Source organism: Lonchura striata, chromosome 1 (genome assembly GCF_046129695.1).
Source record: "Lonchura striata isolate bLonStr1 chromosome 1, bLonStr1.mat, whole genome shotgun sequence".
Taxonomy (NCBI): domain Eukaryota; kingdom Metazoa; phylum Chordata; class Aves; order Passeriformes; family Estrildidae; genus Lonchura; species Lonchura striata.
The window spans coordinates 89,252,535-89,496,327 of NC_134603.1; the positions used below are offsets into that span (position 1 = coordinate 89,252,535).

Consider the following 243,793-nt stretch of genomic DNA (forward strand, 5'->3'; position numbering starts at 1 on the left):
TGTATAAAACAGGGACCAGGCTTCTCCAATTCACTGAGAACTGGTAGTCAATAATATTTGCTTATCACCTTGAAAGAGTCAGGTGCCATGCAAATGCATATGGGATGCTAACAACACACCTACAGCAATTCCTGGGTACCAAAAAGAGCATATCCCTTTGTCCAGGGGTGCAGCACCAGAATAATCAGGCTTCTGATGAATTATAAATTTTTAGGAAATACTTTTTTCCTTTGCTTTACCTTCAATTTCTCAAAATCAAACCGGTACTGATAAACTTGATTAGGAGTACATTTGGGAAATGTTTTGATTGCCATTTGTTGAAATTTCCTATGCATTAAAATGCTAAAGAGTTAAAAAAAATCAGCAAGACAAGCTGCCTGAGGAAGTATGCTAAGTAATGCAGAGCAGTAGTAACAGCGATGAGCAACTTCACCCACTTGTATGCTGGAATCACCAGATGGCACTGTAACAACACATAGTTTTCCAAATTCTTTCTCTAAGTGGGCAAGAACTGCTGGGTTAATGAAGAAACAATACCTTCTTGTTGTCATTGTGAATAAGTCATTTGGGGTAGTGGGGAGAGGGGAAGGTATGAGACATAGTTGCTGCTTCACCTAAAAATTCATGTTGCTCCATGAATTGTAACTCCATACTGCCTGTATGTTACCTGAACATCTCTGGCTTATGAATACAGTTAAATAAAGAAGGTATGCTAACAAGTAAAGTCTCTAGGTCATCCCCATTTTGTCTTTTACAGCATTTTGAAATGTTCTTTTAGCAAGAAATTATTACATATTTATATAGTTTTGTGTTTATGTACAGCCATATACATATACATAATTTGAATTAATCAAAACACAGAAACTTCCCTAAGGTTATGAAGCAAGGCAGTGGCAGAGCAAGAAATGGAAGCCAAGAAAACTCTAATAAACAGCTGTAACAGAAGTACCTTATTCATGTGTGAGTCACTAACACATAATTACTCTGATAACAAATAACACATTCTTGGAGAGTCTCAGTTTTGATTTATGCCACAGTTTTAATAAATATAGAGGAACTGCCAAATCTGCCTATATAAATTCCAGTGATCTCATTTATTTTAATCAGAAGTTTTGGAAAAATTAGACAAAAGGAGCTTCCCCCCTTCCCCCCTTTTTTTTTATTTTACCTTACTAATGTGGTGGTCTGGCATGAGGCTCTGTTTTGAACTCAGCTGAAGGAGCAAGCATTTCCAAGGCCTGTTTATGACAAGATATAATTAATACTAGGGAGGGATTAAAGGAGATTTAGACAAAAAATACTGTACACATTTGGAGTTAAATAACAATTTGGCCTCATTAAAACAGGTTTCCACTTGCGACTAATTTTATTCCTGGTTACAAAGGCCATCGTTTGTCTGAGCAAAGATGAAAAAGTAGCTGTTAACATAGTGCAAATGAGAGTGAAATTGGAAGGGACATGTATGTTAATGAACATCCAAGTGCTCTACAGTGCGCAAAAGCGAGCAGGAAAAAAAACTAAAACAAAACAACAGATTCCCCTTATATTGTTGAAAAGATAATGATTATTTGACATGGCAAGGAATGCCCTGAGTCTGCAACCTGCTTTACATGAAAATACAGCTGTTTGCAGGATCAGGTGCTACCTCAAAACACTTTGAGGAAAATATTAATTTCTTGACAGGATATTAATTATTAATTTGCAGTTTTGGAAATAATTTCATTTCCTTGCAAGAGAAGATTTGGCAAGAAGTGGCATAAACTGTGCGCTTAGAATTTGCCCTGAGTATGTGAGTTCTGGTGTCTGTATGTGGTGATGCACTCAGCTAAATCCCTGGATGTATATGCAAGTTGTTGATTCTCTCCCTCAGTGCAAAATGTATCACTGGACTTGTGAATAAGCAGAGTGAGCCACGTTTCATGCAGATTTATGCAGTATGCACACTCATCAAAGCCAGAATGGCCACATTTTTCTAGACCCTGAACAGAATTTGGCCTATCATACTTGTATTAAAAGTGTATGGAATGTTTTTGTGTATGGGATTCCAAAAATCAGTATTGAAACTTCTTCTTAGTTAAAGAAAACTAATTGAAAGTAGAGACACTTGAGTACTCTCCCATTAACAGCCCAAGCACTTGGACATTGAAGAGAAGAGAAGATTGGCCCCCTCACAGTGATTTAAACAATAATAGATCTGTCTCTTTTGAATAGAAACCACATAAGCAGGAGGGCACTTTGAGGACAAAATATGTGCCTGAGAGACACTGTGCTGGTCACAGCAACAAATTCCCTCTGTTCTGTGAGTACCCAGAACACTGCTATGTACCCCTGAGTGCTGCCCATGGGCACCTCAGCTATTTTGTGTGCAGCCTTGTGGGTGCTTTGTACATGTCCACAAACAGGCTGAGCATTTTTGACACCTCTCTGCCCATAGTAAAAACCACACCATCTCCATGGACTTGGAAAATATGACGGAAAATTTGTCTGGAATTGCTGGACAAATGTGTTTGCAACAGCTTGTATTTGCAATAGATCTCTTGTATGGGCTACCTTCTGTCTGCTGCAAGAGCAAGAGAAGTGACACTCTGAGCTAAAAAAAAAAACCCAAACTTGGGCAGGATTTCAGCCAGCAAAGGCATTTCTATTTCCTCCCAAGTGGTGCTGCAAGCAGAGAAAGAGCTCTTGGACACATATCCAATGTAAAAAAAAGTACTATTATCTCTAAAGCAACCGTTTTGCCTTGTTGCTAAAAATCTAAATGGGGGTCAGTAATGTCTCAATATAAAACATTCTATTGTTTCAAATATTGCTGTGTTTATTTCACCCTTTCCCAATCATTATGCAAAGAAACATTGTGAGATAAACAAGAAGCATGAATAGTTGCATGTAGTCTGCCAGCATTCCCAAATATTTCATATTTTGGCCCCCAGGATGATTTCAGTCTCCAGACCACCTAACTAGAGAACGAGCTAGATGTTGTAAATGTGTTTGGCCAAGATTACAAAAACTTCTGAGTTAAATCATTTTGCACTGCTCTGCTAACAAAATTTCCTCAGTATCCTCCTATTTTTTTAGATCACACCTTGCCAGGGTGGTCTTGTGCTTGCACACCAGCTATCAGCCCATGGAAATACTGATTCAGTGATGATGTTTGCAGTGTTTTCCAGACGTGGAGCCTTCAGAAACCCCTCTGGGTACCCCCTGAACTCTTTTACAACTTCAGAAATAGTTTGGAGATAGAGAGCCAGAGTCAAAAGGGGTTTAACCAACACTGCTCACAAACATTTGTGCAGTGAAATGGCCTTTCTTTGAGCTTCATAATCTGTAACATGCAATTATTGAATACCTGAGTGTAGCACAAACACAAGATCCAAGCAACAGAATCCAGGCAAGTCAGCCATTTACTGGAACATGTAATTTAGACATGTAAGTATGGGATATTTTTCTGGAGGATCATATCCACAAGACATCAGTCTTACAGTGTGGCTTTAGAAGTATTGACCTGCTGAGACAAATGTGGGGTTTTTCCTTTTCCTTTTTTACATCCCTTTCTCCTCTACTTTTATCATCACTGCCTCCTCTGTGCAGGTGTAGTTTGCCAGGCTGCTTCATCCCTTCCCTTGTTTGAAATTAATTCTTGCCTTCAGCATAGTCCACAGACCTGATCTTCCTTCCTATAGCCACTCTATAACAGACTTATTTTAGATGTTCATTCTCTTTTGTGCTCATTGGATTTTTTGCACCAGCAAGGAAGAAATACCCCACATATTCTGATTCATAGTGTTGTCTTACATTCTCTCCAGATTACATATTTTTGTATGCCAAAGCAATAGACCATTAAGCTGCTGTACCTGAAAATACGGGCTCTTCTTTCATTCAATTGTCTGCCTGGACATACAGTTCCATAACTCTGCTAAAGGATTCAAAATTATGATTTCAATCAAATGTGAATGGCACATCTTCATGGCAATTGTTTTACTGTGATCAAAACTGTTGTACATAGTGCCCATGTTCCAGGCAACATTCACAAAATACTCTGTTTCTATGATGTGTGTTTGCTCATCCTTCCTGGCTGAAAAGTGAGAGGAAAAACTCTGGTTGTGTTCCCATGCTAAGTTGCATAAACACAGTTGTTCCAGTGAACTGAGAAGGAGTTTGTGGCTTCATCCTGGAGAAAGTGAAGATACATCCCTCTCTCACACTCACTGCTCTCAGTTCTGATTTTCCAGCAGCTGGTAAAGCGAGGTAAGTTATAGTGGAAAAGCTCAGGAGAGAAATGAACTGTTTTAAGATACACTTTTTTCACTGTGAAAATACTGATAGTCACTGATAACTACTCCTGCAGCAGACAGCACCCTCTCATAGGTTGCAGCAACACAGCATCACACTAGTAGATCTACAAAGGACTTGAAGGGATCTGGCATAGTGAGATTACAGCCTAAACACCAAACAAAGAACCAAACAAAAAAGCAAAACAAAGCCTTGAGGGAAAGAGACGGTGTGGTCATGGGCCACCCTTTCTCCCATTCCATCTCTCTGAGAAACCAAAGCTGTCTTCACCTGCTTCTCAGCTAAGATATCAAAAATCACATTAGGCATTCCCCTAAATATTAATTGTTGCCTTTCACCTTAGTTTTTACAGCTGAACAAGAAAAGATACAAGACAAGTATTTACATCTTTACCATCACCACATACACTAGAACTGGAGCGCCCAGGAGGCTTTCCCAGGGAAACAGTTTCCACAGGTCTGCATCAAATACTTCTGTGTTAAACCCACCTCTCCACCTCATGTCTCACTCCCCTCCTGTAGTCATATGGCAATGCTTGTGCACAGCTGAAGGTCCTACTCTGATGAGGAAAAAAACCCAAACCAGTTTTCACTTCAACTTGCAACTTGTCTTTCAATTGTTAGACAGCAAAACATTGCTCTGATTCAGCAGAAGCTCTTTGCAGCCAGAGCATGAAGCCCTTGCTTGAGCCTCAGAGAGAAGGAGGGGTTTCAGCTGTGTTGTTTTATGATAGGACAAGTTTCTCTCCTTTCAAACTTTATAGGAAGTTGCCAGGAGAGTATGAAAAAGAAAAGAGAATCATCAATAACACATTCTCTCTCAAAGCTTCTTTCTCAGCATGTTCTTGTCCTGGATGCCCATTTATTTATTTATCTGACTTTAAAAAATAATACATTTTCTTAAGCAATTTAGCAGCAGGCAAGAACACTGCTTAGCATTTGCAGAAGTCAGACAGATTTACCTTTATTTCCAGATGACAGGACCAGTCTGGCCAGGGGCCCATGCAAAAGTAATCCAATGTTGTTATTGTTACTAAGTTGTCCTAAAGAAAGTTGGAGGTGGTTTATCTTTTACAGCACTCTTTTCTAATGAATTGGCAGCACATCTGACTTGGGTCCTTGCATAGGGCCTCCCCTGAGCCCTCTCACCCCTACTTGTTACTGGCTTCCTGCTGATTTACAACAAAACTTTGACATTTGGTCTGCTCCTTAATAAGGGCCTGTGACATTGCCCAGGTATGGAAAAGGAGAATAAAATTATGTGGGTTAAAAATGATATAGCTCTTTGAAGGTGGAGACAGCAGAACAGGGCTTCAAAGTCCAGAGAGAAAAACGATACCCACAGAAGGCTCTTTGTTCGGATGGCTCGGCTGGCATAAATCTCCCAGCTGTGGTCTTTTATACCACCTCTAATTATTTGAAACTCATTTATCATTTGAGTGTAAAATAATTAGAACTGGTGTAGAGAAACAGAGAGGAAGAAGAAGGCAGGCAGGCAGGAAAAAAGGGAACAGAAGGAACAGATACCGTAGGCCATTCAACTGGGCGATTTTGAACAGGAAGAGCTTATTGAATTATCTTGATAAGGAGACTTGAATAATTCCTGAATTTCAGGCAAAAGCAAACCAGGCTCCTTGATTGTTTGTGTTAGAGAAGTATCAGAAATCCTTTGACTGCAAAGGAGAATACGAAACTAGAAAAGAAGGTTCAAATTAAACATCAGAGCAGTGTTAACTCCCTGAAATGCCCAATCTAAAAAGCAGCACTGTTTAAGAGTGCTGCCTACAATTCAATACAGTGTTACAGCTGTCCAGTGTCAGAGGCCTAAAAAGGAGCGTAGGTGTTCCTGCGCACAGTAAATGCCAACTTAATTGAGTTCCTGCTCTGCAGCATGAGCAATGCAATGATCAAGCAATTGGTTCAAAATTTCCTGAAGGGCTCAAATCCTGCCCTGACTTACCTTTTTTTGTGCAAACCCACCAATTCCAAAAGGATTGCATGGGTTAGCAGCAAAAACAGAGTATTTCTTGCTGGGTGGGACTTTATTGGTCTGGCCAGGAGCCAGTACAAAAGTAACCTGGTGTCATTCTTGCTATTCAAATGTTCTGAAGTTCTCATAAAGCAATATTCACTTCCCTTACACTTTACTTGTTTTATTATTTCTCTGCCTTCTGCAAAAGTTTAATACAAAGTAAATTTAAGCAAGGTAGGGGAAAGACAGCTCAACTTTGCTAGATAAAATCTATGCCTCTTTAAACTGTGACCTCTAACCTCTTTAATCTATAACCTTTGTATCTAGATAAGTGATAAAAAACAATGAATAAAGGCAATGGTATGTCTCTGTTTTCATTTATGAAACTTCCCTTACAAACAAAGAATAGGATGAGAGGGAAAACAGATTAAGGTGAAGGAGAAAAAAAACTCAACATAAAGCTGGCTGAGAAGCAGAAAACACACCAATGAATTTTCAGTTACGCAATAGGATCTGTGTTATCAGGTAGAGGGGTCAACAGGCTGTACCAACAGGTGTCAAAGATATCACGCAAAGATTTCCAATGGCCCCCAGGAGGACGGGGAAGGAGGAGCAGACGTGCATCTGTGAGAGGCAGCTGTTCCCTGCTCCCACCAAGCTGAGTCCTGAGGGGAGCTGGGAGCTGAGTGTGCATCTCTCCTGGCCCTATGGGTAGCATTTTCCCTTGTTGAGCAGCACTGCTCACAGGGCTCCTGCTGCTGCTTTTAAACTGTAATTTGGGAAAGCTAGTGCCTGGAATGCCACCACAATCCCACTGTGCTGGTGACTAGCCTAGAACAGTGAGTGAGAGAAAAGGCTTCAGGGCTGCCTATGAGAAACTGGAGAGAGAATCAGGACAGGAAGAAAGCCAACAGAGGAACACAGGCATTTTGGAAGGACACCTGCTGGGCCACAGGCAGAAGCCCAGGCCAGTGAAGAGATGCCCAGGTACTCAAGACAGCAAGGCGCAGAGTAGATACTCTGCAGCAGAGATCTGGGCTCAGCATCCTTTCCAGTGCTGGTCTGGGACCCCGAGTCCCACAGAGGAACAGCAGCAGTGCTGGAATCAGGGGCCAGTCCCTGCTGATCCTGCTGTGCCTCCAGTTTGCCTTGCAACCACTCCTCCTTACCCTCTTCCTCCATGCAACGACCCCCTGTCCTAAAAATACCCCCCTGCAGCACTTGGTACAATAGATAAGCCTGGCAAAGCTCTTGTGGGAGACGCCGTGGCTTCACATCTGCTTGTTAAAAATATCACATATTATTAAAAAAAAAAAAAAAAAAAAAGTTTCTTGTGACTAATTTCAACAGTAAACCATATGGTCTTTTTACTTCTCCTGCACTCATAATAATTAAATGGCTAATTTCCCCTCTTAAACTACCTTCGGCCCACAGAAAGAAACAAAGGAAATCACAGCTATTCAGCTACAAAACATCTTGTTAAAGCACAGCAAAGAGTTATGCAATTAACCCCACAAAAGCCGGAATTTCACAGTTATATCTAACACTCCGCGTTAACGAGAACAGGCTTTAAATTGAGCTTTTTTGTTGTTGTTGTTGCTGTTTGCTGGCACAGCAGTCACAGTTAAGGTCAGGTGTCAGACCAGATTTAAACCATAAATGTCTGCTTCCTTGGGTTTTGTTGGGTGGGTTTTTTTTGTTTTTTTTTTTTTTTTTTTTTTTTTTTTTTTTTTTTTTTGTTTTTTTTTTGTTTTTTTTTTTTTTTGTGAGCCGGAGTCAGCGCCTTATTGTGATTTAAATCAGCCGCTGGTGCTGTGGAGGAGGCTTCCATGAAGCCGGCGAACAAAGAATAGGATCGCTTCCGCGGCGCGGCCGCCTGCGCACCTCCCGCTGCATCGTGCGGGGCCCTCCGCGCTCTCCGTGCGGCCCCTGTGCTCCTCAGCTTCATCCTGGGGCTGTTCCGGGACTGTTCCGGGCAGCTCCGGCCATCCCTGCCCGCCGGGGCCGGCCCAGCTCCCCAGCGCCCAGCCGAGCTCTCTGCCGGCAGCACACCTCGCCGCTTCTCCCAGTCCTGCTCGGGGCCCGGCGGGCCGTGGGATGCTAGCGGTGGGATGCTAGCGGTGGGATGCTAGCGGTGGGATGCTAGGGGCTCTCAGATTTTATTCGCAAAGCAGCTGAGGCGGTGCTGGAGAGGTCATTGCATTGGCTGGGAAGGTGCTAGAGGCACAGAAGCATTCCTACAGGCTACAGACCCCAGCTCCAGGTGCTGATTGCCGCTCCTGGGGGATGCTGTGAGCACCATCTCCCACGGGCTGTGGGGCTCAGCGGCTGCCCCCAAAGCTGGCAACTTTGCCGCAAAGCCAGAAGCACTCGTGGTGTCCTTCAGTCACCTTCCAGTTTGGGCTGTTCCTGTCAAACAATCCCAAGGTCTGTGGTGTGGTACATGCCAGTGGAGCCTGTCCCTTTGAGGGACAGTGGGATGCTGCACAGGGACACATCTCCAGCAGCCAGCCAAGCCATGGGCTCTGCTGGAGGAGCAGCAGCTTCACGGAGGAGGTGCTGGTGGCACAGGACGATGAACAGCACCACAGGTGCATTCAGTGAGACACAGCAACGCTGCTGAAATTGCAGGTTAGGTGAGGGTGCCCATTCACCTTCTCTATTGGAGTGCTCGGATCGGCACTTAGGGGAATAAAATGGGTATTTGGGTGTCTAAATGCCTGCCGGAAAATTAGAACTTAGAAGTGGGTGCCTTCATTTGGACAATCAGGTTTCAAAATTAGAGTGAGAGATTGCATGCCTGAGTATAATTTAGAAAGCAGACTCATTATGGATTGTTTTATTGTTTAAGAAAATCCTTCCTGACTGAAAATGAGGCAATGACCAGACTGTAAAGACTGAAGAAAACTCTTATGATGCTGGGCAATTTTCTTGATAAGATGAGCCACTAGATGACACTTTGCATAGTAACATGATGGACTGAATATTTCCATGATACATTTTAATTTTCTATCTTGGTAAAGCCTATTATGGGCTGGTGCCAGGCAGCCCACAGACCATAAAGCTAACTAGGGCCTTACTAAAATACCTGCCTTGCTGATAAGGCAGGTGGTCTCTTGCTACATCTCATGCATGAAAGCAGAAGAAAGGAAACTTATGAGAAGAAAGAAGAAATAAGCAGAGCAAGGAGGACCACAAAGCAACAGAGAGAGAGGGAGGGAGCTGGAAATGGCCCAGGGCAAGATGTGGTGAAGAGGAGGCATCACGCATGGAGGAAGGGCTGTAAGGTGGAATGCTAAGAAATCAGGAAGGGTGAGCAAAGTAGCAGCGGGACCTGAAGAGATAAAAACTGGTGAAAAAATAAGAGTGCAAGCTGGGCAGAAAAGTATATTGAAGCTCAGGAAGATGGAGCACAGCAGAAGAGAAAAGAACAGGAGAGGGCCACTTGGGAGGAATTAGAACATAATTATCCACTCATAAATTCATACAATATAAAATAGCAGTATTTCATTCAGGAGGAATGTTCCATGTGTTTTCCCAAGCAGCAGCCTTCAAAGCCAAGAGAGAAGAAAGAACAGGGGAGAGCAAACAGCTCAACTGTATATTTCAAGTTGGCTTCTTATATTTCAAAGATTTAATGTATCTGGCATTAAATATAAAAACATTGAATAACATATTTCGTTTGTGCTATGAGGTACAGTTCCCACTGATTAAAGAATTGAATTTAGAAGGAGATATAGCTCTCTGTCTAAACAGAAAATAGCGGATATTGATTTCTTACATTACACTACTTCTCTATCTCCTCTTAAGAAAACAAATACACACATCTACTGGAATTTTCTTGACCATTTATCAGCATTTCTCCCTGTGATGTGGATCTAAATGCTGCATTTTTCCTGTGCTTTCGTCGTTTATGCTCCAGCTGCAGAATGACCAAGAATGTAAGATTTATCATGAACTACTGCAAAGTGCTAATCATTTGCACCAGCATATTTTGGTTTGGATTAGGTTTTTGGAGATTTGGGGTTTTTGGTGTTTTGTAGTTTGTTGGGATTGGTTTTGTTTTAATTAATTTGTTGAAGGACTTGTTAGTTTTTAGTGAAAGCAACTAATTCCAGTTAAGTTGAATGTTTTGCATGAAAGTGCAAAACAGCCATGCCCAGTGGAACTGTGTCAAGGGGAAGCTTCAATTTATCCTGCCAGCCAGCAGCCTGTCTGCAACTGCTGGTGTTTAGCCAGTGCTGACTGGTGGGTGTTACATCTCCACTGCAGCATCCACGCAGCTCAAGTAACTAAAATACCTATATTTGGCAGATCTTTGATGATTTCACTCCCAGTCTGCATAAACAGTCCTGAGTGTAACCTCAAAAAATGCATGTTGGCATAGATGGTATTTGCCTCTTTTGTAAAGGCAGATAAATAGGGGAGAGATACACTGGGGCAAAAAAAAAAAAAAAAAAAAAAGAAAAGAAAAACAGCATGTTCCCCTGCCCTGGTCTTCAACCCCTTCAGACTCAGGAATTGCTAAGCCTTAGGAAGAGAGTCCAACAGATTTTCAGGAGCAGGTGTACATAAGGAAATACAAAATAAGCAGATCAAGTACTGGGGAACCTTTTTCTTTCTTTGCTTTCTACCTTTTATTGCTGCCTTTGCCTAATGTTAGCAAAGCCTGGTTTAATATTCCAACACAAGTCAGCGGTCATAGAGGTGCTGTGTAGGCAATGCTTACTGGTGACTTCTGGCTGGCAAAGCCAGCTAGTCTGAGCACAAATATAATTTTTAGCCTTTTTCTACTCCTGAGGTGTCCTATGTTTCTGCTGGGGTCGTGGGAATATTCTGCTTAGAAATCAGTCAAGTAATGATGCCAGAAAAAATTGACTTGAGGAGTGTGAAGACTCATAGAATTAGTGAATGTGTAAATCCACAGGACGGTGGAAATGCAGCACACTTTACCATCACTTACAAATGATAATAGAAAATCACTGTGTGCAAGTGGGTCTCTAATTATAGCCAACTCCCTCACAGCTAGCATATTGTCAGCATCATCTTCACAAAACATTTACACTTTCCCTTAGGGATACCTACTTCTGTTTCAGAAAAAGCAGTTATTTGGAATCTAGAGCACAGCAAAGTCATAAAAACAGAACAAATTAATCAATTTTTAAAATAAGACTGGTTGTTTTTTAAAGGTGAAAATCAGTTTACAATTTCCATCTGCTCCCATGGAATTCAAAATATATTTTGACTTTCATATCTGGGTCTGACAATCACAATCCATAATACAAACAGTAATTAAATTTCCTACAACAAAAAGCTACCTCGAAATGCAAGCAAGCATTTATCAGTTCCCTCTCTCACCTCACCAAATGTGGATGCCTAAAGTGAGACATTTCTGCCCCAACCTGCCATAGATGAGCCCTGCAGCACTGAAATGGATTTCTTCTTTAGATTGTGATTTTAAGTTCCCAGTTGCAGGTTCCTGACTTGGAAAACTAGGAACATTTCACTGTCATAACAAGTAGCATATTCAGCTTCTTCTCCAGGGTTGGTGTCTGATTTCCATTCATAAAGTGAGGCAAGCAGCTTCACAGCCTTTCCCTGCAGCCATTCCCAGGAAATGGTGGGGGAAAAGAGCCCTACTTTGCTGCAAAAACAGGTACAGAGATTTATCCTAGCAAGTTCTACTAATCCTTTGCTTCTATCAGCACTTAGATTTGCACACAAACCACAAGACCAAGTGGCGAGGTGAAAGACATAACTCAGGCATCTCCTACTCAGCTACGGCCACAGAAAGTGTCAGTAGAAAAATCTTGGAATTCCTAAGTTTAATTTTTCTTACCAAATCAAGCTTAACAATTTTATTGTTATATTGATTGCCTCTTGCATTCTGAGGCCCTTGAATGAAGGGCATTTTATAAATGTAAATTTGATGGACTGATACATGTATATTCATGAGAATGTAGCTGGAACTGAGTAGGTTAGTGTTAGTTTATACTCCGATTTTGTCAGTAAGAATCAGGAAAAGGAGGGATTAATGGCTCATTCTTATAATCTAATCATATCAATGCCATCCACTAACCTGGACAATGCAAGAACACATCTGTTATGTCAGCCCTGAATTAACAATGATTTTCCAAATCTGCAGTTAACATTTTGAACTTGTTGCCTGGGTTCTGGCGCTCATTTCTACTATTTTCTGCAGAACTGTTTATGTATATGAACATGCAAATAATTCAGTATTCATATCACAGAGTGAAGAAACTACATACATGAAGAAAAGATGGATAAATTACGCAACTGAGCTGTGGGTGCACAGCAGGTATTCATGGCTGTAAAGAAATATAAAATGAGAAACAAAACTGTAATTCAGCAGTGTTCAAGCATGTTTGCTGAGACAAGGTTCACAGAAAAATGCATTTATGCCTCTTGCTAAGCACTATGGTAAGCATGGTAGCACCTCCAGCAGCAAAATGCATGCTGAGGGCCTTCCACATGCACAGCTACTCCTGTGGTCCACCATCAGCACTCACCGTAGGAGCACGTACCATACCTTGATGTCTTATCACACAGGCTGTCTGCCCTTATCTGGAGCAGAGGCACAGTGATAACATAAATGGCTGCTGGTGCCCCGACAGTGTTACTGCCCAGTGCTTGTGTGGTGGCCCTTCCTCTGATTGCCCCTCTGACTGCTGCTATCACTGCAGTAGGCAAAGCAGGAGGTGCCTCAAGCAATATTATCCTACTGCTCAACCCTCAGATGTCTGTTTTCCTCAGTGCAAGTCTGTTTTTCGTTTGGTTGGTTGTTTTTTTTTTTTTTAATTGAACTAGCATTTAACCCAACTTCCCTTGATGTTCTTGGGTGGGAGAGAGGTCTTTTGGCTCCAGCCAGAGATAATGCTTTGACCACTGTGGAGAGGAAGCGTACATTGAGCCTGACATCTGTCAGAGCCTGTAGCCCTCCACTTGTCTCTGCCAGGAAATGCAGTCCAATTTCTGTGCTCCTGTGGTCTAACTGACAAGCTGATTTCTCAAGCTCCTTCATAATGCTTGTTGCTAACATCCTTCTTTCTCAGGGACGTTTCTTACGAATCAAAGTGATATTGCAACTCCCAGAGCTGGTGTTGTAAATGTGCCAGTGGTTCTTATCCTGATGTTTTTGGTCCCAGTTTTCACAAAGGCATCAGGGACATGAGTCACAGCAGGTGCCGCTGCTACTACTGTCACCAGCACATAGACCAGAAAATGGCTGGAGTTAGATGACACCACAGCCTCAGGCCTCTGAGAGCCACTGCCAACTGCACAGCTAGTTGAGAATTAATGGAATAGTGGGAAATGAACGTCCATGTGACTCTAGAATTGTATTATATTACATTAGTGTAAAAATGGCCTGAGTGACCTCATGGAGCACTTGTATGATGAGAACACCCTTGTGAGGCTACAGCTGTTTCAAACTATTAAACGTTCATAAGCCAGACATCATGTTCCTTGCAGTGCTTCTGCTAAATGAGTGGCTACGTATTGCATTAGCATTCCCAGATGCCCTCCTTGGCTCAAGCAGCCTCGGGGTAAAAAGGCAGGAAGGCTCTGGGATGCACTTCTGCGCCTGAGAACTGCAGCGCAAATCACCCTAATTGTTTGTTAGATTAACAATGATCACTAATTAACATTGTTAAAATGTCATCAATGATCACTAATTAACATTGTTAAAAAATTGTTAACAAAGGAAATTTAACAATATCTTAATTAGGAAGGATCTCTAATTTGTGATATAGAGCATGTTAGACAAACAAGGCACAACTCTCCCTTTGTTTTTCAACTCTGCAGCAGGCGAGATTACATGATATGACACAACACACTCTGCGCTTGCCGTTTATCATTCTGCATCCTCGGCACAATTCTGCTATATAATTACAGCCGGGGCTAATTTTACCTGTGTTATTGTTTGCCCTGTAATTTAGAGAGAATGGGCCGTGTTGATGCTATGTGATTTACTCTGGGGCAGTCAATTGGCTTTTTGCCACAGGACTACTGCTCACATGTTACTGCAATGAAGTACATGCATTGCGAAATGAAAAGAACCATTTCAGTGTTTTAATTTATTTAATAATACAGTGCAAGTGTAGCAGCTTTCTTCAGGTTTTCGTTTTTGAAATGTAATTTATCCACAGCCACTAATCTTTCAGTGCTGTATTCTACTTCAAAGCCACTGTACATTGTTGGAAAAAGTCCCCTCCTATTATCTATTACTTAATTATTAAAAAGCATCTACTCTGTTTTCATAAATTATCTATGTATCTGGGATGTTGGCTTATGAGGAGGAAAGACACACACACACACACACACACACACACACACACACAAACACACATGCATGGGGAGGTTATGAAGTTAATTATCCCTGATGGAAAATCAGTAATGAAAAAAATCCTCCTGAATTTATTTCATACAGTCCTGGAGTCAGAGAGTGAAAAGGTTTTGGGAACTTCCAGAGCAAATTATCTTTTAAAGTAGCAGAGATAAATTGGCAAGCTCATCTCAGTTATGCTCTGCCTGGCAGAATATTCCAAATATCTGACACCGTTCGTGAAGGGAGTGTCTTTACTGCATAATGCCAGAAGCTGTCTCTATTGGACTCCTGTTACTGGAGCAGGGGAAATTTTTGCCTACTTGTGCCCATTTTCCTTATATCTGACCTAAACTTCCCCTGACTCAGCTTCATGCTGTTTCCTCCAGTCCTGTCACTGGTCACCAGAGAGAAGAGATTGGCACCTGCCCCTCTGCTTCCCCTCATGAGGAAGTTGCAGAGTGCAATGAGCTCTCCCCTCAGTCTCCTCCAGGCTGAACAGACCAAGTGCCCTCAGCTGCTCCTCACACAGCTTCCCCTCAAGGGCCTTCACCATCCTCATGGCTCTCCTTTGGACACTCTCTATCAGTTTAATTTCTTTCTTACATTGTGGCACTCAAAACTGCCCCCAGCACTTGAGGTGAGGCTGCCCCAGCCCAGAGCAGAGCAGGACAATCCCCTCCCTTGCCCAGCTGGTCGTGCTGTGCCTGATGTCCCCAGGACACAGCCCTGGCCCTCCTGGCTGCCTAGTCTGACAGCTGGAACACCTTTCTGAAGAATGACAAACTTGGTTTCAAACTTTCCACAGGTGCAAGAGAAGTCAAAGTTCTGACATTCCCTTTTGTTTTCCTTACAAGTGCTGCGTCTGGGGTTTCACCAAAGGTTTCTTGTCCCATGATTTGTTTTCAGAATTTGGTTTAGCAAGTAGAGAGAGAAAAAAAAAAAGTTAAAATTCTGTTCAATGTTATTTTTTGTGTTTTAATTCTTTGCTTCCTTGGGGAATACAACTATCAAAAGTAATTATTCTCAAGGCCTTGTCTTACTTTCCTAAAGTGCTGTTGAAAGTTCAATAACACTTGTTTTAGGAGTGGCATTGTTTGGCTCCAGTTACATAGGGACACTTACTTTGTCCCTTCTCTCCATGCTTATCTCTCCCTCATGAAACACCTTGCCTTAATGTATAAAGCCATTCTGATATTTGTTCTCAGTTAGTTTGCTTTCTAAAAAAGAGCCTGCCTTTTTTAGACCATTGTTAAAGTGACAGTCTGATGTGCTTCTTCCAGAAGGTTCAATTTTTCAAGCTTAGTTGGCCACGTAAGTACTAAAACCAATATATATAGTTGCTTTAATTTGGCCTCTGAAAATTGTTTCAATTTTTTTAATGTAAAAATTATATAATTTACAACTCTGATTTTGACTTATCTTATTTGCCAGCTGTTGATTTTCTTATTCAGGTGCTACAATTATATTCTGAGATTCTTCTGAAAGCATATTCCAAAATTTTAATTTTACTGTAACTACCAAAAGGGTCCTTCACACACAAGACCACACACTCACATTCATCTTTATTCCCATCAGGTTCACTGCCCCCTTTATACATCTCAAAATGCTCTACCTGGCTTCCAAAGCTCTCCTGACTCCGTGTGTTTTTCACATGACCCACATTGGGTTCTGCAGCTGGGACTGTCACTGCTTTGGCCATATGCATGATGAAGACAGCCAACTTTACAGCTAGATGAAACAGCACCTCAGATCCTCCTTTTTATATATTTATGTTTTTAATTTTTATTTCTCATTAAATACTCACATTTTTGCCAAGCAGTAGGTGTGTTGGGTCCTAAGCATTCAGGAGAATGCCCTTCCTTATCCTCCTGCCATAACCTAATTTTACTGGCTTGTTTGTATCTATCCTACCCTGGCTACAGATGGCAAAGCCAGCAGCAAAAAGCAGTTTTGAGAAAATATTCACACTTCTTTTCATCTCTATACCTATGCCTTGGGCATAATACAGAAATAAAGGGAAATTTAGGAAAAAAATTTAAAAATTACCGTGTGAAAGACACTATCACAGTATAGTCACTGAAGAGATATTTAGAATATGGTTTGAAATTAGACATTCCTGCTGCATGTTCAGTTATTATTTTTTATGGTTACCGCATCAAAATGAGTTACTTTTTTTTCAAAATCCTGTTATATTATCATTCCAATTCCTGTATGACACAGATGAAATTTAATGATGATTCTTAATATGATGCTACACTAACTGCAATATTAACAACACACAAAAGTGCACAGAGACACCTGTGAACATCATCCTGATTTTCCAATACTTTTCTGTAGAAAACTGAGGGTTTACAGTGGCTATATTATTAGCTTTCTATAAAGTATCCTTACTTTTTTTTTTTTTTAATAGATATGACCCCTGTTATGCTTTTCAATTTTAGGATTTTACTTGCCCTTCCCGTATCTCAGTGACTAAAAATACCCCTGAACTACATTACTGTGCTATTTTATAGAGCACTACTAAGTCTACAGAATACACTGTTCAGGAAATAAATAAAAGATTTTTTTTTTAAAACAAGTAACTGCTGTAGCTCTCTGTTTTCTCCCCTCACATCCAAATAGGGATGGAGATGGGCAAATCATATTAGATCTTTCTTTCTCTCACAGCATCAGCATTTCCAGAAATTGAAAATAATTATAGTTTACCAGGAAGAGGTGAGTGAGAGTGCTGGGTGAGGGTGGGTTGTTCTGGGATTGGGCTAGAACACTCTCCCCCACCCCCCGTGCTGATACACATACCTGTGGATGTGGATGTGTGTTTCCTAAGGGAAATCCATAATATCAAAACCACCATTTGCAAACTGTTATTTCCACAGGAAGTAAGGGAAATATATTTCAACTCCTTTCACTAATGCGTCCCATGCACATTTATCACCATAGAAATATATGGAAATAAAAGATAGTATGAACACAATGGTTAATTATAAGCTGATGAAATTACACAAGAATAAATATAGTGTAGTAATAATGTACCTGAAAGAAATGTAATGTACACACATATTGCAGACAGATGGGAAAGAAAGCATTAAACCTACTGGGTGCTGATATAGGATGGCAGTAAAGGTTCATGTGGGTCATTGTCAGACACTGATGGTGTAGGAACGGGAAAGCAAAAGAACTTCAGGTTGAATTTAACTTAAAACAGGAAAGACAACTCCAATGGCTTTGTGTGTTCCTAAAAAAAACCCCATGAAGTTAATTACTTTGTTTGTTTTTTGTATTTCTTGACGAACTGCAATAACATTGGTAATCTTTATATTCAAGTTTCAGTTTATGTTCAGATCTATTTCTAAAGAGAATTAGCTATAGGTCTTCTATAACAATTTAGAAAGATTTTTAGCTTTTCACTGTCATTCCATATTTGTAATGCCTTTCTCTTGCCTTCTGTTCTTCTTCAGTGGGTTCAGCCTCAGGTAATTCTCTTAAACGGATATCTCTTTTCTTTCATCAAATGCAGTTCTCATCCAAGACTTACTCTTTGAGCTGCACCATCATCTTCTCCCTCAGATCCTCCAGATCTGTGAGTGTGGTCCTTCTGTGTGACTTTCCAAACACCATTAATTGTCCTGCTGGTTATCCAGTCCCATGCAGCAAGAATGTTTTCCAAGACACATCACATGTTGAAACTCTTCCAAAAACTTGCTTGACTGGTGTCCTGTTTGCCTTGCCCATCATACCACATAATTGCATTATTGTTTGTCATAAATAAAACATTTTAGAATTAGTAGTCATTCCTCAGGCTGGTGCTTGCACAACTGGGGTGGTGGCAAAAACACAGCTTGAGCGTGTGGATGCAAATCACCTGGGTGAGATAAATGGATAAGTGTGTTCCCAAGCATCACCAAGGCTTGTAACACTGAAAATGCTGGAAACCACCCTTGCCCTTTTATTTGAGAGCTAGTGAACATGTGGCCCACGTAGGTCACGTAGGCCTGTAATATCCTCAGGTTTTGTGGGTGGGAGCCAGCAGCATCACCCTAGAATACATAAACTGGGCTGCACTTTGCACCCTTTAGTCCTGGCACTCCTCCCCCGAAGGGATAGGAGTTCTTTGTGGTGTGTGTTTCCAAAAGTGCTCCTTCAGCTCTACTGACTACCCACTGTTGTTTGTAGCAATGCCATGTAAATGTCAAATTGTCTCTGCCAAATACCACCATAGTATAGGAGGAGAGAGCTCTGATTTTCACCCTCCATATGCACCTAGCATATTCTTTTAATCATTGTCTTCCATCAGTTATCTTCCTGGATAAACCACTTGAATCTTATGCTGGGTTTTAATGAGTCAGTATTTCAGTTTATTGATCTATGTTAGACTCATCCTCTGCTACACACAACCAAGAGCTGATGCAGGTTCACCATTTGTCTGCATTCTTTGTATCTCTCCCTTTGTTTCTGGGGATAATAGCTTTTCTGGAATTTTTATTTATACATTTCCTCTGGGTTTAAACATACTTTCTCAATGCCCCTGGGCTTTTGGAGATCATGGAAATGTAGAATGGTTTGGGTTGGAAGGGATCTTAAAGTTCATCTTGTTCCAACCCCCATGCCATGAGCAGGAACACCACTGACCTTGAGCACTTCTAGAAATGGGGCATCAACAACCTGTCTGGGCAGCCTGTGCCAGTCTCTCACCACTCTCACACTGAAGAATTTCTTCTTGATAGCTAATATAAACCCACCTTCTTTCAGTTTGAAGCCATTATCCCTTGTCCTGTCACTATATTCCCTTGTAAAAAGACCACCTTAATGTAATGGGAAGCTGCTCTAAAGTCTCCCTGGAGCCTTTTCTTCTCCAGGCTGAACAACCTCAGCTGTCTCAGCCTGTCTTCACAGAAGGGGTGTTCTGGCCCTCTGATCACTCTTGTGGCTCTCCTTTGGAGACACACCAGCAGGGCAGTGTCCTTCCTGTGCTGGGGACCCCAGAGATGGATGCAGCACTGCAGGTGGGGTCCCATGAGAGCAGAGAGGGAGAGAATCACCTCCCTCACCCTGCTGGCCACACATCTTTTGATGCAGCACCAGCTGTGTGGTAGAAGACTATAAAGTAGAGTGAATATTCCAGATTGCATGAACACATGACTTGACCTCCTGCAGCTCTGTCAAATTCACAGGTAGCCCACCATCCATCTTACACTGCAGCTGAAGTACGTTGTACACTGCCATGCTATTGGAGTTATTTGCAATATCTATCTTTTTCATTGTTAGGTGTTTTTCCCCCCTAAACCATTCCTAAGTCCTACCCAATGTTTCTGAGTTTGATATTAGGGAAGGGAGGGAAAAGAGCTTAAAAAATAAATTGTGCAGGTACGAAATTAGCAATGATGAGATTGTTTTTTGTTTGGGTGTCTGTGAGAGCTGTTCAGACAGGAGTGAGGTGCTGGGTTTGCTGAGCACAGAGTTCCTGCATGCCCTTCAGGTGGGTTGCCAAATGTGCAGGATGATTCAATGAACAAAGAGCAGAGAGTGCTAGAGGGAGAGATATGCCTCATTTCCTAGGACCTCTGGAAAAAGTCAGATTGAGAGCTGGTAGCAAACTGTCCAGTGGTGCTTCCAGAACAACATTGTTGAGCCAGTGCTGTGTGGCAGAATGTCTTCTCCTAAAAACAAGAAACAAACCTAAAGGCAAGCCTGTGTGATGGTGTCACCTTCCATATTTAATTTACATCCCTTTAAATCAAATAAAACTTGATTTCCAACTGAAAGACCGAAGTAGAGCTTGGAGGAGTGTTGCTACTACTGGAAGAGATACCTGAACTTTTAGAAACTTCCCCACATGCTTCCAAAACAAACATTTTCTGATTATGCAGCAACCTGTTCACTGGGGCTAATTTATAGGTGTTTGTCAGGAAAAAAATACCCAACTAATGTAGCAGCAGAGAAGTATTACTCACAAAAATAATATATGTCTTCTGCATTTTACATGTTGAAAAGGTAAATTCCACTTCTGACATTCATCCCAGAGCCACTTTAAAGGCAACCCACAGACTGAACAGGGAGAGAGCAAACACTAAATCATAATTACCTCATAAAAGGGGAGTCTGTTTCTCTGAATGCCTGAGAGCTGGTTTTGCTTCACAAAAATATCATAAATCTATTGTGTACTACTCACATTTATTTAAGGCCAATTAGTGCTTGTATTAAAAAGAATAAGAAAGAAAAACAGAAACAACACCTTCCAAACTTTGCTGTCATCTGTCTAGATGTGAAATCCTGATTCTCTGCTCTCATTAAGGAGCTTTTCATTAGAGGACAGCATGTTCCACTAGAGCTGAGGTCTTACATTAACAGTGAACTATGAAAAATCTTTCCCATTTGGCAGCCCACATTAACATTTCTTCTGCAAAGGGATTTCTTTTAATGCAATCTAGAGCTGTATGTGTTACTGTACAGAAGGAAAAAAAAATATTTTTCAGCACAATCTTGACTTGGCTTTAATATCCCACAGGGTGACATCTGACACTGTACTGAGAGGATAACACCTCTCTGGGTAATCTTTCCAACAGAGCCCGAAAATGAACAGTCTGTGCCATTAATATGGCAAATGTAATTAGTAGAGCAGTATGACTGATCTTTTTTTCTTTTTTTTTTTAATCAACATTTCCTAAAGCTATTTCTCCAACCACTGACTCTAGTCAGTGGTGCCAGAGAAAGTTAAACTTGAGTGCACCCAAATAGGCTATTGTTTTGAAGCACAGGCAAGGAGATCAAAGATAATGTAGCTGCCTGTTTTGTACCTGATTTCTTAATAAAGTTAATCATCCAGTTAGTTACCAAGAATTTAAAAAAAATCTAGGTGAAATTAGTCATGCCACAATAATGCTTTAAGGCAAACAGACTGTTTTTTATAAGAAATAAAATTAAAGGAGTTTGTGTTGCGCTTTTTTGACAGTAGAGAGTCAAAACTCCAGGGGAAGAGTGCCCATTTATGTTCAGATATGCTGGGACTCTGTTTTTGACTATTTTGGATGTAATCACAGAATTATCACCTCTGTTTATTCTGATCTTGTCAGAAGGGCCCTTCTCTTTGCAGGTGAGCCTGAAGTCAGAGAGACAAGTGGCACAGGCATATCCCATCACATTGTTAGAAGTCACCAGAGATGCCTTCAGGAAGAACTAGGACCTGCCACTGGCATTTACCTGAACATTGCTGGTCTTCCTAGGCAGGGCCACGATGGAAAAGGGAATTGATGAAGATGGTGATTGCTGTTAAGACATGAAAGACTGGATGTGGCCAGTCACAGAATCACAGAATCATTAAGATTGGAAAAGACCACCAAGATCATGGAGTCCAACCTTTCACTGAACACCACCATGCCAGCTTAACCATAACAGTAAGTTCCATGTCCAGTCATTTCTTGGACACTTCCAGGGATGGTGACTCCACCACCTCCCTGGGCAGGCCATGCCAACGCTTAACTGCCCTTCTGGGAGGATAAAGGATTGGCAGCAGTACATCCTGGTATGTTGAAACCACACTGGTTCTGTGCTAATGAGACAGTCCTGTTTCCTCACGAAACACAAGTGCTGGTGGGCATGTGAGATGTCCTCCCTTTAAAAAATACCTGAGACCCTGGGGATTGCACTAGCAGATATTCCACAAGCAGAGTAGTTGATTTACGACTCAGACATTTAGAAGTAAAAGGGCATGCATTTAATGTTGAAATATAACTATTGAAAGATACTGTCCTCACCTGGATTAATGCAAAAGCCTTGGCTGAGGAGTAGATTATCACAATGAAAAGAAAACCTTGTAAATAGTCCATACATTACTAATATATGCTTGCACCTGAGCATTGTTCTGCAGGAGCATTAATTCAAGACATCTACATTGAGTAACCTTTTTAAAAAGCTGCAAAAAAGAAAACAACAGTTGAAAATATTGGCATACAAGATGTATTTTAAAATGTAGGATGGATTTGGACATAATAATAAGGAAGGTTCAGTGTGCCACTGAGATTGAACAGATAGCAGTGAGCAAAGCCCTTGGCCCATTGGAGTCAAGGGCTGCAGCTTCCTTAGTAGAGTTGCAGAAAAATCTGGTGAGTCCAGGGTGGGATCAGCAGGAGTAAGATCTGGGAGTCTGATGGACTATCCCCAGATGCGGAGGCAAGGGGAGTGTTTTCACTGAAGTCCCACAGGTGGGTGGATTTGGGTCTAATCTTCCTTATACTTTTGATTTGGTAGGAAAATCTGTTTAACCACTCTGCCTATAAAATGAATGTATTTCCTGTCACATACAACTTTTAGACAAGCTTTGATGGACTTCCTCATATGTGAGCAAATTTTTAGTCTCATGAAGACAGACAGCATAGCCTTTAGTCTCTGATCTTTTGTTATGCAAGCTGTGGTGTCTGCTGATTTCCAGATGAAGGAAAACTGTCTGTCTGCTTTGATCCTTGATTATGGGAATTCTAGGTTCCAAAAATAAAGTCTAACAATTATGCTGAAATTAACTTCTGTCTCTTTCAAAAATAATTTTTAAAAGTTTGTGTAAAGTTTAATTACCTCAATTCAGCAACAACAGAATAAAGCAAGTTATATTTAAACTGCACTAAATGCCATATTCTTATTTTTCTTCCTTTATGGCTTCTTAAAAGGGTGCAGCAGAGAGGAAAACCTCTTATATTTTTTCTCAGGAACAATATAAATCTTTATCTGTTAATGTTTTAATGTTTATCAGTTAATTATAGATCTTTATCCACATAATCTTTATCAATTAAGCATTCCAAATGCAAAATGTATTAGTACATATTCAAATTACCACATATTAATATGTATACCCCCTAAAAAAGATAAATTTTTAACATTTTCATTTAAAAAAAAAATAGCAAACACCATCAATATCATATTTGCTCACATGATGGCATCATGCTGTGATTAAAGCCCTTGATTTGCAACAGCCAAGGGACTACCAGCAGTCTGAGAGCTGCCATCATGGTACTGAAAGCATGGGGGTATAGAGAGGGTGAGGAGAAGGAATTATCCATTTGTGAGGAAAAAAATAGCATCATCAGATAAAACAAAAAAGGCTGTGCAAATACATACTTAGCATGAGAGGAAAGAAAAAGAATGCTTTGCTGTACTCAGCCTCTATCAGAGGAATGACAGAACAGTGAGTAATTACTTAATGAGCTTAAGGAAGACATATGAAGCAGCTAACAAATAATACTTAAAAGAAATATTCCAAATTAATGTTGAACTGCCCCGATCATTAAGATGCAGGTAAGAAGAAACTAAGACTCCCTATATCCATATGCATAATACTTCCTTCAGAAGGCCCTGCATGGGACAAAATGCCACTGAGTTAGTTTGTAGGCAGGTACTTGTCTGCAGATAGGGCACAGTGCGCTCTACAAAAACACAAACAACCCCAGATAAAGATCACAGGATCATAATTCAGGGTGAAGGAATCTATGAGGCCCCTGGTCTAACCACTTGCTCAGTCATGGCCATCAGTGGGATCAGATTCGTTTGCCCAGAGCTTTGTCCAGTCTGGCCCTGAGAAACTCCAAAGACAGAGACTGCATAGACTCTGTGAGCAAACTGTTCCACTGCTTGGCTGTCCTTGGGGAAAAGGATGCTCCATTAGGATTCCAGATCTTCAGGCTACTAGTGGTTTTAAAGTGCCTGGCATAACAATGTCCTTGCGTACACGCAGTATCCACCACATCCACAGTAAACCAAGGCCAAATGCCAGTCATGATGGCAGAAATGTCCGCAGATAACATTATTCTGCTGTGGAGCTGAGCCCTCATCTTCCTTGCAGGGGCAGGAAAAAGCAACTGAGAGTTGTTTTCCTGGAAGTTTTGAGTATAAGAACAAAGCCTTGGAGTCCCCAGCACAGCTCCAGCACGTTTCCTGCTGTTTGTCTTTTGACACACTCATCACACGCACTGTGCACACCGTCTCCTTGCTCACTCTCTCCTCCAGCCATGGCATCACGCTGCATCCACATCCCTCACACTGAACCTGCTTTTGGAGGACAATCCAGAGGGAAATATGCTTCTGCCATGCCATGTTGTGGCAAAATAATGTGTAATGATTAACAACTAATTATTTCACTGCTGATCACAGCATAAGCCTTTTGAAAGCCTTTTCCATTGAAACTGAGTTTCTTAAGAACTAGAGGATGATGCTACCCCCACTCGTATACGGTTGTTATCTCTGATAGATTTTCCAGAATTGTGCTTACCTCAAATTATTTTGAGCAATTAAGTTCCACAAATTGTCTTTTAATGGTAAGTTCTTCCAGAAATAAATTGATTTTTCTATCACATCAGTCCCTATGGGTCATAATCAAGAGAGATATCTGTTCCCCTAGGCATCACACAACTTCCAAGAGTAATCCTCTCTGGAGAGCTGTGTGATCTGCATCTTTGTGTATTTTAAGTAACGTAAGTAGCCATGCTGGAGACCATGAAAGAAGGGCCAGGTACTGAGCAAGTTTATCCAGTTCAGTTGCAAACTCAGTACCTTTCCTTGATCCAGCAGTGTGACTAACACATCGAGTGTCTTCATTTACCGAGGGAGAACCCATCTGTACTAACACAGGGCAAAAGAATTACAAGCACAATGCACCTATGTCATTAGTTCACTTGTGGCTGGCCCCTTTTGATTTAACTAATTGCTCTCCGTTGTACCCACTGGCCCCAAGCAGTTGCCTCAGAAGGGAGCAGCCACTGGGGCAGATCCTGACCTGCTGTGTGCATCCCAGGCGAGGGGCAGCACCATGCCCTCCCACTCCTCTGTAGGGCTGTGGGAGCAAGTGTCCCAGCCTCTAGCCCCCACGTTGCCTCCCAGCTGAGCTGATCCAGCAGGCATCCTTCCTCATTCCCATGTGAGGCTGACAGATCGGGCACTCTGCCAACATCTAAGACACAATTACGGTCACACATGCTGGAAGTTGGGAGAAAATGTGTAGGATTTATTTTTGAGGAGGAAGAGAAGCAGGAGAGGGACTGGAAGGCTTTTAAGCCAAGGGCTCTGACAAAACAGGATTGAAAGCTATGCACCAAATTTCATATAATTCAAGGCTGGACTGCATGCATGTGTTATTAGTTCTCAAAACCACTGTGTATGGCTAATTCTCAATCCTCAGCAAGCTTTTCTGGCTGGGAGGCCAAAGGAATAGTTGGTACTGAGCCAAAGCAGTTTAGGAATTTTTCCTGAAGGAGGGAGGAAGAAACGTGAAGCAGAAAGCAAGAGCTCTTTAAGGGCAAAACAACCTCTGCTAATATTTTCTAAACTTTCCAGTATCTTCCCCTCAAAACTCTCTTTTCATAACGAAACTTCCCCTTCCCCTCCCTCGATTCAGGGACGAATAACATTGTGACAAAGTGGTCTGTGTCCCAGCGGTGCCTGACTCTCACCTTCTGGGGCAGGCATCACCCAGTGACAGGACTGCAGCAGCCAGGGATGCTATGACAGATTCCTGGGGTCCTCACGGAGCAGCAGAAATACGCTACCACAGCTTTGACAGATGTCTTACACTCATCTCTTCAGCTTAGGAGGGAGGTAAGGGAGGAGGAAAAACAAGGAGGAGGAGAGCTTGAAGCTTTACAAAGACTATTCAAACAGGGGCTGCTTTTTTTTTTAACAAGACAAGAAATTAAGTGGGGCAAATACTTTACATCAAAACGTTTATAAAGGTATAGCTTCACTTTAACCACCACTTTATTTCTCTGTCTGTCTCACACCATGTTTCCATTATTGTCAGGAGAATGAACCGCATGCATGCCAAATCAGGTCATTCACAAATATAGAACGAACGTCTGTCATTACAGATTTACCACTCCAACAATGGCATATCCCTTCTGCCTATAAAAATTCTGATCCATTAGCAGAGCAAGCTCTCTGCCTGTCAGCCCTTTAACACTCCGAGCACCTCGACAAACTGGACGTACAGCATTCCTTCAGCATCCAGACAAGGCACTTGCTCCAAAACTATGACAGGACACGTGGGTTATGTCCATCAACTTGGCAACAAAGCCAAATTTATTCATGCAAAAATTCACACCATGCTGAATTCTGAGTGAGCTCTGCACAGATTCAGGGTAAGACCCAAACCCACAGTGACCATCACCCTCTCACCTTCTTTGGCAATGATGTAAAGTTGCTGATGCACAGAGAGAACCACGTTTCCAAATTTGACATCTACATATCTTTTAAATCCCTCCAGGGATGGTGACTCAACCACTTCCCTGGACAGCCTGTTTCAATGTTTGACAACCCTTTCAGTGAAGAAATTTTTCCTAATATCCAATTCAAACTTCCCATGGTGTAACCTGGGGCCATTGTCACCTCAGTTCTACTGCAGAGTGAAGGAGAGCCCAGGTCTCCAGACTGCCAGGTCTCTGCTTTAGCTTTGGCTGCCTTGCATGGTGCGAGTCAGCCTAATGAGGAGGTGCTTTCTCATACCTATTCAGATTCAAGACAAACCTGTCTAAATATTCTCTCACAAGCTGCTTTGCCATCATGGGAAATTTCAAAATTACCCTAAACCAACAACATCTGGGAATTATTTAAAATAAAGCATTGCCTCAGTGCAAAACCTGATTTTCCACTGTGGAACCCTATCCATTTTATGCTAGGAAAAAGGAACTGCTCATATGGAGAACTTAGACAAGTAGAGATTAGGCTGATTTCCAGACTTCTCAGGAACTAATCCTAAATCTTGCGGAAATGCCCAAAGACCTGTTCATATTCCAATATCAAGATTAATGCCCAAATGAATAAACTGGCCTCACCCCTCTGGTCACACCAGCTTCTCACAGGGATGGCCCAACTAATTTCTTACAGTGTAGAGTATCTGATTTCCATTTTCCACCAACAAATGTTCTTCTGACAAGTACCTCAATTAGATAAAACAAATAAATAAATACTAACAAAAAGAGAAAAAGCATGGCTTTTCCAGGAAATTTGTAGTGCATTTGAATCTGTGATGTGGAGATAGTGCTGTGCATCGTACAATGCAGCTAGTCTGAAATCCAAATTTGAACTTGAAAATCTCCACAGATTTATTTGCCATCATGGGGAGCAATTAGGCTTTCTCTAGTGGACAAAGCATCGCTGTTAGATTGTCACAAAAGGTAGAATCCATATTTCAAAGAGAACAGTGGATAAAGAACCTGTTTAAGGCACTGCAGTTAAACCTTTGTGGATTTGTAGTTTTATTTTAGAACTTCAAGGGATTTTTCATTTTTAAAAGGAAAAGAAGAAAGCAAGAAGCCCAAGTAAAGTATGCATTTACTGACAACAATGAAGTTGACCATGTACAATGCTCCAGCTAAAACTAAGCCTCTCTACAAATCATTTATAATCTAACAGGCAGATGTGCAGAATACAGAAGGGGAAGGGGGTGGGCAGAGGACTCAAGAACTTACTCAAGTTTGTTCCATTTCCTGAGGAAATCATAGGAGAATGTGTCTCTTTAGTGAGGATTAAAAGGGAACGAACAGTAGCATGGCAACTAAGGAGGGAGGCAAATATTGCGCATGGAGACAGCATCACAGAAAAGGCAAGAGGAAGCCAAATAGCCATGGTGTTGTCTGGGTAGCAATTCCATGTATGGCCATGAGTGACAGAGCCCTAAGAAAGCCTTTGGGTTTCTTCCACGCCTTTCCTTCTTGTGTGCCAGGAATTAATAATGCGGTTGCTCTCATGGCTGTCCAGCAGTTCCGCAAGCTTTCCCAACAGCTGATTCATACTGAGAGACAGGTTTCAGGACAAGATTGGATTTGGTAGGTCCCACTCACAGACACAGTAACCTCCATGAACACAGACCACAAAGCAAGATTGGCTCTAGGTTCAATCTCAGTACTGGAGAGGGCAGAAAAGCTGTAGGAATGGGCCCCAGCAGGATTCACTGGTTTAAACATCCTGATGCTTGCCAGGGGAGAAGAGAACCTGATATATTAGTTTTATGTAGAAATTACATGAGCAAGCCTCCTTAGATACAAAAAAGGTCATATAATAAACCCACCACAGCTGAAGAACTCAAAGGAGAAAATTCTGAGGAGAAAATTTTCCCACATTCCTGAGGGGTAAAATACAAAACTAAGGGGAGGAGCCAAGGACAGACTTGAGCTGCATCTTCACAAGACTTGATTTTGTGCTTTCATGCCAATGCCACTCTTATATGAAAGCCTTTGAAAAGCCACTAGTTTTTAGACTGTTTATCAGTATTTCTGATTAAACAACAAAATACAGTAAACAATAAGCTGTTTAAGCCAGCTGCAGCACTTATGAATATATAGGCTTATGAATATAAACAGACAGACCACTAAACCAGCCAGAGGAGATCTTCCACCAGGACAAATGGGCGCTGCCTGGAGCTGATGACAGATGGTTTTAGAGCAGGTCAGGCATGTGGTATCTATGTAGCATCTTGTATCATATGGAAAGCAAATTTTCTTTCACGCGGTTTACTCCAGATGAAGGAAAAAAATTCTTTTTGATTTTATCGCCACACCATCTTCTGATCCCCAAAGGTGACAACGAATTAGCATAAATTCTTTCTGATTCACTGTGATAACCTTCCACAGAAACACAGGAATGGGCGGTGAAAGTCTGAAGTCTTTATTGAGAGCAGACATTTTAGTTTACTTGCAAGTGGTTCTGCTTATGAACAACACTCTCAGCCTAGCACAGACTCGTGCTCTTCACCACGTCCGTTGTAGCCCAAGGCTGTGCAAGTTAACTTTGATAGTGGTGACAGATAGACAGGGGCAACAGTGGAGCACACATCTGCATATTATGCATATTATGCTCACACCACCTGGCCACTCTGCCCTGACACCATCACTGAAAGGATACTTCCTAGCTGTGGGTGTCTTTGCAGCACACTGAGAGAGTGTTCAGTAAATCAAAATTCAGTGTTGGGGAGCCATGAGATATCTGGTAGGAACAGGAAAGGAGATCCCTAACTCATTTCAGATGCTAATGAAGTTCAGCGAGTAATAGCTCAGGTCAGTGATGAACTCCTGACCTGGAGGGGAAAGACTCTGCTGCTGGTTTGCAATCCCTCAGAGCTGCTCAATCCCATGATAATGTCATTTCTGAAACAGCGCCAATGGAGCATAAAAGCAGCAGGCAGGACAGAAGGCATCAAATGCTAATAGCCACTCCTTAACAGAAGAAAGAGTCTAATCCCTGGCTTTGAAAAGCACTCAGCCCCCACATGCTAAAAAAAGGCATGTGGGAGAGCTCTACCCCGAGTGTGGCAGAGGACGTGGGACAGCAGATGCACATGTACCTGCGAATATACTTTTTCTGAATGCATGAGGAAACCTTATGTTCCCAGGCTTCCCAAGGCACAATTAAACCAGACCTTTATTTCAAGGGCACTGCCAAATAAGTTGCTTCTTTGAACTTGACTCAATAAGGAATTGAAAACACGGAAAAGAAAATAGAAGCAAGCAACCGGATGAGGCACTGCAAGAGAATTGAAGTCTGACAGATTTATGGAAACCTTGTTTCCATATGGATCAGTACTGCTGCCTCCAGAGCTCCAGTGGCCGCAATCAATGAAAACAATGCTAGCTCTGGCGGATGTCTGCATGGTGAAAAAAACCCCTCATATATATGTCTTCACATAGAAGCTAAGAAAATAGAAGTGCAGAGCTCTGGTGGCTTCCTTGTTCGTTTGCCACAGCTGGCAAACCACGCAGGGGGACTCAGGGGTCTGCTCTGATGTACAGCTGCACTGGTGGGAGGAATCAAAAGAGTGAGCTGATTTACCAAGTTATGAAACAGTAACACACTCTGCATGGAAATGAAAGGAAATACATCCGTGCAGGCAGTGAGAACAAGGCTATGGGGGTCTGGTAGGAAAGCCAGCGCCATTAGATGTATGGTCATACAAAGTCAAAAGGATTTGCATGGAGGGTGAGAACTCATGTCCTGCTGTTGTATAAATATCAAGCTGTCTGTAACCCTATTACACTTAAACACCTGGTAGTCATTGCAGTAATGAAACACACTACTGTCTCCATAAATCCTCTCTGTGAGTGTACGCATGCACATAACTACCTCTGCTAATTATAGATCTGCAGCAAATAACGGTGATGAGGCTAAAGTTGAGTGTGGAATAAATTCTGATGATGTCAGTGGTCTAATACTGAGAATAAAGCTGGAAAGGACCATGGTGTTCCCCTCCATCATCCACGCCTTGGGGGAATAAATTGCAGCCAAAAATGGGCATGGCCTGTGCTCTTCCTCCATTTGCCCTTTCCTGAATTGAGCATCTGCAAGCTTCAAAGAGGAAGGAAATTTTGTTTCTACTGGTTGGTCTGCTGAGTTAGAGGGAAAATTTGCAACTGAAGCAGAAGATAAAGCAAAAAAAAAAGGGTGGAACAACTTGATTTCCAAGCAATGCAAGAAATCAAATTTTAGGAAAATGCATCATCTTTGCAAGGAAAAACACTTCCTTCTTTATCTAGATTTTTAATCATATCCCTATTCCCCACCCTTAGCATCTGGCTGTGTCTTATCCTGCATGAAAGGAAGTTCTGCTTCTTCCAAGAAAACTTCCTCATCCTGATTAATTCAACAGTGCATCCACAACTTTCCCTGGAGTTTTTCCACAGGAAAACTAGGCTCAGAGATAATTAGTGCATCTCTGGCTCTATATAAATTGGAAGCTGGACATCTACAGCTGACTTAGAAAAGCAGGCAAATCCAACAGTAAACAAAGCACGAGGAATGATGCACATAACTCTAAACAGGCATTAAGAAGGCACCCAAGCATGCACTAGTTTTGCATGTTTTCAATCTGTTACAAAATGCAAACCAAACCAAACCAAATGGAGTAGAAGAATTTATATCCATATATATCCACTATCTACTCTGTCTAGTGATGGAAATGTCAAAACCCGTGACCCATCCCTCCCCTACAGAGTACTGGCAAAAGCTGAGTGGAACATACAGAACACAGCATCTTCCACTAAGAAAAGAGCTGGTGTCTAATGACAAGGTTGATGCCTAGAGATAGGGTTGCGGCAGCCAAGTTGGGATCTGCCAATTTCTGCTGCTTAAGTGTTTGACAGGAAATTTCACACACCCTGGCAGAGAGGGTAACAGAGGTCCAACAGACAACAGAGTTAGTTTGGGTTTTCAGAGAGCCAGGATGAACTTCTTGAGATGTGGTGTAACCAGCTCAAGTCCCCCAGGGCCCTTTTGACCTTGAGAAAACTGGGAACAGTTGCAATTCTCTTCCTCAAAAGCATGTTGCAATGATGACAGTATAAATTGGGATATGATTATGGTTATGAGGGCCATCAGATAGGCAGGCATAAGAGATAGTCAGGCACCCAATACATCTCTCTAGCTTATATAAATGGATCCCTAAGGGCACGGGGCATGAATAACTTATGAACTGCCAATGCATCTGCTCCATAAAGAGAGAATACTATGAGTTTGCCTCACTGTAACCTCCAGAGTCAATATTCATGCACACACCACTGGTCCACTTAGTAATGGGGAAAATAGCTTGTAGGTGCACATATGACAGTGGAAAAACTTGAATAAAGGGGATAAGAAAATAGGAATCCCCACCTGTATTTCAAATGTGAGAAGAGTCTTATATTCCCTGTTTTGAATTGCTTTAAATAATGCTGCAAGATGCAGCTCCAGGACTGTTTGTCCTGAAAGTAAATCCAGGTAAACCTGGATATGTGACAGCAACATATGCATATAATTGCAGATGCAGGCCTAGAATTGACAGGCAAGGAGGAAAATCATCCACATTTCTGATTTGTCCCCCTTCCTCTTCTCCACAATTATACTTTTGTATGGTGGTTTTGCATCCATCTAATTCAAACATGTGCAAATAGGGTAGGCCCTAAGGCTCTAAGATAACCCAAGTAGAACAAAAACATATGAATACACATGCAAATGGTATGGTAAGTAGTGTATGTTTTAGATACTGCTGAGATCATATGTTGATATGAAGTAATAGAAACCTCTGCTTTTCATTGCAGGCTGTGCTCACTGCTCATAGGTAACCTATATAAAAATACGGCATGGTTTAGAGCCATATGAAACGCATGTGATTTGCACGTGGCAAATATTCAGAGAGGGGAAAGGTTAAAGACAGAACATACGTGGAATCACAGAGACAAAATGGTTTTCCCTTTGCAGCAGCCTCACTTGCTTTTCCCCTGTGTGGTGGAGCACTCCGTGTGTAAGGTTACAGTTGCTTTTTTAAAATGTGCATTCATTTATTAATGACTGGTTACACTCCCTGAAGTCTGAGAATAGAAAAGTTAGGGCAAGTCACAAAGCAGGGAGTTGTAACCCAGTGCCATCTAAGGGAGGGAGAAAATACAGATTTCAGGGAAGCAGCATCACTTCCACACAGAAGGCTGAATGCTGCTTGTGTGCATGTAGTTCAGTAGAGTCACTGGAACTTGCTTGAGCCTAGCAAGGATGGCTCGATTGCTAAACTTCAACTGAAAGAGGTTTTTTTTTTCCTTCCCTGGGTGCTAGAAAATATCAGAAGACTAATCTGAGTTTGATCACAAACAGAATTTAGATTTCAGATCCAAACAGCTGAAGCCTTTGTTAGGTATCTGGCTCTAGCTCCAAATCTCTCCCAGCAGTCTGTGCTACAGTCATAGTGCTATGATGAAATAGAATTGTTCAAAGAAGTTTGTATGGAGCCCTATTCCACTGAAATTTGCAGATCTGTAAAATTAAAATACTTTACAGAATGAAGTAATATTTTAAAATTACAGTTAAGAAGAAACACAAGAAGATTTGTGACAGTGTCCAAGGAAGCTGCTTAGACATCTTGAAGGAAACTGTTGCCTTCAGAAACCCTGAATTTTCCTTCTGAATATTTTCTTGCGCTGCAGGACAACACTAAGTCTCAAAATCCTTTGTAAAACAGCATATGTATCTTCTATCCAGTTCTAAGAGAAGAATAAATAAAATATTGCAAAGAACATATTTGTGCCTGCTTATATAATATACAAAACTCTTGGAACTCAGGAAAAGAAAAATTATTGTGACACTATTGGAAAAGAATGAAAGATCTTTCACTGCTTTGAAGTTATTAAGAGGCTATATGTATATTTTTTTCTAGCTGAGGTTATGTTACATAAAAGTATATTAAAACATTACATCAAATGGTCATTTTTTAATTTAGGAGAGATGGGTGTAGGCCTTTTGAAGGAACATTTGGAACAACAGTTTTCCCAAATATCATACTCCAACAATTGCAGTAGCATTTTGTAATCTTCTGCTATTCAACCAGGCCAGCTTACAAAGAGATACAAGGTATATTGGCAGTATTTGAGTCTGCTTTGAAAAACCACATAGAACTATGAGCATAAACTGTAGTGTTTGCTTACTCTACCTTGATCACCTCCTCAAAACTAATTTTTTACTCAATGAACACTCAGAAACAGACCCTTAGCTAGTGCCAAACAGTACTCTTTTCATGATCTTCAGTAATTTTCATTTTTTGGCACCCCAAAATAGCCTACTGGAGGAAGTCCATGTATTGGCAATTCAAAGCCTATTGACATTAGGGTTTGCTTTTCTTAAGTTACCTTTTGCAGATTTTTTCAGAGCAGTTCACAGAGACCTCGGGATTGACAGACCACAGGCTGAAAACCACATTTCAGTAGAGCTGCACCAATTTACAGCATCTTAAAACCCTAGGTTTTAAAGCTGGCCAATGGCAATCAAATTAAATAGCTGAACAGGAAGCACTGCAGGAGGATTGCACAGCCGGTGCACAGTGGGCTTTGCCCAGCACACGTTTATGTTGGAAGGGTGGAATGCTGTTCCATCCCTCTTCTTGCCTGCAGCAATAAAAAAGTTCCTGCAAAACCAGAAGCTCTAATTTAAAATAAATTTGAGGTATAGTCACTTCTGGCCCAGACTCATGCCTATGAGCTCCAACAGAACTGGAATGAGTGGCCCACTACAAGTAATTGTCTTTAAGTTTATTGCCCTTTGTTCTATGAAGACCCCCTTTGAAGACATCAGCCAAGCATGCCATGGTGCTGAGGCTGCATGAAAGCAATTAAAAAGACATTGATGTCCAGCAGCTGCAGAAAAAGCAGCTACTGCAGTGTTTAGTGATGAGTTAATGGTCAGGACCATAGGTATGAGATCCACACTTTTTTCTCCCCTCTATTTTTCCATGCTCAGCCCTCACTGGCTGAGGTCTAGTGTACCACATCACTCTCAGCTTTTTATTATAACCAGTTTCAGTGGTTCTCCTCAGGTCCTGCATAAATCTCATGGCCAGGTCTAGTTCCACAGCATCAGTCTCTGTTTCCAGCCTGCTTTTTGTGGCGGCAGTGGGGACAATGAGGCTGATGGTGGGACTGGCTTCCTAACTCTTTGTTCTAGCCCTCATTCTTCCTTCCTTTTGCCTGGCTCTGGCTGCAGCCTGGCATTTGGCCTGTCCTGGTTTGTGGCAGGAAAACTCACCTATGCTCACACTCACCTGCTCTCACAGAATACATGACCACTCTTCAAGGAGGACTCAAATTGTCTGAGGGGAATCATGACTCAGGAAGAAGCTAGAGTAGAAAACAATGAACAAAGCAATGTAAATGGGAAAGGTGAAGCATCTTTCACAGAAGGAGACTTGACTTCCAGAAAGATATGGGAAAAGCCACTGCTAAAGGGAACAGAGCAGTAGCTGCCTTAGGAGCGCTGATGATCTCCCTTATCAAGAGGTGAGAGATTTGATGTGATGGAAAAAGACACCCAGCTAAGGAGGAAGCAGACAGGCAGGAGGGGTGACCTGACAAGGGAGAGAGGGATCTGTGCATGGGAAACAGAAGTACTAATTAATGGGGAATGATGGCTAGGGAGGAATGGCACAGTGTTTGTGCCAGAGCAAATGGTACATGGGTGGCGGGGGAAAGCAGGAGGCAGCATTGCTGAAGTGATGGAGGCCAAGCCACCCTGACTCAACCATGCTTGTGGGCGAGATCTGCCCCAAGAGGCTCCCAAAAAAGCACCTGTACTTTCTTTTCCAGAGCTGTGCAGCATGGAAGGATTTCCTAGTAATAGCACAAATTCAGGAGACAAATACCCCACCATTCTTCTAGCCTTTTTCACACCCAAGAGGATCTTTAGCTGTGGACCAGCAGTGGTACAGACTTTCACTTCTTGATTAATCTTTCATACCATCTGCTCTCCCTCCACCTATCCATCATCTTGCTGCCTGACTGATGATTACTTCAGAGTGCAAATCACCTAACATCATTCTGGCTGATAAATTATATATGAAGGACAGGGCATGGTGAGTAAGACCAAACCCTGTGACATCAGTTTATGTCTGGGGATAAGCATGGGTGTTCAGCTACCCTAATGTCCAGCACACTTGAAAACAGGCAGATTAGATTAGATTAGATTAGATTAGATTAGATTAGATTAGATTAGATTAGATTAGATTAGATTAGATTAAACAGGCTCCAGTGAAGTGAGTCCTGGTTTACACAGGTGTGAGTGAGATCAGAATTGGCCTTCATTCTGTGGAAAAATATCACCTGTTTATGAAAGGAAATTTCATGCACATGGAAAAGACCCTATCCTTAATTAATCACATGGAAAAATACTAAATATACGGACTAATCAGCAACAACAGCAGCTTCTCTTTACACTACTATCATCTTTGATGTATACACCTGCTTGGCAACTACTGGTGCTGGTTAATCACCTTTCAATCTGGGGAAAACAAGTCTACTTAATTTGTTTTGCTTTTTTCCAGCGACTGCATAAATGAAAACAACATGTGAAAGAACAGCTTGAACTGAATTGGAGGCCAGGTGAAGGGAATTGCTGACAAGCTCTGAAGACAGGCCCCTTGTGTTGAATGCCACTCCTTCCCAGGTGTTTCCAGAGAGAGCTCAGTGAACCCGTGGGCATCAGGCACTGGCTGGAGGTGAGTACCCACAGCACAGACTCTGTGGGTATTTTGGGCTTTCCTCTGCAAGACAGAGGTGCTCATAGAAAATATTCTGCTGTGGATTTATCTGCTTGCTATCACCCAAATGCACTGGTAAAGGATGGAGCTGGAGAAAAGAAGGAGTTATTGTAAGGGGAATAAGAAACAAGGACTGAAATGATTCTTACCGCTTCTAATGCCTCTGGTTCTGCACCAAGCCACAAGCAACCTTGACAAAGCCTCCCAGGATGTTTATCTCCTTGCTTTGTGACTTCTCCACATTTCAAGGCTAGCCTTTCTCTTCTTTCAAATACTTTCCAACATTATTTTCTCCTTCAGAAGTAATGTATAGGGTGTAAAATAAATTGCAGAGGCTGAAAATGAACATTATAACATCCCCCAGAAACATGAAGTAAAGCATGCTCCCCATTGCTGCCACCTGCAGCTCACCCCTTGGGTAGGTGGAAGGCTCACAAAGGTCAGACAACACACCATAGGGAACAGCCACAGCATCTTTGCCAACAGTGCAAGGCCCCAGCAAGCTTCCACCCCACTGGGTGCACGTGGCTGGGCTGGTTCCTCCACCACTATCGGTGCATGGCTGGCTGAGCCACTTGGTAATCTGGGAGGTTTTCTGAGTCTGTGGCGACTTCATTGTCTTCAGGCAGCCTCTAACAGTGAATAACACACCATTGCTGCCTAACCCACAGACTACATCCATGCTGCTGATCAAGGACTTCCTGACCCACCTGAAAACACATTTTGTTCACCATGTTACGGCATATTTTATTGCCAATGTTGGCTAGGGCAGCAACCAAACCTGCTTGGCTGGTCTGTAAGATCACATGCCATAACATTTCTAATAAAATCTGTCATCCCTTTCAGGGCACTGTCCCAGTGTGAGAGTCTGACTTGCCTGAAGCAGATGCAAGGGAACTGCACCTCTGTAATGTTGCCCTGTCTACCTGATGGGGGAAGTTGCAGACTGTTAAAGCAACAGACATTTAGGAGAGGCCATCTAACACTGGGAAAATAAACTTCAGCAGGGACTAAGGACCAGCATCAGATCTATCCCTTGCCTTCTCAAAAATGACTCATTACAAATTCGTATTAACTAAAGGAAACAAAAGACATAGAGATAAAACTTTCCTAATCCCGCTTTCCTTTCTATCCCGAGAACAAAACCCACCTCCATGCACTCAGGTCTCCCACTGGGCAAAGGATGAAAGGAAGAGCAAGTCTTGGATGTGGCCACAATATTTAATTCATCAGTGGAAGATACTTAGATGAACCATAGCTCTGAGAAATACCAAGAAATTCATTCTGGAATAAAGCAATATTCACACAATCTCTGTGCTAAGTACAAGCTACTTTTGTGGGGGAGTGGTGGGAAAGGAAGCTTGAAATTAGGAAAATTATTCCAAATACTATATCCTTCAGAACTCAAGGGAGATACAGAACGACGGGAAGAAAGACCCACTGGGGCAATAGGGCTTATTTCTGCTTCTCCTGAAAACAAAGAAACATCCCTGGATGCCTGCACTCTGGCTTTACACTTTCCTGAGAAGGAAAAGTGTGCGTTCAGAGATGCTCTGACAGCAGTGGGAGTCCATTTTACACTACTCTGAGAGAACAAGGAAGGCTTTCTCTGTCTAATCACACGGGAGGGATCTGTTCCTACATCCTGAAATGCTTCAAATAGTAGTTGTTTCTAATGGTATATACACTGGGTACAATTAATGTCTCTTATTGCAACACTTCCGTGAATCCCACCTCAGAGCTCAACGTGTTTAATTTACAAGAGAATTGTGAATAAGAAATAAAAAGAAGTAGATGTTTTCTTCCAATTCTCTTCCCCTACCATAAGTAAAATTGTGAAACTAAAAATAGGTGAAAAATCTTGCTATCTGAACATCAGTCTCAAATTTTCCTGGATAATTGAAACCAGCATATCTGAAAAATATTCAAAGTAAGTGAAACACATTTCAAATTTTGCAGTAGATGAAATTCTCAATCTATATTTGTTTTAAATACCATTCAGATGGTTTTATTTTTCCTACTGAAGAAAAAAATACAGACTTCATTATTTAAGCTTCTGGTATCCAAAACTACCATAAAGAGTCATCTGCTTAGGACTTGCATTGCCAGTGGTTTGGGACCTTAGCCAAAATCACAGATTACCAAAACAAATCTAGCCCTGCATGGGACAAAATGGAATGGTTCACTTTGAGAAAACATGTTGGTCTCTCATTGCAGTAAATGCTAAAAAAACCATCCTTGATTCACAAACACTCCCCAATTACAGAGTGTCCCAAACAGACCTTTGGTTTGGTTTCAGAAACTTCAAGGCAGGGTGCCTGGACATTCTGCTTGGAGGCAGGGGGTGTTAGCAGTTATTGTCACATCAAATATTTGCATCAGACATGGATTGCTAGCCCCATTAGCCTCAGCATTCTTTCCTCTACTTTTTTGTAGCTATGCATAGGGTAGAGTTTCTCAAAGCCTACGGTTTAATAGGAAAAAGGCCCGTATCGTATCAAGTTATGGGGCCACCAGAAAGAGAGAATAACTATGGATTTTTCAGCTTGCTCTTATTTACTGAAAATAACCCATGGCATCCTAGCTTATTCCTCAAGAAATGAATGTAAAGACATCCATCTTTTTCCAAACCTCTGAAAGCACAAATCTTGCCTGTGGAACACTTTCTTTTTGAGAATAGTGCTGCTGTTAGGGTGACTGCTGAAGAAGTGAGTTGGAGATGTGTTTTACATTAAGCACTTAATCTAGCATGAGTAGACATTGTTTTATTGTGCCTGACTTTGCAAATTGTGACCATGGCCTGGCTCATGTAGATACCGGTCTTCTCCTACTTTCTACACCTTTATTCTTCCAGCAAAGTGAAGCTGTCACAGGGGGCCATCACTAGGGAAGGAGCAGGAACTCTCAGGTGGTTGGGGTCGGGCAGAAACAAGACAGACAAGTGCTGTCTGCATTCCCTTCACATGGGAGCCTGTCCCAGGAGTACCAGGCACTGAATTAGCAGAGACCTCATCTTTCAGTTCATGTTGTCTAATGCAAGACCAGTGGGGCATAAAGTTTCTATTATCTATGCTTTAATAATGGATGAACCTCCCCTCCTCCTGCTCCAAAAAGCCCTATGTATAGCCCCACACTAGGCAGATGACACAGCTGGTCCTTTGTCTGCTCCAGCTGGATATCCAGTGCCACCTGAGATGGGGGGCTCGGGGCACATTTTGTTACTTGCACTTGATTTCAGACACTGAAGGCTTCCCATTCTGAGTGCAGTTTATTTAAGGGTGCTCATTTTGCATTTGTGTTAGCCCTGAGAATTACCGGGGGATAGAAAGTGTGCCACGAAAGCTCTGCATTTTCAACTTCAGTACCTAAAATATCACATACCTGATGACCAACTATTAGGGATGCCAAGGAATATTATTATTCTGACATGAACAAAAGTGCATTCAGACAAGAGGTATCAGGTTTGAGCCTCCAAATATGGCCTCAATTCTAATGACTTCCAAGTTGCATAAGGATAAACATTGAAGCAACTATTTTAAGGGGCTGGTCACTTTCTGGATTTTCTGACTTTTTTTTTCAGGACCAGGACACTCTCCCCTATGATACAGTTAATTTGGAGGTCCAGGTTATTAGCACAGTGTTAAGAAAAGGCTTGAAATAGTTGAGCATCATTATTTCATAAAAGTGTTGCAGTACCAAAGAAAATTATGTGTAAATTTTTAACTGAACAAATGCAAAACAGGCATAGAGGCATAGAGAATTGGAAAAGAAGGGTTAAGGTTGGCCTGTGGAGAATGAGGGGGAGTGGTGAGGTGGGAAAGCACCAGAAGGAGTGACAGAAGGTTTTCCTGGTACCCAGCTCTGCAGGTCATCAAAATCACAGCACAGCCATGTGCAACTTCTGAAGAGATTCAGGTAGACAAAACAATGGAATGGTGAAAAAGAGGGACAGCAGCTAAGAGATTGTGATGAAGAAGATGAAGAACAAGGCTGAAGCTCTAAGCACCCAGACACAGAGATGAAAAATTATGAGAAAACCATAATGACTCACAGAAGTAGGAAAAGATACAGAGTAAAAAGTTCCTTTTCACTGTAAGCTCCTAAAGGGTTCAAAAGGCTTGTAAATACGCAAGTAGGGGAGTATGAGCAAGTAAAATCTGCTTATTTTATAATAAAATCACCTTTCTCTTTTGTAAAATTTAACTTGGAGCTTTGCTACAATTGTAACTGCTTGCTACAGAAAAACAGCTAATACACTCCCTGCTAAGGCAAAACTCAAGTTAATGTGGTGAATTGGGGACATTTATAAAATTATTTCTGAATATTTAGAACTTGTTCAAGTACCTGTGCAATAAAACTCTAACCTCTATCACCTAAAATCTCTAGGAAAATACCCCACCGTATATGAATAAGGCAATTCTCAAATGACAAAGAAACACAACAGGACTTCATTTGTTCTTGATTATACTTGATGAAACTGAGTCATAAACTTCACTTTGAGTCTCCAAATTCACTTCTTTATCTTGGGCCATGCATCACTTAAACAAAAACATTTTCACTGCTGCCCTAACAGCTGTGGATTTCTAGTCCTGGGGAAAACATCAGAACATTTTCTACTTAACAGTTCATCCAAAAACACAAATAAAACTAATTTATTTAGTTCAGAAATGTCAATCAAGAAAAGAATTATAGACCTGTCTTGTTTTCAAATACAATCTGTATGACAGAGGAATAATCAATAGCCTACCATTCCCAAAGCACAATGCTGAAATCATGTCCAATTTTCTGACTCTCAGAGAAAAAATTGTACACAGTCAATTTTAATAGTGAAATGACTATACTTATCTCTTCCAAACAAGATTATATTATCAGAGGAATATAGAGAAAGCAGAAATTGAACTCCTCTCAAAAAAAGCAGGACAGAAGGGAAATGGCACATGGACAGCAGGAGATGTTACAACCTTAGTCCATCTGCACTCAACAAAGTCACCTCCTTCCCTAGGACGTTGGATGTGTTCCACAGAGAATGTCAACAATAAGGTCTAGACAGAAATCCTCCCTCTTTAATTCCCAGAGCTTCAATTTGCAATGAAGCAAATGTGACAACCATTGGAGAAATGGTAAGATGGCTCTAGTACTAAGTACAAGCTCAGGTTGCTTCCCCCCACCTTCAGCTGGAAAACCCCACACATCTGTTCAGAGGGAACTAAAAACTTCAGCTGTCTGTTACAGCTGAAGGCACAGCACCCTGTGCTCCTGGCACAGGCTGATACCTACAATCCATCAAAGAAGTCAGACACAGTGTGCATCTCTAGCAGCAGCGCTACCACAGAAACAGGGGAAGTACAGAACCTTTTTTAATGGAACATAAGAACCAGAAACATGCAAAGAGTGTTGCACTTTACTCAAAAGAGAACCTATGGTGCATCAGTAAAGAAATGACCATGCTAGTTCTCATGGCATATCAACAGCAAATGCATTTAGAGAAAGTAAAAACATTAAGTGTATTATATTCTCTCATTTAGTAGTGCAATTTGCAGTGAATTGTACACACATTTCAACTGGCTTTCGTTTTTGTGTTTTCATGAGATGGTTCTGTGCTCTACAGCTATATATCAGTGGCTGGACAAGCTCTTCACCCATTTCTCCAGCCACCCACGCTGAACATCTGAATAGGTTCAGATTTCACTTTGACCAGTTAAATGCAGATAGCTGAAAATTTTAACCATTACAAACAGGAGCAGGGTCCCTTCTTGGTTTTATTAACTATTTTTCTTTCAGTAGAAAATACAGGCTTATCTTGTATTTTGTTGATTTTACATAAGTTCAAGGGGAAGATGCAGTTGTTATTTAAGAGGCTTTATAAGGAAAGTATTTAGAGGTTGTCTCCCTGTGAAGAGGTGCCACATTAGAAATTTAATGGAGACATTTTCACAAGAGAGACAAAAGTTAGTGGTACAGTCAATCACAAACTCAAATTTACCTATTGTCCTCTAAAGAATGAACAGGTAGGTTTGATCATCTTTTATTTACCTCTACATGATCAAATTAGTTGAATTTGTCTGTGTCTCACAGTAGAAACATCTTGCTCTAATGTTGCAGAACTACGTACTTACAAACACAACTTAGAAAAATCAGATGCTTGGAATACGTAAATTCTGAGCATTTATACAAGTTGGTAAGTGCCAAAGCCAAATTACTATCTTACATCTGCTGTAGGCTTGTATTTTTAGTCCTGGTATCCTTATATTCCAAAGCTGTGGGACAACTACCTAGAATTTTTAAGACATGCTTGCCTTTTCAGTTAATGAAAATGCTGTTAAGCAGGAAATGTAGTCGGTTCTTTCTCTCCTTAGCAGTCCAGGAAAATGAGGACAACTTCTTGATGTTCAGAGCCTCGCTCAATACCATATAACTCTCTAGAAAGTCTGTAGGAGTTATGAATGTGCAATAATTACATGGCTGGAACTTTATGAAGAGAGCAGTAACATTAGTAAAACAGCAAGGCTAATTTGCTATTCAGGTTTTTTTTTTTTCCTAAGTCATATTTAATTACTGTCCTTGTTTCCTTGCCCACCACTCTTTCCCCTCTCTCTTCCTGTCTGAAGAGCTGTGGAATTTGAACGCTAAAGGAGAAGCTGATTATGCTGCATGCTGGCACCGAGCTGTCCAGGCTATACACAAAAGATCATGAATAGGCAGGCGTGTACTTGCTCTAAATATAGTTCAGACGCTACTTAGGCATTTAGAATCAAAGATCTGCTACTAGCAACAAGTCCTCCAGAAGCGTGCGATTTGGCATGCCTGGAGCTGTTAAGTGGATGCAGGCAAAAAACTGCTGAAGTTATGGGGAAAGAATATGAAGGGTGCTAATTGCCATCTGCCAATGCCTCAGAAAAAAGGCTTTGCGATAGACTTTCAGCATGGGAAAATGTAATAGCAGCAACAAAGTGTTTACAGGAGAATACATCTAACAAAGCAGGAAGTCCTCAGACTTAAGAGACACCTGGCAGCAGAGGAAAATGCTTCTCTGCTATAAATCAAACATTAATGCCTCTGCTCCAGTGTGCATCTGTTACTTTTTATTCTTGAGGCCCCATAGTTATATGGTCCCCTCTCCAAAATAACAATTGGTGAAATAACAACAAGAGGGTTGTTTTCTATATCTTGTGCCAGCATTTCTTCCAGCAATTGCATTTTTAGTGGATGGTTGGATCTGAACAGTGACAAACAGCAAGATGCTCTATGCCCATCTTAGACCTCAGCTCTGACAGCTTTGCCATGAACTGGGTAGCCTGTACACAAATCACTGCTTTTTCTCAGTGAAATATTTTAAGCTGCTGAAGTATACTCCTGATTGTAGTGATTGGCCTTTAAACTAACTAGTAGGGATATTACCCTTTCCATGCAGGAACTGCTGGGTGCCTCAGTTTCCCAGTCACATATGCACACTGCAGGGTGTAGGAAAGGAAAGAGGAGATCACCTGGGGACATTTGCCAAACATTCTCGTTAAAAGACTAAAGAGTGTTTTGGCTTTATTACATGACAAAATTACCTCAGAAATACAAGACTGTCATTTTAACTTTTGCCCTTGACTCACAGAAATGTTTGTGTAGCTTTTTAATTTATTAAAGGTCCACAAATAATGTGGACCTTTAGCCTCAAAAGTACAAGGTATTTCCCGGGTGGAAACATGCTCAAGCTGTAAGTAGCAGACACACAACATTCACAAAATTTTCAGACTGTCAGATTGACATGTTCATTGAGCGTGCTCCTTTTTTTGACTGACATGTTCAGTAGGTGTTTTTCAGAACAGCCAATTGACAGATGGACCCCTTCTACTCAGGTGTCACTTCCAGGAAGAAATTCAGAGAACATTAATATTTCTGGGACTGGTCATTTGAGAAATCATATTTTCATTGCATTAAAGCATTGCATTATCATAGCTACATGCACTCAGGCAACTAAGATCCTCATGACCTCCAGTGCTATCCACCAATAAAGCCAGCTCTTCACATCCCAGATCCAGCTGAAGCCTTGGAGCAGCCCTCACCCCCTGGCACAAGAGAAAAGACCCAAGACTAAGCCAGGATCTGGCACACCACAAGAGGGAAACACAAACACATGCGTGGCTCACACTAGCAGTTGCTGCTGGGGTGCGAAGTTTCAGGAGATCCAGCTGTGAGTTTAGCTAATGACAAATTTGTGACAGGGTGGAGAAGAGTGTGCCATGGCAGCAGTTCTCACAGCCTGCTTGCTGCCTCCATCTCCAGAGGTAGCCAAGTCCTCTGAGAATTTGCCCAAAGGAGATGGAGGACACAAAGACCTGTCCATTTTTCCTGGACACAGCTTGGAAGGTTTTTTCCTCTAAAAAAAAAAAATAAAAAAAAGCTGAATGATGGGCTGATTATGTATAGATTATCAGGCAAAGACAAATTTGTTGGTTTTATCTGATAGCTGTGACAGGTTTTTCTTGACTGAAGGAGTGGGACTCATGAGGCAAGAAAGGCAACAAAGTCAAGCTGTTGGGACATTCAAGTACCATGGAAAAGTGTGGCATAGAGGCCAAAATGGATCAGATTAGGTAAAACAGGCTGGATCACAGACCCTTGGAGAAAATTGAGGATCTGAGGCAAGTCTGGGAAAACACTCTAGAAAAAAAACAACTTTTGGTATAGCTGTACTCTATCTGAACAGAAACTATTTCACAGAAGAGGAAATTGCCTAGCAATTGTCTTGAATGCATAAAGAATGGGCAGATCACAGCTGAGCCTTTATAAAATGCTTTAGACATTTTCTGAGCTGAAGACAGACAAATGTAGACAAACCTGAAGTCTGACACCCAAATACTTCTCCCTTTCTCATCAGCAAGCCTTTAATGATGCAAATGGAATGGATGCAAACACTATGACTTCTATATGAAACTCATATTTAAAATACTTTAAATTCCAGTTTCCCTAGGAGGATTTAACCAACTCCCACTATTTAGCTCTCAGATCCTGAATTTGGGAAATATTTTAGGCAGGTTCAAATTTTGTAATTTAAGACCGTATCTTACTATAATGAAAATTCTTTTTTCAAATGTTTCCACCACTGGAAGATAGAAAGGTCCAACAATTGAATCAACATGAAAAAAAATTTATTCTTCCGTAACAGCATAAGCCAATTGAATCAACCATTCTACTTTTGTCGTTAAGTTAAGAAAATTAAGTTTATTTTAGGTCAAGAGGGAAACAAAGACGCTAATATTTCAGTGAGGTATAGCTGGCATTTTATTTGACTTTACAGTTGCTTTTCTCTTGTCTTTTTGAGAGGCATAGGAGATTTAGGGATGAAGAAAATCAAGCCTTACTTCCTTGTAACAGAAGTGCCATAGAGTACCATCCAGTATCTTCTTAAGGAGCAAAATAACCACTATCTGGCTACAGCATATCTCCCATGAAGATATACAGACCTGAAGATGAACATGAAGAGGGTGCAAAGCAGCTCCTGCCTACTCCATCATTTTGAGGAATTCATGGTCTTGACATCCCTCCAGCTCAGTGAGGCTGTCAGGAAAGACTGGTGGGAGGACAGGAACAGCTGCATCTTTCATATGAAAATAGAGCCTGCAGTTGAAGAAAGCAGCTTCTAGGAGATGCTGCAGCAGTCCTGTATGTCCTCAAGTGAAGATCTTACATCATTTTTTGAGATTCTCACACTGGAGTTTTCCTAAAGCTGATTCAAACACTGAAGCCTCAGCTTTGGGTATGGTTGCATTTTTACACATGGATTCACAAACAGGTGTGATCTTTTATTTATTGGTCTCAGGGCACTTCATCAATGCCTTTATCACCTGCAGATTAAGCTAATGCATTGTAAAAGGCTGTTAAATTCAGTCATCCTTCAGAAACATCTTGTAGCACCTGATACTGACATCAGGCCTTGTTTCACACAAAGCGTGTATTGTATAGTCGTGATCTAGAGCCAAGTTTCTGATGATTCCTAGGGTAAAACAACATCCAGTACATTGGCATATAAGCTCTTAAATCATTTGGGATGTGGCTGCCAAAGAACTTGCCTTCTCTAAACTTCATTTGCTGCTATAGCAGCTGTCAACTCTGCCGGTGTATATAAAGGACCAGGGACCTGTGTGATGTGAACTGGCCCCATGGGGCTTCTAGACACTTGGTGGAAGCCCTCCAACACTGTACCCTGTTGTGTGTGTGAGTAGTGGGGTTACTTTAAAAAAGTTGGTAGTGCTGGGAGTGTTATTGCCTCCCAGAGCAGTATTTTCACATCATGGGTGTGTGTTGCATACACAGAAGAGTGGCATCAAAGCTTCTCAGAACAAAGTTTTAAGATGCAAGGTCCCTCAGGACAGCACTGAAGGATACATGGGGCAGAAGGAGCCAACCCTGCATAGCCTGACCCATAGAACCTCTACATATATTGGGAATAGTCCCAGAGCCCTGAACTACATCTGGGCAGTAGAGGGTTACACCATATGAGCTTGGTCACCACTTGTTTCAGTGATGTGGGTTCTGGGGATGTTTACATTTGCAGACACCTTTGTTCAAGGTGGCTTAATCTCATGACTTTTTTTTAAAGATGCTTGCAAGTCTAGAGCAAAGCAGAATCCTTGATCCATCACAGAATGCTCACTTTTACAGGTGGTCAGGATCTGAGATGACACCTCACCCATGCCAAGTAGAGGGGGATGACCACTGCCCTGGTCCTGCTGGCCACACTATTGCTGATACAGGTCAGGATGCCATTGGCCTTTTGGCCCTCTGGGCATATGCTGGATCATGTTCAGCTGCTGTCAGCCAGCATCCCCAAATATTTTTCTTCTGGGAAAACAAAGGTTTGCTTCCACTGAAACCCACCTGGATTCCTTTATTTTTATTTGGCTTTGCCAGACAGGCAAGACAGCAAAAGACGACAACAAATCTTATGTGAAAAGCATGCAAGATAAGAGAAAGATTTAGGGAAAGTGGTGCACAAATGAAGATGATGAGTTACACAGTAACCCCTGCAAAACAGCATTTAAATATGAGAAAAATGCAGTCACATATACTCTAAGCATACAAAATAAAGGCTACATCCCATTTGAATGCTCATATATGGGTAACTTTGCTGGTAAATCAAGATAGGTCCACAGTAAAGCATTGGAAAATAAATCTACTTGAAAGATATATGTGCCTCGATCAATTCTTAGAGTAGGTGGAGGGGATGAGAACAGTCAATATTCAAAGAAAAATTTAGCGAGAGGGGCCACAGGCCAGAACAAAGCCTTAACGTTTTGGCTAGACACAGCAGCACTAAAACTAAGATTCAAGATTCAGAAACAAAGTATTATATCAATGTATAAATATACCTTACACACAGGATGGACCATTTTGCAAGTTAAAAGAACTAATCAAGGCAAGGCTTATGTTCATCTTAGATTATCACACAAACTCTCATCTAGCTTTACAACCTGGGAATAGCAACAGTGGGCAATTGTTGAAGAGCGAATCAGCTGTAGCTGGTTGTGTTATTTTACTGCAGGCAGTCTGAGTCACACTTCTGACCATATCCATGTCTAGAGTGCCAGTTACAGCTTTGAAGAGATGCAAAGGAGTGTTGATCCATACTGAGAAGGTGTTAGGGGGAAAATAGCATCTTCTGTTGCTGTGGTGTGACAAAGTGCCACACGAGGCATTGGCCCTGAGTCAGGTATTGTTTATGTGTTCTGCAAGAGCTGAGCTTAGCTGAAAACTTAAAAAATATGAGTGGGTTCAGAACAGGAGGACAGATGGACACCCTCTCATTGCAGATGGAAAAATGAACTGCAGGGCAAGGCCACAGTCAAAGTATGTGATGGATGGAGTACACCAGCACAGATTTCTCTCCCTCATGCTTCCACTCATCACCTAATGCAGGTGGATGGACAACCTGCTCTCATGCCTAGCAAGCAAAGGCCTCCCATGGGCAGAGGTTTTCTCTCCCTCCTCTCTGTAATACTTCCTCACAACATCCCTGGGACAAAATCACTGCCCTCATACAGGAGACTGCAAAGCACAGATGGGCTCCGCTCCGCCACTGCACCTCAGTGCTCTAAGAACACTTTTCACTGTGCTCTGGAGGCTGATCTTATTTATTCTGCCTGATTTTGAATCACACAAACACACTTGATCTCCTCCCTCCCACAGTGCATGCTTCATTCAAACTCCTTAAAGACGTTGTTAACGCAAGTGGCATTTTTAGAACTGCGCTGTATGGGTGGTGTGCGCTCCTCCAGCACGAGCTGCTTATCAGTCACTTAATTGGGATGTCTTGGTCTTCACCCAGATGGTCCCTTTCAGCAGATAGCATTGTGTTTTAAAACTTCAGATAATTATAGCCCTGTAAATGGAGAGTGCAAGATTTGTTGGCTGCAGCCAGCTCATCTTTCTTCTGTAACAGCCTCATTGTCTAGTCATTGCCATATTCACAATGGGATGAGATCCTTGCAAATGGAGACACCCATTTAAAGACTCCTCAGCTGGGTAAACAGTAGCAGGAGCCTAGCTGATAGTAACTCCAGGAAGGATTAAAATCTATTAGTAAGTTTGGCTCTGCTGTTTTCTTTCCCTCCTTCCCTGGGCACACAAAGTAGAAGGGATGAATCCAGCATCTATGTTGCTCTGTTAGCTGATTTAAAACATATTTAAAACCCGATTACGCCGGCCAACAATACCCTGTCAGCACTTTGCTTTTTATTCTTTTTAAACAAAACCAATTAAGAAGGGTCCTGAGGGAAACGGGCCCATCATTTCTCTGGTGAAAATGCAGCTTCAAGCAGGACTCGGGCATTTTTGCCAGCATGCTGCCTTCTCCCCTCCGCTCAGCCTCCGGGCTGGCTCCCTCCTGGCTCCCCTCGTTCAGGGGGGCTGCGGCAGCTCTGCTGTGCTTGGGCAGTGCCACTTCCCTCCCCTGTCCCCTGGGCACCAGCAGCGACTTCATGGAGCCGCTGCTGCTTGGCGTCAGCTCACGTCCTCTGCATCGCTCCGCAGCACAGGGGGGCTGCCTGCCTCTGAAGCTTAAAAATTACCTTTGTCAAAGGGGAAGATTAATCTCTAAACAAATGGATGGGAGGCAACAGTAGAGTGCTGACATGGCGTATGTCTTTCAAAGACAGAGTTAATTCGCACAAGTGAAAACAACTGCTATTCAGCTTCTGCGGAGAACCCCAGCGAGGGAGGTCTGGCGCCCTGGGCTGCCCTGGACACAGGGTGCCTTTGTTTAGAGACACCCCAGTTAAAGGAAAAACTCAAGTAAAACCTATGAGTCTAGAAAATAAAACGTCTTGCTCATTTCATTAAAAAAAAAAAAAAAATTGAATTCTTACTTCTTATAGAGGTTTGATAGGGCAGGAAAGAAATTAATGTGCTGCTTTTTTACTGCTTTGCAAGCCAGATTTTCTGATTCCCTGTAGGACTCCATGGATGGCTGGAGAACAGGCTGTACCACAGGAGTCAGAGGGAAACTAATTTTTCATCAGCCTCCATCTTTTTTTACAGCTTATTTTTTTTAGGTAAACACCTGAAAACATCCATACAACAGAATCACCACTTCATTTGTTTATGAGACAAGAAACCCCAAAGCTCACTTCTTAAACCTTAATGCAAAACCACAGGACATGAGAATCAACACGTATATTTTTAAAGTTTAAATAAAAAAAACTGTTGTTTTGTTTTGGAGCATATGCAAAATTACAGGCCCTGCTTGCCACCTAGGCAGAAGGTTTAAAAAGTACATTTTTCCCCTCCATTCAAGACACTGCTAGAAAAGATTACTTAATTTAGGCATTGACTTTTTCAAAAACATGTAGATAAAGCTATGAGTTAACCACAGTGTTTAAGTGGCAATGAAGTATACTCAGAAATTATGTATTAGGGCTGGGCATGGGAATATTAACAGCACTTTCCATTCAAATTTCTTTCAGCAAAACCTTCTCAGTAAAGCTGCATGCACAAATTAACAATAGGTGGCTTTTGAGGCAACAGTTTGGAAGGTCACCAGAAAGGTACTGACTTCACAAAGACTCAAGTATATGAGTAACTCCTCTGAGTCAGTGTCTTGTCACAAAATGCACCATGCTAAATTTGGCCAGGAACTGGGTTACAGGCTTCAGATTTTAAAAGAGCTTCAGCATGATCCATCTCTATTCCCGCTGTCACAAGTGACCACATTGACTACACCTTCTTGGCAGGTTCATGTGAATCACTGAGAGCAAAACTTGGGGGATTGCTCAGATCCATGGGCTCCTACATGGCAGCATCTTGGTGCCTCCCACCAGTGTATTAAGCAACATGACTAACACCAGTCACATATCTACTCCCATCATCTTTTCCCTGAGGTAGAAGTGCTCACAGGAGACTTTTTCATTTTGGACTCTGTGTGCACGTGCATGCACTTGCACTTGTGCCTGGACATGACTAACCAATGCTGCTTGTGCGAGACTGAAATCCAAAAAGTGGGGAGCAGACTGGAACATCAGTTGTGATTTCTCAGCTATAGCAAGGGCTCAGCTGGAGTTTTAGCATGGAGGAAAACTGGGGGACACTTTATTACTGTTCTGACTTCAGTGGGGCTGGTTACCACACTCAAGTCTTTGTGAAATTGCAACCTTGCTTCTGAACTTCATGGCTCATACCACATTTCTGACACTGAAAATAATCACTGTGTTATTCTTTGCATAGTACTGATTCATAATTACGGTATCTTTACTACATATGTTATTTATTTTCAGCAGTAAAGGAAAAAGGAAAGTTAAGGTTTCTCCCCACTATTGTTCTTGATTAAACTATTTGTTTACATAACATTGGAAAATTGTAACAACATCAACTAAGAAAAACAAGCTGCTCCAAATGAAAATACAGCTTTTTCCTTAATCTCAGGATTACATTTAATTTAATTGATTTAAACAGACATGCTTTACTAGGAGCAACACAGTGAAATTTGTTCATAGCGCATGCTAAACAAAACAAGCTCCCTGTAGGATAAAGAAAAAATGTTTATCTAAAAACAAAGGGGTTTTTATTATTGCTCAGTCAGTTCAAACAGCAATAAGTTTAAACAAACGTAGCAATGACATTGCTTGTTACTCATAAAATGTTGATGTTTGCCCTGATAGCCAATTAATAGAATAAAATCCCTGTGTTTGCTTGATCACTCAGTGCACTATCAAACACCTTTTTTTCTCAGTTATGAGGTTGCTCCCAAACTAATGGAGTTATTTTATTACATTTTGAATACAATAATGTTAGACTTATAATGTCAGTAATTGAGAGCGGCAGCTGAGAATATTGGATAGTTGCATGCTATTAAGTAACTTTTTAATATATCATAATTTTATCAACAGTAATATATATTTCCTTTAATCCTATCCTGATTGGTTTGTTATGCAAAACAAGCTTTTGGTTACTATTGTTTTAAAGTACTTCTGCAGACTGCAAATTCGTGACCGTTCACTAAAACACACAGCTCATTTCTCACCCATATTATGGCTTGGATTTGATTACTTCTAAACTGATACAGTTCTCTTACACCATATCTGTAAGCAAACAGAAAAAATCCCAAGATACCATCACAGGAAACAATGTGGAATAAAAAGAAAACCAGGATAATTTAGCAAACTGTTGCTATTCTCCAGCACTAATGAGGCAGCATCTCCTCCAAATTAATAAGAGTTGACTGTCTGGAAAAGAAGAGGGAAGAGAAAGGTGAGGGCAGCAGCTGCTCTTCTTAAGCAGGCTGAGACCACTATTTTGCAGAAGTGTGCCAGAACTGATAGCCTTCACCTTGATACCTTTGCATTTGCAGGAGGGTCATAAACTCCAGCTCTGATCATCCCCTGCTCTCTCAATCAGGCACATACCCCTCGCCATCATTTTGACTTTCAGTTTTATGAATTAAAAATGCTTCAGGGACTTAAGGGCTTTTCAAAACCTTATGCAATGATGAGACCTGTTAGATACAGTCAGGCTGACCACTGACTCGGGCAGATCAGAACTGGGCATTCAGACTGCACAGGGCTACTGCTCTCACGTGCAATACATGCAAAGCTCACCAGAGCTTCCCTGCTCTGTTCCCCCCTCACACCCCTGACCTCGGCTGCCCTTCCCTGACTCACCCTCACAGGAGTCCCTTGTAAACAGAGATAAGCAAACTTCAAAAAGTCCAGATTCTGTTTGGGTAAGTGCCTGAAAGTTCAGAAACTGGCCTGGAAACACAGTGAGAATTGGCTGTCTTGGGAGGCAGCCAAACATTCTCCAGTGAGGCTGGGCTATAAACACTTCAAGAATAGCCTCTCTCATCATATTTTGGTGGTATTTGTTTCTCATCCTGTCTGGCTGGGAAAGTAAAGTATCACAAAAACAAAAGGGCTCAGGAATAAATCTACAGGCCTGCTACTCTCTGGTCTTGTGCCCGAGACCTGGGCAATGAGGGAGCAGCACTTTCTGCCAGCTTTGCCCACATTGCACATGCCATGCGAGGGCAGGCAGCAGTGACGTGGTGGGGGTCTCTGTTTCGGAACTGTGAGTACATGTTTTGGCTAGGCCAACCAAAGGATGTCTGCCACCCATGATAGGCCTCATTCTCCTTTACCTCATGCCTGATGCAGAAGCTAAGCCAACAAAAAACTGAAATAGTGGAAAATAAAGAGGAAGGCGACTAATTTTGCCAGGTCAAATTTCCTGTCAGCTCACTGTGGTGGTGAGACATGTGTCGGGGCAGGGGCAGGACTTCGTGAGACTGGGGAGAGGAGAAGGAATTGCACCTATCCTGCTCAGCAGCAGCAGTGATATATGTGAAACCACAGCCAGAGACCTTGAACGTTGAGTTAAAGCATCTTCACATTGTATGGAAACAAACACTTCTCTGCTTTTAGGAACTGAGATGAGTCACCGTATTCATTCAGCCTACAGTCAAAACGAGCTCTCCTCTCTGAAGTTCACTCCCAGCTCAATCTAGGGCATCATCAGCTCAGAGCATTTATTCTGGCGTGGGCAATGATGTGAACGAGCGTAACCTCATCCCTCCACCTTGGGGCAAGTCACACCACATCCCCTGCCCACGGCACACATTTACCATGAGTGGCAGCACACCAGGGAGGATGCAGCTGTCACCAAGGCAGGACAACAGAGTGAACAGAGCAGATAAAACAACAGCCCTGGACAACAAAGAAAGCTTGCAGGAAGAGGGGAGTGTATGCAACCTGTCTGGTGTGTCTCATGCTTGGTTGGCACCAAAGGTTGAGCAAGATGCCTGCGAAGTTCACGCCTGCGATTGGTCTGTGGTTTCTCAGCAGTCTGGTGGCTCTGCAACCACCTAGAGCGGTGCAAGCGTGTGTGGGGAGGATGTTACTCTTGCACTGTTTCACCCCAAAATGGGCCCTGCCCTCCCTTTCTCTCCTTGCTCCAGACTAAGTCTCATTTGACCCTCGCATCTGAGCCAGTCTGACTTGGAAACCTGGAAATAAAAAACAAGTCAAAAAAAGCCCCTGAAACAAGGAGTTTTCTGACAGCTTGAAGCTTTCACTCTCTTCCTGCAGTTAGGGCACACATATGTGCTCTGACAGTACCTCTGAATGGTCCTCTGTCCCATCTGGAGTGGAGAGGGCCATGTCACCTACTCCAGGGCAGCCAGGTCCCAGAGACTGTGAGAGTGTGGCCTTCCTGGTTTGTTTTTCCCAAGCTGTGTGCAAGATGGTGACAGGAATATGAGGGCCATGGACAGCAGTGCTGCCCTCATTCCATCAGTGAGATGTGGAAGTGAAGCATTGCTGCTGACAGTTCTCATCCTCTGCTCTTGACATGAGCATCATCTCCTGAGTGACAAGCAAGGTGGTTTTGGGTTTCTGGACCCTGCACTCTCTGCCAGGAAGCCTACTGGAGGGTCAGATATGTGGGGTGCCAGCACTCCAGTGATGGCACCCACTCATCACCTCTACTGGGACACCTGACCCTTCAAAACAAGATCCTAATCTCGTCTGCCTCTTCTGAAATGAGTGCTTGAGCGTACGGATGAGAGGAGCTTGTGGTGAGGTTATTTATAGCTGCAGCAGCTTCTGCGACAGCAAATAGTAACAGTGCAACACGAAACCCAGCCAAGCAAAAGTATTTTTCATTGAAAAATAGATGACAGCTTGTTTATACCATCGTAGGGGAAAAGATTATGAAAATGAGCAGTGGTGGCAGCAGGTTTTGAAAGAACAATGTCTTGACTTGGGTTGTTGGCCCTCATTTGGGGTGTCTGCCAGTACTCCACGGCAGCAGAAGTCCAAACTTTTGTCACTGCTGAACAGTGAGCCCCATAGTACATGTGGTATGGAGAGTGGGATTTCTTAGTGCGGCTGTGCCACCCCAAGGAGCATTTTCGGGAGGTTGTGGTGCACACAGAGGGTCTCAGCCTTGTCTCTGACCCAAGACAGGCATGTCAGCCTCATAAAGGCTTTCAGGCAGCCCATAAGGCTCTATGCACAAAGGAACATCCCTGTTTCAGGACAATGTTCCTCAGCTGCATTTGCAGGCAGAAGGCTGCTGATCTTGGCCAGCCACCTCTCCGCCTCCAGGTAAACTCTACAGAGATGGCAGAAACACATCTGCCCCTGACTTTATCAGCTCCTCTCTTAAACAAGGTTATTTACTCTCTCCTGCCTCTGCGGCATTGAGATGTTTCAAGATCTGTGGTTATCAACACTGCACAGAGAAGCGGCAAGGTTTATCTCATTACTTTTTCATTCCTTGATTTAGCAACCTTCCCTTGATTTGAATTCATAGCCCTGGAAGCTGGCTTACCAGGCCATCTGATGAGGGACACAACAGTAAGCTATTGCCATCCCGGCACTGCTCCCCCTTCCCTCCCTCCCGCAGCGAGCCCATGTGAGAGGAAGGGGGCTGCTCGCACTCCTCCAGCTGAGTCAGCCTTGGGCTGCCCCCATGCCTGCGCCCACCCGGCATCACTCACCCACCTGGCACCACCCCATGGAGGTGAGCGGCTTCTGCACCTACAGAAAGTGATGCTGAGCACTTCTCCATAAGAGGAAAAATCTACGCACAGATTTAAATCCCCTGTGATATTCAACTGATGCCAATGGAGGGATCTATTTTCTGTTGCCTCACAGGCTTCTGTGCTCAGCACACTGCTGTCAGAGCCCTCCCCAGAGCAGCAAAATGACCTCGCCAGCTTCATGCAATGTGAGAGGCCAACTAAGAGATTACTTATTTAACCTGTGCTCCCATCCAAAAGGAATGTAGAGTTGGGGCTGACCCCCTCCCAAACCTTGCAGGGGAAGATCCCACTGAATCACTGCTGGCCCCAGGGAGAGGCAAGGCTGAGGCCAAGGTCAGGTTGCAGAGGGGAAATATACCTGAATCCATAGAAAGGAGGGGGTTCCTCTTATTTGGTAGCCTGTGTGTGAAGTGATGGCATTTTTCCAGCAGTTATTAAGGGAATTTACAGAAGAGATACAAACTGATGAGGAAGCCTTTTTTTTTTCTTCTCACTGTGGCAGTCATCCTTGTTCCATGAGACACCTTTGAAAATATATTTAGTGTCATACTGCTCTATAAAGTGAGAAAGCATTTATCATCTTCACTTTGCAGTCAGGAGTTGGCAGAAGCAAAAGATCAGGTTGTGCTTAAATATATATGTATTTTTTAACTGACTGTATTTTGGACATCTCCATTTATGAGAGTTAGGCTTTAGCCAGCTGTCCTGTTATAGTTCTTTCCAAAAGGAAAAGGGGAAGGGGAAGGGGAAAAGGGAAAAGGGAAGGGGAAAGGGAAAGGGAAAGGGAAAGGGAAAGGGAAAGGGAAAGGGAAAGGGAAAGGGAAAGGGAAAGGGAAAGGGAAAGGGAAAGGGAAAGGGAAAGGATTGCACCCGAGGCAGACAGGAGTACTGACACATTTTCCTGTGCTCCCTCATGGTCACTTGCCATTTGCTTCATGAGGATGCTGGACATGGCTAAAAACTCTCCATCATCCCCTAGTCCCTAGGAGCTCTTATGAGGCTGAGATGTGTGTAAGGATTGACCCAGGAGGATTTCATTTCAGCTGGTGTAAGGGAAGGTCATTATGGCTGTGGATCTCACCAGGCACCGCAGCAGATGCTGAGGTCAGTGGGGAAGATATGACAGTGTGTTGATGTGGTGGGACAGGCATTCCCAAACTGCAGCTTACAGTCTGACAGAGGTCTCCATCAGGGATCCTGCTGGACCCTGTAGAGGGCCTGAAAGATTGCACAGGGATCCCTCCTTGCTCCCACATCCAAATTCTCATGAGAGTGGCTGGAACACTGTTCTCCAAATGCCTCCTTGTATTGTTACAGCAAGTAACATCTGTGAAAGTCAGAGGGGAGCTGTGTGTTAAAGATTAAGGGTTCTCCTAAGCCAGTGAGCCTCTCAGACCAGCAGGATTTATGGCATGTTCAGTCACATCCCTGCCAGGCCTTTTGACTCCTGGTTCAAATAACCAGACCCCTACAAACAGCCAGATCATCTCCCGATTTTAATCTCAAATCCAAGGTAAGACTTGAACCTCCAGTTTAGACCCCCTGGGTCTTGCTTTGAATGTTCTGCCACTGCATTACATTTACAAGAGAGGTAGGAAGGTGATGCATGCTCCCTGGAACAAAAAGGGTACAGGACTGTGAGTCATTTGAAGCCAGTGCAGTGCACAATATAAAAGAAGCTTGAAAACCTCCTGACCCCCAGAATTTATTGTCCATTAGAGTTTCTCATTCACTCCCATTGGGAAAAGCTCCTCTGACATAAAACACTCCTATATTTTGAGTAGACACAAATAAAACAACAGTTTACCCTGGTCTGAAATTGCTCTTTTTTCCCCCTGCAATCTCATAAGCCTTTATTTCTGAAGACATATTTGCCCTCAAAGAAATTGTACTTTGTGTTTTCCCTAAAGTAGGTTTCTTTCACACAGTATGATAAAGTTCCTAATGCACATGTGCTAATCTTGATCCAGTTCATTATATTATCATTTACATAGACAAATTTCCATGGAAGTGCCTTTTTTAGTGTTACACTCATCTAAGGTAACTCTAGGCTATATTTTCATTCAATCAGCTGTCACCAAGTTATCACTTAACCTTATACACTCTAACAAATTCTTCCTGAATCTATTTGAACAATTTGTTGTCTATTAAAAAAGGATTTATATTATTCTGTTCATGGAAACTCTTCTCCATTCCTCTGGCACACTCTTGTCCTGGTATCAAGACCAACTCTTAGATGCAGTGAACTTTTTTCGTGAGTTTTAACTTCATGTGACAACAAGACCAAGTGAGATGTTGGTTTGAATTATCACCTCACACCTTTATGAAGCTCACAGGATCAGGAAATTATGTAAACTGAGTTCTGTTTGCAGCTCTGCCAGAAAAAATGCAGCTCAAGTTTTGTTATGTCTTCACAGCCAGATAAGTCATGATGGGCCAGGGATAATATAAAATAAAACCACAAAGTGATAAACAGTGGAGTAATATAAGTAACTCTCACACAGAAGAAATACAATATATCAAGAGTAAGACCATCTGAACGAAAGATCCCAAATAATGGAAATGACCTGTTAGCTGGCCTATGAGCTCCACACATCTGTGCTCTCCTGAAGTGCAGGAGGGCCCTAGGATCAGCTCCAGTTTCTTGACTCCTAGGTTAACCCACATCATCTGCACAGACAAACCACAGAGGGAAATGAGCCAGGCAACTCTGCAGTGATCCTTCTGGCTGATATATGAGCTGGAGGAGTAGCCACTGAGCAGAGCTGAGTGACAATATTTTTGTTGGTCCCATTGGAATTGCTGTCATATTTAATATTTATCTCACCTCATAAAGGAATGGAAAAAAATCAAATCAACAAGCGAAAATTTGAGGACAGGAAAAAGGGAAAGAGATAAGTCAGATCTGCTGAATCAAAATGCTTGGGAGATTTCCAAGTGTTTCCCCTAAAGTATTACAAATTTGTTTTACTGTAAATTAATTTGGAATGTGAAATGGGAAGGCATTTCCAAATTGGAGAAGTAATGTTCAACTTAGCCTTTAAATGAGGCATGTGGTGGTTAAAAAAAAATTTACAACTTTTTCTTTATCGTCTGTTTTCCCTACGATTAGGAGAATTCAGTCCTTGGGATAAAGGGGAATTCAGCTGTGTATTTGGGATAGACTTGGTCTTTTCCTGTATCCAGACAAATTTCCAAAGAATTTCCAACGCTAAACACCTTTCAAGAGGTCTTGAAGCCACTGCAGTCTGCTGTCCCTTCACTTGCAGCATCCTGCCCTTTCCTCTCTGGCAACATGGGCCAGATGGGAACTTTCCATGGGCCATCTACAGCACTCTAAAGATGAGCCTTTGTGGCAGGCACTGCAGGATGCTGTCAAACCCATGGAGACTGACAGCTGCCTCTCCAACCTGAGAAGTGGCTGTGTTTGCAAAGATTGCTTCAGGGAACAGCTACTGTCCACAGAGAAGGGAAGAGAAATGCTTGAAAGAGGATGGACTGTCCTGGGCCCAGGGTAGGTCTTGGTGCCTGCAGATGACTGATAAAATATTTCACACGGTTTGGAAATGGAGAAACAAGACAACCAGATGTGAAAAATACCCAACCATTTGCATGTGTGTAGGAGACAAGAAAAGCTGTGGAATCCCTTATTCCTAACAAAAGATTGCATTATTCCTGTGGTGAGAGCATAGAGAGACCCAGTCCTGTGGGAGACACTGACTGTGAAAGTAACCTGAAAAGCAACACCAGTGGCCCTTCTGCCCTGGACCCTTCACTGGATGTGCCACAGTTGCCCTTGCAGTGGACCATGGGGCTGCACTGCAGCGAGCGCCCTGCATGGCTGGCCATTTCCATCCCATAGCACTTCCCCAAGCATGCAACCAGATGCAACAGCAACATGCCCTCCCACAACCTGGCATGTGTCACAAGATGTTGAGAAGCCTTTGTGCAGCCCCGGTCTGTCTTCATCTGTTAAAATCCAGAGCAAAATGTGCACAACAGCATTAACATCAAGTTAAAATAAATCAAAATCGGCATCATTTTCATCCTGCCTGGCTCATGTAGCAGCAACAAACTAACAAGTACGAACCCCAGAGCTGTGAACATTTTGTTGTTAGAACCACTGGTGATTTATAAAGAAACAAGAAAGACGTTGCTTGTGCTGGGAAGACTCAATGCAAAAACAGGAGATAAAACACATCAGTGTTATCCAGTACCACAGGAAGGGGTTGAGGGGGAAAGAAGATATTTTTGCATTGTGGTCATGCGAAAGGCAAATTTCACATGGATTTTCAGGCAGACTCATAAATCAATCCATGTTCCCTCTAAAGTTCATGGTCTTTCACAAACCTCCCAGTGAACCAGGGCTAAGCTTGGAGACTGTAAAGAAACCTGAAGCCAAGCAAGTTTCAACTAAATTTAAATTTTGCTCTGAATATTTTCTCAAGTCTAACTAGTTTGTTTAGGAGTTTAGGCAAGTACAACTGTGTCTTTCAGGAGTAAATAAAAGAAATAAAATAGAGATATCAACTACACCACACAAAAAATAAGTACAAAAAAATCTTTACAAAAATCTAAATTGTTCTCTGATTTGTGTTCACTGTATTATTTGCAAAGGTTTCAGTTAAGGTATGGATTCAGCTTTCGTTTTTATTTGTTCATGATTTTTCCACCTCAGGAAACTCAGTGCACTGGTCTTAGTTGTAGCATGGCCTGCTTGCTTTAGTTCAGGAAGGTATAATGGTTTCAGACCTATGTTAATAAAGCAGTCAGAGGAAAATCTTCTCTGCCTTAGCTGCAAAATAAAAATAAAATTATAAACTCACCTCGAGAGAACAATTTAAATACATCAGATCTTGCAAAAGTAGTCCTATGCTTTCTATGTTTGCCAGTGCTCACCTCATCCTTCTAGTCTTATAGTTACAGTGGGAGTGCTTTGAAGTAGGAGCTGATTTAAGGGTTTGACTCCATGGTGCTTAAAACACAAAAACACAGTCTGTACCCACATCTGAACTTCCAAGGCGGATTGCCATTAGGCTGAAGTTCCAGCAGCATTTAACTGGGCAGGTCTGTAAGGCCAGCACAGATGTCCCCAGGTGCAGCCCCGCTGCACTGCTGGCCCCGCTGCACAGGGGCAGGCTGCCACCTGCCTCCCTGCTGCAGCTGCAGTGCCTTTGGGGGGTTTGGGGTAAGCCTCAAGGCCAGGAGTTAATGAAGGGCAGGGAGCCAGTGTGTTTGCAGCTCTGGCATGCCCAGTGCTGTGGGCAGTGCAGTGGGATCACAGGTCCAGCTGCCTGCCTCATCACTGGCCTCCTTGCAGCCCCAGCGCTCAGGAAGTTTGTAGATGAAATATTGAAAGCAGTATCATAATGATAAAAGATTTTCCTCCTTTAGCAAGGAGGAAAAGCACTGACCTCACCACTAACACCCCAAACACACAGCCCTGGTCCCTGCACCTGCTGCCGAGGTGCGCACCAGGTTCCAGCTCTGCGGGATGCTGAGTGGGGCATATTGGGACAGGGAGACAAGGGAAATGGGTGATGCACAGCCTGTGCTCCTTCACCAGCTCCGACTCACAGCCCAGGCTTTCCTCCCACCCATCCTCGCAGCACCACATCCCTTTGGGCACCAGATGAGGATGGGGAGGGAGGTGGCCCTTGGCCCTGCTCTCCGGGCTCTGCTGAGATGGTGCTTTTGCCTGCTGAGTGCGATGATGAGTGGGTTTCCCCACACCTCCCGCAAAAGTTGTTTTTGCAAAGGCTGCTTTTATTAGCCCAGCCTTTAAAAGCAGAAGTTATCAGGGCATAAATCATCCTGTGACTTGTCGAGAAGGCTGCGAGAGGAGATAAAGGCAAGACAGTTTGACAAACCGTTGGGAGAGGGAGGAGGAGGAGGGGGCCAGGAGGGAAGGGGGAGGTGAAGGAGGGAGCCAGGCTGCCCCGACCGATTATGTCATAGGTCAGCCAAAAGGATGCAAAAAAGATCGAGGAGCTGTTTCCAAACTTTCTGAGCCTGGCTCTGACTGCACGTACCCACTACAGAGCTGGGTGTAAGAAATACCGCTCTCACAGAGAGGATTACATCACGTACAGGGAAAAGCCAGCAGATGAACTCACACCATAAACCCTTGACTTGGGACCTAGCCAAGCTCAAGCAGACAACCCCGTTATTACGGAGCTGACAGAGCTCTGCATGTTGCTGTGGCCTCACCCTTCCACTTCCTGCCACCTCCTCCAGCACAGCCAACACTTCCTCAGTCCCCTCTGTGCTGCTGCAGTCCATCCTGGGCACCCATAGCCAGCCATGCAGTGCAAAAGAGCAACAGCAAACCAAACATTTGGCAGATTTTAAAAACACTATCCTCTATTTCCAGCACAATTTCCTCACAGTCGCTCCAGTTTGTTTTTCTAGTTTTCCTAGTGAATTTGTCAACCAATAATGGCTCTAAAAGACAGAGTAAAATTTATAGGCAGAGATGGTCTGATTCTCTTTTAAATTAAAGCTCTCATATCTGTTGTGTAGCACTGACGTTTGTAAAGAGGGGCTAAATCTCACTTAGCAAACAAAATCCCTTTTACAGCAAAAGGAGGGTTGAGAGTTAAGTCCATATCTGATGCTTCTCCATGGAATTTCCCAATACCTTACAGGGGCAATGCTGTGAAATACTGTAACAGGGAAAAGTGGAGTGAGAGTCAGATCCCAGCACACCCAGTCCCTCTTTTCAGAGGCCTTGGTGAAGAGGAGAGGGACAGGAGCCCTTCCCACTACCTAGCCCACCAGCCCAGGAAGGTTGCTGCCAGCAAGCCTCAGCCCCATCACAGGGCTGCAGGCACTGCAGCTCTCATTCTAGTTCAGCCTCAACATCTTATGGTGCTGTGACATGGCCTTCTTTAGGGGTCTTCTGAAAAAAAGTGAAATATTGGGCTCTGGATGAGCCAAACTCGCCTGCTGGGGCCCTTTTTGTCTAATGTCTTCATTCTGTCAAAATTATACTTGATCAGGTTTCATTATTGTTGTTTTTAACTTTCACCTCTGCCTCAGCAATTCCATCTGGTAGGTCATATTCCTCTCTCTGATTGCTTTTTGGATAAAAACATGCTCACTGGGGCCTGCTTGGAATTAGTTTTTATTTCCACTAGCTGCTCAGCTCAACCCTATAGTTTTCCTGACTAAACACAGACAGGGTCAACCCACCTTTGCCTTCTTGGCACATGCATTTAAGTACTGATTCCCATGTGTTACAACAACCCCATTCCATTTCTAACAATCTCCAAGGGGGAGTCATTTACAGGGACTTGAACTGAAAAGCACAAGTTTCATATCATCTTCTTGCGTGTGCACTAGTGCAGATACTAAATCAGCTGTGATAAGAGGAAAAAAAATACTGTCTTGGCTATGTCCCCAGGACATTCTCAGAAGACTGATGATGTACATCTGCCTAAATGGTCTGGGTTTGAAATAATTAAAGACCACTATTCTTTCCCTCCCATTAATTTCACTGAGTATCTGGAAACACTTTTTTTAAAGTTTGAATTTTATGCCTGCTTTGTAAGAACACCATCCCCAATAACCTCACTAAGGTATAACAAGAGGCTGAAACGCTACTGGCCACTGCACCGCTGCTATTTACGCTCACTGGCACTTTATGTTAGGCCAGGGCGGAACAAAAGATTTCCCACCTTGACTGAAAGAAAGGCTTCTCTTTAAGGTTACATAACTGGCTTTCTCTTCATGTGGTTGCAACATTCAAAGGTCTGGAGCCTTTCCAGAAGGTGTACAGGCAGGGCAGCACTGCAAATTCTCCTCCAGTCATAAAGATGATAAACTGGCTTGAAGAAAGCAGGTCTTGGGCAACAAACCAGTTAAACAACCAGTCAACCAGTGGATGGGTTAACTACAGATGATAGACCTAGTAGCTTCTTAGAGCTTATAAGAAGGTAGAGGAAAACAAAACAAAGCAGGTGTTTTAAAGATGTTTTCAGCTACTTAGGTGATGTGTGACAACCAGGTGTCACAGTGGCAGACCCCAGGGAGACAAAACTCTCGCCTGTATGAGAGAGGGAACAACAGCTAGTGGGACCTGTGCAGCTCTGCATCTCCCTGAGTGATCTGGGGCCAAGCAATGCACTGGCAAAGTTACTGGGAAATAGGCCTGGACTCCAGCTGAGGTTAAAAGGTATTCTTGTGGAGATCTTAAAAAGATCCTTTTTCTGGTGGGAAACCAGAGAAAAGTGCAGTTTCCCTCTGATCTCTTCTGATTTTCACCTTGCATTCACTTCCTCTTTCCTCAGTCTTCTCTGTAATGGGTATTCCTATACCCATGATATAGGAAGAGATAACACAGAGATGAAGGACTAATGCTCACTGTGGTCCCAAAGACTGGAAAGGAAGACTGACCCTCAAATATAGATGCTGTCTTGGAGAAACAGCAACACGCCCCTTCCAACACCTAAAGCCTTCTGATTGAAAAACATTAACTCTTCTAGACAGGATGCTAGGTAAAAGTAGATTTTTTTCCAAGCAATAACCTGAAAAATAGCGATTCCCAGCCCATTTTTTATTTTGCCTAAGTTTTCTTTCCTTGCTTGTACATGTCAATATTTACAAGCTCTACCACTTCTTGGATTATTTATTTTCCCTGGTCTATTTCACTGAGTGAAAAATCTCTCCAGCTCAGGACTTGACAGTTTGTTGCTGATATCCATCTTTATTAACTTCACTGCTGCAAAAACCCAACAACAACCATATATAGTCATAAAAACCCCCCACCTCACCCAGGATAATGCTTAAGTAGGGGGGGGGGGGGTGGTGGGGGGGGGGGGCGGGATGGAGAAGGCAGAGCAGAATTCTCCAAAAATAGCCAGTGGTTTTCACACATTCATTTTTGTATGGATATCACTGAAAGTCACTTCTCCCTCCACTTCATTAGCAGTCAGTAAACTCACTGATAATCAGCAAGAGAGCTGCTGTCACCACACCTGGGGGGATGGCAGGAAAGGTGGCTTTTCTCACCTCCCTGCATCCCACCTTTTTCTGCTGAGGGGCAGATCTGAGAAAGCTCAGAGCTACCAAGCTCCTCATCAACCCCAGTGAGCTCTGAAACGCCAGAGCTGGGCAGACAGTAACTATCTTTCCAGATGGCTTTTAAATTTGGCCTTTGAATGACAATGAACTTCCCACTTTTAAAATATTCCCTGTAATTTAGGATGATGGAAAAGGGTTTTCCCTGTATATTAAATTGCCTGCAGCTCAGGCCCACCTCCATTTCACAGCTCGCCCCCAACAAAGGGCACTTCAGGATGATCTGGACTTCCAACAAGGTGTTTTCAGCATTTTCCAGCTGGCAATTGTTGCTCTCTAAGAGGACCTATTGGAACAACAGGCTGTGCTGGTGGGTCTATCCTCTTCAGCTCAACATCCACCATTTTGGCTTAAGCAGAGGATTTGGCAGAGCCTTGCTGCCTTTGCACCAAAATGAATCAGAGCCCACCCCCGTACTACATCTGCCACTCAAAACGTGGGCAGAGCCATCTTTAATCGATCTGGCTAGATCAAGCTCATCCTTTCACATTTTCCCTGTATTTTCAGAGCCAGAGCACAGGCAAGACAGTCTGGCATGCACAGACCTCTTTACACTGATTCTTTTCATCTCTCTGTCCAGACTTTACAGAGTAATCTAAAAAAAAAAACAAAGCCTCTTGCCCTGATAGTGGCAAAGATAACCTCCCTGCCCTGAGCCACCCCCCAGCCCACAGGGGTGGGTGCAGCTGGGCAGCAGAGAGGTTAGGGGAGGTAGAGGTGAGCTGGTTGCTGGGTGCAGACACCCCTCACAGTCTCCTCAAGACCCAGTGGGTCACAGGGCAGGGACCTGCCAAGCCCCTAATGTCACCAAGCATTGCATGCCATGAAAGAGTGGCATCAAACCATTCAGCTGCCTTGATATGAACAGGACTCAAAGACCTGTCTAATCCCAACAGGAGAGACCACCAGATGGTCAGCAAGCTGGGAGGCTGTAACACGCTCACAGAAACAGCATGATGGTTTGCTAGCACAGGTCAGCCTTAGCCTTGTGAAAGCAAGCACTCATTTCTCAGTGTGGGCACACTTGAGAGAGGGTTTGATTAAACCAGCTGGCATCCCATTAAGTCTTACCTTGCCGCTGTGTATTTTCTCTCTTGCCCACTTTTACTTAAGCTTTTTTGAAAGCAGAGACATGCCTGGATATTCAAAACTTTTCTGTGAGTTCCTGTACTATCCCTCCTTTGCAGCACTGTCTGCACTGTGAAGGACAAAAAGCCAAAGGGTCTGGCTTGCACCCCAGCAGCATGGCTCATGCAGACTGACAAGTCATAGCACAGTGTGTTTCCAAGTTTGGCAGACATTCACTCCAAAGGGGTTTCCAAATTTCCTCTCTAGCCTCCTGTGACAGCCTTGGATTAATTTTGTCTGGAACAAAAGATTTATTGCCTTTGAGTCATTGTGGTTCACTTATCTGCTCTACATCTTCAACCCAAAGTTCAGGTGGCATTTATCTATCACCCTTCTTATCTATTCGCTGTGGGAATACCCTTGTGAGACCCTCCTTCTTTCCACTCACTGCTCATTGCTTCTTGCCTGACTTTCAGCTGCAGCAATCCTACCGGGGAGCCCTTTCAATAGAACGACTGAGGCTATGTTGGCTGTAGGAGTTTAACAGTATGGGTGGTGAGATTCACAGCATCCCCAGTGCTTCCTCTGAGCATTTCACACATGCTAAGGCCAAACTATCAGAAAAAAACTCCAAGCTTTCAAATAAAATCAGCTTGATACCCAAGGGCCTGACTGCCCCAATGGCTTTAGCTCTGGTTTACAGCCAAAGTTTAGAAAAATCTGTTTTCCACTTCCCATTCAGATGCAGCTGAAATCCCACTAGCACGGTCCATCCTGGGAGCAGGCTGCGTCTCCACGCCCTGGGACCTGGCACCAGCCCAGATGGCAGGAGTGCTGTGAGAGAGGTTGTTCTTGTGCAATTCTCATCACTTTGGGCAGAGGTTAGTTCGTGGGATTTGGCATCTTCAGATCCAAGTCCAGGCAATTCAATTCAGACTTAAATATGTTGCCTAAACCCAGTTTGGATCTAATTGTAAATGTCTCTGGACAGCCCTGGAGAGCGTGGGAGATTTTATCCTTTCTCCCTGAGTACAGCTACTGCGAACATTGTGTTGTCAGGTAGCCCATACGTTTGTTTATTTGCCTGCTCACTTCTTCAGACCTGTTGTGATTAATTTCTCGATGGGTAGTTACGCCTGGCTTCTGACAGATCCTTCCCACCAGCAGCACTGTCTGGGGACACCCATAAGCTGCTCAGTGGGATGCGTGACTGCAGGAGGGGGAGGAAGGCAGCGACCTACAGCTCATCCTCCTTCGAGGCTGTCGAAGGCAGTGCGGGGCTGCGGAGGATTTTTCCGGTGAGCTGGGAAGTGTCCTCACGCTGCGGCACGGAGTCATCCCGGCAGCGCGCAGGGGAGGACCGCTGTGAGCCAGCGCTGCGCGGCGCGGAGCGGACCCGCGGGACCCTGCCTGGGCACAGCCTCGCTTGCAGCCGCGACACTCGCAATGGCAGGGCACTCGCAGGGGCTGAGGATGCGGCGGGTTGTGGTAACTTGTTATTTTAAATGGAGGGGTTATTTTGGGAGCTCAGTGTTTAATTTCCCATCCTTTATGACTCGTTAAGTCAGGTGAGCCACCTCTATTATTTACTTATACCTTTATATTTCAAGGGCAGGTCCTAAATTGATATTTGTATCAGTTGAGCACCTTCTGAGACCAAGCTCTCTCATTTATCTCTCTGCTTAGCTAGGGATTTATCTTGTGTTTATATGCATGCCTCCTCCTAAACAGCAGGTTTCTGGGAATTTGCTTCACAGCCAACATCTAGCTCCTGTGTTCTGTGCTTGCCTGTAACTATATAGAAAAGAAAACTTCCACATCTTGGTTAGCATCTTTGTTTAAAAAAACACAATTAGAAAAGGAAAAAATAATAGTAAAAAAAAATGTGAATCTTGGGGAGTGGAAATGTTGCCATGTGGCAGAAAAAGAGACATTGCTCATGCACTGAACAGCTGAGAACAGAGAAAACTACTGGACAAATATTTTTTTAAATCATAAGATCATGACAAAATGACGGCTAAATAAGACCAGCTAACCCCCACTTCAGTTTACACATTTCCTTCTCACAAAATCATTTGAGAGGAAAGAGGGGGTCTTCAGAGATTATATCCTCTCCCCTTCCCCTCCCCCAAGCATTTAATCAGAGATTTACAAACCAGTAAATCAAAAGGGACTGTGAAATTCCAGCCAGAGAAACGAACAGCAAGATTAAGTGGATTAGTCTACTGTACAAGAATCCAAGGAATGCAGCCCGCATGTGCTTTTGTTGTGGATTACTCAGCAGCAACATTATGGTTTTACATCTCCCAGAAACATATGGGCATGTGCACTTGTGCAAACCAACAAGAAATAGCAGTCCCCAACATGCTGCTTTGCTGTACCAGCTGTGCTGATTTCAGCAGATACGGCATTTTCCAGGGAAAGGAGGAGAGTGTTCAAACACTTTTTTGTTGTATTGGTTGAAAATTAAACAGCAAACAACCTACTTCCACCAGAAACAGGCAGATACATCCACTTACTTCACTGGCAAAGAATAGACATCTCCCTCTAACTATTGGCCATCTACCTGTTAATTGTCCAGTGAAATCTTGCAATTTAGATACTGCAAAACTTTCAGGAAAGTTGGGTCCTGATCAAAACCCAGCATCTCAGACTGATAATAGTTTCGATGTTGTTTTAATTTGGTCCAAAACCATACATGCATTCATAGGCTGAGCAGACTGCTGAAAGGGGGTAGGCAGAAACACAGGGAAGAAGCAGTAAGTGATGGATAAATGAACAAACTATTACTAGACAGAGTTAACAGTTTGTGTTAGCAGTCAGTAATAAATAATTAATATGGCCCTAGGAGATATAAAGCCATGGTATCTTGTGCTTGGCTCTAAATGGAACTCAAGATAACTTACTTTGAACAGTAATGTGTTCACAGTATGTGGGAATTAACTGCTCAATGTAATAAGTATTATTGAATTTCCCATCTCTGTACAGATAAAGGGCAACTGCCACCAAAAAACACAGTAATAACAGTAACCAAATGATAAAAAAAGCAAACAAACCTGCTTTTCATTACATCCTTAAAATGTTATAGGTTGAAATAATCTTAAAAGGGCTTAAAAAACAGCAATTAGATATTTCCATTTCTTGTTTTCCAAGACTGAAGCTGAGAAAACGAAAGAGGCCTAAGTGCCATACTGTGCTAGCCTTGCTAATAACTCTCTGTGAAAAATCTCATTAATTCAGTCTGGCTCTTCAGATCAGCCGCTAAGACCTTGTATTGTCAGTCATCCTCTGGCCTTTTCAGGATTTCCACAGCCTAACTAGCAGAGTCTCCATGGAAACCATGCAGTCATGCTTTGCACATCCCCAGAACTTTTTGTTCCTGACAAAGCTTGAAAAATCACATGCAGCATGGAGAGTTTAACACAGTGAACTAAACCCTGACCCACACTTATAAATGATAAACCCCAGCATACTAGCTTTATTATAAATGATTTCTTTACAAGATACTTAGCCAAGCTGGCAAAATGCTAAACCAGACGACATAGGAGGAACGCAGCTCCAGAAGAGAGGAAACAAACAAACCAAAGCAAAACACAGAGTTTGGGGCTAGTTCTTTCTCCTTTGAAAGTGCTGGAAGCACACAGGTGTGGAAACAAGCAGAGAGCAGGAGTGGGACTTTGAAGTTGCCTTTCCTCAAACCCAGCATCCCTGTAGCCCTCCTAGGAGGAGTCAGCTCTCTCATGACTGTGCATCACAGTGGTGCTGATTCACTTCTCTGGTTGTGCATCCCAGCTGGCAGAGGCAGCAGGATCTGGGTCTCAGCCCTGTGGCTGCCTGGTGCCCCTGACACCCTGCATGCACCTGGGATAGCCCAGGCACTGCTCACACCTCCAGCCCTGGAGCAAGTATTTGGATTGACACAGCAAAATTGATACCAAAAGCAGTACTGGCATTGTTCTCAAAATTGGAGTCTCTGGCTTGCAAGTGGGAACCAGCAGGTTTAGAGTGCATGAACATGTGTGAGGGAAGGCATAAAGTTGGCAACCCATTCAACCCATCCCTACCTGTCTTCCCCCCAAGCCTTGGTGCTTCTCACTGGGCTCTGCCAGGATGATCAGGCACAGTGGTCACTGGTTGCACTGACCCTACTCATCTCCACTGATGCATGGGAGAAGAACTCACACCAACAACATCAGTGCCCAATATAAAGTATTGATTAGAGCCAGCAGGGCAGGGGCAAACTGCCAGGCATTGTCTCCAGAAATGAATTCATGGAAAGCCCCACTGCATGGTCAGCATGTGGCTGTCACTTTTTCCTTGGCACTGCAAGAGCCCCACAGGATTTTCCTTCTCTCCTCTCAAGCATGGACTGTTGCTGGTCCATGCTTGGGGAAGCAGTTGCACAAAGATGCTCTACATAGGAGGACTAGCAAAAGTCAGGAAGGTCACATACAGAGAAGGAATCACGGCAGGCCAAACTCACTTTGCTGCAGTAAATTCTCAGCACTGGCGCAGATGAGCAACTGCCTGCTCTGTGCAGCGTCTGGGCTTGTGAGAAAAGAGGTGACTCATAGCTGAGGGTCATGCTGTAATCTGGGAGGACTGCCAGGGGAGGGAGAGACACACTCAGCCTCCATGGTGAGCTCACTCCTTTTGTGGGGCAGAAGACGCAATCCACCTCAAGAGGATCAGAGAGTCCTGAGTGGGCTGAATCAGTCATTTGGGAGCTGGCAGCCACATGCTTCCACCCCTGAGTTGCAAATAATGAGTTTAGGATTAGGAAGTCAGCCTCACATGGGATGGCTCAGGAGGCGTTTGGCACATGCAGTCCTTCCCCAGTGGGATTCAAGAGTTCAGAGAAGTCTTTGTTTCCATGAGGTTCCCCTGGCGTGTCACCACAATGGATGGAAAACATTTCCTCACCTTCTCCTCCCCCAGCAAGGAGTGGTACACAATCAACAGGAAGCCTTGGATCTCTGGGGCCTTTCAGAGGATAACCACAGGCATCAGAGCCAGCGTGGTGTGGGGCATGAAGGCCTGATGGATGTTGGCTGAGGTGGCCAGGGCCTCCTGGAGCTACAAGATAGCAGAACGACCGTGCCACTGCTGTTCTTGCACTTGCTGATGCTCTCTCTCACAGCCATTCACCACAAATGCCAGCCATCTGTGTCACTCACCACCCAAGCAGCTGCTGCTTTGCCACAGAACATATGAGCATCTTGGGTACCTGAACAGTGGATACAACAAGTCCTCATCCTCAGGTGAACATCCAGCCCACCCTTCCTGGTGAAGACCTTGCTGTGTCCTGCAGGCTGTTTGCAAGGCCAGAGGAAGCAGATGGTATTGGGCTGGAGCAGGCTGAGCTTGGAACAAATCAAGTCAAATTACAGCCATCATTTGTGACAGCTTCAGTTTATTTGTTTGACCATAAGAACTGAGAAGATCAGAGATTAGGAGACATCCTTGGATGATGATTTTATGCAAAAGCCTTGATTCCTCCTTGTCATGCTGTGAAATTGTACATGAGCTCACTTAAAAGCAATAAAGCATCTTGTTTGATTCTCTTGCTTTGATCTCTTATTTTCTTTGGCTTTGTCGGTCTTCTGGTCAGAGACCTTCTGGCAGCCCAGTAGCCATGGTAGCTTGAAGCACTGCCTTGAAGGCCTTAGGAATTATCATGTCTGTTTATCTGCTGAACACAGTGTAAAACACAGTTGTGACTTAAAGGGCCATATTATTAAAATACAACAAGGCAACCACATGTGTCCCTTCAAAACTCTGGAAGGTGTGGAGATGTGTAGAGAACAGGATTTGTTGCCATAATTGCTGAGGTGAAGCAGGTCCCAGTGAAGAAGTAAGACTGGTTCTTACCAGTCTCACTTGGCTCCAGTCCCTCTTCCTGCTCTGAGTATTGCCGAGTGAAGGAAGATGACACCTGAGCTCAGTAAATACTTCCTAGTCTCATTCTGTGGTGGCTGCAGATGATTCCCAACCCTGGATGGAGCAAGCTCACATAGCCACCTTCTTTCTGCTGTAGTCCACCTCGAAATGTGCAGTTCTCTTTCAACAAGAATACTCAAAATGTGTTATCATTTTCCCTTTCAGTCTGATAAATATCTTCTCTTTGCCATGTCAGTGGCCCTTCTCCCCTTGTGCAGTACAGAACAGTGATGGTTTGACATACTGGGAGAGGGTGTTCCCCAGAGGATTAGCTTTTTGTTTGCCATTAGTTCAAGGTAAAGTGGAGAAAAGTTGGTTACGGGCAATGCCAACCTGTCCTGGCATAGTCCCCAAAGACACAACAGGAGGTGGATCAGCCAATCCTGCTGCCTGCTGCTCTGGCTTTTCCATGTGACACCTGTGGCACACCAGGTCTACAAAAGCACCTTCAAATGCAAATTAGGGCATTCAAACCCATATGCCCTGGTCCCACTACTGCACAGTGTGTTTGGACAAACTGAGGTCCTGAACAAGAGCAACAAACTATGGCAGGCCAGCAGAGATCCCCACCATTCTTTTCAATATCTGGGAATGACAATTCATCATACTCAGCTGTAGCCCACTAATTAAGGGCTAATCAAGGTTCAACTGATGAGTGCTAAAAGGACAAGGGAAAGTCTGGAAGCTTGAAGTTACTGCATTAAAATTAGAATAAGCAACAACTGCTCTTTTGCTTTGCTACTGCAACTGCATTTACTTTCCTGAAACTGCATCCTGAGCCTGAAATGGGTACACCACCTGGGACAGGGCTGTAAAGCAGGAGTCCTTTGCCTTGGTCAGAGCTAACAACACTGAGCACTGCAAGGAGATTTCAGTCCCCAAGAAGGGCTAGCGTGGGGTGCTTCCTAGTCAGTGGTGGTTTTTGAGGAAGTTACTGGATCTTGCCAGCATACCACAGAAAGGATAAAAACTCCAGAGAGGAGACAGAGAAAACATTTGCTCTATCCAGGAGCTTGTTGCTCACCTAGTTTTAGCTTGTCCTTGCCCACCACTTTCAGCTTTTCAGGGGACACCTGTAGGAAAAAGCCCTTGCTTGTCAATCTCAGACCACTCCTCTGTGCTGGAAGTGGCAAAACATGTTCACGCAAAGGGGATATTTGCCTCTGGATCATCTTTCAGAAAGTACCTGCTTGCTATCCTGGTGTAGAGGGAAGCTTGTGGCAGAGAGGAGCAGTCCCAGAGTCATCCCCACTGCTCTCTACTTCCTTCTGCATTCAGCCCATGAACAGCCACAAACCTCACTGGTCTCTGCAGAAAAATAATGTGGCCAATCACATTACTTCAGGCACTAACAAGTCAAACTTTCTACATAAAACCCTTTTTCTATGAGGTCTTTTATTTTCACACAGGCCCAGTATGGATTGTGATAGACCAGGCAAAGGGACATCAGTCAGTTCTCAGAAGTTTTCTGACTTGGAGCTTCTAACTCTGTAATAACACCTGCTAAAACTCCTAAATATAGCAGAGATTACACAAAGTCTAGATGAAAATTACCTCCTTAGAATCTTTTCAGTAAATTTAAGCCAGGATCAAACACAAACCCCAGTCCATCAATTTTTGCCATAGAGCTCCTGTGGTTTTGATTTAGCAGTAGATACTCTACAATATTGCAGAAGCACAGCCCGGCGTTCCCTGTAGGTCTGGGCAGGCTATTTACCATTTCTTTGACTTCACTTTCTCCATATTGACAATGTTAATAGCAGATACTTTATCAAGCCTTTCATAAAAGATATTTATTGGTAACTCTCATGAAGAGCAATGTATGATGGCCATCTTCCTCCATTTTTGCCTGGAAGCAATAGCAACTGTCGATTTTCAAGTTAAAGTTTCATTGATGTTTAGATTCTGTGAGAGTTAAATATTATTCTGAATTGAACCAGCAGCTAAGCAAACAGATGATAAGCTTTTAGTGAACTCAGGAGTAGTATAGGAAAAAAACCTCCCATGAACTTTGGCTACAGGTGTGCAATGTTTATTCTCTTCCATTAAGTTGTAACTGAACTTTGCAGTTGTCTCCACAGTGTTTCAGTTGCCAAAAGATTTTGTCAGGGGTGCAGTCTGTCTCCTATTTGGCAATACGAGGGCCAAATAGACCAATGGAAAACCCACCTCTAGCTGTCTAGCTTTTCACTACTTCTCTTAGCAGTCAAAGCCTAGCTCATACTTAATTTTACAAAGTCCAGTGACAGCCATGCCTGGCCCACCTCTGTTATGAACAAAGTCTGAATAACTACTACCATTAAAAGAAAAATTCTTTTCCTCCTATGCCTTAGATACTTCACAGATATTATCATTAGAGATGAATGAAGAAAAACTCTTCACACTAGCCCCCAGGGGAGCCTTGGGGTCTTATATAACCCTTTGAGGCTCGAGATAATTTCCAAGTGCCTTCTGAAATACAAAGAATCGAAAATATGTCACAAGGTGACAGTGGGATGACAGATCTCATCCATCCCTCTCAGATACTGCCCTCCACCTGCCCTCAGCCTCATTAATGTGCATATATGAAGGAAGTCCACCCAGGAGACACAGACACTGCTGAGATATTGTTTAGGGTATATAGAAATCATATTTCCACACTGAAAAGAGAATTGCTTGTTTCTAAATATGATTGTTTCTAAATATATTATGGAGTGAAAATTCAGAAGCCAAGAATTAGTTTGCAGTCATCTAAAAATGCCATTAAAAAACAGCTCTCCTGAATCTAGGAAATATATTTTTCTTGTCTCTGAGGAAAGGCTGTAGGCCAGACAGAAAAATGGCTTTCTGGTAAGTTCATCTGTAACCATAAAATCCCTGTTCCTCCTTCTTCTGGTGCATGTTCCCTTCTCAGTATCGAACTAGGCATTCGGCTGGAAGATGCTGGCATGAATTTACCAAGGTTCTCCTTGAATGAATCTTCCAGCATGAATCCAGGCTGGAAGTTATTGCTAAGCATGCTCTGAGGAGGCTATGAAGTTTACATCCTGTAGCTGGCATGTTGGACTGATGGATGAAAATTTGGCCTCAGCATTCAGGCTCTCACCTCCTAAGCAAAAGTAACAGTCAGAAACTTTGGAGAGATTTCTGGTCTCCAGCCAGAAAAGGCCATCATCATAAAGAGGTGGGAGAAGTAAGGAAAAACAAACAAAAAGGAGGGAATCTTGAAAAATCACATATTCTTTTTGCATTTCACACAGAGAAGGTTTCTTGTGGATTTCAACACCCAGCTGCTTCCAGGAACAGAACAGACATGCACGTGCCTGCAAAGCAAAACACAGCTGGGGAGCTAATTTTAGGCCTAGAAGTGTTGGCAATGTCCCTTTAACAAATGAAGAATAAATTATTTTCATGCGTATGTAGGAACACCAAATTCTTACAGTTAATTTAGATGGTGGCTGACACAGTTTGGTCAGGTACCACCAGGTGTGCCTGTCTCCCTAAAGTATTTTACTTTTACCTCACTGGTAAGATTACCTCCTCCTATTCACAATGCACCTCCTATGTCTGAAAAACCCAGTAAAGAATCCCCCAGACAGCGGCTATGCCTCAGCAGGATGGAAGAGCTGGGTTTCACAAGTACTTTTCAGCTTAAATTACACTGACATTCATCCAGTGTAGGGCTGCCAAGTGATTAAATTTTTCCTTTAATTAAAAGAAAAGTGGTCTTCCTCTTTCCTTCAAGGAAGCAAATGCCAACACATTTGAGGAAAGGACTGGATTTCAGAAAGAACAAGACCAGCAAGTTACAGACAGGTTTTAGAAAGGCATTATCTTGCTAGTAAGAACTTCTCTTTCAGGTTCTGTTTGTAATACAGATACCAAGATTTATTTGGTCTCAAAACTCAAGAGTTCTCTGGATTTTTAACCATTTCCCTGATCTAACCCACACTGGAGACGCTTCAGAAGTTTTATGTTTTGCTTTCTAATTGTAAAACTAACTTTCCTTCAGAAGTGGCCAAATGTTCCAGTGCTTGGAATCATTAGGTTAGTACCAGGATTCAGAAGAAGAGGAAAACTTCCCATTTAACACCCATTTATGCCTCATTCTAATTTGTTGGTAGTTCCTGGCCCTGTCAATGCTCCCTTTCATTTCTCAGGAGTAGCAGTAACTTTGGTTTTCACAATAACCCCTTCTGAACTGGTTGTAATGGGACATGGCCTCAGGTACTGAAGGGCAGGTTCAGAGCATTCTGGCTGCAACCTCCCTGCACTACCCTCCACTGAAAAAGGACACCAAAAACATAATGCAAACCTTCCTTTGCACATCACTGAGGTTCTCTCAGAGACAGATCACCCCAGTCCCTCATCCATGCTGTCAAAACAAAAATGCAGACTTTATTTTCTCTATTGCCACTTGCCAATTCATCTAATATGGGTGACACCCCTTATTCACAGTAGTGGGGGCAAAGGTATAAGATTCATCAGCTTGTACCTGAAACATGGAGTAAGTCCAATAATACACTGAGCTGGGATCAAGGGCACTAAAAGTTACTCAGAACAGAAAATACAGTGCCTTTTGTCAGTCAACAGAAGATAAGCTAAGAAAGTTATTATGACAGGATGGATTTCTGTCCTAAGTGATTCATCTGCATTTTGAGAAAATGGGTAAAATCAAAAGCTGGATGTGCAGCTTCACTGTCTGCCCTGCTAGTTCCAGTTCAGACTTGTTCTAAATGTATTCATCAGACACTTCTGCAAACTCTTCTCAGACTGCTACGTAATAACTTGCATGACACTAAAGGTAATCTCAAATATATCTTTCCTTCCCTTTTTATCTTCCTTAACACCAGAGGCATCCATCCCATCATTTATACAAGAAACAGTCTGGATAATTTATGGAAACAAAAATAGTCTGAATTGAAATAAAATGCTTCAATATGTGGCAATAATAATGATTGAAATAAATCCTGTCATCACACAGACCTTGAGTTTTGAAAAAAATGTGTCCACACCCTGAGCAAATGAAAATATTAATTCCAGACAAAACTGCCTCCTCCATGAATGAGATAAGAGCAGACCCTTTTGACAGTCCATGTGTTAAAAGATTTCAGGATTAAGTAATGCCTTCATCCTTGTAAAAAGCTATTACCTAACTAACTTCTAATAGATAGGAGCATTTCACATAATAGCATGTCTCCATCAGGTAAAACAATGCTTGATATAGATGCATGCAGAGCAGTTGCATTTCAGCTGTTTCCAGCTAAACTAAACCCACAAAAACTGAAATTATTTCATGCTCATGGTCTGCACTTGTGGTCATTAATTTTACAATTTCCTAGATGCAGGGAATATTGAAAGTATCTCTTATTATTACCATTATTATCTGAGGTGAAATCTCCCAAACTTGATCCAACTTGCAATAGACACATTTCCTCTGAAAGGGAGTGTTAACACAGGGGTGCATACAAAACTTTCCTGCTAATCAGCTAGTCATAAACTATTCATCAAATCAGGCAGATTTCAAATTTTCATTCATAAATCTTATTAGCAAATATCTACTTTTTTCATATAAAATATCAAATCAGATCAACATGATGTGGCATTCTGGAGTCAGTGTGAACAGCTGGCAGCAGAATAAAATCTGCACCAGAACTACCTGTACAAGTTTAAAACAGAGGTCCAAAAATCAGATAAAAAATTTAAATATGACAGCTGCTTGGGTGCTTTTTCTTGATAGTTTGATCTAGGGAGAGAATTTATAAAACTAGTTGTGATGCATACTATGATCTCACACCTATTTTGTCCAACAGGGTGCAGAAAAGGGTACTGGCAGAGCTCAGCAAAGAATATATTTTTAAACTCAGGCGGGATGTTGAAGATGCAATGAAGAGGTAGCTAAGGCTGAACTTTTTGTTAATGAAAAGATTTTCTATTCATTTGACTGCAGTCATTTCACTCAAATCTAAACAAATTCTGCTACATTATTTGTTTTTTTTTTTAGTGCTTATTTTACAATAAAAATGCTGACTTCAAGATGAAAAAATAAACACTTCATTTCTACATATATAATAAATGTATAAGTAGGAAACAGTTCTATTTAAAACTGTTAAAATTAACATTTTTAAGTTATTATTAGGAGTCATGAGACTTCCTTTCCCTTCCCTGTTCTATCAGTAATGCAGCATGTCAATCCCTTCTGACAGGCAGACTCAGAGTCAGAGGGAGACAGCCAAGAGCACTGCTCTTACTTCAGGCATGTTTGCTCCAAATAATCACCCTGTTAGGGGCATTTCAAGGTACAGTTTGGTGCCAAATGATGCTGTCATTGTTAATTGTGTCCTTCCCCAAAAGCAGTAACTTTAACCGAGCAGCTTTACACAAATACAAACAAAACATGCCCAGCAGGATTCTGACCAAATAACTTCCAGATTTTGCTAATGTTACTGTTTTGATGCCTGTGCAGTGCAGTTTTGACCTGTGCTTGGAAGAGCACAAGGCTCCACAAAGATACATAAGAGGAGGAGAGATATCAGGGGAACTGAACTCTTCCAAAGCCAGACCCAATGATCCTTACAGGGATGCATCCTCAAGCTCTTATATATATCCCACCATATTATTACCCAAGAATTTGCTTTGGATCTCAGCCAAGCAGCTGAAGCACCTTTGGGCTTCTCAGGTTTTATGAGATGAAATTAAAGGACTCCATATATCCAAAGCAGGGCTCCAAGTGGGAGCCAAGCATAGGCCTGCACTATAGATGGATCCACAGTGTCAGAGGTAAGCATCACCCATGTATTTGCACAGATGGGTTATTAACTTCAAGCATCTAATTATGTCAATTTAAGTGTCAACATTGTTAATGATGTCACTGCCTGCTATTTTAAGAGAGGCACCCAGCTTCTATGACTTGGGAATTTGGGGTTGCATGTCTCTCATTTTTTGTCTTTGGTCCTAGAAGACAGACAAGATGCCTTTAGCTGCCAAAATCTCTAACTTCCATTTCTGGCTTTGGCTTTGCTCCACAATGAATTTTAATTTATTTCTGTATCTATTTGCCAGCCCACTGGAAATCATCAGTTTAGAGGCAACATAAAATTAGTGTCAAATTAATCAAGAAGGAAAGCTATACCATTTGTTTTTCTTCCTTCTCTACTCATTCAGTAAAGGAAGCCACACAGCTTATTATCTGCTGTCTTAGAGGATAACTTATCCCTGGACCTTACTGCAGAAAGCACTTTGTCACCAGGTAAAAGGGAAAATGTTGTTCTAACTTACAGAAATTCATAGTGAATTCTGGTCACGTCAGTAGGGATTTCTTTCCCAAATCTGTATTTTTTTAATGTGCATAATTTTTCCTTTTCCTGTGTTGTGGCTCAACCATTCTGTTTTTATAACCTGCAGGAAGCATATTTCAAACATATTTATTAGCTTATTAAATCAAATTACCCTTGCTCCTGCTGGACCAAGTTTTATAGAGTGCCTGCAAAAATCAAAGAGCCTATGCTAGTCTGACAATTTGTAGTCATGGCAGAGACAACTACTCCATAATATTTTTAATTAGCAACTGCAAATACTTCAATTTAATAAATCAGAAATTATTGGCAAGAATTACTCTGTCCCAGTTCTGTGGCTCAAAACTGGAAAAGTAAGCAGTTTTGTGGAAGATGGGCCAAAATGAATAAATGTATTTGTTGAAAGCTCCTAGTAAAAAGATGAACAATGAAACAGTTAAAGATATTGACCTGTAATTATGCTTCAAATTTTAAAAGCCATTGAGTAAATTAGACAATTTAATGTTTCTCTTTCTGCTGTTTCTTGTCTGCCTCTGGACTCAGTTTGGATAAGGAGAAATTTATCTCTTGAGATGCCTGCCACAGTGTACAACAGGGATCAGCTTCTTGTATGATCAGTTGCCTCCAACCCCAGCTACCCTCACAAGGCAGCTTAGCTATCACCCTGTGGTTTTATTTCACCACTATCGAATGTTTGTGTCATATTAGCCACCTCAACCTTTAAGCATCTTCTTTTTAAAGTTCAGATAAGTCCAGACTGCAACAGCAGATTATATGTGCAATGTAAATTGATTTTAAGATTAAAATTTATATGCGAAAAAGACGGAAAAAATATGCTGTAAGTCTGGGAAGAGACCATAAATCTTCAAGGTGCTGTTCAGTATTTTATATATACCATTTGTGCCTATATTTGTATATATATTTATATACATGAATATGAAGTCAAAGGATTTTCAGGAGTCCAGTACAACAGCAATAGGAAAAGCAAATTTGCTAACAGTGTAAATTTTGCACTTAGGTTCAGAATGCCAAAGTGTCTAGGAGAACGGTTCCTGAATGCTGGACCTTTGTTAAGCTGATTACAAGCAGACTCATCAGTTGCAAGATTAGAATTGATTTTAAAAAGGCTTACACCTACACAAACTTAGAATTTGGAAGAAATGAGATACGAACATACAAGTTCATATTTATCTGCAGCATTAAACCAAGATGATTTGGAGAGTTTCCTCCTGCTCTTTGCTTTGCCCCACTACTTAAGTTTTATATTATAAATTCAAGTGTTTCATGTCATCCCTGCAGGCATCCCTTGGTGCTCCATAAATAAAGATGGTTAAATAAAGTGTTTTGTGAACTTCTGAAAACTGAAACTTTGGGGTTTCAAAGAAACACTTCTTTCTTTTCATTTTCGTCACCCTTCCTGTAATTGTATTTCAGTATTTAGCTCCTTTATAACCCAATCTTAGATTACATTGTTGATTTTAAAATCCAACGGCTTCATAAGAAGCAGAAACAAAACCTCTCTTTAGGCGTTGCATGAAAAATAAGGATTTTAATTTCATCCCTGACTTTGCTCAACATTGCAACCATAGAGAAAGTCAAGATATTCCATGCCACACCTGAGTTAACGGTAATTTAACATAAGTAATTCAACATAAGGCTTGTGGCTGCGTGAGGGGGAGCTGCTGATCCCGCAGGGAGGACCAAAACAAGACATCAGTGCGTGGAGGGCAGCCTGCCTCACCTGCTGTCCCCTGGCCAGCCCACCCAATGCCACCAGCCAGCACACTGCCAAGATGACAGCCAGCCCTGCGAATCTGGGTAAAGCTGAAACTTGCTTGCCCCACCAAAAAAAAAAAAAAAAAAAAAAAAAAAATTAAAAAAAAAAAATCACAGCAGACTCATTGGCATAAAATCTTATTCTGAATAAAACTTTGGGAGAGAGAGGGCTGAGCCCGCAGGTGGCTGATGCCCAGGCAGCTCCGTGCCCTGTGCCGGGCCCGGGCATTGGAGCAACAGCGGACATGAAGGTAAAAGCACCCGTGGGCAAAGGCCAAAGGGGGGAAAACAATTGTGTGTGTTCTGTGGCTGCTCTCGATGCTTTCCTGCCCACCCTTCCCGTGCCCACAAGCTGTTCCTTGTGCCACGGGTGCCTGGCGAGCAGGGAAGGATTCCTCCGGGCGCAGCCGGCACAGGAGGCCAAATCAAAGCAGACACCAAGCAGGCTGGTGTTCCAGCATCTGCATTCCTATCGATCTGGAGGCTTAGTCTGCATTCTGGCTTTATCAGCCAGTGGCATCACGACTGCCATCTCCTCTCTCTCATCCTTCTAACCTGGGAAACACTTCTGAGGGTGCTGAGAGACACTTATCAAAGACCCACTGCCTGAGAAAAGAGCAACATGCCTCAGAAGAAACAGCTGCCTGGCACCTTTGAAGAAAGTTTCATGACACTTTCTCTATTTAATTAAAAAAAAAATCCCCAATATATACATGATATTTCGCCTTGCAGATCATTTCAGAACAGCTTCTGACAGTGGTGGATAATAATGAACCTCTTATCAAGACATTGCCAGCTCGAGACAGACAATGTGTATCTGTATACACATAGATCTCAGTCTTGTTAACATCAGAGAGTGAAAGGGATGGTGTGCAGGAAGATTTATTGCAGGGAATTATCCACATACACAAAATAAAGCAAAACAAGACCGAATCTTTCGCATGGAGTTTTTTGCTCCTAATCAGTTTGTAAGCTGGGAGTGTTGACCCAAGGAGCAGAGTTGATGAAAGGGTGATCTGCCGAGATTTTGCTCCATTTGATTTAATTATACCTCTCCTATAACTGCCACCTTGAGGAATAAAATAAAATAAAATAAAATAAAATAAAATAAAATAAAATAAAATAAAATAAATAAAATAAAATAAAATAAAATAAAATAAAATAAAATAAAATAAAATAAAATAACAATGGAATAAAACCCCAATGACTATGTCAAAATGGACCAAGAGAGAGATTTCATTTTTCCACAGTGCTACTGTATTTCAGGAAGCATAACTACACCTTCATATGGGGAGTGAAGGTTTCAATAACAGTATCATATTCAAGCAAGAATAAAAATTATCCTGTACATTTTCATATAGCACATTGAGGCAAAAAGATACCCTGTTGAAGTTATCTAAACTATCTCACACACTGCTACAAGGTAAAACAGGAGCAGGCTCTTAAAACTGTGCTCTCACCCATAGCTTTTTACCAGGGTCTCAAAGAGAAGCTGTAATTAAGCTCAAAATCTTGAATATTTAACTTTTAAATCCAGGACCACAGAGCTCAACTCTGATGCTATCAAGGCTGGCATTTCATGGCAGAAGACATGGGACCACAGCTGTCATGCTACTATTATTCCTAATATTAATTCTTATTGAGGAGAATTGCTTACAAAGAAAGGTAAACCCCAGATATTTTCTGTGATTCTCACAACTGGTGGGTGAGTTGAGATAACACCAAAAAACAAGCAGTCTATGTATCAGTGAGGTTTTACCTAGTCAAATGTAAGCTACTTAGTTCAAGTCTAATATTTATGATAGGCTTAATCCAGTAAACAGATAAACTAGTAAAAGCGCAAAAAGACCACACAACAGCATGTAGGCAATGAAGACCACACACATACCTTTTTTCAGACTTTGGGCATTAAGAAAATAAGGATGCACCAACAAAAATTTAGACTATTGGCCTGAACAAATAAATTGTGTCATTAGAGTTGAATAATGGACCACAAATCCAAACAAATAGTTAAACTTACCAGGCAAAAGCTCCCACAGTTTATTTTAGCATTACTTTAACATCATTTTCATGCTAACATAACGGGTAAAATAGTAAGTACTTTCCAATCTATAGAAGGTTTTGTCATCGATTTCTCTGGGGCAAGAATTTGACCATATGATTTATAGGATACAAGATCTACAGCAGCTCTTCATAAACTTATGTGACATTACTCCAGAGCTGGACAAATACAACCCAAACAGAAGAAGCAGAACAGAAAAAGTCAAGTCCATATTAAATACACGAACTCCAAGAAAAAAAGGTCTAGCTTTAAGAAAAATTTGAATAATTGTGAGAGACCCATGCAGACATTGGAAGACATTCTTCTTTTGAAACCTTTCTGTTAGAAATATGGGGTTAAATCTTGCTGACATGAAAAGTATTCACTCAATAACAGAAGTTTACTTCAGAAATCAAGACAAAATACATTTCTGAATATCACATTGAAGTAAAATGGTTTTAAGCCCCTGTGAACTCTATGCGGTTAGTGAGAGATAAATGAGAAAAGCAAATCAATTATAAGAGAGCTTAAAATTTCCTCTTCCTGTGTCCATGCAGAGACCTTCTCCAAAGGTAAATAAATGGGGAGGAAAACAATTTGCAAGAGTACTATGGCTTATTACTCAGGCAGCCACATTAGATAATTCCAATGGTAATTTCTGGCCTCATCTTTTACAGATAGCACAGGCAGTGATATACTAGAACATATAAAATCCTACTGTTATTGCACTATTCCACATCTCTAATTAAAACTTATCTGCCTAAAATGCTCCTACATTACTGTATATATGTAAGTGAGCAATGTGGTATTTGCACAGAGCTTTGTAAATTCAAAAAGCTTTGCAAGCAGTAACGAAGTAAGCCTCACAAATACCGTGTGCAGGAAGAAGGGAAGTCAGACATCCCACTTTTACAGGTAAGGAAAGTGGAGCAAACACATGCTTATGTCTGTGCAAATATTCATAAAAGATGACTGAAGTTGTAAATTCACAGTGCAGTGCAATTCACACCAACTGCCCATCCCTCCTCTTAGCATTAAAACTGCTGCACCACAGCACAATGCTACATATTTTACTCAGATGTACAAAGGGGAAGAGGAGGGGCTAAAACCCTCTGTGACTTTGATGACCACATACAACAGCACTAATTACTTTTTAGTGTAGCACCTGGCCCACTTGTGTTATGCCCAATCAAGGTCTGTATTTTTTCAATTAACCAGCGATTTCTAATCACCTTTGGGTTCAGCTAAGCCAAACCTGGTACCAAGCCATATCTTCAGGGCTAGTTCTCAGCTCTTTCTCACAGGAACTCAGACCTCTTGAATCTTCAGGCAGGATATTCAAAAGCAGATGCATAAGAAACTTGGTAGGCTTGAAGCATAACTTTCCCAATGAAAGACAAACTTAAAAACTTCTTTCAATTATTGCTGACCGTCAGAGAAACTTTATGAAATTAAAAGAAGGTTTGCTTTCCTAATGAAATAACATTAACTTTCTCTATTCAAGTATCAATCATTTTCTCTTCGGTAATATCATCCACAGTATTACCAGCTCTCATGATGCAATTATACATCACAAGGTATTTGTGTCTTTGCTTTAGTTTTTATGTATCCTTGCAATTTTTACCCTACCTTGAGAATGGAAAATGCTCATTTTCCAAAATGGTTGACACCTCCTGAAAGGGCCAATGGGCAGAAAACATGAGCTGGCCTCACTGCCTAAACTGCTTTGTCCTTGTAACTGTTGTAAAGGGAAGCGACTCTGTCCTTTGGAAAGAGCATTTATAATTCATGCTGCAATAGTGCCTGGAGGAGCCCTTAGCAGATAGGGCTCAGGTTATAGCTGGCACTCCACATCCATGTAAACAAGACATACATCTCTGCTTAGCAAGTAAGCACATGGTTAAATACAACAGAGGAACAAAATACGTGGTAATGACACAAGCTTTTGGCTCCTCAGGGTGCTCCCTTACACCAAGCACCTAAGCCCAGTTACTTTGCAGGGTTTATGGTGTTCTGAGAAGAGGCAAGAGAGCTTCAGTGTGAAAGACTGACATAAGGAAAATCCAGGAGACTCTGCAGGTTATTATTTGGGGTTCCTTCTGACCCAAAGCCCAAGGCGGGGCCTTCACCAAAGGCCTTTGTTGAGGAGGAAAGTTAATGAAAATGTGATATAATCCAGCCTCCTGGACTGAGCAGCTTGCTCTTGGGCTGCAATGGGAGCAGGAAAAACACCCTAAGGGCACGCAGGGAGGGTGGGTCTCTGTTGGTTAAAGATGGAGGGTGTCAAGAGCAGAGAAGCAGCAGGTCTTTGAGCATAGCAGAACAGAAGAGGTAATGATGAGAAAATAGAGGCTGCTCTATGTGTGCACATGCACACCTGGGAGTACTTAAGATGAAAAAAACTGATCCAGAAAGCAACGTTCAACACCACATGTTTCAGTTCACTGGTATCTCAAAGTGACCACCTCACATAATTGACCACCTCACATAATTAACCACCTTTGGTTAAGAAATTTGGTGCCATAAGAAAGTCGAAGAGACTATTTGCTCCGACTCCTACAGGACAGCTGCTCTGGAGCCTCTTTCCAGAATGGTTGGGAAGCCTTTGTGAAGTTCCATCTGTATCTAGCTAATATCCATTAATCTTCAAAGTAGCACTGCCCTTTAACTCTTAGTCCTGCTGCTGCACCCTGTATCTTTGGAGACAAAAAGTAGCATTAAATAATCTTTTCCTAGATTGAATAAGTGCAACTCTTCTACCCTCCTCCTGGGACATAAACTTCCTATTTTCCCAATTGCCCTGTTTCTGCTATAGTCTGAGTTCAGCCTTTATCAGTGCAGATGGTCAGAACTAGACAAAGCCTTCTTAAATGGGAGCCTGGTGGAATACTATTCCCTAATATTCCCCTTTTCCTCGTCTTTGCTGAACATCATTGTCAGATACACTTTTGCACTCTTTACCTGTTTTTTTTTTTCCTGGCCACATCACTTCAGAGGTTCACAGACATTCTGTGATTGACTAATAGGCCAGTCTTGTCCTTCTCCTTCTCTGTCATTTACAATTGATGTATTCCCATTTAACCATAAATTCTTATTAGCCCCTAAGTGATTGCCTATGCCATTACATTCTATCACTCAGTTTCTCAAGATCTCATTTCACATAGCTGAAGGATATTCCATTAATTCCTTGCATTAAGAATGCATCCCAAATTTATCATTGGTAAAGGAAGAATACTTCTTTAAGTTATGAAATGATTATAAACACAGGTGCATGGCTTTAAAAACAAAACAAAACAACAATAAAAAAAAAAGCAAAGACGAGGTCACAAGAAAGGTGACACATTTAAAATCTTGTAGGCTGCCTGTATCTGGTCTTATTTTTTAGAGTGTTTGGTGACTTTGTTTCCCTCTCAATAGCCTAAATCCCTTTACTATGCTCGGCAAAAGATTCCTGTGTCAGTTCTGAGAGATCTTTCTGTCATCCTTTCTGTTCATCTCTTCCATCTCCTTCATCTGTGGAGAAAAGACAGACAGAAAGCTATTAAATGTTTTGGCCAAGGTTTCCTGAACAGGCAAGGGTTTCCTTAGGAAAAGGGTGCTTATGTATGAAGACCCTCCTTTCTCTAGAGAGACCCTTATTCCAGACCTGCTCCACTGAAAACTGACAGCTCCCCCCCTCTCTCTTTGCTCAACCTCTATTCAGTTTTGGCTCTCAATTAATCATGAGAGATATCTAGGCTTTAAAGGGTCAACCAGAAACAAATCTCCAAGTGTCCTTCAGCCTGGTGTGGGAGGAGGGCATGAATATTGTAGCAGATTCAAAGGAACAGCTTGAAAGCAGCTGGAAAGCTGTGCAAAAAAAACCCATACACAGAGCAGCTGCATAGAGGGTGCCATGCACAATATTAATTATAAGCATGTTATGGAAGACAACATTCAACATTTCCAGTGCAAAGCATTCAGCACAGGAGCAGCCAGTGACACTATTTCACACTCCCTAGCACACCTCCACTAGGACTTGATTTAACATTATAAAGTTCCAAGTCTGTCAAGCTGTGACAATTTGTATGAGTGAGATTTTGGGTATCTCACTGAAACACGCATTGCAAAAAAAAAAACCCAACCTCTTCATCACAATCCTGCCTGATTTCAAAGTCTGCCTTTAAAAATGAATAATAAAGAGTAAGAGAGTGTCCCTAAAACAAATCAAACTTGGCAGAGCTAACTTTCCTTGTAAAATTAATTTTTAGCATCTTCTCTCCAGCGGCCCTGCCTCAGCTGTCTCCCCCTGTGCATCGTTAATGATCTTGTTGAGCAGATAAACAATCTCTGGTTGATTTACAAGGTCTTTTATTGTCTTAACTGTCTATATTTTTTTTAATAGGGCTTCAGTTGATATTGCAGTAAAACAAGGTTCATTTTACATATTTAATGAAAAAATGAAAATAAGCCAATAAAGACACCAAAGGACCAATTTGCCAAACTGTTGTACACAGTATGAAATATCTTGCATGCCAAATATCTGTAAAGAAAATGCACAGGCTCTCAATACTAAATCTTAAGCCTAAAAAAAAGAGAAAACCTAATAGCATACTTAACACCTATTTCATGTCATGAATTGTTGATGTGTTTTCCCACTTATTATCCCTAACTACATTAAAAGGATTTGCTCCATTTCTGTTTCTAAGCAAATGGCAATATATATATGTATCTATTAGCAGGGTAGCGTGAAGATTTTAATTGTGCTCTGCTCCAAGGGCCCTACCTGATGGGAGCACAAAGTGTCGATACTCAAACGAATCCCCCTGAACTGATGTAACTCAGCACAATATACACCACACCAGGGAAGCAAGCACTGGGAGCTAGGTATTTTAAAGTGATTGATTACACACTGTGCAAGCACAAATGAAGTCAGTGCACAGGGAGTGCATGCATTCTCAGGCACAGTTAAGTCAGGTTTTCTGTTAGCACGAAGTAAAACACACAGGAGCTCAGAGAACCACTTGGTTATTTGTTACAAACCCCAGCATCATGCACCTGAGAAGGTGTTATTAAGAAAATATAAAGGCATATCAGTTCCTGATCCTTCATCAGCTTCCCCTTGGATGGAAGTTGCCCCAGAGGTGGGAGGCAACACGAGGTCTGCACCAGCCTGCAGGACCAGAGCTGGGGCTCACCCTCCTTGGCAGCCACGTGCCACACATGGCTCACACACGCATGCTGTCCCAATCCCTCCCAGGCTCTCTGTCATACTACATAGGAGCAACACACAAGACACCACACCTCAAATATATCAGATTCTGGCCAAGCATCTCAGACAAGTTTCTAATCATAAGAGCACAGCCGGAGCAGAGAGCTTCTAGCAAGCTGGTAAGGCTTTTCAGACAGGTCCTTGGAGCCAGCTTTTTCTCCCTGTCACCTCTGTGTTTTTAAGCTGCTGCACACTGTTGTTGCCTTATGGTGATTATTTTCACTGCCAGCACAGTCTTTTGCATATTAGCAGCCTTTAATCCATTGCATCAGCCAACTTAATTGGGGTAGGATGTTCTGATTTCCAACCTCTGTCCTCTGCTCCTTCCCCCTCTCCTACCCCATGATATTTAAGGGATGTACAAAATCTATAGTGTTTCTACATCTGAATGGAGCATATAAAGGGTATTTGGCCAGATCTGGTTAATTGGGAGGACTTGTGGTTTAGTGGTTAGGAATAGGCCTAATCAGGGATAGAGGAAGATGGAGAGGAGGAAGGAGGGGAGGGAGAGAGGGGGCTTCTTTTTTTATGAAAATGTGGACCTCCCTACAGTAATTCCCCTTCAGCTGCTGCCTCACAGATGGACCTTTTAATTGAATTTTCTTACAGGCCTGAGGGAGGGAGTTCATTTCAGGTCAGGTGAGGCAATTGAAGTGAATCTAATAGCTCTAGTTTCTTTTCATTGGGAGCAGAGGGAAGTGTGTTGCTTTGTTTTTTCCCCTTTCCCTCCCACCACCCCCACCTTTCAGCTCAGCTAAAAAGTTTCAATTAAAAATTGAAACACACACATGGTGATTTCCAAGGATTTGTTGTCTTCATTTTGGCACAAGTGGCAGCAAGGTCAGCAGTGGGAGAAATCTGAAGCAGTTTGCATCCTGTTCTGGTTTTGTTCCCCACACGAGGAGGAATGCAGCATGTACAGTGTCCACAAAAACAGCACTAAAGCATCCTCTTAACTTGTGCTGGCAAACATAAGAATCATCTTCCAGATCTAGAAACATGTTACGAACAAGTTACCAAATTACACATCCCTTTGTTTGTTTTAAATACTGTGACACTTTTTCAGGCCTCAGTGGGTTTGGTTTTAAACTAGAGAAAATTAAGAGGGAGCCATCATAAAGGAAGCTCTCTTGAGCACAACTTGCTATGTCTGTATTGGATAAGAAAGGTTGGGCTTAAAATTCAAGTTTTTTGAATGCAGTTTATAGCATCAAAAAGTCCTTCCCATGTTGATTTTTCATCTTCCAGAGATTTCCAGAGCCAAATTAGCCATACTAGCAAAAGAACATTTATTCTGACATCATATGTCTCTATTTGGGTATTTTTTTTTTTTTCCAGAGAAAAGCTGCAGAATTTTCTGGTGTGGGTCATGCCTTTAGCACATCAGACCATCAAGGGGATAGTCTCTACTAGCCCAGGGCAGGTACAACTCCATGTAGAGCCACAGACAGAGGAAGGGCAGCAGGTACACCCTACAAGTTGACCTTGTCCTCTGGGAAAATTGCTGCCAGAAGCAGAAGAGCCAGGATGGCTTCCAGGAATCTTGCCAGCAAAGGAGGCAGAATTTTCTCAACAGGCCATCTGGTCACCTATGGCTAGGGCAGACAGAAAGCAGGATGCCCCTCCAGGTCATTTGCAGGGAATGACAGGGTGTCTGCAGTGGGAAGGGTACTGAGATTCCGTGCAGCTGTCAGGACAGAGCCTAGGGGGTCCTAAGTGGCTTTCAGGGAAGGGAAGATGGGTGTATTATGGTCAGAGAGGTCTGGTCAAGGAGCAGTGCTTTCCCTTGGCTGAAAGGCTTTTGGCACATCACGAGCCCCAGCCTCATATATGTTTCATTAGCCAATGTACAAGGTTTTCAGATCTCCCTTCCTCCTTAGTCTCTGTGGCATCAGATGGGGGCTGGGAGGGCTGCTGGCCTTTCAAGGTGAAAAGCATCTTCCCATTGCTGCTCAGACAAATGCAACTTGAGCCAAATGAGAAGTGTGGAAGTGAATAGATCTCTGGGACTCGGCACCAGCCCAAAAAGCAAGCACAGCTGTTCCTAAAAGGAGACCCACCTTACCTGCAGCTGTGTTGCTGCTGGGACCAATTGTCCCTCCTCCTTCACTTCAACTTTAGACCTCTGGGGAGTGATAAACCACCTGCAAAACTGTGGGGCTACATGTGGAGCCTCTGAACAAACTCATTCCTACCAGCCAAAAATTCTCTGTGCAGCACTTTGCACCTTCACTAGAAAACTGAGGGATTTAGCACACTCAGAATGTTTGAAAAATGCTTCTTTAGGGATTGTTTGATGAAAAGATAGCATCCATGTTTGTTTTGTTGCTTTGAACCTAATATAAATGAGAAAATCAAGAAGTGCTAGTGGTTTTTAGATATGAAAGGGTGAACCTAGGCAAATATCAACCCACAGAGGAAGGGGACCCATTACCGCTATATGTGAGATAAATAGCATAGTGATATGAAAAGGGTAAAAATTGAGAGAGGGGAAATTTAGATTAGAGATTAGGAAGAATATTTTACTGTGAAGGTGGTGAGATCCTGGAACAGGTTCCCCAGGGAGGTTGTGGATTCCCCAAACCAGGCAGTGTTCAAAGATAGATTGAGCTTTGAGCATCCTATTTAGTGAGAGGTGTCCCTGCCCATGGCAGTGTGATTTGAAACTAGATGATTTTTCAGGTCCATTCTAAACCCTTGATTCTATGATTCTATGAAAAGCAGAGCACTAAGGCCACAGCCAAGCTAACAGAAAGATTGTCTGGGTTACTTCATAGCTTAATCTTGCTTCTCCTGAATTGCTTTGACCACAATTTATAACTAAAAATAAGTAAGACCCTGTGTCAACATTCATATGTTTCAATATTTCAAATGTTGCAATGATATTTCCTTTCTAAATGCAACTTGATTTAATTTTAAATTTCCAAATGCTAGAGCTGCAATGAAATTATTTTGAAACTTTTTTGAGGAGGAAGAGGAAAGGGAAGATCTTACTTGGCATAGATCTACTTGCAATATCAAATAGCAAATGTCTGTATCTGTGTAATGCAAATAGCAAATGTGTGTATCTGTGTAAAGGAAATAGCAAATGTCTGTATCTATGTAAATTTAAGCTAAACCACAGTTTAAAGAAGCTCCTTTTGCAGTTGGGTCTTTCATCTTAAACCATTCTGGGTGTTGTAAGACACGTGCACCTAGCATTTGGCTTCCCTGCTGGCTTTTCCAGCATCATCTCATTCACATGCTTCTGTATTTTAATTTTTTTTAAGACCTAGCAATGTACATAAAAGCAGCTTGGCCAGTGGGGTCTGGGCACAGATTAAATTTGGGGAGAGGGTCCAGCAGAAGCCTTGGTTCTTCCTTATTATTGTTCTCTTTATAGAGCCCCATTTAAAGGCCCCAAGTGGAAACAAAGGTAGCAAGCCATCCCAATCCTGCTGCCAGGAAAAAGGAAGGGTGGTTTAATCAACCATCCGTGTAGTGCTGTAGCAGAAGGGGCAAAAAAGCGCACATTTAGGACCAGATGCTTCTCCTTTAGATGAAAGGATGATTAAAGCACTTGTGCTGAGAACTGCAGCAATCCTTGCGTTATAAATACAGCAGTGCATGGCTGACCCTGCCCTTTCAAAGGCAGATTTTGTGGCTGTGGTAAAGGGATACAGAGGTGAGAGGGGAAGAAACAGCAGCGAGTAACATTCAGCTAAAAAGCTCAGCCCACATAGAAAAATGTAAGTGCTTCATTTGCTCCTCTATGGAAACTGGCTATAGTTTCAGAGCATACCATAGGTGCCCTAAAACTTTTCTAACCAGAAAGAAAGGGCACTGATTAAATCCCTGTGTGGGATTGACCATGGATAACATATTTGTATCTGTCTTGAGATGCCCACAGTTCCATGCATAACCAGAAAGATTTCTTTCAAATGCAAGGAAGAATTCTGAAAAAGCCACTGCTTATTACAAACAATCAGCTGAATGTTACAGGACAGCTGCTTCTGCACATGCAGGACACGATGCTGGGAAGCTATCACAGTTCTTGCTACAAGAAATGGGTTTTGTCTACAGCACCCCTTCAGCATCTCTAGCAGTGTGAAGAAAGCTTTAACATGCTGCATTAGAAATGCCTGCTGGACAAACATTGCACATAACCATTCTCTAATAAAACATTATTTTGAGGTATTATAATGTTAACTTTATATATCAAAAGGCTTTTTACTGCCCGGGCAGCTTTGGGAAAAAAAAAAAAAAGAGGACAGGTTGACAATAAAAGATGGCATTTCAGTCTTAAAAGGAAACAAAACACAAGCTTGGTTTTCCTCATTGTTCCCCCTATTGTGAAGCATCCACGCCCATAAAACTGCCTGGTACTGATAGAAAGGATTAAGTCTTTATGCATGAGATATTTCACATCTTTCTGGATCCTGAAACAACTATGATATCCAAGCCATTTCAAGCAAAGGACAGTAGCAGCAGTTTCTCAAAAACAGAAAGAGTTTGTAGAAGCAAAACAGAAGGCAAAGCTGTTTCCGGGCACGGCAATCCAGACATAAATGAAAGTACACAATGTGACATGCACTTCACTGTTCAGAGACTGACATAGCAGTCTGCTCAGTCCAGAAACTCTAAATGCTTCTGTCAAGTGAATTTCCCATATAATAATCTTGTAGAGATGCAAAGAACTAATTAAAGGAAACACCTAACAATGGGAAACATAAGCTTTAAAATTGTTAGTAGATAAAAGGCAGGGAGCTACAAGATGAAATATTTTGCATTGGGCATTTCTTTTTTTTTTTTAATTTCAGTGTGCAGGGATGAGAAAAATGGGTACAGTTTCCCTTTACATGACAAGAACAATAATTGAGTAGGATTATATGTCATCCATGAAAATACTATATTTATGCCTCATTGTAATCCATTCATTGGTTTATGGATCCAAAGTCCCACGGGTAGTGTCACAAATCCACATAATGTCCCTGAGTAGTGGATTTTGCATTTGGATCTGAGATGTAGCTGGCCGACACAGCAAATGACATGTAGCCAGACAGCTCCCAGGAGAGCGCACAGACGGGAATGCCAAACGTGACGGTCGCTCCCAGCTCAGGTGGGAAACACAACCTTTGGCTCCCCAGCCTGCCAGCTCCAGAGAGGTGCTCTAACATACAGACCATTTTCTCCCCAGTCATCAGAGATTTTACACATCTACCACTTACAAGTGTAAAAAGTGACTATCTCCTGTGTCATATGCAGCCATTTCTTCTTTTGCCAAAAGATGGCAGAAGCCTGACCCTGAGTATATCTCTTGGACTACCTAGAGATATCTCTATAGTCAAATTTCGTAAATGTGAGAACCATCATTATTTCTTTCTTCTGACATTAGGAGCAATCCTGAAGTAGCACAGTAATATGAGATAACCCTCCCTGTACAAGATTTCCCGTGTGGCTTTACACCAGATCTATACTCCAGCTTCCCCCTGGAAATTTAGGGGTTTTCTTTTTCCTGTCAGTGCTTTCCGTAGTAAGTCTGTTGGGTTGTCCATTTCCTGAGACAGATACCATTTTTTATTTCATGCCTGTGCCAGACTCAGCCAGGCTCCAGTTTCAGATGAAGATTTAAGGCAATATCATAACAGCAATTTAAAAAATTGCTATACAGTCTTTGACAAGACTGTATAGCCACTGTTTCTGTAGATTCCATGTGTCTGCTGGTAGAGGGAGGTGCACTTTGGTAAAAAGCTTTCCTCACAATTCATTAATTATGTATTTACAAATATCTCAGCTGCCAAACCTTTGAAGCTTCTCAGTCTTTCATGAAGAGGGGAGGAGCAGTTGAAGAAGTTGTCACATTTCCTTAGATGTGCATCTCAAGACAGTGATATTGGGTGTTAGTCCATATTGAAAGTTACAGCAGAGTAATAAAATTGTTCATTCAGATATACAGTAATGCTCTTGTCACACTGCAGCATTATTTCTGCAAACCCCCAGTGCCAGGGCAGAAGCAGCAAGATCTACCTACCAGACCACTGCAGCCAAACTGGCAAGATGCAGCTGCATGGTTTCTGTGATGGAGCACTTGAATCTCAGACTTTAAGTCAAAAACCAAATGGGTCATTTCAGACCAGAAGTCTTGAATGTAACATGGTTTCAAAGCACATTAAAACTTGTGCAACAATTATTCCAGCTGCTTGGGTGTCACTACCATGAAGGCCCTAGGACTGATCCAGAGTGTGGGCCTGACCAGTGTCAGTAGTAACACAGATAACTTTCTCCTGGCTATCTTGGCTAACCCTTTCATATAAGACTATTACACACCACATCTGACACTTGAGGCCTTCAATTCTTTTCCTGGTAATGAGAACCTGCAGAATAAAGTAGACAGATTGCTGTTCTGAAATAGGAGTCTACACAGAAAATGATTCCCCAGTTATGAGTGAAAAGACTGATGACCCAGAATTTAAACAACATCTCAATTTTCAAAGTCCCTTTGCTTTACCTTCTTCCAAAATTACATATTTTGCAAGATTTTACTATATAAGTGGGTTTACAGTCCTGGAACTTGCATTCCTAGTACACATTTGGCTCTGATTATACCCTTCCATTTCATTTGGGTCACATGATAGTTAACACATCATCTATTTCAGCCACTACAAAACTTGAAGAATCTAACCCTTCAAAAGGAGTTTTTTGACCTCAGCAACAGCTAGCACTGCACACATTCTGCAGCAGTATCAGTGAAGCAAGAGTGCAGGTTTTGGTCTCAGAACAATACTTAGGAAGAAGATCTCCACATTCCAAGATGCCTGCTTGCCTCTGGTGTGCCTCTTGCACAGAGTATTCCTTAAAGGACCAAGGATGATGTGAAGCAAGCCCATCTGAGGAGGAGGACCTTTTAGGAAAACATAGAAGTTTATTACTAGAATTGCATTGTATGTTTTCTCACAGTTACATCAGTGCTGGAGCTGCTAAGGAGGTTAATAAAGGAGAGCAGCCTTTCAGGTACCAACCTGCCTTTTGTAATTATTAAATCTACCAAGGAAGCAGATGAAAGAAATGTTGAAAATCTTACTCAAAAAAATGCATATATCAAATGGAGCTAGGGAAATTTTCTGTGTTACCTTGACCTTGCTGGCTCTCTTTGTTTAAAAAAAAAAAACATACCCCAATGAAATTTCATTAAGATTTTATGAAAAGTTATAAACATGAGTGTCTGTGTACCATGCAAACTGAAAAATAAATGGTAATACCTGTGGCCTTGCAGGATTTTGAGAATGTATTTAGACTTATTTAGGCTTGGACAGGAGCACTCTTCACTGGATTAGGAACTGGCTGGATGGATGGGCCCAGAGAGTGGTGGTGAGCGATGCTGCATCCAGCTGGGGACAGTCACCAGTGGTGTCCCTCAGGGGTCTGTGCTAAGACCAGTTCTATTTTAATATTTTTATAGACAACATGGATGAGGGCATTGAGTCCTTCATTAGTAAATTTGCAGATGACACTAAGCTGGGAACTTGTGTTGATCTATTGGAAAGAAAGAGGGCTGTGCAGAGAGAGACTTAGATTGGTTGGATGGATGGGCAGAGTCCAATAGCATGAAGTTTAATAAGTCTAAGTGGAGAGTTCTACATTTTGGCCACAAAAATCCCCTACAACGTTACAGGCTGGGGACAGCGTGACTGGACAGTGCCCAGGCAGAAAGGGACCTGGGGGCGCTGGTCGACAGCCAGCTGAATGTGAGCCAGCAATGTGCCCTGGTGGCCAAGAAGAACAGTGGCATCCTGGCCTGTGTCAGGAATGTTGTGGCCAGCAGGAGCAGGGAGGTCATTCTTCCCCTGCCTGGCACTGGTGAGGCCACACCTTGAGTGCTGTGTCCAGTTCTGGCCCCTCAGTTTAGGAAGGACATTGAGATGCTTGAGTGTGTCCAGAGGAGGGCAACGAGGTTGGTGAGGGGCTTGCAACACAAACCCTATGAGGAACATTTGAAGGAGCTGGGGTTGTTTAGCCTAGAGAAGAGGAGGCTTAGAGGTGACCTTATTGCTCTCTACAGCTTCCTGAAGGAAGGCTGTAGACAGGTGGGGGTCAGTCTCTTTCACCGGGCAGCACTGACAGAACAAGAGGACACAGTCTCAAGCTACATCAGGGAAGGTATAGTTGGATATTAGGAAAAAATTTTCACTGAAACAATAATAAAATATTGGAATTGTCTTCCCAGGGAGGTGGTAGAATCACCACCTCTGGATGTGTTTAAAAAAGGACTGGACATGGCACTTGGTGCTATAGCTTAATTGAGGTGTTAGGGCATAGGTTGGACTTGATGATCTTAGAGGTCTCTTCCAACCTCATTATTCTGTGATTCTGTGCTTATGTATGATGGTATTTTTCTCAACTGATTTCTACAGAGCTATCCTGAACACTAGAAACAGAAATGTGAATGGCTCAGTTGTGGATGGGTTCAAGGGTCCAACCTCCTCACCCTCAATTTTGTCTCAGGTCCAATCACAGCTTCAGTGTCTCCACCCTGGACACAAAACCTTGTGTGTCCTCCCCACGGCCTGAAGAAGGGCTTCTTTCCCTGCTTAGGTGGGTGCAGCCAGCAAGGAGCCAGCACTGCAAGGGTTAAAAAGCAGACTTTTCCACCCAGAAGGCTGAACTGACTCCTTTGAAGCCATTAGTCTTTTGTATAAACACCTCCCAGTTTTGAGGATTACAGAATAAATACATTGTAATGGCTCCATAGGAACCTGGCCCATGAGGTCACCCTGACTTTAGTTTGTGCATTATGTCCCAAGTGGCAAAAATCGAAGCACATTAAATGCTTCATGAATGTGAAATGTCCAGAGTTTTAATCTTGGGAGCTTTTCAGCCTTACAGTTTGTGTTGGATGTACCTAAATCCACTCTGCAGGCTGATTAGAGAGGAGCCGGCTTCAGCTGACACATTCACACCAGGCAAATTCAGACAGTTTCAGATTTAGAGCAATAATTGCTCTGTGTGTGTTGGGGTGGGACTTATCTAGTTTTATGCATTATAGCAGAGTTCATTCAGTATTTATGCAGAAAAAATTCTCTTCTATTAAAAGATACTCTTTAAAAAAGTAGGTTGGCCTAATAAGATACTTACAGACCCTTCATAGCTGAATGACACCAAATAACTACACAATTTCACTCCACTTGCCTTCAGGTGAGAAAGATATTAATGGAATTTACAAGCAAGGAGAATAACTTGCAAACTTATCCGACTCCGTTCAAGACTGTCACCTGACAAATTATCTTAAAACAAGTCTCCATTTTTGAGTAAAAAAAAAAAAAAAGAGATCCTTTCACTTTCCACCAACTAATGTAGGCAGTGGAAGTACAATTTCTGCAGCCTCCCTTAGACTCAGCTCTGCCTTGTTCTATTTCAATTTTTCTTTTTTTTCTTTTTTTTTTTGGTAAGCTAGCACAGCTTTGTGTCAACTTGAAACTGCCTTTGATAGGTAAATTCTGGCTGATTTATCTGCTGCTTAGCATACTCTGTCTTATTGTACTTTTCACTAGATATTTTGGTCAAGCAGGTTTTTGTTCTTGGCTTTTTTTAACAAGAGAATTTCCATTCCTGGCAAAGCCAGAGACCCCAGTAGCACTTACTGAAGAATGAAGGAGAAAAGGAATATAAGAGAATTGAAATGCTGCCATTTAGTATTTGAAATAGTTAATAGCAACTGAAAAATACTAACACTTTCACAGACACACAAACATATGCTACAGTATTTGGCTGTTTGCTTTAGCGGTTGTGTTGCATTTGCTAATCTTTTTAATAGAAGTATTCATAAAATTACTGTGATTTAAAAAAAAATATTTTTCCTTTGTTTTACTTATCCTCTAGAGAATTACCTGCTGCACTCTGTCTCATAAATGTAAGCCTTTGACATTTTGGAACAAACAAGCATATATTCTGTTAAATTACATTAGAAAAAAAAAAAAAACACAAAACACTTTAAAAGTTGAATTTCGCTTTTCATTGTGATACCAGGGCTTTTCTTTACTCCTCCTGAACTCCCTTTTATTTTAGAGAGTTTATAATTTTAAAGGCATTTTCTGAATTTATTCTCTATGGGTTTGCTGAAGAAAAACAAGTGTTTCTTCCCAAGCCAAAGATTTGCAAAATCATATGGCAGTGGATATTATCAGTCAGTCTGACATCTTCTTACAAGAGCATCATAACATAACCTTATCCCAGTGGGGATGGAAATGTGTCAGCACATTCTCTATCACCAGGATTCCCCCGCTTTGCCCGGATGAGTTTCAGTCCTTCTAATCTCTTTCACTCAAAGATCCCACGAAATAGCAACCTTGCTTGAAAAGAGGAGAAAATTATGTTGGTGTGCCCCAGTTTCTTGCACACCTGGTGGCACTGACACGATGCCCATGGGGCTGGGGCTGTACAAACGGGTAATGGCAGTACCCTCCTGCCATTACTGCTGCCCAGGGGCTGGGGAGAGGCTTTACAGATTGTTACCAGGTCTCAGGGTGTATCTCCCCTTGTGAAATGATGGAGAAAAGCCCAAGCAAGAGCCCAGGACTGGAAGCAGTGCAGCCACATTAGCGAGTAGCTCACCTGAGCACTCGGGCTTGGCTGTGCTGCTTTCTGAATCTCTGCTACCACCTTCACGTGGTACCACCCTGAGCTGCGTGCCATGTATTGTCACAGCTGCTGTGCAACTCAGCTGGGCTTGTAACCTGCAGCAATTCTCTTCAGCCATTCCTAAGGCTGGGATAAGCACCTCCCAGAGGTGCTGTGAGCTTTCTGTAAGCATGGGTAAGTGCTGAGGACTGCTCCTGTGCTGAACAATGAGTACCCAGCACACAGCTCCCTGAGCTCCTGCCACTGTGGGAATAAGGAGTCAAGCAAAGAGCAAAGAGCAGGGATCACAAGCCTCTCATGCTGCAGTGATTTAATTTCAATCCAGTGCCCTGTATCTCCTCTCCTTGCTATGGACAAGTCCATGTTTATTAAGGGACTCCATTAGGCTTCCCCTGTGATTCCACCTTTCTGCAAAATGTTTTTTTTCCCTCCAGGGCTATAGCAGCAGCTGGCACACTATTTCCTTCTGAGGTGTAGCCAAATAAGGGCCTTTTGGAGGGGGATATGTTTCATCTCTCTTCTCCATATGTTCCTTTCAATTGAGGGGTTTAATACACTCATTTTCACAGTAGCTATCTGGGTGTTTTTCCTTTTTTGTGTCTATTACTGAAATGAATAAATGTGCACAAGGCAATGAGGCACATGAGTCAGGTCAATATACTAGAGCTTTCTTTTGGGAGTAATTTTCCAGGAGACCTGGAGAGAGGAGGGGTTTGCCAGGGTTGGCCAGAAGTTGATCCTCTTGTGTGGGGCACAGGGACATTAGTCATGTTTATATGAGACAAGACAACATTCTCCTACAGTATATAGCTGCTTTTCCAAATGGATGCAGCATCCCTGGTCAATAGGACAGCATTTGTTGTAGTAAAACGACTTCTTTTGGGCTATGATTTTTTTACCAAGATGGACCTACAGCAAAGCAGATGTAGATAATTTTGCAAGCACTAGATATGCAAACAGATAGATAACTGGATAATGCTGGAAATTTCAAGGCAGGAGCAAATAATAAGCGAAGCCTGCAAATGAGTACAGCTGTGCTGTCAAAGCCCTCCTGTTGTAGCCTGGCCTAGGAGACCTATTACAGCTGAACCTGTTTCAATATAACTGGATCCATGCTCAGGGATATAATCTGTTTAAAATATACATCACTGCATTCAAATTGCTATGTATCTGTACATAAAGCCCAAAACCAAAGGAGCAAGTTAAGGAAATAAGAAATCTGAAAGAAGAGGTGGAGAAGCTGGCAGGGGATAGCAAAATGCACACTGCGTCCTCCCCTCACCTGCCAGCATTACAGCACCCCAATAACAGTGAACAGTTTGGGGGAACATGGAGCAAAGCAACCCAGGAAAGCCATCTTCTACTAAAGAATGTGACAGAATGGCACTTTGAGACTCTTTGCCTGGGAATTTGGGAAGGCAAGATGCAGGTGGCCAGGTAGCATCAGACCTCAGAAAAAGAAAAAACTGACAACCAAGCACTAGAACTAAGGAAGCCTGGGGTGCAAGAGCTGATTCCCTGGGGCACAAGTGATTCCCTTTTTGTTCCGTAACATCAGTAACACAGTTTCTCTCCTTCAGTTAAACACCTATTTCCACAACACCTATTTCCATAGAAGCATCTGATCTTGGAGACATCCACCATTGTGTCAAATTTCACTGAAATCATTAAGTGGCTTCAAAATTTAGCCAGATGTATAGCGGTGACATTATTTTCTAAGAAATTAAGACAGATAAGCCAAATGAATTTAAAAAGGACAGTGCAATAAAGAACAAGTAGCAAGGGCACTTGAATTTGATGTGAAGCATATAAATCATAGAAGGAGCTTGACATGGGAACAAGAGCAGATTTCAGAAGGTAAATCTTTGCAGTGATACAGTGATACTTTACCTGGAGGGAATGTGAAAGTTGAGGGGGCCAAAGAGAAGAATGAAGGTATGGAAATGAAGAATTGCAGGACTCTGCCTCTGCCCCCAGTGATGTGATCAAAATTAGCAGAGTTAGCTTTTACTTCAGGGAAGGAGGAAGGAAGTGCTTGCTAATCTGGCCAAAACTGCTGCTGCCCGTTCTGGCAAGACATTAAGGTGCTCACTGCCAAATGCCAGGTGTCCTGCTTTTCCTCTGCAGAATTGAGAATCACTAGATCTTTATTTATGGGCTGTACAAACAGATCAGTCAAAACAGCCCAAACAGGGAAAAAGCCCCAATTCATACCCTGCAGAATTTATAGCCTAGAGAGGGTACACATGAACGCACTTGAAAATATCTGAGGCATGCCAAGATGCATTTCTTACACCATTCAGAACTGACTTCACTGCTCAGTTTGCACTCCCTGCAGCATGGCTTGTGAAGAGAAAACAAATGGTATACCAGACCACACAGAGAAGCAATATGGTTACCAGCAAAACATTTATTAATTTAGGGAAAGAAACACAAAGGCTTCTTTTCAGAATTTCAACCTCTCCTTGCTATCCTCTCCTCTCATACATTATTTTCCTTGCCTGTACTGTTATTTACAGCTATATGCTGCATAAAGTTGCAGTTTATTTAAAGAAGCATTTTATAGTTAAATCCCACTCCCATTGTTTAAAAGCAACTATCCTAATTTTCAAAAGCAAGACAATAAATGCATGTCCAGAACAGGCTCTACCAATACCACAGGTTTTGAATTTATCTTAATCAGCAGAGGTCACCTCATCACTCAGAAGAACTGCACCCAAACAAAGACAAGGGGATGGCAAATAGAGCCACCCATGCCAAGAAACCATAAATTCAGCTTTCCTTGCAGTGCTATTACATATTTACCCCTCATAGTTCATACTTTTCATTTATATTCCTGCTGGGTGGACTTTTAATATTTCTCACTCTGAAGGTTCTTTAGACTTTCTTTTTGCTTTCTATCCAAACCTACCTGTTCTCTCTGTACCTTGTGCTCTCTCATTTAATCCTGTCCACCTCAGTCTCCCTCCCTCTTCCCATGTCTCTCCAGCTTCAGCAGTTCTTTCTCTTCTTCTGGCACATCATTGCAGGGTGGAAGCTGAATAATAAACATGCATAACACACTAAACCACTACTTAATCAGCATACATGCTGTCAGTACACTCACTGACTACCCAGCTATTTCCAGAGATCCCTAAAGAGCTAAGGAGGTTTGTGCTATTAATATACTCTGGAAAGAGGGAAAATTCCTACCAGAGGCCTTAAACAACTCCATGATGCTGCAGCCAACCATCAGCCCTTTCCAGCTTCCACAGCAGGGTTTGCATAGTTTTGCAGCTTGTCCAGGTATTACATTCAAGAGGAAGTTCTCAACCCCCGCTCTCTGTGCATGAGAGCAGTCTACAAGGAGCCTTCACAAACAGCAAACGTAATGCCAAGGAGGGAGAAGAATAACCAAGGAGACAACGCACTGCATTGGCTCCTCTGTTTCTCTGGCAGGACTCCCTGGCTTTGCTCAGAATATGACTGACTTTGTTGCTTTCAACATTTTCTTCCATTTCGAAATATTTTACTCATTAGCAATCCTCCTTATGCTCAGAACAGGAGATACCAATCAAGTTCTCCTCTTGCTAGCTGCTAAATGCCTCAATACCAGCTCTTGAAAAGCTGCCCTTTCCACCATGTTTATCTTCCCAGGATTTTTGCTCATCTTGTTTCATCCTCCCTGTTTGGTGAATCTCACCTGCCCTCAGATGTTTGCATACTGTTTCCCAGGCTGATGATTCATACATATAGTCTTATGCTGCTTTTGTACTTCCCCATCCTCAGCCCTGCCTCTATATCACACGTCTTCCCATCAGTTTTTACTTGCCTTCTTCATTCAACCCTTCCTGCTGCATCTTCCTCCAAATTAACTTTTGACTCACTCTGCTCTTTTTCTCCACAAAGTCTGCTCCTATCCCAAAGCCTGATGCTTCTTCAGTCTCAGCTTCATCTAAAAGCCATCCTTTGGGTTTCATGTTCATAAATGTGTCTCTCATTGGAACTTTAATTTTTCCTAACTTGCTCCTGAAGCACCATTTTGGCTCTTTCACTGGTACCACCATATTTCAATCCTGACTTTAGACAGCTGCCAGAACTGTTTCATTTGATCCTGTTAAAATTCCCTTCACTGAACCTCACTGCTCACTCCTATAACAAGCATAACATGACCGTCTAATTCTGAAATCCAAAGCCTTCTGGTTCAGATTCTCCTTGGTCATACCTCCCGGCACCCCTTCTCCACCAGCTACTTGAAAGGCAATCATTGCAGTGCACTGTGCTCTGTAAGGTCTCCTAAAATGAGAAGTCTGTACTTAAGTTTTTCCTGATACCCTGACTCTGCCATGCCCCAGTACAGCAATTGATTTGGTCCATGTAAGCTGTCCCTTTTAAGCCCTTCCTTAGCTCCCTCCTGGCATCTCCCATCTCATTTTCTTGATCCAGCTTGTGGCTGCATCTAGTGTTGTAATGGTCACAAGCACGTTAACACCATCAGCACCTCTAGACAGACATTGCAGTAATGATCCACCAAAACGAAGCCTACAGAAGTTAGGGGCACCTTCCCAAACCTACCACAAGCCAAACAGAAAAGTAACTTCTTACCACACTGAAGACCTCCAAAACCACAGTGAAGCCTCCAAGAAAAACTATTCAGTGGGCATGACTAAGGACAGGAGAATCCCTTTAGATGAAGACTAACTGGCAGCCCAAGGGAGACAGTCACTGTGCAGCAAGAACATCACACTGTGTCAGCTATCATGCTAAAAAGCCAACCTTCCTTCTCCTCTTCCAGGCAGTTTGATGGAAGACACAAAAAATATGTGGAAGAGATGCACATTAGAGTATTTGTGATGTTGGCTGGATGTAACTGTGGCAACTGAACTGCATGGCAATCCAAGGACACACAACAAAAAGTCAGGATCTGCCAATCATTTATTGAGTTTTCCAGTAAAAAAAAAAGGCAAAGGACCCCCCTCCTTCATCCCTGCTCCACAATCTCATGTGAGTGCTCTTGTAAAACAAATCACACAGAAAAACAGGATTTATAGGATCAGGCTGGCTTGTTTCCAAAACACATACTCAGTGCAGAAAGCTGCAAAAGAAAAGAATAGGTACTGAGAGGAATGTGATAGATTACTGCCCTGAAAAATCAACAACAGCACTATTTAATGGGGAAAAACCCTTGCTAAGCTACTTAGGGTAATTTATTAATATTATTTTCATAGTGATAATAAATAGATAAATGTATCCTATAGTAACTTAAATAAAACCAGGAACTCCAACCCAAGTGAAGCTATCAACAAAAAACCAATGCATCACAGTATCTCACTACCAACATCTCATTTCAAATATCAGAAAAATCCCACATAACTGACCAATCATTTCTGAAATGCAGTTTCAAAAAAGCAAACTTTGGAGCATTTTTGCTCTACTGGAATACAAAATAAATCTCCTTGAACTTCTCCTTTGACATATCTTTAGACATAGGTAACAAAAAATTAAGGGGCTTTCACATTTTGTTAAAGAAAACATTTAGGCTGAGAGTTTGCTTTTTGCTTTTTAACAGCCAGGTTTCAATGGAGAAGTAGTTTTTATAGACACTATCAAACCCTCTATAAACACAATGCTATCAAAGGAAGCAATAATAGATGTTGTCTTACAGTTGTAGTGAACACTATCATTTTGGGGGTGGCACTAAAGCCCCGAGACCCAGACAATGACCCAGACAGAAAGCATTTTAATCAGTGAACTGCTGATGGATAAGCCTCCTCTTCTCTCGTGGCACAGTAATCAACACATTGCTTCTCTCATCTCCCTTCTGAGTTTGACTCTTCATATGGGAGAAGGATGGCATCTAAGCTCTCTCCGACAGCAGCACTGTACCTCCAGGACTTGCGTGCCCACTAGCTCAGTGTGTTTACCCATCTCCATGGCCTGGCTTTTTTCCAGTGCCCCACAGAGCCATCCTTCTCCACACTGCTCCTCTGATGGCTCTCACGGACATGCAACCAAGGTGGCTGTTTAATGCTAACCTCTCTCTCACAAGGAGGGCAATTAAATTAGTTTACTGGAGGCAAAATCAATAGCAAGCATCTGGGGGGCACACTAGCTATTGCTAATTAGGGCTTTTAGACATTATTTGAATAAAATGCATGAGGTTGATCAACCAAGGTGGAAAAAATCCATAATGTCCCATGCCTGCCCTTGGTTTGTCAACCCCACTCACTTTGGAATTAGAAAAGGAATGAAATTCCTGAAGAAAAGGTAAGCTTTTCTAGACTGGGATAGATGCAGAGAGGGGTGGTGTTATTTATTACAGGGAAACGGATTTTTCTATGTCAGATCAGAGGTACAACACCGGGTTCTAGACAGTTAACTCAATTTGCAAAATATTCAGAAGCTGTTTTGCATGAATCTGATAAAAACCAGAGCCATATATTTTGAGTCTACTTTACTCTTAATGAATTATTTTAGTTACAGATATCTATTTTTAAAAGACATATTTAAAAATTGTAGAATTATATATGCAATGAACCTGCCATAATTCCATGAAAACATTTTGCCAAATTAGCCATTTATTTATATTCATTTAAATAGTTGGGGTTTTTTTAAATCTGCTACTACATTTAGCATGTAAATTCCTGTTATGATGCCTTCTTCATGCAGTAATTTTCAAGCCATATAATGAATTACTTTCATATCTTCAGATTAGGTTGCAATTGGATAATGTGTTCAAATGTGAACAATACATTTTCAGGGTAGCTTTCTTTGAGTACTCATCCATAGGACATTTTACTTGATAGGCATTTCCTCTGTAGACTATAGGAATTCTCATTTCAGGAAAGGATTATTTCTCCATGCAATGAAATATCTTTTCCTCAATATAGTGTTCTTAAGTAGTGACTTAAAGTATGGTAGGAAGATGAGCATAACGCCTTAAATATGAACAGGAGATGAGCATGTCATCTATAATATGCCTGAAAAATGTCTTTCTGAATCTCAGAATAATCAGAAATGTATAAAGATAGAAGATTGGTCTTATTTTAGATGTCTAAATAAATAAATGTTAAAAATAAATGCAACTATGTCTTCTAAGTAAAATTATAGAAAGCACAAGCATGTGAACACAACATAAAAGAGGTTTTTTTACTACAGAGGTAGAAGAAGGATTTATGTGTTTATTTAATTTTGGTGGGGGTAAATACAAAACAACAAACCAACACCCTCTGTTGGACCCCCCTATTCAATTCAGATTGTGCAGTTCACCACAACCAGTCTAAATTAGCCAAACACCTCAAAATTTTTTTTCTTAAACTATCTGTATCCAAACACATCCTTACAATATTTGAACTATAATGTAGTTAATTTTTAAGTAAAATTTCAGATTCTTAAGTTAATCATGTTTTGGTGAGGAAAAAGTAGAGGGAGAAGTGAGAGACTGGAGTCTTACTTGAGTCTCTGTATCCAGTGGATTGAAATCCAAGCCCAGAGACTGTTCTCCCCTGTTTGGATTAGGATTCAACAGCAATACATTTGTGAATGTACCTTAAATTTTGCTGTAAAACAGCAGAGACCAAACCCTGTCACATTGCCACCCTTGTGAATATTGAAAAATAAAGGCATTTGAGTGATATGAAGGAGCCTTAAAGGACCCCAAGCTAATGCTGCTATGTATAGCTTAAGTGTGGAAAAGCAATCAGGCGGACAACAAATTTCCTAATTCACTACAATTCTTTGCAGTTTTGGGTAGGCAGAAGCAAATGCCTGCCAGTGTGTGGGATGCTTGTCACCATTAGCTTAAAAAATATACTGAAAACATGTTTTGTTTAAACTGAAGATGGTTTTTCAGATCAGCCTCTGAGATCATACTGAGCCGTGGAGCAGTCCTCTCTCTCTCACAGGTACCACATTGTTGCTGGCCAGGGGGATGCTGCACTGCTGCACAAACAACAGCTGCATAGGGGCCTTCCACAGACCAAGGGATGGATTCACAGTCCCAGAGGTAGATGGAGGTCAGGGAAAGAAACACAGTGCTCCTGTCACATGCCATTCCCCATCTGCTGGGCCATCCTCTGTATCTAGGTACATGCAGTTTTTTCACTGGGATTTAACTTCTAAACTGTTTTTCCAATTCCTTTACCTTGCATGGCATCTTTTAGACTGTGGCACCTTTTCAGCTATTTGCAACAGCAATTTTTAGTAACACCTTCTTTCCTTTACAAAGCAGCAAATACTTTTGAATCACAAATGCAAATGCCAGTTTCAAGGTGGTTGAGCCCTTTTTGGCTCCTCACATACATCACCTCTCATAGGGATTTGGTACCAACTACAGGAACTTGAATGCCAGAGAAGAGTCAGGCTATTAACATTACACCATTACAAATGGCATCAGAAACATAATTTTATTTAAAAAACACATTTCCATATCTCCAGTAATGTGCTGTCTGCATATTCCATTTCTGTTTCATATTAGCTCCCTGAAATAGTACAGCACAGTAGTATGATTATTACTATATTTATGCCCTTTTCTTTGGCTGCATTATACCTAACAGCAGAGATCTTGGAGAAATTTATTTCCAAAAACTGAAGTATTTTATTGTTTGCCAGTGAAAGGGGTGGAAAGAATCTAATGTTAAAGATCAGAAAACAATGTCTATAATAGTTATATAGGGTTTACTCCCTACTGCAGCATCTTCAGCATTTACCACTGTATACATAATAAAAAACACTTTATTAGAGGACCTTCCTTGTCTGTTGGTAGCTGGACATACACAATTAAGAGCAAAGGTTCTGGATCTAATAACCAAGTGAAGCTTTCCATCTTCTAACTAAACCATTTATTTGTAAGAGACCAGAGTAAAGCACTGGAGCTTCTACATAACACTGGGGATCTTGCTTGAAATTTGGCAACTGAACTTGAGGGAACTTAAGCTTTTACCTTCAATTCAGTGAAACTCTCTTCATGAAATTCAGTCATCTCTCAAAACACTGGGACAGCAATACACAGAAAAACTCACTCATCTTGTAACCACTGACAATTCAACACATATATTTGAAATAAAACTACATAGAATTTCTCTAATTCAGTACAGGTATTAAATGCATTTATTTGACATTAGGATATAAATGATAATAAAAATCAAAACCCAGAGAAATTCTAAATAACTTCTTTAAGTCATAGCAAATATTTTAAAAGATAGCAAACAGAAAAAAAACCCACAACCAACCCACTCGAGGGTTTCACTTTGGTGGAAAACATCCAGAAACAGTTTTTGCATCCTGTAAGATCTTTCACATTGTCAGAACATTTACTGTGATAGGATGCTCTGAATTATGTTTGGTTCAGAGAAGAATGTAAATTTGCCTAATTGGGAAGGGTTGCAGTAGTAGCTGTTACACAACTCATATCCAATTGCAAAACAACAGTGATACCAGTTCAAAAACTATAACGACACTGTTCTTCCTTAAAAAATCCAGACCACTCTATTGTCTCATTCATCCAAAATATTTCAGCTGACAAACAGTCACCTTCTGATGAAAATCAATATGCTGAATATTTTTAGTTATGTTCTCCATAGGTTTACTATCCATCTTTCCTGAGGGCTTGCAGAGATAGAGCACTGTCTCTGAAATGAGACTACTGAAAAATCCAACCCGGACACATTTACTATCCTCTTTTGTCTTTCCTCCTTGTCTCTGGTGGTCTTAGCTTCTTATTTTAGACACCCCATGAAACCCTGTGTTATGCTACCTTGTTCAACCCCACAGCTGGGCCTGGGAGCAGATCTGAAGGGGATTCCCTAAAGATGACCCACATTTGTCTGTGGCAGGTAAAGGCTCTCAGGATATAATGTGCACTAGATGAAGTGTAACATTTTGAAACGAGCACCCTGCAATGGGGCTTAAATGTCTACCAAATATTAACAAGAACAGACTCAATAGAAATAGTGAGTTTTATAAGGTAATAATTTTTTCTTTTCCCACTAACCTCTGTCACAGGCTATAAATTACTTCTTTCCTCTGGTTTTCCCTTAGGAAGCAGCCACCTTACCACTGCTTTCTTTACTGGCATCCCCTCTGCTCCACAGGTGCCAACCACATTTTCTCTCAGACATTTTAGCTGATTAACATTTCCAGTTAATCTCAAAGCAACTGCTCTCAACCTGGATTTCTGTTTGATGTCTGCTGCTTCTCTGGTTTAGACCTGATTAAGAACTTCCATGTGCCAGAGAGCTGCTGCTTTCTCCTTAGAGAACCAAGCTGCCCTGAGGAAAGGTCCCAGCTCTCTGACAAACCCTGCCTTGCTCCCGTGCTAAACATCCGCCATCAACCCAAGATGGGGCTCAGGTGCAAAGGATTAATATGCCCCCTAAACCCTGCCATGTGAACGGCACAGAGGCTTTGCTGCAGCTTAATTGCTTGCTGGCTAACTACAAGTGGCTCGATGGCCGGCCACCGCACCGCTGCTGAGCTGCGCTGAAAGAGCGCGCTTCTCAGTGTGACTTAGAGCGTGTAGTTCAGGCAGTTCCCGTCATCCCTTTGTCCCTCATATGTCTGACATGTGCATGAAGCCTTCCCTATTGTGCCTTCTCTTTTCTGGGAGAACAAAGGGGAGCTGACAATGAAGTGGCTGCCAGCCCATTGCCACAGTCCATATATCCATGCAGCTGTCATTACATAGTCAAAGCAGACGTGCTAGCAGGAGAGAACAAGCGGCCTATGTGAAGCACAAGTGGGTTTGGCTAAAAAAGATATATTATCATCTACAATGCACATACTGCTATTAATATGCTATTAAAGGGAAGTAAAAAAAATCCCGACATACAACCCCATGACCTCAGAAAACTTTGGTTGCAAAGTGCACTTAAAGAGCAGGCTTGGAGTGATTCTCCTTCATGTCCTCTTGTCTCCAACTATCCTGAGCAGGCACCTAGCCCCTGCTCTAAAAATAAGCGAAAGCAATTGTGTCATTACTTAGGTATGCCTAACACCAGTTTTCCATTGAGGAATGCATCAGTTTAGTAAGGTAGCCAGGACTCCTCCTGTTGAGCGCTGACATGTCACATCAGTAGATTTCTTGTTTACAGAAGTGGCAGATTGTTAATGTGAAGGCAATTTCCTGCATTACAGCAAAATCCCATGATATATTTCAGTTGTTGAAAACCTGGAATGAAGCAACAGCTCTGTGATATGGAAATGCCACTGAGAGCTAAGTGGTAACTGGAACTAAATTTTATGAAGTAACTAAGCGAAAAAGAAGGAAAAAAAAAAAAAAGCAGCCCTCTGTATGAAATAAAGTCCCCTCTTGAACTACTCCTCACTTCCATCCCAGATGGTGAAGAGTATACAAGCCATGAGTTTGCTGTTCCTGGTTAAACTAAAGAACAGGCCAGCTGTTCAGGTTAGGGTGAAACCTCGAGAAACCTCTTGGAAAATTGCTTATATGACTTTCAATGCATATAGTTTGTGTTGTATATATAAATGCAAAAAAATAGGGAGGAATATAGATTGTAAGTGGTACTTAGGTCACTGGGACTTCTGATGGTGCTGTACAGACACTTCCCCACCTTGGGGAAGTCATCTCAGCATTGAGTGCCAGCTTCCATTTGTAAGATGAGAATAGTGATATTTCTCTTTGGATATCATCTCTTTGGATTGCCTTAACATTTACACAGTGGCTCTAACACCCTGGGCCCCCAGGGATCTGCCTGGAGCCTGGCCAAAACTAACCCAGTCACTCTCCAGCCTCACAGACAACGCTAGTTAGGCCAGGGGGAGGCTGGAATTGTGCATGCTGGACTACCTAGTCAGTGCTGTTCTGTGACCCACACAGCCACCCTGTAACCCTGGCTGGTTCAAGCAAGCCAAGCTGCCTGGCAACACTGGGTCCCCATCCCTCCAGGTGCTTCCCAAATGCTTAATTGCCAGAAACAATAAAAGTTGCTGTGTAAGCTCAGAAAGGGAAACAAAAACGCTTCATTAAAATAATGCTCAGACTGATCCTGAAAATTTCTGTATCTGGATGCGCCTTGGCACTGACACAGAAAGAAGTTGAGCAGGATACTGGGACCCTTCCAGAGTTCATGCTGTCTGGTGTGAATTGAACCCCTGAGTCTGATTTTGCATCATGCTTCCAGTAGAGAACTATGCCAAATGATCAAAAAAGATAAAAATGCATGTGAACTAGACACTAGCTTATCCAGCCCTTTGCTCTGGTCATGCTCCCTCCTTTCCCCTACAAAGCTCACTGTGCTCTCTGCATCTGAGTGGCTTCACAGAGATGGCTCATGGTGTCTTAGCTCCTTCCTCTCCATCTATGCTGTCCTATCTGTACACAAGCTAAGGGCCTAGGTTTATCACAGCACAATGCCATTCATCTGTATCTGTTTCTGACATCATCAGCTTCCCTGTGTATTCTTCCTTGTTCAAGCACCTCTTCAGGGCAGTGATGATGACAGGAAACTCCCCTGTCCCTCTGCTGATCTCAGGAGTCTTCAATTGCCATCACCTTCCCTGCCATTTCAAAGTCATGATCTCTTTGAGATTTTGGGTTGCTTCATGCCCACTCCCTATGTCTTTGAGTATGAGCCTACCACTGCACCCTCACCTACTCAGGGTGAAAGAACACCCTGCTTAAATCTCCCACAGTTCAGGCAGCTCTTATGCAACAGAGCTGTGCTACTTCTGCTTCTGTCATCACAAAAAATGTGTTTTCCTGCTTGTTTCTAGCACTTCTTGATTTGATTTCATTCTATTTAATTTTCCCTAATTATTCTTTACTGATAGTAGGTCATCTGAAAATTGTTAAGTCAATGTACATCGTGGGAAAGAATATTATCTTTCACTAATCAAGCTACTTCTTTGACAATGGAAAGACCCCTTTAGGTGTTTTTTTAGAAAGGATTTTTCCAAGCTCTCAAAGCAAGTATGAAGTCACTCCCACATCCCTAAAAGGAGGATTTAAAATTGTCCTGAGGAGATTAGCATCTCAGCTCATGTTTCAGACTTCTTATCAGGTTAAGTCTGTCTTCAAATGTGAGCTTCATTTTCCACACTAAACCCCTTTCTTCCCCCTTCCTCCTCCAGGCCCCTGCCACCCCTTTTTTTTTTTTTTTTGTCCAGGATGATCCCCAGTGATATAATATCTTTGTGGTTTCAGTAAACCCAAGAAAAGGCTTTATTTTCTTATACCAATCTACTTAAGATACACTGAAAGAGAAAATGCTTTGTGCAAGAATGTCACTCTGCCCTCCGCCAACCTCATCAAAACACACCAACACTGAGGTGATTTTCTTACCAGTTCTCATCTCTTTCTACAGAGATTTGCTAGCAAAACAAAGGCTGCTTCAGCAGCTTGGAATGGGGACTTCATAGGTTTTGTTTGAAGCATGAAAACTGAAGTGATTTTTTTTTCCTAACAGTTGCTCAGTAATATGAATTGAGGGTACCAGTACCTATTTGAGGATGAAGCACGGTGAGTCATTTAGCAGCCTGGACTTCCAGGGGCTCAGTACAACCAAGACAAAACCCTGAAACACAGACCAGTTTTCACGAACATTTCATAGTCTACTAAAAAAATGACACATTGCTTGGAGCCATGCCAATCTATACCAGCATTAGGAATGTTTCTGAGAAGAAGTCTCTTTGGGAGACGGAACCATTACTGGCGCCAGCAATTGCACTTGTGCAGTAACTAACACAACAGCGGTCTGCGTGCTGTGCTCAGCATGCAGCTGAGTCAGGTTAGGGATTTACCACCACCCAGAGAGAGATCTCACTCCTCTCTGCTCCCCTCCTCAGCTTTACCCCTCACCAGAGACCTCTGTGTGTGGAGCTCTCTGGCCCCACTGAGGACCACCTGGCTCTGTAGACCATCTCAGCTGGTGCAGGGTCCGAGAGAAGCCATGCTGCCAGGAGGTGGGAGTGGAGGGGTGCTGCCATTTACCTGTCCACAGCACCCAGTCTCTGGGCATTCACCCTCTCTCCTACGCTGGAGGAGAGGCAAATCTTCAGCCATGCACCGTGGGAGACGGGACTTGACTTTACCTGTAGTTTTTCCCAGAGATGAGCAAAGGGAAAAGAGAAGGAGGGATGTATTAATGAAAAAGAAAGCTTTTGAAAGCTTCTTACAGTTTCTGGGAAGAGACCTTGCCTCCACCTAGGTTTATTGGTTTTGAATTTGGGGTTGTTGCTGCTGTCATATTTGGTTTTTATTTGCTAGAGCAACACTTTAAAAGCCCAGAATCATACAGATTCAGCAGAGGTCAAACAAATTGTTTGCATTTTTGCTATAAAAGGGGCGTGCGGGAGAGTGAGACAGATGGTAAATTGGCTGCTAGGAAGCAAGGCTTGAACTTTTTCAATCATGTTTCCCTCTTAACTCACAGCTGGCAAAACTCTCAGTTCTGTGGCAGGTCTTTCACTGGGCAGATCAAATCCAGCAGCACAGAAAACAAAACTCACCAGGAGCCACACAGGGTGAGAAATTATTTCCTAATAAAACTACAAAGCCCAGAACAATAACTGGGCAACACTGACATGTATTGTTGGCCTTTATCACAATTCCTTTATAAGCCTGGGTTAAGAACAGAGATGCAGTTGTTCTTTGATGTCCTTGTTCAAAGGACTTTACACCCGCTTCCACCAGTGATAAGCCAGGGAAGGGGGAGAGGAGAGACTGAAACAGAGCAGAAAAGGCTTGGCAAATAAATAATTTGTCATACTTCTGTATTTCTGGAGACACTGCTGTAAAAGATACAGTCACAGAAATCGCAAGTCGGATGCCACTCAAGCAGAGCTGCTTATGCCTGCAATAGCTGCTTCAGAGCCAAGAGCTTCTTGGAAACTCACTTGCACTTCAACAAGGGAAATGGAGAGGTAAACTTAGCCTTGTTTGTGGGCATCAGGGTTAGCTCCACTTAGACCCTCCCTAGAACTGAATTTTTCCTTGTGTTACACCAGCACACGACTGGGGCTTCCCAAATCCTCTCTGGTGATTTCTCAGCTCCTGATGCCGAGCCTATTCACAGTGAGCTGTGGGAGAACTCACTTGTTCACAAACACAGCTCTAGCACTCTCACACCACTAAACACTTGCCAGACCTGGAGCAGAAGCAGCTCAGGGACAACACTTGAGCAAATCCCTAGTTTTTCACCACGGTGACCCCAAACTTCTGGGGATTGTGTGAACAGGAAGAGCATGGAACTGTCTCCACTAGGTTCACAGTGGGACACTTCTTAACACTGTGCTTTCTTCTTGCTCCACACCCCTGCTATGAGGCAGTAACTTTTGGCAGAGGTGCTAGAGGAGATAATGTTCTAAACAGTTAAATCTACCAAAGATCCTCTGTGAGAGCCCTAAATTCCGTTTTCAGGAGCAATGTAAACACTTAGCAGCCAAGAACCAGATGCTCTTGAAAATTCTGCTTCACATCATGCACTGCAAAAACCTAGCAATTGCAATACGACACACCAAAAGTAACCCCTCATTTGGAGTTTGCTGCTGCTGCTGCCAGAATTAAGAGAAATTCCAGCTTGGCTCCTGCTCTTGTTCACACCACAGTAACTCCATACAATAGAGCATTCAGCTGCATTTAGATCATAGAGACTTTTTCAGGTAACAAATTATCTGCCACAATCTGAAGAGTCAAATAATCAGTCTGATCCCAGGTATTACCACTGTCATTTTATTCCAGACACAAAAAGAGCATACAACTTAGCAAAGGTCAGATGTGAAGTATGTGCCAGACCTAAAAATTGAACCCATATGTTCCAAGCTCTAACCCTTCAGAGCAATCCCACCTCTCCTCAGGGAGTATGTTGGCCACAAAGATGTGGTCACAGTGTGTGAAGATGCTTCACATTTATTATCACGTCATGGTTGAAACCTGGTTTTGAAAGCTGTTCGTAAATAAGGTCAAGTTTCCCAACAACATAGGCCAAACAAACAGATGTCACAGTTGCTTAAGTGTTTTCAGCATGTCTAGACACCACGTGGTGATTAACACCAGCAGACCATGCTTCCATATGTGCTAGGAAGATCAGAGTCCAAGATGTGATAGATGTACAGTGGAAGAATTCTGGAAAATGCATATGAAGTTAGAGAGAGAACCAAGGGCTTTCTCACGTCTTGCAAATAACTGATCCTCAGCAGCACCCAATTAAGAAAACAATTAAGACTGAGATAGTCACCAACCACAACTCCTTTGTCAGAGTCATTGTGAAGGGTTGCCAAAACATTAGCCTCCCTTGATTTCAAGCACAGCCTGGCAAATGGCAAAAAGATGATTCCCAAGAGTAGCCACAGCAAGCGCTCCAGCTTCTGCAGGCTTTGGAGCACAATAGTTTGGAAATTGCATTAACGCCAAGAATGAGGGTTGTGAGCTAAAGCAGTAAAATATCGTACTTCCTAAACAACAAGCAGGAAGGGGAAACTGGATCCTAGAGGAGCTGTCAGAGGCAAAGAATGTGCTATCTAGTACTTCTGCTGCAACAAGCCCTGCTGAGACCCTGCTGGGAACAGCGTGGTTCCCCCTGAAAGCTGGGTACTTCATGCCAGCATTGACAGATATGGCATCAGTTCTGCTTATCCCACACTCTCCCGCTCCAAGAAGCATCCTCCTCTTGGAAGTCAGTTTCCCTCTTCAGTCAGCCATGAGTCTCACATGGTCAGACATGCACTGCAGATAGTGTTAGCTTTATGATTAGAGCTGTCTGCTGTGAGACACATTTTAAAATTCATGACCTTTCCCATCAGGGTTCAAAACCGAACTGGCCTGAAGATGAAAGGCTGGCTTAGACTCCTGCTGTAAGCTGCTTCCCTTCTTTCCTCCCCCCAGTATTTCTCCTTCAGCATTTACTTCCAATTATTTTTCAGACAGTCTTCCACTAACTGTGGGTTTAAAAATTGCTAATGAATCGAGATAAATTAAAGTTCATCAGTATCTGAACCAAGCATGTGTTTCAACTTTACAGTCATGCCTGACTATCAAAGGTATCTTCTTTGCTCAGGTAGAAGATGCTCTAGAAAGGCTGCAGCTGGCCAAAAGAGATAGAGATGAGTTTTGAAGGAAAAAAAACAAGAAGGAGAATGCTTATGTTGCCTGTGTAAGAGGTATTTGCAGAGGGATTTGCCATAATACCAGTAAGATGAAGGAGGGGTTGGAGGAGGGGAAGAAGAGAGGAGGAAATGCAAAACCAACCACAGCACACGCATTGGCACTTGCAGAGCACTGTAGACTTTGCCAATGGAAATTAGAGAGGAATGTGTTTGCTCCTTACCACAATTAGAAGCAACCAAACTGAAAAAAAAAATACTCCTCTCAGTGGGATTGTTGTCATGAATTGTATTTTGCCACTCTAACACACTCCCACTGCTGGCTTTTTCTCAAGGAAAATCCATGAGAATAAGAATGCAGTTTCATAATTTACACTCTGAAAACCAGGATGTTTCTGCCAGTTCCCAGCAACTGCATGAATCGTGTTTCCTAGTCAGGCTGGCCAGAAAACAACAATTCATTTCATGAGGCACTTGAGGACTGAAAACAAGGCCTTCTGAACACAAAAAGGGGATTCTCACTAAATCTAAACCACGTGGGACCACTCATCGCCAACCACCCAGCAGGGCAATGGCTGCAGACACCCGCCAGCCTTTGCAGAGCTCGCCAGGGCACATGGCTCAGCAACGAGGATGCCCTGAGCTGTGGGGAAGCTGCACACCCCCCGGACAGCACTGCTGCTTGCATATTCCTCCTCTCCTTCACTGTCACCTCAGCCCTGGAAAAAGTCCCCAGCCACTGCTGGGATGCCACTTGCCAGCTACCAACATGTGCCTTCCCAGTGCTGCCACTCCTCTCCCTTCCCTCTTGCCATTTGCAGGCAGTGCCACACAATAGCCTGGACCCACCTCAGGCACAGCATCTCCAGCTGACCCCTTCTTGGCCAATCCCTGGGACTGGGACCACAGTCACTGCTGCAGGGTGGGGGGCACCTCAGGGAGGCTGGGCAGGGGCAGTCACAGATGTGGTGCCCTCAGCGCCCCTGAATTAGCCACCATTGAGATGATGCAGTGTAGAGCCCCGCACAACCCACGCTACCAGCAGGTGAAGGGTGAAACTGCAGTAAATATCACTTTCACCGGGTTTACCTACTGCATGAAAGCCATTACACATGCACCTATCATTAGCTTCACCCTCTTCTTTGCTGATGATGAAGCAAGTCTTTACAGACAGCCTCCATTACCCTTCAGCAGTGGCAGCCGTGGGTGTGTCTACAGAGCCTATAGCAAGACACGTGGCCACCTAAGCTCTCCATCAGGGCTGCGTGGGGGAGAGCAGAGAAGTGTCTCCACACTGGCACTGGACCTATGGAGATTAGAAAAGCCATTGTGCTGCTAAGTAACGTGGAGGAAAACCATGGGCAGTCACCCCCATGAGAACCTAGGCCGACAAAAAGTGCCTGGTGCCTGACTTGCATGCTGCTTAGTTGCTCTGAATGCAACAAATTCTCACACATGTGTCTCCTGGCCTTGGTCACCAGTATTTGCAGATCCTGACAGCCTTGGAAGATAACCAACATTTTTTCAGCCCTGGGACTAATAGTTCTTCTTCCCTCTCATCCTTTAAAGCCCAGCCTTCATGATTTGCACTCCAGACCTCCAGAATTGCCAATAGGACATGCCTGGAGGATGAGAAGCCTAGGGCTTTTGTATGACACCAAGGAGAGCAAGCCTTTAAGCACAGCTCATCTATTGAAAGTGAACAGACATCACTGGTCCCTCTTCCCCCCAGGAAAGGGCAAGTTCTGCCAGTTGGTGCCAAGGGTGGCACTACTAATGCATAAGCTCAAAAGAGACACAGCTGAAAAAGGCAGAGGCTATCTGGAAGACCTGTGTCTCTCTAGTTCAGCATGACAAGGAAGGCTGGCAGCATTGCAAATCATTGTGCAGATGCTACACAATGAGAGATTGATTCATGTCAAACCAGGCCATGTGAAAGCCACTTCTTTATCTCAGCTGAGCAAGAATCCCCTTGCCTTTACTTTGCATAATGCAGAATGAATGTACAGACAGGGGCAGTGACTGATGCCACAACATGCAAGAAGCTTATTCTCCTGGAAAACATGGAAGGTAAGGGGTGTAGATTCACTTTGCGGAGTGGAAGTTCAAATTTATCACCCTTGATGTCTTGCCAGGGGTCCAGTGTTTGATTGATGAACAAACCCCCAGGGAACGGCAGAGGATGGACATGAAGGTCTCCTTTTGTGTGTAGTTCCGTGTGCCTTTTTCTTTTAATGAACAATGTTAATAACAGTGCCTGGTTTTGCTGTCTCAAACTTCCCATACCATAGGATGGTATGGAGAGAAAGACCTGAGCTTCCCAGAATAATTAAGTTCAGGGTGGACCACAGACCAAGGAAGCAGTGCACAGAGCTGTGTATCAAGAGAAGAAAAGCAGAAACTGTGATATAAGCCAGTGCCAGTCTATTTGACCCTTGGATTCGCACATCTGCAAAATCCAGGGCAAACTGGGGACATGACAAATGACAGATTAAGGGGCAACACTCTGCCTGGCTGCTGGTGCTCCTTAAAACTGTCAATAAAGCCTCTCAATTCCCAAATAAGATGCAACCAAAATAGGCAGGGATAGCTTGCATTGATATGTGACCCTGACCCTTCAATGTGTGACAGGTAGCAAAGAAACACCCACAAACCAGGCTCTTTCAGTTCCCAAGGCTTCTTTTCAAGTGCCTGTTACTTAAAAAGAGTCTGGATCCCAGGAACAGTGGGAATTCTCCTCTGTTCCTCAGAGCTTCTTGCAGTCCTTGAAGGTAAAAAAAAAAAAGAAAAGAAAAGAAAAAAAAAAATCAGCCCTTAGATAAAGGGAATATCTGATTTCTGTCCTGTAAAATACATCCTCTAAAACAGCACAATGTTCCCATTTTGAGACATACCCAGTTTCTGCTACTGCTGTGTCCCAGCATTGTCCATTATTATTTTTGGCTTTCCTACTGGTCTACCACAGGGTGTGTTGTGACTACAGACACCTGCTTTTTCCATACAGTGCTGTCTGGCAGAGGACAAAGCTGCTGGGCTTTTCAGCTAGTGCCACTTTAAAAGTACTCCTCACCTGAGTAAGCCCAGGATCTATCCAAATTATGCTGCTGCAAACAATACCTAGAAAAAACTGTTTTCCTGTGCTCCTCAAGAATGGCTTTGGATTGAAACTTTACCATGTGCCTAGTTTGTCTTGGAAAAATTGAGTTGTTTTGTGTCAACATGGCTGACATCCAAAAGGGAGGTTCCTGACAGAGTAACTCCTCAGAAAGTGGATTTTCCTTCAGGATCCAACTAAAGAGAAATATAGGCAGAGCCCAGCCTGAACTCCTGGTAGCAAGCCTACAAAAGTGCAAGCACAGAAGTCACCCAACAGAATGGCAATTGTTGTCATCTCACAACTACTGATGAAGAAGGATATAAACATCTGACATCCATTAACTTGAAGAACAAAACTCAGAAAAGGAACAAGGAAGGATTAAAAATACCAGCCTGGACTATGTGAGAGTCAACAAGGCATGCCAGTCAGCCAGTGGGGAATACAGTAGCAAATTTCTATTGTGACTACAGCTGATATTCCCTTACCCTCAGAACACTTTTTAAACAAATTTGACACAATATCACCAAGATACTTGTCTCATATTGCTGAGGTGTTTCTAATGTGATCCTAGGTATCTTACCAGAGGTTTTATCCTAGCAGGAAATGTACATGTTATTCTACTGGTTAGGGTTCTGGCTTTTGATATTGGATACACAGGTTTGAAATCCTGTCTTGAATTGAATAGAGGGCACCAGGTGGAATACCCTCATTAAGCATCGCTATGAAAGTGAGATACTAAAAATACAGTAGTTTAAAAAAAAAAAAAAGACAAAAAAAACCCAAACAAAAAAACCCACAAACAAACAAAACAAACAAACAAACAAAAACCAACAAAAAAAACCCCAAAAAAACCCAACCCAAAACAAATCACACACAAGGGAAAAAAAAAAAAAAAAAAAAACCAACAAAAAAACTTACCAAAAATCCCCAAAATTGTTCCAACACTAACTTGGACAGGCAAAATGACTGGCTTGTATTAGTAAACACAAGAAGTTTACACCAAAATCACTATTTGCATCCACTTCCACCTAGGCTGGACATGGTTCTAAGAATCTGAAGATCTTTCCAATGCAAGTAAAAAAGAGAAGCTTTATATTATTTAATCTCACATGTCCTTAACCCACTTGCTTTCATGCTACTATACTAGGAGATAATTATGTTTAAAAGGAAAAAAAAAAAATCAAGTCACCAAATGGAGAACAAAGATGTCACTGTATAGAGGTTTGAAAATAACCTAAAGAAATTCTGAACTCTGGAAGAGAGCTCTATTGTCTGCTAAACTCCACAGGGCAGTTTGAAAGCTCAGCAAAGAAGTTTGTGTCAGTCTCTCACAGAATTTACAGCAATTTTAATAGCCCCTATTTAATTACCATACCTCTCCACTTGTTTCTTCTTCATTGTATTCAATAAACGATTTTCAAATGGAATACCAGTATTTCATTGCTCTTTCATAAAATGGCAAATTGATTGTAAATTACATCTAAAAATTACATGTAAAATACATGATGGTTCTCCATTATGGATATTTGATTTACTAGCATTTACAGTACAAAACACCATTACCAAGGAAACTGTTGAATTTGGTCTGAAGGATATCAAATAAGGCTCAAAATATGGAAGCTCTGAGAAGGAAAACATTTTATACTTCTGTGCATACCAAAGCACACTGACATGACAGCCACAGGGCAAATTTCTTCTTCTCCTGTGCAGATGGGATGCACCAGATGCCTTGTGCATCTTGTTCCCTGTCCCTTGGAACAACTACAGCAGAGGCAGCTTTCTGATGCTCTTTGGTTAGAAGTCTTTGACCTAAACCCAAAAAGACCACTTCTAAAACCCAAAGACCATCCCACTGTCCCCAACGCCTCAGCAGGAAGGTTTTCCGCTCTGAAGCTAACTGGAGCATCGGTCAATGCTAACTGGGGTGGCTGGTGTAGGCACCTTCACTGTGAAGCAAATGAAGGTGAGCATTTATCAATCAAATAGCAAAATACATTATTTCACCCACTTCTTGTACAAAACAAAGATTTGAACCTAAATTTACTCTAGAAGGTAGGAAAAAACCATGAAGCATTCACTGCATCAGATACATGCCTCCTCAGCGCACGCGTATTTTTCAGGTCTCTGTTTCTTCTTTTAATGGAAACATTTAAATTTTCTTTAGAGACACACTGTTCATCTGTCTCCTCACCAGAGACTGAATTTGGGGAAATCTCAAACACCACCAGCATTGTCTTTCCAGACAGAATATCACTGGTGGCTTTTCCTGTGTTTGTAAGATTTCTCCCAGCATGTGTATTGATCACTCACAAGGGCTCATTTCAGCTCTTCTCTAACAAAAAGCCAGATGCATTCTGTGCTGAGTAAGAAAAAATGAGTGGCAGAGATTGTCTTTAGTGTAATCTGCTGTGTTTGCCATCACTTGAGCCTGTCAAGTCTTTTTTTCCACTCTGCCCTTGCCTCCTCTTGCACCTTTGAGTCTATTAACACCTCTAAGAGGAAGAAAAATGTCCAGCTGTTCTCTCAGATTGGAAGACACTTGACAAATACCTTCTACAAGCAATATTATACCATCCTCACAACCTTCTCAGAAAACAAATGTGTCAAATTCTGCTTGTTTAAAAAATTCTGCCCTCTCCTAATTTTATTAGCTAAACGTTAGCTCCCAAAGGACTTAATGAAGACCTAATGAAGACCAGGTTATCAGGGTTCCAGAGAGTGGAAAACAGGATTGGGGCACAGCAGCACTTGCTATTAAAAAATGTACAGGCTGTAGCCTTGTTCACGCTCCGGAGTTTTACAATTAATTACAGCAGAGTGAAAATGCAGTGTACATTAGCAAAAAGGTGCTCCAGTTGCAGCCAGTTTCCTGCACAGGATAAGCAAGAAGGCAATCGGTACCACTACAACCATTTCCTTTTTAGAGCCTTTCACATTTGTCATTGAGGCAGGGATGCTGCTCTCTAGTCTACATTGCTACTCAGGAAGTGGCTGGGAGCATATGATGAGTGCAGAGCAAGTCCAAAGCAGGCAGAGGGAACTGAGATGGACAGGGATATGGGGTGATGCCCAGTGACATTGAGCCAGCCTGCTAAAGCTAGAGATAGCAGAGTCTAGAATTTCTGAGCATCGTTTTGGAGGCACAACTGGGAAATTCTCACTCTCAGGACCAGACAGAGGGCCTGCAATGTATCAATAGGATAGTAAAGGGAAAGGATTGGGAAAAGAGGAAGGAAGAAATATCATTCCTGGGTACACATGGCCAGAGCATGAGTGGTACCCTATCTCTGGGCCCTGCATGGCTGGTACATGTGGGTGTGGTGCTTCAGACCCAGCTGTGCTCACCAGGGAGCCTGTGGTGCACTGGGGCAGCTGAGCACAAGCTCTGCTGAAGCCAGCACGGCGCTTCTCCCTGCTGTACACAACTGCTCTGCCCAAGCTGCATATTTCTGCTCCATTTCCTAAGTTTTAGCTTATGTCTGGCAGATAAAACAGCATCCATCAATCAAACGCAGCAAGGCTGTTATCTGCAAGAGCAATAAGTCTCTCTCCATACTCTCTCCTCCAACTGCCTTCTCAGCCAAACCAACTAAGCCAAACCAGCCTGGAGCTCTCAGGACAGGCCCATATGCCCAGCATCTGGAGAAGGCATGCAGAGAGCACAGCCTGTGCCTTGCCAGGGCCATGGTATCTGTTGGAGATTTTCTTCTCCAGCACAGTCTGATCTGGATCCAAATGCAAACCATCAAGGCAAGCAGACGGCAGCCACCTCTGGGTTCCTGCAGGAGCTCCCAGAAATCCTGGGACAACATGACAAATGCTGTCTGGAAAAGCATCTCTTCTCACTCTTTGCATAGAAAGGATCCCCAAGTGATGCATATCCTGAGATGACAGATAACATTGACTGTTGGAAACTCTCCTGAATGTTACTCTACTGGGATGTTAATATTAGCCATACTGTCTTGTATAATATACTTAACTGTATCCAAGAGAAAAAAGGAATACTTAGGGACTCTTGCTACTAAAACCTGTCAGAAAAATCATTAAGAGCAGTAAATTATGATAATGAGAGATAATTTTAAAAATGAAGGCCTGAAAATGTCTGTAACTTCATGTTATGTTGGAAAAAGTAACTGAAAATGAAAAATAAAATGTTCATAAACTTAAGTCACAGAAATGAAAGGCCACATGGAGATTAAAAAAATAATCATAATAATAATATACAGGGGGAAAATACATATGCACACAATTTTAGGAGTCACAGCTCCTATGAACAGGGTTAGCAAGATGCTTAGGTCAAGCAAGCAATTGCCTGCAAAATAGCCTTGCCCATCCTTCCTTTGCTGTGCCAGCACCTCAGAGCCAGGGAGGCATGTCAGCCCCCAGCCACTGTAGCTGCCTCACAGCTCCCTTTCCATGGCAGTGAGTCCATGGAGCCCCCACAGCAAGATCCATCTTTGTCCTGGCTGTGCCCACCTTCCCCTGCCTCCTCCAGGAGCTCCCTATCCAGGCCCCGCTCCAGCTCCCATCCCTCACTCCACATGGAAACATTCTATGTTGTCTTCACAGCTGAGGAGTTTGAGCAATTAACCATTGCTATTTCAGAAATAACATTTGTAGTGTCGGCAGGCCAAAATAAACCATACCTTCCAAACTGATTTACTGTCTTTAATTTTTTCTGGAGGAGAAGGGCAAAGCTGTGCCAATAGTGCATTACTCAGTGCTGAAATTACTGGTCTGGTCACCATGAGTCTTGTGCTCTTCCCATGGATTTGTTACCTTCTAACTTTGACCCCAACAGCCTATTTAATCTCTACATTTTAACAAACTCACATTTAAAAGGAATTGAACTATTCAAAAAAAGGGCTTTGCATTGTGGAGCTGAAGACATAGATTAAGTTAGTACAACTATGTAAAATTAATTTTTCACTTCAAAATGAAGGGGGCACTGACTTAGACAACTTACACAAAGGACTATGAATAAATACACACACTTAACACTCCACGTAAGATGCAATTTGTGCTTGAGTTGGAAAAAAAAAATGACAGTAAGAAGATCAACATAAAAGGGATTAGGAGAAGTTTGAAGAAGAGGTTTGAAAAAGAAATGTGATTGGCATGCTGAAGGTGGGCAGATTTTCCAGACACAGAAAACAGCATGGGGAAGACTTCCAGAGCCAAAGGAAACAAGATAAACAGCCTACCAAGCAAAGAAAAGTAAAAATGGGAGCTGTATTTCCAGCAAGATTGATGTCACTGTTGCTCCCACAAAATATGTGCAAGTAGTTTGCAATATCTGTTCTCATAATGTCACATTTCAGCAAGAATGGGCACTGCCCACATGTGTAAGAACCTAAGTGTGCATATTTGTATTTTTCATGGGCTCCTTGTGTTGGTGCAACTAGAAACTGATGTTTGAAAATTTGGCCCCAAATAGCTTCACTAGAAGCAGAATGCAGACAGATTTCTATGAATCTCAATGTGTTTTATTTTTATGGCACTATCTTTGCTGAATCCAGCAGAAATACCATTACCATGATAAGCGCTGTCATGTGGTGTGCCTAACCAACCAACATAAAAAGCAGGGAATCTTTATTTTATATTGCAGTTAATCCCTATATTATCAGACTGTATCCATCTATGTAGTTGAATATCAATATCTTAATCAAATGTGGTAGCAGGACTACCACTTCTTGAAGTTGCCATTGCATCAAGTGGGAATGCTGGCTGGTCGGCAGGGTGGGACAAGAAACCACATGGGGAATGGAGAAGAGGAGCAGGTAAAAAATGTATTTGCACAAGGAGCTCATGGGTCATATCTATAGCAAACCCTGAACAGTATCAAAAGAAATGGACTGAACTGGGATTTTGTTAGGCAGAGCAAGAGATTCTTATTTTCATGAGCATCTACTGTGCTCTCTCCATAGGATTTCTGCCTCAGCTGGCTATGAGACATTGAGAATGAATTAAAGCTCCTTGCATTGCTCCCATCTTGCCTGTTGTTGCCCTGAAACTGAAGATTACAGTAGGAGAAAGTTGAGCAGACAAATACCAACCTGGGGAGAGACATCTGCCTGTTGTAGGACTAAGTGAGTCTCTTTAGACCAAACAACTTGTGGGACTTAACCAGTGCAGTGCTCACACAGTGCTGCCTCTGAACTTGGCAGAACCATTCTCTGGGCAGCAGCAGCCAAAATGGAACTCAGTGGGCTGTATAAAATGCAGACATAGAAGTAAGGTGATAAACAGAATGTTGTCTGGAAAAAGAATTATTACGTGTCTAAACCTTGCATTCTCTTTGACCTTGATCCTGCACTCTTTGCTGTTGCTCGCAACTACAGTGTGAAAGCAATGCTCTTCCATCTTATGGTTACACTATGAAAATATATCCATTAATATTTTTAAAGCACTCAGGATACTGTCATGCTGAATGACAGCAAAAAACCCTCTGAGGAAATTAATAACTCTGTCTTCAGTGCAGTATCTGAATAGGATGTTGGAATTAAGGGATCAGCTACTCCCTCCTCTGCTAAAAAATTATGAAGAAAAACTACTGAATAGCTGCTTAGTGAATGAGCACTGTCAATCCCATGGCCTGGATGAGGTACCGTCCTGTGAAGCTTATCTGTAATTGTGTCCTTTAAGCCTGTGCCATAATTCACCTCTACAGGGCAGCCAAGTTGCACTGGCAGCTCCTCTCTGGATGCACTCCCAGCAGGGACTGGCAGGATGAAGGTCCACATGCACCCAGCAATGGGTGACCAACTAGGAAAAAAAACGTTCCCATCTCCAATTCTTTCATTCTCTAGATTGACTTCCAATGTAAAGTATTCTTACACATTTACAGCCTTACATTTACAAGGCAAAATGCCAGTAACAAAAACCACAGGGAAAAAGACAAAGCAATGGAGATGGAAGGGGCTGAATGACAACAGGTAACTCACCTGGCCAGTGGGGACCTCCCTGGGGAAGTAAAGGCAAGGGCAGGAAGCCCAAGGCACAGATGAGGAAGCCTAGAGGGAAGCAGGGAAGGGGATCTGAAGCAAAGGCAAGGACAGGCTGGGTAGGCCAGTGCTGGGGGAAGGAGATGGCAGAAGGGGTAACCAACAGTAGCCAAAGCAAACTGCACTCCATGGGAGCAAGATATGCAATTCAATCACATCTGAAAAAAAAATCTCTTAAAAGCCTAAAAGCTGTGACAGGCAGGGAGAGCAAGACATCTCCTGGGCAGTTTTTAAAAATTACTCCCATTAATGTCCAAACCATAAAACTCTACCAATTGATGCTAAAACCCTGCAAGGAAAGGCTATGAGGACTGAAATCCAGGTGAGAAGCAGAGGTTGTCACAAAGCTAAATCTTTCCCTGGCATTCTTGGGATCCTTGAGCTTCTCTCCAAAGGCATACATATTTCCCCTGCCTTGTCCTGCAGGCAATAGTGCAGGGACCTTGCACTTGGGGCAGGATGCCCAGCCAAGGCTGTCACAGAAGAAGTCAAACATCAGAAATTAGCACCCGTCATAAATAAACCACCACAAGCTGAACTGAAAGGAGCTGCGACCCTGAGCCTAAAAGCAGAAAGCTGTTGTTGTTTCAAGGGCTGGGTTTTTTTCCTATTGTGAGCATGGTAAATTTTTATATACAGATCTTCCTTTCAAAAATGCCAGCCCTTTCCTAGCCCTGCACTTTGAGGTGATTGTTGCTATTTGTGAATGACTTGGGAATTAATTAATGTAAAGCCAACTGGCTTATAAATGGTTGGCATTGTGAACAGCCCCAGAATCATGGGGAGTGCAGTTTATGTGGTCAGAGCCACATTCAGTGCTGTATGTCAAGGGAGAAGATTTATAATCACTGTAGGTCCATTTTCCAAAAGTTTGCAAGGGCTGTTTCATAATGAAGGGGCACTGTTCACAGCAGAGTCAGCACCTATTTTTTTCTGGGGTGTATTATAAATCCCAGCTAGGAAAATAAGGTGGGGGAGGGTTATTTAGCACTGAGGGCATGAAATCTGAGCATTGATAATATATTAACTAAGCAAAGAAAGACAGAAAAGAAAAACAGAAAAAAATACCCTTGTAAAGAAAAATTCAAAAGCATACAAAATATGTAAACTTATTTCTAATCTAATGACAAGAGTTAAACTCCCACATTATAGCTAATTAAACTGAATGAGTCTACAAAGCTGAATTAAACTGTATAAATATTTTTGGTCACTTGCCTCCCTCAGAAATTATCTTAGATTTAAAAATATCACAGAAAAATAACAAACAGATCCTAATAATTTAATAATTAGAATAATTATTAAATAACTTTATAATTAGAAGCAGAAGGAATGAAAGGCATATGTACTTTCATACAGAAAGCCAGCTGAGTGTTTTTAACTAAAAGGCAATCCTGAACAGACCAAGGTAAAATGGACAGTGTCAGCACCCAACTGAAACCTCCTCATTGATCTCCAAGGGAAGGAGCACAAGGAGCCTCTGCAGCTGTGATCAGCCTTACCATTGCTGTTCCCCCACAAAGAGGCTGTGGTGGCAAGGGGCAGCTCTCCTGTGCCACAAAGCTGCTGAAGCCAACACAGCTGGTACCCACATTACCCCTTTTCCCAGTCATCCCATTCCCTCCTCCAACCAGTGTTGCATCCTCCCTGCAACTGGGATGCTGTAAGGCTCAGGGACATCTGTCATGGGGTTTTACCCCATTATAGTCTTGAGTGATACACGGATCAAACAGGTCTTGATGACTGCGTATGCACAAAGGTATTTATAAGAAATATTCTGTGATTTGCCTGACAAATATTGCACCAGGAAAATATCTATAATTAATTCTCCCAGCTAAACTGCACGTGTTACAATCTTCTCCACCTCCCTATTGTCGTGCTTTCTAGAAAAGACAATCAGAAACTATGATGACAGCAATAAAAAATTATGATGCTGCATGTTCTCTTGCCTCTTAGAGCAAAAGAGCCATTTAATAATCATCCTGTATTTCTACATAGCTGGGAAGAAAATGAAAGGTAAAGTGAAAGAAGCCAGGGAAGTCCCATGAGGGAAACTTGAAAATTCATGCTTTTACCAAACCACAAGTGAGGAACCAGATAGCGTAATGTATATAAATGAGAGCAGCAGCTCTATTTCATGCTAGTTAGACCATCAGATGTAGAGACCATCATCACCAAGAACTCCCATGTAGTTAGTTTTAAAAAGAAATCTCATATATGATGAAGTAATTTTCTGAAAAGATGTTTTTTGAATCACTTGTCTAGTGGGTTTCCATAGAAGCCATCCTGTTCTCAGAGCAGCTTAAGAGTCACGTTAAGATCCTGACACCATTCATGATTGCCAGAAAATTCAGAAATTGAAGATACTGCTCGGTCCCTTGGTCACACCATGTGCTCATAGTTGTTTACATTCAAATACTATCTCACTTTAAAGGAGAATTCTGACAAAAGCTTTCCACCTCTCTCTGATAATGATAAGAAAATAGAAGGGAAAAGGCATAAACACTGTAGAGCTGAACAGCATGAAGGGCTTATCTCCTTCTTCAGACACTTTGAAATTTGTGAAATTTCCCTCACATTTCTAACAGGATTAAATGCAGCACTTGGAAAAAAAAAAACCACACACACACAAAAAAATCAAAACAAACAAAACTCCAAAAAGTCCCTGTCGTACTGCCATATATGTTTGCTTTCTTTGAGCTTTCTGACTGACTATAAAACTGCACATACCATGTCGATTATTTTTACCAGTGAAAACCATGGGTGATTCTTCTCCCCATCAGTGCAGAGGAGAGGCAAAGGGGTGTGCAATGACAGCCTTCAAAAACCATCAGATCCTCTGCTGCAAAGTCACCTCACACTAGAGAGAGGAGCAGAAATTTTAGCTTCAGTCTGCTCCTAAGCAGCAAGTTCAACCAGCTGCTCTCTTATTAAAAAAAAAAAAAAAAAAAGGAAAAAAAAAAAAAAAAAAAAACAACAAGAAAGAGAGGTTTAACTGGAGTATTATCAGAGATTTAAAGTATTAAGAGCCCATTCAGCTGTGCCCTTGCTAACAGGTGTCTCCAGCAGTGAAATGCAATTAATATGGAGAGGATTTCTGGGAACATGGGGATGGATAGGTCAGCCAAATAATCCAACAGTAAAATTAGTGGGTTGTTTATAGCAAGTAGCACAAAAAAATAATGATTAAAAAATACAACACTGAGGTAGCGCTGGGCTTGCTGAAAGGTTTTATAAAAAAATTATTTAGTTTTTGACACCAGAGTGGCACTGACATTTCTGTAAAACTCTGGAAAGGTTCCAGCAAAGCCAAAAATGCCCTGCTCCACAGCATTACATGCTAAAACACACTCTTTTCCTGACTACCCCACTCTCCATCACCTTCCTGGGCATCCTGGTCTTTACCCTCTCTCATTTTCTTTGATGTCATTCTCAAGAGAAGAACATCTGATCCCAGTAATCTCAAAAGAGCAACAACAGTGGGAGGCCTATTAAATCTCATTTTCAGCTTGTTCTGAGAAATTGAGAGGAGGGAGAGGACAAACAAGAGAATCCCAAGCATGGCAGTTGCTGTAAATAAGAGAAAACAGAGGGCACATCAAAAAGAGAAAAGGTTGTTGAAGGATCAGTGGTCCCAAACTAGAGATTATTAAAGGGGAAAGAGAGAGAGACACCCCAGCTGGTTTTCCACAAGCAGCAAATGTTTGTGGTGAGGGAAGCATGAAATAAAACACGGGGCAAAGTCGGCACTAATACGACATGAGGATTGCAAGTGTGAATGCAAAGAGGCCTTTGAGAGCCATCATTACACATCCTGTGTGTTAACACTGAAGTTGGACTAAAGAAGGAATTGGAAACCTGAGCCCTTTCAATTATATTCAGCTCTGAAGGCTCACAGACACACCTCCATCCCAGGGGCTTGGATGCCCTTAGTTCTTAACACAGAAGCTGCAGATTAAACACATTTCCACTTTGGATTCAAACATGAACAGATACAAGAGAATACCTTTGGCAAACTAGTTTTATTTTAAAACATTTTTTAGGAAATAACCTTGCAGAGCTAACTAGGTGCATTGGAGACACTATATAAGATTCCTGGGGGTGGAAAGGAGGTTGCAGTAAATTAATCCCTTTATACTGCAGTACTGAATACACCTATTTACTAAATGTTACAAAACTAAGCTATTGCTACCAAATTCAATAAATTCTATGCTTGAAGTTCTGATTCAGAGAAAGGGTTTTGTAGATTAGAAGAGACCACACAGATTACTTCTGATCTTCAAAGTAAGTTTGGAGCTCAGACAACCTACACATTTGGGATGAGCAATCCTGGGAGGAACATGACTCCATGCGCAGTCTTGGTGTGAGCTTGAAAAGCCACACGCCTGGGACCCCATCAGCACTTCCTCTCCTCCAGCACTGTGGTGGCAGCTGATGAGGCTCAGCAACCTCTAGTAATTAAACAGGTGGAATAACATCACACTATCACCCAGGAACTTAGCACGCTTCTTTTTCTGTTGCACTCGCACTCAGATGCTTTTCTTTTATTCCCCTCCTGCCCTCCCCCCGTCATCCATCATGAAAAGCTAATTTCCCTTTACTGGAGTTCACAGGCAGGAGGTGAAGTTAAAAATAAATAACTTACATGCATTCATTTGTACCAGGGAAAAAATCCAATAATTTCAGGCCTTAGTGCATCTGAAATTATGTAATCATGTCCACTAGTGGTGTGGAAACATTTTAGCTGGCCAACAGGGGTGCAGAGCAGGCATACCACTGGAAGCTTGAAATAGCAAGTGGCAGACACTCAAATAAAATAACCATAGTGAAATGTGTAAGATTAGAAGGGAAAAGGACACAAACCAGCTATGACTTGACCTTGGTTTCAGTTTACTCCAGATGAAATGACTGAGATACTTATAGCCCTAAGCCTCATCATTTAGTCAGGAATTGCCTGTGATGAAAGCAGTTGGAGGGAAACATTTTTACACACATTTGTCTGCTTTAATTTTTCTCCAGCTGCTGCCTTTCCAAATTTGATCTCCAGACAAAGAGCATTAAGACAGGTGATTTAACAGACCAAGCTAAACTGAAGATATTCTGGCAGCTAGCACACAAAAATTATATCCAGCTACCTGGAGTGAGGAGACTGTTCTGTGTCAGAGAACCGGGAAGGGAGATGATCCTTGGATCAGGAGACACTTTGGACAGTCTAAATCAGTCAGAAACACCATTAGGTGTTTCCTCATGGAAAACCATGGTTTCTCTCTCTGCCTTACCTGCTGCTCACCACCCACTCAGGTCCCCATGCCCACCTCACAGCTTTGGAGCCCCCAGGAAGTTCCCAAATGCCAGGATGCAGTGTCACAATCTGTAATGATCTGTTATGTCCATCCCAGGTAGAGCTGCTGAAAAACAAGATGGTCCTGCACCCCTTTCTCCCTGTTCTCTTCACCTGGTCTGCTTCTCTCCCCCATCACCTTCTCCTCATCACAGCTCCTTAGCAACACCCTACAGACACTGTGTCAGGGAGCCAAGGCATGGAAAACTGACCTTACCAGGACATAATATGTGACTTGGCCAACCTGTCACTTTAGCCCCCTAAACAAAGGACACAGCAGGAGAGCTGCATAGCGATGGGGGTGGGAGGGGACAAAATGCCCCTCAGATTAAGGCATCTGCACCCTTAACTTTCCCTAGGAGATGTCCTGTGTTCACCATGCAGCCATCACGGTTAGTACAGAGGCCATGGCAGGAATATGAACATTGCTTTCATCTGTGAGTGCTTTCACCTTCATCCTTTTTGTCTAAATAAGCACTGAAACTGAGCCAGAAAATAGACAAATCCCTGGTCTGAGAGCAAAGCCTACTCAGACTGAGGGTTGCCAGGCTGATGATTCCCACTCAAGCGAGCCAGCGGTGTTACATACACACACCATGCCATGAACAGCCACAGAGGCACTGGGCAGGAGGCAAGGGTCAGCCTCCATCACTTCCATAAGCCCAATATAAACTCAGGTTTCTCTCCCTATTCCTCCTGCCCCTCTGTAGCATCCCCTACTCTCCAGCAAAACTGTCTCCACACCTTGAAGCATTTGGGTATAAGCAAAGCCGTGCACGCTGGCAAGCAAATTCTTCCCATAGAGAGTCCCTTGGCTCTGGCAATGGCACATTTCTGTTTTGCTGAAAGGTACAAGCCGTGCTGTTTATCCCACGCTTGGTGGGAGCATGTTTACATTCTTAAGAGCAGTGGTGCAAGTCACTTTCCCTGGGTATTACCATAAAAAGCTAGGTTCCCCCCAATTGCTTTTCTGTTCTTCACAAGATTGCCACTTTGGGTTTTGTGCTGGGGCAGCAGGGGTGAGATTAGCTTCCCAAAGAGAATTAAATCCATAAAAGATGTAGAGGAGAGCCTGCTGATGCTATTCAGGGGCAGTGGGAAGATACACTCTTCTGCAGATGGAGCTTCAGAGCACAGCCCCCCTAACCTTTATTATTATTCTTTCACTGCTGGGGAATTTAATTGATCAAAGCAACCCAATTTTTGGCACAAGTGCTTGAAGCTGCAAATCTGTTCAGACCTTGAGCCTACAGCCAAAAACCCCCTAAAGTCACTAGCAGGTTTTGCACTCAGCTTCTTCAGGGAGCATGTGTCAGCACGGCAGTAAAGAGGTACTGAGAGAAAATGCTGAGAAAAAGGAAGGGAAACGGCTGATTAGACAAGCTCATAAGGATTTGATCTCAAGGAGGCCCACTAGGCTCAGAAAGTTTGGACAACTGGGATTTTCTCAGCCCTGCAAAGCAGGAAGCCAGAGATGGCATGGAGCACTGCTGTTTCCAGCACCTCCTGCCTGGCATCATCATTTTGTCACATTTGTTCTAGCACATGATGGGATGAGTCCTTACCTGGGATCCAAGGTCAGAACCACAAACATGGAGAAGATGGCTGCTTTGAAGATGCCTCTCACAAATGACTCAAAACCTTGGGAACAGGCACAAAACAAATAAATTGAGAAAAAAAATCCCATCTGGAGAAACATTGAGGACACAGGTCTGTACAGCAGCATTGCCAGGCAGGAAAGCAGATCCCAGGCAGTGCAGCCACTGCAAGGGTTTGATGTGGAGCCCTGGCCACCAAACACGCTTGTTGCCAGTGAGGGCAGATGGCAGCAGCAGCCACTGGTGGCTGGGGCGCTGCCACCAACCCGCGCTTGTTTCTGTTTCTGTGTCACCAGCGCCCACGGCCCTGCCAGGACATCCTGACTGGGCTGCTTTGATTGCTGCTTGGCTGTTGCTGGTATCTATAAAAACCACCCAAATTACAGCTCCCCTTAAAATACCAAACTAGTTACTAAAACAGCCTGAGACCAAGAGCATGGACCTGGCACCGACCTAGAAGCAATTGGCAGGGGCAGGCTTTTAAAATTATCTACCTAAATATGGATTTCTAAGAGAGAAACCAGAAATTAAAAGGGTCTAAACTGTTCTCATAAATATTTGAGTGAGAAGCAGCCTGGAACAAGAGTCTTTTGGTCTGTTAGCTGTAAGGATGCCTTTTACATTACCAAAACATCCTCTGTCACTCTCTTTCCCTGCCCGTTCATTGCTTCTGTGGCTTTTTCCAGACTGACTTTATATAGAGTTGATGGCATCAGAAAGGAAAGCTGCTTGTGTTTTATGCTTTCCTAATTTGCAAGAAAAACAAATGTAAATCACAGCTCACATTTGCTGCACTGCAAAAGAAAATGTTAGATTTAAGGCTCTGATATGTACAACAGCAGAATCAGAAAGTATAGTCACAGTGATTGGACACCAGACAAATTATTTTATATTTATTTTAAGGTCTGCTAGAGAAAGAGAAAGGCTTGAATATGAAATAGCATTTCCCCTTGACTCACTTAGTATTGTTTTGCATTAAAAAGGAAAAAGCCGCATGGTACAAAGCATGCAGCAAGCTGTGTGAGTGGAGCGCGTGTGTTACAGCAATGCACTCAGCATCAACGCTTATTTATTAAAATTCTGATACGAGGTGAAACTCAATTTAGTTGATGTCAGCAAGCCTCCTAATGAGGCCTCTTTTTATTTTTTTAATACTTTTATTATGAAAGGGCAGCTTTGTGCCTCCTCTAATCAGCCTGACAAAGGACATATAAAAATGCAAAGAGACATAAATATTACTGTAATTACCAGTGAGAAACACCACGGAAAAATACAGGAAGTAGCTGCAGATCTGCCTGCAGATGTAATGGGTGAATATTGTGGGTTACTTGTTCTGCCCTGTAAAAGACGGGCATTTTGTAAACCAATAGCCACTTTGATCAAAATCTAAAACCAGCCCCAAATTTGCAGCTTTTCCCCCAGACTCAGACGTATTCAGAAAGTACCTCTGACTAAGCATGATCTACTTTCCTGATGTCTAGTTTTGCAAACACTGATGTGTTTCAGTTTCTGAGCTTTCTGCTAGGCCCACACAGGGGCTTTCTCCTGATGTAGCAGGTGAGTAACACTGCCCTTTGGTCCCAAGCCCAGAGCTCAAACAGTCAACTCTACAAAGATCTTAGAGGTGGCAGCAGCAACATCAAAGGTAGATGTAAGGGAAGGTATCACTACAAACCTAAGGGTTGTTATGCAAATTAAATGATGCAATGTAAGGGTATGTTAATGCCTACATTAAGCCTCTGAACATGCCCAGTGTGAACCATTTCCAGAAGCCTAAGCAGATTCATTCTCAGCTGGAGGCTTGTATAATTAATAAAGGCACCGTGCCTTCTCTCCTGACCTAAGTGGCTAGGTACCAAACCATTTATAGCTTTATAGGTTAACACCAACATCCAAAAATGTATTGGCAGCTTGTGCAGATCCTGGCACATTAGTGTGATGTGTTCCCAGCATGAAACACTCCTTAATAAGCAGGTCACTGCATTTTGCATTAGCTTCAGTTTCTGAGTGGGCTCAACGTATAGCCCCATGTAGAGTGTATTATGGCAACCACATCTCAAAGGGACAAAGACATGGATAACTGCAGTAAAGTCCATTTGAAAAAGAAAAAGTAACCCTGTTCTCACTGAGGATACAGGCATTTTGAAAAGGGCACTGTCACTGTTCAGGCACTATGGAGCATCCTTCAATCTAACACACTGAAGAGTTTCACTTGTTAGAGGGAAAGGCGGTTGCTCCTTCACTTAACAGAACCCATATGGATTCAACCTACTCCTGCCATGGCCCCACTAACAACAATCCCAGTTTCACCCACATGAACGAGCAGCCTTGCTCATCCTCAATGCCAGTCCCAAAACAAGCTAGCCCATGGGCTGCTTTTGCACTGGGATAGAGGATTTGTAAGAGTAGATGTTATAGATGAAAATTTAATGTCTAATCTTCTGCCTGTTCTATCTCCTCACAGTTCGGGAATCCCTTGTTAATTACCCCATTTATACATCCACCCCTATGCCCAAACTGTATTCCCCTAGTTAACTCCCTAAGTCTCTGTACCTCTCCTGTTATAAGTATTTTGTTAAAAATCCCCTTATGAAGACCTTCTACTTACCGGGTGTGTTGTTGTTAGCAGTTTAAAAGCATTTTCTGACCCCTTGTCCCACTGCGTCGGGTAGTTCCAAAGCCGCTCCCAGAAAACCACTCCCAGAGGAGGCCTCCGATTTCCCAGAGGGCCAAGCGAGCGTTGACTAATAATTATCAGACTGCTACGCACAACAGAATGGACTCTGACAACGAGCCAAGGACAAAGAGGACCAAATAATCTACACGCACCTGTGGGGAAACCTTCAGAGGACTAGAGAAGACTCTTAAGAACTCTGAAGGTAATCGCCATGAACTTAAGAGAGCAGGAGTACAAAGAGACCCCTAGACCAGCGAGCTACGAACGAGTCTCGGGACGTATCCCGTGAGGGCGCAGACTCCGACCCTGCCGGAATCGACAGGCTCGCTGACCCCTCCTCTGGGACGTCGACTCGTCTGGGAGCAGCGGCGGCGTCGCGAACCCCGCACCCCCACCCCCATAGGCTTTCCTATTAAATAAAGGCCTGTCAAGAGAGGAGCACAAGGTCTCCTGGCCCTTTTATTTCCAACAATTTGGGGGCTCGTCCGGGATCGGCCACGCCTACGAGGACCGGAGAGGACTGGCCACCCTCCTCGAGCCTTCGTGGGACAGCTGGCCCCATCCGGACGACGAGGACAGCCTACGGAGGAGGAGCCGACGACCAACGAGCGCCGGACTGGTGAGACCCTCCGGCGGCGGGATACGGGAGACGAGCGAGTGTGTGTGTGAATGAGACGGGGGCCGGCAGCTCGGACCCCCGAAGCGAGTGGGACCCCCTAGTACCGCGGTTCCGGACTCCCGCGAGGGGGCCGGCCGGGAACGGGGGAAAGCGAAAGAGGTCCGGTTCGGGGCCCAGAGAGGCGAGTGAGACGTCTCCCTCCAGGGATAGCTGGGTGGCTTCCCTGTGTACGGTGTGAGGTGGAGGGAGGGAGGACCCCGGGCCCCCGCTAAGACCGAGCCTCACGGGAGGTACGGGGAGGGAGTAGGGGCCAGGGTGTGCCCCCGAGACCTCCGTTAGGACCCGGCCTCATAGGTCAGGACCCAGGAGCGGCCGAAAGGGGGTAGCGCTGACCCCGCTGGGATCGGGCTCTGGGTTTCTGGGAAGGGGGGTTGCGGACTGGGGGAGGGATTAGCCCGTTTGGACCCCACTCCAAAAACTTCCCGACCGAGGGGTAGCCGCTAGGACCCAGCCTGAGGAAAAGGGTGTGGGAAGGGACCCCTGGGTTTTATTTAAGTTCAGGCAGTGTTCTTGGGGAAGAGGCCCCGGGACGGGAGACTGCGGGTTTTTAGTTTCTGTGGACCGGTCAGTGATAGGCCACAGGAGGTAGACTTTTTTTCGTTGAATTTTAGTTATAAGAGGAATAAGTTTAGTTTGGTTTTTGTTTGTGTTGCCCGTCAGTTGTTTTGCGTTCGGGTAGGGGCACGTTAGATTTTCTTTCGATAAGATGGGACAGTGTGGGAGTAAGAAGTCTTCCCGTGGAAAGAGAGCTAAGAAGGTCAGGAACATTCCCCCGGATAGCCCCCTCGGGAGAATGTTAGATGAGTGGGAAAGGAATGAGTTGACACGGGATTTAGACAAGATTAAAATGATTCATTTCTGTATGGAAATATGGCCAAAATTAGGTATCGAGTGGCCGTGGTTCGGGTCAGCAGATGTTTGGATGTGCAATCAATTGAAGGAAGGATTGAGTAGCCAACCCGAACCAGATAGGGACCAACTAGTGTATGCGGAATGCTGGGTAAGGGAAAGACCTGGTGTGAGGTCAGCAAGAATGTGCAAATTGAAGGAACATAAGGAGGGAGAAGAAGGGGAAAGGGAGGAAAGAAGTAAAAACTGGGATCCTCTGGATCATTTGCCTCCTCCCCTCGAACCTCCCTCGCGACCCCGAAACCCCATTCCACTACCCCCTCCTCCGGACTCTACCCCCGTACCTTTGTCTCCACCCCAGATCCCACTCATAACCCATGTTTCTTCTTCACCCAATTTTTCACAGTCCCAGTCCGACCAGTCAATACCTGCTGTGCCGCCTCAGGCGATTCCTTCTGCTCCCCAGACGCCTCTTGCTCTAACTCTTGTCCCAATGTTCTCTTCCCCCTCTCAGGTTCCCCATCTTTTACCCCCACCACCTATCACTCCCATAACCTCTGTTCCCCTAACTCCTAAGGACCAGTCCCAAGTCCCAGCTTCCTCCCTAGTTACCGATTCTCTCTCTACCCCCGTCCTTCCCCCATATACCCCGAGTCCCTCAGTTTACTCTGGACACCTATCGACGAAATCGACCACGCAAATGTCTCAATCCCCCTCACCGAAGGTGGTCCCTAAGCCTCCCTTATTGTGGGAAAAAACTCAGCTGGTAGCAAATAACAGGATTGAACCAAAAGAGCCATTACCGCCCCAGACCTGTAGTGAAATCCCAGGAGAGAGTTTAGACAAGGGCCCGTATTGTAATACTCGATCTCGGACCCTACAGACCGACAGACTATTCCCTCTGAGAGAGGTACCCATGGGGGGAGTTCTTGGGGGAATAGGGTATGTAAATGCACCTCTAACCTCTTCAGAGGTAAGAAGTTTTAAAAAGGAGTTAAGTAACCTGGTAGAAGATCCGGTCGGGGTAGCACAGCAGGTTGACCAATTCCTGGGCCCCAATATCTACACCTGGGGGGAGCTCACCTCCATTTTAAGAATCCTGTTTAGTCCGGAAGAAGTAAAGTTAGTTCGGGCAGCAGCCGTGAAGATTTGGGACAGAGAGAATCAGACCGGGGTCGCTGCAGAGTATAAGCTACCAGTCAATGATCCAGGCTGGGACCCCAATAGGGAGCGGGACAGACGGAATATGGAGGAATATCGGACATTAATGATCAGGGGAATCAGGGAAGCTGTGCCAAAAGGAACCAACTCAAAGTTGGCATTCGATTGCTGCCAGGAAAAGGATGAGACCCCAGCGGCTTGGCTAGGGAGATTGAAAAGGAGTTTCCAGCAATATTCCACCATAGACCCAGAAAGTAGAGAAGGCCAAGTACTGCTAAAAGTTCAATTCGTGTCCAAGGCATGGCCGGATATCAGGAGGAAACTAGAAAAGTTAGAAGACTGGCAAGAGAAAGGGATTAATGAGTTGTTGAAGGAGGCTTTGAAAGTGTACTTGCGTAGAGAGGAGGAGAAGATGAGGAATAAGGCCCGTATGATGGTGGCGGTGGCAAGGGAAAGTGTGGGGACAAAGGAAAGTGTAGGGATGAAGAAGGAACCAGCAGGAGGAACGGGAAGTTCGAATCCACCTGGAGGACATAAAGCTTCAGCAGCACATGGCCATATGAAACCTAGGCAGCCCAGAGATCTAAAATGCTATTACTGTGGAGAGAGTGGACATTTTAGGAGGGAGTGTGAGAAAGCCGCCCGAGATGAGGTTATGATAAGAGAACAGGACGCCTTGGAAAAAGTGCTGAGGGGGGAAGATTAGGGGTGTCAGGGGCTCTACGTTCTGGGGGACCCCGTGTACCATCCTATAGAGCCCTTGATAACTTTAGAGGTAGGTCCCCACTTTCAAGAGTTTGAGTTTTTAGTTGACACTGGAGCAGATCGATCTAGCATAAATGCAGTTCCACGCGGAGTAAAAATTGGGGATAAAACATGTGAGCTCGTAGGGGCGGAAAGCAGACCTTTTTTTGCATCGGTATTGGAGAAAGTGCTGGTAAGAGGGAACTCCCAAATAAGCCGAGTAGACCTGGTCTACCTCCCAGATCTAGACACCAACCTGTTGGGGAGGGACATCCAAATCCAACTGGGAATAGGGATAATTCCCCAGGGAGGGAGAATGGTAGTGAAAATGTTTAAGCTGACTGAAGTGGAATTGAGGGAAATAGATCAAGGAGTCTGGGCTGAGACAGGGAAATATGGAAAATTAGACATTCCTCCCTTGAAAGTACAAATGACAGAAGGACCCCCCGTACAAGTCAAACAATATCCACTATCACTAGAAAGTAGAAGGGGGCTGGAGCCCATTATTCAATCCTTGCTGAGTGAAGGGATCCTGGAGCCTTGCATGTCACCCCATAACACTCCGATTCTGGCAGTCTGAAAGGCAGAGGGAAAATACCGATTGGTACAAGATCTTAGAGAGATCAACAAGAGGACCATCACAAAACACCCTACGGTACCAGACCCGTACACCCTCCTAAGTAAAATTCCTTGTTGCCACGCCTGGTTTACGGTGGTAGATCTGAAAGATGCTTTCTGGGCCTGCCCATTAGCCCTGGAGTGTCGGGATTGGTTTGCCTTCCAATGGGAAAACACCGAAGGGAGTAGGAGAATGCAGCTGAGATGGACTCGGTTGCCGCAGGGCTTCTGCGAGTCCCCTAACCTTTTTGGGCAAACTTTGGAAAAGATCTTGGAAGTATTTGCCCCAGAGGAAGGAGTCCAGATCCTACAATATGTAGATGACCTTCTGGTCTCTGGGGAGAATCAAGAACAAGTCCGAAGGACTAGCATAAAATTATTAAATTATTTGGGGGAAATTGGATTAAAAGTATCAAGAAATAAATTACAGTTTATGGAACCCCAGGTAATATATCTAGGACATATGATTGGACCAGGGTACAAGAAACTAAATCCTGAAAGGATATCAGGAATTACCTCCCTCCCACCCCCAAAAACAAAAAGGGACATCAGAAAATTATTAGGCCTATTTGGGTACTGCAAATTATGGATAGAAGGTTACACACAAAAAGTCAAATTTTTATATGAAAAGCTAGTTCTCCCGGACCCAGTAGGATGGACAAAAGAAGATAATGAAAAGCTAGAAGGGCTCAAGCAGGCACTCATTTCAGCGCCAGCCCTGGGACTGCCAGATCTGAAAAAAGAATTCCATCTATTTATCAATACAGAGGAAGGGATAGCCCATGGGGTATTAGCTCAGGATTGGGCGGGTTTTAAGAAGCCCATTGCTTATTTGTCAAAACTCCTAGATCCAGTAGCTCGGGGATGGCCCACTTGCCTCCAAGCCATTGCAGCCACGGCCCTTATTGTAGAAGAAGCCAACAAACTAACATTTCAAGGGAAAATTAAAGCATATACTCCCCATGACATCAAGGGAACCCTTAGCCAAGGGGCTCATAAGTGGCTCTCAGACGCCCGAATATTGAAGTATGAAATCATGCTGATGAGCTCAGACCACCTAGAGCTAACGACCACCAAGCTAATAAACCCGGCCCAGTTTTTGTCAGGTGAACCGGCATCAGGCTTTGAACATCAGTGCATGGAGGTGATTAGCCTGCAGACGAAAGTGAGGGCAGACTTAAGTGATATACCCCTAGAACGAGGGGAAATATATTTCAGTGATGGGTCATCAAGAGTAGTAGATGGAGCACGGAAATCAGGATATGCAATAGTGCAAGTATCTAGTAAAGGAGATCTAGAAGTTCTGGAAAAAGGGAAATTGCCAGCACAGTGGTCGGCACAGCTATGTGAAGTATATGCTCTAAAGAGAGGGTTAGAGCTCCTAGACAAGAAGTGTGGAACCATTTTTACCGATTCTCGGTACGCTTTTGGTATAGTCCACACCTTCGGAAAAATTTGGGAGGAAAGGGGTTATTTGAACTCCAAGGGAAGAGATTTAGTACACAGAGAAATGATCCAATCCCTCCTAGAAGCATTAAAAGGGCCTGAAGAAATTGCGGTAGTGCATGTGAGAGGACATAGGAAAGGTGATTCCTTAGAGGTAAGGGGGAACCGAGCGGCCGATTTAGCGGCAAAAAGAGTAGCTCAAGACCCAGAGGAGTCGATCAAAATCCTGAAACTAACCCGTGTAACTGAGACAAACAGGGAAGAGAATACTATGCAAGAAAAACTAATATTTACTGAGCAGGAACAAAAAGCAATAAAAGATCTAAAATTACAACAAGGGCCCCAAGGGGAGTGGGTACTTCCAGATGGGAGAAAGTTTATATGTAAGGCCCTGGCACGGAGACTCCTAGCTGAAATGCACCAACTTACCCATTGGGGGACCCAAGGGCTCTGTGATCATTTTTTGAGAAACTATGCGTGTAAAGGGATATATGACATCGCAAGAGCTGTCACCCAGGGCTGTATAACGTGCCAAAAAGTAAACCAGAAAGTAATGAGGAAACCTATAGCAGGCGGGAGAGAACTGGCCGAGAGGCCATTCCAGAATGTGCAAATTGACTTTACAGAGATGCCCCCAGCAAGGGGATATAAACACCTTTTGGTAATCGTAGATCATCTGACCCACTGGCCTGAGGTTTTCCCCACTCGCAACGAAACCTCAGGGACAGTGGTAAAAATATTATTAGAGAACCTTATCCCCCGATACGGGCTAATAAATAACATCGACTCCGACCAAGGCCCTCACTTCACAGCCCGCATTCTGCATGATATTACTGGAGCCCTGGGCATTCGATGGAGGCTACATACCCCGTGGCACCCCCAAAGCTCTGGCAAAGTTGAAAGAATGAATAAGACTATCAAAACCACTCTTACAAAACTAGCTCTAGAAACGGGCCTAGATTGGGTACAGTGCCTTCCTCTAGCGTTACTACAAATAAGAACCCGCCCTAGGGCAGACCTAGGAGTATCCCCCTATGAAATGTTGTTTGGCCTCCCATTTTTACTCTCCCCTTATAGTACTGCTCAATATGTAGAAGGGGAAGAAGCCTCTCGGAAGTACTTAGAAACTATTGTAAAAACGCTAGAACAACTTAGGAAAAAGGGGTACCTCCCTCAGACTCCTCCCTTAGAAGTATGCACCCATAACATTAATCCTGGTGACTGGGTTTTGATTAAATCATGGAATAATGCTCCTCTTACTCCCCGATTTGAAGGACCATATCAAGTCCTGCTCACCACTCATACCGCGGTTAGGACTCTGGAGAAGGGGTGGACACACATCTCGAGAGTCAAAGGGCCTGTGAAACCCCCGAGTGAGGACACCGATTCCACAGAAACCACCCCAACCTGGACTGCTTTTCCCGCTGGAGCTCTAAAGGTGAAACTGAGAAAAACCCCTAAGAACTGATAATAGCAAACCACGCCAGTAACCTCTGCTACCAGTATAATTTCTACAGACAGAACTAGTTATAAATAAGGAAGTTCGTAAGTTTTCCGAATATATTTTAACTGTTATTAGTGTTTAAAACCCCCAAGAAACAGCTGCACTTTCTTAGAAATATATCGCATACCTTTCCTGGGACAAGTACCCCTGAGGAGAAAACAAATTCCAAAAGAGGGAGAAACGGGAGGGAGGCAGGGAGGACAAGGTTCGGCTCCCCAGTACAAGACCCAGGAAATAATTCCAGGAGGCAAGACCGGGGGAGGTCGAAAATAATGGCTCCTACCGGACTCCTGAGAAAAAGGGGTCAACCCTCCGTGAAAACACTGATAATAGTAATGATGTGCTTATATGGCACGGGAGGAATAGACTCCTGTATCAAGTGCTACCATCCATTGTACGATGGGGAGAACCTGGAATCTCTGATTAGAGTACACAGCAACCTGAGCCCTTCCTGCTATAATCAGTCACAATTAGAGACCTGCCAAGAGGGAGGGAAGATCTATTGGATCACCAAGAATACAGCCTCGTTTAGGCAACGGATCCTAGGGGAGTGTCCCATGAAAGATACTTGGTTATGCTTTGAAAAGAGAGGAATAATAAAAGGAGAAATAGACATCATTAAAGAAAGAAAGGTGGATATGACAATTAGTAACAAAGAGTGGGAAGATTTAAGTGGTAAAAATCTATTCATTGACTTAATAGAGAAGATCAGTAAAGAACTAAATATTACCAGATGCTGGGTTTGTGGGAGTACACAAATGTCAGATGTATGGCCTTGGGAAGGCATAAGCCTTAAACCTCGGGAAATTTTAGGACTCCAACTATCAGGGGAGGGACAAATGGTGCCAGGCTATAGAAGAAAGGAAAAATGGGAATTGAAAGGCGAGGTGATCGGGGAAGAGTGTATCCTACGGACGGGAAACCAGTTTCGCACCTCAGTAGGCAGATTAGCCTGTAAAAGATACTTGCTAACAAAAGGAACACCTTTCCTTACTCGATGGGTCCCCCAAGAACCCAACAGATACTGGAGTTTAAATAAAAAGGAGAGAGGGTGCATATACCACGAAGGTTACCGTTTATTCGAATGTGCAGAAAAAGGAACAAATCCATTCAAGGGAATTCGCTCCATATCAAAATATTGGGAGCTTCCACACATAACTGATGAAAGTTTCTGGAGAGCTCCAGGGAACTTCTTCTGGATTTGCGGGAAAGCAGCTTATACCCAACTACCAGGGGATTGGACGGGCAGCTGCACAATGGGAGTTATAAAACCAGCTTTCTTCCTACTCCCCAAAGAGGCAGGTCCGGGGTTGGGAGTCCCTTTATATGATGATCTAGAAAATCATACAAAAAGAAAGAAAAGAAGTCTTATTAACCTAGGAGCAACCCAAGAATGGAAAGGAGAGACCTGGACGCCAGAGAAAATTATTAACACCTATGGGCCCGCTACTTGGGCACAAGACGGCTCGTGGGGGTATCGAACCCCTATATATCTGTTAAATCGTCTAATAAGACTACAAGCCGTGATAGAAACTATTTCAAATAGGACGGCCCTGGCCCTAGAACATGTCAGTGACCAACTCTCCCAGACTCGAACAGTAGTGTATCAGATAAGGCTCGCCGTTGATTACCTATTGGCTGATGAAGGGGGAATATGTGGAAAATTTAATACTACTGAGTGTTGCCTTGAGATAGATGATAAAAGTGAAGTCATCCGTAACATCTCCAAAGAAATTAGAAAAATTGCACATGTAGGAACCCAGGAGTGGACCCCACTAATTAATTCAGACTGGTGGGATAACTTTTGGTCTTGGAAAGGTAACTGGTGGAAAAAAGCAGCTTTCTTGGCTATAGCGGGATTAATTGGATTAATGTTTCTTCCTTGCCTCATACCCTGTTTAAGCAAAATAATTATATCAATGATCCGATCTAGCTATATAATTCCCACTACCCTAGGAACCTCTCAAAACAATAAGCAAACCAAAGTAATGATGCTAAAAAGTACAGAACAGGAAGCAGCAAAAGAAGCATATGAGCAATACCAGAGGGCTAAAAAGGTTCATGTTCAGGAGCCAAAAGTGGCTAATTGACGCGGGCTTACGCCCGGTCAAAATAAGAGAGGGGGGAATTGTTATAGATGAAAATTTAATGTCTAATCTTCTGCCTGTTCTATCTCCTCACAGTTCGGGAATCCCTTGTTAATTACCCCATTTATACATCCACCCCTATGCCCAAACTGTATTCCCCTAGTTAACTCCCTAAGTCTCTGTACCTCTCCTGTTATAAGTATTTTGTTAAAAATCCCCTTATGAAGACCTTCTACTTACCGGGTGTGTTGTTGTTAGCAGTTTAAAAGCATTTTCTGACCCCTTGTCCCACTGCGTCGGGTAGTTCCAAAGCCGCTCCCAGAAAACCACTCCCAGAGGAGGCCTCCGATTTCCCAGAGGGCCAAGCGAGCGTTGACTAATAATTATCAGACTGCTACGCACAACAGAATGGACTCTGACAACGAGCCAAGGACAAAGAGGACCAAATAATCTACACGCACCTGTGGGGAAACCTTCAGAGGACTAGAGAAGACTCTTAAGAACTCTGAAGGTAATCGCCATGAACTTAAGAGAGCAGGAGTACAAAGAGACCCCTAGACCAGCGAGCTACGAACGAGTCTCGGGACGTATCCCGTGAGGGCGCAGACTCCGACCCTGCCGGAATCGACAGGCTCGCTGACCCCTCCTCTGGGACGTCGACTCGTCTGGGAGCAGCGGCGGCGTCGCGAACCCCGCACCCCCACCCCCATAGGCTTTCCTATTAAATAAAGGCCTGTCAAGAGAGGAGCACAAGGTCTCCTGGCCCTTTTATTTCCAACAGTAGAGAAGTGATTTATGACCCTACTAGCCCTTCTTCCAACTGGAGATTGCTTGCTAGACAAGCAAAACTTTGTCTTGCATGAGTGTCCACAGTTGAGTGCAGAGTCAGCCCAGTTTTTTGTGGAGATGATCCAGTAAGAACCAAGCTGACTTTGCAGTGTGATGCATCAGAAAGCTCAAAAAATTAATTACTCAGCCAATCCTGTGCAGAAACCACTGCAGAATGTGCACAATGTTAAATGCTCATATTTATGCAGTGACACATTGGCAAATGGAAATGGTACCTACCAGCACAGCCCAGTATGCTCGAGTTCCCTGGGCCAGATAAAGTCATGAAATAAAGAAATGATCTATTGCACATGTAGTGCATTAGAGCTCTTCATTAACAGAGAGACTAATCAATTTATGGAACTCATGAATCAGTAAAGCTATTACTTATAATGATTATTGGCAAATTAACATATCACAGTGTGCTGACCCCGATTCATCTCCAGTGTACGCCTACCCATCCACAGCCAGTGAAGGGCTCAGCACTGTTTCCTGCCTTTCCACTGTACCCAGACTGACTGGGTCCACTCAACTCAGGGAGTAAAAAACCATAGCAGAGTCAGATTCCAAGGTTTCCACTTCAGTAATCATACACCTGTATTGTAGTAAAGTAAAAAAAAATGTTAAATGTATGGAAGAGTACAAGCCTTAGCCTCTGGGCACAAGTTCAAAATCCACTCAAGTGTTACATACTAGAAGACCCAGTGATGGGGCTCAACTCATGACAGAGAAAGAGGTCCCCTGACAAATTCTGATGCTGATCTCATTGCCCATTTAATGCTTGCTCCTGTTTTGGAGGTAATAATCCAACACATTAATTTGGATTCAGATTTTGCCCAACAAGGATCCTAAACAGAGGAAGATCACAAAAATCACAGGGCCAGGCTGCCTGTACCCCTATAGTCCAGAAGCCCTATAGACAAAATCAGCCAGACTGGGACATATGGAAAACCTCAATGCAAGATGAAAGAAAAAGAGAGGGGGAGAAAGGGAGAAATGGCATTATTCGACTTACTCTCAGTCACAGAGCTCAGTAGGGCACATGTATGAAATGATCCTTTATTAGTGATCCTGTGGCTTTAAACCAGAGGAGACATGGGCTTTGAAATCCTACAGACAGATGATCATTCCCTAGTTAATTCTACTAGGCTTTTTCACAGAAGCTTTTTACAGTCTAAACTGACATTCTTCTCTCTATTCATTACTGCATTCCTGGCCTAAAATCTGTATGACAAGGGAAAGGAAGTGGAAAATTAGGTTACAGCGCAAACAAACATACTGAAAACATTGCACATTTGAAAATAAATTAAGTTTAACTATACTTCCCAAAGGTTAACTTCATAGGTTTTATTATTAGAAAATATCAAAACATTGTTCATTTACTGCAGGGCTCTTCTGCCTGCTGCTTTGTTTCTGGGTCATGCAAGTGTCACAAAGGGTCAGCTCCACATTACTTACAAGCCACGCTTGCTTAACAAAGTAATCCACAATCTTTCCAACACTCATCCACTGTTAAGTGCTCATGCACAGGGTATCCTGGACACCAACAAAGCACTCATAGGTTCACCAAAAGAAGGAAGCTCCTATCAGCTGAATCATTGGCTTGCTGAACATAATCACAAAGGGCAGGACACTCCAGCCTGCCTTAAATCAACATTTCCTTGCTGAAGTCAATGGAAGCATGCTGCTCCAGGCCAGTGAAAAGCCCATCCTTGACATCACTCATATTGCTGTTTGCTGATTTAAGGTTTAATCCGAAGTTATCATTGCCTTTGTTAATTCATTATAGCTTATTTTTGTCGTCAAAGCAACAACCTCACCAATACAAAGAACAACCAAAACTGCATGATATTAGTTCAGAGCTCTGTACACTTTTCTGATCTATGAAGGTGAGTTTGGGGTTTTGGTTATGCCTGGATGCACCCTCAAGCTCTGCACTGATGCCACAGCACTGTGCAGTCATAGCTATGCTCCCTTGCTCTGCTTCAGCTTTCATGGGAAAGGAGTATAGGAGCCAGCAACACTTGCATGATTCATCCAGGTCCCTAGCCAGGGAGGTCAGGAGATGACAAACCTATCTCCACAGGTCATTTTAGAATCTTTGTGTCTCCACTTCCTACACCTTAAATTTGCACAAAAATACTTGAGACTGCATGTGCCTTAATGCGATGGGGGGAAAGCCCACGTTAGCAGTCTGGTTTGAGGCAATGCACCAGACAAGATGACATAATTGGAAAAAAAAGCTCAGTGTCTAGAGCTATGCTGGGTCTTAATGGGTTTCATCTTTGTGTGTGAGTTAATTGTCAGTCCCCTGTCCTGCTGCCATCACTCCACAGCTTCCTCTTGCTGAAAGCTGTCCAGTCTCTTGACTAGCACGACAAACATGCACGTCTTAATCATCACCATCTTAAATGGACTCTCCAGAGTAAACAACAGAAGCACAGCTGCAATATTTACTTTTCTACAATGAAAGGCCCCTAGGGGAAAAAAGAGGTGGGATGGGGAAGGGACACTTGTTTTCTTTCTTCTGAGCACTCAGTTTAATTACATTCCTAATGGGGAATTTGTGATATCTTATCTTGTGTGCAATGAATACTCTATGTGAGTCACCAGATTTGATATGACACTAAAAAGAAAGAGTGGCTCACAGTTCAGCAAAGCTGGAGAACTGGATGACCATGTTTTTTTCTGTCGCACCAACATTTCATCACCTTGAGGGCATTATTAAACTTGCCAACCCTTTTGCTCCTCTTATTGGTAAGACATTTCCTGGAGAACAGGAGAGGAGGAGGGGAAGAGGCACTAAAACATACTTTCTAAAGATTTGAAGACATTTGTCCATTTTATGACTCTTATTTGTTCTTGCTTTTTCTGTTCTTCCCATTGTGCTTCTCCCCATTTAGATCTTGTTAACATCACTCCTTTGTTATCATACTAAATGAGCTGCAATGAAGTTCTTTGAGCTACATATGCACACCTTATTTCTTCAGTTTTTGCTTCTCTGAACTGTCCCTATTCACTTTCCTTCACACCAGAGCCTCCCTTCTCCCAGTCCAAAACCTGCCTTCTAATCTGCTTTTCATTTGCTTCTTTTCACCTTTAGTTTCCCACTGGCCAATAGCTAGTGTACTTTACAAAATAAATTACTTTATAACTGATTCTCAGTGAAAAGTGATAGGTATATACATAGATAAAGCTGAGCATCTACAGCAGGGGCCATCTGAAATTTCAGTGCCCCAAAAGACAAGGACAAAGAGAGGAATCAAAAGGAGATAGCACAAAAAAGCCCTGAAGGAGCACTCATAATTTCTGGCGCGTGCAAACAAGTCTAAGGGATGTTTATAGACATAAAACCTGGACTGCAGATCATGTAGCTGTACCACAGCAGCCGGTCTGGCCACCTGACCATCACCCAACTAGACTGGAACCTGTTCTTTTGTAGAATCTTTTGTAATTGTGATATTTCACAGCACTTTACAGAATAATGAGTTGGCATACTACAGCTATTATGCACTTAGCAGTAGTGCACAGACAACCTTGCACATCTAGAATCAATTTTATTGAAAAACTGATGGGCAGGGCAGACAGGTTATTCTCTGGCTTTTTTTTATGAGAAGTGCCATGGATCTTGAGCTTGCCTCTTGCAAGGCAGCATAAAAACTGGCCTTTTATATATATGTTGAGGTTTTTTCAAAAGAAAAAGAAAAGTTGTGTTTTTACTGAGTGATAGCTTGCTTAAAGTATCCCAAGAACTGCCTCCTAGTCCCTATTAGGATGATAGGAATATTTTCAGGATTAGCTACTATGTCAACATGATTTTCATCATCCTGAATCTGCTTGAGAATTTTCTTCAAAAAGACACAAAGACAAAAAGTGGAACGATTCAAGTGGAAGATGAAGATGGCACTGTCCCTGAATGGCAAGTCCCAGAGGCAACAGCAGTTCCCTACACAGTCTATGATTTGTCTCACCCTATTAGCCACCTTGATGAATATTTACATATCATTCTTTTATGCATGACTGCACAATTGTACCCACAGGTAATGGCACATTGTGTGGCATGCACTATGAGCTTGTGACACTGGACTCATCCCCCCTTCTCCACTCTCTGCTCAGTGTAGGAGCAAAGCACACCACCATCCAGGATCTCTTTGGAAAGTGGCTTAGTGGTGAATCCCTCTCTTTTTCCCTTCCTCAACAAAGTAACTGACACACTGTCTTTGAGGATGGGCACAAATTCTACTCCTGGAATTGGTCTCAGCCTCACACATCTCCACTGTCTGAAAAATTAGATGAATCACCAGCAACTATGCCTTCCTGGCCACTGTCCTGTCCTGGTAAATCTGTGTAGGACCCAACCATCTGAAACATTTGTTTTGGTTGAAAGTTAACTCACAAAAAAACAAATTAAAACATAAACCACAACTTTCAGCACAGGCTCATAGTTGGACCCAGAACCTTTTTTTTTTTTTTTTTGGCTGAAGTTCTTCAATGTGTTTTTTCTTGCTTAAATGAAAGAAGAGATCAGTACTAACAGCATGCTACTTTTTAATTTCTTTTTTTTTCCCCAAATGTAGGCTGCATTCAGAATTTTTCTTATCACACCATTCCACAGTGGCTTTCTAATTCTCCTTGGTGTTTCCCAGGAGAGTCATAAATACCTTGCAAGACCCCAGCAATGTTTGTAACAGTGATTACTAGGAGGGGATCACAACTGCTAACATTAGATATTCTTTAATTTAGAAACAATTGACATCAGAAAGGCAACATGGCCCAGCAAGAGGGAGTTTGAGGGACTTACTCCTGTGTCTGTTCCTCTTCCTCTTACACTTTGTTTAGCTTATCCATTTAAATGCTGACCTCAGCAGAACAGTTGTCCTCTGTGTCTATGGAGACATAGAGGATGGAACATGTGGAAGCTCTTCTACAGAACATCAGAAGCCTTTATCCTGGTACAGTTATGTAGCCAGAGTGATGACAAATTTCCAGCCACACTGATAGTCCACTTTCAAAGGATGCATACTTCTTCCTATCTATGTTGGATTTCATGCGAGGAAGGTAACTCCAGCTTACATGTTTACAGCAAAACTTTAAAAATAAATACAGCACAGGAAGATGTTGTGACAAGTTACCTGCAAACCTGGAAGATAATAGCTCTCAGAGGTCAAACTACTCTGTTTATCCAAAAGAAGCATTAAATCTTACATCTGATAAGAATATCAATGTCACTATTCAATATATGACACATTCTCTTTGCAGAAATACAAAGACAATCCATTTGTCCATTGTCACAACAATTACTGGGATAGATGCATCAGGGAAACTCAATTGCTCTCATAGATTTTTCCAAGCATTACAGTTGTGCTTCCCTTAACTGCAAAGAAAGGGAGAGCATCCTTTTCTCATTATTTAAAATCTCCTATGCCGCACAAATTAGAAATCGCAGCCAATTTTCACAACTCCACGTGTGCAAAATTCCTCAGTAGTGCCAAGTATGTCCTTAAGGGAGCTGCAATCATTTGTGCCCAGTTTCAATACTACAGGTGTGAAGTCTTTCCACCACCTACCACAGACAGACATTTTCACACAGGTGACAGAGCAGCACCCTCAAAGTCTGTGCTGTTCGCACAGGTCTGCAGTCATTGCAAAAGCTGATCTCTGCTCAGGTCAGATAGTTTCTCAGTTCATGCATGGAACTACTAGGCCAAGTGAGAGGTGGATACACAGAACAGTAAAATGGTTTGGAGGGGCACTGGAGCTCTATTAGGTGTTTCTAATCCTGTTAGCCCCATTTTATGGTTTGGGAGTCATACTGAAACACCTCCAAGGGCCAAGGACTTTGACCAAACCAGCACTCCCTTACTGGCTCTGATGCAGTATCCTGGATCCATTAAATAAACATTCTTTATTAGCCTCTGGAGTTACAGATGACAGAATGCTGCAAGCAAGGCTAACACTGCTTTTCCAGGATTGGCAGATGTCAGAAACACTTGAAATCTGGTGAGAAACTTCCATCTCATGACACTTCTTCAGACCTGGGAGCTCTACATAACTTGTTTAACTTCTTCAAGCACAGCTCAGCTTTCAGGCCCTGACCTTGTCTGGAAAAAGGTACCACAAAGGCAAATATGAGACGTAGAATTTGAGAAGCAGCCAAAATTTTTCAGAGTGCAGAAATACTTTGCTCATTCTGAGTTTGCAGCTCAGGCCTCTGTTTTGCTCTATTTAGAACAGTTCACTAAATGAGGGAGGTCATATTTTACAGAAATACTGCAAAAGGACAGAAGTCAAGCTGGACTTGTCAATCTTTTCCATCCTATGCCCTCACAGGAGGACCACTCTCTGGAGAGCTTATTCCTATTTCAAAGGACAGGCTGTGATTCCTGAGCCGATTTCAGTCTGTATCATTTTGGTCCCAAGAGTGTTGGCACAGTTAACAAAAACACTCCCAGCAGCAAAGCAGCTCTGTTGCTAACACAGCACCGTGTGTATGTGAGGCACGCACATGCACATTAGTCACAGTGCTACACGGCACCCTGGGACCTTGCGTGCTTTGCTGGCACCAGGCGCACTCCTTTAGATTTTTGATGCTACTAAAATGACCTGAAAGATGCAGTTTCAGCTCGCTTGTGAGCTCCTCTGCTTGAGGAACAACTCCTGCTAGGCTCCCCACCCCATACACCCCCAGCCTTCTTTTTGATGATCAGGAGGGGATGGAAAACACATCAGAGACACTGGAATGATATCGTGCTTCTCATCCCACAGTCCAGTGACTCAAGCAATCTCCCAGGAGGCAGGAAACCCACCTCCAGTTCCCTCCTCTGGACCACCTTAGATGATCCCATTGCGGAGTACCCAGTAAGGCAGCGGGTACTTGAGGATGCAGATTTGGTGCGAACCACTCAAATTAGTGCCCACAATTTAGCATGGCAGCTGAACAGGGAACAACCACACAAGGTTCTGCAGAGCCCTGGTACTTGTACGTCACCTTGTCAAACACATTCGCCTAACTCTGAACTTAATTTTACCACCCGTTTATTAATCACTGACTTCCTAATCAAGCGGCAGCAAACAAGGCATTAAATAAACTGAGCAGCAGTACCAAGGCATTTGATAAACTAGAAATAACACATCAAAGGCTACAGTCTCATGGTAATACAAGTTCTAGTTAAAGGCCTCCCCATGCATATATGCCTTGATCTGTTAAGGTTATTAAAACGGCAAGCACAGCTGTATTTTTATTAAAATAATTAGCTCCTTCAGTCTGTTTTGAGTGATGTTTCTCATTTTAGATTCAATTTAAGCTCCATCCTATCCAAAGCAGCGTATGATTGCAAATTATCTCTATCACAAATGAAAGTTACAGTGGTATTTAAAACCTAATTATTAACTCAATATTGTAATGGCTTGAGCCTGTAAGGCGAAGAGTTCTTGAAGGCCCCTGTAATTCACAGGCATCAAGGTGCTATACAGCGTCCTACAAAAACCCACAAACGTGTCCCACTGCAGAAATGTTCCCAGAAATTTCCCATTTGAAAGCATTTGACAGTTCCTACAGACAGCAGGCAGCCATCTAGCACAAGTTTGTGAACTTCTCTGCAGCAGGGTTAGTTTAAGTAATAATAATATTTATATTCTAAAGAACACTGCTTAAATGCACCTCCCACACAATGAGATTTACTATTTTCAGATGGAAGATGTCTGCACATCAGAAAAATAGCAAAGATCAGAGCAGGGAGTTTGAAGTCAAACCTCCAGTTTTATGATTTTACTGGGGCTCAAGAAGGGAATGTTTGATTATAATTTTGTTTTAGCCATCTCTATTTTCTAATCATCTTTTACACAGAAGTCAGTAGAAATACTGAAACTCCAAGAGAACTTCATGAGGTCTGCCACAAGCACTCACCACTGTTGGGCCGAGCCTAAACTCCCTAAGTATCACATACTGAAAACTAGCCTATCTGTAATGTACATAAAACTCTTTGCATGATGGAAAAAGGACCAAATTGAAGTTCCTTCCTGCCACAGTGCCTAAGGGCAATGCTGCATCTTGCCTCACCAGTATGAATGTGGTGTTACCCTTGGCTCATCATTCAGCCCCACGCAGAGCTAGCGGGGCCTGGGGCATCACTACTTGGAAGCAGCCCCTGGCCTCTCCAGCTCTGCCATCCCACCTTTAGGGCAGACATGCCCTATTTTCTCAGGTCAGTACTGAAGCCATGGCCTTGCACAGCACTGGGAGGCTGTGGTGCTTCAGGCCAGATGGAGGAGCACAGCTGAGAGTGTTTCATGCAGGAGAGCTTGTGGTGCTGCCCTGCCCAGACACTGTCCAGAGGTGCCTTCCCATGCCAGATCCATCATCCCTGCACTGGGAAATATTATTTCTCACTGGTAGCACCATGCTTTCCTCCAGGCAAGTTGCCTCCCAGCTTTCAGGGACTGCCTTTCATGCTGGGAGGGAGGAAAAGAAGACATCGGAAGTCCCTACTAAGCCCACTTTCCAAATCTGGGACAAGTCATTAACTATTTTACAATAATAATGACAGAGAGTCAAAGATGACCAAAAAGCCTGCTGAAATCAGAGGGGTTTATCATAGGGGCAAAATGGAGGGGTATTTAGGATGTAATTGCAGTTAGATGTTCTTTGTTTCTGTTCTCCTTGATGGGGTTTTTTCCTGGCTTGTAGGTCACTGACCTTCCCCCATTCTTTGTAGGGATATATGGCCATCACTCTCATGTCTGTAATAAAACTCTGCACACAGGGTCTTAAACAAAAACAAACTTTCCACCTTGAGCACAGCAAGTAATCACTGCTGTTCGAGCACTTTTCACAATTGGCTATTTTTGCACTTTGGCAATTTTATTCTCTGAGTCCAAAAGAAAGTAATATCTTGGCCTGGATAATATATTGAGAAAGGTAAGGTGATTATAAAAATTGCTAAAACGGAAAAAGTGGCAGGTAATGGCATCAAAATGAAGGCACAAATTTCCTGCAGGTAGGACTTCAACAAAGAAAGGAAAATAGGCTTTTCAATGAATGTAAGCAATGAGAGAGACAAAGGCACAAAAAAAGTGCTCTTAAAAAATCTGAACCAGATTTCCAGAATTTCTGAGATACTGTTTATATTTACATGCTCATCTAAATTCACCTCAAAAGTGCTCTATACTGTAAGCAGCCTGCCAAGAAATAATAAAAGAATATATATATATTTCTCTCTATTTACTCTTTTCTGTCAGTATTTCACATCAACAGACCATAGGAGGGGGGTGGGGGGGGGGAAACACACACATGCATAAATAAAGTACTTGAATACTGAGCAATCCTTTAAGGTTTTTGGCGTCAAGATTTTTTGTAGCTGCCAAAAAAAAAAAAAAAAAAAAAAAAGGCAAAATGTTTTCACTCAAGCAATCAAGCAGCACTTAAATCCTATTTAAACTCCAGTGACGGACTGCCAGTGAATGCTCTGTGCTAACACCAAAAAGATAGAAGACACACATAGACCATTTTTTTTACCCCACTTATCAGTGGTTTTACTCCACTGGTTAGTGTTTTCTCTTATCTTCTTATTTTCCACAGTTTCCTATGCACCAAGAGAGGTTTTATTGCTCCTTCACATGCTAACTGTGCTCAACTTTTACAGATTTCTGCACCCATGAAAACATGCACTGGTATTCAGCTGCTTCTCTGTTAGTTATCCCAAGTGAGCCTGCACTGGAAGTGATTTATTCCATCCCCTTTTATGCCATTTCCCTGCAGACAGGCTGCACACAGCCGTGCGGAGAACTCCCATTTTCCCTTGCTCACCCGGTCATCAAAACAGCTTCTCAGTTTGTCAGTGGGCACCACAGATCATATGCAATGGACTGGACCTGTCAAATAAGGGGAAATGCTGAAAAGATCAGCTTTCCCTCTATAATACAGCCCTGTCATATCAAACTATTGCTGTGATTAGCCTAGAGTCTTAGGACCATGACACATGGGCTCACCTCTGTATTTTACCACTTGGATCTTCTTGTGGTTATTCTTTTCATATCTCAACAAATGTAAATCCCCAGGAATAAAAAATACTAAGGGACTCATCCCTCTTGAGTTCATGAATGTTTCAGAAATGAAAAGACAACTCTGGTGTACAACTTCATCAGAAAAAAACACCTTCCTTTCGAAGGTTTCTGCATAGAACATTTTAGCAGAAGTATGTTGAGGTATTCAGGAAACATCACTTCTGTGATGTAAGACTTCAAAACAGAGAAATATATTCTATTTTTCTGAAGTTCTGCTCTGTGTATGTGTTTCCTCCCTCCTCCCAACTAAGCTGTTGCAGTTCAGTGCTGTCAGCTTTGTTTCATTCATGGGTCCTGGCCCAGCTCTAGAGAACAGGGCTCTTTCTGATAATGCTGGATACTTTTTTAGGAGATGTTAAAAAGCTCCATCAGGAACACAGTGGTCTAAAAGCTTGCCAAAAATCTGACTGACTTTATAAGCTCTATTAGTGGTCAGCCTCACTAGCAGAGTTTGTAAGCACTGCCAAGCTGCTCTGGCTGCAGTTTGACATGCTGTGCTGGCTGCAGCTGATGCAGGCTAAAAAGTGAGTCGTGAATACTCCACTCCCCCCAGGTTCTCCCCGAACATGTAACTACCTTCCTATCAAAATTTACCCTGGCTCATATCTGACAGAGCAGCTCCACAGGCAATCAGCCTCTCGGCCAGCTGTGTTCATACAGGCCAGGTTGAGAAATGCCATGGTTAGAAATGCTTCAGCTAACCAAGGTAATATAGCCAGGACTGGGGCAAGAGCAGCTACGAAGCAAGGCAAGGTTTGGGGACAGCAAGGAGCTCATCAGTGTCCTGTTTCAGGAAGACCTGAAAGGAGAGAGCTTCTCTCCTTGGAGTTTTCCAGCAGCTCCATCCAACAGAGCAAGCCTTCAACCTCTGCAAGGGACCCTGCTCTGATGTTTCCAATACATCAGCCAAAAATACACAGTCAAAAAGCTTCGCACAGAAAGGCAAAACTTCTTGTTATGTCCAGGCAATTTTGGACACCAGGAAGCCTGCATAAGTTTCTATTAATAGCAGTAACAGATTATCTAAAAGGAATGAAAGGCAGCTAATACTAAACTCAGTGCATGGGTCAGTCTGTAGACAAAACATGTTGCTTGCTTTGTGGTAACAGTTCTAGCATAAACACAAGATATTTAAAGAACAAACCCTGTCAGTGCATTTGGGTGGGATTTTTTATTTCCCTTTCCCCCTCTAAACATGTAGAGCTTCTCCACAAATTTCAGTCCTGCTGCTTCCCAAGAAATACAACTTGAGAGGAGAGGCTATGTATCACCCCATTGGCAGGGCCCCAGGCAGCATATGCCCTACACCTCTGTTTCGACAACAGGATGCAGTAAGAGTGACCAAAGTTGTCCAAAGGCCCCAGGGATATAAATCTACCACAGAAAGATGCCTTCTGTCCCCTTCTCCCTGTTGGGGTAGTTTTACAGAATTGGCTCTCAGTCTTAACTGTGACAGTGTTTTAATGGAAAAATATTGCTTGGATTGGCCATCTGTCTTAACTATTGGATCCTTAACAAGTAAAAAAAAAAAAAAAAAAACAATAACAATAAAAACTACAATCAACCATAAAACACAAGGAAAACCCTAAATTTAGTGGAAGTTTTCTCCAGGACATCTTCCATTGCCTTCTTCAACACTGAAAAACTGAAACAGAATAAAAATCCAGCAATCTCTTGCCATTATGGCTCCCCAGAAGAGGGGCTGATGCCTGTAATTGTCAGAAAAAGGTGAAGATATTATACAGCGAATAAAGATGTCTGCTGCATGGAGAGACTCTTTCCCTGAAAGAACACCCCTGGGACCTCACCTGGCAGTGAGGCATAACCTGTTTTTATAGGACTTCTCACTGTAGAGCAGGAGCACGAGGTATGACTGGGACTGACACTCCCCAAGGGTACAGCACCCTACCAACCAACTCGCTCACTCTTCCAGGATCAGCAGCCTCCCTGATGGACAGTTTTGAGTGGAACACCTCTCTTCAGCAGGGAGATCACCAGCCATTAGCCCTCCCAGTTCTTCACCACCAGAATAAGGACAACACCTTCCTGGCTCACAGGAGAAAGGAGGGAGTCTTGCGATTTAAGGAAGTGAAATCATGGCAGTGCTGAGCCCTGTGGCGACATAAATCCCACAGATTTGTGGTTCTGGTGCTAGTGATGGTGCCCAATGTTTGTATGGCATGTATCAGCACATCCAGCTGTGTCTGGGATGCACTCAGAAACCAAACCTCTGTGAGCTGTGGACTGCTGTCCTCATCTCAAGATGATTCACTCAGATGCTAGAACTTTAAATGTCACTATTGTTAACCCACGGCTCAGCAGAACACGCAAGAAAGACTGGGGAGGGATGGATTAAGAAAGTCTGCATGATTAGCATGAGTCATAGCTCATTTTAGCACCACCAGCAAATAGGCCATGCACCCAGCACTTCATTGCCTTCAAGAATCTGAACCTCAAGGCAGACGGTCTGAACTCATAAAGGGCCTAGGCTTCAAAGCAAAGCCAAACCAAAGGAGCCAAGTAGAGCTCATGGGTGCATTCCAAGCCCACAGAAGGAGAGCTTAAAGTGCCTGAAAACACTTGCACAAGACAGTTTATCGTAAGAGAAACATATGATTTTCCAGCTGTAGCCATCTTCATGAAGGGGTATGGAGCCCTTGTTCACAAAAGGCTTCATTTCTGCTCCCCTGCAAGTCAGATACTTTTTACAGTCTTGTTTTTGCTGAGCTGATTTCTAACTGGACTATTCCCAGTGCATTTACTGCAGTGTATGCCCAACTCCAGTCTTCCTTGAACCAAATTTGCATCTTACATCAAAAAAAGAAGGTACAAGCTCAATACCCTCAATACTGGATGGAAGCTGAGTTTGCTAAGCTGACAGTGTGCCAAGCATGCATGGTTTTGCTGGGAAGCGGGCAACACAATGCCTGTTACTTTTTGTTGAGTGTGGGTGAAAATGCAGGGTGGAATCTCTATCAAGTACAATAGAAACTGAGATTTTGTGGCAATGAACAAGGAGGTTATTGCTGTAGGCCAGAGAGCAAAAATTCATACCAGGCAATGGATGCAGAGCAGAGCAAAGTGCATGGTTTGGAGAATATGAACAGAAGAAAATATTTTATGTTAACTGCAGGGCATGTCTTAGACGGGAGCATGTGGACAGGAAAAGCCCTCCTTTTTCAATTCAGGACTGCCGCAACAACAATACAATTTTGCTGAACACCATAGCTATATTACCAGAGGGGCTGAGAACTTGGAAAGCTTAGAAGCAGTACACCCATTCTCACATTTTGAAAGAGTCTTACCATGACCATAGGAGACTGTCAGTAAATAAATTTGGGATGGCATCAGTAGGTATGTCAAGGATGAAAGAAAATGGGGCAGGAGACAAATGAATGCATTTACCTCTGGTTTTCATCTAAGTTATCAAGGCTTCCAAAGGGAAAAGAGCCAGTTTTTCAACATCCTCACTATCTCTTTGTTCAGAAAATGTCACAGCACTGTTGTAGGAAGTGCAGTGCTCGTGAAGGTGTTATATTTATATACTGTATTTTCACAAGTCCAGAAGCAAATCAGTCTCATGTCCTTCCCAATGCTTCATTATCATTTGCTTTTATTCCAACTCCAGCTTCACAGCTAGAACAACTAGTCCATTCCACTTGCCCTACAATGGTACACAGCATTCCTGAAATGCAGCACAGTCATGGGACTGAGTCTGCAGGTTCGTGGAGACCTGAATCAGCCCAAGACAAGTTTGTGGCATGCTGGTGCTCATCCCACTCATGAATTCCCCCTTTCTCCTTCAGTGCTGGGGGTTATCTGCTACAGTGTCAGCCTGGCCTGCCACCCATTGCAGGAAACTCTGCTTTCTGGAGCAGCCCACTCTGCAACCACAGGAGCAACAGTGTGGATGCTAAGATGGAAGTTAGCTGGTCAATACTTCAGTTATGGTTCCAGAAGGAGGTGGCTCTGGAGTGGAGTCAACACTGTTTATATAACTCCAAAAATATACTTCCTAATAAAAAATAACTCTCATGTAATAAATTAATAAATAAATCAAAGCATTTACTCAGAAATATATTCCCCCAAAGCCTTTCCCCATCACTGAAGCATGATGTTTCATATTGTCCTTTGCTTTTTGATACGCTGGGAAGAAAGAATTTGGAGAAGAACATTTCCAACATGTTTCCTGTACAAAGTCATGCAAGCACTGTTGATATCTCTTGCAGATGTGCAAGTTATGTTTGGATGCAGATTCCAGTGCCTCACAGCTTTCAGTCATACAGACATTGACAAAGCCAGAGTCAAAATAGCTCATTTAATTTCCCACAGCCCCAGTGTCATTCACCCTAACACAGATGATCAGCATTTCCCCGATTCCCAGGCATCAGCAACAGTCTCACAGACCTGAACACTGTGTGTGACAACAGTGGAAGAGAGGATTTCCCAAAATCCTGTATGATGTTTGGGGGCTGCAAAGTCTCCATGTGTACCTGTCATCAATTTCTTTATCTTTAGCACAGCATAAGCAACCACCAAAAAGTTGCTGCTACCACTCTTTGCAAAGGGCTGTCTTTTTTTCTGCTATGCAGAACATCAACATGAGAGAGCAAGCCCCTGAGCAGGTGCAGACCAATGTTCCTTGTAAAGAAGACACCACCATCCCCCAGCATCTCTAAAGTTTGTGCACACAATAAGGAGCTGCTGTGCATTGGTAGGGGGTGAGGAAAGGCAGGAGGACATTTATTCGATGTTGTTAAGTCCTATAAAGGCATTGGTTAGGTTTATCAGCAATGGATGGATTTGGGGTAAGGATCATCAGGATAGGAGGATTTAGAGAGTCCCTTATTTCCAGTGTCCTTCCCCTTATTTATGGTGACCTTTTCTTTTTTTCCACAAATAAATTAAAAATGTTGCTGCAGTATTGCTGACCTCTTTCACACAGAGCATCAAATCTCCAAAGAATCCCTCAAAGCCCAGTCCTTTCCCAGTGCAGTATCCTATTAGTGCGCTGACCCTTTGTGCATCCAGCAGAGCTGCTAACCAAAAATGCCTTTGGAATCTGAAAACTGTGGCACAAAGGCAGTCCTTAGGTTTGAATAGGCCAGAGTGGAGGATTTATTCCTCCTTGGAGTGAGCTCTTCATGGCATGGGGGTTACAGCAGAGTAAGCAAGGAGAGAGTGAGGGCTCTTCAGCTAACATAATTCTCTTATTAAAAAGGAAACAAACTGGAGTTCATACCAAGGACTTCCTAAAACAGAGCTCTTACCAGCTGACTTCAGTTGCATAAGCAGCCTCAGATGTAGCCAACTTCCCAAGCCTAGGTCACCATGGGGAAAAAACCCTGGGAGAGAAAAAAATAAGAGTTTGAATATGGATCAGAAGAACAGCAGTCCAGTTGTGCATCACAGAAGGGCATCCCATTCAGAATTCAACAAAGGGAGTACTTGAAAAACAAAGCATCTTTCAGGTATCAGAGCTATGAAAGCTTTTCTGAAACATTCCTTGAACTTTAAAGATGGGAGCAAAGTGCCTAGGAGCTCCATCAAGCTAACTTTTAAATAAGTTGGTGTGAATTGGTATAGAAAACAGTTCCTTCTTTTATGCCTCCAAAAGTTTTGTGAAGGAGAAGGAGATGCAGAGGGCAAATAGGTATGGTAGATTATCTGGGACAGTCTCAAAATATTGTGACTACTCTCATGAGCATAGCTGACCCTCAGAAGAGAAGTCCAATGAAACAGGATCCCTCACTAATGAATTTGCTCTTACACCCTATCACAAATCAAAGGCACTGAGCTGAATTATTTCCACTACTACAGGGTAAGACTGATAAGACAGACACTGAACACACTCACCCATGCCAAATGCTTGTTTTTCTTTCCCTTCACCCACCCAACCAATGAATTCTATATGCAAGATTTTTTTTTTCTCAGGAAGAAATTTGGGATTACCATACTGTCATGAACAAGGGTTCACAAGAACATAGCTGCATTTAGCATTTCACTTGAAAGTTTTTGTATCTATAATTTTGCCACAATTACATTTGCCCTTTGTTCACAGATAATTTAAGACTTTTAATTTTTCTTATCCTTCAGTTCAGATACTTAAGACAGGCAATAAAGACTTAAAGATTGGATGAATACACATATTACAATACTTTCCATGATCTACCCTTCCCATTGTTATCATCACCTTCTTTCAACAGGTAAGCTGGGAAACTCTGCCAAATCTTCAGCCAAGTTACCAGGAGGCTTACAATGACACATCCATCACTACCACTTAAGTCAAAACAGAACCCTGTTTTTCCTCCTTTCTCCACCCCAACACTTATTTATGTATTTGACTAACCTACCCGGTTTACTGACTGTGTGCCTCAGAAAACAGAGATTTCAGTGTCTGGTCCCTTCCCTTGGTGAAGCCCAGAACAACCCTGGCTCACCTAATTCCTGAATCACCTTATGACAAATACTATGAAGCTAATACTGAAAACAGAACACTTAGAAGAGCACTTCAGGTACAGAGGCCTTGAATTTTCTGTAAAATATTTTTTAAATACTGAAAAAAAAAAAAAAAGGATTCTTTAATATTTGACTTTGGCAACAATGTTTTATCTTCAAAATAAAACTTAAATATGAATGTTTAAGTGGATATTTACAGCTATTTGCTCCCATGTGTGCAAGGAAAATGAAGCAAAAATACATACTGTGGCCCCTATGTCATCTAAAAAATTTACTTTTTATTGGAAAGTTAACTGCTTTAAACAAAGACAGGAAAGAGATTGATAAAATAATATTGAAGGTAATAATGTGAAAATAATTGATGCTTTCCCTCCCTTCTAAGTATTTCTACTATCATCAAAAAGGGTAAACTTAAAAAAACAGACAGAAGGAGAATTAGATATGCCACTACTATTGCAAGTTTAATATCTTCACACAAAAATCTTTCCTTACTGCTCACTTGTTTCTCTCAGCAGCAGACCTGCCCTTACAGGAAAGGCCTGTCTTATCCACAGCTCTGTGCTCATGTAAAGCTTCTTTTAAACAGAAGGGCTGTGCTCCCTTAACTATTCTGGAGTGTTTCAAGAGTCAAAAAGAAAGCATTTGGACAGCAAGAGGAAGTGATGCATTTTCAGTCTCCCTTTCCTTTGGACTCTATTGCCTACATTAGTCAGCCTACATGCAGCATGCAACTCTCATATCATTAATAAAATAGTTTGCCCACATCCTTGGAGGCAGGAAAATAAACCTGGAGCATTGATTTCAAGCTTCAGCTGGAACAGGCACCCAGCATCAACTGCACAAAATGAAAGATGAAAGTCAAAGCCTTTGGCAAGCTGCACACAGCAGTGTCTCTAGCAGACAGCTCCCACCTGGTCCTGTTTGTTACCTGAGAACCACAGGACATCACACGTACTCCAAATTGACAACTCTAGTTCAACAAAATCTGTACCATAACCATAGCTGTCTTTGCCTACAAGCACAAATGCTGGCCCATCCTTCCCTTCCAGCCTCCCCTACTGCTAGCACACCTTCAGCAAACAATACAATTTCACAGCCACCCTGAGGGACCTAAAAGGCTATAATCACATTCAGCTGGGAGCATAAAGTTAAGAACTACAGCTAACAAAATTATCATGGAGATGTTTCACCCAGGACTGACACAAGTGGAATACAAGCTTCAGAAGTATTTTTTTTTTCCATTCTGTCTTCTTATTAGGCATTTAAATAATTGATGACCTAAACAGCAGAGAGCAAGCTCATCTCAAACTTACCTGCTCCTGTACCCTCTGTATAGCAACTTTTCTACTGCAGCTCACCTGATAGCATTTAGGCATTTCCTTCATGCTAGAAAACAGGCATAGGCATTTTTGTTGTTTCAAGGTAGGCAATGCACTTGTAGTAAACCTGATCTGAACATGGAAAGCAGAAAGGCAAAGTGAGGCCTTCACCAACATCCACACTGGCCCTAGCAGAGGGCTCCCACCTAACTGTATTTGTTACCCCAGAACCCTTTTTGCTTCATTTTCAGTGCAATCAGTTCATTTAGGTGAGCTGCAGAGAGGCAGCACTGACCTCACAGTAAAACTAGAGAGCTTTGTTGTTGTCCCTGTACCACAGGACAGGTAATATGCACCAGTTACTTTGGGGTTTAAAAAAAAAAAAAAAATATATATATATATATATATGTTCTACATGTCTTGATTAAGAGCAAAGAGCCTACCCCAGAGCATTCTCTCCTTTCTAAGCTGTAGAAAAATAAAGGAAGGAAAAAAGCACAAGCAGAAGCCATAGAAAGGCTGCCAGCAGAGCACCTCAGTGATCAATGCAGGTGAAAAGGACGAGGCGGTTTTCATCACTTTATGGCAGAGCTGGCCGCTGCAATCAGCAGAGCGCTCCTCCGCCCGTCACTGTGAGAGGCCTTGTCTTTGACCCCCTTCCTGATAATTATCCCCTCAAACAGCTCACAGGTGTTCCAGTTGCACTCAGTCACCATCTTAGTGTACACATCTTATAAATTCTTCTGAGGACAAGCAGGGAGAAGCCAAAAATAGCTTCCTCATCTTATTTACACAACAATCATGAACACTATAATAAACAATTAAGCTCTGATGATGCTGCTTTATAAAATTACTTCAAATTTAAATATTTTATCTTCCACCAAGAGGGATAAGCAGAAGTGATAGCACTTTCTTTAGAACAACAACCAAAACAAAATAATATCTGCTCAATTGTTCATTTCTAATGTTTGTGTGAATATTGACAATAATCAGAAGCACAGAAAAATAATTTTTTGAGCTTTTTTCCCCCCCTTTAGTTCTTACTAAGAAGTCTCAATCAAATATATTTCATTCTTTCCCTAGCTGGCAAAACATATGCTTTAGTTCTACTGACATTACTAAAACTTAGGCAAGCACTTGCTTTAATCTTTTGATTGAAGTCTTACCCTCAAATCAGAGTGCATAGCCAAATGCAAAATCAAAGTGCAAAGAAGGCAAACTGCAACAGAAGCGTGATCCCAAGGGTGAAGTTGTCTCTTGTCGGATTTGCTCTCTGGTTTGTCCAGCAAGTCAGATCAATGAGCTAAAGGTCTGCAAGAGAGTGTATGCTGGAAAACTTCAATTTGCTTCTGCTGCTTGATACAACTTTATCAAGCTTCCACTTCAAGAAATTGATGGGCTTTATGACCAAAATTTTGGAAACAAGGGATAGAAATTCTCATATAAATTCTCATAGACATCTTGAATTCAGATGTCTGACTATGCATGGCAAAGATGACTGGCCTTACTCCATTGGCTAATTATCTTCTGATGTTGATGTGTTTGGTATCATGACTGTGGTGAGCAAGTTTCTGTAAAAGAGACACTCCTGCAGCTAGAGAAACCTCATACTTCACAGACACAGTGGAAATATCACACTAGCTTGGAAGGAGTATCAATATCTGATTGTTTGCCAAAAGGTGAGCAGTCACTAAAGCCAAACGACATCTGAAAGTAGCAGACAAACTTGTTGGAAGATCCTCATTTTATTTGTTGGTGGCACTATGAATGTCTTAGGGCCACCAACACTGAAGCCCCAATTTAAAGGAGACCAATTTGTTTCCTCTCCATGATGTACTCTAAAAGTGCAAGTGGACTGGTTGAAGGAGATTGTGGAGACTGTGTTTACATCAGCTTTGAGGTTTATGCCAGGGAGCAGACATGGAAGACTTCTTTTGGTGGAGCTTGCATGGAAATCTTCTACAAGAATCAGGTCCCAACAGTGGACTCAGGTTCACAAATCACAGAACCATTCATTTCCACTTCAAGTATTTCCTAAAATCTGAAAGACTCAGAAACTGAGCATTGCCTTTGCACATTTCTGTGCCAGCACAACACAACATATGCTTGACACATCTAGAAACATTATGGTGCTGCTCCCATTTCCTGCCAACTACTACAACTCTTTCTTTTCTTTCCTGATTGTAGGTTTTGGGAATTGTTTTAGTGAAGGAAGAGGAGGAACAGAAAAGCATTTCAGTACCTGGGAAAAGGAAGTGTTTCGAGGAAAGAGGCAAAGCATGTATTCTCAGGATCAGTTGGAGGCAGAAAATACCACAGAGCGTGACAGAAACTGAGAAAAGATTTTGTACTTGCTTTTCATTTGTTCCCACAACAGATGGGTGCTGGCCTGACTCAAATTCTCCATGAAGTAGCAGTCATTGCATATGCTTCCAGATCCGTGTCAGCCTAGCTGAAAGCAAACGCGCCACTAGCCAAGCATGAGTTGAAGAATCAGTGCAGTGGCTACAGCCATGATGGTTACCTATCCTCAGAGCCCCGAAAGGTCCTCTCCCAGTCTCTTAAAGGCTCAAATCACTTTTGGTTGTCTCTCCTACAAGAAGCACTCAGGTTTAGTAAATAGCAGTGTTGATAAACACTTGGTATGCAGTTTTAGGAAGACCACAAATGGAGGATCCACCCTTCAAACATGTTCAGATTTGGGAGACAGTCAAACATCTGAGATTTGATCCTTATCTAGGCAATTTGAAACATCTCAGGACCACCCAAGTCTGCACAAATGGACTGAAGCCCCTAGGGAAAGCCCTTTCTCATGAAATTTTGAGTATTTCCAAGCCTGGCTTGGGAGGAAATTAACATGAAAGCAGATTCCCCTGTGGTGTTTTGGTATTTCTGATTTCAAACAGACGAAAAAACAGAGCAAGAAAATTAATTTTGATGTATTATCTGAATTTTCAGACATGTAGTTTAACTTTTTTTTTCTGATGACAAACTCTCTAATACTTTTGAGCACAGGCCCCTTAATCTTGACCTATGCAATGGCTCCATTTTACTATCAGATTTAAAGCCTAACTCTAGGCATTTGAATTCTGGGTTATTTTAAAATTAAGGGCATCACCTCACAAGGCACCATCTCTTCCCTTCTTACAAAGAGTTAGCCCAGAACACTGACAGACCACTGCTCAGTGGGAGGTAACACTAAGACTCTACTACCTTTTTACAAGACATCCTCTGCCTTTTACCCTATTGGCAAAATAGATCTAGCAAGGGTTGGTGGAAAACCATGTACTCTCAAAGGCCATAGAGGGACTGTCATCCATAAATCTCAGAGCCAGTTTAAACAAAGTAATAAAGAGCATAGTGTCGCCTACTGAGGAAGTAAAAACAGCGTGATATTTCTCTGTAAAATATAACAAAGGTGCAAGCAACACCAGAGATTACCACACTCCTCCTGACTGGCTGTAAGGGAAAAGCCACATTTTGGAAAAGAATGAGGGAGGGTGTGTATTTATATCTAGCAGCTACAGGAACAAAAAAAAAATTGTATTTTACCCAGAGTCTGATCCCGGAAGAGGCCCAGAGTGGCAAAAATAGGATAACTGTAAAATAATAGCTCACAGTCTTCTCACACTTTTTTTTTCCATGCTGCTAAAAGCAATTCACTCAATCAGCAGTTGGCTATCATCAAAATTCCCTCCTTCATCTCTGTATTCCACTTAGGGAGTAGCAAATATAGGGCACTCGGCTCATAACTTTTGTTTCTTTCAAGCAAGGAAATTCTTATAAAAATGAAATAAGCCTCTGGTTTAATGGCCATCGACTGAGCACAATAGCTATGCTGGGAACAAGAGATCTTGAAGAAATTCCCTCCATGACTATAGGGTTGATTCTTTCATATTAAATGATCATGGCGTGATTCCAGATGCAGAAAAGCCAACTCCTTCAGGATGGTTTGTTCTTGGTTTTAGCTAATCCTCCCAGACTACAGAGTATTCTGTAATAAACCAATCAGCAAAGGGGCTCCCAGGGTGCAACACCCCACTTCTCAAAACTTGGATCTGTACCCAGTCACGCAAACTAGTCTAATCCTACACGAAGGCACATGTCTGTGCACCCACTGGTAATTTCCAGAAAGACTTTACCAAGGATGTTCTGGGAAAGCAGTTATCTTCCATCTGCAGTTTCTTTCTTCAGCTGGTCTTCATAATGAGTTGGCTTTCCCTGCACCCCTGTTGATCACAGCCACTATTTCTGCACAATATATAAGACTGCTTTAACCTGGCATGAGTCTGGATGTTTTCTACTTTTTCCACAGACTCCTTGACAAAAGGTCATTCCTCCCAAAATATACTAGGGTGACCCAGCCTCAGTATAATTCAGGACCCAACCATCTCATTAAAAACAAACAGGACTAGTTAAAAATAGGAAAAAAAAGTAATTTTTTTTTGGAGGGGGGGGGGGTTTTGGAGTTTTTTGGGTTTTTGGGGTTTTTTGTTTGTTTGTTTGTTTTTTGTTATAAACACACCCAAAAGACACATCTGTTAAATTGAGGTTAGAGAGATTCAGTTTGGGCCTATACAGCAAAAAGCTTCCTGCAATTACAAAGACCAGCTCTAGTATAGAAGTCATCATCTCTTCAGACACCCTGTCAAATAGGCAGTTTCACCTTTCTGAAGTTTCATTTTGTCTCATTGAAATAACTGTACTGCTACTATGCTCTCCTGCAGTTTCCATGGATCAGATATTCCTCCCCTCTTCTCAAAACATTCTGTGACATTATTATGCACAATTAGCATGTTGTGCTCTGTCTCAAAGTCAGCTGAGGTCTTTGAGGATTATGAAAAGATGCAAGGTAAATGTTAGATATGTTATTATTACTTTAATTACATGTCCTTCTGCTAACAGCTCCTCACTGAAAGCATGAATTTAAAACTGAATCCCACCAGCTTCTTGCTCCAAGCTGCCTGTCACCTTCCAGACATATGAGGAAATTAGCTGAAGTCTGGGGAAATGGGTGGCAGAGAAGGAATCTTTGACCACACAGCAAATACTAAAGCAGAGAAGAAAGGACCCTTTCCAGAAGCAGCATCCTGGTTTTCTGGATTCCACATATTTCATCTCTTAATGTACTCCCTCGTTCATTAAAAGCCCCAACAGCTGAAACACGTCTGAAACAAGGGATTCCTGGAATCAAGTCATTCTTCCCCCAACAGTCCCAAATACTTCCAGCACAACACACCAGGGTTGTCAACATTTTACCTTTCCTTCCCTATTCCCTCCATGACAGCCCACCAAAATAGAACTGTTTCTGAAATGCCACTGAAAGAGACCATGCCAATGGAGCAAAGGCCCTAACTTGAGCACCAGCCAACACTCTCAGAATTACCACCTGACCAAGCTGGCATGAATTTAATTTGAGCTAGCTAAGTTTACCCATAATTTGCAAACATTCTCAATTCATAAATCAGTAATTATTCAGAAGTGATTATTGCAGCATTACATCATTTTCTAAAAACAGCATCACAATGCAGCTGCTTGCTACATCTGTGAGTATTTTATGGATACTATCCACAAGTCAAGGAAAATATTTTCTGCCAGGACACACCAATTATTAACATGCTGAGAGAGTAAAGGTAAGCTAAACTGAGGTCTGCTTTACCCTTTACCTCTTATGAGTTACATTTCTCTCTTTTACAGCTCTGAGTGAAAGGAGCCTGGCACACCCTTTGAAACAGTTCATTTGAATTTCCATCCCCAAATCCATCCTTTCCAATTTGGCACAGTGGGAAGATTCTCTGTAGAGGTGCAATGCAAGTTGCTGCAAATCAGGACTCAGGTGCTTGGCAGGTATCTACATCCAAAGTTCAGATAACACCTGGCCGTATGGTCCTGCCTGTAGATAGAATGATGATTCTTTATCTATCATAAGTTTAAGAGAAGAAAAATGCAGATACCTAGATAAGAAGTAAACAGCAGATGCACAGAGGCCACTGGGTCTTGAAATCTTTTAGGAGGCAGAGAAGCAAGCAAGTCACATGGTGTGGCAATGAGCTAATGTATCTTGCACTCTTCTTGCTTTTGGATAATTTGGTTTTCCTATCAAATTTCTTAGTAGTCTTTTCTGAATGAAACATATGAGGTTTTAAGGATTTTGCTCTGACCTGTCATGTGATTTGTATGTCTTTTTGAGGTTTATCTATGTAATTCCCTTTGGCAATTTTTTGTTCTCTTTCATTCTAATACTTCTGGAGATGATATCAAAATTATGCTTGTACTTTTGATTATGTACAAAGCTGGCATTACACAACTGCAAGTCTGTAGCCAAGAGAAGAATGGAAATTCCCTTAACCAAAGATGATTTTAAAAATAAATTCCTTTCAATCATACAAGATCTGGTGCAGTTTAGGTTGCCTTTTTTCCACTTGGTCCTTCTGCTTTATGTCTATTCCCTGTGGACTGACACCCACACTCCACTGTTTGATCCTTGTACCTCTGCCCATATATTTAGGCTGCCATTAATATGTAAGAGACTAGCTGGAAGAGACACACTCTGAGGAAAGCAGAGCCAGAACATGCCCCTTCTCTGCAGCCAAGGGCACCATGCTGCCAGCACTTCTGTTCCCCACCAAGCCAGTGAGTGTCAAGGTTATTTTGGGACCTGCAACTACATGAGATGGTGGCACAGAGCACCAGGAGTATGAAATGCAGGGAGGACTACATAGTTGAAACCTGCAACTCAGGTACCAGCTAGCACCAAGACAACTAACCCCTGCAGAAACACAAAGCAAAAATGTAGTCAAGGACATGGGCCACCATGAAGTATTAGTCCCTGATACACTGAGGTGGAGAAAGCAGGCACAAAAAAACATAAGAAGGATGATGGGTGACACTACAAGGTCCTTCTGTCAATTTTGGCTGACACTACAAGGTCCTTCTGTCAATTTTGGCTGTGCCTTAATTGAGGCAAAGCTTCGAACAAGAAAACATGATGTGCAGGACTTCAGGCTGTTGAAGACCAGCTATGGAGGGATCCAGGGCTGACAGGCTTTGTCCCTCTCCCCAGCAGAGAGGTTGCAGGCACCTTGAAAGTTGCCTTTTCCTTGGGAGAACAAACAAAGCCTGCCACCAGGAGCTCATTTGACCCTCCAAGAGGGGCCTGGAAAGGGGGAGAGGAGCATGTGGTGCTGGGTATCAGCTAAAAGGTTTTGCACAAGGAGGGACAAGGAGAGCTCAGTATGGAGCAGCCATCCCGCAGGGAGGACACCCAGGCTGAGCAGTAGATGTCTGTTGCCTTCTGGCAGGCAGAAGGCCTGCTTTAAAACACCCACACTTTTGTTACTCTTTCTATCATTTATTTGCCATGGGGGTAGGGAAAGCTGTGGCCGGGCGCAGGTTTTGGGGAAGAGCCCATTCCTGGTGGGCACTCAGCCTCTGCACAGGGATTGACGTACACTCCGTGGTGAGGAGGGGCTGCTGCCCGAGTCCCTGTGGCAGCAAACACTACTGGGTCCCAGGCCCACGCACCTTTCTGCAACACTCCCAATTCCCCACCTGAGCACAGAGGTGTCTAGGGGTAGTAGATACCTCCATGTTCTCAAGCACCACAAACTCATCCCCATCCTCACAGTGACTGGCTGGTACAATTTGAGCTCTGTCTGCCAGCAGGGTCAGCACCTAGTAAAACAGAATGAAATGTGGCTTTGGAGGTGGGAAGGGAATTGCAGGGAGACATGTCAGAATGCCATGTCTGACAAATACTTAACCACCTCTCCAGACAGAAAAATGGGAATTCCAGGGAAAGTTTAGACTGGCTATTAGGGATGCTTTCTTCACCAACAGGGTTATCAAGCACTGGAACAGGTTGTCCAGAATGGCCATCCCTGGATGTATTTAAGAGATGTGTAGATGTGCTGGTTAGGGTCATGGTTTGTGGCCAATTCATGGTGGACAGTGCTAACATTCCAACTCAATGATCTCTGAGGTCTTTTCTGCTCACATTGATCTATGATTCTATGAGTTGCAGTAGTTAAAGCTGCAGGGGGCTTTGCTCCCTTCCTCCTAGAATTCTGCCCTGTCTCTTCCATGCCCAGAGAAGTGCCCATGGGCTCCAGGGCACACCTGGATATCTGCATAGTGACATAACCTTCACCTACAAGAACACAGCCCTCCCTTGATAGAAACCTTGTTCATTTATGGCCGGACATCCATCCCAGCAACAATGCTATGACTAGAATTATTTTGCTCATGGTGAAATCAGTAGAAACTACACTTAGGGAAACAAAGTAATGCAAATCCTGAAACATGAGTACCTTAAACTTTACTAAAGTTCAAGTCTCAGGCCCTTCTGCAAAACTTCACCAGCACATCAAGACACATGACCCAAGAAAAGTAAAAAGAGAAGATACCTAAGGAATAAAAATGCTCCTTTAGGATCCATCATCAACAGCTTTTCACATCCCTCAAATTTCCCTAAGGGCTACATCCCCAGCCAAGACCCTGCCTGCTGTGGGTGGCTGGAGTGAAAAGTGGAGGCAGCACCTGGCCAGGACCTAACCCTTGGACAAGACTTGGGGCATGCTGGTCTCCAGCCTGATTCCTCCAGGGAAAGCTTTGATTTTCCAGCAGGTGATATTTTAACAGCACATTGAAACTGTATGAAGAAAGCAAGTGTTCTGCACTGTTACTTGCCCAGATACTGAAAAACAGGCTCCCCCACGCCTCCCAAAAATATGTCAACAACAAAATAGTCCCGTGAAACCAACAAAACTTGCAATCCCCATGAAAACATGAACTGCTTTGGAAACTGTTTAAAACTGTAGTTTATATAATTACATAATGTTATTGGAGCCATTCTGTGCATCAAGATCAGATCAGATCACAGTACCTATCTGCTGCTGGATAGTCTGTGATTTATAGGTTACTGTTCTATGCTCACATAAAAATAAACACTAAGAAATTACTCAAATAAACTCTGGATTCTAAGTGTTTAAAATTTAGATGACAACCTAAATAAAGCCTTGATCTAGCATGAATTTATATCCAGTCTGTTGTCTGAATGGTCTTTCTGTTCATCATCTGAGCAGAAGTAGGTATTTCTTTGTTTTGTTTTTAAGTCATAGTCCAAAAGCATGCAAGTCACAGTTCCACCACTGCATCTTGGACTATAACAGTCTGTAAAATAAAATAGTTTCCATTTGTTTCCACTGGAGAAAGCATCCTTTCTTATTTTTTGCCAGTCTTCACACTCAGATATCAAATGGCTTATACAAGTATTACAGCAGCTGATTGACTAAGAATTATTTCCTAAAATATCCTGTCTCACTCAGTTGTTTATCACAGACTTACTTTTGTGGAAAGGAACACCTTTTAATATCCATTTAGAACCAAGACAAGCTGAGGTTCAAGGCAGGTGGCTCTACTAGGTTCTACTGCAATATGAACAGCTAACAGCATAAACCTCTACCAGCTGGCGTGTGCAAAAAGCAGGTATGTTACACTAACAAGTATCAGCTGGGGTCTTCAACCAGGGAAGTATGCCAGCTATTCACTCATTTTTCAAAAAATAAAAAGTGTTTTATCAGAAAGAGTTATTTATTAAAAAAACCTCGAAACCTATGTTATCCAAACTTAGAGGAATGGTGCTTAATTCTCACAGAATAAGCCTGTAACACAAAACCAGTTAAACCCTGCAAAGTCTCCTAGTAAGAACAGGGGTACAGCAAAACCACTGCACTTGACAGGACAGGAAACAAGCAGACAAAATTACTAAGACTGTTCCTTCACTCAGCTCTGATGAACTATCACAGGGGAGGTCAGGTCATCCTGTAGCCAACAGCGTGCCAATAATTTCAATTAAATTCCGGTGGAAAAACTTAACATCCGGGCAAAAAAACCCAGTTTCCTTCAGCTATTGTTTCCTTTCCAAAGATCACTCCTTCAGCTAGGGAAGAGGAAAGAAAGGGACTGGGTGAATAATGCTCCATGACTAATAGCCGTGATCTGACCAGTTTGAAACAGCTTCAAGTACCCATGACCTTTCAAAGAGCCACAAGTTAGACGCCAACAAAAACGCGTAACACAAACCCTCAACACCCCCTTCCTTTTATCAAATGGGCGTCGGGGTGAATAAGCTGACAAAAACAATGTGGAAGTAATCTGCTGAGTAATTCCCCTGATATTCCACCGTGGGCTGGCTCTGAGAGTTTGAGGCACACAGCTACAAAGGTGCTGTGCTGACTGTATTTCAGATGACAAATTCTCATTCATCACACACAAATACTACACATTGTTCCACAGCTTACACAAATGTTCTCCTGAAGAAGCACTCGAGTCATTAACAAATTGCTGAGCTCATCCGTGTATCTCATTATACAATCGCTCCAAGAGGACGTGAAGGCTCTCGCCCAACTACTCCACGCATCCCACTCCCTGTTGTCATCCTATGGGACTTCACTCAGTGCACGAACTCCCCATGTCTTTTAAAGGTCTTCAGGATAATTCTGCTCTCAGGAGGTGGCACACCAGTTAACTATTGAGGAGCTGTTTTGTGCGTCTCTTCTGTCAAGCAACACAAATCTGCCTCCAGCTGCAGCATCATTAGATCAAGCTTGGCAAAAGCAGATAACTGCAATGACATCCAAGCCTTGAAAGACTATTTTAGCACTTTTCAACAGCAGACTTCAAAGAAGGTCACCTAAACTGTACAGAGGGGTGCAATATCTTCTGTAGCTCTTCCCTTCAGATTCCCAGCCACATGAGAAGTCCCTCACATCTTTTATATTGCTGTTCCATGGAGAGATATTCCACTAAAGCAATACATTTCAGTCCTGTGTAAATGGAAATGTAGTAATTCTAGTGAGCATAATTTTTCAGTGAACAATAGACAAAAATCCATCATAAAATTGTACTGAAAAGGAAGAAATAGTTCTAAGGGCAAGCTTGAGTATTTTTCAACTCACAGAATATATAGCAGTCCTAGCTATTATTCCAAGACTTAGTTTAGCATTTAAAGTTTCATCTGTTTTTATTCCAAAATCACTTTTAAGACATTGAGTTTGACCTATTAATACCTACATTAAATGATCAGAATTACACAAAACACTGCCTTATTTCTTGAGTAAACAAGTACACAATTCTTGTACAAATACTGAATTTCACAGAAACATTTCTTGAAACAATAAATAGCAGAAAGCAATATGATGCATTCTACAAAGAAAACAAATACTATGCTGATTGCATTTTGAACACACACTTCCACATTTTCAAATAACTGCATGATTAGGAAAATAATGCATACAATAATTATACAAATACAAATAATTACAACTAGTTATCAAATGTAACTCAGTAAAACTTAATAGAAAGTGCCCAAAACTCCCACATACGTAATTTGCTAGCTGTACCAATTCACATATGAAGAGATTCCTAAGTATTATCTAACTAACACTGAAGCTGAGGACAAATATCTATCTTGGGGAAAAGTAGCTTGGGCTAAAGCAAGAATTGTAATGTGATATGATTGCCACTCAAACCTTTCGGGAAAGTCTGGCAGTGCACCCAAAGTTCAAACCTAGCACGTCTTGTGTAAATCAGAATCCTATAATCTGGATGTAACAACTAAAACATAAGGGAAATTCAGATTTCAGGCCATCCCTGTCTAGAGAGAAACTTGTTTATAATTGTGAGCAAAACTCATTTCCCTAAAACCATGGAAAGGCACTAATGTGAAATTCATGCAGCTACAGAATTAATTATAGAGCAACAAAGCAGATCTTGAAGGTACAGCCTGAGTGGTGAATACCAGAAGCCAAGACCACTCCAGTCCTGGGGAAAGTTGAAGCAACAAGCCTACCTGAAATAACAGGATGGCAGCAAAACAAACTGCAGGGACCCTCTCAATTGCAAACTCATGGACACGAATTAGAAGCCATGGATGAGAACAAAAGAGAGGCAATGAAATTAATGTCTTGGGCACTGACAATTCTGAAGATGAGAGGTGACAGGGAAGATTTTGAAGACAGAAGTAAACAGAGTGGAAGTCACAAACAGGAGAGCTGACAGCCAGAAACTGTTTGGATTTTAAATGAGCTCAGTGGACAGAGAGGGGAAAGATCATTGAACTGTTACACATGAATGACAAGGATGGAAGTGGAGCACTGTGAGAAAGAAGACATCCAGCATATTTGGCAGCAATAGCTTTAGGAGGGTCTTGAAAGGGGACAGAGTGGCAACTGATTCTGCTTAGTCTCTGACACGTATCAAAAAAGAGGGAGATGGGGATAAGTGGAAAATTGTCCATCCTAGCAGGAGAGATGAAGAAGAAAGAAGCACCAGAAAATTCAGCAAAGAAAAGAGAGGAAAAACCCTTGGGCATGTGCAGAATTGCTGATGAAGTGTTTACTGGTGAGTGGTGAAAGAATCTCATCATGTCAGCTCAGCGAGCTGGGAAAAGCACCTCAAGACTGAAAAGGGGCAGAAGCAGTCCCTAGCAGAAAGGCAGCAAAAATGAAAAAGGACCTCAATGCATTCTTCAGACAGCATTTTAGTACAGTATGGGGAAACTGACTGAGGGGGCATGTTGCAGAGTCCATAGGGAATACAGAACCAATTGCTTTTCTTCTGGTCTACAAAAGATAAGTTTCCTTTCCCATCCAGCCCAAATATCACCTTCTAAACGTAAGATCAAGCCTCTAAATGTTTTGGTAGGACATCAAGGATCTAGGGAATAACAGAACCTAAGAAAACTTGTGCAGTGTGGCTAAAAGCCTTTCTAGCTCTATGGAAAACATCTTGGCAAACATCAGCTAAAAAAAGCCAGCAATGGCCAGAAGCACATGCAGTGCTCCAGCTGACCCACTACGCAGTGTTTGCTGAAGTAATTTTTTACACACATTGTTCTCAGATAACATTTGCCAACAGATTTCACACTCCCTGTTTGTCCCCTCATGAGTAATTTCAAGGTGGTCCCCAGAGGACTGGATCTCAAACAGGAGGGCTGAGACCATTAGTTTCAGTTTTCACCATGGGTACTCTGACACATTTTGCAGAGGAAGATCCAGGAGGAGCCTCCTTCAGCTGCCACCAGGTCATTAGCTACAGCATGACCACACCAGCCCTTTGGGTTTTTTGAAGTGCATAAAGACTGTCCTGCTCTGGGCCTGTGCAGAGGATGCTACTTTTGTTAATTCTGGAACTTGCTTACCTAGGGCAGCACAGGAGGTTTTAAGCAGTCAGTGTGACAGGAAGGGCAGGGCTGAAAGGAAGAAAAGAAGTCTGGTTTCTCTAACAAGAATGCCTAGGTCTTAGCTGCTTCATACGAAAATTTGGCTCATGTCAGTTCACTGGGAAGGTCCAATGGCATCAAACAGGATAAGGCATCTGTAACCACAGCCATACTAAAAGGTCCGTGCTGAGGCACCTGAACATGCCACAAAAACTGCACTGACCTGTTGCAGTTAAGTTTTCTTCTATTCTGACCAAGTCTGCCAGCCTCTCATGGCACTCTGTGCTCACCAGTGGGCAGGAGCCATCTTCCTCACAAGCCAGCAGATCCTGAGCACCCCAGAGGGCTTGCCAGACACTGTGGGACAAGGTGCTCCATCCTCCTCCCCGTCACAGGGAATCCACACTTTGCTGAGCTAGGGAGAGCAGACACCTTTTCCATATATAATGAAACCTCTCAGCCTTATAGGCATTAGGGACCCTGTAAGAGGAGCACTGGAAAATGCAAGGTGGTATTGTATTGTATTAATGTCACTTAATGGTAACTGTCAATGATTGTGATGGAATAAATTTGGAAAAGGAAATTACTGTAATTGATTGACAGTCTGGAAGCTTCCACATATGATCTAATGAGAGAAGCCTGTGAGAAGCTGCTGCAGTAGAGGCTATTAATGCAAATCATATGCACCATGCCTGCTCTCTGAATTATGCAATGCCATGTGAATGTCTAATCCATTTCACCAGGCTTGTCTCTATCCAGAAGGAATATTCTACTGACATGCTGATTAGTATATTAGGGGAGGTTTAGAAGTTCAGTGCTAGAGTGAGGCCATCACAGTGCTATTAATTTAGTTCAGAACAAAACAAACAGGTCTGTAAAGCCATCAAAATCACTACATAGGTCTACAAGATAAGTTTGTCATGGCTGATAGGAATTTGCAGGAATTCCTTGTGATACATGGTAGGAATCAACAAATAGATAAGGAGAGTATCACTTTTCTAGGAAACTACTGTTAAGAACTCAAGAATTGAAGACAATGCAAAAAGCTTAACATAACTTTATGATATTTTGCATCTGGATTTCTAGAAAGAACATTGTGATAACAGAAAAAGGCCAGAAATTTGGAAGAGGTAGTTGGCATATTCATAGTGCAGTAGAGCTGTAGACACAAAAACTGGCATGCAAACATGTTTGAAGATGGAGTCTGTCCCCAGGTTTCTGGGCTAATGCCATTGTATTTTCCCTCTAAAAGGTATACTTAGATCAAATGCCATTTAGATCAATTCTGGAAATTATTTTGATGGAGTAATCTTGGTCCCTGGGGACCACTTGTTCTTCATGCAAAGCAGTAACACAATTAGCACTACAGCGTCTATTAGAGGGAAGCACAGGTCTGGACCACAAGAGACCTCACACAGTTTCAGATTAAGCTTGGGGATGTGAAGAAAGATTGCATACAGCCTCCTATGTCTGTGCTGGCTGTCTTTCCCACATTTCCACAAAAGTAAAAATCATACAACTTTACCAAGAAATTGAGAGAAGGATCTGTATAGGAGTCCTCACTACTTTCTAAAAATGGCCATTTTACAAGACTGCAACTTAAATAATAAAGCAGAAAATTAGCCCTGAGTCATTTACTCTCACTAAAATGAACAATTAGAGCAACCATTTTGCAACAATATTCTTTGCATCAAAGGTTCTAAAAAAGAGGTGGAGAACCTATGAATCTAGTGACAAAAGCTAAAAAAAAAAAAAAAAGAAAAAGAGCTTTGTCTGAAGACAAGTGTTGTTGTCTTATTATGCCAACAATGTCCTGATCCTGTGAGACACCTTGGCCTGTAATACCCACCTAAAGCCCGCCAGGAGACGGAATGGATTCATTTAGGACAACTGCAAGGACAAGGAAGGCCCAGGACAAAGCCAGGCTTTCCAGTGTTGAAGGCACTTGCCTCAACTCATGCAAGGTCAAGAAGAGCCTTGTCATGAGCCAAGTCACCTCTGAACCTCTTACATGGAAAACAGGACAAACACCAGGCAAGTGATCCTCGGGATCCTCTACACCTCTCCAGAGGTCCATACTGGATCACTGTTTTCCACCAGTTTGTCTGCAAAGCACAATAACAATAAACCTCCTCTTTCATGTGAGTGCTAAGATTTCATAGAGTTATTACTTGTGCAGGGACATTACAAAACAATGTCCTCATTACTGTCTAGGCATTATGGCACCTGGACATGCCTACAGATAGATGCTGAGAGCAGAGCCAAAGAGATCTTGAAAAAAAATACAAGAATCAAGGCAGGGTTTCATATTTGGTAAGTCAGCACTGGGGCAGCAGGGATCCTGGGGTCACTGTAACATTCCATATTCTTGTAGGGGAAAGCTGTCCACAGCCCCCCTGGATCCAGGCATTGGTACTGCGTGAGGGTTTTCACAGTGCCACAGCAAAGTCTCAGCCACATAAGTTGTGCAAGTACAGTAGAAGGCAATGAGACCTTGACCCAAGAGACCTGCAAATACCCCAATAGCCCCTCAGTAGAGGACACTCATTTTCTGAGCTGGGTGCAGTGATCAGTTCTGAGGATTTGAGTTTGGGCAATACTTTTGCAAGGAGATGAAAAGCTGCCTTCACCCATACAGGGAGCCCATGGGCAAGAAAGTTCTGAGCTAAAAACTGAGCATTTTGGGCTCAGCAGGGCCCTGGGTGCTGCCTGGGACTCAGCAGCACCATGGTGGCTTCACTCCCAACCCTAATGGACTGCAAGATGTGTCTTTGCAGGGAAATCTCAAATCTTCTCCCTTGAGATAAATGCATTTGGTGGTTTAAAATCCCTTCACAGTGATTTCAGAGAAGAAATAGTGTAAGTTTGTAAGCTCTAAAGAAATCACTACATTTTCCTGTCAGCTACACAATTCTTCAGGAGGATGCAGGCACCCTGGGACCTGCAGACTTCCATCTGGGACAGAAGCATCTACACTGGCACAAAGCATTTCCCTATTTTTTCCTCTTTTCCTTACTGCCTCACCTCAGAGATTGCTCTGACAAGGCAAAGATTAAGGACATTTTGATCAGACTTTCCTTACTAACAGAAAGGTTTAACTGTCCATGACATTTTGATGTTTTTAATTCTCACCACAAAAATTTATTAATTTTTCTTGGGAGGTTGAATTTGTCTGAAAGAGGCAAGAATGGGGAGGGTATTTGCAGGAAACAGAAGGCTTCTCTAGTTTTGGAGGAGTTTTTTTGCCATATTTTTGCAGAGATTGATATTTTCAACCTGTAGAAACACTCTGAGGGAGAAATCGTGTGCATTTTCAGCACTCATGATTTCACTATTTTACTTGCAGAACAGCCTGATCCTCTCTGAGCTCATTCAATGCAAAAAGTTTGCTTTTGGGCAGGAAAGGCAAAACCTATGTCCAGATTTCAATTGCTCCCAAAAGTGCAGGCACACGAGGTCTCAGACTGCTGTGCAGCAAGTAGCCAGCTGTGAATTAACACTTCTGACATTGCAGCATGCTAAGCTTCCAGGGGAAAACCAATCCTATACCTTAAACCACGTGGAACACCACTCCACAGAGTCTGGTAATGAAGGAGGATGGTATTAACATTCCAATCAAAACATCCAGGAGGAGGAAAAGGAGAACTGGTACTTCCAGTGTCAACTCCAATTAGGAGGAAATAGAAGCCACAGATGAGAAATAGGAAGCATCTGTATGTGAAAGCATATTTAGCTTTGAAGCTGGTGTGGGAATATTGGCTTAGTCCTTACTTTCCCCAAGTGTTATGTCATCTCATGTGTAATGTTGACACTTACAAGGATTACTTATTAAATAATTCCTTTACAAACAACAGGGAATAATTCTGGCCTTTGATATAGACAGATTATGATCTCAGATGCTACTATAAAGACCTTATATTCATCTTAACAGGCTAAGCACATTAAGAATCTGGGAAGAAAATACATGAATGCAAAATACGGAAAGCAAACCTAAGAACAGGAAAATCAGAAAAGCCATGCTGAGCCACAGGTTTTAGTACCTGAGAAAGGGAAATTATTAAGAGATTAAATCAGTCCACACCAGACTTCAATTAAGTAAAAATTGTATTCTATGCCAATCTGGGGGAAATGTCTCTTTTTTGGTTTTATTTTTTTGTTGTTGTTGTTTTGTTGGTTTGTTTTTTTTTTTAATATTAAATAGTCCTCCATTTTGGGACTGCAAAGGAAAAGGCTTTAAGAACAGCCTGCAGATGTCTAATTAACCTGACACTGCCCTCCGGTCAGGCACAGCCAGCTCGGAATTACCTGCAGGTGCTCTATCCAGGTTGTTGATGAAGCCTGGCAGGATGCAGAGACTCCCAGGCCTGCTCTGTATGGGTGCAATGCTCCACATGAACTGCTGTCCTGCTCCTCCTAGTCCTGGAGCACTTTAGACTGTTTCAAACAGCACAGACCCAGAGTTAATACGCTTTTTTGGGCTTGAACTGGCTCTCTGAGGAGCTGGCCTGGATGCTGCATAACCAGGAGCACTGGAGGAACTTGGCACCCATCACCACCTCAGGCTCCCAAGTGCTGTGAGCAGATCAGGGTTGCAGACCAGTGACTTCCCCGGAGCTGTTTGTCCCAGCAGAGCTCATTATTCAGGCAGAGGGATGGAGGGGCACAAGCCCACCAAGCTCAGACCCTGATATCCCACCCAGGTTGCTGTGTCCATCTGTGTGCTGCAGAGTGCTCAGCAACTTCCCCACCATCTGGGGCTTCCAGAACAGAAAATAAAGAGCTGGCCATTACCTGTGCCCCGAGTGCTGCAGTGTGTTACAATCAACTGAGTGCCACAAGCCAGATTACCACTGAAAGAAAGTCAGAATTACATGCTCAAATCGGGCCTGAAACAAAGCTGCATTTTCTGTGTCAGGATAATCTGGACCCAGTATCATGGTCTTTCTCTGGAAATCTTTCTGCCTGGAGCCCTGAATGGGCAGAATCAAGGGATCAAAGGATCCTCCCTGTTAACAATACACCTTGGCTTCAGGGAAATTGTACCGAGTCACCCGGGCATCTTTTTTTTTTTTTTAACAAAAAAACAAACAAACAAAACAAAACAAAAAAAAACCACCCTAACATTTCATAGGACATTTTTTCAAGCTGTCCCCATTTGAGCATCTGCTGTAACATGCATTGGGGTGAATGAATCCTTTAGAAAAAAAGGTGAAATAGAAAAAAAAAAAGAATACCACTAATTTAATTTGTTTTCTCAAATTGCAAATCCTTGTATTTGTAAGTGATGGAAGCAAATGAGCCATTAAAGCTGTGCAAATGCATCCAAGCCCTTCAGTAGCACTTCCTTCTGAGGAATGAGAATAGGAAAGCCCCTTTTCATACTATCCCGTTGTCCCAGACAGCCCTAGGTGTTCAGCCCTGGAGCTCCAACTAGCAGCATAGTGTGGGGTTACCCAGGGCAATGAACGACAAACAATTTAAAACTTTTCCATAAATCTGAAAAACAAAGAGGCTTTTTATCTCTGCACTGAAAAGAGTAAAGGAGCAGAGCCTCCATCCCCAGAGCCCACTGCACTGGTGTGATCAGAGCAATCAGGCTGATGGTCTGACAGCAGACCTGCAGCAGGCAGCCCTGTTCTTACAGCAAAGAGTAATCACTCAAGAAATCCTTCCCAGTTGCCTTCTACAAAAGGGAGGTCCTTCCCTCCGAATCCCAGTATCCTTCCTGCTGGCAAAAGCACGCTGTTGCTTCTCCTGCTAGTCACACCATCGAGAGGCACAGGTCCCTCAAACCCTAAAAAGCACAGCAACATGACAAAGGCAGAATAAGGCCTACTATTAGCCTCTTCCTAAGCATTAAGGAGCAGCTCTTGCTCTATAATAAAAGAAATCAAGCCAGAAACACTTTTTAAAGCAGTGAGTGGAATAGCAAAGCGAGAAGAACTTTTTTCAAACCTAGAGAGCGGCACAGAGGAGAGAATAGAGACTGAAATGACTGAAAGCCTGCAGAACATTTTATAAAACAGTTATTTTTCCCCCCAACAATGGTACTCTGTCCCTGACATGAATCAAAAATGTCACAAGGCAGTTTGGTGAGGCCGCATGTGAATGCTGGGTATTGAGCTGCAGCAGCTGCAGGCAGACTTTGTGGTTAACCCTGTGAGACTTTCACTGCTACAGCTGGCTTCGATTCTGTCGCCGCATCCAAGTGGCCACTCCTTCCCACTGCGCTGCTGTTAAAAATAATCACAGCCTTATCAGGGTCTGCATTTCATTCCACCGCAGGAATCACAGGACCAGCCCAATGGTGAAGATGTCAAATTAGGAGTGTTGTCTATATACATACTACATAGAGGCCTTCTGTCTTTTAAAGTCTTACATTTGGGCTGTTAGGTTTCTAAAACATACAAAGCATAAATGACCTGAACTCAGGCCTGTGCTTCCTCAGGAAGCATCAGTTCAGTCTACAAAATCTTCAAGAGAAGAATAAATCATCTTTGCCTAAGGAACACCTCTTCCTATGCTACTGGGAAGCCTTCTTTCTGACACCAATACTAAGAAATCTGTTGCCATTTCTTCACAATCCAAAGCACTAAGATGGGCTACTCACTTGCATTTTTATCCCCATGGTAACCAGCTCTACAACAGGACAATTTTCCTAAAACTTTCAGCATAAGTGATAAAAGCTCTCTGCTTCTGTGGTGCCAACAGTAGTGACAACAATGCAAGGCACTGAAGATCAATAAGCAAAAAACAAGTATTTTATGTCTCGAGTGTCATGAAAACTTCTGCAGTTTTTCAAGCTATTGTTAGAAGTCTAGATTATTTTCAGCTCACCGTACATAAATTTCTCTTCCTTACAACATGCTTTCCCTGCAGACAAACAGTAAGGAAAACAGAGCTGACAGGAGAGGTGCCATTATCAAGAAACAGAAGACTAATTGGCATTGAAAGTTTCAGTTCAGAAAGAAATAATCTTTTAAAAGGTTACTGTCTAGCAATCTGTAACCAGCTCCGATCGCCATATCTTTCCCAAGAAATCAGTTTGAATAGGATTCAAGTAGGATTCAAATTTGAAATAGAGGTCTTGACGAGTATCTTTAAATACATTCAGAATTGCTCTAGTGACTCTGAAGTAAGCACCTCATGGAAAAAAACAAAATACAGTTTTAACTGGTTTTAAAGTCTAATCAAAACAACTTGGTCTAGTGCAGTAAGTTGCATGCACTTCTATGCACCAGAACAAGTCTTTGCATAGTGATTATTGTCATTATAGTACAGGCTACTGCAAGTGTATTGGACCAGAGACTCCTGTATTTGATAGCTGGGGGTGGAGGGGGAAGAAAAGAAGAAAACTGAAAATCTTGCATTTCGTTGTGGATTTACACACACACAGGGATTTACTTACTGGGTCAACCTTTATGCACTTGCCTCAGCATAAGCCCACAGCCAGGTTAACTGAGTGAAAGATGTGTTCACTACCACAGAAGCATTTTAAAACAAAGGCCATATAATCCCCATCCTGAGATATTTGCAGGAAGTTCTGCTGTGGTCCTGCTTTCTGGTTGTGCGAATTTTTCCTTACAGAGCAGGCTCAGCCTTCCACAGAAGGGAGGCTGCAGTCCTAATAAATTTTCGGCAGCTTTTTGCCACTGTATGCATCAAAGTCCTCTCCCAGCTCTATCAATTTGCTGACACCTCCCCTCCCACTAAACCCCCTGTTCCCTGCAATCCAGCCCTTCACCAAGAGTTCTTTCCAGTACAACTATGCAACAGACAACTTTAAGAGCGAGGCACTAGAAGACGCACATCAACTCAAAGTAGAAGGCTTCTCAGATACAGCCTCCCAAAAAGACACCAAGGCATGTGAAAATGCATTAGTAACAGTCACCCCCACTGTCTTCTCAGAGTGTCTAACAACACAGGCAGGATAAACCAAAAAGGCAAATTCCAGTGCAATAAAACTGCTTGGAAGCACACCCTGTGTGTGCAGGATGGCAAGGCAGACGGGAGAGATCCTGCTTCCCTCCATCACCCTCTGCTCCATCTGACAGTGTCTTAGCCTGGAGCATACCTAAGGGCTACAGCACAAACTGCCCACAAGGAAAACAGCAACATGAAAAACTTCATTGCATCATTAGGTCACAATTTATGCTAATCCCCCAAATTCTGTGGGCAAATGTAAGCACCTAGAAAATAGTCTGCCTTTGAAGAGGAGAAGTCATGGCTGGATATATACCACCTGCCATCCTTTTCCTTTACTTAATCCCCATCCCTCAGCCCCATTTTCTTTACACTAGGAAAGAAAATTACAGCCCTCCTTCCCTAATACTAACGCAAGCCCCCTGATAGCAAGCAGCATTGTTTTAATAACCCAAGTCAGTTTTTAATCACACAGTTTAATCAATTTAAAAAGAGAGAGAGGAAAAACAGGAGAAAAGGGGACTCAGGGCTGCACAAAAGCAATCAAAAGTGGAACACAGTGCCATTGTAATCGTGGGGATCTCCTCATGCCAAAAACAACCTGTGGTGTCCACCAGGAGGTCCCAGGCTGGAGTCAACAAATAAAATCAAGAAGAGAGGAGTGGGCAGGAGAAGTTGCAGTGACAGAGTGGAGCCCCTCAGCATCTCACTGTTTCCCCTAAACCCTCACTCCTCCACTGCCTGCCAGGCACTGGACTATGCTCACAGCTCAAGCTGTAGCACTACCAGAGGATTTGTGGTGGATGTAAGTAACCCCTTCTTTTTCCCCTCCTGATTTTGGCTTGGTGAACAATCCTTTGCCATCCAGGAGTGGGGTTTTGTGCTGCAAGGCCCCTGCTTTTCACAGGAAAGGCAGAGTAGAGAGCTTATCTTTCTGTGGGCTGGAAGCCTCCCACAGCATGTGCTGAAGAGGAGGAAGGGTGTTTACCCTTTTGCCCTAGCCAAAATATGCTTTGATTAATAATATCTGGCAGAATAAGCACTCCTCCACTGCTGCAGACAGGCCTCTCCTCCTTGCCTTTAGCAAGAGATGCCACCCACCACTGCCTAGCCCAGGGAACAGAGGTGACCAGCATCACCTCCCCAGCACCTTGGGTGCACCCTAGAAGTAAAGAAAATATTCTGAATTGCCCAAAAGTTTTGTGGCTATTCTTGAAATTATCAGTCACCCAGAAGTTATCAGGAAGCAAGAGAAGGATCCCAAGAGTGAAAAGCAATTGGGTAACCCTTGAGCAGTACTGTTGAAATAAAATACCAGCATTCCCCTCAGCCTCCCCTCTCCTTAGGCACCAGCTCAGAGGCTTCTGCCTATATCTAAATTTTTCAGCTCTGATTTACCCTGTGAAATCAGTGAGGCCACTCATGAAAGTCAAGGCTAAACACTCACAGGACTACAAAAGTCAGCTGTGCAGCATCACTGGAGGAATTCAAGACAAGCATTATCTTTGCAGAAGTGTGTGTGCTCTGGGTTCACTCTCCACAAGGACAAGAGGTGCATATTGCATTAATTGACCAACAAATTACCTTAGTAGATGCAGAGAGACTTATATGTCTGTACAAAAGTCTGCAATTTTGTCCTCATTGTGACATGCACATTAGGGATACTTCAAAAATACTGTTAAATAAAAACTTACATTTAATGTAAGTACAACTATTTGTCAAATTGCACAGTCTCTGATTTTAAAAACAATTTTCTGCTGTAACATAACATTCCACAAGAGTCCAAACCCCATAAAACTTCTCACAAAAACTATCTTGGTCAGCTCAACACTGCCCAAAATGAAAACTACATCTCAGTGAAGAAAGGTTATCCTGTGACAGAGCTGTGCCAAATCTCTAAAGAGTTAAGATTCTGCTTTCTGAAAAATTATTTTGACACACAGGATTTTAGTCACCAGTACATTTTAACCCTTTTTTGACAGTGTAGATGATGAACAATCCATTTTTTTTCCAAATCTGTTCTGAAATCTCCCACATTTAGCACACTCTGCACAAAAACAAGTTACTGGACTCAGAAACAGTCTAGACCAATTATGTTCCAAAGGTTTCCTGCTGCAAGTTACAGGAAAAATACATTAGCCAGTCACATGTAAAGACTGTGCCTGAGAAGCAAGAAGTTCATCACTTCAAGTTGTAAAAGGGAAAAAAGAAGAAAAAATAAGTTGTTCAAACTCACACCATTGCAAAGTTCTACTTAAGTCTCTTTATGGTAATAGGAATTACCCAAATCCATTGATGCAGCTGATGAGTATCTGCTGAGATACCAATATCAGTAAAAACGGACCCTTGGACCTACTTCAGTTTTTTGACACACTTTTTGAGGAAACATTGCACAGCTTGCATTCAGAGCTCAACTGATAAGCAGTGCTTCTCCTTGCCTATTTTTAAAAATACCCAAGTGGGAAGTCTAAATGTGAATGTCCATCAATGTAAGCTCACATGTTTGTCCTGTAGGTGCCAAGTGCCTGGCATCATAAAGTTATGGTTGATAGACAGACCTCCTGGAAGGTGGGTAAGGAACAATTAAGAAAGCCCAGAAAGCCACTGAAACAAAGTTTTGCTATTGAATCAAAACAATGAAAGAAAAACTTAACAAAATCTGCATTTCAATGGATTTGAGATTCCACAGGAAATAATTTCTTGAGACTTGCTATATATTTCTCTTTCACTTAAGTTTACCAAACTCCAGAGATGGTATGACCAAGAAAAATACCCTCATACAATGAAAATCAACAAGGAAAATTTTCCTTGCTTAAATTATGCTTGAAAGGCAGGAGAGAGCATGTAATCTTTTTGCTTCTTGCTGCTTCAGATCAGAAGAAGCATACATTTGCTTTCTAGCAGTAGTCACACTCCTTGGACCCTCTTACAGTCAACAAGGGAAATGCCAGATCTCTACATCTCTACTCTGTTTCCTAAAGGTCCACATCAGCGACCCTTACAAAACCCTTGTTTTGTAAGAAAATAAGGGAAAAAAAAAAAAAAAAAAAGGCTTATTTCTTTACAGAGGTCTCACCCCAGAGCCCCAGATGCTCCCCTAGCACAAATTCTGCCAGTTCATCCTCAATCCTTCCCCACAGCTGGTACCTCACCCACCCAGAAAGGTCCTCCCCCATTCTCAGCTTCTTACAGCCAAGGGGCCTCAGTAGTCAGGGTGCTCCTAAAGGACCATAGCTGGTCCTGCAGCTCCAGCACACTCCCCCAGCTGGGAGACCTTAATCACAGTATTTCTTACTGGAATTACCTGGTAGCTGAATGAGCAAGAAAGCCGGAGTGAAATCTTTATCTGTTGCCACATCCTTCCTAAGCCTGGCCACTGTTGAGAGTTTGTTTCTCATTAGAATGAGCACATCCTGCCATCCATCCTCCAACCGGCCCTGCGCTTCCCTGGGCTGATGTAGGCAGATGAAAGGCAGATATGGGCAATGCCCAGCCTAAAATCCCACTGCTGCTCATTTACCAGCTGCTCAGCCACAACTTTACCCCAAAGACCACCGTGTTTATGGTGGCAGCCCAACCACCCAGTGTCCCTCTCTAACAGCCACCACACATCCCACTCATTGTCCCACTGCCATTGTCCCAGTTCTCCTTCTGCAGAACAGGTCGCAACAGCACTTTTCATCCCTGAAATGCACGGCACAAATGGGGAGCACAAGTCAAACAAAAGCTACAGCCGCTCTGTTTACTACGGAGAAAGATCAATGGCCTTCAATGAAAGGACAGGAAGCTGATGTTCTCACTGTAACTTGTTGGTAAAACAGTGAATAGTGCTATCGAGACTGACAAAAGCTCTTTTCTTCCTCCTCTTACTTTTTTTTTTAAATGAAGAATCCAATGGAGAGTGTTATCGTGTAGTTATCAACAGGCCATGAAATGGGGAACATCAGCAAGGGTATTCAACTCCTTTGTTTGCTCTTTGAGAGCGTTAAACAGAAGAATCAAAGTGCACACAGGAGGAAAAAAAAAAAAAAACAAAAAAAAACAAGAAAAATCACACAAGCAAAAAAGACAAACTGCTAAGATTTTTTATAAATCCTAAAAATCCCACCAAACCACAACGGGAACATGGATCTCAAGCATTTGAAACCACATTTTTTTCAGTATCTTTCCTGTGTTCAGTCTGTATAGAGCATGCCAGTGGATTGGCAAGGAAGAACACGGCTGACCTAAGGAAACAGCCAACCTTTCCTTATATCCCTGCATGACCACTGCTATGGCAAACCAGCTCCTGGGGTCTACAGAAGCTCTACACCTGGTGTTGACATGATTAGACCTTCTTTCAGGTACATCCTGGTTGCTCGAAGTTCAGTCATTACCCAAATCGCAGCATTTACTGGGTACCACGAGATCCAAGCCTAGTCATAAGGAGTGTGTTGCCCTTCTAGAGATTAGGCCCCTTCTCTCTTACTCCAGCAGAGTAATCTTGCATCATTCTGCAGCTACTCTGGATTTCTTAAACAAGTTAATATGACTGACATCAAAAAGCACGCTGCTGGAAAACAGGCAAATGTGTGTGCAAATAACATATTTCTCAGCACATTCGAGCTATGGGAATCTGTCATACAGTCTAGATGTATGCTTTCTGCTTGTGCATTAAAAACAATACACCTGAATACTTAGGTATATCCCACATGTTGTGCCCATGACATGCATCACACATGTGCATAAATCTTCAATGCTGGTGAACAGTTAAAATGCTATCCACACAACTAATGCCAAGTGTCTCGCAAATATTTTTTGGTCTCCCAGGACTCCCTCACATTATCCTAAATATAAAATTTCAGGCTCCAAATTCAAAGCAAAGCTTTACACAGGGGAAATTGTGATTTTCCTTGAAGGCTCAAAGGAAACTTTAGGATTATATGAAAGACATGAGGTTAGTTATTAGCAATGTTGTTCTTCAAAGGACTATAGAAGCTGAGAGGACTGATGTCATGGGAAAGCCAAGTAATTGGTGAAAAGGTTTTCAAAGGTTAACCTTTTTTACTCCTTCTGAAGATCTGTAAAGAGACTCAATAAGATTTTCTTCCCACTTGTTTTGTGCTAGAAGTATGATCCCTTGGACCTACCGCTTGAAGTGAACCTGTTTCCCTACCGAAAGGTTCTCATTCCCATTTTATACACTGATATGAAGCTGTTTGTCCAGCACCCTGAACACAGCAGCACATCAGCCACAGCTGTCCTCCTCGCTGAGCACTCACTGTCTATTGCAAAGCCATCAGGAGCCTTCCAGGTCACACTAACCCCAGGGGTCCCTAACAGCCAGGGCTTTTGGAATACATAGGGCATGGCCACTCTTGCTCATGACATGGGAACACTACTTGCTGTCCTGAAGTTGGATTGAACCAGAAGCATGTGGATCCTGCACTGTATGGCCCTAACATGAAAAGCAGGTGGGACAAGTGCTGGCCCTCCCCCAGGCTATCCTCTGATGTTGCCTGCAGCCCACTGGTCTTGCACAAGATGTACATATAGGAAGGGATGCAAAGGGGGGTGCCTACATTCATCTTTGCCCAGCTCTGCCTCCTGTGTCAGACCAAAATGGAGCCAAAAGGAAAGGGAAACCATAGTGCTCCCTCAGAATTTGCAGCATGTGTCCATGCAAACAGGTAGCAGAACTTGCGCCTCTTTCCATTCCTTCTTCTAATGAAAATTGACAGGCCAGTGGGTCCATTACAGTGACTTGAATCAGAGATAGTGTGGATAGTGTGTAGCAGAGATTCACTCTAAATAAAAGACAATAATTTTATTTTACTTGATAAAAGCATTGCTTCTGCTAGCCTTAAATTTCAAATTCTCTACATTCCTTAGTATCATCCCAGTTACACATCACTTCAAATTTTTCACTAAATAATGACATAAATCAAAGCATTATCTTCCACATATAGTTAAGATTCATTTTGTATACATACAGAAATAGCATCAAAAATAGTTATCCCTTAACATCTCTGAATGCGAATGCTCCTTCTAGAATAGGAGTTTATTTAACAAGGTCTTTAGCAACATTTATTGCATTTTAAGTGTATATCCTGTCTTAATCCAACAGAACTTTCAGCTTTCTATTGGAAGCATAATAGTTGAATTGATCTTTTATGCAGGGGGACAAATTTAATTTTCCGGCTCCAATTTGGATAAGAATGCCTATTCAAGACAGCACTTAAGCCTCACAGAAGTCAATAGGACCTAAACACATGTTTACAATTAACCATTTGCTGAAGTGGTGGTCCAAACTGGGTGAATAAATGTGAAGTCAGTAGGCCTGCTTGCATATGAAGGAATTACCAGTCTGGAAGAGAATTACAGAATTTGGCTATAAGAGGTTGGAGGATTAGTAACAAATGTGTCATTCCTGTAAGTCATTTACTTAAACCAAAGCCATGGCAGAACTGTTTAAAATATGCACTCAGATTAATTTGAGGGGCAGACTTAAAACATAATTATCAACCAGGGACAACTGTAAAGTTTTAATAATACATGAGAATCACCAACTGATTTTCAAATGAAATCTACAGAACTGAACATCCTGCTCAGATTTAATGAGTTCCAGCCCATTCCAGAGCTAGGTTGTGACTTCACACAGAAAACTGAGTAACTAGCTATGTAGGCCAAAGTAGTAATTATGGCTCCAAAAAATGAAACCAAAGAGCATGTGTAAGAGTCTCCAAGCCTTCCAAAATTATTTTTGCAGTAGCAATTTATGAGAAAAATATGAGAAGCCATCAAGACATCTTAAGGGATTTAAGTTCCCAGGTTTCATTTACTGATAAGGGTCCTGTAGACTGTCAGACGTTTCTCTGGGTACTCTTAAGATACTTAACAGTGAGGATAAATCCCTTTATTGACCATATTTAAAGAAACATATTATGATTTGCAGGTAAGCTTATCACATACATCATTTACACTCTTTCTTCCCAGGCTTTCTCAGTATTTCTGATACATGAATGACTGCTATGTCCACATTTGATGAAGCTGGCACACTCCTACATTACATAGGAGAGGAAATGGATGCTCACGCAGATCCAGATGTCACTCCGGTCCTGTAAAATCAATCAGATTTTTAACAATTAAGAATACCTGGACCAAATAGCCCTTATTGGCAGGGGGTTTGTTTGTTTTTAAATCAGTGTTCCTATTGTACTTCTAATGCATTGCAGTCATAGCTGGCTATGGAACATGACCCTCCAAAGTAGACTGATACTGCTTTTTGCAATACAAGCAGCTAAAATCAACAACAAGAACTTGAAGAGCACACAAATGAATGTACCTCTCCATGGCAATGCAGGCCTTCAGCAGCTCCAGCTCAGCTCACTCCAGGGCAGCTGCATCCCACTGCCATAATGACAGAAGTCTACAACTCCCCACAGGACTCCAGGGCAGCAGTGAGAGCCATTGTATCAGGGTATTTCCCTCCTCTTCATCTTCAAGAGCTGCAGAAACAGCAGGCCAGGCATCTGTGCCAGCTTTCCCCTTTGCAACAGATGACACTGGTCTGCTTGTGCTCACAGAGTTGTGTGTGACCACTCTAGGGCTTGCAGGTAATAACCCAGCTCTGGAAGTTACCAGCTAATTCACTGCAGCTGCTCTGCCCTCTTCACTTACTGGCAACTAAGTCTGCTAAATGTGTGGGCTGTTGGGCTAAGAAGTGCAGGACTCTGAGGTGTGAGGAGGGATAGGCTACTTCCTCAATTTTTCCTCTACTCAGCTCAAGGTACAACTCTCCAGAGAGTCAACACATTAAAAAAAATATTCCTTCAGAAGCATGCCAAGTGCCTATTATACAAACAACAGCACATGTGAGCAGGGATGTCATTACTGCCACTGAAGTGATTTAGATGCTCCAGAGCTCTGGTAGGGCTGCTGCTGCTGCATTCACCATGCCCATGTGTCTCTGGTTTCCCTGGACTGCCTCCAGCACAGCATCATTCTTGGGACCCTCTGGAACACACTGCTGTCTGCCTGCAGACCCCAGCATGAAAAGGGGCCTGCCCAGCTGTCCTGGGCTCACAGGACAAGACCTCCAGTTATATAAAAGTTTTTTAGCCCCAGAATTTCAGTCTTACATACAGGAGAGATTACAGCTGGTCTCAGAAATACAAGAAAACTGAAGCAATTAACTTGCTTCTTGGCTTTTAACAGATTAAAAAATTCACCTATCTAAATAGTAACAATATACCAGTACCTGTTTATGTGCTGCCATTCCTTCATGACACTGAGATGCTTCTGAGGCATTGAAGACATTTTTTCCACAATACAGGTCTAATCCTACTGTTAAATCACTCAGCATCATACCCCCCTCTACAATCACTATGGTCCCTTTCCTGAAACATCTCCTAAGGAGCCTTTTTAAAGACATTTCAAATTCTGTTCCAGCTGACCCACATGACTGCCATTAATGGATGATCAAAGCCTGAGGCACATCATCTGTTGCTTAATTACCAGCATCTCAGTCTAGGAAAACAGGTCAGGACATCCCTTTACCCCAGCATGCTCTGCCCAGTGTATGATCATGGAAATGCCATGACCATCACTGGGGCTTTGGGACAGGTGCAGGATTTTCTGTGGCTGTTTGCTACAGAGTTTAGATCAACAGAGAGTCAAAAAGCAAAGAGAGAAGGAAGAGAAGGCCTGTGCTTAACCCTAGCTTTGTAATCTGACACAGATATACCCAGTTCAGTATCAACCTCCCCAGACAATTCCTCAGTTTGCCACACTGCATTCAGGACAAACCAGAATGCAATGAAGGCTCTGCATATACCCTCCTATTTTAGGGAGTCCTTGCTGTGCCAGGAGTGGACAGAGAGCAGTGTAAACCCCTCAATTTAAGGGCTGATCCACACATGAGGGTCTGTTTGCTCCCTGGGCATGGGATGCAAGCATGGAGCAGAACGTGAGCATGGAGCAAGACTCTGCCCTGCGCCAGCCCAACCTGCATGCTGCGACAGGCAGCAGTCACAGAGGAGCATACGCTCCAAAGCCTCTGGCTGGCTTTGGATACAGCAGATGTAGCTGGTCAGCAGGCTGATCAGCAGTATTTGGCACATGGTCTCCCAAAGCTGGAGAGAAACCACAGAGCAATGCTGGGAATATATGAGTTGTCAGCACCACAGCAGGAGAGAAAGAGACAGGGATGAATGGAGGCCTCTCAGCTGGTTAAGTCTGTGTCTGCAAGCACAACTCCTGCCAGAGGACAGACCAATATGGGCATGGAGAATGGGGCATGAGGGGTTGGGAAAGCTCAGCCCAGGACATTCAGTGAGTTGGTGGCACAGCTGGCCCAAGAATAACATGATGGAAGGCATTTAAGTATCCTGGGTTTGAGTCCCCTCTCCTTGTCCCCACAAAAAAACAGTCCCTGTGGCCATAGCATGGCTTTCCTAATTTTGCTTTCTCTGATCCTCATTGTAAGACAGGGCCCTGGCTTTCAAAATGCAGTATCTCTGCTCAGCCGATCCCATGCCATCGTTGCCTGCTGCCTCACAAAACTCCATGTGCCAGAACGCCGTGCTCGGCACGTCCTGCTGCCGCAGAAGTTGCTGCCGTCAGTGCTGGCTGTCACTCAGCACGAGCACCGAGTGCTGGTGGGCTTGTGGCAAGCAAGGGAAGGGAAAACAAAACAGGCTGAAGTGGCAGAGCAAGCCCCTCTGGGAAGAAGACTCTTTCTTTCATTGAGATGTGACATGTGGCACTGGCTGCAGCATATTTTAGAAGTAGCATAGGCTGTGCCAATATTGGAGGACCACTCATCACCCCAGAGTGGATCCTTGCAACTAGTATTCTTATTATTCTTTCCTTTTTTTCCCATTTTTCTTCTGCTTTTTGGGGAAGCAGACTTAATGACACTGGGCATAAAGTGAGCCAAGTCACTCCTGGCATGATCTGACACCTCCTAGACCTCCCCTGTCTGAGATGCTGTCACATATTCTGAACAGAAATACAGCCCATGCACTGTCCCACTTTCTGCTCTTGTGTTATGTAACTCTTCTGTACCCAGAATCTATCTGTAGGTTCTCCTGCAGGTGCATGGTACCAAGATGTTTTGTGTCTCCTTTGTCTCTCCCACAGCATCATTTTGGATACTTCATCCTTCTCCAGAAGATGGATGAAGCACTAACTCACATTGGGCATTAATGCTGGAGCAGGGAAACTCCTTGTCACGGGATGCTGTGAGCACCAGGGGCTGGTAGGGGTTCAAGAGGCAACCAGGGAAATCCATAGCCAAGATATGCAGGGCAAGCTACAAGTTACAATTATGTTGGTCCTTGGTCAGGCAGTCCTTGAGTCACAAATTGCTGGCCACTGAACTAAAGCTGTGCACAAGTGACAGGATCTGCTGGCCAAGTCCTCCAGCTGCATCCGTGCGAGCCGTGCAGAGACCGGACATTGAGCTAGGTGGACTGCTTCTCTCAGTGAGAAAAAGGGACTGGGCCCAGCATTTTTCCAGCCTCTTCTTGTTCCAGACAGGTGTCTTATCCCCCTGGGGGCCCTGGGAAGCAGGGGAACTTTGTAGTGCTGCCAGGGACCCAGTGCTGCCAGCACGAGACAGGGGAGAGCGTGCCCCTGCACACGTGTTCCTGCTGCACTGTGCATCCCCAGGGCAGCCAGGGATGCAGCTCCTGCAGCCCGCTGCTTGCTGGCAGGAGGATAATGTGGATGTGCAACACTAATGACTGGCTGGGGCAGTCAAAGCTCTTTTGAGGCAGCTCATGTCCTGTGAAGACAAAAGAGAGACTCAAGACATTAGATCACCAAATTCAGGCCCTGGCCCAAATTTTGAAATAAATTTTCATCCAAGTGAGAAAAGTAAGGGAATGACACAACTCTGTGCATGCACATACATGTGTGATCCAGGCAACCTTCTTTTGCTTCAAACCACCACCTCTCACAGGGCATCTTGATGTCCAGTAGGGTTAGGCACATTTGGAGGCTTCAGGATTTGTATCAGCAATTGGGGTGTTTTATGAAGCAGAATCAGTCAAATTTATGATGCAGCCCTGAGCTATTGGTCTGGTCCTTCCCCTGTTGATAGGGGGAGCTGGCAGGGTGAGAAGAGAGGCAGGAATGGAAAAGACCATAGAGAATGTACTGCCAGACACCTTTCTTTTGAGTTACTGCTGAGCACATTTAACACTGCAGCATTTAGAAAGTGTCCATGTGGCACATGCAGGCTGTTAGAGACATATAAGAGCAGTTTTCCGACCTGGTAGCAGTCACAGTGCCAGTGCTTTTATATAAAGTTAGTTAGTTAGTTAGTTAGTTAGGCTATTATTTACTTGTCTGTTCCATATCTGAATAGGATCTTCTTCCAACTAGCCATTTGCAATAACCCTGAAAGTCAGGAAATGGCATGTTCCCATGCTGCAGACTGACCATGACATCACACCAACTGATAGGAAACACTCCCTGCCCTGCCAGCACACACAGACCAGCTCACTCAGGCTCATCTGGACAATGAGGACCCTCTGGGGTCACACACTCCCTGCAGCCCTGACCAAGGAGACCTGGCAGTGTTTTGTACAGATGTGCATTTCTATGCCATGGTCAAAAGCAGTTGCAAGTTGTATGGCCTCAGCATCACCAGCAAAGGCTCCTGCTTCCCCTCCTGACCCCGAGGGAAAAAACACAGAGGTAGAGAATTTCATTTATCAGCCAACTTGTGCTGAAAAATCCTATATCCTCCCTGGTGGGTGAGCAGGTGCTAAGACAGCACAACTTAAGTCAGAAAAGAGGTATGTATGGGTGATGGAAATAGCCTGGAGAGCCTTTCACTGGTGAGGTTATTGTTCTGCAGCTGGACCTTATCAAGCATAGTCACCACATAGTACTTATTTCATGACCACGAGTTGGTTGTTAGGCTCTTCAGGTTACAGCTCTTTGCACTATTAAAAATACCACTGGCCATCTTAGCAGAGACACCAAGGATTTAATTGGAAAGGACACCTTAAATTTTCTCTTTTTGTCAGTCTAGATGATCTGCCTCGACCAGGCTTAAGGCATTTTGATGGAAAAGCTGCAACGACCCTACCCTCCACCTAAGAGTTGCTGGAGTGATGAAAGGAATGTATCGGTCTCAGGGAAGTATTTGTTTAAATGGTAAAGGATCCCCAGAAAATTACTAGCTAGCATCTGCTGAACTGCTGGCAGATTGATTTATCTCCCTGTTTAGAAAACTGTCTATTTAGAAAATAAAAGACATTTATATTTTAAAAAATTAAATTACAGCTGCTATGTCAAAATACTGGAGGGGCTTTGAGCAGCAAATCCTTGCTAGTGCTTTTTTATAATTATGCTGGCATAATTGTACAGCTCCTTCCCTAGCAAACCTGGAAGACTACTCCTCAAAGAAGCCTTGCTCTGGTAACAGTGAGAGCTAATATGTTTTTTCACTAGAGATTCATGTGAAGTAAGCTTCAGACTTACCTTATCTTTTGCAGTGTCTCCTACTCAGATGTCTATCTGGTCTTCCTGCTCTGGGGGAGGCCTTCACCTTTGGAAAAGAAACTGAAAATAGAGAATTGGGAGGTTAGTTTCAGAAGATTTTCTTAAGTTTTTGCCTCCCCTTCTTTCCTCACCTACCAGACAGAAAAATTCATGTTAATCCCTAAATGGCAATATGCCTCTCAGTCTTGATCAATTCTCTGCACTAAGGAAGTGGCCAGGATTTCATTTCAGAGAGTAAAGCTTTGAATGAATAAAATTTTCATTTCATTTCATTTCAAGGGCACATGGATGTAAAAAAGCACTCAGTGCTTGCTAGTGTTTGACTTCAGTAGTCAAAATATGAACATAAATACCTCATCTATAACAGACACTTTGCTCTACTCGAAGCTGTTCATCTTTACCCAGAATTTTAGAGTAATCCTGCAGTTCTGTTCCAGTTAGCTAGACTTTCAGTACTTTTCCACATATAAATATATTACAATAATATATATATTATAATGAAGCACATGTATCTAGTCTGTCTATATCAGACCATGTATATATTTAGTACCTGTATTCACATACTGTACATAAATATTGTTTTGTTTAGAAATGTAGTATATAAATACACTACATTGAGTTGCTCTTTCAGTCATGAGTATACGGAACTGCAGCTGTAGAAATAAGGGGAATAAAAGTCAATATTATGATGTGTCATCACTTACTTGTTTTCCTGTTTATCCAATAACTCACAGTGTCAGAAAGGTTATAAGGCATCCCCAGCTGTTAGTGTGAATTCACAAAGTTCCTCCTGTACACATTGACTTCACTTATACTTGTTCTTGCCTTGAGTTCTCAAAAATGTAGTGGCCAAGGATCTGAGCAAGATGGCTGGGAGTTTTCTCTCTACGGGAATAGCCCATAGCACCCAGGACACTGTCTGGACCCAAAGCTTGCCTTAGAAATCAGTAGAATCATTGCAGGACCAACATATCTTCACCTGGCACTCCCCATCTTCTGGCAAGGCTTCCTCACCCCCAGCCTTGGTCACCCACCTCTTCCACCAGCACCCATCAATCAACTCAGGACACCCCTCTGCTGCAAAACACCTCCTGGGGCACCAGCACTACCACAGTCCCTCCTTTTCAAGCCCAAAATTTGGGCAGGTACAGGGAAGTTGCATTTTTACCACACATGACATGGGCAAGGGTCACTCTGGTCATCTGGTGCAGACCAGGGCCAAGGTGCAAAGCTTTCCCCTCTGGTAAATTTGCACCCTTTGCCTAAAGGCACGGCCTGCATCCCATGTGTTTATAGTTGCTCTGCACAGTGGTGGTGGAAAAGAATATCTGTAGATTATTGCTTCTGACTTAGATCACTCCAGCTACAGAAGCTGTTTCTGGCCTGCATCTGCCTACGTGTGATGTGGAGAGGCTGAGCCTGGGTATGTGCTCTGTGCTCCCCTGCTACAGGGGCAAGCCTCAAAGTAATGTTTAGAGAGCATCTGTCCCTGACACTGAGTTGAGGCTAGTTATTAACCCTCAGTCCAGTCTTAGTGATATGTTCTACCTTGGGACAATTAATGGGCACAACACACCGTAAGGGAAGAAAACAGCAAAGAAAAGGCCTTAATCTTACTGTAAAACTAAGCCAGGCAAAGCTAACACTGTTCCTATGAAGGAGGAACACGTCCTTGTGGATGATAAGACAATTGAGACAAGCATTCTTAGGAAGATGACAACTTTGTGACGATTCTATTTTTCTGGGTTCTTTCAGGTTTTTTTCCTTCAGTCATGTGTTGCCTTTCCAAATGCTGAGGACTGAGCTGAGCAGAACCCAGCAGTAATTAACACACAGCATCGAGCTCTGCTTTTGAGATGAAGGTGAGGAAATGGGCTGGCTATTATGCAGAGCACAGGAGACAAGAGTCACACTAATGAAGACAGGAAGGATGAGGAGCTCAGACTCAGGAAAGTGAATAAAAAGCATCAGGCTGAAACTCAGCAGCAATTTTATTCTTGTTTATTCTGAAACCAAAATTGTGACTAAAACCATGTTTACAATTAATTACACCCCTCCTGCAACCCAGCAGTGCTCACATGGAGAAGAGATAGCAGGGCTAGGATTAGTCACCAGCAAAATAAGAAGCTGCAATGGATGGTAGAGCCTCACAGACCCTGCTCAAAGCAAACCCCATCAAGAAAGGGCAGAGGCATCATGTCCCAGACTGAGAGCTCTCCCTGAGCCTTATCATCAATAAAATGTAAGAACAATAAAAATCAGGACAGCAATTCACATGTTCAGCTTTTCATTCTGGCCATCAATATCACAGGGAAGTGACCAACAATCCCAGCCATAAAATATGACCCAAAAGGGAACTTTTGTCCTTTCTACTTTTTTCTCAGCTGAGACACCTACATGGAGAAATCACTTATCTCTGATGTTCCCTCTGCTCCAGCAAGCAAGAGCTGGCAATTCTTCTGTAGGCATTGAGGTCCTGATCTTGCTCCCAGCAAAGTCAAAGGCAAAATGCTCATTGTATAAAGGATCACAACTAATTTCCTGCAGGCTCAGTGAAGTTGTTCGAGTCAGTTCCCAAAACAAGCCAATGTATTTTTAAAACCACAGTTGGGGTTCTACTGTATTACAACATGACCCCAGAGAGGGTAGGAATTGCTTCGAGGTGAGTGCTCACAGCTATTGTTTTAGGCTGCTGACTCAGGCAGACAAGGCTGCTTTGTTTCACATCTGAAAGGACTTTTTTTTTATTTGTTTCAGGACCACACAGGCTAGAAATGGCTTGGAGTTGTTGGTTTGTGGGTGGAAGGAGGAGTGGGAGGTTTCCTCCATCAACACAGATACTGAGGAAAATCAGAGCACATGAGAAGTAGTTTTCCAGTGCCTCAGGAAGGTGGAGGGCCATCAGGGCTCCTGCCAGGGCTCCCCATGGGCAGCAAGGTTGGAAAACAGGGTTCCGGGGGGCAGGTGCAGCTGGTAAACTGCCCCCAGGACAGCAGGGTAGTGGGAGTGACCTTCTGGAGAAATGGGAACCAGATCAGAGGGCACTGCACAGGAAAATGCTGGGGCAGCCAAGCTAGGAGAAGAAGCTGGGGTTGCAGTAGGCATCATGCAATTCCTCCAAACCACTAATAAACGCCAAAGAGAAAGGGAGTTGAATCGGGATGCTGATTAAGGGCCCCCCTGCTCCCTGGAGGGCAGAGGAAGGAGTCAAATGATGCGCCCTTGATCTGTGAAGGTCTAGAAACATGGCAGCTGGTGAGGTCAAAGCCATAGTGTGCCACTGGCACAGCCCTCACCATGCTTTCTCCAGGTCCCCTTGGCATATGACCACCAGCAATTCACATGGAAGCAGGGAATGGTCAATTTACTGCAGGCACAACTGCAATCGTTGAGGAAGCTGTTGCCCGAGCCAGTTTGACTGGCCTTGAATTAGCCCCCTCTTAAACACATGGAGAAATAAAATAAGCCTATCACTTTCCTATCAGCAATTTATGGAACATTAGAGTTTGGACTGGCAAAAGTCCCACTTTGCTGAACGCAAGATCGGGCACTCGTGTGGCACTTTGTGTACAATTACTTTTAATTCAGCTCAGTTACCAGTGAACTATAATATCTGCAAGAATTTTTAAATTGATCATTTTGTCAGTTTTTCTCCTTACACTTGGTCTGCCTTAGACACTTGTCACCAATTTTATTTAATTAGCACCACAATTGTATTAACACTACTTTTTTTTTTTTAATTTAATTATGCTTCTGCAGTACCCCATCTTGTTTTGTGCAATTAGCGCTCTACTTTCATACAAATTAATCTCCCTGGAGAACAGCATCGAAAAGAGAGAAAAGAAGAGGCCTCATTTAATGAAAATAACAACATCAACTCACTATATATGTATATAGCCCTCATATGTTGCCAAACACAAAATTTGAGATTTGTTCCTCCCATACACATGAAATGATCAAGCAGTTTTCTCTGCAGTGAATTGAGTAATTTAATTTTGTCAAGAGCTTTCTTTCCTGGTCATAGCACAGAGTTAACTCTGTCTTTTGCTCTATCAGGCAATTTAATCTAAAGGGGACAAGAGGAAGACTGGTTCTTGTGTCTGGTAAACAGTTACTTTATCAGGGACTTTATGAGTGCCTCTAACAGCCCTTTCTCACTTTAACTGCAGCCACAGAGAATTTGAGCTGAATTTAGGGTATTTAAAGCCACTGAGAATTTAGAGTATTTAAAGCCACTGGCTGCTCAGTCTCCTTGATGGTCTTCCCATGCTGAGGCTTATTTAGTGTTTTGACTGCCTTCCACATAAATGGACATGAACGTGAACCACTAATTTGTATTCCATCTTGCTTATATGGGGAACAGCAAAACAGCTAATTCTTGAGGAGCGGAAAAAACAAGCCAATTTCACTCATTATCCATTTTTGTGCCATGGTACCAGAAGTGAGCAAGAAACATGGCTTAGCAAACAGTGTTTTGCCCAGCTATTTGCTTCAAACTTTTTAAACTTCTTTTATATTAATTTGCCATTCCCTGCACTTGAAAGTCTTTCATCAAACAGAAAAACTTGTGGAAAGCCTGTATGAGAGAAGTGTACAGGGCCAAAGGAGTGTTCATGCACATACATAGTCAAGTGAGTGGAATGGGATGAGATGGGATAATTTATCTGGAGTACCACAGCTGGGAGACCAACAGAGTATGTGGGGACAGTCTGCAATGCCAGTGTAATGAAAAAAATGGTTAGCATGATGGCATGGTGACCAACCAGGTAGCACCCATTCAGCACAACTCAAAAGCTATTTCTGAGTTTTATGAAAAAATCAGATAAATTTGACCTAGGGTGAATACTTGAGGCCATCACCAAAATCACCAGTAAATCCAAGATAGGATGCATTTTTGCATGTTTCTACCAGCTGGGTTTCATAGGAGCTGATGCCCTTGCCACTGCCCTCAAAGAAAGAGCACAGCAGCAAACTCTTCTAGCCCCCACAAATCTGTTAGGGTGGCAGAGTCACCTCATCTTCAAGCATCCCTCTTAGAGATCCCTCTGGAGCCCCAGCTTACTGCACAATGAACTGAGGGCCCACAGAGCAATCCAAGCAGGGTGTCTTGGCTGAAAGCTTTGTGGTGAAAGAGAGAGGGAGGAATTTGTACCTGAAGCATGTTTCCTCACACTCCTTTCAGCTCTGAAGCCATGGTGCTTTTCTGCCAGCCTTCAGCAGGATGTGTTTGAGGAATCCCATACTGAGTAGCTGTAAGAGGCTTCTCCTGCAAATGCTATCTGAAGTTACAGAGGACTGGAAATAACTGCAGAGAAGGGGAACTTCGAGCTGCTCAGATAGTATCCCAAAACCTTTTTGTCCTGAGGAATGGTACTAGAAATTTTGCACAAAGATGCATATACACTTGATCAGAAATACTACAAAAATACCCTTGCTATTATAGCTTTCTGCTTGCTCAAACTGTGATGGAGAACAGATACATTGAGAAAAAAAAGCACAAATGGAAAGCTGGTAAAAAAACTTGGGGATGAGTCAATCAGCTACACAGAGCTCAGAAGAGATCAAAGACTGTATCAATGATTAACAGGAGTATATCAGGGGTTTGGGGTTTTCAAAGCTGACTCTTAGCCAGTTTAAAGTGAAATGTGATGTGCTACAACCTTCTGTTGTGTTTTAGAGCAAAAGAAGGTCCTGCCTAACATACATCAGCAAACTACAGGCTCAGTATTTCTTTTCACATCTGCCCTCTTGTAACTTTACTCTTTAGACGGTCAAACAGGCTATTTTGAGTATCTGATAAGCCTGCCCTAACCACATCAAATTAACTGTCAAAGAAATTAAAGCCCAGACTTGGCTAAACATCTGTGCTGTGAAATAGCTGGACATTAAAACACTGCCAGAGTAACACTTGACATTGTTCCATTGCCACTAGCCTGTTTTTTGTTGGTTTGACATTTTTTGGTTTTAGGTATATAAGACAGAAGGAAATAGATTACTTGATGACAGAGGAGTTTAAAAAGGTAGGGAGACTTAGAGTCTTGTGGAAAAGCAACCAGAAGTTCAGGAAAAGTCTCTCTCACCATCCCATGATACTCGCTGGAGGAGACAGAAGCTGTGAAGAGCTTGGAGAGAACAAGCTCTGAGATAGACCAGCACTGTTCATACATGGATGAGCTGTGGGTTCTCCAGCACAGTCCTTACATGGGAGTTGCCCTGTGCCTGTGGCAGAGGCAGAGGGGCTGTTGGCTGCCCACCTTGGCAGAAACCGACATTCCTGAGCTGTTCTTATGGGCTTCAGAAGCAGGACATGTCTTGATGTGGGAAATCAGGAATGTTTTAAAACCACTTTTTCCTCTGTGTTCCTAACAGACTATGCTGCAATTTGACCTTAAATCAGTCGCCAGACCTTCTGTCTCTGTGACATCCACAATATCTGACATGGGCAGCTTCTCCCCTGTTTTACCATCCTCTCCCAGCCTGCAGCAGGTTTGCCATCATGCATATGTTAAAATGGCTTGTGCAGGGCTTTTCTGCTCCTGGCCAAGGTACAAACAAAGACCCCATTTTGTGGGGTCAGTGTGAAACGATTCCCGTGTTTCCTACTGCAGCAGTGTTGTCTTTCTAAACCTTGTTACCTAGTATGTTTGAGTAGTCCAGCGAAGGGCAGAGTGCTTGTGCCAGCGCTGCCCTCCCTCGGGATGCTTGGTGGAGGAGAGGTGGAATTTCATCCCTCTTCTCTGCTTGCCAAGCTGAGGAGGAGCACATTACCCCTCCATTCCAGGCAGCTAGCAAGCTAGAAAGCTCCCAAGCTTTCCTGAGTGCACCACGAGCACAAAAGGCTCTGGCAGTTAAACTGTAATTATTCCCAGGGGACAATTCTCCGGAAGGGCCTCATCTATCCTGGCCATCTGCCTTGGTCACAGCCAGCAATGCTCCCAGCAGCAGCAGCAGAGGACTTCAGCGCACAGACACAGCCGTGCCAGGGCTCCGTGGCTCATCTGGCCCGAGCAAAACTGTCAGGTTTGGAATTCCATGTCAGGGATCCCGGTGTAACGCATTATCGCAGCCCCTTCTTCCCCGACCCCGACCCTGGCAGGTGTTTGTGCTTCTGATTTCTGGGGAGGCTGTTTTGGATTAAAACTGTGAGCAGGAGGTTTCTGCCACCCTCACAGGGCTGGCATTCCACAGCTCGGGCACAAGCCTGGGTGATACCTCCAGCTACAGCCTTCTCCTTAGCACATTAAAGCCCCAGTGGCTAAAAGCCCCTTGTTAGCACTTGCTGCACGGAGCAGTTGATCACTTCAGCAGTAGAACATGTTACTTTGGAAATTAATGACACGCTCGTTCAGCTTTGTCCTTTCTATTTGTTAACTAGTTCCTTCTGCAAATAATAAATATGGAGGGGGGGGAAAAAATCCCAACCCTATTCTTCCAGAACACCACTGAGAGGAGACAGGATTAGAATGACATCAAGTGGCTTTCAGCGTGACTTTGTGCAGTGTCAGGGTAGACATTCATGCTGCAGCACAATTATTCAGTCAATCCCACTCCCTGTGAAGTCAATGGATACTGTGCCAGGGACTTCAAAGGAAGAAGGATCATGCCCTCCTGTGCATTTTAGGGCTTTAACAGAGGTTGCTAAAAGCAGTTTTTAAACAAAGTAATCCCATTTACTTTTTAAGAGAAGCATATAGAAACACTAGACTTGCTAGCTGCTAAGGGAATTCAATCTTTTTCCACTTAACTGTGCTCCTAAGCAAAACGAGAAAGAAAACTAAGATTTTTTTTTTTTTAATATTCTGCAAAATGAAAATTTGAAAGACCACAAAGCTCAGTTTGGATCAATGAAAACCTTGTTTTCTAGTAACATCAAAATATCTGCTTCGTGAAAGATTATGTTTTGTCACAGAGCATGAAAAATGAGAATTTCAGTGATATTTTAGTTAAATGGGACACCAGAATGGTCCAGTCTGACAAGGTCTGTAAGGAATGTCTGGACCATATTTTCAAACTTTTCATTCTGATGTGTTTTATTTGTAAGTGAAATCCATAATTAATTGTCTTTTCATTCCCTTATACAGAAAAAAAATAATCTTTTGTGTAATTCTAACCATCATATACAAACTCACAGCTTGCCTTAAGGGAATGTTTATAAAGAATTAATAAATGAGCAACAGATACTACAGGCTTGCTACAGAGATGAATATTAGATATTATAAATGCTCATATGCACACAGGTATTACAGAAATTGAGAGAAGCCCATTGACCTCCTGTCCTCTATAGTAATTGATTAACCATATACCAGCCCATCTGTTTATTCTGTACTGACCATGGGCCCAGCTCACTCTATTGATAAAACCTACCTCTCACATAAAGAAAGGCCATTTATGTGAGAATTACTTTGCACCAGCACCCAGCGTGACATTTCAGATGTGAAGGCCAGATTCCACAAAGGCTTTTATAGGATCACTGAAAGGTTTGGATTGGAAGGGACCTTAAAATCCATCTCTTTCCAGCACCCCATGGCCATGGGGGCCATCCAGAGTAAAGTGCCCTGTGTGAGATGCCAAGTGCAGTACCAGGAGGTGTTTATACACCTGCTCACATCAGTCTGGGTATGACACTGGAGGAAATGACAAATGCAAAAGGGATGGGAGCAGTGGAGAGATTTATGTACACCAGGTCAGGAGGCTGGTAGTTCTCACATTGTCTAACTTAATGTACTGTTTAAAGGCCACTGCTTGAGCTTCATCTGTGAGATGCAGAGCTCTGATGAGAACCTGGGACATTGTTAATTATGTACTTCCAATACAAAGAGCCAGCTCCCCTCAAACCCCCTTTCAGATACTTCTCTTACAAAAATGGAAACAAAAGATGATTGCAAAGCCTGGGAAGCTGTCAGGGCTCTGCTGCTCAGAACAGCCATTTCCTACCCAGCAAGAAAAGGAGAGCCAGAGAGGGAGGGTGGCAGAGATAACACACAGTACAATTTACTGCCCCAAAACAACCTCCTCGACTAAAGGCACACTGTAATCATTGGGGTGAAAATACACTCCCTGCTAACATGTGAGTGTGATTTACAGCGTGGTTTCATTCTTAGCAGAAGGGCTTTTGGCAGTCAGGAACACTGGCACATCAGCTCTGAGCTGAAGCACATGGGGCTGTGTGTAGGTTAGAGGGGCATCTCACAGAAAGAGGGGTGCTTTCTCCTGACACTGCACAGCCACAACATTTCAAAATGCCTCCACTAAAACACAAATGCAATTATGATAACAGCAATGATCAACAGTGCACTGAAATAGTTTTAATTTTTGAGATGTCCCAATGAATGCTTCTGATTTACAGAAATCTTAAGAAGCTTATTGTATTAGTTCTGTTTCCTCAGTTAAACAAGATCAGCTTTCAATCACTCTTCCCCAAGAGAGGAAAATTGAAAGCATAGGTGGTGTATATTAGAGAAGCTCAGATTTTACCAAAATCAGTTTAAATTAACACTTAAATTTTACCACAAATATCTGCTTGCTGGTTTTAAATGGGGCTTATATCAGTTTAAATTGAGCTCTCATAGAGGTTTCCTTCAGTTATCACAGAACAAACTAGTCACATAGACTGCCATCTAGTCTAACAACGGCTAATGTTATTGTTACTTCCCAACAGAGCAAGATATGCCAGGCTCAGAGTTCGATCTGCTGCTGAAGATGTAAGATGTCTAATGTCATCTTTCAAATTTAAATACCAAAGGTATAAAGGTGGGTGTCTTGAGAAGGGATTGCAACACATGCAAAATTTAAGAAAGAGTCCCTGGCCAGATCTAATTCTACCAGACTTTAGCTTTCCTAACCCAGTCTCTGTCTGCTTGGACAATTTCTCTGGAATTCCTTTGTGCTGATTTTCAGGTGCTTTTCTGCTGACCTGTGATCCCTCTCCAGGCTCTATGCATCTACTGCTGGCACTGGCATCAAACTAGTAGAGATGGGATGCATTGAGGTTCCCCTGCCCCAAGAACTTTAAAGTCCTCCTCACCATCTTGGCAAGCCTGAGGCCAAAGCTGCCCCTCCCTTTCCCTGACATATGGACCCCATCAGCCCCCAGTAGCCCCGTGGTCTAAGAGGCAAACCCCTGGCACCATTCCTGTAAGCATTTGTTGATTCGCCAGATTCAACTGACCCTTTCAAACCTTTTCCCTTTGACTGGGAGGACCAATGAAAAAACTATCTGTGCTTCAGAGTCCTTTACATCACAGTACCATGAACTGTCAGAGTTCTTCATGAAATTTCATAGGCGGGTGTCTATACTTTTGCAAAAGCAACATGGCTCAGGTCAGTAAAAATAAAGCAACTACTCATAGCTTTGTTTAACAGAATGAGAAAAAATTTGCACAGAATAAAATAGGAGGTAAAGGGCAAGGTGGAGCTCCATATCCTAATTCTCACTAGTCCATACATAGGTCTCCATATATTCCCCTACAAAGATCTGTTGTATCCAAGTCAGTCCCTACTCTTTCTAGTTGTCCCTTATTTTCCTGCAAAATCATTCTCAGTTTTTCACAAAAAGGGAAACTAAGATTCAGAAAGACAAAAAAAGGGAAAAAGAGCCTTGCCTAAATTCCAGTGTTGCACTTCAATGAATAGATGGCATGCTTCCAGTCCTAGTGAACACAAACCTCATAAAAATTATCCATACGAGCTATTTCAGAATTTTAATGGCTGCCTGCTACTGTTATTATTAGTATGGAAACTAATTTACTGCCACAGGTAAGTAACAGCAGTGGCCCTGAAGTGCAGCATCAAGAGGCACCAAGCCAAATTTGCTAAGAGTGTGCAAAGAGTAGAGCCACAGCTCCATACCATACCACGCCACGCCACGCCACGCCACACCACGCCACGCCACGCCACGCCATGCCACGCCACGCCACGCCACGCCACGCCACGCCACGCCACACCACGCCACACCATACCATACCATACCATACCATACCATACCATACCATACCATACCATACCATACCATACCATATCATACCATACCATATTCTGGTCGAGTGTTCCCCATTCCGCTTGTTGCCTGTCTCTAGCTGTTTCCTACACAAATACAGTCATGTGTCATTTACCCCTGTCATGGTTTGACACTGGCACAATGCCAGTGCCCCCATGAAAATGCAATCTCCCAATTGAATGTTGTGAAATGCAATTGAGAACAGAGCAAAGCAGGCCCAAGCTTAATAACAGAAAAAAACTTTATTAAGCTATTACTATAAAAGAAAAAAAAAGAAAGGGAAAAAAACACACACACAAAGATCAAAATGAAAACCTTGCAAAGCATTCCTCCTCCTACCACCCAACTCCAACAAACCACAGTGAGACACAATCTGGACCCCAATCAGGTTTCCACCCTCCAGACAATTGATACCCAGTCCATTGAGGGAGAGAGGAGTCTCTCCTGTGCCACAGAGCCCAGGAAAAACAGCTGCCACATCCTGTGTTTCCATGTCACACATGGCACTGCCCGGAGAAAAAGTTTGCCATTGTGATCCTTCTCCTTTCCATGCACAGTTCTCTCACCACCAATGCATGGATGGACAGACTGCTTTTAGGATTTCCTTTCAAGGATGCCCTGCCAAGAGGGGGAAAAAAACAACAGTTCAGTTTTTCATTTTTGGGACCACAGTCCCTCCCATTTTCCCCTGTGGCCGAGGGTCCACGAACAGAGATCTTCTCTTCTTCTTTGAAGACAGGGGGCACCACCACAAACCCTCTAACTTTCCTCTGTTCACTCCACTTCTGTCTTTTCCCAGCTGAAGCAGGTCTCTTGGCTCACTGGCATCCTCCTAAAATACAGTCTCTCTTGAAGGAGAAAAATTGGTTCAGATTGTGGCCAACAAGGAAAAAGTCCAGCCAAAAAAGCCACTCCTCATCTCCTCCCACCTAGAATTCCTCCTTTTAACATTCCAGGGTCCAAGCCGTCTCTCTTCCTCTCTTTCAAACCGAGGAGGGGAAAAATTTCACAAAGCTTTCATTTCTCAGGAAGGGTTAAAAGTCCCGACTTCCAAGGATGGCTCTCTGCCCGGATTCTCCGGCTCCCACAGCAGCTGGGCACCTTGTGGCCCCCCTCACTCTTCTCCTTCCCCGTGGTGAACTGCTGATAAAAACTGCTGCTGCTGTCTCTTTCTCTCTTGAGAGAGAGAGAGACTCTGAGGGGAACGGAGACATCCCAGATTTCTTCACCCTTCCATCTGCAGGAGGTTCCAGTCCCTCCACCCTTGGGCCCACCTCAGTCAGGCCATGGGCCTTCCCCTCCCCACCAGCCACGGCCGGGCAGGGGAGAGGCTGCACTGCGGCTGACCGGAACCAGAGAGAGCGAGTTCTCCTGGGAATTCTGCTTTTAACCCCTCTGTGCTCTCAGAGGCGTGTCCACCTTCAATTGGTCAATATCCAAATTGACCTCTTCCTTCCATAAAAATTCTTTTTCCGTGTCAAACCACGACAACCCCGAAAGTACTTTTCTTCTATTGATCTATTTATCATTTGTCTTTCTTCATGAAAATATAAGGTGATTGGGTAATTCACAACTACTTTTAGAAACAGGTAATCATGCTGAATGAGTGAATTAGTGGTTTATTTGATGTTAATAAATCATCTGCTACTTCCTTGTATATGTCATGGGAGAAGCTTCAGAGATGCCTAGAGGGTTAAATTCCCTCATCAGTGGCAAAGATCCCAAAAAAGCTAGTTACGTTTGAAGGTCTGGGAGGTAGAGGAGGAAATTGTAAAGTTGGGTCATCATCCAGGGTCAGCTGTACTTAGAATGTGGAGAGCTCAAACCGATGTGTGCCACGTTGGTCCTGCAGGCAGCTGGCAAGGGAGGGAGGAGGAAGACACCTGTATGGCATGGCTGGGCTCCAGGAAGGTCCTGGTGCTTTCCTGCACCATTGGGAAGCACCACAAGAATCAAAGAGCCAAACACCAAAGTAAGCACATGCTGACTAGAGATTAATTGTGTCCACCAGAGATGAGTGGTCACATTAACTCGCGTGTTTCAAATTAATGAGGCATTTATTGGTTTCTACAATTCTTTAAAGAAGACGTTGCAGAAAATTAGGGAATTGCCTGAAAAATCAAAAAATCAAAACAGCGTTTTTTCTTCTGAATGAGACCATGTAAAGCAGGCAGGAATAGACAGATACCTTCTCATGAACAAGAAACTTCACTGAAGGTCTCAATGGACTAAAAAAAAAAGTGCTGACAAGAGCCCACTGGCGTATAAAATGTGCGCTATTCAAGACACCCAGATTGTTCTTCTTTTGCAGAACACTTAGCTCTTCTAAGGAGCCTTCAAAGAAGAAAGCAGAAAAAGAATAGACAAGAACCCCCTGCTACCATGGCTCCTTAAAAAAACATCTCTTGTATGATGCCAGCTAACTATGGTGGGCATGGCAGCAGTTGGACACCATCTTAACCACGCTGATCTGCCATGCAGCCAGGGAAACCAAATCCTCCTGGTGCTGCTTACGGAAGGAACAGGGCCTCTTCTTCCTGCTCACCAGTAAATTGATGCCTGCTGTTGGGAAGGCAGTGGGTGACTTACTAGAGGGTGAACCAGTCGTTTACTCAATCCTGCTGTGCTGCATAGGAGAGCAATGCTTATGTGTTTATACAAATGAAAGCTGCACTGCCTTGGATTGCTGCCGAAAATGAGGAAGATATTTCCACTCAACCTTTTAGACTAACTTTCTTTTTATGTTTTAATTCTGTTTGATGACCTAGTCCAGCCTGCAATTTCGTGTTCCTGGAGGTACTGTAAAAGTATAAAATAAAAAGACAGGCCCTATGTCAAGGAGTTTACAGTCTAAACACAAGTCAAAATGAGAACAGATGAACAGACTAAGTAGGGAGCACAGCTGAGATTAACCAGGGATAAGATACAATAGAGGAAGAAGTGAGGATAAAAGACTCAGCCCGATGAAACCCATACATAAGTTGGAGGAAGATAAGAAGGTCCTCCAAAGGACGTGGTGAAGGAGATTAAAGAGGTAGGAGGAGAGGCAGGAAATGATAGCACCATGGAAGCCAAAGCAGAAGAAGTTTTCCAGAGGAGCAGCAGTGACTGTCTGGACTGGGGACATTTTTCAGTGAAAGTTCAGGGGTATCTTTTGCTGTAAGCCATCAACAGGAAAGGGATTGTTGGTTTTGGGGTTTGGTTTTATTTTACTTATACAGGGATAGGGTTTGAGAGATTCCCTACAGCATACTCTCTTTATAATCCTTTTGGGATTAAATAACTCCAGACACATTTCCCCGAGGGCTGGATCCCCTTTCAGTTTGGCAGGCTGGATAGGCAGCTGCAACCTCTTCCCAAAGAGGGAGAGGATGTTAACTGTCTCCCTGCCACAGATTCCGTGGCATGCCTGGCTTCCCTTAGCCTGGGATCAACCTGAATTTTACTTCTAGGCCATCTTTGTCAAGCAGAACAGCAGAGGGTGTGCCATCATCCTGTGAGAAGACAAGGATCCAGTGGACTTTGGCACATCCAGATAGGAAGCAGAGGAACAAATGGCCAATGGAGCCTTATTTCCAAATGCCAAGTTGAATGCTGCAACCATGGCTGCTCCATAGAGAGTCAGTAAGGGAACAAGCAAGCAAAATATGTGTGTAGATGAACATTTCCTTCTGTAATACATGTATATTCAGGACATTTAGACTGTCCTAAATCTCTGGGCAAATGAGGCCTGTTTTATTGGGATGTGGAAGAGAGCAGAGGAATCTTCTCTCCTGCCCTGACAAGACAAAGCAATCATGAAAATGTAAAACCATACCATCTAATCAGATATGGAAGCTTATTAATTTACCCCAAATTACAAGTGTCCTGTTAGGGATGCTCTGCTGCATGGCACAAGTGCAGTCCAATCCCATGGATTTCACAATATATTTCATGATGAGTCAGTCTGGAGGAAGTGCATTGAAAGCTGAACTTCCCCAGCTCAGGGATCATCAGATTTATTTCTCTATTAAAAAAGAAAGCTTCTACTTGCCTCAGTGAGGAGAAATCTAGTCTAACCCAAGTTAAAATCTTCTCTGTATTATTTTAGTCTTTCTGTTAGCAGCTTTGTTTTACATCTCCTTTCAAGAAGCTCCAGTCTTACAACATACTCACTTACTTAGGTTAGTGAAAGTGTGTAGCTAGCAATGAACCTGTCCAATACCTGCTAGGAGAAGGGAAACATAACAAACCAGCAATGGTGATACACTGAATTTTGCAAGGATGCAATGGAATCACCTACCAAGACAGCAAGGGAGAATTGGAAAATGAACCTTGTGCTCCCTCAACATAATACCTTGAGGGGAGTAGCTAGGATAATAGTTTACACAAGTCACTAAACTTCATTAGTTGAGGAATAAGTAAGCGTTGGTAGAATCTGATCAGACCCTGCTCTTTTTGGTTTCATTCAGAGAGCTCAAAGTACTGGAAAACAACAGAGCAGAAGGCATGTTTTTCTGATCTGAACTGGAATGTCCCCACATGGGGACTCACATCTTTCTCCATTCTCAAGCCAAGCAGTGTGTGTGGGATCTCAGCTATCGCTGCTTCCCCTTTACTGCCAAGATGGGGGGAACCAGCTGTAAATTTACAAAAAACTTAAATTAAGGAAATAAATGTTTCAGCAATACCAGCCACACTGCATGAGGTGTCACGTGCCCATGGCCTAGCACATCAGTCATTTGACTGATGTTCCCCTTATAGAATGCAGGGAAAGTCAGCATAAGCCTCACACATCTGAAGCCATGGGGCTGTAGCTTCCTCCTGGTCCAGCCATGCTGACCAAAAAGGCTAGGATTCCTTTCCAGGGAGAGGTTTTCACCAGCTAGCTGATTCTGTCTGATGTGCATTTTGGGAGTCAGCGCACTGAGCCAAGAGGGGGAAAAGCTCTGCATGGGAGAAAGGACAGGCTGCACAAGGTGGTGAAGGTGGACAGTGCAGCCTCTATGGCACCCAAAGAGGACAGATGCCCACAGCTCAAGACATCTGGTTTGGTGTCTCACCAAATGTGAATGTGAATGCTCAAGGCCACAGTGCAGCCTTACTGCAACAGGGTATGCTCAGCCCTGCTCCATGTTACTGGATTCCTGCAAATAGCACAGTCTTGATGGAAATGGCAGATATATCTGTTTATCCTCTGCGGGCACAGGGTAAATCTAATTAAACTTGGAGGCTTCCAAAGTGCCATTAAGGCAAATTGGTGAAATGTATTAAATTACACTCCCCCCATTTTCCTGTGGTTTTGGCCTCCCCATCTGAGGGACAGGATTTTAGAACACATAAACTGATGGAAAGTTCCTCAATCTCCAAGGAAAGATGGGAGAACGAGTGGTCTGTTCATATTTTCCCATAAGTATCACAGTAGCAGTCTGTGAGGAAAGAGTTTATTTTAGGAAGAGCTATTTTGAAAACTAAAGTGTCACATCCTGGCTGGCTCTTCTCATGGTGTTACTATAATCATCCAGTTATGACAAGCTTAATGCAGAAAAAGCAACCTTTTTTTTTCTTTTTCTTTTTTTAGGGAAAAGAAACAATGTAGCAAGCATATTTTTGGACAAAGGCTGTCATTTAATTTCTTTTTTGGTACTCTCTTTACTTTTCCCTGTCATCTAAACCTATTTATAAAGCACCAGACACTAGATCTGGGAACTCTCTGTCCTTTTTGATGCAGAAGTCCATGCTGGCAGCTCTGCCTAGCTCTGCACGTTTGAGAGGATTTTCTGAGTCTAACACAGAAAGCACTTTTCTGGCTGGCACGTGCTCTCCTGAATTCCCCTGCTTTCACCCAGCTGTGGCTGAGAGTAGGAAACCACGGCTGATGAGAGCTCAACATCTCCACCATACAAGTTAGCAGTTTTCAGTGTTGAACGGATGTATCTAAAAATCAAAATCACCCCACAGGTACCTGTCACCCTCCCCAGGGCAGTGCAGCTAGGTGGGGAGATGTCTTGCTATGGAGTCTGAGCTGGAGGAGCCAAGTCTCAGCTTAGCAGGCATTGGAGCTGGGATGTGACCAGGCTGGCTGCTCCTGCCAGTGCCACATGCAGCAGCGGCCAGGTCTTACACCTCCCTCCTCTGCTCTGCTGTAGCTGAAGGCCAGAGTAGCTCAGAGCATGACTAAAAGACTGGGTGCTTTCATGAAATAAAATTATTTTTGCAGCTGGAGTTGAAGTACCATGGCTCATTCTGACTTAAACTGTATTTTCTATGTAGCAGACAGACAAACAAGGCAAACATAGATTGTGTCTCTTGCACTTAAGTAGCCCCTGCTTTGAATTCAAAGGGCATAAGTAGGAAATTGATATACTTTCTAATTTATTGGAGAGAAGATAACTCTCAGAAAACCAAGGAGACTGCTCTCAATTTATGGGAAGCGGGCGCTTTTAAACACTGATTGAGAAAATGTTGAAAAAGAGTCCTGCTTATAGAGCTTCATGCATTTAATATTCAGAAGACTCACAGGAGATGCTAAAGTGCCCTCAGCTCAGAAAATTAATAAAATATTATCTCATGAGTGAACTTCAAAAGCTTTGGCAGTTCCATTCATTCCACTTCAGATAAGCAGCCAAAATATTGCAATATCCTGCTAACCTGATGTGAAACATCCAGCTTTCCTTGGCCAGTAACATTAATCTGGAAATGTGTGAACAATCTTTATTATTAAATATTTAGCCATTTCATCTGCTGTGTTGTGTCTCTCTATGCATGGATCCAGTAATTCCTGTTTCTAAAGGTGGATCTAGGCCCAGATACTCAGCGGGGCTTTGATGAAACAGCAGGGATTTGAAGACACAGCATTTAAAGACTGCTTTTGGCACAACTTGCAGCTCTGTATTTAAGGGATGGCCTATCCAGAGATATCTCTCTCTCGGGGCGAAGGACCAGACTTGGTTGGTAGACAAAATAACCAATTCTGCAAAAGAAAAAGACATGACAAGAGAACACCATCTGAGCAGAGGACACTTTGGAGAGAACCTACTTTGGTGGCTTTGTGTTCCCAGGAGCAGCTAGGACAGCCTTGAAGCTGGGCTCTCAGTTATTTTATTCTCCCTTCGCAGTTTTGGGTTGGTTTTTCGATTGTTTTTTTCTTTCTTTCTTTTTCTTTTTTTGGTTTTTGTTTTGTTTTGTTTTTTTCCTCAGACTCTTCTTATCATAATAAATTATGAATGATGTTAGAATGTAAGTTATTGGTACAGGCTGAACCATTTGACTTTGAGCCATCAGATACCCTCAGGCCAATACAACAAGTCGGGTTCATGTTCCACAGCAGTGAGGCCCGATGCTTGCTGAAGATGCAGGCAGGGGGACTAACACTGAGATCCCAGATTCACCTGATGCCTGTGGGAGTCAACATGTACTAAAGTTTCTTTCTTCCCTGCTGCAGTAGCAACTCACCCAAGCAGCAGTGAGATGACACAACAGCCTACATGCAGGGTGTGTATCAGGAACAGTATGGGCAGCAGGACCAGGGCAGTGATTGTCCCCTGTACTTGGTGCTGGTGAGGCCACACCTCAAACCCTGTGTTCAGTTTTGGGCCACTCCAAGAAAGTCACTGAGGTGCTGGAGTGGATAGAAATGGAGCTGGTGAAGGGTCAGGAGCACAAGTCTGATAAGGAATGGCTGAGGAAGCTGGGGCTGTTTAGCCTGGAGAAAAGGAGGCTCGGGGGGACCTTACCACTCTACAACTGCGTGAAAGGAGGGTGTAGCCAGGTGGGGGTCGGCCTCTTCTCTCAAGCAACCTGAGTCAGGAGAAGAGGACATGGCCTCATGCTGTGCCAGAGGAAGTTCAGACTGGACATCAGGAGGACCTACTTAATGGAAAGGGTAGCTAAACATTGGGAGGGACTGTCCAGGGAGGTGGTGGAGTCACCATCCCTGGAGGTGTTCAAGTGAAAACTGGTACTTAGTGGTCTAGTTGGCAAGGTGGTGATCAAAGTTTGATCTTGACCTCAGAGGGCTTTTCCAACAGAAATGATTCTGTGATCCTGTGATCACCATTGAATGACAGTGTTATTCTGGTAGCGTAATCCCGGACAGAGAGAATCTGTGTTCCTCACCTCCTCTATGTCTCGGATGCCACTTCCCAGCAAACATAAGGAATGGCTACTTCCCTCCAATTTCTGCTGGAAAAGAATACAGTCTTAAACAATGGTGAACGCATTTACAGAAATTCCACTGCCCATGACTGGATGCTGCTTGGAAACAGAGATCCATTTCTACGCCACCAGTTCAACAAGAGGCAATAACAGCTGAGAACCAGCATAATCACAGGGCTGCCTGGTTATCCACTGCCATCAGTTGTCTCTGTTAGCCCAGATATTCGCTTCACCCCAGCCCAGACTGACACTCTCATCAGTGTAGTCTACAGGCAGAACAAAAATTTAATCCCTCCAGGATCTGACTCTCTTCTCATCTCTGCTGCCGGTCCCTCCACACAAGGAAGGGAGCCCAGGGGAAGAGTTATTAGTCTGTCGATGAACTTAAAATGATAGTGCTTGCAGTACTGTCAATCCAGCACAAGTAATGAGTTAAATATATAGATAGATAGATATATTTATATTTAATTGCCAATTCATCAGTAATTCCTGACAGATGGAATCCTTGCATTTCAGGTCAACTTGACATCACCAGCACTCAAAAGGTCCAAGTGAGCATTGCCAAATTTAATGAGCTGCAGTAACAATGTCTCCACATTATTGGACTAATTACTAGCTTCTGAAAAGAAAATAAAAGAGGAGAGGGGGAGGAAGAAGAAAAAAATCCTCTAAACAGATGAAACTTTAATTAACAGCATTTTGAGACATTACTTATTATGGAGCAAATGCCACTTCAAAGTGAAAATAGCCTCTAGGTGGATAATAGATCTAATGAGAGGTACAGTAGTCAATTTAGTACTAACTTGTTTCATATATACAGCTTTAAGTCTTCAGAATAACCAGACTTCATGGCAACAACCAGTGCACACTGCTTCTCGTGATGCAAAGTCTCCAAGTATATGTTTTCACCAACCAGGGACCATCCAGACAGGTTTGGCATCAAGGCAGCCTGCTGCAGGTAGAACCCATCTATCAAATCCAACTGGAACACACGGTCACTTCAGCTGGTGACCAGTGAGGCATAGGCCTGGCAACTAGAGAAGCATGTCTTGAATTTCCAATGCAAGATTGTTACAAAAAAGAAATTGTTCTCATTAAAAGTAGTGGTTACAGCCTTGGACTTCCAGGTTGAATGTACATGTTTCATTAAAGACAGTGCAAAAGTTTCATGTTAAATTTGTGAAATTAATAATAGAATTCAGCCTCAACTGAAGTAAATGCAAAACTAATTTCTTCAAATCAACTTTCAGCAACTTCCATTCCTCTCATACATACACACAACACATACACTCATTCACTTATCTAAACAGACATGGGAAAAAAACCCTAAAAATCCCAGCCTTCAAACCAGTCAAAATATTTTTCCTGTGAACTGAGCAGGAAGAAAAGGAAGAGGTTTATTGCTATTTCTATTTCCAAATGCTGAGCATTGCTCAGATCTGCCATGATGAGGGGCCATGTCAAATTGCCTAGATCAGGTAACAGCAGGCTGGAAAAACCTTCCCTTATTCCATAGAGACCTTCATGAATCTATTCATACCTTGCCCACTTCACTCACCACATTTATGAACCCCACTGATAGGAACTGCAACCACAGCAGCTCAGGGCAGGCTGTCACCTCCCTGCAATAAATTCCAATGATCCAGGAAGTGTAAATCACACGGTTTTGTGCTGGGAGAGCTCAGCTGATATAACCATACTTGCATGCATTTAGGTGCATTTCCCAGACAGGGACCTACAGAGTGGAATTCAGCACTCGCTGCCGTCCTGTGCAATCCTGCAGGATTCAACCAGCCTATTGCTGCCTTCCAGGCAGGAGGCAGGGGATGATAAAACTTGGCATTGTCTGGATGTACAGAATGCAGGCTTGAATATTGCTGGGAGGCGGGGAAGGGGGGAAGGGGGGGAGGAGAGGCATCAGATTTGTTTAGGCATAAGGACATATCTCAATTTACTCCTTGGTTTTCTTCCCACTCCTACCCTGGTAGGCCCATTATTTCCCACTTCAGAATTAGCACATTTGCCAGCAGAACATAAAGGCAATGACTAAGGAAAGCTGCAGTCTCTGCCCTTGGAGCATTTTCTGCCCTTAGGAAGGGACCTTAGTTGAAGCCATTTGGAAACAAAACAGCAAGCGCTCTGCTGACAGTGAGTGGAAACACGGGGGACTCTGTGAATCCGTGTTTCCCAGGATGCTGCCAAGGCACAGGCTGGCAGGGTGAGTGAATTCCCCATCCCCAGACCATGCTCTCCTGCTCACTTTCAGTGTTGCCTCTGGTAGCACTGCTCTTACTGCCTTAGAGTAGCCCTAGTCATGCATCACATGTTCTTACCTTGTTTTTTTCCTTGCACAAAGCTCTGTCCTTCCAGAACAGCATGTATTGTGTCCCAGCAAGCACCAAATCAGCAAAATTTTTGCACTTTGGTAAAGATCCAAGACCACACCTACAAACAGGCTAGTCAGAATCCAGAAATTTAATAGCCTAATGGAGAGTTCACTTTCACCTCTCCCACCTCTTCCCTCCAACCAAAACTTTTTAGAAAAAGAGGCAGCAGCTAAGAAAGAAGCTGGTGGCTACATTTAGCTGGAACAGGATTTGAGATTTTGAGGGAAAACCCCTGGCTGCAAAGCACTTGGCTGATGCAACCTGAGAAAGAAATAGGCTTCTACCTATCAGAAGAGGGATCCTGACATCAGTGGGTCTGCAGCAGCTCAGTTACTGAGAGGAGGAGGATCACAGGATGCACAGGCAAGGTGTGCAGTAGGAGAATACACCCCAAGGCCTGACTGTCTTGCAGGGATGCCTTGTTGGTGGCTTCCATGAGCTGCACTTGGCTCACAGGGTACTGTGGCTGTCATGGTCATGCTCTGCCTTAGCCTCCAAAATAGGTCTTGACTAGGTCCTAGTCCTTAAGCTGTGATTTTCTATCTAGCAACCTAATGATGACAGCCAACATTTAGCGATGTTTGACTTGACTCCAAGCTCAGCCCAAACCTCTCACTCATGCCATGCCAGCCCAGATTTCACATATGAACCCAAGGTTCCCTTCACTGCTGGGCTGCTGGCTTTCATGAGTGTTCTTGCCAGTGCTTTTGTGTACATGGGAGCTGGTTCCTCTTCCAGCCATCACAGTCTCTTCCAGCACCCTCTACTTAATTTTGCCCATGACTTTTAGGACACCATGACCGCCAGAATAGAAGCTTGCATGGCAGCCAGTGGGGTCCTAGCAGCTGTCAGGTTTCCAGGCTTGTGGTTGCCATCTTTTGTTACAGGAAACACCCTAATTATTTGGGAATGCACTGCACTAATCTGACAAGCACCTAACTTCAGGCCTGTTGGCTTTTTCAAGTCTTTTTTTTTTTTTTTTTTTTAAACCAACAAAAAAAAAAAAAAAGAACCCAAAAAAAAAAAACCACCCACTGACTGCAGACTGCAAATACCTTTCCCAGTGCAGCACTCCTTGCTCACAGCTGAAGGAAGTGCGTGAAGATTCTGCACAAGGAGGAGTGGGTTTGAGTGGAGAGCAGGGCATGGGGCTGGTATCTCCTACAGCTTTTCAACCAGGCCAGACAGTTGTATCTACATTGGCCATTACCTTTCCCTGACCAAGAGCTGGTGGGAAGTAGGGGACTCTGGATGGGGAGATCTGTGGGGTGTCCTGGCGGTCCCTTAAAACACCCATGCAAAACCTCCACTACTGAGGCACTTTCTCTGCAAAGAGAGGAGGTCAAAACTCACCTGGAAGGAGCACTGAGTCAAGCAGGCAGATTATGTGTTTTAGCAGGTATAAGCAGAGGCACTGCCAAATAACCAGGCAGACTTTAAGCCCTGGGATAATTAAGAGTCCTGTACTCTTACCCTAACTTGCAGATTTCTTGTATTTTTTTCTCCCCTGGCCACATTCAGATACAAACTTTTCACAGCACAGAAAAACAACACATGAACAGCCTTCTTTTATTCTCCTGCTTGATCCTTTAAAGCAAAAATAAAATTCAAATTACTCTCCCTCACCCAAGAGAGAATGAGAGAGATCTCCAGTACAAAGAGTTTCTCCCAGTCCTCTGGTATCTGTGAGGCACAGTCCTGCCACCGGGATGTGAGGTTTGGCAGCTGTTTGCAAAGTTTCCCCCTGGACCATGGTTCATATTTCAAGCACCTCTCAGAGACCACGGGTCTGAGACATGGTCTTGAATCTTGTCTAGTTAGCTTTTAAGTCTGAATTGTTATGAAGAAGGGTGACGGAAAAGATGGATCAAACAGATGACCTTGACAAAGGAGGTGCCTGCTCCTTGGTTTACTTCAAATCCTTGAAAGACTGTTATTGAATGTAAAAAACATGCCTTAAAACTCAAAAAAACCCCAGTAATAAAAAGCAGCTAATGTATCCAATTTTTCTGGCCAAAAAATAAGGCACTTGAAGGCAGGCTTTTTAATGGCTATCATTTCTCCTGTGTTATTTGAAGATCCCCTTGTAAACGGGAATCCTGGGTCTGTTTTGCCATCTGTTCCCTCCACTCCTGCCTGGGAATCCTGAAAGGGTATTTATTGTATATGCAGGTTCAGTGAGGCCCACTTACTATAAACAAATACTGCATGAAATATGGTGGGGCCAGCTTTTTCTGCAGTGCCTGTATTTATAAGGAAACAGTATAAAAACAAATATGTAATCTGGAAATAAACCTGTTAAATGAATAAAAAGTCCTATGGAGCAAAACATAATGATTAGCAGAGCCATTGAGGGAAAGACACTGTTAAGGGAACACATCTGCTGTCATCCACTTTGCTTTTCCCCCCTGATAAAAATCCATTTAGAAGCAGCCATCAGAAAATCACGGGGGAAGGGACGGCAAGAAGGAGGAGATGATCCAACCTAAAAGCTACAAAACTGACCATGGCACTTTTGCTGGTTCTTGAAATGCCTCTTGAGTCCTGCACCCTGCTGTCCACCAAATATAATCTATGTTATTTACAGCATGTACTTGGTACAGATTATAGTCACTCAGCTGAAGGGGGACAAAACGGGAACTAGAAGTAATAATAAAATTGCAAAAAAAAAAAAAGAGCAGGAAAGCAACTGAAGGCCAGCATCATGTGCTGAACAAAGATTCAAATAAGGAACTTGCAGTGCAGCATGTTTGTGCACACATGCATAGAAAATCATATTTTGCTTTTGACCAATTGCACAGAGTGAAAATACAGAAGTTATGTAGAAAAGCAGCACAAAATAAACCTGCTGTAGAAATGTAGCTCAATCATGACCTCTGATTGCCAGCTTCTCCCTTATGCAGCATCGCTGACTCAGAGGCAGGAAGTGCTATTCTAGCTACCTGTTCCTACCCACTCTGTATTTACAGACCTCAAGTAAAATCACAACCTGCCCTGCACCCACTTCACCCCACCCACATAGCCAAAGCCAGCTACAGATTGGCACCGAGTAGCGCTTGCTGTCACGCTCCCTCCCCATGGTTTACATTTGCTCCAAGATCTTCTGGGTATTTCCCATCCCAGTTTCTGCTTTCCACTGTGGGTTAACTCCCCATGGAATGAGTTATTAATACTCCAGTCTCTACCAACAGCACAAACAAAGCAGGTACGAGCTGATGCAACCCTGGAAAGTGGTGCACCAAACACTGATGCAACCTCTCGGAGAGCTGCAATTACTCCCCCGGAGTGCGTGGGATGAGGATGCCCTGCTTACTCTCGTCTTGACTCTTGCTTTCACCTTTGCCTGCCAGCACAAAACCTGGCGTCACTCTGTAGCTCACATCTTCCCAGTCTGTGGTTCTGGTTGTGCCCTCTCGCCAAATGTTCCCAGGCAGAATTATTGCTGACAATGTGCTTTTCCTCCGTCACGCGTGTGACTTCACTGGCAAACTGAAGTGCCTTGCCTTGCTCCTGTTTTTAGCATCGGGGTCCTTTTGCCTCTCGTCCATCAATCAAAGTAAAGCAATAAAACCTTCACCCTCGTAGCAAGGGACAACGCCAGTGCATTGACTGAAGAGATGAGTAGCAGATGATGGGCCTGTGGCTTCCTTTCCCCATCCAAAGCATGGAGTAAGGTGTCACGTAGCATAATTTGAGTACTAATTGGCAAAACAGGCATAATAATTTGCTTGAATATGCACTATGATGCTGATGTATTGTTTGCAAATTATTAACCAGCATTGACTTGCTGTCTTCAGTGTATGTGAGCTGTGCCTAAATGCTTAATGCATTTATATCACTACAGTTACTACTACTGCTCACTGACACACTTTAGTATTTTCATTGCTTTTTCATAGCTGACATGATTCTGATGGTATGTAATTAAATATTTTACAAAGATAGGGTCTGATCCGACAACCTTTATGCACATGAATAACTTAATTATATTCAGTGCCTCTACACATGTACCCAAAGCAGTCAGGCTGGGTTCCTACTGCTACAAAAATAATTTTTTCCCCTTCTGTATTCCTCTTCTAGGATTTTGATTGAATTAATAAGGGTGGAAGAAAAAAGACCCTTAAAACTCCTTCACATTTATTTTGTGTATTGAAACCTTCACCTAGGATTTAAATAAACTACAAGAACACTGTTGTGGCAGTTATGTTTGGCCAGGGATAGAAAGGAGTAAGAGTTTTTGTTTTGTCAGAGACTGAAAGACATATTGCTTTTTTGCCAGCCTATATCTCAGTGGGGTTTCTTGGGACTGATTAGGAGTTAGAAGGGGAGACTTGTTTTTCAAGAATTTATGACTCACTATAAAATGTGGTAGATTTCAGGCATGAGGGTGTTTGCCCAAATGGTTTTTTCTTTATATTACCAGCAAAACATGTCACAGTCATATGCTTCCTTCAAATTGATACACATGTAAAATGCTGATGCACCAGTATCTTACAGGCTGGGAATGTCCTGTTCCCCACTGACATATTTACATGTTCACAGGAACGTTTTACTTGGCTCCTGCAAGAAGCAAATCTGACCCAAAGCTAGACTGGGAATTGAAGACCTTACTTTGTCATAAAACCAGCTTTTCAAGTTTGGATTCGTATCTTCAGCCTACAGGCAGACTTGTCCCAGCTGCATTGTCATTCTGGCACCTGGTGCAACACATTGCTACTTATCTAGAATAGCCAAAACAGTCAGGCTGGAGGAAAAAGGCGACAGCGGATCTTGGGATTTGAAGGCTTGGATTCATTTAAGAGAGACATAAATAAAATATTGCAGCCATAACCAAAGCATAAGCAAAAAGTGAGTGCATCTGGGCCACTGTGAATCCCAGGTAAAACACAACCCTTAACAAAACTTGGCACTTCGCAATACCTCTGCAGCTGAATTAAGGTATTTTTCTGGTTTTCCCACAGCAGGGAATGCGGGAAGGCTCTGAACTCAGCCAGCAAGAACCTCTGGTCATTTTATGCACACACCCTTACTTTACTACCTCATGGACCCCTGAAAAAGCCTCTCTTCCATCTTTGGGCAAAAAGGTAACCAAGTACAAATTTCTGAAAACAAACAGGCCCTTTAAATTAAAGTCTACAAAATTATTAGCTTTGTATGAAAGCCAATATATTGCATAGTTACACCTATGTGTAACCATGCAATATATTGGCTAGTCACCTAGTCACCTAATTTGTGCCTGGGAAAGATTAACCCCAACCACAGCCCAGCCCAACCAGGGCAAGGACAGCCAACCTGGCTTTTGGGAGCTCTGCTGGATGGGCAACTTTGAGTGTCACTGAAATACAAGCCATGACACGAGGTGAAACCTTTATGGCACACAGACTGCAGGAGACCTTTGGTATCTGGCCAGGAGTACAAAGACCTTTACTGGTCCTGTTTCCACAGCAGGGGTCACACCACAGGTAAATCCCATTACCAGTCCAACCTAAATTCCACTCATGGTAGCAATCACAAATGTGTTTTGAGACTAAGTTTTTGAGCAAACGGAAAGAAAAAGTTTCTTATAAATGATGTGATGCAGCAGTTCCAGCCTGCCAGCTATACAGTAAGAGAGCATTAACCTGCCCATCAGTTAAGCCCAGAAAGGGGATGCTCCTTTTGAAATTCATCATCCTATAACAGTTGGGCTCTCTTCCTCCACCATCAACTGTTTTTCCAGGATCTGTTTAGAAAAACCACATCTATCATTCCCCTTCCATCTTGCCCATCTCTTTATTTTGCTTCGTGTGCGAAAACAAGGCTGTCAGACCTGCACCTCCTCTCCTTCCCTCCCTTCTGGATAGAGTGCAGGTTTGGGTTTCAAGTCTGCTTCTCTTGGACTGACATGCTCTGCCAAGTTGCCATCAGGGACAAAATCAAGAGCACTGAAAAGGGAGGAAAAAGTTGATCCCACATGCACATGGGGGAAAGCAACACACATCAAGGCCTCTGGAAAACAGACTCCTTCCTGGCTTTCCAGCTATGTGCACATTTATGAGGTTTGACTAAAATTCAGCTGAAGCATGCATGCCAACGACTGCTTGTCCAAAATGAACTCAATTGCTGGACTTTTGTCCATTTAAGAGTCACCTGATCCCTCTCTGTGCTGCCTAGGTTAAGCCCTGACAACATCTGAAATGCCTCAGGTAGCATTAACCCTTTTGATGGCACTGCAATGCTAGATGAACTTTTAAAAAAACTTTTTAAAGCATGATAAAAACACAGATCAAGACAATCCATTGACCCCAGCACATGGATGGGTTACAGCCCTTTGACTAGTCAGGAATGGCACTTAAGAGAAGCGGAAGCAGGCAGTTAATGAGACACAAGGTTCACTTGCCCATGTGCACCTATGAATATGAACATATGGATTTCTTTATGTCTTGACCCCAGAGAAGGGGCATCAGACTAGAAAGCTGCCACCTGGTTTCTGTGATTATTTCTCCATTTAGGGATTAAACAACATCCCAACCTCTCTGCATGTATTTTTATGTTGCAAATAGGGAGCACAGACCTTTGCAAAGCAAGGAGAGGGGTGTGAGAGACAGGATTTCTAGTGACCTAGGGGAAAAGAAATAAAGGGATGAGTTTGGGCCTGCCAAACAGCTGGTTAAACTTCAGACCTCAGTTTAAGACTGTTTTGAGGCTTGTCTACCCACAGCAGAAAAAGCACTTTCTCCTTTGCCTGCCTTTGTTTTTGCACAGTTCTCCCAATACCACAGGCCATAAACTGCTCCATGCAGCAAGATCAAGACTTGTCTCCTCACCTGAGTGAAAAAACAATGTGTTTATAAACACTTGGCTTAGGAGAGAGGTACAGGCGCCTGGTCAGACAAGCGCTCAAATGCTTTTAATGTGTTGCCACTCCTTTTTTTTCAGCTGTTGCCGGCTACTCCCATCCCCCTGAGCCTGTACACGCTGCTAACCCATTGCGGTGCAACCTGTGGTGAGGCTGTTGAGCCCATCTCGGCACGGCGCCAACCCACCACTGCCTTCACCTTGGCTGGGATACTGAGAAGAGGCTGCAATACCTATTAATCATAAACCCTGGTGATTAAATCCATATAGCTATTTCACTCAGCTACAAGCAGGGGCAAGAGCTGTCCTGGAAGCAGCTCTGTCCTGCTGTCCAGCTGCCTGGCCATGCACACAAAGCCAAGGAAAAAACTGGGTCTTCATCTCTGTTTAACTTGTTGCTGGTCGTGGGATTTCCACCATGGTATAACATTGCCAAGTGTGAGATTTCAGGATGACAGAAGAAGCTAAAAATGTCCATCAAGCCTGCTAAAACCTTCACTGAACATAGGCAGGGGTGAATGAAGAAGGATGGACCCTGTTCCTGTGCTGCAGACACCCTGCTTCACGCCCTGGGAAGAGGGTATGTCAGGATCGCAAGCACAAGTCCAGAACTGTTTAGAAAATGAAAACCAAAGCTCCCTTGAACATCTTTGTTTCTATTCCTAACCACAATTTCATTTGCATTGATGTTTCCTGACCAATTCTCTCCTCAAAATAATTGATGGGAAAAAGATCAAGAGATGTAATTAAAAGAGAAACAAACAGAAAACAAAGGGAAGAGGGTAAATGGGCATGTGACTTTGGGTCAGGGAAGGAAGAGGAGCAGGTGGTAGAACTGATGAGGGAGATTTAATGAACTGCAATTGACTTCAAATAACAAAGGAGGAGGAACCTAATCCTACCGTTGGATCTGTACACATATGGACTTATCATAACAAATGGTAATCAATCCATCAGCCTTAAATTAAAGATAAGGTGGGCAGGAAGGAAGGGATGGAATTTATTCTCTCCTTCCCATCCCTCCCCCACCAAACAAAATCTGTTTGCATGTGTCCATGTCTTTGTTGTCATAATTAGCATCTGCCATCTCTCCACTCTCAATGAAAGCAGTCACCTTCCTGTGCTTCACTATGCCACTGAGGCAGGCCCCTTTAGAAGCTTCCCCTGGAATTCAGACTCCTGGTTACCCTGATTCTGCAGTGTGTTTCACTTGACACCGATCAAGGCTCAGCGGCCTCAGAAATATGCTTGTAGGACTCTGCGTGTAAACGCTCGCTGAGCTTTAATCAAATGCACATCACAGAGAGTCCTGCGTGACAGAAAGCAGAACCACCACTCCTCAGACCTGCCAAGAAGAGCCTCATCTGCAATACAAGCACTTTTCCTCTTCTGTATCATTTTGGCCCTCACTTTCTCATTCTAGTACAAGCTGCAGAAATATTCTAGGGTTTATATGTTATCTCCTTGTTTCAAGCTGAAGACAAGTTCACTATGCTTTCTAAATATATACGCAGGTTTTATGAATCCTCATTAAGTTTTCTAGGATAAACTTTCTATTTTAAGGCTTGGATCATCCAAAGAGAGCAACAAAGTTGGACACCCCTTTCCCACATATTCAGGCAAGCATGTCCGTGCACATGGGTTTTTTTGCAGGATTTGCCTTGCATTTGGCCTGGCAGGAAGTTTCTCCCAAATAAAATGCTTCTAACGTGGTGTCTTCATGGTCAGCAACTAGTACTTATTTCTCCTTGAGCTATAGCAGCAAATGCATGAGCAATTCATGAAGATCATTGATACATGTTTTAAAGAGTAAAAGTTTGTTAATTACAGGGTAATATCAGTGACTAGGAAACACAATTTTCTGTTCTTGCCCTAACTTTACTATGTAATTTCCCAGCATGTTTCCTACTTCAGTATAATTCAGTTATTCCAGGAGGACACTCCCAGTTGAGCTGAGAGGTGGCAGGGAAGAGATGCTCAGACATGCAGAGTGGGACCTATATAAAGCTGCATTGTGGAGACAAGGGCTGGATGACCAGGAGAGTCCAGAGCTGGTAGAAGGAACATGTGGGCCACTTCATTTCCAGAGGCATTTCCAACACAGCTACTATTTGAACAAAGCATTTATCAATTCAAAAATTTCAATCGCATCTCCTAAGGAAAAGACAGTACAGGCACAGATGTACAAGCACTTAATGTTGAGCCATGACACATCAAATTGGGAAAGGGGGAAGAAGCAAGATAACAGAAATTTGTGAAACAAACACCCACCAAACTTCAGTTCTGCTCCCAATTTACAGCTCTGCAAGAGGACTGGGAGGGACACAATCCAAGCACCACTTTAACTATCTTTCACATTTCCCTGTTGGCTCAGGTCCTCTTAACCCACACATCGATGCCCTGATGGTCCAGCTTCACAGCAGCTGAGAAGCTTCCACCAGAAGCACCACTGGTGTTGCCAAAGCAGAGAGAAGCATCCCTCACCCACAGCAAGCACTCAGCCCTCTCAGTGGGGACTTCCCAGCCTGAGAAATCCCCCATGTTGAGCTATTCCTACCTGGCCATCAGAAGAGGGACTCAGCCTGTTTGGTGGGAGTCATGGGAATTTGGGATACTGCAGGCACACACCAAGGAAGCACAGTCAAACACCCAGCACAACAACACGGTTATATCTGGACAATCTAGCTTTTGCAGGGTTGTCCATCACTGTTTTTGTTCTCTCAGACCTGGGGACAGGGAACACCAGTGACAGAGAGCACCTGCCATCTTCACAGAATCAGCTGAGTTGGAAGGGACCCACAAGGATCATTGAGCCAAACTCCCAGCCCTGCACAGCACCATCCCCAAGAGTCACATCATATGGCCAAGAATATTGTCCAAAATGCTTCTTTAACTCTATCAGGCATCTTGTCTTTGTGTTAGGAATAACCTGAGTGTGTTGCTGCCAAGCAGCAGGATCTGCCATCTTGTTTTAGCTTTGGCAGCTACAGGGGACTGAGTTGAACACTTTCTATGTGTAAACCACCTTTTCTTTTTGTGTACTTCTGTTGCTAATATTGTTGCTATGCATTTCTTATTCTAGTGCTGTTTGCTTTCAGTAAATTCTTACCTCAACCCTGCCTTTGTCCCTCTCTCACCAGAAGGAGGCAGGACAAAACGGGCAGTGACTGGGGTTTAATTCCCAGCCGTCTTTTTAAACCACCTCACCTGTTCCAGATGGCACTGCAACTGGAGCATGGATTTGCACTGCCTGGGTGTGTTCACTGCTCTTCAGATACCATGTGGGCTGATGGGGAGCTGATATGGCACAACCCATAAAGCCTTCCAGCAGAGCATGACTACCAGAGGGCTGCCTGCCCTGTGCTGCAGCCTGCCACATTCCGAGCTCATTTTGCCTCCACCAAAGGCATGGATCCCCTCAGCCCACTGAAATGTGACCACAGAGCATCCCAAGAAGTATCACTTATCACCACCGGCTCTTAAGAAGACAGACATTTTCCAATAATGCATCACTCTGCTGCTCCCACAGGAACCAACACCAGGGTTCCTGGAGGAGCCATCAGACACATGTCCCCCCACACACATTAGTAATTCAGCACCTCACCACCCTCTGCTTTCTTCTGTTGGTGACTACAGTTTTACTCAGACTTTTTGCTAAAGGGCTTCTTCTCTTGCTTATTATTCCATGGGAGCCTGAAGAAAAGTGTGTCAATGGCAAAGGAGGAGGGAGGAGGTCGAAGTGAAGCTTGGTGGTACACAATTCCCCTCTCAGTCTGGCAGTTTTGGGATCTCTCTCATCTTCTTTTCACCTATGAAAACCTGGCTGCTGGCCACAGCATAATATAGCAATGGGGGAAAGAGAGGAAGAAGGCTTAACTTTTATTTATTTTAGTGTGATCATTAGGATTATGTCAGGGGGAAAAAGCATTAATACATAATCTTTTCCCTGTGCTATACAACACTGGCTGCTTTTAATTTAGAATTAAATTGAAACACTCACTCAGAACAGCTTTGAACAGCAGCCAAGGCCTTCTCTTGTATTGTGTGAGCAGCTGGGTAGCCTTTCCACTCTCTTTTTTTGGTTCACGGTGCCCTTTTTTGAGACCTGTGCTGAGGGTTGATCACTGAAGATATTTCTCACCCTTGCTCAAGTGTCAAGGGTCCCCCTGGCTTGGAGCTGGCACACCAGTCACAGGCAGAGGGGGAGGCCCAAAGCACGTGACAGAAGCCCCCAGGAGACCAAACTTCAGCAAATAAAGCTGCACAGCTACAAGTATTTCACAAATTAAAGCAAGAAGGGACAGAAGGGACCTATCAGAAAGCACACCGAAAAGCACATTTAAAAAAAAGCTAACTAGCAGTGATTTATGGTTTTTTTTTTCTCAGTGGTGCACATTATTTTGTATGCTTTGTCGCACACGATGGGGCAAGTTCACACAAGGAGGTTTGGAGGTATAAACAGGACAGACAAGGCTGGGTGGGGTAAAGCCAAATTTAGTTAAGTGAACTGGTCATCCTGTTTTGCTCATACAATAAACCTGCTCCAGAAAGTTCTCACCAAGCTGATGAGAAATGTACCCTGGTTCATTCCCTGTTCATTTTAATCTATATAAATACTAGGTTTTGTCAGGCTAAAGAATCCAGTGCAGACTCAAGCGCTTTCCTTAATTATTGGTATTCACGGAAAGAAAGAGTAAGTTTAAAGGAGGGGGAGGAAAAAGATTGCCACCCTTTCAGTGCTGCTGTGAAGGGAGCTCTGCTTATCACAACAGGTGCAAAGGCCACTCACAAAAACAGAAGCAGTTCAACACTGAAAGGCTAAGAAATTACTTATTCTCTTTGTCAGCTGCTCATAGAATGCAGGGTAAAGGCTACTTGGAAGGAAAGAAAGAGGGTAAAAAGAAGGGTTAATAAAGAAGGAAAGAAAGAGAAAAAGAAAAAGAAAAAAATATGAAGTACACAAGCTCGCAGGTTTTCAGGAGACTCTGAAAGATATATTGACCTTAAAAATATATATTAAAAAAAAAAAAAAAAGGCAGAAACAAAACTACATCCCCTGATAGAGCAGGAATGAGCAGCACCGGCAGGCTGGGGACTGGGGGAAATTTTAACAGTCTACCACTCCATCTGAATGGTGAGAGGAACAAAGCCGGCTGAAAGCACAGCATTCCTGCCCTTGCACCCCCGCAGAAAGGGGCTGTGCAGGTTTTCTGATGGCTCTCTCTAATTGCACGTTCCTGTGTATGGCAATTCATGGCCAGTTCTGAGAACGTCCTCATTCCTTGTCAGAAGGGTGATTGTATACCACACCTAGAGAGTCAACATATTGAGGAAAAAAGTTATGTTAAAAAAAAAAAAGAAAGCAAGCTCCTCTGATGTGAAGACCACGGTTTTCAGGGTTACTGTTATCCCTTGGGTTCTTAACCAAGTTTTATTTATTCCACCTTTTCCCTTTCAAAATAAGGCATCAGACTCAAAGGAAACCAGGATTTCATTTTGTAACACCCCTCCATTAATCCCTAGATCTCTCTCAAGTGCTGCATAAATTTCATCCTCCCTTTCCGGAGCTCACAAAGGTTGTTTAACACCTGGTGCATCTTATTTTCCAAGCACGATTGTTGTGTTTATTTTAACCCAGCCTGGGATGATGTGCAAACCAGCCACGACTGTTAGATGCTGAATGTTCCCAGAACCAGATGGTCAAGCCTTCCTCTTTTAAGACAGCTGACTCAAAACCATAAAAGAAAAAACCAAAAATGAAAACAATCATCAATGACAACATCAAAAAACACCCTATGGTGGGGAATAAAATATTTCAATGCTGGCACCGTGAGACAGAAAGAAACTCAGAGGAAAGAGAGAGTGTGTGATTTCCAAACCCTGAATGTTAAGCATGCAAAAGAGGGAACTCGCTCATCAGGAAATTTCCACTGATGGAAGGTAACAGGAATTCCCTAGTTTAAATATGACAGATGTTCATACCTCTGCTACCCAGAAGCAGTAAAAACCCCCTGTGGCTATTCTGACTGCCCTGCTAAATGAATGGCAAGTTAAGAGTACTAATAAAGCACAGCAATGCAAGCTGCCACTGCTTGCACCTGCAGCTTCTCCAGTACCCATTTCTTGCTTCACAATTTACAGCCAAATGCAAAGCACTTTATTTCAGCACCATGAATTGTCTCTTGCCCTCCTCGTGGTTCTCCTCTCCTTCCCAGGGCTCTTCCATTCACAACTAGTCCTAATTTAGTTGGGCTGCCTGCTCTAAGCCACTGAGGGGGCTTTGCTGGCAAATGCTACACCTTTTGCACAACCAAACTTGCCAGTGGCAGGTGTGAGGCAGTGCAGGACTTCTGTTCATAAAGCTGCTTCAGCCTAACTCAGCTGAGAAATTCTACACTGAAGGTTAAATCAGTCCAACATCAAGTTTCAAGAAGTCCTGTTTATATACAGTCAATAGGTTTGTTCTGGTTTAACAGAACCAATTCTTCCCCTCCTTGACTTGCAAAAGAAAAAAATTTAAAAATCAATGTACATTTTCACACCACTGTAACTAAAATGAAAAATAATTTTAAAAAAAATCCACATCTGGTTATGGGCAGAAACAAACATGGTGACAAGATGCCACAAAACAGCTTGTGAAATTCACACATGAAGGTGTAAATGCAGAGTACAGAGAATCATAAAATGTTAAGGAATTAGAAGGGACCTTAAAGATCATCTAGTCCCACCCACCCTGCCATGGGCAGGGACATGTCCGTCCCACTAGACCAGGATGCTTTTTATCCAACCTTGCATTGAACACTGTCAGGGTTAAGGCATCCACAATCTACCTGAGCAACATGTTCCAGTGTCTCACCTCTAACCTAAATTTCCCCTCTTTCAATTTGTACCCATTAGTCATGTCCTATCACTACAGTTCCTGACAAAGAACCCCTCTTTGGCTTCCCTGTAGACCCACTGCAAATACTGGAAGGCTGTTGTGGGGTCTCCACAAAACCTTATCTTCTCCAGGCTGTGCAGCCCCAACATTCTCAGCCTCTCTCTGTAGGGCTATGGCTGGCATGCAGGCTTTCATCCTGGTAGACATGAAGTAGCTTTTCCTTCTTCCACTATCTCTCACCTCTTCAGAGGAAAACAGACACACAAACTGCCTAAGGACCCTGAAAAACCAATAATTTCTTGTTAACCATCAAAAGAAACAGAGAGCCATGCAAAAATAAGAAATGCCTGTATGCTTTCCACCAAATACTTTTCCTTAACTTTACTACTAATATTCTATAAGAAGCATATAATCCTGACATTTCAAGAAAGACAGAAAGCCCATTTCAAACATTACAAGGAGATGGGGGGCTTCAGCCTTTTTCAGAGTTTCTCATGCATTCTTTTTTTTCTCATGCAACTTTTTCAGAGTTTCTCATACCATATAAAAATGGTAAATTCATAGTTAAAGGATATGTGATCTGTAAAATCATAGAAGCATTTAGGTTGGACAAGACTTCTAAGATGAAATCCAACAATTAACCCAGAACTGCCAAGTCCATGATTAAACCATGTCCTTAAGAACCACATCAACACGTCTTTTAAATTTCTCCAGGGATGGTGGCTCCAAAACATCTCTGGGCAGCCAGTTCTTCCACTCCTGTATCCAGACTATTGCAAGCTTAATCCAAACATAGGACTAGATGTAACAGGAAAGATCAAAGCTGTTTGTACTTGAGCTAAAATCACAGTTTGAACTTAGTTAAACTGCAAAGACAAAAAGCACAGCCAAGGCCTCAGTCCCTTATGGCACTAGGTTGTAGGAGACTTTCCAGTCACATCAAGGAGTTTTGTTTAAAGCTGTTAAGACTCACTTCTGCTCACAGTTATGGGGCACTACAGGTATAAAACCTGAGTTCTACACCTCCTTCTGCAAGTAAGCATTCATAGATGGTCACAGCAGAAATAAATAATTTCATACCCTTGTGATGTATCTCAAGACGCATCATCATTTCAAAACAAGACTGCCAGTGCACGTCAGGAAAACAACACAACACAAAATATTTAGTAGACCATGCTGCTGAAGATGTAATGTCTGCTCTGGACTGGAGATGTTCTTGAGGTTGGCAAATTCCCCTGGACAACAGGACTATAAGCTTCTTGCCACCTCTAGACACTGACACAACGTAGATGTTTAATGCCACGTGCCTGGTGCACACAGCATTCATTCATCAATGTCCCATATGCTGAAAAATACTTTCTGTGCTAATTCCCAATGATGGCTGTTAATCCGCCATCCCTTACAAACCTCGTCAAAATCCACTTAGCTTGGAGTCAGGCATGTTTCAGAAAGTATTTGTCCTTTACATTGGGATTGAGAGAGACATACAAGGGAAGGGGTGACAGAGATGCTGGAAGTCTTGCAGGGCTTGGGTAAAACCTCAGAAATCCTATAAGGACGTAGAAGAAGCCACAAGCTTCTAAGGAGAGCAACTGGTAATTAAAACCTTGATACAGCAAGTCATTTGAGTTTATTTAAATAGGTACTTAAAGATAAACGCAAAGCATTTTGCTCAAACATTTTGAGGAATATGATCCTTAAGGAAGATTAACAAGTCTTTAATAACACTTGTGTTATGAAATGTCATTATAATCAAGCAGTAAATCAATAGTACAGTAGCACATGCTGCAGATCACAAGGGCTGTGTTTTGCAGAACAAAAGAGAGGGCAACCTTCTCATCTTCTATGACAATGATACGCATTTTATATACCTACACCTTTCAAACAGTGACATTTTTGGTGCTTCTAGTCACCCATGAGGCCATCTGTCCTCATGGGAAGGGGTAGTAGCAATTTTTTGCTTTGACTTACACAACCTTCCAAGCAGGTTAAATGCAGGACTCATCTCTGCTAAAGGCAGCCTACACCACTGCACTCTTGCTTCACATTCCAGCTCCCCTGGCCTCCTCCCCATGCAGCAGCAGGATCAGACCTGGCTTAAGGCTGCCTGGACTGCTCAGGGGGCAGATGAGCCACAGATGCTCCCCCAGCTCAGAGCTGCAAGGGCCAGCTGTGCCCATGCCAAAGAGCTGGAGCAAGGATGCCCGGCCAGGGCCAGGGGAGAGGGGTGAGGGCAGAAATACAGGAGCAGAGTTTTAGCCTAAACTGGAGCTGTCAGAGCTACATCCTGGTGAGTGAAATAATACATGCATTTCCCTTGCCTGGCCCAGACTGAATTAGAACATCTGGGGCCCACATTTATTGCTGCTTTGGAGCACCTCTGCCATTAACACTAAAAACACATCCTGGAGGACATCAGGGCTTGAGATGAAGGAGGTGAGAGGGGAAATAAGACACCTTGCCTCCCCCTTCACCTTGTTTATCCCTCCTCCCACATGGCTTTGAAACACTTTGCAACTTGAATGCTGTCAGTCTCTGTATGGAAGAAATGTATTTATAGAAACCCCATTGCTGTGGCTCAATATTTTTATGGGACCAGATGTTGAAAGACATGAAGTTGATAAAATAGAGCACAGCCCAAACAAAGGGTCAAGATTATCTGCTGCTAGCAGTAAGAATTACTGCTTTTCCAAACTCCATGGAGCAGTGCCAGTTGACCTCAGTGAGAGGTGGGGTTGGCAAGCAGGTACAGATGTGAATAATTATGCTGAGTAAGCTGTTCAACCAAGAAGACCTCTACCATTCACAGGAGAGATTTTTCTAGAAAGGGTTAATGCCTTCTGCTTTGAAATACCACATGGCAGCTGCAGATGACATCAGATTTTCTGCCATACTGTTTTATATTAGCATATACGAAGCATCCAGGGAAGACTAAGCACTGCTTGAAGCTGTAATCAGAGCAATGGTCAGCATTATCACAATAAATTACATCATTTAAAGATTTCTTGATCTTATGGTTGCATTTAAAAATAGGGATATCTTCAAAATATCAGGGTATATGCAGATGGAGCAAGAGAACCAAGGGTTCAGACACCTTTCTGCTAATCAACCCACAAGAAACACATAGATTTTAGGTACACATGTGGAACCACCTGCTTTCAACTAAAGCCAGCAGCTCAGGAAGATTCCAGGGTATGTACCCAAAGGATCCATAAAGATATATTTTGATGCTATGCAGCAAAGCTGAGGAGAAGTAGGTTAATTAAAATTAGTGTGTCATTTCCATTTCCTCTGCATGTCTACAGGACTGTTTATTCTCACCATCTGAAAGAGATTCTCACCATCTGAAAGAGATATTAATTGCTGCTCTTGGTTTGTGAGAATAAACACTACAAGAGATCAAGTTCCCTAGTGAAGCCTTCTCAGTTTTGCTTTTAAACCCCAATGTAACAGCTTGAAAGGGCTGCTTTTATCTGCACAGGAATTGGCTTAGGATGATAGGCCTAGGGTGAAGTCCATTACCAGGTGTCCACCAAGATTCTGTTGACAAAGACTACATCAGCATTTGCTGCCCATTTCTATCAGTCACAGCTCAGTGTAGTAAGAAGATTTTGTCCATAGATTAGCTTTAGGCTATTTGCTTCAAATAATCCCCTTTCTTCACCTCTTGTGCCAGCACTGTGGTAGCTGAAGTGATCAGGAGCAGGTAGGATCCCAAAACAGGGTCTTGCACACAACCAGGAGAGACACAGCATGGAGAGAACACACGTTAGCTCATCAGTATTTCAACATTGAAGCACCATTAATGCTGACAAGGGGCCTAACAGACTGTGCAGCTGCACAGCTCATGGTGCATCTTGGGGATTGATTACCTCCTGCCAGGATCACACCTTGTAGTAAAAGAGGGCACACAGTTTGGTGGTGATTTCTACCCCCGTGCCAGAGATCACTGGGTGTTGCAGCCAGTGCCAGCCCAAAGCTAGCATAGTACCCTGACTGGTTTGATGTCAGCATCACTTCCATTGTGTCTGTAGGTGTGTTCTTTAAGTCCTGGGTGCTTAGACTTGTAAAGCCTGACAGTGTCTGTGATGTGAATGTTTCCCCTTTGCCAACATCACTTCTTTCCAGGGCTTCAAAGCAACTACAGCAAAAACCAATGAAGTGTTTCAGCTGGATGGGCAATGTCAGTCCCTGAGCTCTGGGAACATGAGGCCAACAAAACTGGACAAAATACAAAACAAGGTGCAAGCTGCCTACTGTCAGACCCCAATCCACCTTACAAAGATGGGGAAGTTCATTGGAGTCTGGATGGAAATGGTAGGACTGGGGCATGGAATAATACACCCACAGATTTCACTGATCCTGGCAGAGGGCAGATCTGCAGACCTGTGTTGCACTGCTGAAAAAAATACAACAGGAAAAATTAGTGTCCATGGCAAAGTGAGATGCTGTAGTGAAATACAATTCCTGTAAGTTTTAACCAGCCCAAGGAAGTACTATGTGTGTGCTAATGAACCATCCAGCTGACTGCAGCAGAGAGACTATATACAACAGGCAAAAAAAGTTAGGTTACACTATTCATAGACCATTGTGTTTCGCAGAGACTTAACAAAGAACACCCATATTATGGAACATGTAGCAGCAGGTGATGAAGGAGACTAGATAGTCCTTCAGCAGCAGAATGAAGGTTAGACAAAAGAAACCAGACTGTTCTGCTCATGCAGGAGAGTAAGGAAGTGCCAGCAAGTGTACATCTTTGACAGGTCTTTCAGCTCCTGGAAGAATTTTGGGCTGTAGACCAGGCTTATATTATTTTCAAAAATGAAACATCACTACCAAATAGTTGGCAGAAGTGCATGAAAAACAAGCAAAATATATTTTTAAAATTCCACTGACATTTGCTATAAAAATTCAAGAGTTGCTTGTGCAGTACCTGTTGCCATCTGAGTTACATGTGGTGTGGATGGAATGGATTTCAACTAAGCATAAAGAAGAGGAATTACTGCAGCATACTTTCAGCCAAAATTTCTAGAAAAGTGACAGAGACTATACATAATGAATTTCTAATAAGAGACAGTGTGAGAATACTTCTAGGTTAACAGTATTTCTTTTGTCTCTCAACCAGTTATTCACCTGAACACTTTAGTTCTCAAGAGACCTAAAGTGATGCAAAAAACCTACCTCTCTTGCAGCATCTGTTTACAAAAGCTGTACCGGCTGCAGAGGCATCACAACAAAACTAATTTGGCTTCAGTGCTAATTTGCTCACAGTAAGTGTCACTTGAGACAAAAGCTAGCTAGACCTAGATGGCAATCTCCATAAATGTATCCAAACAAAATACTTCAGCAACACTGAAAGGCTGTGAAAACTGATGAGAAAACACAGAAGTTAGAGTATCATCTTTTGGGCATTTCTGCGTGAGTCAAGGTATATTCAGGATCTTTTCTCTTCCTATTCTTTGGGGTACATAAATACATTCATTTTATGCACAGCCCAAATGTTAGACTGCTGCTTTACAAGCCACACTTATTTTCTTGCATGTATTGCTTTTCTACTACTGCAAAAATACTAGGCTGACTTGATCGGGTGAGGAAACAGTACTTTGTACCCACCTCTGACCCACAAGAAGTGAACAAGATTTTTGCCACTGATTTAGAGACAGTGGGACGACACTCTAACCGAGAAATAAAGATATACATTATATTTAGGCACATGTACCTCTGTTACACCGGCAGTGTAAATTGTTGCAAGTCTCCTGGGTCTATTTCTAATACAAACCACTTAAGCCAGAACTATCAAGTGCAAACAATGACAATTAAAAAACCCTAATAAATCCTTGGCAAAGTAAAGGAGAGTAAAAGACAGCACATCAGTGATTTGCTAATTAACTCACAGACCCCCTTGTGAAATGCTAGGGTATCTCCAGAAACTCATCATGTATACTTCAATTTTCCCCAAAATGTTTTGGCTATATGATACGTTGAGAATGTGTAACATATTTATCCCTACCCCTTACAACATTGCAACTGCCATTACTGGCAGCACAGTAATCGGATACTAAATCCTATCCATTTTGAAATGTCACTCTAATACCAGCATGACAGCTCCAATGCACAGCCTCCCCTGGAGATACTCTAGCCCTTGTACAAACAGGTATTTCAAAAACCCACTTCTGAAAATTCCACTTCACCACTTGACCTCAAGGCAAACTGGTCTTCATTTATTATTATATTTAGAGTATTACAGATGGTTGTACTTTTCTCTTTTTTTAACCATGACACCTTTGTGCTCTAGAAATGATCATGCTCAGAGTTATCCCAGTCCACAGAGAGGGTGGTCACCTGGAAGCCAAAGGAGACAGGATATTTCCAGAGTCCCTTCTCCTACAATTTCTGATTGATGAGCACAGTTACTTACAGGACTGCAAGGCATGCTGCAACAAAACATATTTCCCCCTTGACCAGTGAAACACCTGGGCTTGTCCCCAGGTGTCTGTAGACACCCATCAGAGCAATATTGTATGCATGGCAAAACTCCAACAAAGAGCACCAGGAACAAGGTTAAATATCAGTCAGGGAGGTGCAACACCAAATAAAAGGTGAGATCCAGTGGGAGGAGAAAGATTACAGCAGTGCAGGATCCTGGGGTGCTTCTGTTACACACACATCCTGAGAGCTCCTCCGTGCTTTTGGTTCTAATTAGCATTTGTTAACATATGGAGATATTTACCCAGAAGGAAGGTCGCTGGAGCAGTTAGCAGAAACAGCCTCTCTCCCTTTCCCCCATCCCCTTCCCACTGGGGCACGGGGGCCAGTGCTCCAGCTGGTATAAATCTGTGGTACTCTGCTGATTTACACCAGCTGAGCATCTGGCATCAAGACATTTCCGATTGTTTATAAAAAGAAGAGCAATGTGGTGTGCTACTTATAAATCTCTCTCCTGAGCCAAGGTTGTGGTCCTCACCTGTGTCCTGCTGAGCCATGTTGCCTCATCCCATTGACACAACCAGGCCTGCTCCTGGCCACTGTCACCTGGAGAAAACAAGTACAGGATCCTATCTCACATCAAACCCATACAAAATGGAGGTGGGAGACAAGAGAAAAATCCCTGCTCCTTCCCCCAGCCACACAGGGAAGATTAGTTAGCCAGTGTTTATAAATTGCCCTGAAGGGGTCAAGTGCAGGAGTGATTGGTGTCAGCTTCTCAGCACTAAGTTGATCAGTCAAACAAGGGTTACTTTTAATTTCTCTTAATAACTGAACAAATGGGACCAGGTGTCCAGCCTTCAGCTTGCAAGTGCAAGGCTTGGACCTCTGCTGCCATCCCCTATGGTGCAGGAGGCATCACCCAGTTCTAGACAGGTCCTGGCAAGAGGCAGCACAGCCCCAGCTTCCAGCTTAGCTCTGCTGTACCCCACCTCACCCTGAGCTTGCTCAGCTTTCTGGCCTCTTACTTAATGCAGGGGGATGTCTTTTCCCCTGAGCCTGGTGGGACTGGTGTGTACAGGCACTTGGGCTGGCTCTTCCCAGTCCTCACCACCTCCCATGGCTCAGGCCATGTGCCCACCACAGCCATTTCATTTCCATTCCTGCGTGCCCTTCTTGTTAGCATTTTCCCCAGGGACAAGTGGCAGGAAGGTGGGCCATCCGCTTTGCTTTCTTGCAAACCATACTTGTGCCTTTGCACTAATGTTGCTCCCAATCTTCACCTTGTTTTATTGAAGAAAAAGTTATTCCCTTTATAGCAGCTAAGAAATGTTCTTTGAAATTGTCCAGCACTCATATCTTCAGTCTAATTGAGCTTCTAAACTGATTTGAATTCCTTTTCTTGTCTGTCCTTTTATAAGGAAAATCTGAAATTTATACTATACATATTTCAGTTATATTTAAAACTGCATTAGTTTCAAATATAGTTTTGGTGGGAAGGAAATTAAAATAAAATTTGGTACCATAGACATATTTTTGCATTGTGGAAATATTTTGCTGGTCTGTCTGCACTCTTGTAACAAAAATTACTTAGCCAGTATAACATAATATCACCCTTGTGGCAGCAACTGCTGCCTCTGGAGACAAAAGAAGATGAATCGTCTTAGGTGAGAGCAATGAAAGAACAACAATTTACTTGGCCACAGCAGAAACGGTCAGCCTGGATGGTGCCACAGCCAACCACGGGGCCAGGAGATAGCCTCTGTCACAGTGGGTGGCAGATCTTGCCATGGGTAAATCTGGGAAAGAATGAGAACCTGACCTGCAGCCACCTCATCTTCTCCAAGGCAACCAGAGCAGCTTTGTGGAGCTCTCGTGTGGACAGAAAGCCGAAGTATTACCTTCCCTCTGGATCCCAAAATACTGGGGCAGCTACACTGCCAAAGGTGCCATCACAATGCTCACCACATCACTTTAGCAGTCTTGCTTCCTCAGAGAGGCAGCAAGGTATTTGGCTTTAAAGCACATAATAGCGCAGCCTCAGCCCTGTTTCTCCTGATGTCCTTGGGAGTTTTGCTGCTGGCTTTAACAACCAGGCAGTCAGGGGGGTCACTGTGTGGTGCTTAAGCAGCCCCTCTGGAATCACAGCCCTAGACTGCAATTAGTGCTGATTTATTCTGGGTGATTACAGTTCAACACAGACCAGTACTGGTCTGGCTGCCACAACTCATCCTTGAGATTTGCCAGTAAAGGCAGAGATTCTTTTGATCTTCCTAATAGAGAAAATTGGAGAGCATACAATCAGCCTCTCTTTCTTCCCCACTACCATTTGGATATGACTGCAAGTAGTCTGAGGGGAAGTTCTGCTTGGAGCAGCCTGCTCCTACAGTCCTGCTGACCACAAAAAGTCAGAGGATTTAAGTGCTCCCAACTCCACCCCTGAACTTGTCAGACATGTAGGGAAAAAGATCTTGAAATAAGAGCGAGGGTATTGCCTGAGGCAGAAAGGATGGAGCGATGGGGGAACTCGTAGTATCATTTGACTGTAAAGCAAATTGTTTTACATAGATAGCGCAGCTCAGTCTAGCAGGAATCAAGGTGTGACTGAAATTATTGTCTGTGATCAAGCACACAGCAGGGTGAGCAAAGAGCCCAAATCTGTCTTTCCAGTTCCTTTTGCTTGGAGCTGCTTGTTGGCTGCTCCTCCTATGCAGATCCGAGGGGGCCATGGCTGGGCTGTACTACACCAGCTCTGGGCAAACACAGCAGCAAGTACTCAGCAGGATACAAAGAACATTGTCTTCAGGAAAGGAGGGGTATCCAGGCCATGTATCTTGTACAAAGGATCCACTGAGATCCTGGTCATTTATTCAGGCTCTCCATTTCCTTTGAGGTGTTCTCTGTGTGCCCCTAAGCACTCATTCCATCTGCAGACAAGATGTGACCAGCATAACTACAGTCACTGTAATGACAACTCTTCTAGACTGAGAATGAGGGATCACAAGGCCCTTCTGAAGAGGGACAGGTGGAAAGAAAAGCCACCATCCCAAGCAGGGGGTAGGGCAGTGAGGTTTGAACAGAAGCACAACCACAGGAGCGGGGCGTGAGCAAACTCACAGCAAATCGGTCCTGTCCTCCCACCCCCCAATATGGTCATGATTATTGAAAAGCAGGGGAATACCAGCCATGACATCTGTACAAACACGCCACAGGAAGCCAAATTGCAAAGACATCAGCAATCAAGACCAGACTCTTGCTTTGTTTGTTCAGATATCAATATCCACTAAAGACAGCCCCGATCACGGCTGTAATTGGCACAGCAGCAAAGGCTCCCAGGGCAGCAGGGAAGGTGAATAGGCCAAGGTGGGCAAAGAGCAAACCTGGTCCCTCTGGGATACTCTGCTGTTTCAAGAACAACTTGTAAACTGTTGTGGAACAGGGCATAACTAAATTAGTCTGGGGAAGAGAAGTGTCACACAAACATGTCCTGATCAGTGTCATTCACTGGCATTTTCACTTGACATTCATCCTGAAGTTCAAGCCAGGAAGTTGCCAGAGAAACCATTCAGCTACAAGCTCTTCTCTCGCCTCCTGAAAACATCAAATAACCAAAAAATTACTTGCAACCAGAACTGTGCCAGCTGCTCCTTGTGAGTCATGCAAAAGTATAAGGCACACTTTTCCCACCAACAACGATGAAAGGTTGTTTTGTTTGTTTGTCCATTTGCCTCAATGTTTAAACATTTATCCTATAGGAGATTTCTTTTTTGGAGGTTAAAATAATGAAAGAGACCAGAATTTTTTAACAGTTCACCTAACATGGATCAAATGCTCTGTTCTTGAATCTTGGATGGCAGTTAAACATCATACCTACAATAAAACACTCAGTTATAATGCAAACATTAGCATTTAGCACACATTTACTCAGAAAAAACAAGCCCATGCAAACTACAAATATATTAACTTCAAAAAATCTAGGAATCCTCTTTTAAAAACCTCCAGGAGGAGACTTTCTTTAATGACCTGAGTACCTTAAAGTGATTCACAAATTAACAAGCAGATAGTATGAATAAACTGAATAGCTTAAGAGGTGCATGTGGCCCACCCTCATGGGAACAGGGGGGGAAAGAACTCTGACTTACTGCATTAGAAGACTATGCAGAAAAAAATCCCCAAACAACAAGGCTGCAGCATAATTTCCTTCAGGGGTCTTCCACTTTACCAGACATCCTAAAAATAAGGGGAAAATTCTGTTTTTTCTTTTTTCATCCACAGAGAAGAAAATCCATCTCTTCTGTATACTGTATGCCTCTATAATGCATCAAGAATTAGCACATACAGGCATGAAATACATTATAAGATTAATAATAAAAATACGCATTTGCTGCTAGAATGCATTCTTTTGCATCAAGACCTCAAGTAAGTTCATCACTTCAGCAAATATTTAACAACATCCTGGAGACAATGGAACTTGGGTGCTTGCCTCACTGGGCCCTCAAGATGTAAATACGAGCTTTTATTTTATTAGCTCCCAAAGTCAAGACAGTAGTGAGCAAATGCAGAATTCATCAGATTTCATCAGATTCCACTACACTAGAAACAGGGACACTCACTGAAACCAGCAAGAGATTAAAACAGAGAGGAAAAACTAGGTTTTTTACACAGTAGGTAATGAATTTCTGGAATATGTCCCTGCCTTGTCTTCTTTCCTACCTCTCCAGGATAGAAGAAATGCTGCTTATCTGTTCATCTTTCACAAACCTCAGCTATCATCATTCTCCAAAGTAAGGAAACTTGTACAGCCAAAGAAGGAAATCTACCTTCCGCAGAGAGAAATGTGGAAAGCTCAGTCACTTAAAGAACTAAATAAAAATAGTGAAAAATAGATAAAATAATATTTCTCTCCTGTTTTGGATGCAGGGGAAGGAACCTAAAAATAACAACATCAACAAACCCTAAAACCAGTTTGCTCTAGTTATGATAATCCAGGCATAACATTTATATGAGAACATAAAATACAGCACACAGCTGTAAGTAAAACAATATGTGTGTTCCTGAATAATGGGAAAATAACTTGCCAATAAGGATATATTTTGAGCAAATGAAAGATGACCTGAAATTGACTCTAGAGTAACAACTTGGTTACTTATAAAAATAGGAGGTAGGGGAAGAGAAAAAAGTAGAGGAAGCAGTGGTTGGGAAGAGCTTATGTTATGTAGTATTTGATGTATTTACTTTGAAAAGTTTCCTTTTGATGAATAATAAAAACAATGCTGTAACAGCCATCTTCATGCC

The 243,793-nt window shown here is 42.9% G+C and overlaps 1 long non-coding RNA gene across 2 annotated transcripts; it reads right to left on the reverse strand.

Moving 5' to 3' along the window:
- Window positions 1-86,277: 86,277 nt before the first annotated feature.
- LOC110483544 (uncharacterized) lies at window positions 86,278-242,699 on the reverse strand. 2 transcript variants are annotated; one of them, XR_002467595.1, is made up of 3 exons: window positions 242,641-242,699; window positions 160,689-160,763; window positions 86,278-86,337 (listed from the first exon to the last, which is right to left on the reverse strand). It is a non-coding gene; the product is annotated as an uncharacterized LOC110483544 (long non-coding RNA). The 2 variants fall into 2 exon arrangements; XR_002467596.1 differs by lacking the exon at window positions 242,641-242,699 and adding an exon at window positions 196,819-196,843.
- Between the last annotated feature and the right edge of the window lie 1,094 nt (window positions 242,700-243,793).